General features: G+C 35.4%; 34 protein-coding genes, 2 long non-coding RNA genes, 1 other non-coding gene and 1 pseudogene across 69 annotated transcripts in view; 19 read left to right on the forward strand and 19 right to left on the reverse strand.

Moving 5' to 3' along the window:
- The window catches only part of LOC102614445 (ATP-dependent Clp protease ATP-binding subunit CLPT2, chloroplastic), a 2585-nt gene extending 1096 nt beyond the window's left edge, over positions 1-1489 (forward strand). Inside the window, exons 4-5 of the mRNA XM_006477248.4 lie at positions 602-781; positions 1120-1489. Of these exons, the coding sequence (XP_006477311.2) occupies positions 602-781; positions 1120-1277 (338 nt within the window). The 3' untranslated portion in view covers positions 1278-1489. The remainder of the gene's footprint in view (positions 1-601; positions 782-1119) is intronic.
- A 266-nt stretch (positions 1490-1755) lies between these two features.
- On the reverse strand, positions 1756-3577 carry LOC102614160 (protein DETOXIFICATION 56). Its single transcript, XM_006477247.4, has one exon. It carries the CDS (start codon positions 3547-3549, stop codon positions 1861-1863), a length of 1689 nt encoding a protein of 562 aa, XP_006477310.2. The 5' UTR covers positions 3550-3577; the 3' UTR covers positions 1756-1860.
- Positions 3578-18100: 14523 nt separating this feature from the next.
- LOC102614728 (AT-hook motif nuclear-localized protein 24) lies at positions 18101-20234 on the forward strand. Of its 2 annotated transcripts, none has more exons than XM_052436366.1 (2): positions 18101-19740; positions 19845-20234. In XM_052436366.1, exon 1 carries the CDS (start codon positions 18663-18665, stop codon positions 19587-19589), a length of 927 nt encoding a protein of 308 aa, XP_052292326.1. In that variant the 5' UTR covers positions 18101-18662; the 3' UTR covers positions 19590-19740; positions 19845-20234. The 2 variants fall into 2 exon arrangements, with proteins under 2 accessions (XP_052292326.1, XP_052292327.1); XM_052436367.1 differs by having other exon boundaries at positions 19944-20229.
- Positions 20235-23793: 3559 nt separating this feature from the next.
- LOC102615031 (kinesin-like protein KIN-UA) lies at positions 23794-33456 on the reverse strand. Of its 2 annotated transcripts, none has more exons than XM_006477251.4 (19): positions 33076-33456; positions 32202-32302; positions 31976-32098; positions 31422-31607; positions 30992-31213; positions 30701-30857; positions 29787-29936; positions 29504-29592; positions 29059-29262; positions 28252-28398; positions 26986-27120; positions 26723-26818; positions 25972-26107; positions 25802-25894; positions 25418-25543; positions 25186-25311; positions 24819-24962; positions 24503-24631; positions 23794-24421 (listed from the first exon to the last, which is right to left on the reverse strand). In XM_006477251.4, the coding sequence occupies exons 1-19, from the start codon at positions 33257-33259 to the stop codon at positions 24261-24263; spliced, it is 2709 nt and encodes a 902-aa protein (XP_006477314.2). In that variant the 5' UTR covers positions 33260-33456; the 3' UTR covers positions 23794-24260. The 2 variants fall into 2 exon arrangements, with proteins under 2 accessions (XP_006477314.2, XP_006477313.2); XM_006477250.4 differs by having other exon boundaries at positions 26723-26854.
- A 5647-nt stretch (positions 33457-39103) lies between these two features.
- On the reverse strand, positions 39104-40892 carry LOC102615498 (zinc finger A20 and AN1 domain-containing stress-associated protein 1). Of its 2 annotated transcripts, XM_006477253.3 has the most exons (3): positions 40662-40892; positions 40529-40568; positions 39104-39843 (listed from the first exon to the last, which is right to left on the reverse strand). In XM_006477253.3, the coding sequence occupies exon 3, from the start codon at positions 39804-39806 to the stop codon at positions 39291-39293; it is 516 nt and encodes a 171-aa protein (XP_006477316.2). In that variant the 5' UTR covers positions 39807-39843; positions 40529-40568; positions 40662-40892; the 3' UTR covers positions 39104-39290. The 2 variants fall into 2 exon arrangements, with proteins under 2 accessions (XP_006477316.2, XP_006477315.2); XM_006477252.4 differs by having other exon boundaries at positions 40529-40891.
- A 7212-nt stretch (positions 40893-48104) lies between these two features.
- On the forward strand, positions 48105-49161 carry LOC102616014 (uncharacterized). The gene is made up of 2 exons (XR_008053397.1): positions 48105-48579; positions 48700-49161. It is a non-coding gene; the product is annotated as an uncharacterized LOC102616014 (long non-coding RNA).
- Positions 49162-49850: 689 nt separating this feature from the next.
- On the reverse strand, positions 49851-53629 carry LOC102616293 (uncharacterized). Of its 3 annotated transcripts, none has more exons than XR_370529.4 (5): positions 53253-53624; positions 52715-52793; positions 52049-52117; positions 50288-50461; positions 49851-50208 (listed from the first exon to the last, which is right to left on the reverse strand). XR_370529.4 is itself a non-coding variant. In XM_006477256.4 (5 exons), exons 1-5 carry the CDS (start codon positions 53534-53536, stop codon positions 50147-50149), a joined length of 531 nt encoding a protein of 176 aa, XP_006477319.2. In that variant the 5' UTR covers positions 53537-53629; the 3' UTR covers positions 49851-50146. The 3 variants fall into 3 exon arrangements, 2 of the variants coding, with proteins under 2 accessions (XP_006477319.2, XP_006477318.2); XM_006477256.4 differs by having other exon boundaries at positions 50425-50461; positions 53253-53629; XM_006477255.4 differs by lacking the exon at positions 49851-50208 and having other exon boundaries at positions 50287-50461; positions 53253-53626.
- Positions 53630-54088: 459 nt separating this feature from the next.
- On the reverse strand, positions 54089-58281 carry LOC102616887 (probable sodium/metabolite cotransporter BASS6, chloroplastic). The gene is made up of 9 exons (XM_006477257.4): positions 57949-58281; positions 57804-57842; positions 57574-57680; positions 56974-57101; positions 56009-56202; positions 55688-55940; positions 55347-55600; positions 55201-55283; positions 54089-54483 (listed from the first exon to the last, which is right to left on the reverse strand). The coding sequence occupies exons 1-9, from the start codon at positions 58076-58078 to the stop codon at positions 54421-54423; spliced, it is 1251 nt and encodes a 416-aa protein (XP_006477320.2). The 5' UTR covers positions 58079-58281; the 3' UTR covers positions 54089-54420.
- Positions 58282-65646: 7365 nt separating this feature from the next.
- Positions 65647-71065, forward strand: LOC102617193 (uncharacterized). 2 transcript variants are annotated; one of them, XM_052438192.1, is made up of 4 exons: positions 65647-67190; positions 68686-68922; positions 69011-69228; positions 70433-70556. In XM_052438192.1, the coding sequence occupies exons 1-4, from the start codon at positions 66942-66944 to the stop codon at positions 70437-70439; spliced, it is 711 nt and encodes a 236-aa protein (XP_052294152.1). In that variant the 5' UTR covers positions 65647-66941; the 3' UTR covers positions 70440-70556. The 2 variants fall into 2 exon arrangements, with proteins under 2 accessions (XP_052294152.1, XP_006477321.2); XM_006477258.4 differs by having other exon boundaries at positions 65652-67190; positions 70492-71065.
- A 7688-nt stretch (positions 71066-78753) lies between these two features.
- LOC102617484 (probable LRR receptor-like serine/threonine-protein kinase At1g12460) lies at positions 78754-82640 on the forward strand. 2 transcript variants are annotated; one of them, XM_025098527.2, is made up of 3 exons: positions 78757-79635; positions 79776-80833; positions 80923-82640. In XM_025098527.2, exons 2-3 carry the CDS (start codon positions 80019-80021, stop codon positions 82406-82408), a joined length of 2301 nt encoding a protein of 766 aa, XP_024954295.2. In that variant the 5' UTR covers positions 78757-79635; positions 79776-80018; the 3' UTR covers positions 82409-82640. The 2 variants fall into 2 exon arrangements, with proteins under 2 accessions (XP_006477322.2, XP_024954295.2); XM_006477259.4 differs by having other exon boundaries at positions 78754-80833.
- A 1779-nt stretch (positions 82641-84419) lies between these two features.
- Positions 84420-86981, reverse strand: LOC102617765 (probable aminotransferase ACS10). Its single transcript, XM_006477260.4, has 4 exons — positions 86197-86981; positions 85931-86053; positions 85393-85553; positions 84420-85301 (listed from the first exon to the last, which is right to left on the reverse strand). The coding sequence occupies exons 1-4, from the start codon at positions 86692-86694 to the stop codon at positions 84440-84442; spliced, it is 1644 nt and encodes a 547-aa protein (XP_006477323.2). The 5' UTR covers positions 86695-86981; the 3' UTR covers positions 84420-84439.
- Positions 86982-95176: 8195 nt separating this feature from the next.
- On the forward strand, positions 95177-101008 carry LOC102618042 (protein TPX2). 3 transcript variants are annotated; one of them, XM_006477262.4, is made up of 19 exons: positions 95179-95288; positions 95476-95688; positions 95933-96079; positions 96748-96837; positions 97184-97334; positions 97658-97766; positions 98188-98238; positions 98360-98457; positions 98539-98614; positions 98703-98765; positions 99048-99134; positions 99359-99420; positions 99542-99620; positions 99693-99758; positions 99849-99911; positions 100039-100116; positions 100227-100271; positions 100403-100506; positions 100591-101008. In XM_006477262.4, exons 2-19 carry the CDS (start codon positions 95520-95522, stop codon positions 100607-100609), a joined length of 1557 nt encoding a protein of 518 aa, XP_006477325.2. In that variant the 5' UTR covers positions 95179-95288; positions 95476-95519; the 3' UTR covers positions 100610-101008. The 3 variants fall into 3 exon arrangements, with proteins under 3 accessions (XP_006477324.2, XP_015385423.2, XP_006477325.2); XM_006477261.4 differs by having other exon boundaries at positions 95177-95688; XM_015529937.3 differs by lacking the exon at positions 99693-99758 and having other exon boundaries at positions 95177-95688.
- Positions 101009-101166: 158 nt separating this feature from the next.
- On the reverse strand, positions 101167-103922 carry LOC102618524 (guard cell S-type anion channel SLAC1). Its single transcript, XM_006477263.4, has 3 exons — positions 102980-103922; positions 101920-102725; positions 101167-101837 (listed from the first exon to the last, which is right to left on the reverse strand). The coding sequence occupies exons 1-3, from the start codon at positions 103568-103570 to the stop codon at positions 101489-101491; spliced, it is 1746 nt and encodes a 581-aa protein (XP_006477326.2). The 5' UTR covers positions 103571-103922; the 3' UTR covers positions 101167-101488.
- Positions 103923-105257: 1335 nt separating this feature from the next.
- LOC102620908 (blue copper protein 1a-like) lies at positions 105258-106138 on the forward strand. The gene is made up of 2 exons (XM_006477521.3): positions 105258-105528; positions 105644-106138. Exons 1-2 carry the CDS (start codon positions 105366-105368, stop codon positions 105973-105975), a joined length of 495 nt encoding a protein of 164 aa, XP_006477584.2. The 5' UTR covers positions 105258-105365; the 3' UTR covers positions 105976-106138.
- Positions 106139-114713: 8575 nt separating this feature from the next.
- On the reverse strand, positions 114714-116375 carry LOC102618801 (probable sugar phosphate/phosphate translocator At1g12500). The gene has a single exon (XM_006477264.4). The coding sequence runs from the start codon at positions 116167-116169 to the stop codon at positions 115093-115095; it is 1077 nt and encodes a 358-aa protein (XP_006477327.2). The 5' UTR covers positions 116170-116375; the 3' UTR covers positions 114714-115092.
- Positions 116376-125063: 8688 nt separating this feature from the next.
- LOC102619103 (growth-regulating factor 10-like) lies at positions 125064-126801 on the reverse strand. The gene is made up of 3 exons (XM_006477265.4): positions 126063-126801; positions 125660-125941; positions 125064-125577 (listed from the first exon to the last, which is right to left on the reverse strand). The coding sequence occupies exons 1-3, from the start codon at positions 126109-126111 to the stop codon at positions 125210-125212; spliced, it is 699 nt and encodes a 232-aa protein (XP_006477328.2). The 5' UTR covers positions 126112-126801; the 3' UTR covers positions 125064-125209.
- A 264-nt stretch (positions 126802-127065) lies between these two features.
- Positions 127066-127139, reverse strand: TRNAV-AAC (transfer RNA valine (anticodon AAC)). The gene has a single exon. It is a non-coding gene; the product is annotated as a tRNA-Val (tRNA).
- Positions 127140-129354: 2215 nt separating this feature from the next.
- LOC102619397 (geraniol 8-hydroxylase-like) lies at positions 129355-131148 on the reverse strand. The gene is made up of 2 exons (XM_006477266.4): positions 130178-131148; positions 129355-130082 (listed from the first exon to the last, which is right to left on the reverse strand). Exons 1-2 carry the CDS (start codon positions 131069-131071, stop codon positions 129477-129479), a joined length of 1500 nt encoding a protein of 499 aa, XP_006477329.2. The 5' UTR covers positions 131072-131148; the 3' UTR covers positions 129355-129476.
- Positions 131149-133478: 2330 nt separating this feature from the next.
- On the reverse strand, positions 133479-135312 carry LOC102619701 (geraniol 8-hydroxylase-like). Its single transcript, XM_006477267.4, has 2 exons — positions 134296-135312; positions 133479-134198 (listed from the first exon to the last, which is right to left on the reverse strand). Exons 1-2 carry the CDS (start codon positions 135187-135189, stop codon positions 133593-133595), a joined length of 1500 nt encoding a protein of 499 aa, XP_006477330.2. The 5' UTR covers positions 135190-135312; the 3' UTR covers positions 133479-133592.
- Positions 135313-136211: 899 nt separating this feature from the next.
- Positions 136212-138032, reverse strand: LOC102619984 (geraniol 8-hydroxylase-like). The gene is made up of 2 exons (XM_052435650.1): positions 137016-138032; positions 136212-136947 (listed from the first exon to the last, which is right to left on the reverse strand). Exons 1-2 carry the CDS (start codon positions 137907-137909, stop codon positions 136342-136344), a joined length of 1500 nt encoding a protein of 499 aa, XP_052291610.1. The 5' UTR covers positions 137910-138032; the 3' UTR covers positions 136212-136341.
- A 3299-nt stretch (positions 138033-141331) lies between these two features.
- On the forward strand, positions 141332-144141 carry LOC102620274 (nudix hydrolase 14, chloroplastic). The gene is made up of 7 exons (XM_006477269.4): positions 141332-141603; positions 141676-141781; positions 141919-141996; positions 142257-142349; positions 142458-142550; positions 143329-143427; positions 143772-144141. The coding sequence occupies exons 1-7, from the start codon at positions 141383-141385 to the stop codon at positions 144003-144005; spliced, it is 924 nt and encodes a 307-aa protein (XP_006477332.2). The 5' UTR covers positions 141332-141382; the 3' UTR covers positions 144006-144141.
- Positions 144142-144695: 554 nt separating this feature from the next.
- On the reverse strand, positions 144696-147436 carry LOC102620720 (copper chaperone for superoxide dismutase, chloroplastic/cytosolic). The gene is made up of 6 exons (XM_006477271.3): positions 147078-147436; positions 146929-146955; positions 146626-146698; positions 146387-146521; positions 145468-145691; positions 144696-145085 (listed from the first exon to the last, which is right to left on the reverse strand). The coding sequence occupies exons 1-6, from the start codon at positions 147333-147335 to the stop codon at positions 144822-144824; spliced, it is 981 nt and encodes a 326-aa protein (XP_006477334.2). The 5' UTR covers positions 147336-147436; the 3' UTR covers positions 144696-144821.
- A 1651-nt stretch (positions 147437-149087) lies between these two features.
- On the forward strand, positions 149088-151316 carry LOC112498354 (subtilisin-like protease). Its single transcript, XM_025099308.2, has one exon. The coding sequence runs from the start codon at positions 149088-149090 to the stop codon at positions 151314-151316; it is 2229 nt and encodes a 742-aa protein (XP_024955076.2).
- Positions 151317-153349: 2033 nt separating this feature from the next.
- Positions 153350-156372, forward strand: LOC102621009 (subtilisin-like protease). The gene has a single exon (XM_052438962.1). It carries the CDS (start codon positions 153794-153796, stop codon positions 156071-156073), a length of 2280 nt encoding a protein of 759 aa, XP_052294922.1. The 5' UTR covers positions 153350-153793; the 3' UTR covers positions 156074-156372.
- A 10019-nt stretch (positions 156373-166391) lies between these two features.
- On the forward strand, positions 166392-169145 carry LOC102621483 (subtilisin-like protease 4). Its single transcript, XM_006477523.3, has one exon. It carries the CDS (start codon positions 166497-166499, stop codon positions 168789-168791), a length of 2295 nt encoding a protein of 764 aa, XP_006477586.2. The 5' UTR covers positions 166392-166496; the 3' UTR covers positions 168792-169145.
- A 7242-nt stretch (positions 169146-176387) lies between these two features.
- Positions 176388-180292, reverse strand: LOC102621967 (uncharacterized). 3 transcript variants are annotated; one of them, XR_370530.4, is made up of 4 exons: positions 179921-180282; positions 178564-178679; positions 177885-178411; positions 176388-177124 (listed from the first exon to the last, which is right to left on the reverse strand). XR_370530.4 is itself a non-coding variant. In XM_025098410.2 (3 exons), the coding sequence occupies exons 1-3, from the start codon at positions 180053-180055 to the stop codon at positions 177940-177942; spliced, it is 675 nt and encodes a 224-aa protein (XP_024954178.2). In that variant the 5' UTR covers positions 180056-180292; the 3' UTR covers positions 177616-177939. The 3 variants fall into 3 exon arrangements, 2 of the variants coding, with proteins under 2 accessions (XP_024954178.2, XP_006477336.2); XM_025098410.2 differs by lacking the exon at positions 176388-177124 and having other exon boundaries at positions 177616-178363; positions 179921-180292; XM_006477273.4 differs by lacking the exon at positions 176388-177124 and having other exon boundaries at positions 177806-178411; positions 179921-180281.
- A 1069-nt stretch (positions 180293-181361) lies between these two features.
- LOC102622363 (uncharacterized) lies at positions 181362-187042 on the reverse strand. 19 transcript variants are annotated; one of them, XM_025098405.2, is made up of 10 exons: positions 186637-187028; positions 185434-185535; positions 184276-184511; positions 183943-184215; positions 183768-183844; positions 183532-183677; positions 183275-183354; positions 182662-182718; positions 181906-181964; positions 181362-181817 (listed from the first exon to the last, which is right to left on the reverse strand). In XM_025098405.2, the coding sequence occupies exons 2-10, from the start codon at positions 185519-185521 to the stop codon at positions 181751-181753; spliced, it is 1083 nt and encodes a 360-aa protein (XP_024954173.2). In that variant the 5' UTR covers positions 185522-185535; positions 186637-187028; the 3' UTR covers positions 181362-181750. The 19 variants fall into 19 exon arrangements, 17 of the variants coding, with proteins under 17 accessions (XP_024954173.2, XP_024954172.2, XP_024954175.2 ...); XM_025098404.2 differs by having other exon boundaries at positions 183523-183677; XM_025098407.2 differs by having other exon boundaries at positions 183308-183354; positions 186637-187026.
- Positions 187043-193716: 6674 nt separating this feature from the next.
- On the forward strand, positions 193717-197860 carry LOC102623934 (transcription factor bHLH36). Of its 2 annotated transcripts, XR_003065603.2 has the most exons (4): positions 193717-194242; positions 194356-194715; positions 194811-194975; positions 197519-197860. XR_003065603.2 is itself a non-coding variant. In XM_006477281.3 (3 exons), exons 1-3 carry the CDS (start codon positions 193943-193945, stop codon positions 194889-194891), a joined length of 741 nt encoding a protein of 246 aa, XP_006477344.2. In that variant the 5' UTR covers positions 193717-193942; the 3' UTR covers positions 194892-195101. The 2 variants fall into 2 exon arrangements, 1 of the variants encoding a protein (XP_006477344.2); XM_006477281.3 differs by lacking the exon at positions 197519-197860 and having other exon boundaries at positions 194811-195101.
- A 2049-nt stretch (positions 197861-199909) lies between these two features.
- On the forward strand, positions 199910-202249 carry LOC102624222 (glyoxylate/hydroxypyruvate reductase HPR3-like). The gene is made up of 2 exons (XM_006477282.4): positions 199910-200432; positions 201385-202249. The coding sequence occupies exons 1-2, from the start codon at positions 199986-199988 to the stop codon at positions 201907-201909; spliced, it is 972 nt and encodes a 323-aa protein (XP_006477345.2). The 5' UTR covers positions 199910-199985; the 3' UTR covers positions 201910-202249.
- On the forward strand, positions 202138-204026 carry LOC102621776 (glyoxylate/hydroxypyruvate reductase HPR3-like; annotated as a pseudogene).
- A 267-nt stretch (positions 204027-204293) lies between these two features.
- On the reverse strand, positions 204294-205756 carry LOC102577958 (anthocyanidin synthase). 2 transcript variants are annotated; one of them, XM_025097974.2, is made up of 2 exons: positions 205108-205756; positions 204294-204990 (listed from the first exon to the last, which is right to left on the reverse strand). In XM_025097974.2, exons 1-2 carry the CDS (start codon positions 205608-205610, stop codon positions 204432-204434), a joined length of 1062 nt encoding a protein of 353 aa, XP_024953742.2. In that variant the 5' UTR covers positions 205611-205756; the 3' UTR covers positions 204294-204431.
- Positions 205757-212095: 6339 nt separating this feature from the next.
- Positions 212096-217281, forward strand: LOC102622060 (PGR5-like protein 1A, chloroplastic). Of its 2 annotated transcripts, none has more exons than XM_015529912.3 (11): positions 212096-212489; positions 212592-212707; positions 212848-212944; positions 213052-213152; positions 213911-213967; positions 214770-214846; positions 215187-215238; positions 216298-216408; positions 216488-216585; positions 216722-216796; positions 216930-217281. In XM_015529912.3, the coding sequence occupies exons 1-10, from the start codon at positions 212285-212287 to the stop codon at positions 216789-216791; spliced, it is 984 nt and encodes a 327-aa protein (XP_015385398.2). In that variant the 5' UTR covers positions 212096-212284; the 3' UTR covers positions 216792-216796; positions 216930-217281. The 2 variants fall into 2 exon arrangements, with proteins under 2 accessions (XP_015385398.2, XP_015385397.2); XM_015529911.3 differs by having other exon boundaries at positions 212098-212489; positions 216945-217281.
- Positions 217282-217664: 383 nt separating this feature from the next.
- Positions 217665-218536, reverse strand: LOC102622364 (uncharacterized). The gene is made up of 3 exons (XR_008053627.1): positions 218405-218536; positions 218022-218096; positions 217665-217938 (listed from the first exon to the last, which is right to left on the reverse strand). It is a non-coding gene; the product is annotated as an uncharacterized LOC102622364 (long non-coding RNA).
- A 4179-nt stretch (positions 218537-222715) lies between these two features.
- LOC102624773 (expansin-A7) lies at positions 222716-224720 on the forward strand. Its single transcript, XM_006477284.3, has 3 exons — positions 222716-223379; positions 223549-223864; positions 224238-224720. Exons 1-3 carry the CDS (start codon positions 223208-223210, stop codon positions 224548-224550), a joined length of 801 nt encoding a protein of 266 aa, XP_006477347.2. The 5' UTR covers positions 222716-223207; the 3' UTR covers positions 224551-224720.
- Positions 224721-225510: 790 nt separating this feature from the next.
- LOC102622665 (expansin-A7) lies at positions 225511-227034 on the forward strand. Its single transcript, XM_006477525.3, has 3 exons — positions 225511-225682; positions 226211-226526; positions 226607-227034. The coding sequence occupies exons 1-3, from the start codon at positions 225511-225513 to the stop codon at positions 226917-226919; spliced, it is 801 nt and encodes a 266-aa protein (XP_006477588.2). The 3' UTR covers positions 226920-227034.
- Positions 227035-228994: 1960 nt separating this feature from the next.
- LOC102625066 (hypothetical protein) lies at positions 228995-230384 on the forward strand. The gene has a single exon (XM_006477285.4). The coding sequence runs from the start codon at positions 229232-229234 to the stop codon at positions 230159-230161; it is 930 nt and encodes a 309-aa protein (XP_006477348.1). The 5' UTR covers positions 228995-229231; the 3' UTR covers positions 230162-230384.
- A 2815-nt stretch (positions 230385-233199) lies between these two features.
- On the forward strand, positions 233200-237730 carry LOC102625617 (protein FIZZY-RELATED 2-like). The gene is made up of 10 exons (XM_006477287.4): positions 233200-233841; positions 233938-234060; positions 234167-234271; positions 234687-234866; positions 235135-235197; positions 235304-235498; positions 236245-236346; positions 236425-236487; positions 236845-236913; positions 237241-237730. Exons 1-10 carry the CDS (start codon positions 233371-233373, stop codon positions 237292-237294), a joined length of 1425 nt encoding a protein of 474 aa, XP_006477350.2. The 5' UTR covers positions 233200-233370; the 3' UTR covers positions 237295-237730.
- Positions 237731-237881: 151 nt separating this feature from the next.
- LOC102625350 (protein STAY-GREEN 1, chloroplastic) lies at positions 237882-239976 on the reverse strand. The gene is made up of 4 exons (XM_006477286.3): positions 239499-239976; positions 239231-239404; positions 238661-238828; positions 237882-238568 (listed from the first exon to the last, which is right to left on the reverse strand). The coding sequence occupies exons 1-4, from the start codon at positions 239619-239621 to the stop codon at positions 238218-238220; spliced, it is 816 nt and encodes a 271-aa protein (XP_006477349.2). The 5' UTR covers positions 239622-239976; the 3' UTR covers positions 237882-238217.
- Between the last annotated feature and the right edge of the window lie 26140 nt (positions 239977-266116).

The raw sequence follows: 266116 nt of genomic DNA on the forward strand, positions 1-266116 counted from the left end.
CATGAGAGCTTGTTAGTTGTGTTGTTCAAAACCTTTAATCTGTGTTGAATGATGAAAAATGATTATACATTTTGTACAATAAAACTTAATGTTTGTAGTTTTGGCTCTCATAGGAATAGAATGAAATAGCAGCAGTGGGTGAAGTAAAAGCAAGATGATTTTGTGCGCATGTGATGAAATTTTGTATCATTATTGTTTCTATGGTCATTTTAATTTGTCTGGAAGGTTTTGTAGTTGACAAGTATGAAGCCTCTTCTGCAGGTCAACTGCAAGAACTTTATCCTCATTGCTGTTAAAACCCATTGTTTAAATCTGTTATATTAATTCTTGAATGTGCACATGCTTGCGATGAACTAGGGGGACATTGTTTTTTGAGAATTATGCAAAGGGAGGAGATTCAGAACGCAGAATGTCTAATTTGATTCAATTGGGATAGTTCATACAACATTTTGCGGAGTTACTAGGTGCCTGGTCAAAGGCTTGGATTCCTTCCTGTCTCATTTTTGAAGATATCTCATCTTATATCTTTTTGGAAGCGGCATTGCGTAATAAAATCTCCAGTCTTGTACATATAACAAATGTGTTTCATTTTTGTATTCAGGAACTAGTCTGGCTGCAAAATTTTTGTGGGCAAATGGAGTGACACTCTTCAAGGTGCGCGATGAGTCTGTTAAGATAGTTGGAAAGGGTGACTTCTTCTTTTTCAGTCCAGAGCATCCTCCTTTGACTGAAGATGCTCAAAGGGTCATCGATTGGGCAGTTGACCACAAACTAAAATCCGGTTAGTTTTGATTTATCTTGCCCGTTGGCGGTTATACAAGTTGGGTTTTTTGTTTCCATATTCTGTGAAATCCTTCCTGCTCAACTTTTCTAGTCTAAATAGGTGAACAGTTAAAAAATTATTCCAGAAAACCATTTAATTCTTTGCCTTGTGGCTCTGAATAGATGACTTTGTACATGAGTGTACAAGTCTTTATTTGTTGCATCTGCAATCTGTCTGGGTGGATGGAGTTGAAATGGCTCATGTTTATTGTATTTCGCTCATTTTCTGTTGAGTACTTATGTTGCTAATTTTTAACTGTTGCACTGTAAAACGATTAATACATTTGTAAATTGCAGGAAATAGTGGGGAAGTTACAGCAAGTGATTTGCTTCTTGGTATTTGGTCTGAAACGGATTCACCAGGCCACAAGATACTGGCTGCCCTGGGCTTCAGTGATGAAAAAGCCAAAGAGCTGGAGTCTTTGAGTTCTGAACCTGGGTCTGTAGATGACTAATGCCTGCCTTCATATTCAACATACCCCTTGTTGTAATTCTTTTTATAAGAAAGAGGATCAATGATTCATCTCTGAGCCTTTGATTAATATTATCATATTATCATGCTTGCATTCAAGAAGCCTTTACAGGATGTAAAAAAAGTCTGCATTTGCCTCATTGAGCTTCTTAAGTGGAGTTATTATTATCCATCAAGAAGCAGAGTTATTATCCATTAGCGTGGGCATGTATTTTCTTATAATCATTGAAGCTTTGGTCAGTGTCCCAGATGGGAGCTGTGTCGTGTTTTAATTCTTTCAAGGCTTCTTGTGCTCATTTCACTGGGTACCACTATGCCATGTTAAAATAATGTGGCTTGCCAACAACTTGCTGCTGAGCAACTCGCCAACTCCTCTTTTATTTACTTGCATCTGATTTGATTTCGTACATCTTTGTCATCTGTGTGTGTGTGTGTGTGTATTTGCTGAAAGAAACAGAAGATAAAGCAATCCTGCGCATGCAATTTTGCTTTGTAGCAGTCTTGATTTTTATTATTTTTATTTTATTTTATTTTGAGGGAGGGTGGCAATCCGTTTATTTCGTCCTTTAAACGTTTACCTCAGTGGCTGTGCTTCTATGGCCATTTATAGAAGCGTTTACAACAGAAGCAATATTCGTAAGCTCCTTTTGTGTTGGGGATGGGACAGAGACAGACTCATCAACCACTGCAGACCTGACGTTTTCATCTTCTTTAGCGTCCTCTTGCACGTCACAGGCAAGTATTTGTGCCTTGCCAGCTTCGTCATCCCAATTAATCCTTGCAATAAACGTCAGCAACAGCGCAAGGCATGCAACCATCCCTATAAAAAATCCAATGAGTAGCCCTGCAAGACCAAGAGCTGCTTTAAATGCTAGAACCACACACACGGGCAAAGCTAGGAGGTAAAATCCACCAACATTTGCGTGCATAGCCAACCATGGCCTTGCAGTTCCCCGGACGATTCCTCCGCAAACGGTTAAAGGGAAATTCAGCGCTTCAATCACAGCCATCAGCAACAAGGCCTTCTTCACACCCCTTATGATTCCCTTATCATGGCTGAACAAAGGCCCCCAAACGCCTCTGGCTCCTACCATTGTCAAGGCTCCGACGCAACCTGAAACGAGGGCCACCCCTAGAGATACATAGGCTGATCGGTAAGCCAGTCTAGGTCGATTGGCGCCGAGCTCATTAGACACCCGTGTGGACGTACACGTTGCCAGTGATAGCATGACAGAGTAGAGCAAACAGTCGAAGTTGAGCACAATGACAATTACTCCGACAGCCTGCTTGGCATTGGCTAACCGCCCTGACAGCAAGACCAGGATCTCGTAGCACCACCATTCAAGGCAAGTCGTCAAGCAACAGGGCCCGCAAAGTTTGAGCAATCTAAGCCAGTCAGAAATGCCTTGCTCCCACCACCCTCCTTCTTTCCACTTCCCCTCCTTGCCATAACACTCCGTCACCAACAAATACAAAGCAAGTAAGATCACAACTAAAAGATCACTTATCCATATTGCCATAGCAATTCCTTCTATTCCCCTGGCTTTCACTAGCAGGATGTTGACGGGTACGTGAAACGCTAGTGATAGTGCTGAGGTAAACATTATTGGAAGCGTTATGCCTTGCGAGCTCAAGTACGATTTGAGGGGAGAAAGAAGCGAAGTGACTAGTAAACTAGGAAGGAGATAGAAAAGATATCTCTTCGAGACAGCTGAAATGTCCTCTTGCTGGCCAAAATGGATGAGAATCTTGCCAACATTAAGCCACAAGAAAGTAATAGGCACCGTTGCTAGCAGTAGCAATAAAATTGCCATGAGAAGGGTCTTGTGGAGCAGCCTAAAATTTTTAGCACCATATGCTTGACCGCAAATCGGGTCCATGGCACCACAGAGTCCATTCAAAACAGAGAAGCCCGTGACGTTGGCAAAGGTGAAAGCAAGAGCCCCACCGGCCAAGTGCAGCTCCCCGAGGCGTCCTAGAAACGCTGTTGTGATGGTTAACTTTGCAAACCAAGTTAAATTCATCACCACAAGTGGTAGAGCTAATCGTTGCTGTTCTTTTAGCTCTGAAAGCGTTGTGTGCATGATGTTCATTCCGCATCTTCGAGTGAGATTTCGAGGTGAAGGTGAATGATTATTAGAGATTTTCTCAATTGGGTTCTGTTCAAATCTTGACGTTGCTGAAGGCATTGTTGTTTTTGAGCAGTGTTGGTGAGAAGTCTTGGTGTGTTTATTACATAGGATTATTATATACATGTAAGTTGTTTTTATAAAGTAATGAAGTGCATGGGCTTCGGGAAAGTTTAAAGCTTATGGGGGAAAAAAAAAGAAAAAAGTAAAATACAGTAAAACCTTTATAATATAATATTGATGGGACTAAAAAGTAAATATATTATTTTAGCAAAGTGATTTATTCATCAATAAATGAATAATTTATTGGTAAATAAATATTTATTAATTCAAAAATAGATTTTTTTGTTTTAAAAAGTGTTTTATTGATACATGTACATGCTTATAAAATAACACAAATGGTGCTTCCTTAAGTCAATAGTATCTCCTCCAATTGTTATTTTCATCGGTGTAACTTAGTTAGAAAACTTGCAACTATACAATATCATTATTTCTTTATTCAGTTCGTGTAATCATGTACATATAAATCATTATTGTGTAAGCTTTTGATATTAAGAAATACGAACATAAAAGTATTTGCATGATTCATTCAATTATTTTGTAATTTTTGTTTTCAAATTCTTAGGATTTTTATATCTTTCTCCTCCAAGAATTTTCATTTGAAAGGAGTAAAAATATCTACATTGACTCAAAAAGTATACACTATGTGCAATACATGCTCCGCACAAAAAAAAAAAAAAGGCTGAGTTTAATTTAGGAGAAAAGAAAAAACAAATAACTTTATATGCATATTTTTCAAAAAGTTAAATTTAGATAATTGAAGTTATAAAGGAAAAAAAATAAAAACTCCTTCATATTATGAATTTTACATTTTATTCATCTATCAATTTTTGTATTTGATTAATTATTATTTTATATTTTGGTCCTAAAGATTTAAAAATTATTATTATCTTATACATTTAGCGAAACTTTTGGTGCAGTTGCCTAAGATAAGAGCAGAGGATCTTATTATTTAATTAAAATTATTAATTGTTCAATGTTTTATTTTATGTGATATGTTTTCAAAGTGGCATAAAATTAATGATCTAATAAATGCTTTACAAATGCCAATTATCAATTAGGAGTAGTGCTACACATTTCAAATTTTTTATCTCAAATAATGTGGCATTCATCAATTGGTACATTTATCAATTGGTTGGTGAGATAATACAATTAATTCACTTAAATCTTGTAAATAATTATCAACCACTCAATTAATGATACATCACTTGGGATCAAATTTGAGATAAAAAATTTGAGATGTCTATTATTACTCCTAAATTAGTCCCAGGAGTAGCCATGTAATTTGATAAATTTACGGATTATAGATGCATCAAATTTTCATACTGTGGCTTCTCCTATATTGTCGATATAACTGTCGCTATAACACATCATTTTTTTTAAGGGGGGAAACAATATAACACATCGTAGTTGGAAAAGAAAAAGAATATATATATACACTCGGAAGAGAAAGCATTCATAACACTGACATAATTTGATCTTATCGTATTTGACACCTTTCTATTGTCTTAAAACTTGCACGGAACACAATTTCAATATAGAGCAATCGCCGGTCGGGAATATTGCAATTGTCTTAAAACACTGCTCCTCATGTTTTAGAAGCACGGAAAGAGTTTATATATATATTTATATATATTGGATAGTTGAAAAATGAATAATTTTTACTAAAAACTTGATAGTTAATGAAATATCCAAACAAAAGAAAATAATTAATAACATAAGGGCGGTTTTGGATTCTGAATGCTTTCCCCTCAAATAAGTTTACACGCAATAGGGAGCTGCTAACTTACAGTTGACACCAAAATAATTTTTTCTAACCTACTAGTTATTTGACACATAAAAAGTTCATTTAAAGAACATATCAAGAGTCCAATGATGCACGAAAAATCTCAAAAGGATTCACATCATTATTGATTGCCTTTTCTTCTTTATTGCGAGCACTAGCTTAGCCTTTTCTGCTTGTTCCCCATCTATATATAAAAGCACGCAGATCTGCCAAAACCCTCCATTGATAATCGTCCATTTCATAATGTCTCAATGATTGAGTTAGTCTCTACTCTCCACTACCACCTGCATTTTTTCTCCCCCTTTAATTTGTTAAAGAAAACTTTGATATTATTTTTAATAAATTTTAACTATGTCTTATATTCATTCCTGGTTGCTTGTAAAAAGAATTTTTAGGTGAGGATGTCGTTTCTGTGTTTTAAATCTCGAAGTCCATAATATACACACTGCTGTATCCAAATTTCATAATGTTGCATTAGGGAGGAATCTACTTGAAGAGTATAGGTTAAATCTAAATGTCTTAATGTCTTAGCGAATCCAATTCGAATATAATATGTTTTTTTTATTGTCCAGATGGTAATTTAGATTTCACGTGCATGCTGATGATGCTACCTCTAGTCCTCTACCTTGAGTGCGCATCCAAAAAAAGTGATGCGCATTAAGTTAGTTACTTGTATGAAACGAATTAAGTTCGTTGGAGAAAGATAGATATATACAAGCGATGGACGAAAGATACAATAAAAGAAAGGGGGGAAAAAAAAAAAAGAACCCTAATCTTCGGAAACGAGGAATTACATCTCTCTCTCTCTCTCTTTCTTAAATGGAATTTGATGAGAGATTTTATCATATCTTCTATGGAGGAATATGGGATATTGACTAACTGTAAATGCAACTTTCTTGAGAATATACCGTATACCATATAATATATTCAAAGTGAAAAAGGAACGAGATAAGGGATCATCTGATTATATAATGCAGTGCGACTTTAACAGAAATATTTGTATTTCTTTAAATTGATTAATTCTGTAACCATGGTACAAGCCTGTCCACTTGCTGAAGTTGTATAAAAATAATTTTAAAGGATTTGTGTTTTTGTAGAACATGAACAGAAGTTCCTTGCTTGTTTTGTCCAACTATTTTCTATTAATAGAATGTTTACAATAGATTGCCTATTAATTACCATAATTTTTTTTTAATCGATTTGTTTGTATTGTGAAAGCAATCTTCAGGGAAACCTGGAATGAAATTTCTTGGTTTAAAAATAATTGGAAGGATGATTTGTATATGTATGTAAAGCAACTTAATTACCATTGGCTCGGAATTGGACTTCGATGCAGCAATCAAAAGTGTTCACGAACCCATTTATTTATTTTCCCTCAAAGAAAGAAGAGGCGCCTGATTTCTGGACCGCCACTTTCCAAAGATAATGATAAGAATTAGGGTGGCGATAACAGGTTAGTAATGTCAATTAACGTGTCCAATTACCCCCGCAATCATTTACTAATCCATATCCTCCATTCCCGTTGGCCCGCGTTGTCAAATCATATGCACTAGTTGCGCATCTCAATTTGGAACATAAAATATTTATGAAAGCATTGAGAAAGAAATTCATTTTCCAAACCAAGTTCATTAACTTTAGTATAATTAGGTTTCTGATTGAGAGGTAAGCACAAAATGCAACAACGAATTACAATGATCTATGATAAGAAAATCTTGATGGTATCAATTATCAAGTCACGAACCCATGCGTGATTACCAAAATTCAGCCAAATCTATCAATTACCTTTGCTTGCGGATTTTAAAACATTCAAATCATTTGAACAAACATATATTAATGTCAGCAATTACTTCATCTTCCATTTTCTTTCAAATCAATGGGAACATCACTTGCAATTATTAGGAGGTGTTGATACTAAAATTTTAGCCACATAAGAAGAGTTGAGAAAAAGTTATTTTATTTGGGGAACGAGTTTGTGAGAGAGTTTGATTTCCTTGAAATTGCCATTATTGAGAGTGAATAGCTCGGTGGTCATAACCATCGGAGATCATGCGAGATGTTACCGGTGTAGACCCTTCATTTTATAAGTCATAGATCAAGAGTGAGAGTAGCATGATAACAAAAAATATAATAAGAGAGAAAAAAGAGAGCTTGAGAAAAGATTGAAGGATATTGTGTCCCCTCTTCCAATATGAATATTTCTCTTTACCTATACTTTCAAGTGGTAACCTCTTTATATAAGAGAAACAATATGAAGTATAATTAAGTTAGAAACACTTATCTTACATCGTGATAAGGATTATGACTTGTGTTATTTTATTCTATTTACATTATGATATATTATCGGAAGTGGATCCTGAGGTTTTGGGACCCATTCATTTATATCATTGGATTGGTTTAGTTAAGGATATGGATATAAACAGTTGGTGTTAGAGGCTTGTTACATTATCAATATTGTTGTTGGATGTTTATCTATCAATTTAATCTTTCAGGTTTAATTTAATAGTTCACTAATATGATATCAAAACTTAGTTGTTATTTTCAATTTTAGTTGTAAACTTTTTTTTTCCCCCTCTCAATCATAATTTCTTAAGTCATGATTCAAGTTATATTTGCGAACTCTTGCTTTGCCTTAGTATATTTTTCACGCAAATCATTCTATAAAAGATAAAGACTTGTCCTTAATATTATTTCCGGGAAGATATTTTTACAAACAAAATCAAAGAGAGGCATAGCACGAGCAAATCCACCATTTCTTATTAGAACATTATTTCTTCGTGGACAAGTTTTCCACAATAACTGCCTCTAATAGGATCAGCATCACACGAGTACAATGATTACTATTTACTCTCCCAATCCCCAACTTATTTATTTCATTAGCCGTTTCTCGTCTAATTGTTCCAAAGTTTAATGTTATTTTGAAGTTGATGTAGAAACATGTTGTGGAAAATACAGGGTGGATTTTATTATTACATTAATGAGTTGCTATCATAATTTCTCATTAGGTTCTTGTAGTGGGATCAGAGTTGTACCGCTTTTATTTGTTTGTCCAGTCAGTAAAGAGAGGTGCTTGTTGAACACACATACACGCATATATATTCGTGCCTTCCAATAAAGGTCCAGCATAGATTGAATGGGAAAAGCTTTTCAATATCAAGTTCAAGTCCAGCATAAAATGAATGAGAAAAGCTACCAATAAAGTGTTGGCTCTATTGGTAATGGAGTTCTTTTAAGTAATTTGACTGATTTTATTTTTCAGTTTAAATTTTAGAAAAGTCACATTTGTTAGGAGAATTTGTATCTCCCGATTCGAGCGAAGACTTCTAATCTATATTATGATACAAGTTTAAAGGTGGCTTCCACAGTTGGGGTCCTCCCCAAATTATATCGTGGTTAAGAAAAAAAAATAATGACAAAAGCTTTTCAATATCAAAACGACACTGGTAATAAAGGCTGATTAAAAGTGGAAAGAGAAAAGAATGAGGATTCGTTTGTTTTGATTTTTAACTTTCAAGTCCCCACTTCCCGCTAAACCTTGATCATTCCACTTAAATTTTTGTGCCAAATGGGCACTATTACGATCAAGTAATTGCGTTACGACCTATCACTCGTCAGTTTTATTTTCGTTAAACAAACATGATAAGGGACCCATTAGCTCTTACAATCTAAAGCACGACAGTATTGCTTCTGTTTGGTATTTTGGATTATTCATAAAATTAACTTGATAACGACTTTAGTATTCTGAATTCAAGAAAAGAACTGAGCTATTCTTTTGCTAGAACGACTTTAGTATTCTCAATTCAAGACAAGGGCTGAGCTATTCTTTTGCTAGACAATATTAAAAGTTATTTATTGTTGGATTTTTAATATGACATTGATGGATTTTTAATCAAACGTTAAGCTTATGTGTGAATAATTATGTATTGCGGACTATCATATAGGATTAAATCCAATTAAAAGTGATCTGTTAAAATTTTCAGTAATTTGAGCTTTAATGTATCTATTAAGGCGTGAGCCTTTAATGTGTAGAGATCTGTTGATATTCTAATTCTATGATAGTCATAATTAGGATTATCTAATAATAACAAGAAAAAATTATCTATATAAGTGGTTATAGTTTTTAATTCACATATATTTTTTGTATTTTTTCTAACATCCCATCATTAGAGAAAAAGCACATAAAAAATTAAAAAGATTCTCTAGCAGGACGTGTTGATCTGGAAGACCAACCACACAACTTTATAGAGCAATTCAGTTCAGCGTTATAGATTAGGTACGCTTCTGCATATTTTGTTACTGGTTTTTGGTGATAAAACATGAATATTCTTAGATTATAGGTAATGGTTTTCACCAAAGGATTTCTTATTCTAACATTCACAAAATAGAGATATATGTAAAGAGTTAATTTGTATAACCAATAGCTCCTTAGTTAAGTCGATTATATAGTTTATCACCCATTCTCTAAGTTAGGGTTTGAGTCTCTTTATAAATGTGAGATTTATTTTTATTTCAAATTTTGGATTAGACTTCAACTTTAATATGTCGAGACAGATCTCGATAGGCAACGAACCAATAAATTGTTTAGACTGAGGGTTTGAACCTCTTTATAAACGTGAGAATTTATTTTCTTTTATTTCAAAATTTTGAATTAGACTTTAACTTTAATGCATTAAGACATGTCTTGGTAGGCAAGGGACCGATAAAATTTTGGCCCCATCAGATGTATTGATCAATATTTTTATTGCACTCTAATGTAATATTAAAAAAAAAAATTAACTGCTCATTCATTATTATTTAGAGCACCAACTAAGATCACAAATGGAATATATTTTCAGTCTACTCACCAGTCTTCGGTGGAAAATTATTTGCATTCAAAGTGGGTCTCACGACACCAGTAAATTATGCTTAGAAGATATAAGTCATATAATTGCCATGTCATTATTTATAATTATACGGACGACATAGCGTCCGTTAATCTTTGGACGGAAAAAAAGGTCATCGTTATTTTTTATGCTGATCATATTTAGGAAAGAGATAGGGTTTTTAACACAACATACTCTAAATCCTCGTAGCATCCCTTTCAAATGTTACTTTTTTAAAAAAAAAAAATACTCCAGTAAATTTATAAACACGTATATTATTAGTTATCTTCTCATAGAATTTTTCACCCTAAAAAATATATATTTTAAATTTTATAAATTACATATAAATCCTAAAATCTTAAATTATTTTTTTTTCTTGTTATGCAGTTTTTATTTCCATAACTTTAAAATCCTATAATTTTTTCAAATTATATTTTAATTAAAATTAAAATATAAATATAAAATTATGGAATGAGATGGGTGTAAAATTTTTGATAATTTTTTTACTTAATTATTTTTTATTAAATCAAAATGTATTTGATTATTTAAGTAATTTTAGTTAAAAAGAAATTTTATAAAGAGTTTTCAAGGGTGTCAAAAGGCCCTACTATTAAGCAAACAAGGCTTAAATTTGAAAGCCCGTTTTCTGGTGAAGCCCATTGTGCCGCAGAATAATAAAAGGCTTAAAACTTTTAAAGGGAGTTGAAGACGATTTTCTGCCCAGAAATGATGGTGCAATGAAGATACATACCATCATGGGTGAATTAATATTAATGGTTTTCTCATAAAACTCCACAAAATTTGGGAATATTTAATCCCCAACAAATGTCACACCAGAAGAAAAATATTCTTTGCTTCAAGCACAAACAGCTAAAAGCTAATGGTGTTACAATTGGATAATCTTGCATTATAATTCTATAGATTCTTCTCTATCTTTCTTTTTCTTGGGGTTTTTTGGCTGTTAAAATATTAGATCCTTTTTAAGCTTTTTTATTTGTTAGTATATGTCAAAAAAAAAAAAAAAAAAAACATTAACGCTGTTGTATGTGTAGGAAAACATTTCTATTTTATTATACACGAGGCTAAAGAAAGAGTGAAGGACTAAACTATGCGCCTATTGCCTCAAAATCTTGAATAAATATTGTTTCCGTACACACGAATACGATTTTTTCTATATGTAATCTAGGTATAAATTAGAATAGATTAGATCGATCGTTCACCAAACAAACGAAAGATTCAAGCATTACTTTTTTTGTCCAAGGAGGTGAGGTTTAAATATAGATGAAAGTATCAGACATACTTTAGAAGTTTAAATCTTAAATTAAAGCTACAATTTCCAATAAGTTGCTTCTTGTACTAATTAAATTAAATTAAAGTGAATTAAATTATGTGGCGTAGTCTCCTCATAGCCATCAAATTTATCAACAATTGGAATTAACTTTTTCCATACACTTGGGAAGACTATGGCCATGCCTTTAATCAAGCTTATAATTACTGAATTCTAGGTTTTTTTTTTAATTTATTTTGTAGATCGATCAAGTTTCACTTTTAGCAAACAATCAGCTGCTGGGATGTATTTTCAATATTAACATTATCCTTTGACCTTGAATGGTTCCATATAATAAATTAAAACACAAAATCTCCTTAAACTATATACATGTATATTCAAAAGAATACCTATATATATTAGCTACAAGAGTACTAATAGAATCTACCTCGTAACCATCTTCATCTGAAACCCAAATGGACTTACAAATTGAAGGGAAAATGGTGAAGGATATTATAAAGTGATCTGCTTTTATTATTTAACAGAGTAACAATTCGATACTATACACACACACACACACACACATGCGTGCATATAAATAATGTAAGGACTTGTAAGTTGTAGTAAGAAAATTATAGGGCAGCAACCTACACGTACATTTCAAGATGCTAATGGCACTGGCAACTCTCATTCATTCATTCATTCAGTAGAATGACATAAAAAAAAAAAAAAAGGTTTGAAGAAGCAATATTCATAATTCGTAAATGAATCAAATTAAGCGTGTTGCATATATAGTTTTATTTTAATCTATTAATTACCAAAGATTTCAAGTTGAAAATGGTGTGAAAGGAGACTTCGAAGACAGTTCTGTCAAAGTGAGTTAACGTTAATTAATTCAATGATAAAGCATATTCAGCAATCAGCAGGTGAAGTATTTAAAAAAAAAAAAAAAATTGAGCTGGTGAGGTGAGGCAAGATTCCACATCGATTGGCATCCATCACATGGCCTCCTCAACTTCGTCGTTTACTTAGCCCGGCTGGTTAGTTAATTAATCAAATTGTATTAGCTAGTCTAATAAGGACCACAATTAAGTAATTAATTAATTTCACATGTGAAAGGGCTTTCAGTGGTCTTCCCTGGAGAATAAATAAGCTGATGGGAATGGGGCGCAACTTGTTGTGAGAAAGCAGAAACATGCAACAACATTAATGCCAGATTCGAGGTAGGTGCCTTGCAGTTCACATGGCCCCTCCTCTTTTTTTTTTTTTTTTAATGTATATATTTTTTAAAACTAATTACACTTCTTTTAATTAATCTTCTTCCATGGACTTGTTCATAGATGAGAGATAGTTGTTTATTATAATTTGATGGTAATGGTATGGCCTTTGATTTGTTTTATCGAAGTGGACTTTGATTAAGATATTTGATAAACCCACTGGCATTAGTTTTTAATTAAACTCCCATTGTCTTTCACCAATTAAGCACCAATTAAGATTTGATGAGCCTGCTACCTCTCTTGAAGGCCCCCGACTTCTCAAGTCAATTGAATTAAACTTTAAATATTAAACTTCACTACTTCACTGCGTCCAATTTTTGTGGGGAGGTTTGCATGAGCATGGCACAGCTAGCTGTAATTTTGATGCATAGTGGGAACATAATTGATTTTATAATCAAACTCAAAGTAAATCATGTGAAGATTTTTCAAAATTCAAGGTCTTAATGAGGTAAATTTTCGGAAAGACAGCACATGGGGAGCCCGTGAACTGCACGCCGCTAAAATTACTTTTGATGCATCGAACTTGAAGATTTTTTACGCAAGGCAATAACCAGATGATTACGAACACTATGATGCCGAGGAAGATGCCTTTTACAAAGAAAATTAATCAGCAAGAAAATTAGGGTCAAGACAATTGTAACAAATGAATTTGGTGATGTGAGCGTATATATAGACAAATTAGAGGTCAATTTATTTTGCCTTAAATTCAGGGAATCAGGATTCTTAATTAACATCTAAATTAAGAAAATGTACATAGGCTATAATTATTTTATCAAAGTACAACATAGAAGGACTTAGATTCTCTCTCATATTGAACATATTTCATATTCTTTCTTTCAGGGGGAAAAAAAAAAAGAGAGAAGAAAAACATATGTATTTTACGCTTTCAGACTTATAGTTATTTAATTAAAAAAGGAAAAGGGAGAAACATTGTTGATTGTGGCCCCGTCTCATAAGACTCTTTAATTTAGAAAAATTTAAAACGCACATAAAATTTAAAATCACCCAAACTATAGGTCTCATTTAGAATTGAGGTGTTGTACCTTTTAAATTATACCTGTTGTAGAAAAAAAATTATAATTATTAAATAAAAATTAATAATATGTAGTAAATATAATTTTTAAATAATATTTTGACAAAATTATTTAAGATATAATAAATTTTTTATTATATAAGTGAAAAATCATATCAACATAGTTTACAAGTTACAGTAGCTAGTGTTTACTAAACACTTTAGTGCTGTAGCTTAAAAGTTACCGCTGCCCAATCTCAATCTCAAACGCACCATTAATTTGTGTTAAATAGGGTTATTAAGCATAAAAATACCTATTTTTTTAAAAAATTAAATTTAGTTAAGAAATTGCGTATATAAGCCTGAAGGTTGCGACTATTTCACTCTTTTTTTTTACTCTTTTTTCTTTCTTTTTTTTCCCGAACAAAAATCTAAGATTATCTCCTCTTAAGTTTTCCTCGAAAAACATCTTTTTCATTGGAATAATGCCTGAAACGCTCAGGTCAAAATTTAATTGCCAAAATTCTCTTCTTCTAGAAAATGAGTGAGATGGGAACCTTGAGCCGAATGCACGGCACAGCACAAAAAATGAGACACGAAATTGAAGGTCAAAAGAAGGAAGATGTGACCCAGGAGGGGGTGCTCCGTTGACTGGCATTGAGCGCATAGTTTCGTTGTAAATTCAATCGTATATATTCCTCTATCATTGTTTGTCTTTATCATATTTATATTATACAATTCAAAAAATAAGAATGAAAAAGCCGGCCAAATCCAACACAAAAGATGAAAGAAGTGGGCACGATGTTGATGAATAAGCTGTGCTTAATCTTAAAAAGGGCAGATTCTCTCTCAACTAATTTTGATCAAACCCGAAGATAGATTCTAGGTAATTTTTCCTAATAAGTTTTTTATTATAGAATTTTTGGGTGATTGAGATATTAGAGAACTCTCAAGACTTACAAGTGATAGCTATAACTCTCTCGCTTCCTCTCTTTCTTTTTACAATAAAAGAATTGTCTTCCAAAAAATGTATGGGATTGTAAAATACGGTGTATTTTAGTAGGTTTTAAAAGTTTCTAATTACAATATAATTCTTTTCCTACTCACATGAGTGAGATTTGAACCACATGATCTTATTTTTACATAAAAGATTTTACCAATTGAACTAATTAACACCTGCAAAAGAAAATAATTATTCCTTTAGATTTAGGTTTCAAAAGTTACAATATAATTATTTTCCTACTCATATGAGTGAAATTTGAACCACATCATCTTGTTTTTACATAAAAGATTTTACCAATTGACCTAATTAACACCCGCAAAAGAAAATAATTATTCCTTTAGATGAAATCCTCTTGAATTGTCTATCATACTTTGGTCAATCGAGCATTATACTCGGCTTAATTTTTTTTTTTTTCAATTAAATTCTAATTGAGTACAACTCACTAATCGTGGCCTTAACCTTAGATTATTATCCGTTATCTCATATACAAAAGGAAGTCAACTTGAATGACAACGAAAGAAATAGAAACGACAACAAATAAAGATATGAAAGGGAACGTCCACATATGTTTGCCTGATGCATTATCGGATATGCAACTTCAGATGATTATAACATTGTCTTTTGTTATGCATATATGGAATTATCAACCAGACCGAGAAAGGGACATATATGAACCAAAGTATCTAATTTTCTGCTAAACTGTATATCAAAAGAACATCTCAATAATTAAGGTTGTCAATTAATAAATATTATCACCAAATAAAGTTGTTCTCGATGATGGACTACGATATATGCAAAAGGGTCATTCCTTACTCACCGAAGTATTACAAAATGAATTGCAAAGCCTACGTTTGAGAGACACTCATGACTAATGATCCATCTTAATTAAGTTGCCTACTTGTGAAAATTTACATCAAAGTCTAATATCTAAAAAAACATAGAATCGAAGGTTCACAAAACAAAACTAGCTTCATGGCGAAAGATGTTAATCATCATCTCCTATGAACGTATAATATAAAGGTTTCATTCTAACAACATCAATATGCAATTGATGATATATAATTAAATTAAACTTAGAATATCAATATGTAACTGTATGAACAACCAGAATCATTTATCCATAAAAATTTAATGGTCTATTTCCGTCGTTATCAAATTAATTTGTACCTCTCATATTCATGTATGGTCATATATAGAACAGTGATGAAGAAGATGATGATGATGATGAGGCACATCATCCATCGTTTTCATCACTTCCACATGGATCAGCAACCCAATTGGGCTGTCAAAACTTCTAATTTGCAGAGCAGTTGAACTTAAAAATAATTAATTAACGAGGTAGCTAGCTAGCATAGCGATAATATATATTTTTTGCTTGGCAGGGGATAAGACTAAGCAGAGAAGCTAGAGAAGAGTTGGGGGGTCCACTACTGCAGGATTATTAGTGAAGAGAAAGAGCCGACAAAGAGCATCTCTTGATATTTGATAAAATGATGCATATGGCTTAGCGTCCGGGAGTCATGCGTTGCCTTTCTTTCTTAACTTTCTTTCAGTTTCAGCAAACTCTCCGGCGCGCTCGTGCTCTGATCTCTGTCTGCATGTCAGCGCTATCCACGCGTCCTCTTTTGCACTCACCCCTACTCCCCTCTCCATTATTATTCTTCGGTCAAACTACCCATTTCTACCGCTTTCACGAATTCAATTGAATCTCTTGCCAGCTACCATCGTCATTGTGCTTCTGTATTTCAATTTTCATCATCGTATGTAGACAAATTCATCATTTATATTAATATAACATTAGTAACATGACACGAGATTCTAAGTTGTCCTTAGTCATGGATTAAGTAGCTTTCTTTTTATAATTTTCTGTTGATTAAGCTATATATATGTATATATATAGGATACATGGCCTTATCCATGAAAATGTATGTGCGCGTGTGTGTATACATATGTATATATAGAGTCACGCTTACGATGGATAGCTTCATGCTGGCTTTTGCCTTTGGTGTTCATATTCGCTGAAAACGTGCTATATGATCAAGCAAGCGTCGTTGAGGACCGACGAGCGCTTGATCATATCAACAGACGAAACTTGCTTATTATTGCTAAACGGCTTCAACTCACACAACATGCTCTTACAATTAATTGAATGTATATGGCGGTTTAATTTCCCCATCACTAATCTATTATACTGTTTAATGGAAGCGTGCAACTCTCTATAAATGCTCCCCGATCTTCATTAATTAATTCACTAGTAGTAGCGTCCAAATCAACCACTAGCTAATTAATAAGACTACTTAACTTTTCCTGTGAGATTTTGATACGCATCGCCCATCGGCCTAGACACGACTATGGGAGAAAACGTTGTGTCAACAATACTCGAATGATTAAACTTAATTAAAACTTCCCCACAGGAATTTTTTTTTTTTTTTGATAGACAGAGGAAATTGAATTGTCTTTAAATAGAACCGACAGAAATGGGGGTGAAGCCACGTGTCCAGCTTACAGAGCCAGCAAGTGGACCCGTAACGTTAACATTGAGAGATAAAGATAGAGTTTTGCAGAGAGAGCGTGTAGTGGTGCATGTGGGTCTTAGAAAATTGAAGCGGAGCTCTCTCTCTCTCTCTTCATCGCTATCCAATTTTAATGAGACAGCTACTGTTGCATTAAAATTTACCAGCATCATGCAGCTGCCAATTTTTAACTCTCACGCTACATCTATTAAATCTATACATATATAGACAGTTAGAGTTTTTTCACCAACAGAATGTTCATTCATAACTTTAAAACCTACCCCACTCACGATTCACATTGCAAATAATATTATGATTTATGCATGGGTTCATGGGTACATAAGAAAAAAAATAGAAAACCCTAGAAGCGATTCTTGATTAGTAGTTTAAGAACTCATAAAGGAAGAAGGGGAAGAAGAAATTAATTAGTTGTGTTTAGAGGAGATAAGGATTTGGGACCAAGTTGAATTAGGATGTAATTAAAACAGTAATTAGTTTAACATTGAATATATGGAAGAGAAGAGGGCCATGGGATAGGCTGAGTGGATTTCAATTTTTTTTTCAATTGGCCACTCGATTTTGAACTCTATGGGATGCATGAAAGATAAAAATTAAATTAATTTAGATTTTAACCATATGAGAATGATTTGGTGAACACATGTAATAATTATGTGAATTTCTATAAATAGTGTCGAGATTGTTATAAACTAAATAGTAATATACGACATTATTACTTACCATAAGACGAGTGTCAAATAGTTAAGTTGATAAAATCTCTTAAATTTAAATAAAAAATATAAAGTTGAAGTTTTACATATATGAATTGAAAAGAGATTAGATTGTCGCTAGACTAAATAATATATACTGCAAGAGAGAGAACATGAAATGCGGAAGGGGACAAAAGAGAGAGAGAGAGCGTATGAAAATTTGGGACCCATCCACCGCCCATACGCACGCAGTCTTATTACGAAAAACCAAAACCCCCCCAACCCCAAAATCCATCTCCGATCTATATTCTCTCTCGACCTAATTTCTCTAACCCTAACCCCTATCCTATAACAAAACCCTCTATCCCTTTCTCTCTCTCTCTCTCCCTTTTGAAAAAAATGCTTCATACTGAGTTTAGAAAGAAGAAAGAAGCTAAATTCAGCTGAGAAATTGGTGGGTTACAAAAGAATTCCGCTAATCAATTTCTTCTCTATGGTGGTGAAGGCGAAGGCAAGTTGTAGTGCACAATTCATTAAACAAGACAAAGAATTAAAGCTAAGAGAGCAAGAGAAAAGAGTGATTGCTTGCTAAGTTTCTTATTGCTAGCTTTTCCCTTTTTGCTTCCACTATCCTTCTTCTTTTGCAATTATCACGACCCTTTACGCCTTATTGTCTTGTCATTAGTTGTGTTTTACTTCAAATAAATTAGAAGCAAAGAAGTGGTAATACAATAAGATCTCAGAAGAAAGAAAGCATGGATCCCGTAACAGCACATGGCCATTCTCTTCCTCCTCCTTTCCACACGAGAGATTTCCAACTTCACCATCATCAACAGCAGCAGCAATTTCACCACCAGCAGCAGCAAAACTCGGAAGAAGAACAAAGTGGCAGCAGCAGCGGCATGAACAAAGGTATCAAACTAGATCGCGGCGACGACAACAACAACAACAGTTCAAGTGAAGGCAAAGAACTCTTCCAGGGGTCGGGCGAAGGAGAGATCACAAGGAGACCCAGAGGCCGACCTGCTGGATCCAAGAACAAGCCCAAGCCTCCCATCATCATCACCCGCGACAGCGCCAACGCTCTACGCACCCACGTTATGGAAATTGCTGACGGCTGTGACATTGTTGAGAGTGTTGCCACATTTGCCAGGCGAAGACAAAGAGGGGTTTGCATTTTGAGTGGCACCGGCACTGTCACTAATGTTACTTTAAGGCAACCGGCTTCACCCGGCGCAATTGTGTCGTTACACGGTCGTTTTGAGATATTATCACTATCCGGTTCATTTTTGCCACCCCCAGCACCACCTGCAGCCTCGGGGTTGACCATATATCTAGCCGGTGGTCAAGGGCAGGTTGTAGGAGGGAGTGTTGTTGGGACGCTCATGACTTCGGGCCCGGTTGTGATAATGGCAGCGTCGTTTAGTAATGCTGCATATGAGAGGCTTCCTTTGGAAGAAGAAGAGGGACAGCTACCAATGCAAGGGGGTTCAATTGGGTCACCTGGAGGAGGGGCAGGAGCAGGAGTTGTGGCACAGCAGCAGCCGCAGCAACAGCAGCCGGTAATGGGGGATGCAAATAATAATGGGCCTTTATTTCATGGGTTGCCGCCTAATCTCCTCAATTCTATTCAGTTACCAACTGAGGCTTATTGGGCCACGGGCGGTCGCCCTCCATACTAGAGCTTCCTTTATTTTCAGCACCTGATTTCAACGAAGGAACTCGGTTGTACTTGTTCTTGCACGCTCACATCATGAACATGATCACCTTCATGTCCATCACAAGAAGTCGTGCGCGGCAAGAGAATTCGGTTTATCTTGAGCATTATTCCAGGTTTTTTCTTTTTTTTTCCCCTTTAATTTAATCATTTGATTAGTCTTTGTTTCGGATTTGATGATGACGTACTAGGTTATATATGCTTTGCATGTTGATTGAAGGAGTGCTGTAATATGTAAATCGATGGATATTTTCTCACTGATGAGTTTGATTTCATGGAACAATAACTGCTGCCCTTTGTGCCAATTATATATAACAAGATCAAATGCATTATGAAGACGAAGAAAAAGGAAACAAAAGCAAAATCAAGAATGCGACTCTTTCTCTTGCGCCTAGCTAAGTTGTCGGCCGGTAGCCCCAAATATTTCTCTTATATGACATGTTTGTTCTTTAAAAACCCCCACTCTTTCAACAATCAAGGAAACCATATGCAATTTGTTTATTTGATCGTTTCCGTCCAAGCTATGTATTTTCTTTTCAAATTCTTTTATGAAATCCACATTTATGGTTCTTTGTTGATTCGTAGATCGACATCATCATCTTCTCAACCTCTATGGATTTTTGCAACTTCTAGTAGAAAAAGGAACTTATTATAACATTTTAACTAGAGTACAGGTAGTACAGTTATCTCATTTTATTTATGTAGCACGTATCCATAAGGTGACAAGGTCAAAGGATGTTGAGTTAAAGGGAATGGGGAAACAAAGAGGTATGGGCCTAATGGTTTCCATGTGTTTCTTTTTACTTCGTTTGACAGTTTTAGGGTTTCGTATAGATATGAAGAGACAGGAAAATATTTGGGTACTAGTTTACACGTGCACTGCTCTGAACAAGCTCCTTTTCGAGGCAAACCTTAAAGGCAACAACCTGGACAAAGTGGGCTAGCTCTTTCTACGTGTATGTATGTGTGTGTTTATATATATAGGTTCGGAGGATGGGGATTGGGCAGCTGTAATTTCAAACTTCAATAAGCTTAATTAGCTGACAATGATCAAAACCCACCTCAGATTCTCTGCTTTGGACATTTCCTTTTAATTTTAGTACCCATTTGCTTTCTTCTTTCCCCCGAAAAAAAAAAAAAGAAAAAAAAAACTCTATCTACTCTTCTTATTAATAATTCCCATGTCCAACAACAGATCACTTATCAGTCAACTAATATTTTGAACTCTTAACTGTTTTTTCCTTCCACAATCTTAAAGGAATTATCCATTCTTCATTTTAATCTTACTACCCTCATCATCACTTATCTTCTTCTTTCTCTAATTTTGTTAGTCAACTAATAATTTAAAGAGAATTTATGATTTTTTTTTATTTGTTAATAACCTATATTCGGTGATTACCAACCCAGTTCTTTTTTGTTTTGATTGCCGTCTTGGCTGACTGACCGTGCGTAGACCTCTTCTTCTTCTCATCACCAAGTTTTGTCTTGTATGCCATCTTTGAATTTCTTCAACAATTGGTTTTGGTCAAAAACCTTAGACTTCCTTGACTTCTACAGCCCATATTTTTTTCTGATTCAGATAATTACAAAAGCTGCTTCATACATTCCCACTGGGAGTTTTTACATGCATCTATAGCTACATTATGGAAAGTTGAGAGAGAAAGAGAGAGATGTGTTAGATAAGTATTGTCCTGAACACAAATTAGATTTGCACGTAGTAGATGAGATATGCCTACAAAAAGTGAGGGGATGTTTGACATGTCAAACTTAAATATTATTGTTTAAATCCTTACATTCAAACTTAAACTTTCTAGTCAAAGAGGTTTGTTAGGAAGATGGTCTATATTTGTTGCGCAAACGTTTAGTAAACATCGCATTTATAGTCACGGTCCAGTTTGCTTGCTGGACAGTAAAATTAAACTTAGTCATCTTTATGTTTGTGCATTTACTGACAAACTTAAAGTATAGTATAAAAAAGGAGAAATTTAAGAATAATTTCGAGATATCATGTCATTCATACAATACATAAATAATATTATAACATGTGTGTATTTATTTTAAAAAATCAATATTTTAGTGGTAGTTATATATTTTAGAATTCCTCATAAAGAAAAATAACTTTACTCTTATTATTTCAAATGACTCCAATGCATAATTTACGTTAAAAAATTATGACAACAAAAAAATTAAAAAAAAACTGTCATAAATGTGGGATTCATCTCCCAAATATATTAATTATGTGATTTCTTATCTTGTATGCATGTTATGCTAGCAATGTTTTTTTTTTTCTCATATATAAATGTCATAATGGTATTGATTTAAGCCATACTTTCTTGATCGAGAGAATCTTCATTAGATTCTTATCACTTTCTAACCTTTTAGTTTAAACATCCTTGAAATAGAAAGAAACCAATATTCCAAGTGATGTGTCACCAAGTTTTTTTTTTTGGCTATGTGTTAGTAATATAAGCTATGAATCCCAACAATTAATGCAAGTGGAAAATGACTCCTAATGTATTAATCTCATCTATCTCCACATAATTTACAAATCTACTACTCAAGTTATTAATCATTCTAAGGAGCTAGGTTGCCCCAGCAAGCTTATACTTATGTTCTCAATTAATGTGAGATATTTGAATCATCATATTTCTCTTCTTATCAATAGTGTCACTCATTGTTTTACCATGTAATTACTGATTTCTATAGACATTAAGATGTGATAATAAAGGTGGCAAGAGCACAAAAAGTGAGCACGTCTTCCTATCTTGATGCACTATATTAATATTTTTCCAAATGAGTAAAGTCGACCTCGCATACGTTAACTGAATTCTCCATGTTTAAAATAATTTTATTGCATCATTCTATCATCCACATAATGGAAGTTAACTAATTTAAGACGCAATTTTTTGAATTTTTTTTTTCAGATATTTACATTATTCCTACTTTCAGAAGTTAAAGTTAACTCCTCTCACATTGCTGTCCCTCCTTTTCATTTTCTTTTAATTTTTGTCATCAGCCGATTCCCAGCCATATATATCAAGTGTATCAATAATTGAAAATGATGCTGTTCGCTTACGTTCAAGGTTAAAAAGTCTAATGCCTTTCATCATTCTTCCCTTCCTCGTGATGAGGAATTCAAAGATAGACAAATTTGGAGTTGAACATAAGAAGGATCAAGATTTCAAAACAATCGTCTCGTGTTTGGAGCACATTCTACGTTCATACTTGATTAAAAGTTGCATGATTTCTAGAATCATTACACGTTTATGCTGAGAAATGATTAACTCTGTAATCCATAACCCCACGCTATATTTTAATTAATTAATATATAGTTGCATGTCTAGATCTAGGGGTGAATTGGTATCAACCATATATATATAGAGAGAGAGAGATCATATTCTATTATTTGAGGGGAAGAAAATAATGTTGGATTAAATTTTAGATATCAAAGGCTTCTCAAGTAAATTCAATTTTTTTATTTATTTTGACCACGAGGTATCCTAGGAAGGGCCCCAACTGTGGAAGGCACCTTTAAGCCCGTACCACAACCCAAACTAGAATCCCCGCTCAAATCGAGAGGCACAGGTTCTCCCAATAAAGGTGACTTCCCTGCGACTCGAACTGGGGAGCAAACCCAGTCAAGCCACTTAAGGAGAATCCATTGACAGTCGAGCCAACACTTTGTTAATAAATTCAAATTTAATGTCTAACAACCTACATTTACATGCAGTGCGAGTCGTGCGTAGTATAAACAAAACTAAAGCATTCTTCTCTTGGGCTCCATGGCACTATGGTATTTGATTTCTCGAAATTTAGATATTTGGACAGAATGGAGAAAGCGTTATATTTGCAACAATGTTCAGAATTATAATATGGGCTCCAGGCCCCTCCACGTAATTGAAATTGAAGATCTGGTCCAAACTCTGACACTCCACAGCAGACTTGACCTGGACAACCCTTGTGAAATATTGATTGAATAATGAATACCCAAGCCGTTCACGTTAATGACAGGAATGTTTAATTCTTAACTCTTAAGCAGCGGATTTAGGCCCAAGGCGATCTGGGGAGAACTTGAAAACGTGAAGGAAAGAAAATAATGGACATCACGTTGATGGTTGCTCGTTGTATCTTACATATAATTGCTACTTTCTTAGGTCAACATATAAAAGTGCTGAATGCAGAAATACAACATTACTTCTGTCAAGTCATTTACACACAGTTCTTCAATAAAATCAAATGCTGCTGTTCTCCCAAACAAATCAGGCTTACAACTCGAACGTTTATCTGAGTTTATTTTTCTTTACATGCAATAGCAGCACCTTTGTTCTTTCTCCCCACTGATCAAGTCATATCCAAAACAATTTATACATTGATTAGAAGCTACACAGGGATAGGTCACACTACCGTATGATTTATATGATATCTCACAAGACAACAATCAGAAGCTTCACTTACAATCAGCTACATAAATTAGGATTACAAACCTATCCTCTCCCACTTTATAGCAAAACTTAAACAGGAATATGGCTGTCCTACTTGTTTATCTGGAAAGAGTATAAATCCAATTGGATTGGTTCATCTGATTGTTCTGCAAACCCCCAAAATGTGAGTCCGTATAGTTATTAACACTAATCCATCAATAATCTATTCTCAGCCGCCTCATTTCAGCTTGAAAAGCAGGGCTGGAAGTTAGGGTCCGATGAGCAAGAGTTCTTATATCTTCCCTTGAACAGTCTCGCGAGATGCGAACCAGCTCCCACAAGGCACCTCCACTAATCATGTCTTTTGCATTCATGTCTGAAATGTAGTAAATTTAAGCTTTCAGGTAATGGCATTAAGTTGCACATCAGTTGAAAATTAGAAAAGTGGAAAGCTTACCATGTTGTGCTAAGTGGCAGAGTGCAAGCTCAATATGGCGCCGGATTGGTGAAGCTTCGTTGTTAGCATTCTGTACAATCCATGGAAGGGCACCATCATCGATTAGAAGAGATCTTCCAGTTTTAGTTCCTGTCTCATTTAATATAGCAATTTAACTTAGACAGCAAGAAGATTGGATTGCATATGTGACACGAAACGATTATATTATATACAGTCAAATTTCTGTTAAAAAACGTCACAATCTCACACCATCATCTTAAAAGGGAAGGTGACAAACTCAAGGAAAGCCTTATTTTCTGAACTAAATATTAATTACCTTGAGTTGACGCTCTGGACTCACATTTGGCAAAGTTTGCTATTCCACGAGCAACTTGTGCAAGAACATCTGGATGTCCACATCTAACCATTCCTAGCAATGCCTTGATACCTCCCTCACCTCTTAACTTCAGCTGCAGCTTATCTAGACAATAAGAGATCATGTCACTTTATTAGAGCAGCACACCTACTAAAGGAACCTGAATAAGTTTTTTATTTATTAAAAAGTTTTAACCACTTATTGGAGGAACAATATTTCTGTTTAAACCTAGAACAACAACATCATGCCCCTTGAAACAGAAACTGTCTATTTCATTTCTAAAACCAAAAAAGCAAGGCCCAAATGAACTTTATGGCAAGCAGTCTACCATTTCCACAGAGATTAGCTATAGCTCCAGCAACCATTCGGAGGGTTTGAGGATCCTCGGCATTTGCTGCCGTTGTTGACAATAAACCAATGCCTCCTTGAGTCATTATGAGTTCTTGATTGGTTTCTGTTATGGAAAACACAAAATCATAAATGTCAGAAAGGAGAAAATATTAGAAGTCAAAAGTAGCAATAGTATCATATATACAATACAAGTACACAATTCAAAATACCATTCATCGCAAGATTGGCTATTGCACCAGCTGCAACTCTATGTATTGTCTCATCCTTGGAGCTTCCAAGCAGCATCAACAGGGATGTAAGACCACCAGCTTCCACAATCTTCTCCTGATTTGATTCTGCACAGTTTTATATGATGGTTATATATATACAAGCTTGTATATCCTCGCTCTTCACAGAAATAGTATTAAGGATCTGAATAGTCATATCCTGTAAGATCCATTAAGTATAGGAGGTGTGTTCAGCAATAAGAACAACTTGAACATGAAGTTACAACAATGACTTAGTTCAAGGCATGTCAAATTAGGACCAATTATTATTGCTGATGATAAACAATACGAAGTTATGTCTGAGCTCAGAGTCCAGTAGAAAGGCACCTTCAGCAGCAAGATTTGCTACTACTTTCACAGCATGAATTTGTACATCAGCATCTTCAGCTTCAAGCAATGACAAAATCTTTTGCAATCCCACTGTAGGAATAATATAAAGTGAGGTGAAAAATTAACAATTAGCTAAAAAATAATATCACACCAGGCACTGACTAAACCTTGTTCAAAAAGTTTTGCAATTGAGGCCTTCTCTCCATTTCCCGCATCTTTGAGCTGAGGCTGCCTAACTTGAGTCAGAGAATCTAGACCTCCAGGAATTTTGCCAGATTCACCTCTGTCCAGTCTTCTTCTAGTCTACAAGTATATATAGATATACGTATATATATAAAAGTCTGAATTGAGATCTCATGTACTACACAAGTGCGGGCACATGTGCTCAATTGAAAAATGATTGAAGAACATTCCTGAATCCCTCAACATCATATATGCATGGCATTTTAAGTTCCTATAGTCAGAAATTATATCAAATTTCAAATATAAACTGAAATAAATCAGTCAATAGGATTCGGGTGGAAAGAGCATATGCAGAGACCCCAATTAAAAGTAGTTAGTCAATTATCAATACCTTCTATCTTAAAAATATCTCCAAAAAAAAATCAAATGCTGAACTGAGACGGAAGATAAAAGAGATTCTGCAGGAAATATTGGACATTCTTTTTCCTAAAGACTTTGCAAACCCCAAAAAGCTTGTTCAATACACATCCACTTTCAGTCAATTTCCATTAAAAATCATTTGTCCAACAACTGTACCTGACTAGTACCTACATTATGTAATAAAAGACCCGTTGCATGAGGAACACTTATTTTAAAAAGGATGGATACACAGCTAAAGAATAAGGGAAACAAAGGGAAAAATAGAAGGCTAAGAACTAAGCCACAACATGCAAAAAAATTCTGTATGCAACGTACCTCATCAGCTTCAAAACTTATCTGCAACAACTGACTCTGTAGTAGAGCTATTTCCTCTTCAAGTTTATTTTTCTGATGTTCTTCATCTTCCAGCATCTGGCGAAGTTTAAAGATCTCAGTATTTCCTGATGCCTAGTACATCAAAATGTAACTCTATGTAACAACAGACTGATGCGAAGAAGGCACTGGGGAAGAGAGAAAAGGGAAGCCAATACCGAAATAGAAAATCAAGATAAAACTAATAGGAGAGGCACAATAAGTACCTCCGATCTTTTCCATTGAGCTACTTGAATTTTGAGATTATTAACTTCCTCTTCTGCAGCTTTCCTTAATTGAGTTTCTTTCAGAAGCAACTTTTTCACCTCAGTAAGTTCCCCAACAATGGAAGCCATGGAATCCTGTGTAACAGAACAAAAAATGGTGGAGACATGTTAAAAGAGAGAGTTTTCAAAGTTGGCCATTACTATTAATGAAGAGGAATAAAGGGAGAAAATAAAAATGAAAATTGGAATCGGGTCTACTCGACTGACAAGAAAAATACAAAATACAGCTTCCACATTTTAAAAGAGATTGGAAGTCTAGTTCTTAAAGATGAATAAGCAGCAGCTCAGCAGGTTGAAACTTAAGGAGCAGCATCTGAAACAAAAATGTGTTAAGAAAATTTAAAAAAAATGTTGATTTTACCATAGATAATTAACATGGCAAAGAATATCTCCACACCTGGAAATATGTCAACATATCCTTCCACAGGATAAGCCATCCAATTATTAGATTTTTTAAACGGTCTATGATTCCTATCCAGAGCCCTGTTCAAAAGCCCTTGTACCACCTTCAACGACCAATTGATCACATCCATTCTTTGATTTTTAACAACCTAGATTATTTTTCACCATGCTTTTCAAACCTTCATAACAGTTTGTAGGGAAATGTACTTATTAAAGGTTTAAAACAGAAAATGTCAAAGCTAATTGTGCTTTCATTTTATGGTGAATTATCATTTCATATGACAACTACTGGTGTTTAATTGGATTGCATTAAGGATTTGACTTAGATTAGGCAAAGACATTTGATAGTTCTCATTCCAACATTTTGTTCCACCTATTGCACTCAGGTCAAGGTTTCCTGACTGCAAGTAGGATAAATGCTATCATAGAGGGGAGATGACCGCCAGGAAAGAAAATGACTTCCTTTTTCAGTTTGGAAATGATTAAATATAACAGAAAGTAGGATAGAAATAATCCATCAGAGACAAAATAATGAAACAGAATATGACATTTCAACGTTAACATTTTTCCCAAGCACAAGACTTAGTGATAGCAGTTTTGGGTATTTCCCAAAACAGGAATTATATGACACAAATCAAAAGAATGGTAGTACAAATACACCATTTCTTTTATCTGCATTATATAGGATAAGGCATAAGACTATATATGGTTCCATCAAGTTTTTAATAAATTCCCCTTTTAAATAAATTACCTCGGTCAAGGTTTACTAAAAAAGTAACATAATTCCAACAACTATTTATTTACCTTTGCATTTGATGCTACATCAGAACAATCATCTTCAGATCTGACCATGATTCTGTCACTGCCTTGCTTTTGCTGATTTATCTTCCATCTCTCCTCAAGCTTCTTTATGGATTCCATATAGTCTTTCTGATATTTCAATCTTTCTTTCTGCAGGAAAATACAGAAATTTCAACATGCATTAAATGGGGAATTAATCTAACACTCCATACAGTCTTTTTGATATCTCAGTCTTTCTTTCTACAGTGGAAAACACCAATTGAACAAACACTAAATCAAGAATTAATCTAACTCTTGACACTACGTGAAGCACAACTCCAAAGATTAATCTACATTCATTATTCAAAACCAAAGAAAATACTAGATTACATAGTTATTCACAAATTCTTATTTCTAATAGTAGTATGATTCTAAAATCAAGAGACATATGAATCTTTCAACAACAAACTTAACCTAAATCAAGAAGAAACAAAATTTCACTAACTAATTATCAACTTAGACCAAATGATCAAAATAGTAAATACCAAAAGTATCTCTGCATTAATAAATTGGATTATAAGTGGAATACCAGTCACAAGAACTCTTACCAGGTACTATTAGACCAAAAGAATTCTTTCCTACATTCCACATCAATACTTGCAAAATATGCTACTATAAACAATGATTCTCTCCTCTCTCTCTCTTTCTCTCTCTCCCGCAAAAGCACACACGTGTGCAAGGCATACACAAAAAAATGCATCCACACCCACACAAGCATGCAAGCCTAGAAGCAAAACTCTTGTTAAAGATAATATCAATACAAGCATTTACCTCCAATGCATCAGCATAATTTCTTTCAGTCTCAGAAATCTGATTTTGAGCTTCTATTGTTATTCTTTCAATTTCATTCTCAAATGCTTTCTGCTGTCTTTCATGCTCTGCAATGAGTTTGTCCAGTTGTATGTCGAGCCTTCTAGCCAAACTTTTGTAATCAAATTCTTCTTTTAATTTCAACATATTCTCTACCTTCATAGCCTGCATGAGACAAAAACATGTTAGCATTTTCAAAGCAGTCGGACGGCACAAGTTATACAATACCTATATGTGCTTTGAACAAATTCCCTCAAGAAACTGAAAGCTCCCATAAATTGTACATCAAACATCCACATACGTACAAAGACTGTCAACCATGATATCAGCCAAAATCTGTAAAATGAGCATATGATGACCAGACCAAATAGTTCAGAGGGGCACCAAAACATTACAGGGAACTCACCCTCTGTCCAAACAGTATAGTACTTGCTGTCTCTCCTCGATGACGTGGAGAAGGACCAATGGTAATAACCAGTGATGTTCTTGCAGTGCCTGAATAAAAATCACAATATCAAGCCAACTAAAGTGAATGTTATACAAGGTCAATGAAGTTTTAATCAAAACACACTCATCCATAAGTCAATGGCATTTAGTTCAAGGAAAAATCTGCATGACTGAAGCTATCAATATTTTGTCATTTGATAAGAGAATATTTTATCTATTAAAAAAAAAAGCACTGAACTTACCCCCAAATGAATCCCGAAGCAGTCTAGTTAACTTTGAATCCCGAACTGGAACATATGCACTCCCCTCTGCCAGTGAATTAATGCACTTCCCTAACGCACTCAAGGAAAGATTGATAGATTTGGCTTCCTCAAGTGTATGTCCCTCACTCCCTACAAATTGCAATCTAACTTCAATATGAGAAGAGTTTAACACCATATAAACTATACCAAAAGCATATTGAGATACAATAAACAAACATGAAATTAGCTTTACATCATATGCCATATCTCTGAGATCATTGCCAGAGCAATTAAAGACACTGATTCAGTGTCCATATATGATTTTATGGAATCATTTGAGACAACCACACGCAGTTACTCACATGTTCTTTAGATTGTGCATACACTAAGGAGGTATACAGATGCTGTCAGAAAACAGGCTATGAAAATCACAAAATGCTATACCAGGGAAATACAATGTCATTACGCGCAAAATATAATGCATTAAATTGTGCAGTTCAGTTGAACTATACAATGTCATGTGAGTAGTTCAGTTACTCGAAAGTTCTATAGATTGTGCATACACTAAAGAGGTACAAAGATGCTGTCAGAACACAAGCTATGAAATTCACAAAATGCTATTACCAGGGAAATACAATGCCATTTATCTGCAAAATGTAATGCATTATATTGTGTAATTCAGTTAAACTACTTACTATTTACAGGTCTGCATGTCATTATCAGCACAATCTTGCCGCACAGAAAAAGAAAGCAAAATCTAACTAGCACAACCATATTGATTGACAGGTTTGGCAACTAGCTACTAGAATAAAGTAGCTTTTCATAAAAAAAATAGGTGGACCTTAAAATGGAGTAATGCATATAACTACTTAGTCGGAGGAATGGGGGAAGGAACATAGTTCAGTTAGCTGGACCTGACTTATCAATGCGCTCTGAACCAGCAAGATCTACAACAACTAGCTTTGCCTTTCGAACAATAGGTGGTTTAAGAGTTTTCACCATGTGGGAGTTGTTGCCATTTTCACCTGAATGAGCTACATCTCTTCCCTCAACAGACCTCTTTACATGTACCTGCAGCATTTCAAGATATCTATCAATCCTCCATAAAAATTAATGCAAAAAAGAAAAAAGAAATAAAGTCAAAAACTGCCAACAATTTCCCAGCTATTCTGGAAGTGCAAAATCTTTGAATTAATATAATTTACCATCAAAAAAGCATGACTGCGCGACGATTCAGTATTCAATTTTGTATTCGCAGCAAAGCGGTGAGCTTCTCCTAATTTTAGTAGTTCCACAAAACTATGTTGATCTCTAATTTCAACTAGAGTAACCCCAGGTAGCGAAACATCTCCAGTTTTTGGATCTTCTGCAATAGAAATGTTATCATTGGTAGGATCAAGAAGGTCCTGTATGGTCTCCATATAGAGCTGCACAAAAGTTTCAAGAACAAGAGTGTTAGAATTGAACTTCTACAATAGTTCATAAAAGATTATTTATGTGTTATTCACAGAAGAAATAATCTATAATATATCTGCACTGAGTCCCAAGTCAATAAAACCCTTGAAGTGGTAATAGGATAATGTAGACAATGACAAAATCACAAGAACAAAATGATATGAATAAAAAGCCAAAAACCTGCAAATAGGATACTGTGACAGAATCTGTGTCCAAAGAAACTCCGGCCAAAATATCTTCCATAGCACGGACCATTATTCCACGAGTAGCCGGATCTTCTTCTCCAAGTGGTCCAAGAGTATAAGTTTTACCAGTTCCTGTCTGCCCATATGCCATGACTGTTCCATTGTAGCCATCAAGAACACTCTACAGAAGAAAATAACAAAATTTGCAAGTCACTATTAGGGCAGCCTACAAAAGATATGAAGAAAACAAATGATCCCCATTAATTCAATTACAAATTTCCATGTTTGCCTAGTAAAAATTCCCAAGACAAATGGAGCTATCAACACAATACGAACAACCATGGGATCTTTTTCCCCTGAGTGTGTTCCATCAAAGTTGGTTTTAAATGAACTCCACCATCCATAATCATAACCTAGAATAATAATAGTAACCAACAACATCCAACCGCTACAAGATGAACCTAAAATACACAAATACTTGTCTTCAAAAGAAAAAAACTTATGCAATTGATTTGAACTCCAAAATCAAGAACTTTGACATAGGCACACCTCCACAACAGGCTTCGCAACAGCTTGATAAACACGTTTTTGTGATGCAAACTCAGTAAGCACTTCATCAAACTCATAGGTCTCAGCATCCCAATTGTTCTTCCGAAGTTTCAACCTTTTAAGCTGAAACAGAGCACAGAACAAATATGACAGAAGATAAGCCATCCAGAAAATATTTAAAAATTCATAATTGCATGAAATTTCAAGAGTATTTGCATCAGGATACCTCGGGCAGTAATTCAACACAATCGCCAAAATCAGCATCTGCCAACATTTCCTCAGCATTACGCGTTCGCAATCTTACAGCCACCCTAACTCTCCCAGGAACTACATAAAAGATTAACAACACCAAATGAACAAAATATAGAATAGACACCATATATATTGAAAACATGACATTGAAAACTTCCCGGTGATCTATTCTATTAGAATATGGTTGATCAGTTTTATTATTAAACAACAAACTTTACTACTTACCTAATATTCCCAACTGACAGGCATATTGATATGATAAACAATTTTCAATTGTACAAAAAGTTCCCAACATGTTTTAACATCTTCACATCATCAAAGTCCCAAAGGAAAAATGATTGAAAATATAACGAAATCAAAATCTAAAGACGCCGTGTCCTTGTTTTTGTTCTAGCCATCTTTGTGATAATATGATTGAAAATACGAGTATACAACCACAAAACTTAACCCAAAAAAAAAAAAACCTTGAATATTCAATTATAAAACTAGAATCCTCAGTTTCGCACTGTAGCAATCCTGAACTCTTCTAATTCCACAAGCTCATTTTCAAATCAGCAACAAGCATGTAGAAACAGAGATGTTTCAGCCTTGTGTGTCTCTCATATATGCCTATGGTAAACCGACGCATAACATTTTTCTCGTAGTAAATATCATTGGCATGCTTATCCAAGAAATGCTATTTAACTATTCAATTGCATTTAAAAGCCAAATGCACAGGGAAACTCAAGTTTCATTAGACATCCAAACTCGACCTAATCTGAAAACACTAAGCGTATTAAATTATGAATCGGAAAGATCTCCAGTTTTTTTTTTAAAAAAAAGAAAATAGTATCATTCAACAGGCTGACCTCCAGCATAGTCTTTGGGGACGGCGGCGGAGCCGAGAGATGCCGGACTGCTCTTGCGAGGACCAGAAGCCGGAAATGACCTGGACTTGACGGCTGGCTTTGAATTGGAATTCACTGAAAGAGGCCTATCAGTCTTGGCGAGGGAGCTTCTGTTAGAAGTGCCATTCCTGTAATTATTAGCCATTGCTTCAACTGAAAGGATTTCAAATTCAATACCGCATTGTTGAAGAGTGAAAAGTCTAGTTGCTGGTTTGTTGGTTTGATTTTCCAAGAAAATGTTTTCGTGAATTTTTCTTTTGCTCAGCTAACATGTTCGGAGTGCAAGAAAAATTTAAAGCGTCAAAATTCAAGTTACAGAGAGAGTGGACTGTGCGTGATTATGCTTTAGTTCGAGCCATGACTCCAAGAGTGGGCCAAAACCGTGTGAGTGGGCCCCGGAATTAACTCTCTTTTTCCACGAATTTACATGAATACCCCCAGTTGATCTGGACAAATTACGATTGTCCGTGACGGTCGTTTAAATACTGGCGACGACAGTTGCGTACAAAATGACTAATTCCTCCATGCAGTTATCCTTAATAAATCTTAGATTGTACCATTAGTAAGCATCAAATTCTAATTCTAAAAACAAATTCTAATTTATATTATTTAAATTTAAAAAATCAGAATAAACTAAAGCTAGTTTTAGTACGCATCAAATTTTTACTACTAAGAATTAAGAAAGGAGGACGGTCTACAGAGAACAGACTACGGTCTAGTCTCAGTGAGGTTTGGAATGAATTAAATGAACGAGGGAAAGGGAAGGCAGGTCTCGCAAATCATGACACTGGCTCCTCAAAATTTTCAAACTAGTAACTTCACAAGTTTCGGTTTAAATTTAGAAATCGTTAGGCGCAATGGAAACGAGACAATTTAAACAAAAGGCCTTGAGGACGCTTTTAATAATGGTTTCTTTTGGCTATCCTTTTGCAAAAGCATAATCTACAGTAGGCAATTATTGTCGGGGACATATTTTGGCATTGATTAAAATTAGCCACCAGATGGGGGCAGTCTTCAAAATGACTTAAAATTTGAAACTCTAACAGCAGGAGAAAGGATGGCAGAACTTTTGCATTAAAAATGGCAAAAGTGGCAAAAGTAAAGTGAATGTGCAAACCCTTCAGCTGGCACACACACAGTCAAACTCAAAGCAAGGAAAAAGACTATTAAACATCTTTTAAGAACAATAGTCTAAATACGCTTAATTTAAATGAAACTTGCCACTCGGCCAATGGCCAAGTGATCGAGCTGCTGTCCTCACAAAATCTCCATACAAATATTGTAGAGTTAAAATATTTATAAGTCATTTTTTATTGTGAAATGTGAGTGGAGTAAAAATATTCTTTGTTTGTAAAAGTTATTTGGTCTGTGAAAATTATTTATTTGGGCATGTACTTCATATAATTTAATGTAAATTTTAATTATGTATATCTGATTATAAATATCAGTGTGATATCTATTATAATAACAATCATAAATATCTATATAATATAATAATTTAATCTGTAATCAATATTTAAAAAAAGAAAGAAAAACTTGCACGCCTTTCTCATGCATGGCTGTTTAAGAGGCTCTTTTGATACCATAGTGCTCTGCCACTGTTTGCAAAGAAGTGCAGACCTTCTCCATCTTACCATTCAGATTCACTTATTGAAGTTCTACAGACAATGAGAGGACAATACTCCAAACCAAAGTGTTCGTACGGCAGTGCTTTTGACTCCAATAAGTGAAAAAGAAAAAGAAAAAGAAGCATGATCCTTTTTCTTCTTTTTAAAGTTTATTTATAGAATGTTAAATCTTTATCATTCTGTGTCAGAACTCATAGGTGAGATTTAATTTGCTTAATTCTAAATGACCAAAAATAATAGTATAAGACATTGACATTGTTGACATTAATTTTTTGTCAATTAGAGAAATAAATTAGTAGGACGATATAATAAATTAGATACAAAAGTGTAATTTACGCATTCAGCTTATTTTTATTGGTATATAAGGTGTAATTTCACTATTGAATAAGTTTTAAGATGTATTTTTTTTTTGGTTTAGTTATTTTCCCTCGCGCATACAAAGTTTTCTATTTATAAAACAATTTAGGTATCTTGAATCATCGATAACTCCTTTGATAATTTTTATCACTTAATTAGAGTTATGTTAACATTTATCTCCTTCTTATATTGAACTTTTTTTTTATATCAATATTTATCTCCTTCTTAAGCTCATGCCACGCTTTGAGAACTTCTAAATTCTTCTATTGGGTTTAGATAACACTTTTAATTATTAGACCCTGGTTGTTGAGTGATCTCTCGGATCTTTCAAGGTTGTGCTCTTGTACTATCACGCTCTCCTACAATCATGCCTATTTTATTTTTTAAGCTTCTCAACTCTTTATACTATCATGATATAGCTCTGCTCTCATGCAATTATACTCTCCTGCAGTCGTGGTTATTTGATATATGAGGCTTCATGCTCTTATACTCTCATGCAGTTGTGTTTATTTTACTTATTAAGTTTCCTACTACTAAGCTATCATGCTTTCATGTAGTTGTGCTTATTTAATTTAGAGAAATTATCAGTCATATACCTTTAAATGACACCAGTATCAAACGTGCTACAACACTTTTCAAGTGTATCACTCGTATACCCTAAGTTGACAAAACACTTCTGCTGTCCACCAATCCGTTAACTGCCGTTTGCGAGCGCTAACATCATAAGGGTAATCTAGTCTTTTTTTAAAAACGACATGTCATCCCATTTACCTAGTAAAAAACGACTTGTCATATGATATATTTTGATAAAAATGACATGTCATCCTATTTATCGGATAATTGTTAATAATTGCTAAAAAAAAAAGCTACTTTACAACCGAATCTACTCCTCCAAAATTTAACCTAAATTATTGAAGATCTACTCCTCCAAGCTCCAACTTGAATTTTTTATGGTATAATATGTATAATTATAAATAATATGTTGTTAATAATTTTTTATGGTATAAGATGGATATTTTTTATGGATAATTGTTAATAATATGTACCATTAATAATTCATATTTTTTTAATAAAAAATGTACTGTTAACAACAAAATAAAAAAAATATGTATTGAAAATTTACATTAATTTTCAAGGTAAATTTTTTTTTTACACCTCATTTTGAGTTTAAAGGGTAAAATATTCATTTTGCTCAAATTCTGTTAAATTCTTAACGGTAGTAAACGGAGAGGTGGACGTCAGAACTCTTTTGTTAATTTAGGGTATACGAGTGATATAAGCGAAAAGTGTTGCAGTACGTTTGATACTGGTGATATTTAAAAGTATACCGATGATAATTTCTCTTTAATTTATTAAACTTATTGCTATTAAGTTGTTATGTTTTAATACTCTCATGCTCTTACGCTTATTTAACTTTTCACATTTATTTTACAACATACATGAATGGTAAGGTCACTTAGAATTCGTTGCCATACATTTCACGTGGTGGGTCATGGTACCTGTAAGTAGGATCAATTTGCATACACTGAACGTGAATGAGAAGCTGACTGAGATGGCAATTGGCAAGGCAAAATCAACTTTGAGAAGACGGCGACCTCGCTCTAAGCAATTGGTGGTTCAGTCATATTCTTTAGCTGTCAAATATGCGTTGTAGTGAAAGACTAACAGTGATTTAACATTTGAACTAACTCCACCTTACTAACGGTTAAAATGTCCGCTATTCAAGAACCCTCTTCCACACTAGTACATACTTTATTCAACCAAAAGGAAACTCTTGTAATATAAATTATTCACATGGATGAAAATAACCCTAGACCTTGCGCGCATATATATGTGTGCGTGTGTGTGCATGTGTGCGTGTGTGTGTCAAAATTGAGCTTACAATAGTATATTTCTGGTCTCAATGCTCCAGTGAGCTAGGTTTTACAACTTTCGGCTCTTACTTATAATAGTTAGTTAGGTGGGTAGTGTAACTAGCCAAATCACGTATATTGGTGGCTTATGGTAATGTCACCATACTTGCCAAGATAGATTAGATGCAGAACATGTCATGCAAGTGAATACGGCCTAGGATCAAATTTTGTTTGTGATTATAGAGTAGTGATACTCTCCAGTCAAATTGTCAAAAAGTGACTACAGCCAATAGTTTCAATCCAAACGAATTTGAAAGTTTGTTAAGTCGTCTTTATGTTTATCATTGTAGCCTTAAAAGTTGAAAAGAATGATCATTCCTCTCACATGAACAGTGCGTGGACTCCACATATGCACTATTCATATGAGGGAGATGTATCTTACATGCATGTAAGATAGGGATTGCCTAAAAAGAAAGTAGCATAATGTGATGGAGATTTCCACCACTGGGATAATGAATGACATGAAGTGGTTCAATCGAGTTGGTGACTTGCAAGGAGAAAAGAGAGAGAGCATAGTCTGCTTCACCACCGTAGGCCTTATAATTAATTTAAAAGAAAGTCTGGTTATGTTGGAACCACTCTAAGGTAGAACACCCCTTCATAATCACACAATTAAAGGTCCGGCTATAATTCATGTTTTCACTTAGAGCAGCTTCAAGATACCCATAGCCTTTAAGAGATTTGAACCCGATTCATGCCGCAAACCTAATGGGTTCCTTTTATTTTTTTCTATCCCCTCTTACTCTGTCCTGAATAAGACTCTACAATCAAAAGTCTAGAGTAAGTGGTCCAGAAGAACAGTGAAAATGCAGAAAATAATTTGGCATTTGGTTTAGTTCCTGTCACTAGATTCTCTCCTATGCGTGCAGCGTGCCCACGAATTTTAAGCAAACGAACCAAAACGTGCCCCAAATGCTGAAAAAGTCTCCATTATTTTTTTAATGTTCAAGATATGCAGCAAGTACTGGCACATGATATGTTGCAAATTGCAACTCTTTTGCACATTTAAAGCCCAAACAGGATGCCGGTGCTACAATTTTAAAATAATATTTAACTATCAGACTCGTACCACCAACACTATCAGGTCCTTCAGTATGGTAGATTGCAACTGCAAACTAAAATGGCGAAGCATTCAAAGGCCATTCATAAAATCGATAACCTCTTTTTCTCAGCTTGGGCTCATGCACTGAGCCAAGGCATCAGTTTAGGCCACAAGTTTGATACAATGAACTCCTTTTGGTTTTTACTGATAAGATTTATCCACTGGGAAAAAGTTATCCCAGCGGGCCAGTAGGCCACCGATTCTTTGTAACTTCGCCACTCCCCGTTCAACAAATTGAGAAGAGTTTTACATAAGACTATTAAATCCAGTTCAAGCATATTGATTTTTTTTTTTGGGTTTATCATAATGGATTCGTGCGGATTCTTGAGCATGACTTGATGTTAATCAGGTTCATGTTGCAAGTCAGATAACTAGCAAAGTAGAGAACACAATGTTGAAGCCAGAAACAATAACGAGCTGCAGGAACTCGAAACAGGATTTGCTGCAAGGCAAGCTTTTTTCTATTTGTAAAGGTTTTACTATGTGCTGTATAACTACTCAACACACAATTTGACCTACACATAAGCTGGTTCACACAATCCAAATCATACAGCTATTCAAATTTCCAATGGATTATTCTGTTTGAAGTAGTTGAAATTCTACTGATGCCTTGGCCATATTGTTGGACTAAGGGAAGATAGAATTGCAATTTCTCTAATACAGATTGAGATCGCTACCAACAGCCATTAGTCACCAAGTGAACCATAGACTGACAATTCAAACACACTTTAAACTAGGTGGAAGGCAGCATGTTGATAGCCTTCCCTGAAGTACTAAAACAAGAAAAGTGGCAGTCCATGCCCAACTCTCTCCATCATCTCTCCATAAGAGACAATTCCAAAACACAAGCATACACATTCACAAAATCTAAATTCTGAGATCAAACTGGAACACTAACCAGCTAGCTGAGTAATGCTTTCAAAACAAGTTAAATGTTCTTTCATCTAAATAATTAGCATGCATATATATTATATAATAAAGACAATAGATGTGGGAAAGATTCTTCGCATTATATAGAGTATATCCAATGCAGATAGGAAACTACATTTACGAGTCCCTCCCAAGTCCTGACCAACACTAACAAGAACAGCAGGAAAGAAAGCTAAGCTAAATCAACAATAACCCAACCGACGACAATTACCATACCAAAGCAAACCAAATTACCAGACTCTGATTTCAGATCCTGTCCAGCTTATCAGCTTTAACAACAGGATTTGCTTTGGCAATAGCATCTCGACCAGTAACCTTAAAATCAAATGTACAATCATGCTTCTCTGGGTACCGATGGATTCCACAGAAAGTACTCCCGCACTTACACTTGAACCCTGTCAATCCGACCTTCTTGTTGCAACTCAAGCACCTGGTAGGCCCCTTGGCTTGGGGCTCAGGCTGATCAACACTCAACTGTTGAGAGGCCGCAGCAGACGACGAGGAACCCACAAAGGGCTCAGCAGCCACCTTGGCAGTCTCCAATTCTGGCGTCTGATGGATTTGCTTCGGTGACTTCAAATTGAGAGATTTCTCCATAGCGGCTTTTGCGGAGGCAGCTTGGTCCTCCTTAACCCGCAAATCCCTGTAACACTTTGAGCATAAGCCCATATTCGCCGCAGTGCCGAAGAAGCCACAACCGTTGACGCAGAGCTTTGGCTCAGATGTGGTGTAGCTGGTTCCATCGCTTTGTTCTGAACCCATCTTTTTTCCGAATTAGGGTTTTGGATCTTCTCGGACTCTGCAATTGCCAATTAGTGTCTTTTAGTTTTTTAAAACTTTCTCGTGAAAAACAGAGCAGTCAAATAGTCAATAAGAAAGAAAAATCGCAAACATGAAAACTCCACACACATAATCGCCCCATTATATAGATTGTGGTTTATTAGTTTTCCCAATATTCCGAATACTGACATCATGTAAAAAGACTACAGTGCCCTCCTCTGCATGGTTAAAAACAACAGTAGTGGTGGGTAGACATGGAAAATCAGGATTTATTGTGAGGCGGTTGTCGTAAATGGAAAGACAAATTCCGTGAAGGACCAGAAGAACTCGCACTAGTTAAGGATAATCATAATTTAATTGCACAAGGATTTTATTTAATATGCGAAAAGACGCAATTACCCTCTCCCGACTTCTTCGGTCTCAAAACTATTGAGGACAAATAATAAATTTAAACGCACCGGGGCACTGTCTCGAAGACAAACTCATTTATTATTGTTATTATTATTATTTAAATTAACACCAACTAGCTAGACTTGATCTGAACCGTCCAAACTGCAGAATTTGACACAGATTAAAAATAAAATAAAAATCAAGAGGTTGCTGAGCTACATTTTACCTCGAATAAACATCAAATCCATCATTTCTTCCTTTCCAAACTAAAAATAAGAAAAAAAAAACCAGATAAGGTTTGGGTAATATGATACCTGTTACAGCAGGACCCGCCGCGATCTATCTCTTCTGTTTCTGTGTGTAAATCAACCGATGAGATCAGAGTGAAGGAAAAATTATGATATCTATCGATTAACAAAAGAACGAAAGAGAAATTTATTTTGGTACCAAATGGGAAGCGCAGGAGCAGAACCGCGGTGCTGGTTCTGGTTTTGGTTTCGGTCGATAGAGTTGGGTTGAGGAAAGACAAAACTGAAATGAACGACCCCCTGTTTTTATGTTTGTTTCTACGGGCACCCCACGGTTTTATGTCGGTTTAGCATAGATACACTGTATTTCTTTTCAAATGAACATCCAATTTGGATGCTTTTCTAGCTGTTAAATTGATCCAAGATCTTGACCTGACGTCATTATGTTACAATCAGACGGTTTGCGTGTGTGATTGTAATTTGTACGTTTAATTTCGTGGACCATTAAAGGAAGTTTATGTGAATTTGTTTAATTTAAAATAAAATAAAGTTGCTTTCAGAAAAAGGAAGAGCGTCTTTGTGGTGAGATGCTCGCTTTTAAAAACACCCTTCGTTAGCACGCTTCTTCCCGATGCAAGCTATCGGCGAACCCGGTCGGTTTAATCTAGGCGGTAAATTGTTTGAACCGAATACTCATAGAACCGCATCGGTCACGCTCTTGGCCGGCTACGGCTTCCTAGCAGTTAAGATTTTGGTTTTGGTTTCCATCAATCCCACGCGCGTACGTGTTGGGGAATATATTTTGGTTGGATTCAATCACTACGAAACGAGGAGTGCACAGTTGGCACGTTGGATACACGATATCTGAAGCGATTGGGAAAGGTCATGAGCATTGAAAGTTAAGAGGGTTAGGGCGTGGGGCCCGTTATGTCGTCATCCCGTGGTAAGGATGTCAGGCAAAAGGAGCGGCTTTTCGGGCTGTTTGAAGATTTTTGTTTCCGGCTTTATAGCCAGCTGGGGAGTGTGGTGGTGTCAGCCTAGTTATCAAGGTGTTCGGCAATATTTTTAATTAAATTTTGGTAATTTAGTAATTTTTTTTCTTAATTACTATTTTACAGTTATAATTTTTACTCCACATCAGTTACAACTTAAAAGATATAACACTTTATTTTCAAACACATCTTTAGTCATGTTACATGATCATGTAATATACATGATTCTTCCACAACCATTAGATAAAAATTCAACGATTATGAAAATAACATAATATATTATCTTATATTTTCATAATCGTTGGATAAAATATCTTATATTTTCATAACCGTTGGATTTTTATCCAATAGTTGTGAAAGAATCATGTATCTTACATGATAATATAAGATAACAACCTCATTTATTTTCTTTTGCTCCTTTGAACAAAAATTATAACCAATTACCATTAATTCATTTTTTTAAATGGATAATTATGTTTTCTTCCTCTCTATTTTTTTGCCAACTGGTGTTGCAAAGACTTTTTTTTTTCCACCTTTCTAACTATTTGTTTTTAGTTTTCTTGAACGGCAAGTTCATTTTTTTCTAGTGCGGGTGTGAATTTATATAGGTGAACTCAAACTTCTTATCAATCCAAGAGATTTTATCAATTTAATTAATTAATTATACATGTAAAAAACTAATTAACTATAAACAAGTTTACTACACGAAATTAAGATGTTTTATAATTATACTAGGATAGTATTTTTCTTAGATAATAGGAGGATACATTGGATTAAGGGACTTGGCTAGTAAAGTGACATAAAAAATTAGGTGACACCAAAAATTAGCATCGACTTCAATTCATTGGGAAAGAAGAATCGGCCAATGTTTTACATCAGGCCAATGGAGGAAGAGCCCACATAAAGTCAGACTTTGGCCCAGTGAGGTTAGAGATTTGGCCCAGTTAAGTTCGAGGTTCCATGGTGGCATTAACCACACCCAATGTCCTTTAAAAACCCATTTCAGAAATATAAGTATTTTATTTTTTTGAAGAACCCATTAAATAATTTTAAAAAATTTATTTTTCTATCAACACTTAGTTTTTTTTTTTTTTTTTGCTTAACTTTTGTAGCGTTACACATTTTTTCCCCAGAGGACAATTAAAAAGTGTTACAATTAAAAAAAGGGAACAAAATCACTAAGAGGGATTTTTACGTTCTTTTCCTGGAAACAAACAACAATCTCATTAATGACAAACCAAATGCATGAGTCATATTCAAATCATATCCATACTCATTACAAGATGTCAAATTACAAGAAACCTATTACAATAAACAATGAAAACAAAAATTACAGGCTTATCAATGTGTCAACATGAACGATCCAATAAACAATTAAACCAAAATATTAGTAATAATAATAATAATTCCTACACTCATTCGCAATAACCCCTACGCTTGCACAGTAAGAATTTCAAATTTTCAAAAGCATTGTTTTCAAATTTAACGCCAATTTTCAAAACAATAAAGTTTATTTTTCAAATATAATAAATTGTCTATCAAGCATATATTATATTGTTTTCTGAATATATAAATAGAATATTATAAAGTATTACTCATAACCTTTAAAACATTTTATCTATTTCAGAATAAACTTTTAATTGGATCAATTGATCACCAGAAAGACCTTTACAAAAGGCAATTGAATGTCATCCAATTTTTTTTATTTTATTTTATTGACTATAAGCGAACGCACAAATTATAGCATTTCTCAAGAAGAAAAAATTCTATCAACAAATTTTGCAAGTTTGTGAGCTATAATTTGCCGCCGCTTCTGCCATAAGATTTTGTAATATTGTCAATGGCAGGCCCGATTGGCACTGACTATTAAGTAGGGGAAGGTGGCTAATGCTAATGGAGAATGCGTAAGCAGCCATGATTACACCAATTTGTTTCTTCTTAGTTATAAGTATTGCCATAGCCTCTCATATTCGTTGTGTATAATTATTCAAAATCATGCCAATTCTATACCACAAGCTTATTTAGCTTGAGTCATATTCAAGGAAATTGAGTCACGGGCAACTAAAATTGATGACTATTGTTGAGCAACTACATATGAGGATGATTTTTCAGAGCAATCTCAATTAATTAATATTATTACTACATATGCGATATTCATAATATGAATACTATTCTCAAAGAGCATGCTTAAAGTGTCTTAAGCGTCTAATTACAATTCATTATTTACTTAATTATTGGAGAGCCTTTTGAACAAGTACAATACTCATTTCTTCCTATATAATTTAAGAAACTCAAAATCAAAGATAAGGCGTCTAAAAGTTGAAATAATGCATGTATTAACTATATGCATAAGAGTAATGCTAGATTTATAAATTGAGATATATTGTATTTTAATTAATGTAAAACTTATTATATCACTACTCATTAATTGACATCACGTAATTGTTTTTTTTTTCAATTACATGAGACTATTGCTCGTAGTATAATTCATATTACATGAGATTACATTGGTATTTATAATTAGATTATTACTGACACTGTCCAAATATCTGTCATCTCTAATATTCGAGAGACGTCTACTCCACTCACATTTTTACTCTCTCTAATATTCTAGTGACGTTTATACCACTCACATTTCGTACGAGAGAAAATTGCCTCCACTCTAATCCACTTACATTCCATAAGGGCGAAGACTGCCTCTGTTCCATTATTTATCCTCTCTGATATTCAAGGAATGCCTACTCTACACATACTTAGTAAATATCAGACAATTATTAGCACTCCGTTGATTTTTATCCTCTCTAATATTCAATGAACACATATCCTTTTATGCCTGGTTCGTGGTATTATTTACTCTCTCTAATATTCGACAGACGTCTACTCTACTTACACTTCAAAAATATCAAATAACTATTAGCACTGCCCATATTTGTTACCCTCTCTAATATCCAAAAGACGCATATTCTACTCATATTTTTATCCTCTTCTGTAGTAGCTGCTTGTCAGACCTCCTTCTATGCCTAGTTCGTAGGTTGGACTATTCCCTTGCTGCTAGAGCATAGCAATTCTTGAGTTGCGATATGATAGAAGTAAGAAAATGTGGGTTAGTTGAGCGGCAATGCTAATAGAAGCAACAACTGCCATTTGCCCTTGAGGAATAAAGAGGAATCAGGGATAATGGAGCATGGAACGCCCCTTTTCTACAAAGTGATTCAAAGCTTCAATAATATGTTAGGTCCAATATTAAAGGGTTGTCTACTTCACTCACATTATTTTGTAAGGAATAAGACTTCCTCCATAATTGAGAAAGGATATTAAAACCCCATAATTACTTTTATGGGGGTTCAAACACTTGCTGTCACAACTCTAACACATTGTACTTAAGTTTTAGTACTTAATTTCTGTTCACATCAAAAAATATTTTTCTGATTTTTAGTACTTAATTTTTTATTTTAGTTGCTATTTATGTGATTTATTTAATCAATAAAAAAATATGAATAAAAAACATTTAAAAATAAGAAACTTATGCCGTTAGAGGGTTATTGGCTATTATAAAAACAGTAGGGGAGAAATTGACAATCTCCCCAATATTAATATAAAACTTGACAAAAGTATATAATGTGTGATTTTTATAGATTGGTTCTATGTTAATTGAGAAACTAAGTTTGTAAATGCATAAACATATAATTGGTTTCAATTGCTATAGTTCGAGCTAACAATATTTATTAATGGGTTCGGAGTATAAAATGATTGTGTTTGCAAATACAATAATAATAATAATAATAAAAACCTTTGTGAGTTTCTTCGTAACTAAACTAAACCAAACCAACTCTTCACTCTCTTTGAAATTTGCACACTCCCATTATAAATTCTCGAGTATACTCTTGGACTCTTGAAGATCTATGTACCATTATCGTCTAACAATCATTATACTTCATCAAGTGCGTATATACGCAAAACATTACGTAACCTTTAAAAATATCACCATAATGTACAAGTTGAAAAAATGTCACACACCTAATTTATTTCTTCGGGGGCATCAATCAAAATTGCCATGATGCGCTATGCACATGTGTATCTATGATCATGATAGTTATGACATGAGCAAAACACCAAATTATTTTTAGAAAATTAATCATTTTTTCTCATATTTTAAAATTAATCAAGACTCTTCACGTTAATAGTATTTTGTAAACTGTTAATTTTTTTAATATCAAAAGTAATTAGTGTTAACGTCCATTCATTTTTCAATTATCAAATTTGTCTATTACAAATGATTAATCTACTGTCAAGAAAGTGTATCAAATTTTTTAATATTATAATATCATAAGAGTTTGTGGTGAGTTATAAAATACGAGGGAGAAGTGAATAATTTCGCCAAACAAGAGGGGAGGAGGTGGGTTTTGATCATTTTCTCTTATAATGATGATGATGAAGGGCAATCGATGCTGGAGTGCAAATAGTTACATGGATTGGACGCGTTAATTGTAGTTGTGATGGACGATTGAAATTGATAAGGACCCGGGACCCATACGGTGAGCTTAATGCACAACCCACCATGATTGATGCATGTGAGCTAGCTATACGTCAAATTTGTGTACTGAATTTTCAGTACAGGTGAAAGAAGAAGAAGAAGAAGAGATAGGGACATTCATTTCTTTGTTGACAATTGCTTCCTATTTCAAGCCCTATTTGCAGAGAGCTTGTTGTGCTTCTAAGTTCTCTTCACATAGCTCCATTTTTTCCAGTCAAAATCAAAATGATTAGGGGTTCACTTGCACAGTATACACACGTATTTATTATCTCTTTTGCCCTAGCCGAAAAATTATTGTGATTAATTAATGCTAAACGTTTTGAGTAAAAGCTTGAGGTTTACTCATTCTCATTCTTCAATTTAAAATAGAAAGATGAACAGCCTAAGTTTACACAAGAGAATTATTTGATGGAGAACTACTCAATTAATCATCATGTTCTTTCGATTTTTTCATCATTGAATTTTCCTTTATTTTCTCTTTGGGTTGATGGGATGCAGTAATTATCAATTCCTAGTTTGGTATATATATAATTCTTATGAGGCTTGCAATGACTCATCGGAGGATGAATCCCATTATTAAGTTTCGTTAACAATTGTTGATTAACATTAAAAGTCAAAGGATTCAAGCAAATTAATTAATAATTTAACAAACTACCATATAAGCATGTCTAATAGTAGAAAGTGCATTGCAAATAAATGGACATGCAACTAATGCAATGTATCAATTAATTTAAGCAATCTTGAAAGGTTGGTGAAGAAAAATCTCATCCCTGCCCGTGCCTTGAGATGTTTTAGGTCATATCATGAACAAAATTTATATATATATATATATGTGTGTGTGTGTGTGTGTGTGTGTATTGTCATCATGTGATATCAATTAGGGAGAGAATATAAAGAGGAGATATATATGGAGTTTGCAATTGCAGCAGGCCTTTGATACAACATTTGACTCTTAGAAATTTGTGTTCAAAATGAGTATCATGAGAAATAATAAAAGTGGAGTAAAATGAAGATGCCACCCTCTTCTAATGGTCCACATTGCTAAAACCTAAAAAGCCAAAGAGAAACTAATGGATGGACATCCTATTATTATATATTATTATTTATACTTATAGTTTTTGCAATCTTACACTACCATTAATGGGGCCTAGCTAGTTGTTGCCGTGAAGCCACTTGTGATTTGCCTGACCATGCATGCAACGCTCGCCTTAATTAATTCCTTCACACAGTTGCCATCCTAGCATTATGCCACACAAGCAAATTAAACGTTTTAATCACAAGATTTATAGTTCATGTTATGAATTAGGGAGCCGCTCTTGATTTGACGAGCTTCAGTAATGATAGATTAATTTGCATTTTATTGCCGAAAGAAAACTCTAATGACCGTGAGAGAAAACCTTAATCAAGATATTCTCGACTTATTAAGTAATTACTATGTTATGGTCCGTGAAAAAATTAGAAAGCTAAATATTAGAGTATCTTCAAATAAAATTTTATTTTTTATTTGAAGAGTCATATAAATATTAAACACTTCAAAAGACACGTTAATTTAAATTATTCAAATAAGATTTATTTTTCACTCTTCAATATTGATGAGTGAGTTTTTCCCTCTTTTATTAATATATTTATTGAAAAGATAAGACTGCAATAATTATTATTTATATTTCCTTTCAAAAACATAACAACAATTCAATTTAATAATGAAAAGATTTGATTAAAATAATGTTAATTTATTCTTATTTGATGAATCTTTTGGAGGAGATTATATTTTTTCATGCACTTTATTTACCACATCAGTAAATAAATTAATATTTTAAAAGTAAAATTTAAAAAGATTTTTGAAGTTGCTCTTATTTCTTACCATCATACACACATCGGTAAAGTAAAATGAAAATATTGTAACAAGAAAGGACCCAGCAAAGCACTTTTTACTGTCAATTGGGAATTACTGTAGAAGACATTCTAGGTTGCACGAAGACCACCAAGTTATGAATTGCAAACACTTTCTCTGTAGGTGACCCAGATATAGAGTGTGTCCTAACAAAGCGAAATCATGAAGACAAACAGAGACATTAGAATGAATAACACTCATTAGCTATTGGTTATTTGGATGCTAAATACTGTTATTTACGAAGTTAAGCTGGAGAGCAAAAAGTGGTGGAACCTTCTATATAATCCATGTTCTAAGGCTTTATCGATTATATATCTTTGCTTGATCAAAATATAGAGATGAGATGATTCCCCTTTTGCAACTATCAGTCCAGCTGCCATCATTACTATGAAAGAGAAATCGTCTCAGCTCTCTCATATTTCACATCACATGCTCACCAGGGCACCACCCCCCATTATAGATATCATATAATTCAATAACTTACTAACACACCCACAATACCCATGCCACCTATATTTATAGAAACCTTACCCTTCCCACTCTTCTCTCAATTCTCGGTTTTCATTCATTCAACTTCACCACCTTCTTCGTCTTCTTCTAATCAAAGAATGTGTACCAACAACACACACTTGTTGCCTGCCTATGCTTCTAAGAGCAAGCATAGATCAAAACCTAAAGTTCAAATTTACGGGCTCACCAGGTATGCACCACATATGTATATTTTTCTTGGCTTCATTTATTTTAATTAAGAAGTTGTTCATAGTGGATGTTGTGCATGTGGATTTGGTGCTTACGCATGGGAGTGTTTGATCAATTGCAGAAGAAGATGTGAAGCAGAAGAGGGCAGGGATATGCAACTGAAGAACATAAAGCTCTACTTGGAGAACCAAAGTATCATTGAAGAGAATGAGAAGTTAAGGAAGCAAGCTAATCTTCTTCACCAAGAGAACTTAGCCTTAATGTCCGAGTTTCGAAAGAAGTTCTCACATTAATTAATTGGATCACTGCTCCAATCTCCACCGCCCTTTTTCTTCTTCGGCGCAAACAATTAATTATTGAACGTGGAACTATCATTTCCTAATTCCACTTCTCACCCTGTAGTCACATAATTCTCTTTAATTAGCTGTTATTTTTTTTTTCCTTTTTTGGGGGCTATATATATGTAGAAAATAAAGAAAAAATGATGGAATTGTTATTGTAGATGTTATGGTAAATTAGGTGTGCCCTTCATTTCACCAACTGTTTTGTTCTTTCAAGTATTACAAGGTGTGCCTTTTATTTACGACCCTTTGTATTCATCAGTATTCCAACGGTTGAATTTAATGCATACTAGCATTCAAACACAGATCATAAAGATTGATAAAAGCAAACTACTCTAAAATTGTATACACTCAAAAAAGATTTATAGATAAGAGTCTGGACCAGCTGATGGATCAAGAGACTCAAAAGATTTAAGGCAGCCGTCCCTGTAAGTAAGGAGGCTTTATGACTTCGTGCACAACTTATAGGGCAAGAACCATGATATGGAAAATCATACCAGTCATGCTAATAATTTATCTTTCTGCAGCCACTCTCATTACAGGGAAAAATTCTAGAATATTTCTAATGTATTACAACCAATTGATGCATGCATGCATGCCATGTGTAGTTGAATTTAATATAACCACAACTTGCATAGTGATTTTTCAAACTAAATGCACACATGTCATAGCATCATTTGCTTGTTGTATGACTGATATGATATCTTTGATGTATTCTAAAATTTCTCCATTAGAGAAAATACTATTGATTTATAAAGCTGTGCGTGTGTGTAAGCTGGAAGGGAGATGTGTGAATATAAGTCGGATTTTCAGATATGGAAGCTGTGACGCATGGCAAATGGGATGTAAATTGCTTAAAGTCGTGAGCTCATGATTGTCATCGGAAAAACCTTCATTACAAATTAACATTTGTTTTCAGAAAAGTTGCAAGAAATTTCAAACTCATATCGTCTGATGATAATTAAGCCAGAGCCGCAGTTCCGTCAAAAACTGCAAGTATAGTTAAATATGATGTCATAAATTACAATAAATAACCCAAAATAATATTTAATTGTATGTTAATCTAAACTGGAGAGTAAAGAGGTTTAGGTCAAGCCAGTTGGTTGGCAAATTCAAGAGGAATAAAATGTAAAAACATCATGGCAATTGACTGTAGCCTCCTTCCAGCCAATCCCCAAAAGGCATACAAAGTTCCTTATTATTATTGCGAGGAATTTTAGTGATTTTTCAAAATTTAGCCCCCGTGAAAATCCACTTAGGGAAGCTTCCAGCATGCCTTGTCTTGTTTCCTGCAAAAGGTCACGTATTTTATCAGCATTTGAACTAAAAGCCAGATTACTTCCAATCAGCAAAGGCTGCTTTACCTACCAATGTCGCATAGCAAGGGGGGAGTGATTAATTGTATGCTAATATATATACACACATATATAATCTTTAGAGATTCTGGGAGCGTTCTTCAGATGATTTGTATATGCGGTATGCAGCATAACACATTGTTGCGTTACCTATCACTGTCAGTGCTCCTTGAAGGGCAACCAGTACCTAAAAGCCATAGACAAACACCTGAATCATTTGAGACAGTTTTGTTTTAATCTGAAAAATCACGCTCTAAATCAAGTACAAGACAACAGATTAAATTTCAATGTTTAATAAACAGTCAAGTGTTTAAAAGTGTGTATTTTGGCATGCAAGGGAACATTAACTGGAATATATTATCGTATTTATCATTTGTACTTTGGACTACGAATTTGCCTGAATTATCAACACAGAATTGGTAAAACGATTGACCAAATCCATGTTCAGAAATTAAAAGTAAACCAAACTCGGTTCATTAAAAGAGAGCAATGACTATCAACTAGACATACTTAACACATAATTAACCAAGGATTAACTGGATCTTGAAATTAACATACACTGAACAGATTGACACAGATGAGAACGTGCAAGAGAACGTCCTTAGCCAAACCTATCAAGCTCACTATCACCCTTAGTACTTGTGAATTCAGTGCACAATAAGACAAAACAAACATTGGTATCATACAAGCTTCTAACTTTGCCCACCATTTGCCAAAGCACAATTGTGACATCTACAGTGTCAGGAATTAACACATTGCTATTCAAATAATTTACTAATTCTCAATCGAGTATCCATCAGATACGAACTTCTCGAGTTATGACAACAGCAATTTGTTAGATTTTCTGTATATATATTTAGAGCAGAATTGTCCTTTGCGTATTACTCATAGAATAACTGGTGACAAACGAAAAATCTTAGCATTGACAGGCATTATAATTCTAATAGGAGCAAAACTCAAAAGACAAAAAGCCACAAGCATGGTACTTGACCAGAAATGTATAGAAACTATTTTCGAAACGTAACTTGTTATAATAGTTCAATATGGTTATAAATGCATAAACAGAATTGAAATGATCTATTTGATTAGAATCTTTTTAATAATAGTTCCTCCAATTCAAGAAAATTCATTTTATTACTTAGAAATTATATTTGTAAATGATGATGATATATGTATGTATGTATGTATATCTATGTGTGTGTGTGTGTAGAGAATCTAATAAGGGATCTCTTACTTCAATAAAGTAAGGGATAAACTAAAAGACAAGAAAAACACACTCCAATATAATGTATTTTGATAAAATAAGGGATCCTTTTATTAGATAATGCCTCTACACACACACACACACACACACACACATATAGTCATTATTGAGTAAGAGATCCTTTACTTTATAAGCGAAAAGAAGAAAAAATACAAATTTCAATATAGTACAGCATAAAATATGCTGCATACAAGTATGTATTTTTTTTATCTTTTAACTTGTTCCTTACTTTATCCCTTAGTGGAAAATTACTATACAACACACACACACACACACACACACATATATAGAGAGTCCTTCTTTTATGACGACTTCCTCATATTAACAAAATCATGATGCCACTAAAATATAAAAAGCACATATTTCAATACATTGGAGATTTTTTTTTGTTTATTAGTACATTAAAATATGTGCTTTTTTGGTCTGTTAGTAATATTCTTATTTTGTTAAAATGAGGATGTCTTCATTAGAGGATTATATATAAATAAAAGAAAGAAAAGAATGGCTTACCTCAAGCGATTCGGAATTATAAAAGAAATGCCATGTGCATGCACAAAATGCTCCACCAAGCAGGGGTACCTAGACAATTGTTCATATTAGGATGGAAATGGAAGAAACAGAACCAACAAATTGACTGTGAAAACAAAGTGCTCTTGAAAACATTCTAAATCTAAATAACTGAACCTTGGGGAGTATGGGTAAAAAAAAAACCTGCAAACCTATCAAGTCTGGTCCTGCTAGATATGAAGCCTAACCTCCTTAATGAGAAAAATCAAGTGAATTCCTAACTAATGTAAGAGGTAAACTACAGTCACGGCTATGTAACATTCAAACTCTTTCCAAGAAGCCAACAAGAAAGATCAAAATGAACTTTAATAAATTAAAAGAAAGATCATCTATCCTATCAAACAATACTGAAACAAGTAGAACAATCATCTTTTAATCACTAACAAATAACAGTTTACCAAAGTAGTTCAGAATTACCATTCATGATTTTGCAAAATCATGCATAAACACAAAATCAGCCATTTAATACACTAATCACCGACTTCAATTTTTGAGATATATCAATTACTGACAAATTCAAACGTTTGAAATATATCAATTACTGGCAAATTCAACAATTTAGATATCTCAAATAGCAGAATGTACCATCAAAGTTTGAGAAGAACTCACCATACCCCAAGAGAGACCCTTCCATGATTCAAACCCAGATTTCTCCCCATATTGCCACACCAAAGCCATAGCGGTAATCCTTTTGAACAGAAAAATAAATTTAAATTTAATTATGCCTTCTTCATTTTCCGAAATGATAGAAGAACTTAAACCCCGCTACACCCTCACCTTGAACTAAAACCTTTAACATGAAAGCATCATTACTCTGCCGCTAACATGTTGACTACTGTCTACTGACATAAAGACGGATACTTGATCACATTACACAAATATAAAATTATTTGAAACTGTCCATTTACTGCAGCTCAATTCCTCCAGTTAGCTAACTTGATTCTGGGCATTTCATTTTCCGAGCAAGAAAATTCAGACTACACGTGCATATTTTAGCCACCAAACTTACAACCCAATGGCAACTTCCCATCAAAGAATGAATGAACCGAAAAATTAACATAACACCCACAATTTAAAACTAAAAGTAAATTCTGAAAAACCGCAGAAACAGAATCACCAGAAACTAACAAAAAAAAACCCTTATTACCACTCAGCGACACTGGACACGTGTATAGCCCAGGTGGGCAAGGACAAGGCATTGGCGGGTTCACTCAGCTGCAACGGTAACTCAGCAGCCGATACGGGTTCCAACAGAGTCAGGGCCAAACCAGCTCCAATGAGACCACCGATGGCCTTTCCTCGGCCATTAATTAAAGCGCTTTTAATAGGTTTTCGTGTACGAGTAGAGTTAGATAATAGCAGGGTTCTTTTGTGATTGTGCGTGGAGATTGGATTTGGCGGATGCAAGAGCAATGTTGTTGTGATTGCCATTTTTGGGCGCCTGGCGAGGGAGTGAAAGCCTGAGCTTTAATGAACGAATGGTACGCGGGTAATTCGGTTATACTTGGGATTAGGATCTTTATTATTTTGTTATTAAGTGAAGCGATAATGCTTCACCAAGAAATAACAATTTTCTTTTAAACAATATTCCTTTTTAATTTGATAATATAGAAAAATAAAAGATTATTTTTTAAATTTAATACATGAATTTTTATTGCACTCTCGTCACGTAAAAATTGAACAATATTATGTTCGCATAGTTGAGATAATTTGTATTCCCACTAATGTTATAAATAATATCACTATTTGATTGATAAGTAATAATTAATTATTAAATCTCATCACTTTTAACTCAAATAACAAAAATGATTTTTCATAAATAATCATTGAACAATATTATCTTCGCATGGTTAACTCACATTCATATTTACATGATCTCTTTATGAAAAATGATCTGGCATCAAAACAAAATCCTTTTAATTTAGAAATTTAATCTGATAGGTAAGAATTTAACTACAAAATATTGTGTACAAGGCAGAGAGAGACAACGAAAATAGGGGCAACATCAATATAAATATGATTGCTACTGAAGTTTAACAATTTTGAGTTTCATACGGATACATTCTCGAAGAAGATTAGCTCCCAAGTCGCAACACATTTCTGTGACTTCTTATGGCCTAAATCTCTGACTTTTCTTTTATGAGGATCTAAACCGATACAAAAAGAACCCGTTTCCTTATTGAGGCAGATGCTAATCTTAAGGCTACTAGCCTACTAGCCGTCTTGCCTCCAAAATGATTTCATCTTTAACTTCAAGAGCTCTTCCACAGGACAAATTTGCGGTAGATCAACAGTTGCAATACTTTGTTTTGCCTTTATTCACTCTTCTTCGCCCAAAGCATGACAAGGAAGAAGCCCATCAATGACATGATTACTGTCTGTACATCATTGAAAAACAGACTCAGAAACCCTTTTCAGATTCGAAAGCCAGTTAGTTAATTCACAAATCAATTAGAGACTGTCAGTCAATATAAATATCATATAAAACTAGTCTTTCCCTACGAAAGTATATTATACCACATACAATAAGTAAACTTCTTACTGTCTACATACGAAACACAGAACAACACACAATAAGTAAACTTCTTACTGTCTACATACGAAACACAGAACAACACAGGCCCCAATTGAGTTACTATATTTCTATATGACATTTGCAGCATCATATCACACAAGACAGTGGAGCAAATAAGAGCTAAAAACTTCAAGAGCTACTGCAAAATAAAATGTGGCATGAACTTGAGAAAAGACAATTTGAAACTCATTGCAGGATATTGAAGAATGTGAAACAAAATTTAGAGGAGATCTGACACATCGACATAGCTGCAAATAGAGATACAAATTTGGAACTGCATATATGCTGTATTAAAAAAAAAATTACTATTTTGGTTTATGCCACTAATGAACGCATTGCCTTGCCCCCACCAATATCAGAAAATATGGATTGGGAACTCAGTGATAAACTTGACAATCTGGCAAACTACTGGGCCTGGTGTTTACATGGTGTAAATTGTTGCTCAAATACAAAAATTCCTCAAATTAAAAAAAAAATGTAAATAATATGATTTGCATCACAAGTCAAGTCGTTGACTTACAGAGATAGCTGGCGGCACACTCACTAGAGGATCTTGGAAAAATCTATTAGCTAATGCAAGGGCCAGGAGACTGCTCTGCATTCCTGTGAAAGGAAAAATTCAGGTAGAAGAAGAATATAGTATCTTGTTATATAAAAACATCACACCTGTCTCATAGGATAGGGTTCTTTGCAGTGCTTTCACATCATGTGCCTCAGCGAAGGCCAAACCAGTAACGACATAACCAGCAACAAATGCTGACAAGTGAAATGTAATAATGAGCAACAAAATAGTGAGTCCAAAAGGGGACATAACAGACTCAATGTTAATAGCAAGCGGTGCTCCAACACAGCAAGCTGTCACAAGTACTGAAAGTGGAGGCAAGAACGGCCGAATAGCATTACAAATGCGGGGGAAAAACCTGTATGCACAGATATGTGAGACAGGTAAGGGCTTCTCAAAAAGAAATTTTCACTTCCAACAATTTGAACTTGAGATAGTGCATTACCGATTCAAAAGCAAACCTGCAGCAATTGGCACAACTACAATCTGCAAAATGCTGGACACCATTCCTTTTACATCAACAGGCAGTCTCTTTCCAATAAGCAAGAGTGATAAGAGTGGCGTAACAAAAACTGCAGTAGCGGTAGACAATGATGTCATCACAATGCTGAGGGGGGCCAGTGGAGGGTCTGTCAGAAAAGTTGCATAATTTGAGAGCTGCGCCCCACTAACACAAGAAACCAACATAATCCCTGCACCTGATTCATAGATTTGCATTATGTCAGTACACTCTCTCTTTATAAAAGGTTAGATAAACAGACCTCACCTATGGGAGTAGGAAGACCAAAAACTGAAACTGAAATCGTGCCAAAAATATATCCCAGAATAGGCTTCACCACAAATTGGCCAACATAACCAGCAAAAATAGCTGCAGGTCTCTTGAAGGCTTCAATAAAATCCTTTTCGCTGGAATTAACCCCAACTGCAAACATCAAAAAACCTAATGCAGGGGCATAGTACCTAGAATTGGATTAAACAATAAAATCATAAGCATATTATTTGTACAGTTTGCCTCACTCAATTACCTACTAGAATTTACTCCATATGATGTAGTCCACAAATGTCCTAATCAGTGATCAAAACAGAACTTTTCCTCAGAAATGGCAAAAGATTTTCTCAAACACAATATTATATCGTACCATTACCAAAATTGAAGCACCATCCTAATCTTGAAGAATGGTTAAATAAACACTAACTGATATGTGAATTTGTTGCATTTTAATTAATCATTCTTTTATACATATGAATTTATTTGATTTGACAAACAATTGCTTGTTTACTGTTGGTTAGTTGATACTGAAACCCAATCCAGGTTTAAGGCACAAACAAATTCACGCCTCCCAACTCTTAGAAGCATAAATATATTTACAAAACACATCTCTATATTTAATGATTATTTAGATAACAAACAATTAAGTTTCCTAGTGTTTTGTGTTTCACTTTCAGTTTGTTGGTGGGTTTAGCCACATTTTCTGCACTTCCCTGTTTCCAAACACACAGACTCAAACCTTGTGGTTTCATTATCAACATTTCTTTATTTATTGCTCCACCAGAAAATGAGTGACCGGGAGTTTTTTAAACATCATCTCACCGCTGATCTCCGAGCATTGAAATTATACAAATTAGACAGAAATGATCTTTCCTTCATGTTTCTCATGAATGCAAATTAACACAATGTTACTACTGTACAGATGTTAAACAAGTCATTCATCTAAAGAAAAATTTACTAACCTGGCCGTAAACCATGTGAAAGAAGGAGGAAAGACAAGAGCCAACATTGTACTACCAAGGACTACATGAGGCAGAAAGGAATTTGATTGTTTCAAGATATTCACAAGGGAAAACTCCTGATTAAGCACCTAGATCATGAAACACAAAAACTGCTATTAAAACAGGCCTAACATGCTGTGTCGATGACACATACAAATATATAAACACAAACTAAAAAACTTAAGCTGTTGAGCCCTCTAACAAATACACATTCGCATGTCTAATTATTAGAGTAAATTCCATATTTAAGCCTCAACTTGAATTGAAAGCAAAATTTTATTCCACCCATTTGTATAATTGCATTCAGTTATAATTCTCTGTTATGTTGTCATATACTTGTAAAATTATTTTTTCAGTTTAAACTCCCAGAGGGCCAGAGCCTAAATATATGCCACACGTTTTCATTCACCTTAATGATTGAGTATATAATTTGCCTAAAAGTAGAAGCCATCTACTTGCATACAAGCAATACAATAAAACAACAAAATTTGCATTAAGTCACTGTAAAACCGTTAATGTTAAAACACACATAAACATTGTAAACTTCTAAAGTGAACGTACCTGATTAGATTCGGTAACGTAATTCCGATCCGGATCCTGATCAAAAGGACCCGAAATGTTCTCTGACACAGAGTTAGTCACAAAATTCCTGGAGCTCCCAAATTTTACTTCAAAATTCCGAGAACAAATAAAATAATAATAATAATAAAATACACCCACTTAAAGCCACTGAAAACAAAACAGGCACTGGACGTAAAAACCGAATTTGAAAGCGAAGAAAGCACACTTACAGTTGCTATGAGAAATCGAACGAAAATGAACTGGGCACCCTGTAATCATAATAGCAAAATCATAAAAAAAAAACAAAAACAAAGTTAAGTCATTATGATAAAAGCAAAAAAAAAAAAAAAGAGTTGAAAAAACAAAGAAACAAACATGAAGTCGAGAACGAGAGTGAGCGATTTCGCGGCAAAACAGGGATGTTATGCTTTGAAATTGTGAGGGAAAATGTTTTGGAATTGAAACGTGAGCGTTGAGCTTGCAGCATGTTAGCATTTAGATTCATCTTCACAAAACCAAGTTAATTTTTTTTTTTAAGAAAAAAAAGTATGAACTTTTGAATTTGCAACAGGGAAGACTCAAAGAGACTTCATTTTGTATTTCGCCGAAGGAAGAATCTTTCATAATCTCAATATTCAGTATCTAAAATGGGCTGCACATTTTTTTTTTTTAATGCGATGGGCTGCTCTGAGTCAAAATGTTTTCGTTTTTCTTTTTTAAAATCATTGTGTTTAGGTGGGGGAGTCTAGCTGGGGTTATGGAATATTTTGGACTATCTAAGCTAAATTTATTAAAAATTATTTTGTAACTCATATAATTAATATTTATAAATTCACGCTTGAATAAATAAGAAGACTAAATTCACTCTATAATTAAAGAAGCAAATAACCTTATAATATATTTGTGGGGGTTCAAACTACTGCCCTCCAACAGTCCTAACCACTTATCCTTTTAATCCCAACTTAACCAAATTTAAAATTTATTTTAGGTTTCAATTTTGTTCGGGTAAATTTATTTAAGGTTTCAGTTTAGTTCAGGTTGACCTTAAAAATTATTGTCTCAAGATCGATCAAGTTGATTAATGGGTACAGATTTAATTCGAATTGAATAATCAACTCAATTGGATTGAAAAGAAAGAAATAATATTAACAATCCAATCGTAATTAAAAGTTTCACGCAAAGTCACAACCAGAAACACAGTTGCAACCTTTTCTTCTTCTTTGGTTGCCAAATCCTTGGCATCTGCGGGCAAAAAACAACTTCTTCTTCTTTGACGTTGCAATTTTAATTAATAGTTAATTTCAGTTAATTGTTCATTAATCTTTCATACTAATTGTTAAATATAAAACGCTTAGTTGTTAATTACTTAATTTTGGATAGGATTTGATAAATAATGAATTTATTTGCTGATTAGTTTTTTTTTTTTTTAATTTGAGAGAATAAATTTATAGGATTGCAGTTTATAACTTAAAATGAACCCGAATTTTTAACACAAACCAAACTAAAGCGAAAATTAAAATGTCCACGGTCCACCCCCCCTAATTAAAAGGCTTCTCTAGAATTTCACAAAATTAATTGCTAGTATCTTTTTCTTTTTCTTAAATGTTTGGATAGGAATTACCTCAAAAAGACATTTAAGATTAGTCAAGTTATGCCACAATATTTAAAACATGTCCATTGCATTTATGATATTTCAGGATTTGTTAGTTAGTTAGATGGTGTTCAGGCTTTCTCAAAGATTGATTTGTGCAGTGGATATCATCATATCAGAATTAAGTCGGAGAGATAAGTGGAAGACAGTGTTTCAAGACGAAGGAAGGGTTGTATGAGTATTTTGAGATGCCATTCAGGTTATCAAATGCGTCAAGTGCTTTTATGCGTTTAATGAATTAAGTTCTTAATTTTTATTTTTTTTTGCAAATTTGTTGTAGTGTATTTTGACAATATTTTGATTTATTCTATTGACGTAGAGACACAATTAGAGCATCTAAGAATGATTATGGAGGTGTTGGGAAAGAATAAGCTTAACATTAATCTAAAAAAAGTGTAGCTTTTTGCCGAGTAATATGGACTCTCTGGCTTTTATAGTTGGTGTAGTTGGAATTCGATCTATTGAGTTGAAGATACAAACTTTTAGAGAAAGGCCTGTTCCCAAGATTATGGGTGAAGTAAGGAGCTTTCACGAGTGGGTGACATATTGTAGGAGATTTATTCACAGTTTTAACACTATAACTGCATCTATTACGAAATGCTTAAAGAAAGGAAAGTTCAAATAGAGAGACGAGTAAGAAGTTTTGCTTTATTGAAGGAGAAGTTGTATATCGCTTCTATGTTAGCCTTACCAAACTTGGACAAGTTGTTTAAGATCAATTGTGATGTTTCTGATAAGGGTATAAGGACTATTCTTTCTCAAGAGGGCCAACCAATTAAGTATATGAGCGAGAAGTTGAACGAGGCACGTTAAAAGGGGTCTATGTAGGACCAAGGGTTTATATTGTCCTTAGGGCATTGAAGTCATAGGAACCTTACTTGATTAAGACGGAGTTCATGTTTTACAGTGATCATCAAGCATTGAAGTACTTTAATAGCCAACAAAATCTGAGCAAGTTATGTACAAGATAGGTGAGTTATAAGCAAAATTTAACTTTTATTTCGAAGCACAAGTCTACATAATAAAATGACATAAGTGGTAAGTAGACGGACAATGTTATTAGTAACTCTAGTTAATAATTGGTTCTAAATACTTGAAGGAGTTGTACACTGATGATGAAGAGTCTGCGCATATTTGGGATCAGAGTACCAATAATCATAATGCGGAAGACTTCCTCATACAAGATGTATATGTTCAAGGCTAATTAGTTATGTGTGCCTTGTAATTCTTTAAAAGAGCATATTATTTGTGAGTTGCATAAAGGTGATTTAAGCGATCATGTTGTTCGAGATAAGAGTAAAGCACTTGTCGAATAATGACATTATTAGCTACAATTAGATAGAGATGTGCACAAGATTATAAACATAATTACATGTTTTGAAGAATATTTGGTTAGATTTATCTATGGATTTTGCGTTGAGATTACCTCATACAACGACTGATCGAGACTTTATATCAGTTGTTGTCGATAGATTTTTAAAATGGCGTAATTTATTGCTTGTAAGAAGACTGAAGATATTGCTTTAGTGGCGCATCTATTTCCGAGAAATGGTGAGTTTACATGATATTCCAAAGATTATTACTTCTGATAGGGATGTTAAGTTCATCAGTAAATTTTGGCGGCATATGCATAATAATTTTGTTACACAATTGCAGTTTATTAATGTTTTTCATCATTAGACAAATGGATAAATGGAAGTTGTCAATAGAACTCTAGATAATATGTTGTGTTGTGTTTGTGGTAACAACCAATGAAATTGGGACACTACATGCCTTATAGGTCGAGTTCACTTAAAATAACATGGTGAATCGATCTACTGGTAAGACTCCTTTTGAGATTGTCTATACATGTTCCCCGTGCTGTGTTTATGATCTGGCTATCATACCAATAATAGTTGGAGGAAACAAAACAACAGATAATATGGCAAAAAAAGCTTCGCAAATTCATGCTGAGGTGCGAGCTCACTTGGAGGCTGCCAATGCTAAGTACAAGGCTGATGCAAACCAACATCGACGTAAGAAAATGTTTCAAGAGAGTGATTTGGTGATGGCGCATTTGTGGTATAGCCATTTTCCTGGCATTTGCAATAAATTAGAAAAGCAGAAGTATGGTCCATTTCTTGAGCAAGGCAGATTAATGATAGCGCTTGGGTGCTCCAGCTACCGGACAATTAGAATATCTCTCACTCTTTTCATTGTGACTGATCTATTTGGATATCATTCGGATGATGAGAAGTTATATAAGCCTAACTCAAGGATGAGCTCTTTTCCAAGTGATGGTACTAATGTAGGATAGTTGTATAAGATGAGTTGGGTATTTTTTGAAGGTATAACTTGGGTTAAAGGTATCCGTTTTTAGTGTATTATTGTTTCGAAGTTTACAATGATACGAATCAAACCTAAGTAACATAAGTTGTTTTGCCTTGAGGTCAAGCCAAAAGGTCCATTTTTTCTAGTTATTTTTAATTTTAAGTTATTCTTTTACTTTTCTTATTACTTTAAAGATTTTTATCTTTTTTTTTAGATATCGAATATGGGTGCTATTTGTTTTTTTTTCTTATTTAGATTAGGAAAATTTATTATTAAATAATATTTTGAATTTGCTTATTTTGATAAATTTGCAGTATGTAGATTAATATAAAAAGGGAGCCCAAAACCCTAGTCTTCTTCGTTCAGAAAATTTTCCATAATAGTTTCATTATTTAGAAACTTAGATTATGTAATCTATCAGTTTTTTAAGTTTTTACATAATTGGTACTAGGACAATGAAAGTAGATTGATAGGATAGATAGACGTTAGATATTGTTTTAGCATTGAATGAAGCCAACGCAATTATATTACACTCTAATCAAAGTGTAATTAGATCTTATTCTAATTTAAACAATTCAATGAGGTTTTAACAATGCTTAAAAGAGAGATTATATGACATTCTAATGCAAATGACTTTATGAGAAAGATTTTAATAAATAATCCCGAAAGAATTATAAAAGAGGCATTTTTATTGAATAATTAATGTTGAAGTTATGAAAACAATAACCAAACTTTTCTATTTATAATAGAATAAACTGACATCTCTAAATTAACTTAAAAAGAGAAATTAACTGAGAAATATAATAGAAATAAAATACTAAAACATATACCATAGTTGACTAAAAAATAAGAAATATCAAAATATCTAAAATAATAAAATTCTAAAATAATCTTTTACATCAATATTAATTTAAGTTACAAAAAGATAAACGAAAATCATTTATTTCTTTGCAATTTCCTTTCATCAATCAGAACATTACCTTCACTAACTCTATTTATATTGGTCACATATCTAGAGATGGTCAACGGGCAAAGGAAAGTCAATGCATGCTCATGCTCGTGTCATGCCGTGTTCACCATGTGTTTCATACCTTGTCGTGCCATGCGTAATTTTTTTTTTTCCTTAGGCTTAGGCCGTTACTCGTGCTGTGAGCTATGCCATGCTGTGCCTACGAAAAAAATACGATAAGCTTTTATTTTTTTTATTTTTTTAAGAGGACATGTCAAGTTGTTGACATACTTTTTTTTGTTTCAAGCCTATATAATTTTTTGGGTCCATATGTCTTTAGTCAAATTAAAATATAATAAAAAATTCAAAACTTAAGTTCATATTCAATAATAATAAACTAATAATATTAAGAGAATATAATATTAATTACTAAGTTAGACCCTATGGTATTAGAATTATTTTTTAATACTTAACAACAACAATAACAAAATTTTTTTAAGGGTTAACTTAATTGTTAACTTGGACTTATATAGAATCATAGATCATTATTCATAATAACATTAAAACATATTTATAAAATCATGATATTTATAATTTTATTTATTAAAATCATGATAGCAATTATTCATTTAATAAATTATAAACAAAATCAATTACAGTGTTTTTAAACTAAGAATTCAATGAATTTTAAAAATTTTTTGCTAATAAAATATATTGAAAGATTCATTTTCAAGTTATTTGTAAAATCATAAAATTTTAACCTTACTTTAGTTTAAAAAAAAAATAAAACGTGCTTATTGCAGATCTTTTGACGTCTGTGTTTTAACATATCTCTAATTATATCGTACTTTTAAAGCCTACTTGCTTAAAATTGCACAGTTCGCATGCATGTCGTGCCGCATTGTGTGCCCTACCAAAATGTCTTTGTGTCGTGTCATGTTGTACGGACAAGTATTGTGCTCGTGTCATGCCACGTGCCGCCCGACTCGTTGGTTATGTCTACATATATCCACCTGATTTTTTTTATTATTACAGTTTTGTGGGGAATAAATTTATATTTTTTATTTTTTATTCAGGTACACTTTTAGTTGGACAAAATTGCAAGAGAAAGAAGACGTGTACAAGAGCCAAAAGTGTACTACATGGGGCAGCTAGAATTTTGATTGTTCCAAGATATTCACAATGGAAACGTCTTAATTAATTAATATGCACCAAAAACAACAAACACAAATTTAATTATTCAATTACGGGATCTTGTTCTCTATGACTTGATAAGATTTTGATTTGAATTCCCGAAACAACCAATAAATCTCTGTTTGCTACCCGTTGAGGGCACGTACGTTGCTGCTCATAATTCTCCAATCTAAACGCTGGATAATATGTTTTCTTGTTCCCTACTGCCTGCTTCCTCTTGCGTCCATTATTTGTCGGCACCGGCCGGAGACAAACAATAAAAGTCATTTGGATTCATGCCTTTGTTATTTTCAAATTACAAAAATTTGTGACTATTGTCAAGTCAATAATATATGATTCCAATAATTGTTTTTTTTTTTTTTTCACTGTCTTAAATTAAATGATTGAGGTTTTCTTTTTCTTTTTAATTTTTTTTTTCAAATTGACACACACTACACGAAACTCAAACCCAAGACTTATATCTTAATAAGGCTGCCTACCAATAATCAGTAGAACTTGACCTTAATCTCTAAGTAATTGAGTTTATATGCACTTTTACCAATTAATATTTGGCCGTATTTTTACTAATTTATTGAAGGGATTATTGAAAACTGTGTGTTCTATCTATCCAAAAAAATTCTTCTATTATCTATTGGTTGAACGAATCATATGTACTGTACTTATAAGTTGGATGTCATTGTTACACCTAACAAATGAATTAAAAAATTATATGGACACAAAAAAGATGACCAATCTAACCCAACACAAGTCTTATTTTATTGAAAATCTTTGAATGTAAAACAAAATATTTTTAATCATATGTTAACTAAAAACGGTTTATCGTCTACGTAATCTAATCATATTAGAACTCATCTAAAATTATAATAATCTTTCTTTCGCTTTATTAGGTCATAATAACCTTAATCAGTCCACTTGCAATCTCAATCCAAAGCGTGAGAAGCTGCATCTTCCTTTGCTTGTGGGTACAAGCGACCTCCCTTCCTGGAAGTTGGACTCGGAGCGTGTGTCGATTTTTAATTGGACAGTTTCTCCAAAATGGCCCACGACAGTCTGTCACCTTTTGGGTCCAAAAATCCAATTAAGGTTAACCCAATAATTACCGGGTCACCGACCCCAGCAAACTCGCTTGTTCGCTCGGACTCGCTCAGAAAACTCACTGACCCGCGCAGGTACCCAAACCTTTCTGGAATTTGAAGTCACGACAAAAGCCAATCACACAACAAAGTCACGCCAAGTCACCAACGCAGTTCTCCCACATGTCACTCCAAAGCTATCCTCTTGCCTCCACGTGTACTCTTCATCAATGAGAATCAAAATTATTCATCAACTTCAATATCCAATAGAGATTAAGGTCCCGTTTGGATCAAAGTACTGTAGTTTAGTGAAAAAAATTATAATTATCAAATAAAAATTAATAATATATAATAAATATAAATTTTTAAAAATAATTTTGATAAATTATTAAAAAAATAATATATTTTTTTATTATATAAGTAAAAAATCATATCAATATATTTTACAAGATACAACAATTAGTGTTTACCAAAACTATAACTGCCCAACTTCAATTTTAAATACACCATAAGTTGTAATCGTAATACATATTTAATTATAAAATTATATAATTGAACTTTCTCATATTTTACTGAAAAAATAATGGTATACTATAGATACTAGTGTAATTTTTAAAAGCTAATTATTATTTTTACATTAATTCACCATCTAATTTCTAGGCATTAGTGTTATATGAAAAATGTTGGTTTGTTAGCGTAATATATCAAAAATGAATTATAATATAAGGACCTCTCTAAGTTACGTTAAATTTAACATACAATCAGTGATATTACTAGCTGACCAATAAATACATGCCACGTATACATAATAATGATAAAATAGAACTGATTTAAACGGTTGGAGGCCAGTCACTTAAAAAAAAGTCAGCACAGGAGACTAGCTTCTACAGCCGGTTGTCTCTGCTATCACTGTTCTGGTATCACCAATGACTCAATCCTTCCCATTGAGTTAGAATCCAGATTTTTGCAAGCTCAAATCCTTCCCTGCTACTGCTAAAACCAAAACCCACGTCAATGATAATCATCATCATTACATTGAAAAATGAACACAATCTCTTCATCATCATCATTCAAATCCAACTTCAAAGTAAGAGTTTTTATTCGATTACAAATAAAACCCAGATGGGAAATCCAACTTGGAGACTGCAAAATCAGTTTCTAGTTGTGATTCTTCTCCTCCCTTGGCCATTTTCTTCGAGTCCAAATAGAACCCATCAAGAAATCGATTCTAAAGAAAATTCTAGATATGGGTATGTTTTTGCTTTTGTTCCTATTGTCGTTGTTTCCTCGAAATCAAAGTTGAAGTCGAAATCTAAGTTATTTTCTTCGCTGTTGAGTTCTCCGAGTTCATGGATGGATTCACCTTCTTCTCTGCCGTTTCTGCCAGGGAGAAAGGGCTGTTTTTAATGTTCTCCAAAGAGTGCTTCGAAGAAAAAGAGCAGGGAAAGTCCAATTCCTGGTGATGATCTTGATGGGGGTATAAAGAACGATGAGTTCTTGTCGGATTTGAGTACTTTTTTTTGTTAAATAGTAGGAAAAGATAATGCAGAAGACATTGAAGGAGAAAGAAAATGGGCGGAGAAGACTATCAAATGGGCAAACCAATTTAGTCAGTTTCCCGTCCATACAACTTTTGGACAAATTAAACATCAACCGTTAGATTAGATTTTAACACTTTGAGTGGCCAAGATTTTTCAGATTGTATGTTACATTAAACGTAACTTAGGGATTGCCATAATATTAATAAACCCGAAAAAATCGTAAAATGCCGCATTTTAAAAATAAAAATAAATGGCTGCTTTGGTTACAGGACGGTGCTTGTGCCTAACAATTTGCACGCTTTGCTTTGTGACTTCATCCATAATCATCATCATCCTGCTTGTCACGCCAAAAAATGCCCCTCAGCCACGTCTCCTTCAAAACCCACGGTAACGACACCGTTTTTAACAGTGGCAAGAATTGTAAAAACGACTGACCATCAAACGTTAAAGAAAATACGAATCAAGGTTTTATTTAATATCGTTAATTGAAATCAGAGTTGTTGCCTTTTGCTTTGTCTCTCCTCTCTCATCTACCAGTCTTCACCTCTTTAATTTTTGTTTGTCCTCTATTATTTTCTCCCCGATTTTCTCAGTGACCTAACGGGGATTGGAAGCATTATCCTTTTTTTTTTTGGTTCTTATTATTCTCAATGACTTATTATGAGGATGATGAGGTGGTGCCGGAGTTAACGCTGAGAATAGACATTGATGAAAATAATAATAATAATAAAGGGGACTACTTGAAATTGAGAGAATATGAAGAGGGGGAGCCTGGTTCACCAAGAAGATGGAGTTGCGGGAAAGTATGGTACTGGGTCAAGTTAGCTTTTTTTCTAACTTCTGTAGGTTTATTGGCTGCCGTTTTTATCAAATGGGTTGGTCCTTTTTTCATGGATAAGGTCAGTTTGTTTATAATTTTTTCAAAACTTTATGTGTGCATGTGATTGTGTATGTATTTGGGATTCTTTGCTTGTTAAAATTTTGCGCTTAAGCTTATTATTATTTTTAATGAATTTCATCTTTCTTTTTTCTTGCGGGTTTTGTATTGCTATCAGTTTATTGATTTTGTTTTGGATTATTCCTGTGTTTCGTATTCTGGATTGATAATTTTCTCTGAATTTTGAAATTCATTAGGTTACATAATTTATATGCGAGTATAGTTATTATGTTTTGAACCATCGGTTATGTTAGGTTTCATGGTATTGTTTTGCCAATTTTATTAACACAGTCAGTTTCTAATTAATTGGAAGGAGTTTGTGGCTTTTATGATGTCTATGTATCACCAGAATTGAGTGGTTTTGTTTTTGTGGGTTTTAGGCATATCTATATACTGAGGTTTTCGGCTTTGTTTTCCGATGGTTGGACCTTTCTTCAAGGTTATAATTATCATTACTGGACACTCATGCTATTGCAGTTAGGAATTAGGTTGTATGTATCTTGTTAGGTCAACTGTGTTTTGTTCTGTGTTTAATTAGAGTTTCAGAAAAATGTGGTTTAGTTATGTGGCAATTACTGTGATAGTGGGCTTGGTATTGTTAACTTTTGACTCTACTGTCGGTCTATTTTCTTCTTCTCAACCCCTTTCAGAGGCTGCATGTTGATTCACAATTTTTGAGGCTCCTGGGTACTTTTGCCTTGTGCACTGAATATTCTGTATTCTATTTGTTTTCCATTAAAGCATGGTGTTCTGGTCTATGTTCCACGAAAGCAGGGTGTTCTGGTTTATGTTCCCTATTAATGCTTGTAGTATTGATGGTTGCTGCTGTTGTTTTGAGTTTTGAGTATTGACCTAAATGAATTAATATGACATGGTGTGAACTGGGTAGCAATGTGGGACTTTAGTAGTAATGGGTTCATATCATATGTTAGAGATGTGAATCAATATGGTAATTTTTTTAAATGTACTAAACTTTTACTGAGAGTAGTAGCTAATTTTTGTGTAAAAGTAAAACCAGGAATGTTGGTAGACTACATAATTGATGCAGCCATCAGGGTGGACGTGGGACTTTTTACTAGCTTGGATATATGTGGTTTTGTTTGGAATTGTGATGTAATTATGCATTACAGTTATCTCAGCTGGTTGAGAAATATATCCTTGTTAGAACTTGTTTTGATGTCAACCTTATACTTTTCTTAATCGTAGTTTGTTTACTTAAGCCAGTTGATGATCATATGCTCGCTTAATAATTATAGGACATGGTTGGTGAAAATTATGGGATTGACATTCATGAACTGTGGCTGAAATATTTGAATCCATTTTTCCTTGGACTGACATATTATACTTATACCAGCAGGAAAATGCTACAACATAGTTAATATCTTGTGTAGTATATATGTGCATCAGTTGATGTTTTCCTTTGGGACTCTACCTAATCTGACTGCCAAACTTTTCAGGAGGTTATCCCAATAATAAACTGGGAGACAACAACGTTTAGTACCCCAGTGCTGGCTGTTCTGGTTTTTGCTTCAGTGGCATTATTCCCCACCTTACTTTTACCATCTTCACCCTCTATGTGGGTGGCTGGGATGACATTTGGTTATGGCTTTGGATTTCTACTAATTATGTCAGCTGTTGCTGTGGGCATATCACTTCCGTATTTCATTGGTTCTCACTTCCTTCATAGAATTCAAGTATGTATCATTGCCAAAATTGATTTGTGAATTATTTGTTTGCAAAACTCTTTATTTCTATCTGAACCAATTTTTGATCCTTACGTAGGGTTGGTTAGAGAAGTATCCAAAGAAAGCTGCTATCCTAAGAGCTGCTGGTGAAGGAAACTGGTTTCATCAGTTCCGTACTGTAGCCTTGATCAGGATTTCTCCTTTCCCATATATTATATATAATTACTGTGCTGTGGCGACGCATGTTAAGTATGGTCCATACTTCTTGGGTTCATTGGTCGGGATGGTCCCTGAAATTTTCGTTACAATATACACGTATGTATTCGGTCTTCCCATCTTATTTACATAATCTGCCCCGTTCAGTTTTTGTTTTGAAAACATTTTCTTATTCTCTTACCCTGTTGCATAGTACGACATGCATGTAGACAAATCTCAGACAAATAGATTCATGCATAAAAGCTCCATGCGAGTACTGTTTCTTGCTGCATTGACTAGGCTTGTCATAACCATGTTCCATGTTTGAACTTCTATGCTGATCCTCAGAAAGATATAATATTTTCATATTAAAGACAATTTGTTGCCTGATGCTTGTTTATCGCCATGTTCAATCCAAATTCGGTTCTTGTTCTAAATTGTTGGCTGATTTATTGAACCTCCATGTCAACCTGTGGAACAGGTAACATGTTTTCTTATTAAAGTCATTTTTTTAAATGCTGGTTTGGTGGTGTATTCAATCAATCTGCAAGCAGTTGCAATCTTTTTCTTATGTCCATGCAGCGTCCTAAGAAAGCCTTTCATTAAGTCAAAACTTTGATTGCTATTGCCTATACTTGTATCAGTGCATGCATACCCAAATTCATTCTAGAAACCAAATTGACCTTTTAGGAGACGCACATGGAACTGCCCTGGACAGTGAAATTGCTCAAGGGGAAATCAAAAAGAAAAGTTGGAATTAGCTTTTAATGTTCTTCAAAGGAAAATAGCAAGCCAGTACTTGTTGGTTAAATATCTTCCAAATGATATAGTCAGTTTCATAACCTTGAACAAAACTTTTAGTTTTGTGAGCTTGAAGTTGATTGCTTCTCTGTGATAACTAGTTTGCTGAAAATCCCAATTGGTATAGTCCTCATGGTCTTTTGAATTTGAAGATTCCATGAATAACGTTTTGTCCTGAGTTATCAAAGGAGCAGCTATTGAAACTGCACGACCTAGTTTTCTATCGGAGGAAAGGCTATAATAGCACCTGGAAATGCTTGTATTTTTACATTTTTGGGTTAAATCCCAAAATATGTTCTCTAAATGAGTTATTAATTGATGAGGTCATATGAATGTTAACTTGTACAGCAGCTGTGTTCAGTGTCAATGTTTGGCTTTTTCCCTTTGAAGTCCAACATTTGGTTAACCTTTTTAAAAAAAAAAAAAAAAATCTCTCTTTAAAGAACTTGTTTCTTGTGTAATAGAAATGCTTAAATGTATTTTTCTCTGATAACACGGTACAATTGTTGGATGCGTAAGGCAGGCCTTGAGAGGCATATGTCTTTGAATTTCAACGAATTCATCGGGATCTTGTTGTTGCAGTGGGATCTTGATACGTACCTTGGCAGATGCTTCACACGAACACCACTTCCTTTCAGCCCCACAGATCATTTTAAATGTTCTTGGATTTGCTGCATCTGTTGCTGCCACTATTTTCTTCACAGTGTATGCAAAAAGGCAGCTCAAGATATTGCAGGGAGAAGGAGAATCTCTATTGCAGTAGCCAGTGAGTTTTCTGGTTTGCATTTGAGATAATCCTTACCATCACACAAGCTAGGAGTGCCTTCTGCATATTTAACAACGCTGGATGCCTGGATGAGGTTTCATTTATTAAACCAACTTCATTCAGAGTTTATTGTGGCGATCATGCTGTATAAAAAGGTGTGGAAAGGAAACATAGGGAGCCAAAAAAAATTGAAAAAAAAAAAAAAACCACTAACATGATAGGAAGGCTTTTTTTTTTTTTTTCCCTCTGTTTTACTTGTTTCTGTTCCTCTGGAATATTATCATTGTTCATCTCTCTCAATGTATATAAATTGATTTGAACATGTGCCTGAAAAGGCTAAATTGGAAGTTGGTGAAATTTTGGAATGCAAAGTACTACAATTTGATGGAATGACCTGTCGTAGCTGATGAATCCTGTAGAATTTCATGTTTTGTAATAGACTAATGGCATCCTTGATTTCTTTCTTGAGACCGGATTGAGTTCATGTGGGCATATTTCTTCGATGTGATTTTTCCTTTTTTTCACAATCTTAGAGAGTTGTGACCAAATTTTTCCATATGGATGCACAAATATATTAGATTGTATGTAGTTCAAGAGCCTTGTCGGTAGCTTGTACATTCTCCAATAATGCACCCAGTACAAGATTGGGGCATTGAGTTATTGTTCAATAAATATACCTTACTATACTTGAACAAAGTTATTTCTAAGTTTGTATTTCAGTTTCAAAAAATGTCACCAGAATAATGACCTGTCGGATGTATCGCCTCAGATACAAAAAATGAGTATTCATATTGTATAGTTCATTGGTCTTACATGTTTTATCAATTTTTTTTTTTTTGAATGTCGAGCATATCTTTTGAGTTGGACACTTGATTTTAGAGTTTGTGTTTGGCAATTCTCATTTTTCAAAAGCTTTAGCAAATTACCCTTAAAGGCTTGTTTGAGATTGTTTTTCAGAGGTTCAAAAGTATTTTTGAAAAGTTAAAAATTAATTTTAGTATTTAGTAAATTTTTTTAGAAACCACTTTTAACAAAATCACTCCATCTTACAGTAGATTTTAAAAAATATCGAAAGAGTAGATTTTTAAAATCTGATTTTAAGAATTATTTTTTATTTATATAATTTCATATATATCATCATGTATATTATAAAAATTCAACATTATCCTTGTTAGTTAAAAAATAAAATTATTAACTTTAAAGAAATTATTATTATTATTACCAATTATATTGAGATAACAAATATAAAAGTAAAATTAATAATACAAAATAGTTATTTTAGCTATTAATTTTTATATATACACAATTAAAAATATTATATAAATATATGTGTATGTAAATAAATTTTATTCAATATTCTATCTAATTTAGTTATTTATATTCTTACAGTAGTTTAACGGTAATATTTACTAAATATGTATGACTGATTTTAAAACTCACTGACACTTTCAAGAACAAATTTTGTCAAACTTTTAAATTAATTATTTCTACATAACAATTAATAGCAATTATGTTAAAAGTTACGTACCGCTTACCCTTCTAATAATAATAATAATAATGATAACAATAGCAAGAAAGAGATCGGCGTATTCAGTATGTCAACGAGATGTGCTGGATCATCACAAGTGCCATCTGCATTTTCTTGTCATCTTAGCTGGCAAATTATGTCTTTGTCCATTATTCACACGACAGACAATGCATACATAGTATACGTAGCTGCCCATATGATATACTAACAAAGGTAAAGCCAAAAATATTGTCAAGTTTCTTCTAATCGGAAAAAAAAAAAAAACAAATATTTTTAATAGTTTTAGTTTCATGATACAGTTTTTTTTTTTAAATAAAAAAAAATTGCATGATTGATGATGATAGACAATAAAAAAAAAAAATAATGATGACATGAAGTACGAGTATGTGGAATTATTAGAGCTAATAAGCTGGAGCCTGGAGGGAGCCGAGCAATCTTACCTTAATTGATATTTGATTGTTACACAGAATTAAAACCACATCCTCTCAAGTCAAAGTCCTTCTCCAGCACTCATCAAATCTTTATGCACATTTCTGGTCGCGTTTGAGTCACGAATTATCCCCCGTGCCCTGTGACGCACATTATGGTGTTTGATTTTTTTGGTTAAATGACAAGCTCCTCCAGCATAATTACGTGGGAGCATATGTCACATGCAAAACAGCTCCAAGATCCACAACAATTATTTTGTTTGACGTAGCAAGCTAATGATAGCAACGGCATAATTGCTATCCATGTAACATAGGCATAAATATTCAGATGTTTACTCGAACAACACTATCAATTTGGATCTTTCACAAGCAATTATCTACTCATAAAATTGTACTAACAAGCGCGTAGATCAGTTAGTATATGATTGTTCTAATTTAACTAAAATCCTCGATTTGAATTTTAAAAATACAGCTGCGTTAAATATTTGTTGTGAGAGTTTTACCACTTTAGTGGTTTTACCTAACTAAAATCTGAATTAGTCGGGACTTAATGTGATCTTCGAATATCAGATGATTTAATACAAAAAAAAAATTAGCTTTACTATAGTGTGAGCAACCAAGAACACTGGATAATTACCCTACAAAATCATTTGATTATTTTGAAAATCTCTGTTTTGCCTAAGAGTCTGCTTCGCGCACACAAATTAAGCAAAGGCATCTCTGCCTTCACAAACAACCTGATCATCGTGTATAGCGCTGGCAAAAAAAGTATTATGCTGCAGTGCTGTGAGACGTTGACATGGGCATATTCGGAATTAAAGAAAATAAAAGAAGGATGCGTAACTGATGGGGACCACCTTTGATGTGGACCATACAAACGGGATCGTATGGATCTGGTAAAGACCATTTGGCTTTGTTTCTGTTTTTTAGGTAGAATTAGCAAGTGCTTTCAGATACCTAAGTTGATCACACCGTTTATTCTATTTTATGTTTATAATCAACGGTCATTAAAATAGTGTCAGGATGGCCTCGGAATCAGATAAATGTGCGTACCTTCTCCAAAAAAGAAAAATAATGCGCGCACTAACCTCCTCGCTTCTGTGTATTTTTCGGACCGATTGATGCCATATTGCCATCCCACCATACTTAGTCAAATGCTACCGGACCAAAGTTTAAAGCCAAAGTAAAAAAAAAAAAGAGGTAAAAAAGGGTAAAAATTATTGTTACGAGTTGTACAAGAGCAATTTAAAAAAAAAAATTGGAATGATACATACATACATATATGTATTTCATTTTAATTAAGAATATTAAAAAAAAGGGGAGGAGGGGGAAACCACCCATGGGTTTGCGAAAAGGGATTCATTCAATCCCATGGTTTGGTTATGTATCCACATTGCATGATCTGATTTGGATGGTGCCATTTAAAGCTTCTTTGCTTATTTGATTCATCATTAATAACAAAGTTTGTGTGTGTGTTTACTTTAATTTATATGCTCCTGGTCCAGTGGCTCGTATCACTCGGTATGGGTCTTCCCACTTTGGGCCAAGAGCGCCATGGTTAGGATTCCTGGTATTCTGGTTCACCTTCCTAAGTACCCAATTTCCTGCTCGGAACTGCCTCACACGTACATTCTTATTGTAATAACGCATGACCCTTTGCTGACATTGGGCCACTTTCTGCGAGGCCCCTTCCCTTTTCTCCTCCAGCAGGTCTAGGCTTAAGCAGATCTGCTCGTCATTTTGCTCCTCAACGAAATGTTCCGTTCTATGTGTCCCCACTCCAATCTCTGCTGGGATTACCGCCTCATGACCAAAAGCTAAAGCGAACGGTGTTTCTCCTATGGCGGTTTTGTGAGTTGTCCTGTAGGCCCACAGTACCCCTGATAGCTCGTCAACCCAAGCTCCCTTCTTCTCCCCCAATCTAGTCTTTAGGAGCTTCTTTATCACCTTGTTGGCTGCTTCCACTTGCCCGTTTGCCTGGGGGTGTGCGGGGGTGCAGAACTTCAGGTCCACCCCTAGGTTTCGGCAAAATTCCCTGAAGTTGCCGTTGTCAAATTGCCTCCCATTGTCTGTGATGATGGCGTAGGGGATCCCATATCTGCAGATGATGTTTTTCCAAATAAAATCTGTTGTCTTCCTCTCTGTGATCTGGCTGAGGACTCCTACTTCCACCCACTTGGTGAAGTAGTCTATTGCCACGATTGCATGTGTCGCCGCTCCTCGTCCCTTAGGTAATAGACCAATCAAGTCGATTCCCCATTGAGCGAAAGGCCATGGGGATGTCATAGCCGTCAGTTTCTCCGGTGGTTGTGCAGGAACCTCGGAGAAGCTTTGGCATGTTTTACAATTCTTGGCCATCCTTTTGGCATCCTGGTGCATGGTTGGCCAGAAGTATCCTTGCCGGAGTGCCTTGAAGGCTAAAGTTCTTGCTCCCGAGTGATTGCCGCATATTCCCTCATGAATCTCTCTCAGCACATAATCCGCCTCCTCATCATCCAAACATCTCAAAAGGGGCAAGGTGAACCCTCGGCGGTACAGCACTCCATCCAGTAGTGTATACCTTGCTGCTTGGCATTTTAATTTTCTTGCTTGCCTTTTGTCCTCTGGTAAAACTCCATCGCGGACATATGCGCGAATCGGGTCCATCCAGGATTCTCCAATACTTACTCTCATCACCTCTGCTTCTTCCTCAATACTTGGTGAGGTCCTGACCTCTAGTGGAACTGACTTCGGTAATTTGGGATCTGCAAAGGCTGCCATCCTGGTCCAGCATATCGGCTCGGAAATTCTCATTCCGGGATATCTGCTTTACCTCCACTGCTTGGAAAAGCCCAACCATCTGCTTGGCCTTCTTTAAATAAAGACCCATCTTCTCTCCCCTTGCTTGGAACTGATCATTGAGCTGATTACACACCAGTTGGGAATCTGCTCGGATTTCTACCCTCTCTGCTCTTAGAGCGTGTGCAAGTCCGAGCCCGGTGATAAAGGCCTCATATTCAGCTTGGTTGTTTGTGAGCTGAAATTCGAACTTCACCGCATATGTTATCTCGGTTCCCTCTGGGCTCCGTATTACAACTCCTGCTCCGGATCCTTGCTCACTACATGATCCGTCAACCATTACCAGCCATATCTCCTTTGAATCCTCTTGCTCTACCGGTTGCTCCTCTTGGACCTTTTCCCCCGGTTCAACACGGTCCACCATAAAATCTATCAGGGCTTGGGCCTTGATTGCTCCTCGGGGCCTGTAGGACAGGTCAAATTCGCTCAGCTCCACGGACCATTTTGCTAACCGACCAGACGCATCTAGTTTTTGAAGTACTTGCCGAAGTGGCTGGTCAGTCATCACAACGATCTGGTGGGCTTGGAAGTATGGTCGGAGTTTGCGTGCTGCCGTTATCAAAGCCAGCGCCCACTTTTCCATTAGTGGATATCTGGTTTCTGCGTCCACCAGGGCCTTGCTTGTGTAGTATACCGGGTGTTGCTTCCCTTCTACTTCCCTGACTAAGACCGAGCTGGTAGCCTGCTTAGAGATTGCCAAGTATAAGAGCAGCTGGTCACCCTCTCTCGGAGTTGATAGTAACTGGGCGTGGGCTAGATATTCCTTCAGCTGTCCAAATGCCCCCTCGCATTCTGGTGTCCATTCCATCTTCTTCCCTTTCTTTATGACTTGGAAGAAAGGGTGACATTTATCAGTGGCTCGCGAAATGAATCGGTTCAATGCTGCCAACTTTCCCGTAAGGCTCTGCACCTCCTTAACTGTTCGTGGGGACCTCATTTCTATCACCGCCCGTATCTTTTCTGGGTTGGCTTCAATACCTCGATGGCTTACCGGGTATCCCAAAAATTTGCCCGAGCTGACCCCAAATGCACATTTCTCCGGGTTCAGCTTCATTTTGTACCTCCTCAGCAATTCGAAAGTCTCTTCCAAGTGCTTCACATGGTCTTTCGGTTCTCTTGACTTGGTGATCATATCGTCCACATATACTTCCATAGTGCGACCGATCAATGGTTTGAAGACCTTGTTCACTAACCTCTGATAGGTAGCTCCTGCATTTTTCAGGCCAAAGGGCATCACCCTGTAACAAAACAAACCCATGTTAGTTATAAATGTGGTGCTTTCCTCATCCTGCTCGTTCATGGGTATCTCTGCCATGGGGAGGACCTACACTACTGGAGGGGCCTAAGTAATCAGTGGGTATTGGCACATTGAGGCCCGAGTCCCCTGACTCTTCATCACCCTCATCAACAAGTAACTTTCTTTTCCGGTTTGACATATCGGAATTTCAAAAGAGCACCAAAACAAACCCAAGTGCACGGATACAAAAAGGGACAACACAGGACCCAAACAACAACAGCCAAAGAAAAGGTTAAAGGTTATACCTGGAATAGACTGACACTGATAGCGCTGCCGCGACAAAGAAAACACTCAGCAAATGGATACTCCGAACGCTGGAAGTAGTGAGCAAAGTTCAGAGAATTTTGGTTAACGGCGGAGAAACGAATAACAAGATGATGATGACTCCAGTATAGGGATTTGAAACGAAAAGGGGGAAATGGAAGCATTTAAGTGATGGGATATGCCAGCTCACCCCCCCATATATCGAGGACGGATAGCCCGTCGTTTCAAATTTCAAATACGAAGAGTCTGGAGAGGCCACGTCACCAACCGTTACAAGAGGCCAGGTTAGATATAAGCCCAGATATGCAATGGACATGTTCATTTAGGCCCATGCTCAGGTCGGAGTCTCCCCAGAAGAGAAGCTCCCCGGCTGGTGAGATTTAACCATCAGTTTCTGCTCTTAACTCATTTCACTCGCCAGACCAGAAACTGGGGGACTGGTGTTGAGTACATAAATGTTGAGTACATAAAGGCACCAAGTCAGCCATGCTACTGTTTCCGCCCCGGCACGGACCATTTCAGCTAAGCGGTACGAGCAGAACACGGGGGCAAACATGAGCCGATCAGAGATGGTGCAACCAGGGGAACATACCGACCAGAAGTATATGCCGAGCCAATACTCATCCCCAGGAAAGCGGGAACACGATCCCACAAGATCGCGGTAGTTGCGCTTCTCCCAGAACGGTTGAAGGACACACGAGATCCACGTTTGCCCACAATGTAACAGTTAGAGCTCCATGAGGGGCTACCACCACCCGAAAAAGGAGGGATAAGGGGCAAACGGAAAACGTGGGACAAAGGGCGGCTATAAAAGAGAAAGCCATCGAAGAAGAAAAAGGAAAAAAGAAAATGGAGAGAGGGGAAACGCTGCGAAATTGCAACCAGGCCATTTCCTTACAAATTTCTTAAATCCATATTACACTGTTTTCCCGTAAATACCTTGTGCTAACTTAGGCATCGGAGGGTTTACGCTGGCAAAACCACCGGCGTCTCTGATCCGTTTTTGCTGAACGCAGGTCTAGTGAGAGAGGGAAGGGCGATTCCAACCCCAGTGGTTCGAGTGACAGTTGATAACACAAACGTTGGTGACAGAATCTGGTCGGTCCAAGGGCGAGTAGATTTCAGCATCAACAATTAATAACAAAGTTTGTGTGTGTGTTTACTTTAATTATCTGTCTTATTTAAGGACCAAATTCAGGTGCTGGTCAAGCAATTTCAATTTTGGCCAACTCATTTCCCAAATAATAATAATAATAAAATAAGAGTAATGATACAGCCACAAACTCTTGTACAAATTTATTTTGTACAAACTGACGTGGCATTAATTCATCGGTTGAATGAAAATATAAATTAATAAAAATAAATCATGTGGGCCAAGTGATATTTAATTTAACCAATCTTATCATGCCACATCAGTTTGTACAAAATAAGTTTGTATAAGAATTTGTGACTGTATCATTACTCATAAAATAAAAAAAGAGGACAAATTCCAGAATGTATCTGAGGCGTCGGCAAGAGTTTTGCAATTGTTAAAAAGGAAAAAAATTGAATAAAAAATAATAACTTTAGGTATAAAATATTCAATCGTATTTGGGTTATACTTTGAAAAAGTTAAAAACATCAGAGAATTAATTAATTAATTTTTTGGTTTTATACGCAAAGAATTTATCCTTAATATATATAATATTACGAAAAAGAAAAGAAAAGAAGAAAACTAGACGTCTCGTCTACCCGCAAGCAAAAACATAAAGAAAGAAAATAAAGTCTCAATCAAAACGGATAGAAGAAAAGCAAAAGTTGAATGCAAAGAAAAGAGCAACTCAGTCAACAAAACCGAGAAACATAAAAGCCACTTCCTTCACTTGTTCTTCTCTTTTGCTATTCATCATCATCATCATCATCTTCACCTTCTTCTTCTTCTTCTCACTTATTCTCTCTCTCACTCAGTAGCTGCTAAATGCTAATAATGTCGAGGAGGTATCGGCTTGTTGGTGGTTGGTGAAAGAGAATAAATGCTCGACTCAGGACAAGCACGTACAGGACCTACTCACACAAAGAGTTTCATCTCTCTTTCTTTATTCAAAAATCATAATAAATCATAATACGAGTGCTTCTTAACTCTGAAGATTGCCCTCACATTAAGGCACAGTAACACAACGGACCTGCACATGGTGCCAATATAAACACATTAATACTATGCAGAGAGATAGATGTACTTTTTTATAGGTAGTTATTAAATTGCCTCACCTGCTACCTTTCCAGCAAAGCCACACTCTGTTTCCATTTCATTATCGTTTAGTTTACTCCCCAATCCCATACATACTTGTCTCTACCCTTCATTTCTTCTTCTTTTTAAGCTCTCTCATTGCTTCGAAAATTCAATCTTCTCCGCTCTACCCCCCCAAGTTAATAAAATAACCCCAGATCTTCCTTTTGAGTATTGACTTGGGAGTATCATTTTGTTGACACGAATGTGTTCATATTGTGATGCACAAGGAACTGAAAAATGGGTTTTTTTATTCTTTACGCTATGATTGCGATGTGGCCACTGTAATGATGTAGATCTTTACTCAGGTTGGATTCAAGCATTCATAATGCCAAACGGGTAGATCCATTTTTCATTTAGTTTCGAGCATGAGAAGGATTCGACAATTTGTTCTTCCTCATGCTCTTTTATTCTTGATTTTTACTTCTCTTGGAGTCAGTTCAGCTTCAGCCGCAACTGATAAGGAAATATTGTTGCAGTTCAAAGGTAACATCACTGATGATCCTCACAACAAATTGGCTTCATGGGTTTCAAGTGGCAATCCTTGTGAAAATTTCAAGGGTGTGTTTTGCAACCCGGATGGTTTTGTAGACAAGATTGTCCTGTGGAACTTCAGCCTTGGAGGAGTTCTGTCTCCAGCTTTGTCTGGTTTGAAGTCCTTGAGGGTCTTGACATTGTTTGGCAATCGATTTACAGGTAATCTTCCACAGGAGTATGCTGAAATGCAAACATTGTGGAAGATAAATGTGAGTTCTAACGCACTTTCTGGGTCAATACCAGAATTTATTGGTGATTTACCAAATATAAGGCTGCTTGATTTGTCAAGGAATAGTTATAGTGGAGAGATTCCTTTTGCTTTGTTCAAGTATTGTTATAAGACCAAGTTTGTTTCTTTGTCTCACAACAATCTTTCTGGTTCAATTCCTTTATCTATTGCCAATTGTACTTATCTTGAAGGGTTTGATTTCTCTTTCAACAATCTTAGCGGTGAATTGCCATCTCAAATTTGCAATATTCCTGTACTGGATTTTATATCCGTGAGAGGCAACGCATTGACAGGGACTGTCGAAGAGCAATTTTCCCAGTGCCAGAGCATAAAGAATTTGGATCTTAGCAGCAATTTGTTCATTGGCTTGGCTCCATTTGGGGTTCTTGGATTAAAGAATATTAGTTATTTCAATGTGTCGCATAATGGCTTCCATGGGGAGATCCCTGAGGTTGGCATTTGTGGTGAAGGAATGCAAGTTTTTGATGCTTCTTGGAATGAGTTCGATGGAGTGATTCCATTGAGCATTACAAATTGTCGAAACCTTAAGGTTTTGGATTTGGGGTTTAACAGACTGATTGGGAGTATCCCAACTGGGATTACTGATCTGAGGAGGCTTTTGAAGATCAGTTTGGCCAACAATTCCATTGGTGGGATAATCCCCCCAAACTTGGGAAGCATTGAGCTTCTTGAGGTTTTGGATTTGCACAATCTCAATCTTCGTGGAGAAGTTCCTGATGATATAAGCAATTGCCGGTTTCTCCTCTTGCTGTGAGTACAAAAACTATCTTAAAATACTCTAAATTATATGCAACAATTGGTTCAATAATGTCTGAGAAACTTCTAATATCTTGTTGCAGGGATGTTTCTGGTAATGCTTTAGGGGGAGACATTCCTCAAACCTTATATAACATGACATATTTAAAAATCCTTGATTTACATCAAAATCATCTTAATGGAAGCATTCCACCCAGTCTAGGAAACTTGTCCAATCTCCAAGTGCTTGATCTGTCACAAAATTCACTTTCCGGTTCAATCCCTTCTTCCTTAGGAAATTTGAGAAATCTAACACATTTCAATCTTTCCTCCAACAACCTCTCCGGTACTATTCCCTCAACCATACAACATTTTGGTGTATCAGCATTTTTAAACAATACTGGACTCTGTGGTCCTCCTTTGGAGACTTCCTGCTCAGGAAGAGGCAAGGGTATGACACCAACATCAAAGAATCCAAAAGTTCTTAGTGTTTCAGCTATTGTTGCAATTGTCGCAGCAGCATTGATCCTTGCTGGGGTTTGTGTGGTAACCATCATGAACATCAAGGCACGCAGGAGGAAGAGGGATGATGAGACGATGGTTGTTGAGGGCACACCACTGGGTTCAACGGATTCAAATGTTATAATTGGGAAGTTGGTTCTCTTCAGTAAGAGTCTGCCTTCAAAGTATGAAGATTGGGAGGCCGGCACCAAAGCATTGCTTGACAAGGAGTGCCTCATAGGTGGTGGCTCAATAGGATCTGTATATAGAGCCAGCTTCGAAGGTGGGGTTTCAATTGCAGTAAAAAAGCTGGAGACATTAGGAAGGATTAGAAACCAAGAAGAATTTGAGCTAGAAATTGGACGGTTAAGCAACATTCGACACTTCAACTTGGTAGCATTTCAAGGTTACTATTGGTCCTCGACAATGCAGTTGATTCTGTCTGAATTTGTTCCAAAAGGGAACTTGTATGATAATCTACATGGGGTTAATTATCCAGGTACCAGTACTGGTGGTATTGGCAATCCTGAACTGCACTGGTCTAGGCGGTTTCACATTGCTCTTGGGACAGCAAGAGCACTTTCTTACCTTCACCATGACTGTAAACCTCCAATACTTCATCTCAACCTCAAGTCTACTAACATACTGTTAGATGAAAATTATGAACCTAAGTTATCCGACTATGGTTTAGCTAAACTGCTTCCCATTTTGGACAACTATGGTTTAACTAAATTCCACAATGCAGTCGGGTATGTTGCACCGGAGTTGGCTCAGAGTCTGAGGTTGAGTGATAAATGTGATGTTTATAGCTTTGGGGTGATCCTTCTGGAGCTGGTTACAGGGAGGAAACCGGTGGAGAGTCCTACTACAAATGAGGTGGTGGTCTTGTGTGAATATGTTAGAGAACTGTTGGAGAGGGGTTCTGCTTCAGCCTGTTTCGACAGAAGCTTAAGGGGTTTTGCAGAAAATGAATTGATTCAGGTTATGAAGTTGGGGCTAATTTGTACATCAGAGGTTCCTTCAAGAAGACCGAGCATGGCTGAAGTAGTTCAAGTGCTTGAGTCCATAAGAAATGGACTGGGATCATAGTTTGGTTAAAGCGCAAAGTGGAGGGTTTATTTTGACCATTCCTAATTTCCTATAGTCAAATTAACAGTGCATTTTTTTTAGCAAAGATCATGTAGTCTAGCTTGGGTTTCTTTGTGCAGAGGTGGTAAACAAGTTGCTTATCTAAAGAAAAAACAAAAAGGAAAAAAAATTCATTCTTTTGTATTCATTTACGTTCTGATCTTCTCAATAAAATGATTTATTTATTTATTTATTTTACTTCTTAAATTTGGCTTTTACATTAGAGCAAATTATAATTGGCTTGGCATGAACATCAAGTTACTAAACGTGTTCCATATCACCTAAAAAAACAAAATGATCTGTTTTACATTGAAAAATTAAAAATAATTCGAAGGTGTCCCTACACTGTGGCATGAATAATTTAATAAGGTCAATTTTCTGAGCATTATTTAAGATTAAAATGTCAATTAAAATTGTAGTACCACCTGCAACAAACTGCAGTAGATACCAAGAATAAACAGGATTTGCAGAGCTGAACCAATTTGGTAGAGAGATTTTGAATGCTCAAAACTTTGTTTCATTAGGATCCTTTATTTTGATGATCCTTTTGATTTGTAGCATTATCTTTAGACTATATTATTTTCTGCTGGCAAATATGCTTCTTGCTGTAATATTTTGTGCCCCAACATTCCTAGAGCAATTATGCAAGATAGAGTTGAATTTGTTACTGTTACGAGTTTGTATGATGATTATATGTGAATATGACTAAATTTCTAAGTTTTGTATTGTTAATTGTTTCGTGTTATTAGGTTTTTTTCCCCTCCCTCCTCCAAATGTGCATGATGGAGTTAAACATGTGATGTGCTGTGATAAGAGGTACTTGTTTTCATTGTTGCAGGTAGATGATCAAGGCCGAAGATTGGGAAAAAGAAGACGGCAGTTCCCAAATTCCTCTCGTCAACACCTGAAGGTGGTTGAATTACAGGGGTTCTTGGGGGTCAGTTTGATCTTGAAGTTGCGTCTCACTTGCTGCAAATTGTAATAATGCTTGAGAAGTTGGTCGTGGAACCTTCCACAATCTTGAAGTTGGTTGTGGGAGTCAGTTTGATCTTTAAAGTGGAAGTTCCACGGTGGAACCTTCCACATATAGGAGGAAAAAATCACTTGGATATTGTAGTAAGATGCATAACGTCAGGTTGCCTCACGGTATTGAACTTGTAGTTTCGGAAGTCAAACTTTGTTCATTTGAAAGTAAAGACATTGTTTACTGTTATGTCCGCAGTCAAGGTTTAGATCCTTATTACTAAATTATGTTCCATGTAAACCTTTAGGCTCTTATCCACAAGGTGAGCCTACTCAAACACTAGCAGCCTGCACGTTTTCTGATGATAATGTTCACCTAGTATTTCCGCCTTCATTAGAACATTTTGTTTTCCTTAATATTCACCAAAATGGTACTTGAAGTCTTTGGTTTACTAAAAGTGTGACACTTTACAAATGAATCTCTGAAGCAACGACAATGCGAGTGAAAGATGAATGTATACAGGTGACAGAGACGCCCAGATTTAAAGGACTCTGAAGTTTATAGCTTTTGATGTGATTCTTTTGGAGCTGGTTGCCAAGCGGAAACCAGTGGAGAGTCCTGGTGCGAGGTGGTGGTATAGCGTGAACGCGTAAGAGAATTGCTGGAGAGTGGATCCTCTCCAGCTTGATTTCATGGAAGTTTGTGGAGTTTTGCAGAAACTGAATTTTATGTAGTTGGGTTTAATTTATTCATCCGAGGTGTCTTCAAGAGCAGGTATGGCTGAAACTGCTCGGGTGGTCGTGTTAGTAACTGTAAGACATGGATTGGGGATTCATAGTGAAGCCTTTTGAAATTTGAACTGTCATGTTACCCTTACTTATACGACTAGAGGAGGCATAAATCGCCTTCAATATTAATAAACTCCATTACACACCTTTGATCACAGCAATTGTAAAACGAGCTTCTTCTACAAAGAATCTGTAAGCGATTTCATTCTATTAAATAAACAAATAGCATTCCAAGTGATTTCAACTGTGAGATTTACAGGTTTGAGAAATTCTTCTTATTCGTTCCATAACTACATGAATATCTTTTTCAGTCAACAAAGTAAAACTGAAACTGAACCATCCCGGTTCTATACAGTGACAAGAAGATCCAGGAGTAACATTAACCTTAGCCACATTCAACAACTTATCCCAAAGCTCAAGCTCTCCCTTCTCACTGTAAGAGCTGATCAGTCCGCTCATGTCAGCCCAACAGTAGAAACCCCCATTACTCTTAGCACACTCAATGCCCAACTGCCTCAATCCTGCCACAAACTTTACATACAATCTTTGAAGCCTCTCCCTGTTAATATTGATGAACTTTTGAACAAATTTTGTATCTGAAAGCATCGACACAAGCAAATGCTGGGATGGAGCTGAAACGGAAGAGAACCTAGCCAACTTTTTAGCAGCAGCCAGGACACTGTTATTGTAGGAGTAGATAACACTAATCCTAAAACCTGGAAGAGAAAGGTCCTGTGATAGGTTGTATACTGTATGAACTCTATCCCTGTCAAGGTATTCTGAATCAACAATTTCTGCCAAGCTCACAAATTCTTCAGTTCCAATTCCAAAAGTGGACCCTGCAAGTATTTCATTGGAGACTATATGGATGTTCTTCTCTCTAGCAAAGTCCAGAAGGCTGTAAAGCGTTTCCCGATTAATTACATTGCCAACAGGATTTGAGGGGTTTGAAATTATAATCCCACGAACTTTTAGACCTCGTTTCCTAGCATGGTTGAATGCCCGGTCTAGAGCAGTAATACTTAGACTGAAGTTGTCAGCACTACGGCAAGGAACAGGTATTATCTCTACCCCAGTTCGCCATTTTACATTCCTGTCAAAACTGCACACAGTGCAAAACTTCAGTTTTCTCACAGGATGGTTCATTTACGGAATGAGAACTTCTGACACTGTCAAAGGGAATAAATAGTTACCACGGGTGATATGGCGTTGGAACTAGAAATGCATTCCCACTGTCTGCTAGGCTGAAGCTAAGTATCTCAATTGCAGGAGCTGCTCCAGCTGTCAACACTATTTGTGATGGGTTGAAGGAAACTTCTTTTCCCAAGAATTGAGATACAAACCCTGCTACAGCCTGTGAGATTAGAGTGCATGGTGAAGATAAAACGGTTAACTGCAGTTAACAAAAATATCATTCACACAAAAGAAAGCACCATTCATAATTCACAAAAGAACAGGGATTAAAGATTACAGTTTCAGTAATTCAACATAAATCTAAAATCACATGAGAGGGGCAGACGCAGATCCTCCTCAAAGAGAGATACCTCTTCTTAACAGACTACAAACTACTGGAGAGGATAATCTTCTTTCAGAGCATGTTGCTAGTTTAAAGTCATTTATAATCAAATAATTGCACAGCCTACTTTAATCAGTTTCACAGTCAAAAGAGAAAATAGAGAAAAGATAAAAGAAATGAAACAAACAAAAGCATAAGTTACAGAATGTCATTACCACTTTCAACTCCATCAATCCATCAAAAGGCTGGTAAAAAGCAATCCCATTACTTCCAGCTCCACCCACTATCGCCTCTTCTGCATTCTCAGCAAGCCAATTCTTAACCAAATCCAACGACAACTACACCAACCAACAAAAAAGCTCAAAAGTTGATTAAAACCAATTTTTCTGTTATCCAAAGCCCAACTTAGACAAACCAAAGCCAAAACAATTATTGAGATATTTTCTTCTTTTCTTTTTTTTTTTTTTTATAAAAAAAACACCTTGTTTTGCGCCAAACCAAGCTGGATAACCCCACCCGGATTGCCCACTTCATCGTACGGGTCGTCCTCAACCTGCTTTGAACCCACATCGCACGGCGTCTCACCAGTCTTCAAAATGGAGATGACCCGACCCGACACACAAGCGGGTCCGCCCACATTTCTCGGCGACAGCAGCGACCGAGACAAACTCCGCGGCAACCCATGATGCTCCGTCAACTGCCCCGAGGAACTGGACCGCGACGGAGCGGAAGAAGCCGTATTCTGTGTCGGAGAAGATGAGCTCGGGTCGTTGGGGTCACCCGGGTCATTACGGAATCGTTTGAGGTAAAGCTGGAGAAAGTAAAAGAGGGCACATGGGATTACGGAGCCCAGAAACAGACCTCCCCTCCCTTGAACCACCCCTTGTAACGGTACAATCACTCTCATGGCGGTTCCTCCACCGCTGCTGCTCGAACTACTGATTGGCTTGGGTTCCTCGTCGGCTCGGGCTCGGGTCATTGTAAGAACTGAAATGGACTCATGGAGGGATGTTGCCGGAGATGGGAAAAATATCGGGTGGCTTCGATGAGTAAATTGGGCACGTTGATTACAAAGCCGAAGGGAGGATGCTGTCACTGGTGCTTCTATTGTTTAAATTTTATTTTCCTTTTTTTGGTGTTTTTATTTTTGAATTTGTAAAATTTTATTTTGTGCGCCGTTCCTTGTTTGAGGGAAAGATGAGATATTGTTGTTGGGATTTTTTTTTTGTCTCTTTTGGAGGGAGCGTGTGTTTACGAAAATGGGCATTTTATTAGTTTTGTTTGCCCACTTTTGAGTAAATGGAGGTTTATCCTTTTTTTCTTAAATCATTTTTTTAAAATTATATTTTAGATAATGAAAATGGAAATTTTTATTTCTTTGTTTTGCAATTAGTGGGAAGAAAACTTGTACTTTACTTTCTTTTATGGCAATGTCAAACTATTTGGTTGCTTGCTTTGACATTTTCGTGTTGGAGATAAAAGGTGTTCAGGATTCAAAAATTTTTTGCTCTTTAGTGGGTTATGGAGACTGGATAGAAGTAGAAATTGTTATTAAAAAAAGAAAAAAAATTAATATTTTATTTAAATAATTAGGTCATGTTTGTATCCGTCATTAAATATTATCAAATGTGCCGTTGGGTGTTTATCGAATGTTTTACTATTGATCAATTTTATTTTTATTATTAATATAATCGTAAAATAAAATAACGACACATAATACTTGACGATAAATTGTAAATCACTCTTTATTTAGAATGACAATCTTTTATTTTTATTAAAAAATATGAAAATATCAATTTACGTTCATCTATTATTAAAAAGTTTTTTTTAAAAAAAATAGAGTGACCAACATATCTCATATTTATCTTTATTTTTTAAATAAAAATAAAGTAAATTAAGTTTTCGTATTTTTAAAGAGGTAAATTAAACCTCTATCTAATCTAAAAGATGATGAATTGAGGTTTATTGACATTGCTTTACTTATGATGCAAGTTGGAAAACAAATTGCATTGATGTGATTTTCCAGATTGAAAGTAGAGATCACAGATTCACAGATGGCGTCCAGTACGCATGCACAGCATCTGTTTGAGTATTCTTGAAAACTCGCAGCATTAATGAATGAATGAATGAATTAATTTGGATCATGGAGATCCGTCGAAGTCACCAGTTTAATAATTCTTAACAAACAGACAAATGCAGTCTCCTTTTCATGCTGTCAAATAATACAAACAAGTGGTCACTAACGTAAAAGTCAAAAGGATAATCCAGATTCCATCCTCACACAATCTCCAAAAACACCATGTTATTTTCTCGCAACTAATGATGCAATTTTTCTCGACAAATACGACAGAGTTACTTGGGTTCATCGTAATTTCAGTAGCCAGATAACTTAACATCATCATTTTAGTAACAAGAGACAGACAATGTTTTAATCTGACAATTTTAATAATAGGATGGATGGTCTATTGGTTCCATAATAAATTCTCTGTATGGAACAAAATATGATGGAATCTGGCCCCAATTGGACGTCGGAGTATTTGCATTGCACTTGGAGACAATCAGCCGAATTTGTCTCTTCCTCATCTCCCTACCACCACAAGCCCAAATCCAGCAAGGCAAGCCACCAAAAAATATCCCCAGGGGCCCAGGCACCCTATAATTTAGTTTTTCATTTTTATTTTTCCTCTCGGTTAACTTATAATTCATGCAACAAAAGTTGTCTAGTCTAGTCATTTTCCCGACCCTTTTTGCTAGGACCATAACGTTGAATTCCCACAAAAGAAAATAATAATAAAGAACCGGGTGATGCTTACTTGAGCCAAACGCTTTGCTTGTTAAATTTGGATTTGGAGGTCAATTATGGCCGGCATGTATGTGAGTGATCCATTTATTGAACTATAGATTATTATTATTTTTTTTTATGCCGCATGTACACTCCATTGACTGAAAGTTAAGTCGGTTGTCCAAGTAACATGTTAAGGGAAGTTTGGAAGAAGCTTAGAAATTGCAGATGAATTTATCCAGGAGATTTCTACCTCATCTTCACCCCAAAAATCGAAAAAAAAGGGCAAAAGACAAATCGACCCTTGTCATCGTGACACGTGGACGATGAACTTAGGATGCTGTGAGATTCATGGTTGCTCTCTCCATCACAGGCCACAATTACATGGCCAGCCATTAGTAATCGGCAAAATACGACAGAAACATGTGCATACACGCACAAATAGATATGGTATAATTGTGAGCACACGTCTAGTATTTGATGATTTGATGCGGATGTTTGCGGCTTGAATGCAAAGTTGGTTGCGGGCTTTATCTTTACAAGTAACAACGGTTATGACTTGCGAATCTTGACAGTTTAGTTTTTGTTATTTGGTTAGACATTGATGGGTGGATGCATGTTTCGAGTATATCCAGCTATTTATTGTACTATTTGTATCTCCGTCTGCTAGCTTTGTTTTTGTCGTTCATACTTTGAGACTCAAATTGAAACTCTTGGCTATGCATTTTTGCTATAAACCGATGAGGTCGACATTCCTTCAGCCCAAAAGACCACCGGCTTTCGGTCGTTTCCATTAATAATCAAACCATATTATATATATATATATTTTTTAGTTTCATAATTTTTTTATATTATATTAGAATATCAAAATTGTTTGGTGTTTGAGGAATGAAATGGGGTGACCAAAATAAGGTGTTTGCTCGTACATTTTTATGCTCTCCTCAAAGTAAAAAGTGAGCAAATAGTTGATAGGCTACCAGGAGATTATTTGGTCACCTCGACCAGGATGTTATTTGGTGACCTCAAGTACAACACCTCGATTAAGATGTTATTGGTCACCTCGAGCACATCACCTCGACCAAGATGTTATTTGGTGATCTCGAGCATATCATCCCAACTAGGATGTTATTTGGTGACATTGAGCACATCACCTCGACCAATATGTTATTGGGTGACCTCGAGCACATCACCCCGACTAGGATGTTATTTGATGACCTCGAGCACATCATCTCGACCGGGATGTTATTCGGTGATCTCGGGCACATTATCTCGACCAAAAGATTATTTGGTGACCTCGAGCAGATCATCTTGACCAATAGGTTACCAGGAAGCACGACTCAATAAAAACAAATCTCAATTATTTTCTTCGATATATTAGGGACCATGTTCTTAGTGGGCTAAAAATTAGTAGTTTTCTTGAGAATTTTATGGGAGAGGATAAAAACCGCCATAATTTCCTATAAAAACCATTGGAAAAGAAGGAAAAATGGGGGATTCTTTTCTCTCTCTCTTTGGGCGACTGAACCCATGGGAACTTTTTCTCTCTCTATCACTGAGAAATTTCTCTTTCTCTCATGATTTTTTTTCTTTAAGATTGATTATTTTCTATTGTTTTCCCATAAATTTACTTAAAACTTTTTGTTTAAAGCATTCATAATTAAGCCACGTGAATTGTGGTACAAGTTTTTCCAAAGAGACACAAATCGCTGACTTGAGCATCGGAGGATTTTCGCTAGAAAAACTTCCGGTGCCCTCTTACTGTTCTTTGTGCTCGCAAGCTTGCGGGTTATCTGCTCATCGAGTATCTGCTCATGGATCATTTGCTTGTGGATCATCTGCTCGTGGATTATCTACTCGTAGATCATCTGCTCGTAGATTATCTGCTCATGGATCATCTGCTCATTGATTATATGCTCATGGATCATCTGCTCATGGTGCTCACTGAACAGCAGTTCACAGATTATCAGCTCATGAATTATCTGCTCGTGGTTAGAGGATTTTCTTGGAGATCAACCAGCAACTTCCCACCAAATAAATTTAATGCTGATGTAGGGATCTGAGATCGAGTCACTAACCAACTCATCCAAATTCTCGTATCAATAGAAATTTTATTTAATAATTTATTTTAAATTATATTTAATTTAAGATTAAATATCAAAATTTTAATCATTAATTTATTTAAACTAGTATTAAGTATTAACCATAAAAATAATCAACTATTTCTTTTAAGTAGTACTGAATATTAAATATTAAAGTCAATAATTATCCATATAATTTAAAATTATTATATTTAAATAATTATTTAACTTTATTAACTTAAATTAACATAGTTATATCCAATATTGTATCAAGCAAAAGGTACTTTTGTATATAATCCAATCTAATTTAAATCTAAAAGTTAATCCATCTAAATGCAGCCTTAATGATACAATAATGATGCACATTTAAACTACTACTTTACAAACTTCCTTGCGTAGTATGGGTGTGACACATGGCGTTAAATGGGAAAAAAGTTCCAAAGCGTGAAGTAAAAGGCCCTTGTGTCTATAATCAAACCCCCATAATAACCAAAGCTTGTGACAATTATAAACAACAATAATTGTAAAGTAGCCTTTCGCTAAATAATTAAATGAAACTTCAATAGACACGCATTTAGAAAGTGAACCAAGATGATAATCCAAACCATTAATGTTTCATACAAGGGTATCCCATTAACATGAATCCCGTGACCGCATTGAATGAACACAGAACAATGATATGATATCTAGCCAGTACTGTACTCATAATTAATGGACAACATTAATTGGTTTTCTCGACCTTCCGGGTCATCACTCTGAGGCACTGAATTCAAACTTAGGCTCCTTTAACAGTTACTTTATTCAAGTGCCGGCAGAAATAGATGAAGGCGATCCCAAAGTAAATGCTATGAAGTTGAAAGCTTCCCATATTTTCTCCGAGACTAGTGCATATGGTCTAATTACTTTCCCTGTGACTATACAATTTGGTTCTCTTTTTACCTGGTTTGGCACCGGCAGGCGTTTGCTTTCGTAAATTTTTAAAGAGATTGGGAAAAGGTTTCTGGTATTCACATTGAAACGTTCCTGTTTGGTTATAAAGAATCCGTGAGTTATATTAATGCAAGAAAAGTCTTTAAGTTTAAAAGCCACAAATAACAATCTCCATCTCCATGCTAATATGCCTACCCGCAGATAGATAGGGAATTGTTGCCATTTCAAAATTTGGTACTTGCTGCAAGGACTGCTTGTACATGTTCGTTCAATGGAACTACATGTAAGTTATGGTTGGAGCTTTTTAATTGTAAATCAAAACATGGTTTCTGTTTGATGAAGATAGGAATTAGCATGAGGAGCCTCGTGGTGAGTTTCAACATACAATAAAATAATCTAGGCAACATTAATCAAGATCAAAACTATATACTGATCTTTTTTTTTTTAAAGAGTAGGAAGAACAAGTACTAAAGAGTTGCATAGTGGAATTAAATGCAAGCCAAAATAATAATAATAATAATAATAATAATAATAATAATAATAATAATAATAATAATAATAGTAATAAAAGCCGACTCCTATTGATTGGTATTTTAAAAGATTGAAGATCGAAAGGAGTGTGGCATGAGATTTTAGAGGGTCAGATATTTTATTTTAATTTTTCAACAATTTGGGTGACAAACCAAGGTTCTTGAGTATTTGATAAACACTTGCAATTTTGTTTTGATAGATAATCATTTATTAAAAAATAAGTTTGGAAAATAATAATAAATAATTTTTACTTAACAGTTAACAGTGTTAGCATCGATCCATTTTCCTTGACAATTAGAAGTATTATCCTATGACAATTGTGGCTTAAAAATCATGATAATAGAGCCCTAGAACATTAAACGTCTACTTTTCAGGCGAATAGCAACTTTATTTGTGATTCTATTTATTTATTTATTTTTAAAATGTTATAATTTAAATACATACAATGTGAAGTCAAGCGAAAGTCTAAATATATATAATTTTTTGTGCGTAATCCACAAGTCTACCAAACATTAACTTGAAAATCTGAGATATCTATCCCTATAAAATCTCAAGGCCAGATAAGGGCTTGAGCCCAACCCTCAAGATATGGAACCTTATTGTTCAATTACTTGCTCTAGATCATGTTGACCTTTCCTTTCTCTCTTTTAAGTACTTGGCAATGCTATTTTGACATTTCCTCTGCAGATTTTATTTTACTGCTATTAAAAGAATTACAGCATCAGTAGTAGAATTATTGTAAACCATTTTATACTAAATGAAACATATGCAGCCTTGATTTTTTTTTTTTTTTGTTTTAAAGAATAGTTACCAGTTACCCAAGTTACACGTAATTCCTTAATCTTGAATTTTTATATATAAACAAAAAAAATATTTCTAATCATTAATTCACTATAGAAGATAAAAAAAAATATCGATTTTTTTTAATGAGGGCATATATAGTAAACGAAATCATTATAAAATTATGCCATAAGACTCTAAATTAGAGCTTTTCTTTTTAAAAGAGACTTAAAATTGGATGCATTTTATATGCATTATTTAGATGTACCATTTCATTTTGTTGTTCACAATACTAGTCTTGAAATTGTAAAATATTAATATGCAAAATTTTACACGAATTAAACACCTTAAAAATATCTCATCAATTTATAATAAATGGTTTGTGAATTGAATCACAAAGTTGTTAATACTGCCCATAAATAAACATTTTTTAAAAGTTATTTTGATGTAATTTTAGACATAGTATATGGTGAATGATATAATAAAAAATATTAAAATAGGAAGAAAATTATAAAATCACACACAATGAAAATTAGGGAATTGTGTAATGATAACTATGTTCAGAAAAATACATAATCGTCCATTTAAAAGATCGAAAAAGATTCGAAATCATTTTGAGATTTGAGAAGAATGTAATAATAATGGAAATAAAATGAACATAAAGATGGCTTTAATCTTTATTAATTAATCAAATTCTCAAAATGCCATATCAATTATTTATTCATTAATTTGAAAGATTTCTTTCTAAATAATTCATTGGTAGAAATTGAGCATTTGTGCTTATCAAAAAATTTAATGAGTTTATATTTTTCATCACTTGTAATATAAAACATTATCTATGAAGATTATTTTGTTTATTTTTCACTAAACATGTAAATTATTTTGTTACAAAATTTATATCAATCAAGAAATGTAATTAAATTGAAGTGATATAAGATAAAAATACAATTGGTTTGTGAGCAATGAAATTTATTTATGAAGTGATTTATAAGAAAGAATTTATATAAAATAATTTTTATACCGTTTATAAATAACTAGTATAATTTATTATATTTTGTACATACAGAATATTAAATAATTAAATTTTTGTGACGTTTAATTGTTGTGTTTGAATTGGTTTATTCTACTTTTCAAGTTGTAAATTTATCTATATCCTATTTAACTGGTATGATTTTTTATTTTTCATGGAATTTAAGTTATTTAACTTATAAAGAACTGCCGCACAAGGAACACTTTAAATTATTTTATTTTATTTTATTTAATTATTACAAATAGTAAATTTCATCCAATAATTCTCATTAATCACATTATTTAAAATCGAGCATGCAGGCCCCCACCACTTTCCCACCTCTTTTCCTACCTGACAAACGAATAAAACCGTTAGGGGCAATCTCGCAATATCCTTCAAATCACAAGGGCTGACTCAAATCCCGCCGAAATTTCAGACTCCTCGACAGTTTCTCGGCGCCCGAAAATGAAAACGGCTCGTACCCCAATAATTTTGCCCCTCACTTCTTAGACAAACCCCACTCCCGTTTGACCATCTTGCCCTTCCTCTATTTAAATTTCAAATTACACATAAAACCGATTGAGCTTTACATCATACATTTATTATTAATTTTTGTTCATTTATTTTAGTGAGAATGAAGTCATAGCTCCTATCAAAAAGAAAAGAAAAGAAAAAAGGTCGAAGCTCATTGTTTTGCAATAAATTGTAAAACAGGCTAATCAAATTTAATTAGAGTTTTGATTTAAAATATATTATCTTTAATTTAGGTTAGTTCTGTAGTTATTGAATACAAATAATTAGCTACTAAAATTTTCAATTAATATAAATAATAATTTATTTTTAACATGTAAAAACTCATTAAAATTTATGTTTCTTTTCTAAGCATAAAACCTAGTATTGTTTACACTCCATAAGTCAAGTATTTCATTTAAGAAATTTTGTCGAATTAATCATTAAAAAGAACTAAATCAAACTTATATGATAAGTGAATTATATATTTTATAAATCATACTTTTTAAAAAGTTTTATAATCCAAATTGTAGTAGTAAATACTTAATATTTGACTTGATGTATGATAAGGTAAGAAATTATCTAAAAAAATAAATCACGCTATATTATATGGTCACTTTATCATTATATCTGCTTAATGAGGAAATAATAGAATCGTATTGTTTTGTTAAGGTGATGATAAGTGCTAGATTTATCACAAACTAAATTGATAATTATAAAAAGTAATTTCCAAATAAACCCGCCATTTTCCCAAAACCTCAGGGGCATTCGAGTCATCAAAATTTAAAATGGCCTTATTTTAATATTTCCATACCCATAAATTCAAAATATTAGATCGTTGCAAACCCCGGCGGCCCGGCGCTATAATAAAAACAAAAACAGAAACGAAACCAAAAAGAAGTTCAAAAGCGGGTCAATAAAGCTTCATGGCACTTGTACCTTGCACTGCAAATGTTGTACCTTCACCTTCGTTTTTGTTTTCGGAAATTAACTAACAACACTATTCATTTGATTTCATTTCCTTTGCTGTTTTACTGAAGCTCCGCGAAGTTTGCGCCCTCTCTCTTGTTTGTAAAATCCGCGATAGTTTCTTTGATTTAGGGTTTTAACTAATCAAAGTTTTCAATTTGACACATATAGATACGCTCATTCATAAGCAGGTAGAGAACTTCATAGAGACGGAGATGGAAGAAGAAATGGAGGTGGAGTTACCGGTGTTTGAGGCGCGTGAGATTGATCTCGAGTACGAGTTCGACGCCGCACGTTTCTTCGACTTCACTCGCGAAGAGTCGTTTGCGGAGGCGCGTGAGGCCGAGCTATGGTTCGAATCAGCACCGAATTATCCACCTTCTCGTGAGTCGCTCTTAAGCTTTGAAACCCTAACATTTCCTCAATCTGATAAAAGTTTCACCTTTTCACCTTCTTTTTTTGATTCAGTTAGTCATTTGCACGTTCCGTATGAGATGTGTACTTCTTTTTTCCTTAACCTTTCTTTAATTATTGCTGTGTAGAGTAATTTTTACGCCTTTGCTTTACGAAACAATGTAACACGATCACTTACTTTTTATCATTTTTTGTGTTAAAATTTGTGTTGCAGCATTTGTGACAAAGTTGTTTCTAAGAGAGGACATTCTTCTGGAAAATGTTAATACTTCTCCAAAAACAAAGGTTACTTCTGCCCCTGAAAACGATTCTGATAATGGCATGGGCGCTGAATGTTCAATCACCAATGTGGAGGATACTGGTATAAACTTTTTGGCTGGTGTAATCTTTTGTAGTTATAAACATTATGTGCTGCTAACTCAATTTGATGTAGAGTTACAAATGAGTTATATTTCTATCAAATTATTTAATCTAAAGTTTGTTTCCTCGTTTGAGTGTTTTAAGAATTTTGTATGAATCCAAGTATTCATTGGCTTGCGTCTATAGTGAACAAGCCTGATTGACTCAAGCTTGGTAGGTTAACTAAGTAAACAAGATAAGCTGGGCCTTTTTTGAGTGATGTTTCAACTTTTCTTTAACAAAATTTTTCATTTTGCAAATCTGGCTGTCACTGTTATCAATAACAGCTCACATCTTGATTAACCCCCTCGTCAGTTGTCTCATGTTCACCATGGCAATTTATATTTGGGCATACTGATTGCCACCTCTAGTGCAGCATCAGACTGTCTCTGATGCCCAGACCACCTTTACTACTTTCACCTCAATTGCTTTCACAGCTTGTGTCACCCCTTGTTTGACAAGGTGTTTTATAATTAAGCGTCTTATAGGATGGTTCTTTTGGTATCTTGCACGTAATAGACACATTTCAGCAAAAACTGGAAATTGAAGACCATTCTCTTGGCATCTTCATAAATACTAAAATCTAAATTGTGTTTTACTGATATAATCATGTTTTATACTATCCTCTAGACTGTGCTGGAATGATCAAAGGGATTTTCAGCAACTTACAAAGTGGCAATCTACAGAAGGTTCCAAATCAACTGTTAAACTTAACTACAGGTGAGCAATGTGCTGCCTTGAGTAATAGTCTAATAGGTGCTTCAACCTGGTGCACTTTTTGCTCATGGTTTTACAATGTAGTATTCAAATAATCTTGGGAAATTGAAAATTCTTTGGCTATTATTTTATTTTATGTTATCTTTTCCATGATATTTTATTTTATGTTATTTTTTCCATGATTACTTTTGACTGTTTTACTTTTGCTTTATTTCAAATTTTGTTCTTGTTTACTGGGTGCTATTCTGATTTTTATATTTTTTGGCTTTCTTCAGTAACTTGATCTGTTTCTCACCTTGATAACTGAAAGTTTCGAATGCTATTCCCCTTATTCCCACCCCCCTCCCAGGATTGGAATTTTATGATCACATATCCCATGATAAAGTAAAATCTAATGCTAAATCAGCCAAGAAAGCTCATTCTAGAAGCTCAACTCTGATGAAGCCTACAACAAGTCACTTAGCCAAACAAAACCGGCCAGTGCAAGTTGGTAACTCCAGGTGAATATCTTATTTCTCAGTACACAGCTTTGTCACTGTTTTTTTCACATAATAATTCTAAAATTGTATGTTTTCATATCACTGATCTGAGAACTGAATTTTTTTTTTGTCCGTTTTAGTTTTTTCTTAATGACTCGCAGAGGTTTCAAAGTTCCTAAATTGTTGGTTGATGCTATTGCCTTTATGTAGCCTTTCTTGATTTCCTTTATATGTGCAGTACCACTCATTTAGCCTTTTTTAATTTTGTCTTTACGTGCAGACTGCTTATTCAGCCTTTCTATGTACTGTTTCAGTTTTGTAATGCTATTACATTTGCTTGTTAGATTCCAGATGCAACTGGTTCAAATTGGCGATAGGAGTGTGTGTAATTCTTCTTTGGTCGAAAGTCAAGCTGCAAAGAGGCAGAAACTTGAGGGAGGTCACTTGCGTAAGGTACACTTATTATGCAAGCTATCTTCCTATTTCTTTGTTCTTGGGCCAACGAAAACAAGTGTTTTGCATAAATAGTCATTTTTTAGTGATAAAAGGACTTTATTTCTAAGGCTCAGTTACTCACCATCAATTACTGAATAATTGTACGTGATAAGAGGTTTTCAATGATGGTGTTCAACAAAATCTATTTGATCTTCTCTTTGGATGATATGCAAAGTAATGTTATTGAGTTATAACTATTTGCTAGGTGACTTAACTGGCTCAACTTTGGTAGGGTTGGTTGTGCATTCTGGCTTGATTGTCTAGAATTTTAGGGCAAGGACCTGATTGTATGCTTCATTTCTTGAGCTTTCGTAGTTGTAATGTAGTTTTGATCTTATTGGTTGGCACGTAAGCTCAGCACCCCTTTTTTGTTTAACAGGTTGCTGACATAAAGCCTCAAAGTAATTTGGTACACAAGGCACCTAAAAGAGTATGTTACCTCTTGCTTGATACTGGAATGGGACCGTAAATTGTTTTCTTATTTTCCCAGTGTACAAATGCATGACTTATTCCCTTATTTTGTAAATTTATACATCATTCCTGGGTTGCAGGACGGGACTATTGATAAAAACTCTCTGCATGCCCGTCTGAGACTTACAATTCCAAGAGAGCCTGACCTTGAAACAGCAAATAGGGCGCAAAGGATAAGGTTTGTTGTTGCTATTCTAATGAGTGTTTACAAGTTTTTGTCTCACAGGCTGCTGGGCTCATTCGTAAATTTATATATCAGGCCTAAGGTTATTGCAGAACAAGAAAACATTTCAGCTACTGCACATAGATTCAAAGCACGTCCATTAAACAGAAAAGTTGGTACTTGAAATTAATGGTTACAATATTTTCAATTTTCTTTTTTTGTTATTTTCTTAAACTCAAGTTACTTTTGTAATTTTGTAGATTCTTGAGGCTCCTACATTGCCTCTCCCAAAAAAGAGTATGCCAAGGTTGCCAGAGTTCCAGGTGAGTACTTAATGCTTGTTTGCTACTTGTTGGTAGATTGGCAGTACTTTGAGACTATCTAAAAAGCATAACAGCAAAGATTATTACCCATTGCTGGTCTGCTGGTCCTGCTGAAGCAGGATCCTTGAAGGGGTCTTAGAATATGGTCCTCTAGGAATTTTGCATAAATTGATAAAAAATTATGCCTATGCTTCCTCAGATAAGTAAAGAAAAGAACATAGATTTTCGCAGAACAAGTCCCTTAATAATTTGCAGCTCAAATTGCTGTCATAATGTTTTCAGGAATTTCGCTTGAAGACATTGGAGAGGGCTATGCAGCATACTTCTGCCATTTCATCTTCCTCACTTCATTGCACTGCTTCTGATATGGTAATTAGCTCATCATACTGAGTATACAACTTCCATTATCATAGCGACAATCTTCTTTTCATTGGTTCTCTGAGAAAGAGCACCATCTTTAATCATTTTGGCTATACTTTGTGCCCAAGAAGTATAAATAATTACAACTGTCAATGTGTGCTATTAGTTCTATGCCTTATCTTTCTTACATTTGGTGACTGCCCTCTGTAATTACTTCTGAAACTCCACTGCAGTCATTGCAGGAACTGGACAAAGCTAGTGCTGTTTTAGGAAATGGAAACAGAGAATTTGAAAGGTAATTGTGTTTTGATGGTTCTTGTATTAATTACATTTTGACTAAAAGGGAGTTATCAGTCTGTGGGCTATTACTTGTTAATTAATAATGCTGACTCTTTGTCTGCTCTTATTTTGTCCAGACCAAGTGGCATGAATACTGTAAAGCAGGATGGGTGTGATGTGATGCACAACTTCAAAGCTCTTCCTCTTAATAAGAAGGTAATACATGTTTAGTTTGCTTGAAAACATGTAACTGCGAACAATAATGATCGATATCCTGTCTGAATGTAGATATTTTCAAGTAAAGGAGAGATTGGTGTTTTCCGGAATAGTAAACAGGAAACCACTGTACCAATGGTAGTTCATGGATGTCTAAATTCTATCTTCCATACATTTTGAGATTTTTTTCCCCCAAGTCTGATTATTTTTTTAAAAACTTTTATACAGGAATTTAATTTTCAAACAGAGAGGAAGGTTCGACCTAATCCACCAGTAGAGCTTTTCAGCAAGGTAAAATTCAGGAATAATATGTTGACCTTCTTTTTAGTCCCTTGTGAATTCCTTTGTTTTCATAAAAAAATGCTAAATAGTGCTTGCTTTTGTATATTTCCTAATTGCAACTCCTTCCACATGCTAGCTCTCTCTGACTTCTGAGCTGCAGCCAAATAATAGATTGCAGTTGAAATTACCTCAACGGACCTGCATTCCTATAAAGGTTCTGCTTAGTTTAAGCACTGTAATGACTAAGTGGATACTACGTTATTAGTTGTCATTTTGGTTTTGACTGTATTGAATTTTGCTTTTTATTTTTTGGTTTACTGTAAGGGCTCAAAAGAAAATAGAGGAAATTCTTTCCAGCGAGAACAGGAGGTAAGATGGGTGTATCCACGAATAAATAACTTTTATGCACTCTGTATATTTGTTTTGTATTCTTGTTTTTATTGCAGTTTTTGTCAATTTCCTTTTGCTTATGGATGAATGGAATTCTTGTTTCCATGTAGATGACACTACCAGTGAAAGAAAAAACATCTGGGTTTGTTGCAAAACAAAACCTATGTGGGAATGATGGGTGCATCAACAAAGCTGGTACCCCCTTGGGCATGAGGTATGCCCACTGACAGGACAGTTTGTCTTGCATTTTGCTAAATGTTTCACATTCTGATTTTAGTTGAGTTTACAATTTGAACAGGAGTTTAGGCATCCGCTGAGAGTAAGAATGTTCCTAATTAGTTTTCAGCCATGGAATCCGATTTAGAATACTCGATATTACCCAAAAAAGAAAAAAAAGAAAAAGAAAAAAACGTCATTAACAGAGATAGGTTTTTCTTGTATATGGAATTGATTGAAGTGCACAGGTCTACAATTGAACTTCTTTCCTCTTTAAGGAACTGAATCTCACAGGATCATGTTAAAACAACTTCTGCAGTCCGTACAATCTGCAGGTCTCAAGTTGCGATCCTAATAATAATGTAAGAAGGCAAATGTTGTACAGTTTTCAGTGCCTACTTACTCACACCGTTGTCTTTTTCTTTGTAGAACTAACTCCTGTAACACTCTTTAGTTGAAAAATATAAACAGCAAAATGTCTTTTTAACTCTTTTTCCGAATGTCATAAGTGTGGAAGCACTGTCGCTTTTTGCCATATATGACTAGTACTTCGCTTGATGAAATAGAAAAAAATGCACAATATATGATCTTCATTTTTTCTTATGTGTTTTAATCGTAATGAAGCATGTGAATCACCCCAACTCAGAGAAATACGCACTACACAATAATGTTTCTAGTTTCATTCGGCATTTGAGTAACACCCATTAGGATGTACATGGTGTTCATGGCTATTATAAATAAAATACATAAAAGTTTGTAAAGCATGGTGGGTTTAAAAAGAAAAAAAAAAGGAAATTCAACAAAAGAAAAAAAAAGGAAATTCAACCAAAAACATAAAATCTCTATGGCCTACTTCCTGCATCATTTACTGGATATTTTATACTTACACGTTTGCTCATTTCGCTGCGGAAGAACATAAACGAGCAAATTGATAATGATGATATAGGTGACCTATTGTATTATATTATTATTCTTCTCAGTCAGTCCCCTTCATTCTGTCCATCAAAATCCTTGTTCGCTGAATTATGCTTTGTCAGAGCTTGTTTCGTCCAACGCCTTAGATCATAGGCTTTCTTGAAAGGTTTCTTTTCCTTGACAAGTCTTTTCTTCGTGATGGCAATGGCAAGATCGTTGGGAAACAATGTGTGCCACACAAAGGCATGAAGTAGTGTGGACACGAATAATACACAGACCATTGCTGACGACATGAACGAAAGACTAAGAGCAAGGCCTTTGGTTAGGACGGAAGGCACATGCTCCGCATACTTGATGGTCGCCACTGATGCAGTTGTCATCGGGAAGGTGTAGGACCACCATGCCACTGAAAACCTGTAAAATTATGAATAATTAATTATTAACTTATAAGATAGGATTTTAATCTTTTAATTGAAAATTTTAAGAATTTTCTTGCCTGAACCCTGTGAAGAAATTGATCCGCACGACCAAAGAGACATAGAGAAACAATGCAATGAAGTAGCAAGTCCTCGATAAGCCATCGAGATCGCCATATATTGCTTGCCACGCGATGCTAGCAGCAGACGGGGCTGCAATGAACATAGAGTACACGGGGTGCAACTCTTTGGGCAATGCTTCACTTGTTGGCAATCTTTGATACAGTGTCACAAATAATACAAGATAATGAGCAAAGCCAACTGCCCACAAGAACTTTCCAACTTCTTTCCAACCAACTTTAGCAGCTAAAATAGCCCCAACAAAGTTTCCAACAACAGAGAGATGGGAAGATGGATTGGCCACCTTGCAGAGACGCCTCTTGCCTCCGGAAAGCCATTGACCATAGATTTTGAGCTCAAGAAAGAAATAAGGTCCCATGAAGGCACACCAAATGGCTGGATGCAGGGTTTCGGGAGCTACCACAGGCGGTACACCGATGGCTAGGAACATGCAGACAACCCAGGGAGCAAAGAAGAAATTGATCCTGACAGGATGGAAGTATTCTCTTCTAACAGCTTCAAAATAGAATATGCATTTGAGTATGTAAGTGAAAGAGACTGATATTAGGACTGCTACTGCTAATAACCAGAGGCCAAGGTTGATAAATGGAGGAACGTGGAGAAATTTTGTAGCAGGGCTTGTTGAAAGGGCCCTCCATAGCACAGCTTGGCTGCTAAGACCAAGACATATGCCAAAGCAGCCGATCGGAAACCGAAGAAGAAATGGCCATTTCTCATCTTTGGGCAGAAGAATATCCTCAGTGTCCTATATAGAAGAGCAGACACAAGAAAATTTCAGACACTCATGTTAAAGTAATTAATGATAACATCACACTTCGAATCCAAAATAAAAAAGGATTCCCTTCCGAACGGAGCTTTTCTTGAGCAACATTCAGAAGGGTGATTTGTTAAATCTCAAACATGCAATATCTCTAATGGACATGCAGCTTAAAATCTTTAAAAAAACTCAAATCATGATTAGAGGGGATCCTATATAATTCGGAATTTGCAGTGTGTTACCTTGACTTCGTCTAGTTCAGGGCCTCTAAGAGCGGCAAAGTATCTTCCAGCAGGGACACTTCTATTAACAGATTCATCATCAAGTCTGGCAGCACCATCAATTTTCGGAGCCTCCATTCCTTTCTCCTTTCTTGTAGGCATCAGAGAATTCTGCTTACTGAGTGTTGATTTGGTCTTGAAGATACTGAAGTCTCCTCTATTCCTTGCTTCAACACCAATCCTAGTAGCAGAATCAAAGCCTCCGAAACTATGCCCACTTCTCGGAAGAACCCTTCTGTCATCCTTAGCCTTAGACTCTCTATTGAGCACTGAGAAGCCTGTTTCAAGCGAAACTTGCCTACTAAAAGTCTTATTGTGGGGTCTCCTTGCGTCTCTAAGTGATCTATTGGATTGCTTGTTTAATCTTCTGTTCACTTTATCTTCCATTCTGATCGTTCCTTTTTCTTTATCTTCCATTTTGATCGTTCCTTTTTCTTTATCTTCCATTCTGACGGTTCCTTCTTCTTCCTCTTCTTCTTCTTCGGGTAAAACCTCGTGAATGTCTACGAAATGAGTGTGCAGAGAATTCGGAGGAGTATCTCGCTTGTCCATTTTGCTTCATGTAATAAGTTCTGGAACTTGGGGCTGATATATAAGCTTGAGTTTCATACGATGGAGATGTTTGTATGTTTTTATTTGTCTTTTGATGAAATCTCTTGCTAGCTAGCCATGTTGATGTTGGAGGAGGTTTCACGGGAAGTGAAGACAGCTGCATGCTTTAGGTTGTTGGTTGTTTGGTAAGATGAAATAATAGCCAATACTTTTACTTTGGAACTTGGAAGGGGATTTCTCGTGAGACAAAATCAAGGGTGTACGTTTGTGGCTTAGGAGAGCTTATTATAGACTATCCACCTATTTAGGTGCAGTCCGGATCATAGAATCACAATTTTCCACTGTTCACACGGGGCTCATCAGTGATATCTTGAGTTCGACTTAGCTTAAAGCAAGTCAGTGATGTTGAACATGCGTCTTCTCTTTGTTTGTATTATATTATATATGTAGTTTTGAAGCTTGACGCTTGAAATGAACTGAACAAATTAGACTTTTGTATGTTGTTTTGAACTTTTGATGTGCATTACTAAGGGTGCATTCGAGATTGAGATTGAACAATGTTTGGTAAATACTAGCTGCTGTAGCTTGAAAACTATGTTGATGTGGTTTTTCACTTGCATCATGAAAAATTTATTATATCTTTAATAATTTTGATAAAATTATTATTTAAAATTTATATTTACTACATATTACTAACTTTTGTTTCATAGTTATAATTTTTTTTTTACAACAGTTATACCTTAAAAATTACAGCATCTCAATCTCAAACGCACCCTAAGTGCAACTTAAATTCCGCTATTACGGGTCATCTCGACCACCGCGTCCTCTACAGCCGCTTGCATGAGAGGGAGTGGTAGGCTCCATAGAAAGTTGGAATTAAATATATATTTTTTATTATTATTATATTAGTCTTATGGTTTGATATATTTTATTTGTTTAAAAAATTATTAAATACTTTTTTTATTAGATTAGGATTCTCTCCCAATTTGAGGTTTTAAAATGTGTTGGGCTTATAAATATATTTAAGAACATATTAGAAGGATACTATTTAAGAGAAACACAGTTTATTCATAAAAGACGTTTATAATCATTTCAATTAAACTTTATTTAATTTAACATAACAGTATTAAAAAAATGATACTCTCAAACACATTATATATAAATGGTAGATCAATGTTACTCCCGTAAACCATATTTCAATTTTTCAGCTAATGTTAAGTACTGCAAATGATTGTATATGATACAATTATCATGTCAGATATTAATTATATCATATAACCTATTATGCATATAAATATAATTATCCCATATAAGTTTTACATCTCTCAAGATGATGAAAGATCATAATGGATATGATAATGTCTCAATATCTTGTGACTGGAAAAAGTGCAGAATCAAACATAGATCAGCCCAAAATACATCTACTCACACGTGGCAGGCCATCGATCCTTGCATACATCTTTTTTAACTAGTCGCACAAAACACACGTATCTAGTTAAGTGAAGAGGTCCAAACCAATTAATTAATAATCAAATTAACATTTCTAATTTTTGTTGTGTCATTTGGCATTGCCGACCCAAGCCGGACCATGCATACATATGCTATACATTCTCTTGTTTCTTCAGCCACGACCCTATAAATAGCCTGCAGTATTTGAACTTTTGATCACAACCAACACACACACCAACAGAGTTAGCAAATTTCACAAGGATCGATTGATACAAAAGAGAGCTAGCTAGCTACCTTCTAATTAATTAAGAGCTTAGATAATCACTCATCAGCTTGAATCCTAGAAATGGCTTCTTACAAGTTGTTCGTCATTTTGGCCATCGCAGCCATTATTGCTCCTTCAGTTTTGGGAAAAGACCACATTGTTGGAGATGAAACTGGTTGGACTACTAACTTTGATTACCAAGCTTGGGCTAAGGCCAAGGAGTTTCGTGTTGGCGACAGACTCAGTAAGTTTGATCAATCAAATGCTTTTAATTTACTACTATTATTTTTCCTTAATTCCTTAGCTATTAATTAATTGCTGATGAAGCAAGCGGACGAACGAATGAATTATTGGTGCAGTTTTTAACTACCCAGAAGGATCACACAATGTGATAAGAGCTGATGGAGCTTCATTCAAACAGTGTATGAAGCCAAGTAATGTTGAGGCCTTGACTAGTGGAAGTGACGTGATTACACTTGCTACACCAGGGAAGAAATGGTACTTTTGCGGCTTTCCCAACCACTGTGATGTTGGAAATCAGAAGCTTACCATCACTGTGTTGGCTCAAAGAGAAGTATCATCTCCAGCACCTTCGCCGTCTGATCTGCAATCAGCGGCAACAGCAAGGACCGGATCAGTCTACTTTGGAATGATGGCCCTCATGGTTGCATTTCTCATTTTCTTGCAATAATGGTCCTGAGGATGCATGATTCTGTTCTTTTCCTAGCTATTTGTTTTTACTCTCCTCGTTCATTTGACTGAATTGTTATTTTATATTGGATTGGATTTTTGCAAGTATTTTGGTTTGTAATATATCTGAGTTTAATTCAATTAATTATAAGTCAATTTCATTATTCTTCTTTTTGCGTAATTCTCACTTGAATTGAACTAACAAAGATTGTTACACTCTTACTATGGCCTTACAATTTCTTTAAAAATTTTGACTCAGTTTGTCATAAAAAAGAAATAAAATTAATTAGAGGATTAAAAAGCTAATTGAATTTGGAAAGTTGATTCTTGTGATTCTTTCATTTTTTTTTTGAATTACATGAAACTATTGCTCATATTACAACTCATATTTCATGAGATTACTATACTAATGATTACAATCAAACAATTCCTAGCACTAAATTTATAAATCTTATATAGCATTACTCAGATTTTTACCCTCTCTAATATTTGAAAGATGTTTACTTCATTCACTGATATTTGCAATCAAACAATTACTAAGACTAAATTTACAAATCTTATATAGTACTGTCCAAATTTTTACACTCTCTACTATTCAAAAGACGTTTACTTCATTCACGTTTCGAAAGAAGAAAAAACTATTTTCACTCAAATTGAGAAAGTAAATTAATCTCCTACAATGTGTTGTGGCGGCTCAAACTCATGTCCTCAGAATTGTGACGGTAGAACTGCAATTCTTTCATTTAAAACGCTTTCTACACACTTCAGTTTAGAGAACCTCTCTTTTAATTTGGCAAACAATAAGGACTCAATAAAAATACCCTAGTTTCTGAGTTCATTTTAAAGCAAACAATAAGGACTCAATCAATAAAAACCGTATCTTGTAATGAAAAGATGGATTGTTTGTCCTCAAAGAAAAGGTAAGTACAATAGCTCATTTGTATAGGCTTCATAACCAAGATAATCAAGGAATAATGATTATTCAAACCTTTAATAAGAATTTTAACAATTATGTAAAATTGTATAAACCACACAGTTACCCTGCCCTCAAACTAAGATGGCCGCACTTGGGTTTGGAGACCAAAATTATATTTTTTTTTTCTCTCATATGAAAATTTGTTTATGTGCATTCCAGGCCATACTCCTCAGTCGTGGCATTTCAAAATTTGAGACCATACACTTCTTGAAACTACAAGAATCTTTTATCTCATTAAAATGTGCTTATCACTTTTTCTTTACTTTATATATTTTATCTCGTTATTTTTGGACCTATAATTCGTACTATATTTTTCTAAACTTCTGAGAGTATAATATATCTTTCTAAAAATTCTCGTCACCACTCTAATGATAGGTGATCATTTTTTTGTTTTTAGTTGGTATATTACAATATATTGATACATATTATAATTAGGAATCTACCAAAAGTTTAATGGTATATTTACTTCTTAGATTAGAGAGTAGGAATTATTTACAATTATCATTTCTCATCGATAGTGTTTACTTGGTAAAAATATAAGGGAATGAAAATAAATTTTGGGTGAGACCGAATAATTTGGGAATGAGTAATGGGAATCTCATTCTTTGAAGAGGTGAGAATGAAAATTTGGAATGAAAATGGAGAGTGAATTAACATTTTTATTCATAAACAAAAGAAAAAATTCTTTTTTAACTTCATTTAGATATTAAAAATAATCATAGTAATAATAATAACTATAATTATAAATATTAATAATAATAATATTATTATTATTATTATTATTATCATGATAATTATTATAATAAATAAAATAATTGTGATATTGCTATTTCTATCATAATTATAGTTATAGTAACAATTATTGTTATAATACCAATATAATAATGGTAACATTTATAATTATTATTTTAATACAATAATAGTAAAAATAATAATAATGAAAATAATATTCAAAGTAAAAATACTTACTCTTTATTTTGTTCTTGAATAAATACATAATTGTAATTAAGGGTATGTTACTAATTTATGTTGATTCTCATTCCTTATTTCGATTTCAGTCTATTTTAATTTTGAAAAAGTAAATGCACCATAAATTATAATTTTAATTTATTTAAGAGTTGGACTATTGGCACCCCTCTCATCTCCTCATAAAAGCCTCATTTTAGTTATATTCATTTTATTTCCGAAAATGCCCCTTTTTTAGATACACTTTTCTAAGTTCTTAATTTTCATTTGATTTGTTTTATTGTTAAAACTCAAAGTATTATTGTGCTATTTTTTAATTATTTTCAATTTTATTATTAATCTACACACAAATTGAAAAGTTATATGGGTGATAAATTTTTTAGTGTTAATCGTTGGCTGAAATAACATATATTTCAAATTATAATTTCAAAGCAATTTTAAGTATAAAAATATTTAATCAATAAGAAATCAAAAGAGAACAATAGATTATTCTAAATTTGTACAATTTATTTTAGTTAAATAGGAAGAGTAACATATGGAATTTTTTTTAAAGGATTGATTATGAATTAAGTAATTTGCTAGAAAAAAAATCTATATGTGTTTAATTTTCAATTGTCCTTAATTGTAATTTTATTTTAAGTGGGGTTTTGTAAGAAAAATGTAGGGGTGCCGATAGCTCCACTCTTTATTAATTATGGCATTGGCCGAGGGTCTTTTAAAAATTCAAAAGAAATAGAATAGTCTAAGAGTCAGTTGACTGTCGCTCGAGAAGTCTCTAAACAAAATGTGAGATATATCCTATGTTGAGTAATAAAAAGTACCAATCAGACGTCCCCCAATTTCTTACCCGGGGGTGAATCTCTCCAGCTGAATGTATCGAGCATATTATTGGTAATGTATCTTTTATAAACCACGAGCTGACCAGAAGTTCATACCTACCAGGTACTTGTCACCCAGGAGAAAGGACATGATCTCACAAACACCTGACAATCTCGCCATGCCCCAAATCGCTGGGAAAACACGACACCCCACGTTTACCCACGCTTGGTTGAGTGAAGACCCGTTAAAGTCCACGATCACCGGAAAATGAGGGGCATGAAGAATACTCAGAGAACGTGGGATGATTGCCTATAAAAGGCTGAGAAATCGATGGAAAGGGGGACACAAAAATAGAGAGAGAAGGGGAAACTCTGCCAAATTAATACCAGACATTTTTACATACGAATCCTTGATACATTTTGTTTTGAGAATATTGCAGTTAATCTGCACAACTTGAATCATACAGTTTTCCCGTAAACATCTTGTATGACTTAAGTATCGGAGGATTTATGCCAAAAAAACCACTGGCGTCTCTGATTTGTTTCTGTGAACGCATACTTGGAAAGAAGAGGAAGGAAAGCAACACTAGGTATTACACTAGTAAAGACTTGGTGGACGCAGAAACTAGGTACCCAACTGTGGAGAAGTGGGTGCTGGCCTTGGTAACAACAGTACGTAAGCTCAGACCATACTTCCAAGAGCACCCGATAATTGTGATGACCGATCAACCTCTTCGGCAAACACTCCTGAAACCATATTTGTTGGGTCACTTAGTGAAAGGGTCGGTGGAGTTGAGCGAGTTTGACATAACTTACCGACCCATAGGAGCTATTAAAGCAGAAGCATTGACTAATTTTGTAGTGGACTATACAGAGCCAGAGGAAGGGGTTTACGAAGAGCAATCGGCTGAGCAAGAAAGACCAGAAGGGGTATGGTTGATAATGGTCGATGGATCACGCAGTGAACAAGAATCCGGAGCAGAGGTGGTGATACGGAGCCCAGAAGGGGCCGAGGCCTCTTATGCAGTAAAGTTCGAGTTCCAACTCACGAATAACTAGACGAAGTACGAAGCCTTTATTACTGGGCTTAGGCTGGCACATGCACTACGAGCAGAAAGGGTAGAGATCCGAGCATATTCTCATCTGGTCTGTAATTAGCTCAATGAGCATTTTCAGGCAAGAGGAGGAAGTTGGAGCTGTATTTAAAGAAGGCAAAACAGATGATTGGGCTCTTTAGAGAGGTTAAAATAAAGCAGATAGCGATGAAAAAAAATTACCGAGCCGATATGCTAGCCAGAATGGCTGCGACTACAGATCCGAAGTTGCCCAAGTCAGTCCCATTAGAAGTGAGAACTTCGTCAAGTATTGGGGAAGAAATAGAAGTAATGGGGGTAGATGGCGTAAGATCCTGGATGGATCCAATTCTCTCGTATATTCGTGATGGCATCTTACCAACGGATAAAAAGTAAGCAAGGAGGTTGAAATGCCGAGCAGCAAGATATACATTACTTGATGGAGTACTTTACCACCGAGGGTTCACCTTACCCCTCCTAAGATGCTTAGACGACGAGAAAACTACTTATGTGTTAAGGGAAATACGCGAAGGAATGTGTGACAATCATTTAGGAGTAAGGACTTTAGCGTTCAAAACGCTACGACAAGAATATTTTTGGACGACCATGCACCAAGATGCAAAGGATATGACCAGAAGTTGTAAAACCGGCCAAAGTTTTTCAGATATCCCTACTCAACCCCCAGAAAAGCTAACTACTATGTCATCCCCTTAGCCTTTTGCCCAATGGGGGATTGATCTGATTGGTCCATTACCCAAAGGCCGAGGAGCTGCAACACATGCAATTATGGCTATAGATTACTTCACAAAATGGGTGGAAGTGGAAGCCCTTAGCCAAATTACGGAGAAGAAAACAACCGGTTTTGTCTGGAAGAATATCATTTGCAGATACGGAATCCCCTATGCCATTTTAACGGACAATGGGAGATAATTTGACAACTATAATTTCAGAGAGTTTTGTCAAAACTTGGGCAGAGAGTTGAAGTTTTGTTCCCCGACACATCCCCAGGCAAATGGGCAGGTAGAGGCAGCCAACAAGGTTATAAAGATGCTCCTGAAAACTAGGTTGGGAGAGAGAAAAGGGAAAACTCTGTCAAATTAATACCAGAAATTTTTACATACGAATCCTTGATACATTTTGTTTTGAGAATATTGCAGTTAATCTGCACAACTTGAATCATACAGTTTTCCCGTAAACATCTTGTACTGACTTAAGTATCAGAGGGTTTACGCTGGAAAAACCACCAACATCTCATATTTGTTTCTGTGAATGCAGGCTTGGAAAGAAGAGGAAGAGTGATTTGGGTCCCAGGAGCTCGGGCAATTGCTAAAGCTGGTGGAGTGCAACCTCTTCTTCATTGTTAATACAAACGTTGCTGGTACGATCTGGTCGGGCAAAAGGCGACCATATTTCATCATCAACATCCTAAATAAGTGATTAATATTAGGTGAAATTAATTAGTGAGATTAAAGATCAAAGAATAAAATATTTTTTTTTAGGGTACATGCAAGGAGATGCTTGTATATGTTATTTGTTGCTTTTTTTAAATAAAAAAAAAAATTAATGATAGCATCCCAAACCCTTCTCCATCCAAATAAACGAAGGTTCAAACCAAGGATGGAACTGTGGCTGACAAAAATAAAAAATAAAAAAAATTGCAGAAAACATAGGACTAGATTTAAATTTTCCTTGACGTTTATATTACTTTTGGCGTATCAGTTGTGCATCGTAACTTTGACAAAGCCTACTAAAGTTGGTGAGTTTTCCATTAATTCTTGGAATCTTCAATTTTACAAATCTTATGTTATAACGTGAATTAATAATTTCTCTATTATTATCCCAGTCCGACCACAATTATTGTTCCGCCACTGGGTTTAAACTTAATAAACCCAAACATCTTTCCTTTTCTACAAGCAAGAGATTTTTCCATTCGGCTGCTGTATAATAATAGCTCCAAAAGGCCGAGTTCTTCAATGATTTAGTTAAAATTGATTGGTCGATCCAGTCAAAATACGTTCTAATAGGCCCAGTTGGAAACAATTCTAGGCCTTCCTAATCATTCTCTCTTAACGGTTTCTCTTTCAACTATTTTATTTAGCCACCCGTCCACCACGTGCGAGTGCGAGTGCGAGTGAAAATTAATAATGTAACAGCAACATTGTGCGCATGTTTGCATACTCATCTCTTTACTTGCTCTGGAGGAGCCCACCCATGCATTTTGAGCGCATAAATTATTTTTCCATAATTCTCTGATATTATGTGAAGATAGAAATTATTTATTTTGATAATTTTCTGATTGTATTATGTGAGGGTGAAATTTATCCATTTCTATAAATTTTCAATTGTAATATATATTCGTATTATGTGAGGGTAGAAATTCAATCTATGTTAAAAGTTTAGAATAGATAAATCTCAGATAAATTTTTAATTGTAATAGGGATAATTGATAGTCCAATAAATTTTTTATTATGATAGATATTCTTATTCAGGCTGTACCATAACAGAATTGATAGTCTCTATAAATTTTTGGTTGTAAATATTAGTAGAATTTTAACTGTAATATATCAGTATATAGATATAAAAGGAAACCTTGGTTTAGAGGATAGTCGGCAGGGCATCAACTAGGAAGAAAATTTTGTTTATTGGATGTAAAATATTACACTCTAATATATGTGGCATCTATTTATTATTGACAATCTCTATCTTACATGCATGTAAGATACACTCCCCTCACATAAATAGTATATGTGTGGGACCCACACACTATTCATGTGAGGGGAGTGTATCTTACATGCACGTAAGATAGAGGGATTATTTTATAATTCTTGAAGTAGGAAAAATTAAAACCCCTCGGAAGTTTAAATCAATTTACTCGTTGAATATGAATTAAATTAGATTAAGTTTCATTTTTCTTTTTGGAACTGGACTAGATTACTTCATATTTCATTTTAAATTCGGATCAATATTGATCGCACAGCTCGAAGTGATCGTGTGGTGCATCAGTTTTTCCACGTCTTCATCATTTTATCTGATGATGCATCATCTATGCTTTGGATATCTATCGGAAATATTCACAGGTCAATTAAATCCTGCTACGTATAATTTAATTCTTTGTCCATTTTCTTCCATTTACATCATCTTTTTCATTTCCATCGCTTTTATCATGCACGCTAACTCAAACATTAGACATCAAATTTTAACACAAATTAAATGTTGCCCGAGAGCTGTGTTTCCATGAATGAACAAAGTTTCACCAAATCTCTGCTAAACGTAATTAAAATATCACTGATAAAATGCAGCTGAATATTTGAATCCATACTTGATCTTGCTTATAAGCAAAGCAACAATTATTTAAAGCTGCAGCTTCATTGCATTAACTTACTTGTCAGTAGATTTGATCTAAAAGCAGATTATTCAAATAATCACCGCAACAACTGCAATTCTTACGGCACGTTCTTGGAAGTCAAATAATAAACTATGAAGTCATTAAAATTTGGGTCTAAATGTCATCACTGATTCACTTCACAATTTATCTGAGAATGAGACTAACCAAAGCGAAAATGCAGAAATTATCTGCCAAGCTTATTAAAATGAATAAGCATTTTACCTAAAACATAACTTTGAGAATGAACAAAATGCAACCAAAAGTTTTATCAAATCCAACAACTAACATAACAAATGGAAGCTACTTGTATTGAAAAAGAAGTTTTAACCACCGAGAAAACTTAAGCATGTGTTTCTGTGTCCCTTTCTGATGTAAACAGCACATTAAACTCAATTTCTCTCAATATCACAGCGAAAGCTGAAGCTGCAAAGCTAGCAACATTCACGGGTCTTTCAGGCTGAAAAACTAAATGGTAAAGGTCACTTTCTTGCCAAAAAATGGTCACATTACAGATCCAACACACACCTGATGCACGATTGTTTAGCTGACAATTGTCCCTTGATAAATCAATCAATAGATGAAAGCCCATCCCTCACATCAGGACAAAGATTAATGAAAGATATGACATTGCTGGAATGCTTGAATGATACAAAACAGCAAATAAATTTAACCAAGAAATTTGGAATTCAATCAACCAGAGTTCAAAATAACAGATGGGGGCAGCCAAATTAAAATAAGCTTGAGAGCACTGAGCTGTGTCATTTTGAGGGCATTTGTAAACATTTGAAAACAAAGTTATAGCAGTAAAATGAAGAACAATCATCCTCTATGCAATGGCTTAAGTCCGAATCAAATGTTTGGCTAGCAAATAATTTTACAACCAATGAAAAACTAAGAATTACAAGATTGCAGAGGGTAGAAAACAACCAGCTAGCACAATTAAATTATTTGACCAAGTAGGTTCAAATAATTTATTCACACTAAATTTTCAGGAATAGGAAGGAATTCTGAATCTACCTCCCTAAAGATTGTCTGTTTTCCATGGTGACCAAATGGATCAGTTGATGACCTCAATGCTTATCAAGAAATATGCTGCATGCCTGTCAGAGTACCCATCAAATAAATATTTCCTTTATGTTCTCCATGCTATAAAATAATATGGATATGTTTGGAAGTGGCAGCGAAAAAGACATCATCCACCGTGGAAAATATGAGTGAGAAGCAGACTGATGTTAAATCAATTGGGGCCTAAAACAGATAAGATCTGACACGATGAATATTATTACATGAAAGTTAAAATTAGATAAAGCCACTCTACTTCCTCAATACGTTTAAATGTGCACAGTAGTTCCGTTTTCACAATCTTCAATTTGAAGAAGTTGGAGAAGGATAAACAAAATTTGAAAACGAATAACAAAGAAACCAAACAAATAGCCAATAGTTTCAGCAATAGGAAATTAATCCAAATAATGCAAGGCATCATACACAGGAAAGAATGTAATTGCATAAACATTAAAGAGATTAACGTAACAAAAGTTGATATCTTTAACAAAATGAGGTGGGAGAACTTTTTCCCCCAATAAAACACATTGGTTTCGAATAATAATCTGAATTACACAGAGGGTAAAGTGAAAGAGAAGAACTTTATTCTCTTAGACCACCCTGAAAGAGAAAAAAAGATGGGATCACAAACAACCCTTTCCCTTTCTCATCATACTATACAATCCCTCCCATTTCTTTGATCCAATTCTGTTCTTCTTGTCATCAAAATCTAAGTAATTGAAATCAGTAATAAAACTTTAAAGCAAAGGAATAAAGTAAAGTAAAACGAAAAAAAGGAGCCGCACCCGTGTTTACGACAACCAAAATGAATCATTTACTCACACCAGCATCATCATCATCAATGAGTTGTGACTTTAGATCTCTTCTTTGCTTCACTGTAAAGCACCACTCCCATTATGGTGACAGCAAATCCAGTCATTCCCATTACGGTCACCGGATTCCTAAAAATCAGAACCGAAACAACTGCGGCAACAGCTGCCTTTGCATTGCCAAGCACCTGCAAAGTCAATGCACTTGTATGCTTTGTGACCAAAAAATTAGTCAAATTAACCAAATAAGCGACGGTGGCGTTCCCAAGTAGCAAGAACAAAACGAATCTGTCTTCCGAAGCTTTCTCAATTGTAGTTGCGGCCACATTCCCTTCAATATAGAGGGTAAACGGAAGCAAGATCAATGCAGACATGGGTGCCATGTAAAGCAACAAATTCATAGAATGCAATTTCTCAGCCTCTGAAGTTAACAGGATCCCTTGAACCACAGATTTCAAAGCACGCCCAGCCGTGGATCCAACACAAACCAAGAACCCAAATAAATGAAACAGGGGCTCGCTGTTGCTAGCCAACACAATACCAAACACGACCGGCATCAACGCACAATAAACCTCGGCAGATTCTTTCTTGCAGGTAATCAAAAAAGCGAAAATTGCGGTGAAGAACGGGGTCGTAGCTCCAATGGCTTGGTTGAACGACACGGGCAAGTACCTCAGCGAAGTGTTGCCGCAGACAACAGAGAAAGAGAAGATGGCACTCAAAGCAAAGATTTTAAGAAACTGCTTTCGTGATAAAATGTGTTGAATCGGGACGAGTTCGAGAAAGTGAATGGCGACGTAGCTGTAAACGGCGCAAGATATCATGTGAAGCATTGTTAGGAAGATCGGGTAACGGTAACCGTAGAAGCTGAGGAGGTACTTGTTGAGGAGCAAGACTCCAATGTTGGATAAGTACCACGATGCGATGATCAGAGCCGTAAAAATGTGGGGCGACACAAATGATCCAAATCCAACGGTGTAGCTGTTGTTGTTACGCACATCACCTGGTGGTGTCGCCGGGATGTCGAGGACTTGGTGGTCTGCCGACGTGTCCGATAGCCTCGGATTGCTCATTCGCCTTGTCGTCCATGTCTGTGCCTCCACCATTTGGGTTTACTTTCGGGACCAAAACTGGGATTATCTTATCTCCTCAAACCTCAAACTCCAAAAGCGGAGCGTTTTGAGTTTTGTGTGTGTGTGTGTGTGTGTGTTTTTTTTTTTTTTTCCCCTCCCTATTGAGTTGAGACTGGAGATCTGGGAAGTAGAAAAAGGAGTGGAGAGTGGAGACGGAAGAATGAGAGAGGGTAGGGTAGTGTGTGAAACAAAAATAAAGAATGAAAGTGGATCCAATCAGACGGTGGAGATTTAGATTTGAAGGAGAGAGGCAGTGTGGGCCGTTGGATGGGGAACATGGGGGAGCTTACGGTTGAAGTCAGACTCGGAGAGCTGTGTCGTGATTGGATGATTTGACTTGGATTGATTGATATTTTACCATTTTTTTTTATGTAGTTACTGTGTATCTTGCAAGTACCCATATTCGGTTTACATGTGAAATTGTTTGACTGGCACGAAACAACCAATCGGATTCGTATTCTCACATTCTCCGAATCAAAAAAATTGTGCCCCACTGTTTATTTCTCCAGGTGCCGTTCTTATTTTACCAGAGGGGTTTGAAACTTTGAATTAGCACCCCCCGTTTGAAAATTAAAAGCTTTTGCTCATTTGTTTCATTTAATTTTAGGGGAAAATAAAATAAAGCTTGAATAATTAATAATAAAGTAAATGGAAAGCGTTGCTTGAGAGTAATTAATCTGCAACAGATTAGCATAAATGGGAAAATTTCAGGGAATCTTCTAGTTTTGGCTACTCCTTCAGAGATATGATATTTCATTTCAGATTAGTGATACAAAAAGCTAAAGAGCTAGGGTTGGTTGTGGGTTGCGATGTTTATTGAGGTCGATATTATTTAGAGTCCGGTTATTATCGTGTAAATAATTTTATTTTTACTATTTATCACTTTAATTGTATTCGAGTAATTTTAACTTTCACTCAAGATATGAAGAAGAAAATTTAAATTAAAACACACAATGTTCTTGTGGAGTTCGAACCATTTCCCTCACACTCTGTGAGGAAGTGGCTCTAACTGGTTGCAACTCCATCGTACCAATGACTTATTATTTATTATATGGTACTGGCTATACTGTTACCTGTTACCGTGTCCAATAATTATCACTTTACTCAAATAATGGATTGATTCTTCGGCCTATTACGAAAATGATATTTAAATCAAAGGTTTCCCCTTAATTAGACTATTAAAATTATTGAACTATAAAGGCAAACTAAGAATTTGATATTTTTTTCAAAATTAGAATGGCTACTTGAATGACATTTGAAAATAAATAAGATTCCCAAGTTGTGAGTGACCACACCAAAGTCGATAACAAATTTTCTAAATTGCAACTTGCAAGCCTCTCAAGTTGCTTGGTTTCTCTATCAAGGTCATAAAGAAGAAATGGACATTTGTGCGACCATATCAATATGAACTATTATTATTAGCCAATAAAATAAAAAGATAAGGTCCAGTCGAGTCGAGTCCAAGCCCTTAGAAAAATTCACATAATAACTAGCCTAAAAGTTTGTGGGTTTTTAAAAATTAAGGATCTTAGCTTTTTTTTATTATACCTAATCAAACATCTAATTTTTAAATCAAAATATTATTGTCATTCTAAAACTCTCAAAATCCTAATTTTTCTTCTCTCTCAAATTCGGCTGTTTGATGGTGTGAGTGGTTTCCCGGCAACAATCGACGATTGTTCAATTGTAATTTCAATAGTGGTTTTTCCCTCTTTTATTTTCTTTGGCGATTTTGACACCAAAGTAATTTTTTTTTTTAAATCCTAAGATTGAACTTATTACAATGGTCAGTTGAGTATATATTTGAACATAGATGAGCATTAGGATTGACTTGTGTATGAAGATAGAAAAATATTCAATGAAATTAGGATTTAATAAATATGGTATATGATGTGTTTATTGGAATATTTCTTACGGTTAGTTTGGGATTGTGGTTGCTAATTAAATAAATTGCTTCTCCTGTGCTAATGTAATAAGCTGCTGATTAAAAAGCAGCTTGATAATTAGTAATATGTGTTGTTATGGTTGTTGTGAGTTTAAAATGCAGCGTACATGCGTTTGGTAAATTTAATTACAAACATGTTGTTTCATTATATAAGGACCAAAACAGACATAAGTTTAAATTAACTTTTATTTTTTTAGAGTATTTTTTTTTATAGAAAAGCTTAACTTTCATTAAACGAACTTGAAAATAAATACAAAAGTTGAGTTGGACACTTCTCAGTCCACACTTTTGATTCTGCATTGTTTAGAGCCAATTTGGCTATTGAGTGGGTAGTGTCATTACAAAGTCTTGAAATGTGCTGAATTGTGGTGTCATCCATCCTTTTAAGTCTTTATTGAATATTTGAAATAATCTAATCGACTTCAGCTCTGCTGCATTTTCTCCTTAACACCAGATCTACAACTTTTTGGCAATTAGATTCAATTATCAAAAACCTGCATCCTACAGCTTCTGCAATTTCAAAACTCAGTTGAATTGCTTTTGCTTTTGCTGCAAGAACATCTCCAAAGAACCTTTTATGTTTTTTAGCTGTTGCTACAATTTTTTTTTTTTAGAGTCTCTAATCACAACTCCTAAACTTGCCACCTTGTTCTGTCTCTTCGTTGTTGCATCCACGTTTATCTTTAAGCACCCTGCTGATAGGGGTTTCCAAGTATGCTCTGCTAAAGAGGTCTGGCTTTGAGGGGAGGGTAGTGGTAGCGGCTTAATTTTCTTGTAAGCTTCCATTATAGCTTTTATTTTAGCCAATGATACTTGTGAATCTTCATTCTTTCCTTTAAAGATAAAGAGGCTCCTTGAATGCCAATTCGCCCAACAAATTGCAACAAATAACTCCATCTTTGTCCTACCTTTTTTTGTAGTCAAAGCTTGGAACACACCCAATAGATCTTGATTTGCAAAGGGGTTCATTTTATCTGCAAAATCAGTGATCTTCCATGTCTTCTTGGATGCTTTGCAGTTTAGAAGGGGCATAAGTGATATTCTCTCCTTGCTTACCACATCTTAAACACCAAGGCTATTGTAAAACTTTATTTTTTTCAAAAATTCTCTGTTGTTGGAAGGAGATTTTGAGTTGCCCTCCACATGAAAATCTTTATCTTCTCTGGAAGATCCAGTTTCCATATTGTATGCCACTCGAATGATTTTCTTTTTGAAGTACTTGGCCAATCTGGGAATTTCAACTTCAAAGCCACCTGGTATCCACTTTTTACAGCATAGTTACAATGTTTATCAAAGCCCCATATGAGCTTATCTAGCCTCGGGCTTTTTGGTAGCATTATCTTCAAAATGTGCTCTGTCTGTAGGTGTGAAGTGCTGATTTATTAGAGTTTCACACGTATGCTCTCCATCTTTAATAATGTATAAACATACCTTTTTTTTCTTTTAAAACACATAAAAATACATAAAGTGAAAAAAATCAATTAAATAAAATCTAATGACTTACTAGATCAAAACATTGATATTAGAGAGAATTTAAAGTAGTTTTAATGATAATTTGATTGTGGAGGAAATATGATATCTAACAGTTTATCTATTACGGCGTATGGAAGATTATACATAATTATTTTTTTAAATATTAAGGTTATAATATGAATTTTAAAGAGGTGTGGTAGCTTATTTAATAAGTTGCTTGTGAAAAGCATCCCTCTGCTTTCAAAAGCTACTGTCAAAATAAAGAAAACTATGAAATAAACAGTTTTTTATAAAATTTACTAAACAATTATTTTTATCACAAAATATGAAATAAGTAGCTTATTGAGTTTTAACCTCGATTCCAAATGAGACCTTAGAATATGTCTTGTTAATTTTTGTTAAGTTTATAAGAATTTAACAATTTGATGAATATTGGTTACACGAGAACATTTGTATATATATTTGACGAAATGTCATTTTAAGCAAATTGACATGTAATATTTGTTTGTATTGTGTTATTGTCGTGTTGTGGTGTTGATAGGCATGTCTGATTGTTGTGGGTTGTGGCACTATTGCACCTAAATTTGGCATGATGGGCAGACCAAAATATCAAATCTTGTGTGGGTGTGGCACCAATCACACTAAAATTGTGCTTTTAGTGCAACAAGCTGCTATCACACCAAAACATTGTTGTGTTAATTTTTTGTTTTCTAATTTCAATTAATAAATGTTACTAATGAGTAAAATTTAGATTTTGCTGCATATACAATGGCCAAGAAGCCATAGGCAAAGCATAACCCACCTAAATCAAGGATGGAACCAGGCATGATTAAGATACCCGCATTAGAACATTTCCCCGAACATATTACAAACTTTAAAACTTAGGAATGTGATTGAAGCTATCAAAGGAAACTTGAAGAAACGACAATTAGAATTATTTAAGAAAGATATATTCAATCATTTTGTATAAAGACCGTCATCCCTATTAGCAGTCGAACTATTGGAAAGACTATCATCCTCGTCATAAATAAGATTATGATACGGTTTCACTTTTAATTATCTACTAGTGTATTGTCTGTGTTATCAATGAGATCATCATGATATTGGAATGTAGAGTAACAATGTTGCAGCGATGTCATCAATAGGAGCACCTCTTCTTCAACATTTGCTATTGTAATGTAATTCTCATCAATAGGATCATCATTGTAACTATTAGAGAGTAATGTTGTTGGACTAATTTCATTACTGGTAATACCTCTTCTATATCAAGGGTGGAGACGTTTGATCAGTACAAAGTTTGAGTTTTTCATATCACAAGCTCTTGATTCAGAACTTTAGAGAATTTGGTACAAAATATGGATGCACCTATAATTCATTGGATCAGAGATTATATATAACACAAGCCTCATCATTTTATCATCAAGTGCGTCCATAAGTAGTGAACATGTGAGTTGGGTGGAATAACTCGACCTTAAACTTATTTATTTGCAGAACCTCATACACTCTTACAAGAAATTTAACAAGTATACAGTCTTCCCAAATGAAAAAAGTTATATTCTTGCCATTCATGTATTCAAAGTGAACATATGCCAACTTCTTTCACGATCCATGAAAACACATTTAAAGAATAACTAACTCAATTAAGCATGAATATTTAGGAAAAGAACAAAAAAATATAATTAAATAGTTAAAAATGAACTTTTAAAAAAGAGTGACAGGTGATAGGTGTTTGTTTCACATAAGCCTGTCGCACAAATTCATATGCGACAGGCACCTATGGCACAAGATAATGTGTGAAGATGTTTATTCCACGTTTTCTATATTTCATCTCTTAGTTTGTTTTTATTAAATATCCACATAACTTTAAAACAATCAAAATAAAAAAAATGCACTTTGTGTAAAAACAAACACTAATTTTAACTTCTTTATGTTCTAATTAATGATTTTATCTTCATTATGTATAACAACATTTGTTTCATGGATTTAGTGATTTGTAGGGGGTGGCGGGATTTGGTGATTCGTTGAGACTAGTGAGATTTAATATTTTGTTCAGACTGTTGTTGGTTTGTCAAATTTATTGATAGGTTTGAGGGTAATTTAGTCTAAATTTTAAATGTTTGATAAGATATGATAAAAAAATATTAAGGTGGTTAATTTGAAAAATCTTAAAAAATTTTGGACTACTTATGTAAATTTTATAAGCACCTGTGCAAAAACCACATTAAAGGTTGCATAATGTCACTGTCGATGCCCGTTTCCCCCGTTACACTATCTTGTCTTTCTATTAAATTTAAAGTTAGGGGTGGCCGTATTGAATATAAATCCATTCCCTTTACCCAATTTTTCCGGGAAATTTACACTAATAACCATAAAAATTTTAGTTTTTTTCATCTTAACCCCTCAAACAAATTTCTATCAACATTAGCCATAAAAGAACCGTTGAGACCAAATTACCCCTCTCTCTCATCTCCCTTTCCTCTTCCTCTTGCCTTCTTCTCTCCAGTTCTCTACTAATTTTAGCATCCACCTCTTTCTTCTTCTTCTCTCTCCTATAATCCTCGTAATCGTTCGGTCTAGCGGGGTCGTGCTCCTCGATTACGGTCGAAGTGACGTCGACCAATGCCGGTTGCGGCAGCGCTACCACGTCGTCGGGGTAAGGTGCGATTGCAGGTGAGGAATGGGGTCTAGTCGGGAGAGAATTTTGGATGGTTTTGGGTTTGGATTGGGGCTTGAGGATGGTTTGTGGTGGCGCGAAAATTGACCAGACAATGGTGGTCGTGTTGGTGGGTTTGTCCTCATCGGAGGGTGGAGGTAGGTCTCCGTACAGCCCGCCTAGCATTTCGCAACATGGCTTTTGATGGAAAATCCCGGGGAATTTGAATTCCGAAATTGGATTTTGGAGAATTAAAAAGCTAATTTTGTTTTGTTGTTTGGGTTGTCGGATGAGATTCGATCTGAGGTAGAAGAAGATATTACATACGAATAAGAAGAGACGAACAAAGACGAAAGGACTGGCGAAAACAAACAAATACTGAGGTAGAAGAAGGCAATCTGTCGCACGAAGCTTGGTGCGACAGGCTGCCTGTCGCACCAAAGCATGGTGCGACAGGTGCCTGTCGCACCAAAACATGGTGCGACAGGGTGCCTGTCGCACCAAGACTTGGGCCGTCGCACCAAGCTTCTTTTCGTTTGTAAAGAAGGGTAATTTGGGGAGAAAAGCGTATGTTTGGCTAATGTTGATAGAAAAAAGTTGAGAGGGTTAATTGTGAAAATAGTAAAAATTTTATGGTTATTTTCGTAAATTTCCCAATTTTTCCCCAGTTCCCTCGACAAGCCCATGTGACTTTAGCCGTCGATATCCAAGTTGATTAGAGACGAGTGACTGGCGAGAGCGGCAAGTATGAGCATAAAAGCATTGATTTTTCAACTAAAAGAAAATCTATGGGCTAATTTCACAATTTCTCATGTAAAATGATAATTTTTTAAATATCTCCTAAATTATCATAAACTTCAATTTTATTTTTTTTTAGAAAAACAAAAAAAAAATTTACCAATTCACTCCTATTTTTTATTTTTTAAATAAAATAAAATTATGAAGAGAATTCTGAAAGCTGTAAATTTATGAAGAGAATAATCCGAAATTTTCCTGCATTTCTGCAAATGCAGCCCGATTAACTCTAATGTTAGGTGATTCTTTGTGCTCGAGTTTGCTTTGATAGCTGGATTTAATTATAACTGGGGCTTCAAACACCAAAAGCTTGAAAGCCACGCCACTAAATAAGGTTTCGTTTGATACAACTTATTAAATAGAGCTTATAACAGTAGAGCTTATAGCAGTAGAGCTTATATCAATAGAGCTTTTGGACAAAAAGTCATTGGGTGTTTGGTTGTCAATAAAAAAAACACTTTTGAACCATTAAATTGTGTGATATTTTTTATATTATATATTTTTAGAAAAACTCTATAACCTCTACTCCCAAAAGCTCAAATTTTGGATTTTTACTAGTAGAGGTAAATTAGCTTATTTAAGCTAAAAAAACTCTACTAAAAAAATAACCAAACACCATAAAAATTTTTAAAAAGTACTTATACGATTAAATAAATATTTATGGCTCTTAAATAAGCCATACCAAACAAGCACTAAATCCCATTAAAAAATATACACAATTTAGAAAACTTTAAAAAACACTCACAGTGATTAAGTAAATAGATGGCCTTTCACCCCTTTCGTCTTCTCCAAATAAAACTCCTTGTCTCCAGTGGAGCTGCCGCAATTACGTCCATACATGCTTGAAAATTTCGAAAACAAATGGAGGACTAGAGCTTGGAGATTGGCTTAGAGAAGATGCATAACCAAATTACAAAATTTATTCAAAGAAATTGATCGTTGCAACTTCAGGAAAAAAAAAAAATTTAAATCCTTCTGGGTATGTATGTTCTCTTTCTCAAATTTGTTTCTCAGAAATGTAAGCTATTAGAGTTGTTTAATTACCCACAAAATTTTATGGAAAAACAAATTTCTCTCAATGGCTGATGCTAGAAACTTATGCTTTGCTGCTTTTCATATTCAGTAAGATAAAAGGAGACCTCTCATTGTCTTGTTTTAAAGGTAGTGATTGAATAAAAACATCACAAGCCCTGCTTATTATTTTCATTAATTACATTCATTTTTATACTTTTATCCAACCAACCCTTCAGTGTAGGCCTGGAAACATATGAATGATAAAGACAAGATCTATTTTGTACTCAAATATATAGAAAATTTTCACATCGCTGGGAAAATTCCAACTGCACCCTACCAGTTAAACTATTATTATTAATTTTTTGGTAAATAAAAATTTTGGCTCTGTCGGGGCCTTTTCAAGTGAATGTATCATCACTATATAAATATCTACAATATTGAAATTTTTGAATCCTGGATGGGAGAAGAATATGTTACCACGTTACCAATGAATTGATTGGGTGAGGTATTTGCCACGAAACTTGCAACACCCAAGTAAACATTTCGCGTTTTCTAAATTGTACATTTTGCGTTTGCTATCATGAACAGTCGACCGAACAAATTACTTTTAAGTTATAGGGGCAACAAGAACGCAAGCCAGAAATAGCCCAGAGATCGTAAACAACTAAATATTCACAAGATTAAAAGTTTAGAATCTAATGGCAGAAAAGTATGTTAGTATGTTGTTACTAACAATAGCTTGGCCCTTGGGCGACTGTTTGTCATGAAACTTAGAACTCCACAAGCAGAACGAGCATGAAGGGAAAAAAAGAGTATCAACTATCCTAGACAATCAACAAAACAAATTAAACGAGTTTGGGATTCCAGCTAAGTTGGTAAAATATCTTAAGACGATACAAGATATTTGGGTTCAAACACTTCTCATTTAGACAAGGAGGGGATTTGATTATTAATTGTAATCGTTTGGCAAAACACCTACTTGAAAAGTTACAGAAACAGCCACAGCAAACTCCGATTTATAAGTTAATAAATAATAACACTAGTCAAAAACTAATTTAATTATTAATAACAATCACTTCCTGTTCCAAAACCAAACAAGATTACTGCAGAGCCCCAAGCAAGGATGCAGAAAGTTACAAAGAGGGTTCAAGTTTTTTATTACCTCCATCATAAAGAACACTCCTTGGTGAGAAACCAAAATTCGGCGAGGGATTACTGGCAGTAGCAATGGCGGTGCTGCTGTTATTGACAGCAGGGAGTGAAATGGAGAGGTTGGTATTAGCATTTGTAATTGCAGAGCTTGTACTGGGACTTCGTCTAGAAGCTTCCACAAGCTTTCTTGAACGCAGGCGCCCTCTGTGTACATGCCTCTCACAGTACTTGTGATCTGGAATTGCTTCTTTGCTACATCGCCATTTTTTCCCATCTGTTCTTCTGCATCTGCCTGGCTCTGGGTCCATGCCATTCTTTAACTCCAAGTGCAATGATCCAGACCCATAAACTAGACCCCACAACAACAAAACAGTTGAAATATTTAACATTAGCAGCAATTAGTTGAATTGCGGTTTCATCTGGGTACTTACAGCTGGGGTAGAGTTGATGAAGATCGCCACTGAGACCTGAAACAGAGCTGGCTACACTCTTCCAAATGGGAATCACAAGTTGAGAGGGCACAGGAAGCCTAGCTTCCATGTATTTGAAGATTAGAGATTGAAGCTGTAGCTCTTGTAGTTGGAAAATTGTGAAACCATAGGACCTTTTGCTGCAGCCAGTTCCAAGCTCAAGCTCAAGCGCAATTGAAGGTGATCCGTCTCCTTTACTACTTTCCATACTGCAAGAACGGCTCCAATTTGCCCGTCCGGTCCCTAAAAATTTGATACCAAAAAAAAAAGAAAAAAATAAACACAGCAATTTAGTTGTTAGAATTGTGTGTGATAAACTATAAATGTTAAATTTGAAAGAGCGAGAGATTCAAATAATACGTACCGAAGTCTGCTAAACGGGCGAGCTTGGTTGGTGGGTTTTGGGGCTTCATTTACTTTCACAGAAAACGGTCAAAGAAACAGAACAGAAAATGAAACAGGAGCAATGTGGGCTGTAGGAAGAACACTGCTAATCCTCTGCGGAAGCAATAGATTTCAAGTCAGAGATTTCAGATTTAAAAGTTTGATGAGTACTCTGATTCATGACGTAATGCAGTAATGGGGTTCTGTTTGGAAGCCAAGAGGGAAGAGAAACCGATTTACTAAATTAAAACCACAATGTAGCCATATTCAAGCAGTTATGCCTTCTAGCTCCAGGTTCTCAAAAATTCAAGAAAGATAATAAAAGAGAGGGTGTGCAGCTGCAGGTCTTCTGACATGTCAGCAGGTGTGGCAGAAGACAAGCGCGTTGTCAGAAACCAGGTAGTGACAAATGAACGTGGGTTCCACCTGTTAAAGCTGATTACTAGTGGGTTCGTGTTGTAAGTATCACAGATAAGGAAGTAGAGTACAAGGAGACAAAAAACCTAGTAGAAGTATCAGCTATGCCATGTCATCTCTATGCATCAACTACAGAAAAACCACAGTGCATGGACTGAGAAGAAGCACACAACACAAACAAAAGCATTCCTGATGTCAAGTCCCCGTTCTGTTCGTCGAATAGTAACCGTTCACTGCCTTCCAATAACCCATGTTTGCCGTGGAATGGAAGCCAACTAAGCTCATTATTGCCGATGGCCCGCCCCCGTTTGCAATCTTCTGCCAATTTCAGAATTTCTTTCTTTTTCATTGGTGTATTTGTTTTTTATTTTTTGGTTAAATCCGCTTTATCGCTTATATATATAAATATATTTAATATTATGCATTTCAACCAGACATGTAATTCGCAAAAAATAAAACCTAACTCACACTAATTAAACTCGAACATCCATTTGCAAGTTAGAACAGTCTGCACCTAAAGTTAAAGAGAGGGTCATATACCATTTTAGACTCATTGACACCAAAAATGGCGTCGCCCGGACTCGAACCGGAGACCTTCAGTGTGTTAGACTGACGTGATAACCAACTACACCACGACACCATTGTTACGTGCAAAAACAATAATTTTAATAAATCTAACTTCCATCTAATTATATATATTTATACACGAAAAAAAAACCCGAACAAAAACCCAAATTTCTAATGTAAATTTGAGGGTTTGTGAGCAGTGGGACTCGGAGCCCACGGAAGCCCATATTGGGATTCAATATTCATGAAAACCTCAATCCTCGATGACAATTTTAAAATATGGGTCCAATTATGTCGGACATGCTTTAACTTGAAGCGTACATTGCATCTATTGAATCTAAAGTTGAAAAAATTAATAATAATTTTAATTTAAAATCTAATGGTTATAGAAAATACTCTAAGTTAGAACATCTCTAATATAGTAATTCCCTTATAATATTTCCTTAGTTCTAGATTGTTGAGTTTCAGTGACATGATTAATGATCCTTTTGTTATATGTATCATATGATTTTTTCAGTAGATCCCGCCGGAGGGGGGGGGGGTCTAGTTTATAATTTGATATTAGCTCATGATCCTTTGTGCACATTTATAAATTCATAAAAAAAAAATCATATTTATATTATAAAACAAAAACATAAATATCATTTGGCCCAAAAAAACCCTAAAATAAAAAAAAATCATATAAATTCAACTAATAGTTGTAAATTAAACTGTAACATAAAAAATAGTATAAAATATAATTTTCACTTAACTCTTTATATTCTCTCGAGCCCTTGCCATTATGTAATTTTTTTTTGATATTATATACAATATAAGCTCTTTATAATTTTAAATTAGCTCGTGATCCTTTGCGGAAGTTTATTATTTCATCAAAAACAAAACATATTTATATGATTAAAAAAACATAAATATCATTTGGCCAAAAAAAATCAAAATAAAAGAATATCATATAAATTCAACTAATAGTTGTAAATTTAACTGTAATATAAAAAATAGTATAAAATGTAATTTTCATTTAACTCTTCGTATTCCCTCGAGCGCTGCCCGTTATGCAATTTTCTTTTTTTTTTGGATATTATATACAATATAAGCTCAAGTTATACATAATAACACAACAAATGCCTAAAAATAAATAAATTTAGGCTATGTTTGGTCTGAAGAAAGGGGAGGAGAGGAAAATAGAAGAATGGAGGGAAAGGGATAATAAAGGAGTAGAGAATAATAGTGAAATAAAATTTTATTGTTTAGTTTGTCATAAATTTTGATAGGGAAAGAAATTACATTTTTTTTCGTTGGACAAATTTATCATTTGCCTTAAATACTAAACTATGTATATTAGTAATGAAATATAATTTAAGATCAGTACCAAACTTTTTTGATATAAAAAAAGTCCTAAAACAATTCATGATATATTGTACATACAAACATATAAATAAATAATCATTATAATTAAAATATAATATAATTATTATGACAATAATTAATTAAGTACTTTTTAGTAATTTGGTACAATCTAACTCATTCTGATTCTGATTCCAAAATAAAATAAACATATCAATGGGATTTCAGTTCATTCTGATTCTAATTATTGTAGGTCAAGTAAACAACTTATTCTGATTCTCATTCCAACTCATTCTGATCCAGCCCATTCCGATTACTGATAAGTCAACGCAGCATAAGTGTGCTAAACTTATATTGCTTTCATTACCAAATATTTTGACAAGTGTCCGAGGCACTTGAAGAGTGGAAAATGATTTTTTTTTTTTTTGAGAGTGTCATTTTCATTAAAAATTTCTTAAGTTTATTAGATAAGGATGATTGCACTCACAAGTGAAAAAATATATGGATGGATGGATGTTCACACATCGTCATTTGGTCAAGGCAGTTCAATTTCTTCAACAGTAGTGCTTTTCAGATTATTTAATGAAGGATATTTATCTATCATTCACCTAGTTATCTCATCCTTGAATTTAAAATACTCAATAATTCAAATCTTTTTACTTGCAGTTGTAGAAACTAAATAAACTCTCCTAAATATTTAGATGAATCGGCTCTTCGATTTTTTTTTTAAGAACATATTTATAGACCAACACACTACTTTTAGCTTAAGAAAATTATAGAATGACGATCATGCGTGTATATTGTTATTAAGTTTTATGTGTGTAACATTTTTGTTAGATCTTAAATATTAATGTTATGTGCTAGGTTTGGATCGAACAATTATTTATCAGTCTTAACCCACCTAAAAGTTGACTTACCTAATCATTAATTGGATAATTGCTACTTGCTAAGCATAAGAAGAAAACTTACACAACTATGATTATTTACATAACAAACAGGGACAAAGCCCTTGGCTATAACCTTATTCACGTCATTGTGGTACATAAAAGACTAAACTATATGTTACTACTTAAATGGCAATAGGGATTGCATGAAGTGGCTGAGCCTTATTTAAGGTGAGACCAAACTTCTCTTCCATGTCCATGTTATGTTGAGTAATTCCATCTTCAAATTTCCAATCAAAGGAATTAATAAGTGAACCCAACATTAGATATAACATTCTTATAGCCAACGGCAAACCAGGACATATTCGTCGTCCAGCACCAAATGGTATTAACTCAAAATTCCGGCCTTTGACATCAATCTCCGACCCCAAGAATCTCTCGGGCATGAAAGAACAAGGGCTCTCCCATATGCCTTCATCCCTGCCAATAGCCCATACATTAACTAAAACTAGGGCATCCTTTGGTATTGTATAGCCTGCGACTTGTGTGTTTGTTGAGGCTTTGCGTGGAAGTAACAAGGGAGCTGCTGGGTGCAACCTAAAAGTTTCTTTGACTACTGCTTGTAGATAAGGCAGCCGAATGATGTCTGATTCGTCAATCGGGTTCCCTTTGCCAACTGTTTGTTCTAGCTCCATTCTAGTTTTGGATAAAGCCTCTGGGTTGCAGAGTAGTTCAGTCATTGCCCATTCCAATGTGCTCGAAGTTGTATCAGCACCCGCCGCAAACAAATCCTGTTTGAGATGGCAGCCAAAGAGAAATTAATTGACTACATAACTTGTAATATAAAGAAGAAAAGGAAAACGGAATTGTAAAGAAGAAATATTACAATAAACAAATGATTGATATAATTTCTATCAATCTCCACGCTCTTGTCATCCATGATATTGAGGAGAGTATCCAAAATATCTTTGTATTCGGTGGAACCATGTTCTTGTCTGAGCTTCATTCTTTGATCAATCAAGCAATCAAAGACCTCCAACATCTTGCCAAAATGTTTTGTCATGCGACGCCTTATACCTTGCGGGTCAAGCTTTTTAAGCGCTGGAAAATTGTCGGACAAGTTAGGCTTTCCAGCTTCCACCGTAATACCCGAAATCATATCTCTAAACTCTCGCGCAGTATCTGAACTGTGATCAGCCAAATCAACGGAAAAAATTGTGTTCCATAAAAAATTAAGAGTAGTATTGAAAGCTGCCTGGCCAATATCTATTGCTTTACCGGCCCGGCAATTTTCTTGAGCGTAAGCAAGAAGTTGTTGGATTCTTTTGCGCCGGAGGTGTTGATTAGCATCGAGTTTCTGAGTGGTGAAAATATGTGAGTTGCATATTTTTCGAAGATTTGTCCGCGGTGTCGAGAGTGGCAGCCAGCCCATCGAGAATTCATCGTGCTGGTGTGCACGGAGTGCGTCTGGGACCGTTCGATTACAGAAAGACGTATCTTGGTTTTGAAGGATTTCTCTGGCTGTAGTTGCGGAAGAAATGACTACTGTGGTTACCTGGCCAAATTTTAGACTCATTACGGGGCCATAAATCTTGGAGAGCTTGGCTAGTGACCTGTGAGGTTTGGCTCCAAGCTCCAGGAGGTTTCCGATGACAGGATAAGGCGTCGGTCCCGGTGGAAGCTTTCTCGATCCTGCTTTGCAACCTCTTAAAAAGGAATTTAAAGTTATGACCAAAACCCATGTGAATAAAACCCATAACATGCAGCTTAAGATATCCATATCTCTAGTTGAAACTCTAAGAAACACCAGTCAGTGGCCTTTCACGTTCTTTAAAATAGAAAGTTATCTCCACTACGTGTCTTTTGGGCCACAGATGCTGTTATCTAGAACAGTGGTTAAAAAGTCAAAATTTGTGACCGGTAGCAAGCTTATAGCCGCCTTTAAATTTACCTCCGTTCTTCAACGCAGTCGGTACTGGCCGAGGTTGCCCTTAATAGATTTTTTTTGATTCAATCTAACACTTCACTTCATCTCAATCCGTTAACCAAGTCCTTTGAATTCATTTCCTCCGTCACATCTTCTGCACTTCTGTTGACTGTTTGTTCCAAGTTGATTTCCGTTTCTCTCGTCCCTGGCTCTCTGCTGACTGCCCTGTCACGGCTACTGTCAAAGTCAAACAGATTGGGTTGGGCTTGTTTCTTGGCCCAGTTAGCATTCTTACCACTATTTTCCACGCAAAATTTTGAATTTTAGGTTTTTTGTTTTGTTTTTCATTTGAAATCTTAAATTTTGAATTTTTTTATTTTTGTTTTCCCATTCCGACGTAACTGGAACATAATAGAAATTTGTTACATGTATCATGTGATTTTTTTCACTAGATGCAAGGTGTGTGTGTGTGTATAGTTTATAATTTGATATTAGCTCATGATCCTTTGTGCACATTTATAAATTCATAAAAAATAAATCATATTTATATTATAAAACAAAAGCATAAATATCATTTGGCCCAAAAAAAACCTAAAATAAAAAAAATCATATAAATTTAACTAATAGTTGTAAATTTAACTGTAATATAAAAAATATTATAAAATATAATTTTCACTTAACTCTTTGTATTCTCTCGAGCCCCCATCATTATGTAATTTTCTTTTTTTTTTATATTATATACAATATAAGCTCTTTATAATTTTATATTAGCTCATGATCCTTTGTGGACGTTTATAAATTCATCAAAAACAAATCATATTTATATGATTAAAAAAACATAAAAATCATTTGGCCAAAAAAAATTAAAATAAAAGAATATCATATAAATTCAACTAATAGTTGTAAATTTAACTGTAATATAAAAAATAGTATAAAATATAATTTTCGCTTAATTCTTTGTATTCTCTCGAGCATTGCCTGTTATGCAATTTTTTTTTTTTTGGATATTATATACAATATAAGCTCAAGTTATACACAATAACACAACAAATGCCTATAAATAAATAAATTTAGGCCATGTTTGGTTTGAAAAAAGGGGAGGAGAGGAAAAGAGAAGAATGAAGGTAAAGGGAGAATAAATTAGTAGAGAAGAATCGTGAAATGAAATTTCATTGTTTGGTTTACCATAAAATTTGATAGGAAAAGGAATTATAAAATTTTTTCGTTGGACAAATTTATCATTTGCCTTAAATACTAAACTATGTATATTAGTAATGAAATATAATTTAATACCAATACCAAACTTTTTTAATATCAAAAAGTCCTAAAACAATTCATGATGTATTACACACACACACACACACATATATTCACTATAATTAAAATATAAAATAATAATTATGAAAATAATTAATTAAGTACTTTTTAGTAATTTGTTACAATCTAACTTATTCTGATTCTGATTCTAAAATAAAATAAACACATCAATGAGATTTCAGTCCACTCCGATTTCGATTGTTGTAGGTCAAGTAAACAACTTATTTTGATTTTCATTCCAGCCCATTCTGATTCCAGCTCATTCCGATTACTGACAAGTAAACGCAGCATAAGTGTGCTAAACTTATATTACTTTCGTTGCCGAATATTTTGATAAGTGTCCGGGGCACTTGAAGAGTGGGTTTTTTTTTTTTTTTTTTTAGTGTCACTTTCAATTTCACTTTAGTCAAGTTTTCAGGTCATTTTCATTAAAATTTCTTAAGTTTATTAGATAAGGATGATTGCACTCACAAGTGAAAAAAATATATAGATGGATGTTCACACATCGCCATTTGGTCAAGGCATTTCAATTTCTTCAATAGTAGTGCTTTTCAGATTATTTAATGAAGGATATTTATCTATCATTCACCTAATTATCTCATCCTTGAATTTAAAATACTCAATAATTCAAATCTTTTCACTTGCAGTTACAAAAACTAAATAGATTCTCCTAATTATTTAGATGAATCGGCTCTTCGATTTTTTTTTTAAGAACATATTTGTGGACCAACACACTGCTTTCAACTTAAGAAAATTATAGAATGAAGATCTTGCGTGTATATTGCTATTAAGTTTTATATGTGTAACATATTTGTTTGATCTTAAATATTAATGTTATGTGCTAGGTTTGGATCGAACAATTATTTATTAGTCTTAACCCACCTAAAAGTTGACTTATCTAATCATTAATATTTAATTGGATAGTTGCTACTTGCTAAGCATAAGAAGAAAACTTACACAACTATGATTATTTACATAACAAACAGGGACAAAGCCCTTGGCTATAACCTTATTCACGTCATTGTGGTACATAAAAGACTAAACTATATGTTACTACTTAAATGGCAATAGGGATTGCATGAAGTGGCTGAGCCTTATTTAAGGTGAGACCAAACTTCTCTTCCATGTCCATGTTATGTTGAGTAATTCCATCTTCAAATTTCCAATCAAAGGAATTAATAAGTGAACCCAACATTAGATATAACATTCTTATAGCCAACGGCAAACCAGGACATATTCGTCGTCCAGCACCAAATGGTATTAACTCAAAATTCCGGCCTTTGACATCAATCTCCGACCCCAAGAATCTCTCGGGCATGAAAGAACAAGGGCTCTCCCATATGCCTTCATCCCTGCCAATAGCCCATACATTAACTAAAACTAGGGCATCCTTTGGTATTGTATAGCCTGCGACTTGTGTGTTTGTTGAGGCTTTGCGTGGAAGTAACAAGGGAGCTGCTGGGTGCAACCTAAAAGTTTCTTTGACTACTGCTTGTAGATAAGGCAGCCGAATGATGTCTGATTCGTCAATCGAGTTCCCTTTGCCAACTGTTTGTTCTAGCTCCATTCTAGTTTTGGATAAAGCCTCTGGGTTGCAGAGTAGTTCAGTCATTGCCCATTCCAATGTGTTCGAAGTTGTATCAGCACCCGCCGCAAACAAATCCTGTTTGAGATGGCAGCCAAAGAGAAATTAATTGAATACATAACTTGTAATCTAAAGAAGAAAAGAAAAAAAATGAATTGTAAAGAAGAAATATTACAAGAAACAAATGCTTGATATAATTTCTATCAATCTCCACGCTCTTGTCATCCATGATATTGAGGAGAGTATCCAAAATATCTTTGTATTCGGTGGAACCATGTTCTTGTCTGAGCTTCATTCTTTGATCAATCAAGCAATCAAAGACCTCCAACATCTTGCCAAAATGTTTTGTCATGCGACGCCTTATACCTTGCGGGTCAAGCTTTTTAAGCACTGGAAAATGGTCGGACAAGTTAGGCTTTCCAGCTTCCGCCATAATACCCCAAACCATATCTCTAAACTCTCGCGCAGTATCTGAACTGTGATCAGCCAAATCAACGGAAAAAATTGTGTTCCATAAAAAATTAAGAGTAGTATTGAAAGCTGCCTGGCCAATATCTATTGCTTTACCGGCCCGGCAATTTTCTTGAGCGTAAGCAAGAAGTTGTTGGATTCTTTTGCGCCGGAGGTGTTGATTAGCATCGAGTTTCTGAGTGGTGAAAATATGTGAGTTGCATATTTTTCGAAGATTTGTCCGCGGTGTCGAGAGTGGCAGCCAGGCCATCGAGAATTCATCGTGCTGGTGTGCACGGAGTGCGTCTGGGACCGTTCGATTACAGAAAGACGTATCTTGGTTTTGAAGGATTTCTCTGGCTGTAGTTGCGGAAGAAATGACTACTGTGGTTACCTGGCCAAATTTTAGACTCATTACGGGGCCATAAATCTTGGAGAGCTTGGCTAGTGACCTGTGAGGTTTGGCTCCAAGCTCCAGGAGGTTTCCGATGACAGGATAAGGCGTCGGTCCCGGTGGAAGCTTTCTCGATCCTGCTTTGCAACCTCTTAAAAAGGAATTTAAAGTTATGACCAAAACCCATGTGAATAAAACCCATAACATGCAGCTTAAGATATCCATATCTCCAGTTGAAACACTAAGAAACACCAGAGTCAGTGGCCTTTCACCTTCTTTAAAATAGAAATTTATCTCCACTACATCTCTTTTGGGCCACAGATGCTGTTATCTAAAAGAGTGGTTCAAAAGTCAAAATTTGTAACAGAAGCTAGCTTATAGCCGCCTTTAAATTTACCTCTGTTCTTTAACGCAGTGAGCACTGGCTTCTACGACGACGACAAATGAATGAAAAGTCGTTTTCTTGTTACCCTTTTAACATGATTGTGCCGAGGTTGCCCTTAATAGAATTTTTTTTTTTTTTTTGATTCAATCTAACACTTCTCTTCATCTCAATCCGTTAACCAAGTCCTTTGAGTCATTTCCTCCATCACGTCTTTTGCACTTCTGTTGACTGTTTGTTACAAGTTGATTTCCGTTTCTCTCGTCACTGCCTCTGTGCTGACTGCCCTGTCACGGCTACTGTCAAACCGATTGGGTGGGGCTTGTTTCTTGGCCCAGTTAGCATTCTCACCACTATTTTCCACGCAAAATTTTTAATTTTAGGTTTTTGTTTTGTTTTTCATTTGAAATCTCAAATTTTGAATTTTTTTATTTTTGTTTTCCCATTCCGACGTAACTGGAACATAATAGCAATTCGTTCATTCAGAATGGCAATTACTTATTTGATCAAATCATTAAGTCATAATATGAAATTATAATCAATTGTGTCGCGTTATATATCCACCTAAAACGGAAAAAAAAATTGGTTTTATATCTGTATCGTGTCATTGTGTTGTGGCTCATATTGCTACACTATTTGTAACATCATTGAACTCACGTTCAAAATGATATATATGAAGGCGTACAACAACTTGATCAATAGCTTTACATTTTTTGTGTATATGCGAGATCTTATTAAATATTAATGTTACGGGGTTACAATAACCTTAAAATTTCGACAAGTGAGTTACTGCCAGTACTTTCCCACTTAAAATCTGTACAGATCAAGTTGATAGCATCTAAAAGATAGTGGCTAAAATTCTGAATTCACATTCAAAATAGATTTATTCGAATAAGAATAAACATTGTACAAGCATACCGAGTAAGGACAAAGTCCATGCTACAACCTGGAAATTCATTTCATTATAGCACCAAAAAAAAAAAAAATGCTACTAATTAAATGGCAATAGGAAGAGCACGAAGGGGCCGAGCCTTCTGCAAGGTGAGACCAAATTTCTCTTCCATATCTATGGTCTGTGGAGTAACCCCATCTTCAAGTTTCCAATCAAAAGAATTAATAAGTGAACCTAACATCAAATATAACATTCTTATTGCCAACGGCAAGCCAGGACATATTCGTCGTCCGGCGCCAAACGGTATTAGTTCAAAATTCCGACCTTTGACATCAAGATCTAACCCCAAGAACCTCTCTGGAACAAAAGAGTATGGGTTGTCCCATAAGCTAGCATCTCTTCCTATAGCCCATGTGTTGACTAAGACTTGTGCACCATTTGGCACCATGAATCCGGCAACTTCTGTATCTGCTGAGGCTTTACGGGGAAGTAAAAGAGGAACTGCCGGGTGCAACCTGAAGGTTTCTTTGAGTACTGCTTGTAGATAAGGTAAGCGGGTGATGTCTGATTCCTCAATTGGATTGCCTTTGCCAATCGTTTGTTCTAACTCTAATCGGACTTTTGATAAAATATCTGGGTTGCGAAGTAGTTCTGTCATTGCCCATTCCAATGTACTCGAAGTAGTATCAGTCCCCGCAGCAAACAAAACCTGTTAACAAATTAAATGACTCAAAACACTAACACTCAACAAGTGTAATTTGAATAAGAAATAATTACCAGAAACAAGTGTTTGATATCATTTATATCAATCTCCACGCTTTTGTCTTCACAAATTTTGAGAAGAGCACCTAACATATCTTTGGATTCGGTGAAATCTCGTTCTTGTCTTTGCTTCAATCGTTGATCAATCAAGCGATCAAATACATCGAGCATCTTGCCAAAATAAACTGTCATGCGACGCCTTATACCTTGCAAGTCAAGATTCTCAAGCACAGGAAAAAAATCGGACAAGTTAGGCTTTCCAGCTTCTTCCATCATACCCCAATTTGTTTGCTTAAACTCTCGCGCAGTTTTTGATGTGGGATCAGCCAAGTCAATAGAAAAAATTGTGTTGGATATCAAATTAAGCGTAGTGTCGAAAGCAGCTTGGCCAATATGTATTGCTGTACCTGCACGGCAATTTTCTTGGACATAAGCTAGAAGATCTTGGATTTTCTTACGCCGAAGGTGCTGATTGGCATCGAGTTGGCGACTAGAGAAAGCATGTGAGTTGCATATTTTTCGAAGATTTCTCCACAGTGTCGCCACAGGCAGCCAGGGCATCCCGAATTCATGATGGCCGTGGGCGTAGATTGCGTCTGGGATTGTTCGATTACAGAAAGATGTGTCTTGATTTTGAAGGATTTCTTTGGCCATGGCTGCAGAAGAAAAGACAACTGTGGTCACCTGGCCAAATTTTAGACTCATTATGGGGCCATGAATCTTGGCAAGTTTAGCAAGTGACTTGTGAGGTTTGTCGCCGAGTTCCAGGAGGTTTCCGATCACCGGATAAGGCGTCGGTCCCGGTGGAAGCCTTCTGGATCCAGATTTGAATCCTCTTGAAAAGTAATTTAAAGCGACGACCAAAATCCACGAGAATAGAAGCCATGGTACGCAGCTTACCATATCCATCTTTAATCTCGCTCTCTTTTGTTTGAAGCTCTTGTAAACACCAAATTCAGGTGTGCATTTCCTGCTTGTGAAGAGGAAGTTAATTTAAGGGATGGCAATGGGGAGCGGTGGCGAGGGGAGGGGATCAATATTTTTGTATTTATTTTTGATATTTTGTGTATGTTACGTCTCTTTTTCGTCTCTATCAGAATTATTTGAGAGAATTCTCATTCTTTATTTAAATAATAACAGGAAATTTTAAAAGATTTTCGATCTCTGAATAATTAATATATTTTTTATTTTTAATTTTGAATTAATCATATTAAAATAAAAAATTTAAATAAAAGTAAAATTTGAAATATATCTTATATTAATATTTATTATAAAACTCACATACATTAAATTAGTAAGTAATACAACATATAAGGAATACAAACTTCTTTTAAAAATTATTATGAATAAATTAATAGTCTAATACAAAATTGTTACAAATAAAATCAAATTTAAATTCAAAATTAATTTTTTCAATGATGGCGTGGACACTTTATAAATGTGGACTATTCCCTTTACATCATAATAATTAAGTCGGAGCAAATCAAGAGTAAATATTATATTAAATTAGATTAGATTCGATTAAATTAGATATTAAAATTATAATTTGCTGTGGGTAATTATAACATCTAAAAATAAATAAAAAATAGATTTAAGTTTAAAATATTTAATGAATATTAAAATCAAAATAAAAATTTTGGGCTAATAGAATTTACCTTATTTTTTTAATGTCCTAAATAAAAATTTAGAACTTTAATTAGTTAATTAGACCTAAAAATTTAATAATATAAATATTTTGATATTTGTTATTTTTATCAATATTTATAATTTTATAATTCAAATTTTATAATTTATTTACTAATAATTTAAAAAATAAAATTAAAATTAAAAATTAAAATAAAAAAATAAAGAAAAAATGAAAATTCCACCTCATCCTCGTTCTTTTCTCAAATAAAAAATTAAATATAAAATTATCTTCATACTCTTTCCGAACGAAAAAATTTTCCGAGAATATCCGCTCCCCGTAAAATTTTTGTCATGTTCATTTATAATTATTTTGATTATTCAACAAAAGAAGTGCATTATAAATTGTTTTCTCCAGAGTTGGCAATTATTATTAAGAGGACTTGTCGGCTTTTAAGTGGACCATGATCCTATAATATCTTTGAAAGTCTGGCTCTACCCAAGGCAACGTGACGTGTACGACTCTTTCCCTAGTAATGGAGTGGTGGTGCTCATTTTCAGGTGCAACACTGGGAAGATATTCAGGCGTGTCTATTTTGTCGTATTCGGCTGTACCTATTTATCCTTTTGCATTATTGGAAAAGATAACTAATTTGAATTTGCCAAATTTTAGACTCACTGTGCATCGATGAATCTTATGCGTCTTGGCATATTTCTGTAACTTATCCTTTTGTCGTTATTTTGTTAAATCTGGGAATGACAAAATTGCATTTGAACGGTGAATCCGACCAAACTCGCGTGTAAAAATTAGCTCGTTGTGCTCAATTTGATTGGTTCCCAGCGGGTTTGATATTTTAAATTTAAATTTTATTGCGAGTTACGGATGGATTTGTTGTTAAAACAAAAATTTATCAGATATCTATAGAGATATCTGTCGACCCACATTTTTTATTTTAATCATAAAAATTATATTAAAAAATTTAATCATAAATATACGTAAATTAAAGCCGAGTGAGTGTCAACTCAACTGCCAATAAAAATCAGACCTCGAGTAGGGTCACGGTCACGGTCACGGTCACACATTGAAAGCCTCACATGCTGCACGTACTGTTTAAGATTATATTTCTCGAGGCTGTATTGATGATTGCAACATGTGAGAGCATGAAGCAAAAGAGAGTAAAAGCAAAATAAATTGGCTGCAGAATTGGATTCATTATTATTTATTATTACCCACTATATATATATATATATCAGCTACCACTTGGAAAAAAGAAAAAGAAAAAAGAAAAAGAATGTGAAGTGGAGGATATAGATGTGGACACATTCTAGAAAATTTATTTTATTTAATTTATTGCCGTTATTATTATTCTTCTTGTTATTTTCGTGGGTTGCCCAACAAACAAAAAACAATGTTATCATCTTTGTGCACCGTGGTCCTTACATCTTTCGATCATGTCATGACATCAAAATTAAATTTAAAAATTAAAAAAAAATCCAATCTTATCCGTAAGATTATTAGTTTGTTTCCCCTATCTATCTTTAAATGTTAGATAAACTTTGTCCTAAAATGTTATATTACCATTTATTATTATGGTGTCTACTTTTACTGCTTTGAGTTTGAGTTCTATTTATAAATTAGAACATAATTTCGAGATTTCAGTGTCTTTTTCTGTTTATTTAAAAAATAATACACGGATGATTTAGTGAATAATTTCACCCACCATGTGCTGAGCATGTAAATAATTTCAATTGATTGCTTCTAATTTTTGAAGTACAAAATAATAATAATAATAATAAGAGTATATATAACACTCACACATGTATGTATATGTATGTATGTATGTATGTATGTATGTAAAATTTATTGTTAATGATAGCTGTGCAAAATTTAATTGTCCGTATTGTTAACAATACTTTAATATTGATTAAAAGATGGAGCAAGGTAATGACGATTTACCTTCAATAAAAATATGTTGTGTTAGATTAATGTATTTTGTGTATTTATTTTAATATTGAGATTTTAATTTTTTATTTATATTAATAAAATATAAAATTGAATATTGCATGCGGATCTTTTAGGCTATTGTTATATATTCATTGTTTGAATTATATAATTTCCGTTTTTATGTATTATTAAAAGTAATTTTTAATGATTGTGATTTTAAATGAGAAAACTTGTAAAAAAATTTACTGCAATTACAGGTGGATTTAATAATTATTGAAATTTTCAACAGATAGATTTTTTTTTTTAAAAAATAAAAACTTATTGTAGATCATGGATGAGTTTGATAATTTAAATCTTTTTCTAAGTATGAGTTTTATAATATAAAAAATCGGTACTGGATGGTACCCGTTGACAACCTCAATTTCTTTACTTGGAAACAGAGTTACTCCGCTAGTCGGCTAGCTCTGTTCGAAGCATTTTTGTAATTTTCATAACTGTCAACGCAAGCAAGGAGTGCATATGCCAAGTGGATGTTTGTTTTTTTTGTTCTTTTAATATGTTACCCGGAACAAGCAAACAAACCAATGTAATGGCAATTGTTAAGCATATAATATTAAAATTTAAAAGTACAAAAAAAATTTATCGGAAACAGAGTCAAGAAAACGCAATACAGAAAGCCCAACAGGCGGCCCAGGCCGAATAGAACCAACAGTCTGGGTCGGGCCTAAAAGAAAGTTCATTGCCCTGCTGCCTGTGCCTGCTTCTCAAGTGAAAATAAACCTGACGCGTCGTAATTATCTCCCCCAAGCTTTCCATGTCTCAGCTCTTCTACACCCTCCCTAAACGACTAACCGTTTCGCCTTCTCCCCCTCTTCTTCACTTTAATTACAGATCATCGAGAACGAGACTAGTTTGTTCCAAAATGCCCACCGAGTCATCGCCATCGCCTTTGACTCATTCTATCACCATCCCGAGTCAACTCAGCCAACCCGTCCACGTTGTTGCTGCCCCTGGTCTCTCCGAGTCCGATTTCAGGCGAGTAACATAAAATTGCATTTAAGATTCTTAGGTTTACTGTTGTTTTAAAAAGATGATGGGGTTGCGCAGGTGTGCTGTAGAATCAACTTTGTTCAAGCAATGGTTGAAAAACCTGCAAAGCGAAACTGGGATTTTAGCCAATGGTGATATGCTCTTGAAACAAGTTCTTATTCAGGTTGCGCTTTCTCTCTCTCTCTCTCTCTCTCTCCCTCCCCCTGATGACTTTGGTTAATTTCACAAATTACCCTTAGTTTTTTGCTTAAATGCACTTACTATAACAAATCAATGACAACATTCATGCTGGCCTAGCAGGGAGTGGATATGTTTGGGAAGCGTATTGGTTTTCTAAAGTTTAAAGCAGACATTTTTTGTAAGGAAACGGGACAAAAGGTATCCAATTATCTCAATGTATGGCTTGAATATGTTTTTGACTTCAACTTAATTCATTCTACTTCAGTCAAGCTCGGTATATCCAATTATAAGTAATAAGTGTTTTGTCTTTGTCTAATGTTAATTATTCATTTTGTTGATGTTTAAAATCCATTTTCAATCTCACTTTCTCTTGAGCCACATGAACATGTGGCTTTGTATCCCACATTGGAGACTATATACCACTTTTTTTCTTTTTTTCTGAACTAATACATGCTTAGGTTCCAGGTATTGTATTCGCACGAGGACCAGCTGTAGCTGTCTTAATTCTTTTGGACTCGGAAGGTGAGACTTATGCTATTCTCACTGAACAGGTAGTGTTTTTGTATTTATCATTGATTTAAAAATTTTGGCTTTGAATTTCTTGAACTACTAATCTGGTCCATTATCCAAAGGCTGATGTAGTATCATGTATGTCTAAGGTAAGGGTTCCCACTGGGAGAGTTATATTGGAATTACCTGCTGGGATGCTGGATGATGACAATGGTGATTTTGTTGGCACAGCAGTCCGCGAGGTCTCTTTCATTTTGCTTCTGGATTTCTTGCTCTCTTTGTGAGCATAGAGATATCATTATCTCCTGAATAAGTGAATATGTTTGTGTTTTTGTCAATTTACTTTTGGGTCATTATTTGTGCTGTGGAAGAATAAATTAGGGAACACCTTTTGTCCTCTAGTTTCAATTTGCTCTGTGGGGCCTGATCATCATTATGTGTTTCTTATCTTCTCGAATTTGTTCCTTCAAATTCGACCATCTTTTTTTCTACAGATTCTATTTGATTTTATCACGTGTGGCACTTCGAACTTAGTGATGTGGGATGTTTTTCACTATCAGCGTACAAAAGAATTTCCCTTAGATTGGTTCCTTCACCCTCTAAGATGGGAGTTAAAATGTAAAACAAAAATCATTTTTCTATAACTTTCTTGACCTTTTTATTTATTCCTTTTGAAATGGATGAATTAAAATGGATTTCAAGCTAGAAATGAAATTGGATAGTGATCTGTATATATGTTGGTGTATTAACTAAGCAGTCAATTTCAGGATCTGTTTGTGTCATGCATATGTGTTCTAGCCTTAGCTTAGATTAGCTACTTATAACTTTATTTCAATGGATATCCATATTGTGTTATCATGTATTTTAGTGCTGTTCTTGCTTAATGGCTGCTTTGGCCTCTATCTCTGATGTATCAACTACAACTCATGACTTGTGAGAATGATTTTATAGCTTTATGGTAAATCTTAATTGGAAGATTTAAGTCATTAGGGCATGATTAAAGAGTTGATGCCATGACAGGTTGAGGAAGAGACTGGTATTCAGTTGAAGCTGGAAGACATGATTGACCTCACAGCCTTCTTGTACCCATCTACTGGATGCAAATTCTTCCCTTCTCCGGTTTGTTCTTTCTTTCTTCATTCTTTCTTCCTTTTTCTCTCGGTGGAGATAATTGTTATATAGATTAGTGGGAAATTTCATTGCATGTTAAGAAGAATTAATTAATTGCTTGCATTTTAGACTATCATGTTTTGAATAAGTTGGTCTTCGAATTTGTGAAAAATACATCGGTTCAGAGGTTTCATGTTTCATCTTAAAAGATATGCGTACATGATTTGAGTTGCATTTGTGTCCATTTCTTCAAAGTTGAGATGGCATCAAAGCTGACGTTCTCAGGAAGATTTGCTGTTTTTTCTATTAGTTTAATTAGTAAAATTGCATTCTTTCTTGCTTTCCGTGGTTAGGGAGGGTGCGATGAAGAAATCAGCCTGTTTCTTTTCAGAGGAAGAGTGGACAAGGAAATCATCATGCAGCTGCAAGGGAAAGAGACAGGTCTTCGCGACCATGGTGAGTTGATTAAGGTTCGTGTGGTTCCCTATCGTGAACTCTGGCGCACCACACCTGATGCCAAGGTTTTAACTGCCATTGCCCTGTACGAGATGGCCAGTAAAGAAGAGCTATTACCTTCAAGAACCTAATTTGAACTCCTTTTTCCTTTAGACCTGTCTCTTGCATGTTAGATGAATATTATGCTACATGTATGAATTTATGAAATCATTTAGCTTCAGATTTCTGTGCATGGATTTATGAAACCAACTAATTTTAGATTTTTGTTGCCTTTTGGCTGTGTATAAGAAATTTGTTTGTCTGGATAAACTTTTAATGGAAAGGGTATCAGTATTGCCTGGTTACCCTTGCACACAATCTGTTCTTGGATGAACATTTGAATGCAGGAAATTGGGAAGTGGATGATCAGTGTGTTTCGTCTTTGCTTCTGCTTTTAATTGTGAAGCAAGAGTGGAAATGTTTGGACACTAACTTTTATGTGTACTACCACCATCCTCTTATGCTTCATGCCTATTGATACGATTTCATTATAGCTCTAACTTACAGCGCCTATAGCCAAATGTACACATTTTGCTACAAAACTGTTGCTAGATAGCTTAGCCGCAGCCTGCGAGTCTTCTACATTATCAGTAGATTAGTTCGCTAATAGCAATTCTCATTTTCTCTGCAAAATAATGCAATCCTCTTGCCTTGTGACGGGCAACAAAGTAGCCAGATTGGGACTAAAATCATTTATCAATTATTATTATTATTATTATTATTTTGGGCTCTTCAACTGCCTTCCTGCAATCACTCCATCCCAGCAAAGAAGCCTTGGTTAATTTTGTGTGTCGAGTAAACCGGTTTTTTTATTCAACATGTATACAAAATACATCATGATGAAGAAAACAATTCCCCCACCAGGTGGACATGGCACCTGTAACCAAACTGCTAAATACTTTAATGCATCAGACTTTGCTGGCGACGAAATCATTGCTACTTGACTCCCAAATGATGGTTCCATCACAAGCGCAAATCTTTTTGTAGTTCTCACCAACTCCTGCACTTCTAGCAATTACCGCTGCTGTGACACCTGAATCTGATTTATCTTCAGTACCATATACCACAATGGATCGCCCAATCAGATCAGCAACTCTCAGCACCTCTTTGACACCTGAGAAGAAGGCCTCACCTTTCTCATCAGCAACTAGTGTTCCCAGGTCACCAAGTGGCTGAAAAAATCAAGCAACCCGGTTAGAAAATGCCATTGCAAAATCATTGGGAAGATGTAAACCAGTGACAGCACTGCCTGAATAGTCAAAGATGAAAACTTAAATAGATAAAAAAAAAAATTCACTAATACTTGATAACTAGTAAAACTAATATAGGAAATAACAAAACATTAATTTGTTTGCCAAACTACTAAGTGGCATAAGACTTATGGCTATTGACAGTATGAGACATTTTTCGCCAATTGGGATATAGTCATGTAGATTAAAGTATTCAAGCGGGCATCATAAAGCAAATAGATATTCCCATTTCATCTACCACAGACTCATGAACACAAATAAAAGAAAAATAATATGTTGGGCATAGAAATACACTGAAGCAAACCTCTTTCACACTTCCTTCAATCTTTGGATTATAAACTCTGCCAGTGCTCACTGCACCTTTTGTCAGATCACCAAATTCATTAATAGACCAGCCATGTTTTCCAGGTGAAAGCCCACTAAAGTTGGCTTCAATCCTAGCCAATTCCATATTCACTTGAGCCAAGCGAACCACACCAAATACATCTGGACCTTTGAATTCAGCAACGGCAGCGGAGACTAAAAAATCTAGATAAAAGGGCAAGGATAAATTGCATCAGAAACTGATAATATTTTACGTCAAGAAAACATAAAGACTAAGATTACACTTTTATTGTCAAGAATAAAATTAAAATGGAAAACCAATGACAATGGAAGAAACCTTTTTCTTCTTCCAATATAAATATATTTTTTTTTCTGGGCATTGTCATTCACAGGCTGTACAGAATTGCAAATAAGCCTCTCTCAGATTTCATTGGCGGCTCATGAGTTCTAATTATCTATCTATTATCCAAGCTTATCACTGTGGTTGCAGCAGGAAGCTGTTTTCGGGGCTCCTAATTCCAAGATAAGGATAACAAGGAAAACAGGACAGGAACTCTAACCACTTCTGCTCTCTTTTGTTTAACGAATGAATTGGAAGATGGCATTATTCAGCATCCCACCTCCCAAGCTAAACAAAACAATTCACAAAAGTCATTTCACGTACCCCTTCCACGTGCTATCTCATGAGCAAAGCTTGTCTAGCCGCATCCTCAACTAACTCTATACCTAGGTGTACCAAGTAAATTATAGGCTAAAAAATGCAAAACTCTCAAAAATTCAGCCAACACACTAACAATATAGAAAATGGATAAAGAACAGATAAAAGTAATTCATGAAAGGGAAAATTATCAGCCACATTAAAAATTATAATCCACTAATGAAAATTTGTGTCGACCGACCTTCAGGCACCCCTTGTCCAACTAACCGGGCTTTTCGTCCTGTTTGCTCCAAAGCTTCGGTCATGGTCTTCAGAGGTGAAGATCCCAAAATTCTCACAACTTGATTGCTCAAGTCCACCTCAACATTCTTGACTCCTATAATATGGGTCCCACATAAGAATTAAGAACACATGATGTTCACAACTAACATAAACTACTAAAACAACGCATTTAGTAAATACTGGCTGCAAATTGCCTACCAGTAACAGTCTGCAACTTCTGCTTGACGGCATCAACGCAACCCTCACACTTCATGTCCACCATGTATTCTGTCTGATTAAAAACCAAAGACCAACTTTTTGTAAGAAGAATACAACCACAGCTCTTAGTGTTAATCAAAATTCCACCACCAACGGTATTACAAGAAAATGATAATCTCCAGCGTCCAGATAAAATAACTAAAATTTAGCTTAAATGCACTAACATCAATCTCAAGAGCAATAATGATATAAGTCACCAAGAACCCAAAAATCAAATCAAAAGTTCAACGCCATAAATCTTACCAGAAGCTCAGGCAACCCCTGATCCCCCTGCAAAATCCAAACATCAACAACAATTCCAGATTAAAAAGACGAACCTTTATTAAAAAAAAAGGGACAAATGAAAGAAATATCTTTGAAATGAATCGAAACAAAGTGGTATTATATTGAACCTGGGATGTGTTTTTGTGATCAGATGTGGAAGCGTCCATGGGAAGAGCGGAAGGTGGGTTGCTGAAGTTTTTGACAAGAGGCGATTTATTTGAATAGAGAAGTGAGAGAGATTGTGAAGAGAAAAAGGAGAGATTTTGGGATTTGGGTTGATGAGATTTTGACGAAAAAGAAGAAGAAGAAGAAGGGAAGGCAAAGGCCGCTACTGCTGTTGTTGTTGTGGCTGTTGCTAACGTTGCCACTGTCCTCAGAATAGCCATTTTTTCGTGTTATTATATTAAGTCTTTTTTAAGGCTTTTGGTTCCGGCCGAGTTATTACTTCAGCGGCCTCTGTTGTGCGCCCGGTCACGACTCGAGAGTTATTTCTAGATGTGTCCACATTTCATCTTCATGACAACATCGATGTTGTTACTGTTACCTTTTTTTTGTTTTTTAATAATATCATAAAATAAATTAATAAATATTTGTTTTCTTTTTCCTGTATCACTACCGTATAATTGGAGTAACTACTACTACTATTATTATTATTATTATTATTTCACTTTAAAAAAATCTCTTAGGACTGTCAATAGATGTGAATCAAATTCAATTAATTGATTATAGGTAATTCAAGGATCAACCAAGTGGTTAGAGCCACTCCCTCACAAATGTGAGGGAAGTGGTTCGAGTGCCCGCAAATACATTATAAGAGTTTAATTTAAATTTTCTTTCTTGGAGTCCAATAGTTTGAGTGAAGGCAGTTTTTCTTTCAAGATGAGAGTTGTACGTCTCTCAAATAAGATGGGAGCTGGGCGTCTTTTAAATATTTGAGAGGGTTAAAAAATCTGAGCGGTTAGTAATTTGTATAGTGTAAATATCATGAGTAATAGTTCTCCTAAAAAAAAAGTAATTTAAAGACCAAAAAGTCGAGAATAAGACTTGACAATTCGTGTGTGAATGTTTAATTGTATTTATTGATCATTTCATTCATACATGACAATTTAGATTTTAATAGTGTAATAATTAAAAAGACTATTAAATCATATAGTTTAATAATTTTTTCTGGACATTAATAAAGCCTGAAGCTTAGATTGAAATTTAATAATTTGTCCAGCTATTATACTATTAAATTATATGGATTAACAACTTTTTTGAATTTTAATAAAGTTTGTATCTTGGATTAGAGAATGTGTTTATAATTTTTATATATATATATATATATGCAAAGTTGAAATAATGGTACGTTTGTATATATATGATGTCACCAGGTACGTTTGTTTCAACTTTGCAAGTAGTTTATTAAAGTTTTGTTAATGTAGGCGGGTACTTCTCGAAAACGAAAAAAAAAAAAATTATAATCATATGCAAGAAAAGCACTAATTTAGATTTAAAATGTTTATGTGTGTGTGATAAATTCATTTATTAATTAAATTTACTAAATGTCTCATGTATATATGTACTAAATGTACATATACTATTACAATCTAAGTTGTCGAATTATATGATTTGTTGATTTTGAATTTTTATCATTTTAATTTGATTAAGTCGTTATAATTTTTTGTCAAAATTTTAAGTTAAAACTACATATATAAATTTTTACCATATAGTATAGGCAACCAAGCTATCAGAAAACAAAAATTATAGACTGAATTAGGTAGCTTGTAAACTGAAACAATCAATAACGGAGCAGAATCCGAAATTTCTGCAAATTTAGTGCAATAAAGTGTCCACATTTTGTTAATCGTTATAATAGCTGCTTTAGCTTGGGACTTCTTTATCTCGGATCATCTCCTCTCCACGGCCACATGCAAAAATCTATTCAACGGGGCTGATTCCGAACTACCCCCTATTTTATCTCAATTCACGACAGTGTTTCTAGCTTCTAGTTTTGACTTTTGAGGCCTGGCAAATCATTCGGACACTCAACTCTCTCTACCATACACACACACACACGCTATATTAATGTGCACTGAATCTGTGCATCAACTGGAAATTCTTTTTTCATGGAGAACAAGAATTGTATAGTGTTAAACATGTTGACCATTACAATTGGTCTCATTTTCTCTTTGACTTTCTCTCCGGCATTTGCACTGACAAGCAATGGAAGTGATACAGATAGCTTAGAAACCTACATTGTATATGTAAGAAAACCAGATCAAGATCAGGCTACAACTTCCATCAAATTAGATTTAGATAGCTGGTATCATTCATTCTTGCCAGTTAGCATCTCAAGTTCAATCAATAATCAACCACGCATGCTGTATTGCTACAAGAATGTGATTACAGGTTTTGCTGCAAAGCTGACAGCAGAGCAAGCAAAGGCTATGGAAACCAAGGAGGGTTTTATATCAGCCCACGTTGAAAAGACATTGCAACTACATACAACACACACTCCTAACTTCTTGGGTTTGCATCAAAATTCAGGATTTTGGAAAGACTCAAATTTGGGGAAAGGAGTTATTATTGGAGTTATGGACACAGGAATAACACCTGGTCATCCTTCATTTAGTGACGAGGGAATGCCTCCACCACCAGCAAAATGGAAAGGTAAATGTGAATTTAAAGGGGCAGCCTGTAATAACAAGTTAATTGGTGCAAGAAATTTTCTACAAGGAAGCACGGGTGAGCCACCACTTGATGATGAAGGCCATGGAACCCACACGGCTACCACGGCGGCTGGAAATTTCGTGAACGGTGCCAATGTGTTTGGTCAGGCCAATGGTACCGCAGTTGGCATTGCGCCTTTGGCTCACTTGGCGATATATAAAGTTTGTGATTTTGATGGTTGCTCCGAGAGTAGAGTTTATGCTGCAATGGATACTGCCATTGATGACGGTGTTGATGTGCTTTCGCTTTCACTTGGTGCTGCTTCTGTGCCATTCTTTGAAGACCCACTTGCAATCGGATCTTTTAGTGCCATTCAAAAGGAAATTTTTGTGAGCTGTTCGGCGGGGAATGAGGGACCAAATCCGAGTACTTCATCTAATGAGGCTCCCTGGATTCTTAGTGTGGGAGCAAGCACAACGGACAGAAGCATAGTTGCATCCGTAGAGCTTGGAAATCAGGCAGTATATGACGGTGAAGCCCTTTTCCAACCGAAAGATTTCCCTTCAAAACAATTTCCCCTTATTTACCCAGGCGCGAATGGTAATGTATCATCCGCACAGTGCTCACCAGGATCTCTAAGCAGCAATATTCGAGGCAAATTAGTGTTATGCGAGAGAGGTGGAGGTGAGAGAACTAAAAAGGGACAGGTAGTCAAGGATGCTGGTGGTATTGGCATGATTTTGATGAATGACAAGCTTAATGGCTATAGCACTTTAGCTGATCCTCATTTACTTCCAGCAGTTCATGTAAGCTATGCAGCAGGAGAGAGCATCAAAGCCTATATAAATTCAACTTCCTCACCAAATGCCACAATCGTGTTTAAAGGAACGGTAATTGGAAAGAAATCTACTCCTGAGGTTGCCTCTTTCTCTTCAAGAGGACCCAGCATAGCAAGCCCAGGAATCTTGAAGCCAGACATTATTGGACCTGGTGTGAGCATTCTAGCTGCTTGGCCGTTTTCTGTGGAAAACAAGACAAACACAAAATCAACATTTAACATGGTTTCAGGAACATCAATGTCTTGCCCGCATCTCAGCGGTGTTGCAGCATTGCTTAAAAGCGCCCATCCTGATTGGTCTCCTGCTGCTATAAAATCTGCCATCATGACTACTGCTGATATAGTAAGTCTTGATGGCAAGCCAATTGTCGATCAAAGGCTTCTTCCAGCTGATATGTTCGCAGTTGGCGCAGGCCATGTTAACCCATCAAGTGCAAATGATCCGGGGCTTATTTACGATATCCAACCGGATGATTACATTCCTTATTTATGTGGCTTGAATTACTCAGATCAGCATGTACAAGACATTGTGATGATTAATGTGCAATGCTCAAAAGTGTCAGGTATAGCTGAAACGGAGCTAAATTATCCTTCATTTTCTGTTATTTTGGGATCTACTTCTCAGACGTACAATAGAACAGTAACAAATGTTGGGCAAGCTGAGTCATCCTATACTCATAAAATTGTTGCACCCGAAGGGGTAACAGTTACTGTAGAACCTGAAAATATTTCTTTTACGAAGAAGAACCAGAAGGCAATATACTCTATAACATTTACTAGAAGCCAAAAAACAAGCGCGTTGTTTGCCCAAGGATATCTCAGCTGGGTTTCTACTAAGCACACTGTAAGAAGCCCTATTGCTGTCCGTTTTCAATGAGAATACTGCGATTAGTTACTTGGGAGCTCGGGGATTAAATAGCAAGCAAGTTCTTAATAGTTCGTGTAATATTAACCATGTAATTTCATAATAGTTTGTCTTAATAACAGAAATTCACAAAGAAAAATTTTGAACAGATGATCATTGATGTTCTTATGAAAATTTTCTAGATAAATTACAGAATATACCTCTAATACCCGGAACCACTCATAATTTAACTACATAACTTTCAAGTAAATCCAACCTAAAGTGCTATTTTATAAATGGCAATGGCTTAGTTGGAGCATCTCCAACTTAGAGCCAACTCTTTACAACCGCTGGATGAAAGGTGGGCATAATATATCTAAATCAGTAGGAGTTGGATACATTTGATGTGATGAGTGCTGTTATGCTCATGAAATCCTATCCACATTCACGGTTTTGAACCTGATGAAAATTAAATTTAAAGATAAAAAAGAGTATTCCGAGTTAACTCGCACTTATAACTTCTGTGAATATAAAATTTTATAATTGTCCTGCATCTTCTGCTGTGACGTCTTTTTCTGGAAACACTTCCCTTCGGTGGCCACTCTACGGCCTATAAATATTGAAGAATCATGTCAAGCTCCGCTTCACTACCTTACTCTTGACCGAGCTTCCACTCCATAATATAATTTTGCTACTATATATTCATTATTAGGTGCGGACACCTGCATTTTTCTTAATGCGAATACGTTTTTAAACTGTGAGATTTAAAAAAATTAGTTATTGAATAAACTATAAAATCATACGGTTTAAAATAATTAAAAACTAATTCTCTTAAACTCCACGGTTTTAAAATGTATCAGCATGAAAAAAAAAAAAATGAGAGCGCGGATATTAGAGAATGACTACATACGTACATGCTTTCTTGTACAATTGCACTAATATAAATATAAAATCCTTATAATTTCATATGGAAACAAATACTACATTAATTATAATTTGCTAAAATACAATTAAATCCGTATGATATGTTTGGAAGGCCTTTTTGGGAAATTTTTTTTTAAAAGGTAAATTTATGATTTTACTTATTTTAAGCAAAGGGTTTGGTTCCTTTTCCTCATTTGTTTAGATGAAAAATTAGATCAATATTTTAGTTCAAAAATTTAAACTTAGGGAACCCCACCCATAAATAAATAAAATATGTGGAATATAGTTTGTTCGTAAAAATAAATATTTAATTCGCTTAATTACAAATGAGAATACTAGATGCAATATTTTTAGAGAAATAAGGTATAAGCATAATTAATAAGTTATTTAGTAATTTATCTGTTAATTAACATATCTTTTGTCCAATATGTTTTAATTACTTGAAGTTCTACCGCATTAAATGTACCAAAAATAAATAAATTATTTATTTTTGCCTAAGATTCTACATGAACAACTTTTTTTTTCTTTGTTCCTTGAACTCTCATCAAACAAACGATAAACTTAGAGCTTTAAAATCTCTTTTCAGAGATACAACTGGCGAGTTTAGTGATAAACTGAGTTACATAGAGCTCTTATTGAGCAAGAGGAAGCCCATTGAAATAATTTAAATTGCCAAGAGATTCTGTATCTGTCAATGCTAGATTTTTAACAATAGCTAATAATAATGATACGTCAATATTAATGTACGTTTAAGATAAGACAAATTACATATAATCTTATTCATTAAGGGGATTGTCAATTCCAATTATTTGTTGTACCTAATGGATTTCAAGTAACTTCAGAGGTAGGGGTTAAAATATCCATATAAGCATTGTTCATCCTTTTATCTTTAAAAAGAAAAAAAACAAAAAAAATACTGATCAAGTTTTACAACGTGTCATCCAACCATTACATTTCTTCCATCAACTGAAGACTGTTTACTTACTTGCAGTTGCACGTTTTACCATTTCAGACAATCACCCCTGTATTGCTTTAACACTAACTTCTCTTCCCATCCGTCAGATTCCTGACTTCTGATCCAACGGTTATGTATACCCCGCTCTAAGTTGGAGCTACTCCGACGCAGCTGGAATTTATCAAAAGCAAATTAGAATATTCATTTATTTATAGCAGAGTGGTTATCTTGATGAATTGGCAACAAAGTAAGATGAAAAGGGACAAGAGTTTATTTCTAATTTTTCTTGCCTGATGCTTGCAAACTTTGGAGCAGCCTCCATAGTAGTTAACATCATCTGATGTTGAAATGAAACAAGATTTCAAATATTTAGAGCACCCTACAAAGTTTTTGTTACTTATTGGCTACATAAGTTGTATCACCATCTTGTTTTAACAGCAGATTCTAGCTGGCATTGCCGAGGTCCAACCAGGAAACCCATATGGTAACTAAGCACACACAATTTTCGAATCACTGCTACCAGGTAGAAATGCCGTCCTTGGTTTTGTTCTCTCACGTCCTCAGCCTATTCTCTCTCTCGGCGTATACTATAAATATGTCATGAGGTTGGTGTTGTAACTCAGAAGTTAACATGGAAAAATATAAGCGCAGCCTATTGCCAACCATGGTCCCCATCTGCCTTATTAGTCTCATTTTCACATTTTGTTTTACTCCAACTATTGCCAAGGAAAAAGAATCTTTAGGAAGCAACTTACAAACTTACATTGTCCATATAGAAAGACCAGAGGGTGGGGTTTCAACAGATTCGGTAGAATTGAATAATTGGTATAACTCATTTTTGCCGGCCTCCACCGCTAGCTCGGGCCAGAAACAACGCATGGTACATTCCTACCGCAACGTGATTACAGGTTTCGCTGCAAAGTTGACAGCGGAGGAAGTTAAAATCATGGGAAATAAGCAGGGGTTCATATCAGCCCATCCTGAAAAAATATTCCCTCTGCACACAACTCATAGTACTCAATTCTTGGGTCTGCACAAAAGTTTAGGATTGTGGAAACACTCAAGTTACGGCAAGGGTGTGATTATCGGAGTTTTGGACACTGGCATAACTCCTGGGCACCCTTCTTTCAGTGACAAAGGAATGCCTCCTCCCCCTGCCAAATGGAAAGGGAAGTGTGAGTTCAATGTGACAGCATGTAACAATAAGTTAATTGGTGCAAGAAATTTTTTTCCTTCATATGAAACAGGGAAAATTGAGCCGCCATTCGATCTTGTTGGGCATGGAACCCACACAGCAAGCACAGCAGCCGGGAATTTTGTGGAACAAGCCAATGTCTTTGGTCAAGCCAATGGCACAGCAGTTGGCGTAGCGCCTTGGGCTCACTTGGCAATTTACCAAGTCTGTTCCGACTTCCGATGCTCTGAGAGTTCCATATTGGCCGCAATGGACGCTGCTGTTGAGGATGGTGTAGATGTGCTCTCGCTTTCACTTGGTGGTGGTTCATCTCCTTTCTATGCGGACGGGATTGCAGTGGGTGCATTTGGGGCAATTCAAAATGGAGTTTTTGTTAGCTGTTCGGCTGGAAATACAGGCCCGTTCAATGCCTCTTTATCAAATGAAGCTCCATGGATTCTTACTGTGGGAGCAAGCACCATTGATAGAAGCATAATAGCCACTGCACGGCTTGGAAATGGAGCAGACTTAGAGGGGGAATCCCTTTTCCAGCCAAAAGATTTCCCTCCAACGTTGTTGCCTCTTGTCTATGCTGGTGCCAATGGTAAAGAATCATCTGCATTTTGCGAACCAGCTTCACTAAATGGTACTGATGTCCAAGGCAAGATAGTGTTGTGTGAGAGAGGTGGGCTTGTATCAAGAATTGGCAAAGGCCAAACAGTGAAAGATGCTGGTGGCGCTGCCATGATCCTCATGAATAACGATATTAATGGCTATAGCACATTAGCTGATCCCCACGTACTTCCAGCAACACATGTGAGTTATGCAGCAGGGTTGAGAATCAAAGACTACATAAACTCAACTTCCATACCAACAGCGACAATTTTGTTTAACGGGACTGTAATCGGCAAGCCGTCTGCTCCAGAAGTTACTTCGTTCTCCTCAAGAGGCCCCAGCATGGCAAGCCCTGGAATATTGAAACCTGACATTATTGGACCTGGTGTGAGTATTTTAGCTGCGTGGCCAGTGTCTGTGGAGAACAACACAAATACAAAATCAACCTTTAACATAATTTCAGGCACCTCAATGTCCTGTCCTCATCTTAGCGGTGTTGCAGCTTTGCTGAAAAGCTCGCACCCTGACTGGTCGCCTGCTGCCATAAAATCAGCCATGATGACAACAACTGATATTGTAAACCTTGAAGGCAAGCCCATTATTGATGAAAGGCTTCTTCCCGCTGACATTTTCGCAATTGGTGCAGGACATGTCAACCCGTCAAGAGCGAATGATCCGGGTCTTGTTTTTGATATCCAACCCGATGATTACATTCCTTATCTATGTGGCCTAAATTACACTGACAGAGAGTTAGCGATCCTTGTACAGCGGAAAGTGAAGTGTTCTGAGATATCAAGCATAAAAGAAGCTCAACTAAACTATCCTTCATTTTCTCTAACATTAGGATCCGGTGCTCAGACTTATACGAGGACAGTAACAAATGTTGGTCAGCCTAATTCACTTTACAAAAGCTTGATTTTCGTGCCACAAGGAGTAGAGGTTGAAATAACACCCAGTGCACTCCAATTCAATGAGGCGAACCAGAAAGCAAGTTTTGCGGTGACTTTTAGACGAACAAGCTATGGAGGGAACAGACAGGACATGCCGTTTGCTCAAGGATACATAAAATGGAGTTCTGATCAGCATTCTGTCAGGATACCATTAGTCGTCATATTTGAATGAGGGGTAAGCGCAAGCCAAGGTGCAAGAGCTTGTACAAAGCAAGCTGGCAGCCTACTAAGAATAATGCTTGAGCTAGTGATCGTTGTGATCATTCATTTTCTTGAATAATTTGTTGTTTGACTGAATATCGAATATCATTCAATTTCAGTCATTAAGTTGTTTTATGTGTGTTTATTTATTAACTTAACATTGTCTTAGAAAACATTTAGCCAAACTTTTTTTTGACTTTTTAATTAATCAAACGCTAGGTCGTGTTAATCGGTAAAGACAATGTGCGACTGGAGGGGAGCCAAACACAGTTTTTTTTTTTTTTTTTTTTTAAACAGCCAGGCAGCCGCAAAGTGGGAATTCCTTTGACTGCATCCATATTTGCCAATTTCAGACCTGGTTATTGATTAAATGAGAAAATTTAAAATCTGACATTCCCAAACCAAAAAAGGCATCCAAATACTATTAGAGCTAAACTGATTCTAAATTCGTGCACATAAATAAACTTACTTTTCAACATAATACTATAAAGTCCAATTTCAAGCACGGCAAAAAATTCTTCATTCGCATACAAAAAGACCAAAATAACACTCATTTCAATATTACATCAAATTTTTTATGCACGTCAAATTTACTATGTCCGAAGCTAACATTTCAACGTAGACTGCTGCCATTTCCGTTTGAGTTCCTGACAAAGCTATCAATTCAACATAAACTTCACCGGTCTTTGCTGATTACAGTGAGTAAATTAAATTCACAAAAATAAAGTTTATTGAAGTAGAGAAATAACTAGTCACAGTTCAGATATTGAAAAGATTTAATTGTTCATAATAGTATAGTACCTACGCGAAGAAGGCCAGAACACCAAGTTCAAAGCATTCATTCACCAAGTACATGCATTTCAAATAGGCAAAATAAAATGAAAGACTCAGCACATTGATGCTGCATGACATATGGTGTCTAAGTACCTTCTACACGCTTATGGGTCAAGATTTTCTGAAAGTTTAAAGCAATGAAATCATCCTCCAAAACTAATATCATATATTTTTTAGAAGCCACAAACAAATAAATTTTACAAATTTCACAAGCCAAGGCAAAACCATGTGGAATGCTAGGCAGGATGCATTATTAGTACAAGTCTTAAAGTGAAAGCATTAAGTAGAAGATAGTAGACGAGAAATGAAACCATTGATCCCAGTATGGGTGAAATCACCCATGATGAAGTCACCCTCGCAAGTGAACTCCAAAAGACAGCACTATGTCACGGGATGAATGTTTTTCGCAATGAACCCGTGCAACACTTAGACAACTCTTGCCGAAAGTTACTAAATAAGCCTTTGAGCTTCTCGACTAGCTAAGCCTGGAGGTTTTCGAAAGAGTTAGAGAGAAGAGAGCAATAGAGCCGAAAGAGAAAATTTGTATTATTCGCAAAGTGTTTACAAGAGAGCTTACAAGAGTGCTTGAGTTGCTTGCTCTTAGCTTGATGCTCAAATGTCAAATGTCATGCCCTATTTATAGGAAGACTTGCCAAACTCTAGATTTCTAGAGAATTTTACCAACTTGCCTAAATATCTAGATATTTACATGTGCTAGGGATGTGTAGAAAATTCTAAATATGTACAAGCTTGAGATGTTTTAGAGTTTGTTAGAAAATTCTAGAATCGGGCCAAGCTAGTACTATTGGCTTATGTTTGAGCTCTTATCCAAAAATTGTGGGCACTTGGGCTAGGAACTTAGGCGGTCTGCAACAACTAGCTCCCCATAAAAAGACCAAATCTAACCATTGATTTTACTAAATAGTGTGGTGGAGACAAGGCGACCATCAACCTGAAAAATACAAGATACTGTTAGTGGATAAAAACATAACAAATAAATATAAAGGAGAACAACTACCCCTCAATGATAGAGCGATAAAAAAAAAAAAAAGAAGAGAAGTTATTTTAGACTTAAACATAAGCTACTTATAAATTACGTTTGGTATTGAGGTGGTGTAACTTTAAGAGCAAAGTTGGCGTTAAAAAAAGTTATAATTATGAAATAAAAGTTAATAAAATGTTGTAAATAAAATTTTTAATAATAATTTTGACAAATTAAATATATAATAGATTTTTCATCATATACGTGTAAAATCAAATTAAATTATCTTCCAAAGTATAACAGTTAGTGTTTACCAAATATTTGAAAACTATAATTTTACAACTGCCAAATTTCAATCCCAAACATGGTCTATAATACCTAATGGACACAATAATTTTCAAATAGCATTAAATAATCGTTAAAAGTCTCAAAGTTGGATTTTAAGTCATGGGGCATCCTTCATTTGCAAAAGATACATATTTGGTTGGTGCACAAATTCTTCCAGAAACTTTATTCATACATAGCCAAACGCATCCCCTGCTTAACTGAATTGCTGCATGCTCAATTAAATTTCTATTAAAAGGCTCCCAATCCCAAAGAAATCCGCAATATCATAATTAATATTAAAATATTAATTAACAGGAAGCTCAAATAATGTTCTTGCAACCAAGTACCAGCTGCAGCCAAAGAAAAGAGCAAGCCAGCAAAAAAAAAAAAACTTCTCCTGAAATACATAACATCAAGGTTTCCCTTATGCATCGTATTGGTAACATGGGTTCTTGTAACACCCCAGTTTGAATTTCAAAGACAAATATGTCCACAACTCACATATGAATTTAAATAACTCTTTACAAACGATAAAATTCGAGCCTCAAATACAAAAGCCAGCGGAATAACTTAAAAATTTAGCCAAACAATCTACCATTCTCAATTCAAATCCATCTTCTTACTCATCACGAATCAATCTTGACTTCTGAAAACTGAATCACAATAAACTATACCGAGTACAAAACTCAGTAAGCAAACTAGTTTTTCTTATACTAAAATACATTCATACTTATACATAATGCAGATGGATAATATGCCATGATTTTTTGGAAATACTGTAAAACAAATTCATTAAAATCTCTTTGTCACTTTCAAACTTCCATATTTTCTTTCAATAAAATACATATTATGCAATTGTGGCACTTTGCGCTGTGTGTGGCACTTTGCGTCGCTCTGACTCTTAAGAGGTGGCCTCCGCATAGTCTCAAGAAGCGGCCCCCACACAACTTCAAGAGGTGGTCCCCAATATAAAATCTCGTAAAACAGAAATCTCATTTGCTAAAATCCACTTTCTCATTCATAAAAAACTCATTGCATTTTCGTACTTATGCCAATGAAATTTCACACATACATATACCCATGTACGTAATCACGCCCAACACATCACATAAATACATGAGCATAGACATATAAATCCATAATCGTACATATAAAAAATAGGCTCTTCACACAAGTCAAACATATATATTGTTTATTGTGATTCATTTAAAAGTTTATTTAACTTACCTCTTGGCATCCTCATGCAACAAATGCGTACTGATATCATCAACCTAAAATCATCAATAAATTTCTTATAAAATATAATCAAGTCTCAATAATAAACTCTAATGTCCTCAGCTATCTCAATTTAAACATCTCATAAGCTCAACCTCAAATGTCCTCAATAATCGGCCCTCAAAACATAACAGTCCATATTCTCCGATTTTTTAATAAATTATTCCCTCATTGGAAAACTCTCAAATTTTACAGACCATATGCTGACATGTTGAAAGTTCACTGATAAAAATTTCATAACTTGATTCCTTCAAAAACTATTGAAAATAATTGACGTTTCAGACATCATCAATGCTGTCAAACAGTTTTCTGTTTTGCACACACTTGCTTTAAAAATACAAAACAATTTATTTCTTTATCATAAAATCATGAAAATTTACAGACTCATACTAGACATATGTAAAAATCACTGATCCAAATTTCATAATTTTTGAAGAAGTCTAGCTATGGTAAAAATAGTTTCGTAATTCACGTTATGCACTGAAATCATAAATTTTCAGGTTTTCAGACTTGAATTTGAAAAATAGTAACTATTTGAAATCTTATCCGATTAGCTTGAAACAAGTTTCAAAACATTCTAGATGATGTCTAGTTTAACATATCCAAAAATTAGAATCAAAATCAATTTGTAAAAATTACTAAGATTTTCGTAATAATTCACTGTCAGCATATTTCTGCAAAATCTTAAGTTTCTACTTCTATTGCAATCATGCTTCTCCATAACGAATTAATAAAGAAAACCAAGAATTAAAACTTACCTCCAAATCTAAATCTTCTCTCAACAATACCCAATTCAAATTATGCAACTTGATCTCATGTGTTGCCCATGACAGAATAAAGAAGAAGACTTTCTTCTTTTCTTTTCTCTCTTTTCTCTCTATCTCTCTCTCTCATTTTTCCTATTGTTTTTTTTTCTCAACCGATCTCTCTTTCCCTCTCTCTTATAATGAGAAAGGCATACTATTCTATTTATACTAGGGTAAAAAATAGATCACTAAAATTAAAAGATTTAAATACCCTTAGAAGAATTGGGATATTACAGTTCCCATCAATAACTATTCTGAAAACTTTACCACAGTTGTAGTCAAACGGCTACTGCCTATTGTCACGGCCCGCTTGTTCCCAAGTTGTGCCGTGCGGCCTTAGGCGCCAAATCACACTCTCTTAACCCTAAGTTAGCATTGCACACTCCGAACGTTGCTGGATTCAAAAGTCGAAATGAGTATTCACACAAACTCGCTCAAGATGGGAGGAAAGAACTCTTATTGCTCAAAAAAAAGCTTACAATGCTTTGTGTGCTGGAACTTGTGTGTTTCTAGTGTGTCTTGAACCAAACGATGCCCCTCCTATTTATAGAGTACAAGAAAATGTCTAGATGGTGTCCTAGAACCATCTCAACGACCACCTAACTCATTAATTACATGAAAATATTTACAAGAGCCTCCATGTTTTTAGAACCTTCTTGGGCCAAGGCTTGCTTGGGCCATGGTACTATGTAGGGATAAGACGTTGGCCAAAGCATAATAAACCCCATCCATACACCTTTAAATGTGAGAAGCAAGATGTTTCTTTTTTTCTTTTTCTTTTTTGAATCACTGATATATATTACGCTATTTATATTTAAACAGACATATATAAGGATCACCTAGATCAAGTTCTATTGTCAAGTAACCCAAATTTCTATTTTCAAAAGTATTGGAGGGATATTTGCTCCACCCACAAACTGGGGGGAGATATCTATCTCTATCCAATTTTAATGTAAACTAATTAATATATAGATGTATAGGTTAAGAAAATATGCAGATAAATATCTATAGATGAATAAGCTACATAGTGCCACAGGAAAAAAAATTACCTGTAAATATGTGAAAACATGCTGAGACGATTGGCTAGAGCCAATAGTATTTTAAAATGCAATAACTCATTCAGCTAAATGATTGCTGATCAAAGTCATAGCGTGAGAATTACTCTGCAAACTTCGGCGAGAAATGGAATGGTCACATAGTCATGCTTTTAACCTCCATTGCTTCAAGAGAGAGATGTCAAAATCTACTGAACATAAAAGAAATGGAGTTTGACTTATATGATACCCAACAGATTTTATAAAATCAATAAAAATCAACTTCACAATTAAAATAATCGAAGGAAAAACAACAGAGCATGATCATTATTCTATCTTTGCACCACGTAAACTATAATGAATGGGCTGTACAAGAAGAGACATACGCAACCAAGACTCCAAGAGAAGATGCTCAAACATTGACAGAAAACTGAAATAAATAGTTCCAAAATAAACTTGAATCAGCTAAGCCAGGTTTCATCAAATCCAATTTCAATGAAATTATCTAGGAAAAATATCCACTGACCACCTGATTTTTCACACTTTATCAAAAATACACAAATTTTTTTTTTTTTGGCAATAATCTACTTAAAGTTTACAAAGTTATCATTGTTCCACTTCCGTCATAACTTCCTTAGAATATTGCTGACATCAAAGGGTTAAAATTGTCATTTGAAGTAAACACACTAAAACGATGACGGATTCCTCTTACAAAAACGGCCACCAACTGCTGGTGCGTTGCTGGTGCCCTAAATGCACAGATCGAACAAAAAAAAAATAGAGATAAAAACACAAAACATACTCAAATCAAAATTTCAAGAACCCAAATCATGTCATGGATAATATTTGAAGGATTACTGTCGTTGGGCATCATAGCAGCAATGATAACAATTGCGGGAAATGCGCAGTATCACATCCACAAAGCCGCTCACGAATGCTCGAAGCACGTCGGTAATGATATGTGGGCCGTCGCGATGGAGAGAAGGGACAAGAAGATTATGGAATAGCTCTTCAATGCTTCCTCCAATTAGATGTTGTCTCGCCTGTCTAGAAGCTTTACTTATGAAGATTCAAGCATATGCAATATGTTCATTTTCTTATCTTTTGTATGTGAATCTTTTTTTTTTTTTTGAAAAGAAAGTATACCTTTCAATATATTAACTGGAAAGAATAAACATGATGTCTGTTGGAAATTCATCCAACCAAATTACAGTTTCGTTCCTTTGCAGGGCTAACTTAGCCAAAGCATGAGCTATACCATTCCAAGTTCTAAGGACATGCTGAGCTTTGAAATTATGAAAAGTCTTCTGCTTTTCCAGAATTTCAGAGATCACCAAAAAAACTTCAGACATATTGCTTGACTTCTTGTTAACGAGCTCAACAACTTCTAAAGAGTCAGATTCAACAACTCCATTAGTAACTCCAATGCTTGATGCAACCTGCAAACCCCACTCCATGGCTGCAGCTTCAGCCATTACTACACTACCAAAATACTTAGAGGTCTTAACAACAGCAGCTTTACACTTGTCATCCGAGTCTCTAATCACCACCCCAAGGCCTGTCACTTATTTCTCAGCATCCACTGCAGCATCCACATTAATTTTTAGCCAGTCTCTTGGGGGAGGGCACCACTGTTTCTGCTCCACTGCCCTCTGACTTGCAACATAATTTGTTTCAGGCTGTTTGACTTTCCTAAACGACTCTATAACAGATTCTGCCCGAGCCACTGCTCTGGTTGAATTCTCTTTTTTGCCCTCAAACAACCATTTGTTTCTCGCATTCCAAATAGCCCAAAGTAATGCAGCCACTAAGGCCCCTTCTATATTGGCATTCAGTTGAGGCAAGACTTGTAATAACCCAATTATGTCCTGGTTGTGCTCCCTTTGTGGATCCACTGTTATTTGAGAAGCTTTCCAAATCTTCTTTGCCATTTTGCACTCTATCAGAGCATGAGAAGTGGATTCCATCTTGCAGCAGCAAATTTGGCAAGTTGACTCCTGAAGAATTCTTCTCTTCCATAAGTTTCCAGCAGTTGGCAAAAGGTCATGGGCTGCTCTCCACAAGAAAATTTTAATCTTTTCTGGTATTGAAAGTTTCCAGATAACATTCCATTGACACCTGGTTGAGCAACTTGGCTTGTCTGGGAACTTCATCTGCATAGCCACTTGGTAGCCGCTTTTGACAGAATATTGGCCTCTTTTATCATAGTGCCATATCAGTTGATCATCATGTGGCCTTCTCGGCAAAAGGATTTGAGAGATAGCTTTTGCATCTTCTGCTCTGAAGTGATCACATATCAGTTTTTCTTTCCAATGTTGCTCGTTGTCAATTAACTCTGCCACTGTTGTGTCTGGAGCCATTGTTGGGGCTGAAATTGGCCTGAAGGTTGAGGGTCTGGGAATCCAATTACTTTTGTACACCTTTACATTTTCCCCATTGCCAATTCTCCACCTAGACCCTTGTTGGATCACTTGCCTCCCCCACAACACACTTCTCCAAATAAAAGATGGTTTTGACCCCAATCTTGCATTCATAAACCCCTCGTGCTTAAAGTACCTAGCTTTCAAGACTTTTGCCACCAGTGAGTTTGGAGACTGCATAATTCTCCACCCTTGTTTAGCAACTAAAGCTTGATTGAAACTTGATAAGTCTCGGAACCCCAATCCACCCCTCACCTTTGCATAACTCATTCTCTCCCATTTCGCCCAGTGAATACCTTTCTTCTGCCGATCAGTTCCCCACCAGAATTTGGCCACTGCTTTTTGGATATCCTCACAAATCCCTATGGGGATTTTAAAAACAATCTAGGCAGGGAAGAAGGAGGTGTTCTTCTTAACATTTGTTATCTAATTTATTTATTTATTATATATTTTAAAGATTTTTTATAATTATTTATTTTTAAGATTTTTTTATAATTATTTATTTTATATGCAACTTCTATTATCTATTTATTTATTATTATTTTAAGATTTTTATTTGATAGTTAATTATTGTTTTTAAGATTTTTTTTATAATTACCCCTTTGTAACTAAAAGTCTTGTTTTTAACTTGGATAAAATAGTTATTTTAAGTTTTATGGATAAAATAGTCATTTAATGAGTATTCCATTAAATACCCTAACGGTGTTATAACATGAGTGGAGTGGTGATACACCTTGTAAACTTCAGGTGAATTGTTGCAAAAAAAAAAAAAAATTATATATTTTTGATAAAGTGCGAAAAATCAGGTGGTCGTGTGGATATTGTTCCAATTATCTAAACCTGAGAAACCTTAAGTTTGTGCCTTCAGGAAACTTAAGAATCAAATGACGGTGATCAATTATCCGTGCTTTGAGTTCTAACCTTTGTAACTCTATTTACCTTCATCCAAGTACAAATTTAACACATCAGCAAATCACTCAAATATTAAAAAGCAAATGGCATGAATACTCGACATCGAATCCCAGTTTCACAAAATCAACCAAATGTAAAATTTTGTGCAATACGGAACTACGTTAATAAGCATCAGCAAATCAGATTTAGATCTAAAGAAACTGTAAGATACGAACCACACATTGTTGAACACTGAGCTGAAACTTCGATAAAATACGAACTTCTTGTCCGTACACATCTGATATCCGATTAGCTGAAGATAACAAATTTCACAGAGAAATGAATTCATTGAAGAGGATTTTAAATGTAACTAAAAACGAGGCGGTCGAATACAGCAGCAATGCATATCAAATGTAAAAGTGTAGGTGCCGATCGACCAAAATAAAGTGTGATGAAATATTCAATACATTGGTAAAATAATAAAATTTCCTCAAGAATAGAAAATTATGTGCATAAAGGAGGTAAACACTCATAAACCACAATTATGACAAGTAGATTGCATGTTATTTTCTTTTTTATCTTTCTTCATAGAGTGGGGATGCAAGAGAAACCTATAGCACTCCATTCACAGAGCATGTTAGGAGACCTCCATCAGTTGGTTGCTGGACACGGTATAGATTCAGGCATCAACAATGGATCCCAAAAAAATAAAATTGAAAATTGTCAAATATTGCTTGTTCAAGCATACAAGTAAAATGGATTCTTGATCAGCACTCTGCTAAGATCTAAGATACCATATTTATAGTCCAAGCAAAAATATGAACAGGTATGTTCCCACTAGTGGGCAAGAAATCTTTATTATCTATAAAAAATCATAGCATTGCCGATGGCAGACAGAAGAGTTTCTATAGTAATTACCGAACATTATTATTAAAGAAAAAAAGAGAAAAGATAAAGGGTCTATTAAATACAACAATGAAGGAAACTTTGGTTCGAGCTTTCTGATCAATTTCTATTCTGTATACGCTCAATCTTACCGGTCCAAACTCTCTCTTTCATTGAGTGCAATTTTTCTAAGTTCTTTAACAGGAATTTTAACTTCTTCGAATCAATTGGTTCTTACAATTGGTACAGATTAAAACCCAATTGGGCAGCCAAGAGTTTTCTAACTAGTGTCTACATCTGTGATAGTTTTTTCCTTCGAATTTTGTTAACATATTACAATTTCGGGTAAAATAGGGAGTCAAGACCAATCCGAAAGGAATAAAAGCACCTTCTCATGTAGCGATATCAAAAAGATGCTGAATGCTGGAGCAACGGAACCAAACAACTTATCAAGGTTTCACCGGGGGCATCGTTGCCTTTTGTCTGTTCCATTTTCTTCTTGTCCTTACTTACTTATTTAGTAGCACACAAAAAGATCTGTAAAAATTCCCCATCCATTAAATCCATAACAAGGTACCCGTCTGGCTTAAAAGCTACAAATTGGACTAGACGTGGACTTGGTCATATCATTCAAGTGGTAATTTAGAATATACAAACAAGACAAGAGTGGCAAGTCAATCAGTGCAACATTATCGTTTATATAAATTTTTTTTTCAAAAAAATAATCTTACAAACAGTAACCTTTTGCCGTCTCCTAAGTACTCTTGCAAATGGAATTATACAACCCACAATTTCTGAACAGGCTAGACTACAGTGTTCCAGTAGCAGTGCTTAACTCTAACTGACAGACTTATGTGCAGCAACCGGCCAAGTTTCAGTCATTCAGCTATATATATAGTTGATTGAGCAAACCTTTGGTAGCCACAAAAAAATCCTGACAATGTGCTCCTACTTCACAAAGAGTACTGCATTGCTAACAAAGATGGCTGCCACTGCTTTCATCTTTCTCACTCTCTTGTTCATCTTCCATTTTAAGAAAGCTCATGGAACTGATCAAGTTTCATCTGTTACTGAAAGAAGCAATTTACAAACTTACATTGTCAGTGTCCAGCAGCCAGAAGGCAGCGATCTTGCTGAATCGGAATATGTAGAGAACTGGCATAGGTCTTTTCTGCCATATAGCTTGGAAAGCTCAGACGTGCAGCAACGCCCATTTTATTCATACAAAAATGTGATCAGTGGTTTTGCGGCAAAACTTACCGAGGAGGAAGTGCAAGACATGAAAAAGAAAAATGGTTTTGTTTCAGCACGTCCAGAGAGGAAGGTAAGGCTCCAGACAACACACTCGCCCAGCTTTTTGGGGTTGCACCAGGGGATGGGAGTATGGAAAGAATCAAACTTTGGAAAGGGAGTGATAATTGGAATACTGGATGGTGGAATTAATCCAGATCACCCATCGTTCAGTGATGAAGGAATGCCACCCCCGCCAGCAAAATGGAAAGGACGGTGTGACTTTTCAACCTGCAACAACAAACTTATAGGAGCAAGGACTTTCAATATTGAAGGTAATGTGAAGGGAACTGAACCGCCCATTGATGTAGACGGCCATGGAACTCATGTAGCAGGCACAGCTGCTGGTGCATTTGTAAAGAATGCTGAATCGCTTGGAAATGCCAAAGGCACAGCAGTAGGGATGGCACCTTATGCTCACCTAGCAATTTACAAAGTATGCTTTGGAGGCGATGTAGATTGCACTGAGAGTGATTTACTCGCGGGGCTTGATGCAGCCATTGAGGATGGCGTTGATGTCCTCTCCATTTCAATCGGTGGAGGTTCAGTTCCATTTTTCAACGACAGCATAGCAGTAGGTTCTTTTGCAGCAATACAAAAGGGAATATTTGTAAGCTGTGCAGCTGGAAATTCCGGCCCTTTCAACAGTACAATCTCTAATGAAGCCCCATGGATTCTCACAGTTGGAGCAAGCACCCTAGATAGGAGCATTGTAGCAACAGCAAAGCTTGGGAACAGAGAAGAATTTGATGGTGAATCCGTTTTCCAGCCCAAGGACTTCCCTCAGACGCCGTTGCCTCTTGTCTATGCTGGCATGAATGGTAAACCAGAGTCTGCATTTTGCGGAAATGGATCCCTCAGTGGTATTGATGTGAAAGGCAAGGTAGTTCTGTGTGAACGAGGTGGGGGCATTGCAAGAATTTTCAAAGGGGAACAAGTGAAAAATGCTGGTGGTGCTGCCATGATTCTCATGAATGATGAACCTAATGCCTTCAGTGTTATAGCTGATCCTCATGTTCTTCCAGCAACACATGTCAGCAACGATGCTGGACTGAAGATCAAATCCTACATCAATTCAACAGCAACACCTATGGCAACAATCATCTTTAAAGGAACAGTTATCGGAAACTCCCTAGCTCCCACAGTTGTTTCCTTCTCCTCAAGAGGTCCCAATTTGGCTAGCCCTGGTATCTTGAAGCCAGATATTATCGGGCCTGGTTTGAGCATTCTAGCAGCTTGGTTTGAACCACTTGACTTTAATACAAATCCAAAATCCATTTTCAACATAATGTCCGGCACATCAATGGCATGTCCTCACCTAAGTGGTATTGCAGCCCTGCTCAAGAGCTCTCATCCTTATTGGTCACCAGCTGCCATTAAATCTGCTTTAATGACCACCGCTGATCTCTTGAATATGAACGGTGAACGCATAGTTGATGAAACACTTCGCCCGGCAGATATCTTTGCCATTGGTGCAGGCCATGTTAATCCATCGAGGGCAAATGATCCAGGATTAGTCTATGATATCCAACCAGATGATTACATTCCTTACCTATGTGGTCTGGGATACAGCGATAAGGAAGTTGGGATTCTTGTGCACAGGCCAGTCGTGTGTTCAGGTATAGGAAAAATACCCGAGGCCCAACTAAACTATCCTTCATTTTCTGTCACACTGGGGCCAGCTCAGACCTTCACAAGGACAGTGACAAATGTTGGTCAGGTGTATTCATCTTATGCCGTCAATGTTGTTGCACCACAAGGGGTTGTTGTGAGTGTGAAACCCAGCAAGCTTTACTTCTCGAAAGTGAACCAGAAGGCAACATACTCTGTGACATTCACTCGTTCTGGGTCAGGTTACACATCCGGTCAATTTGCTCAAGGTTATATAACTTGGGTTTCAGCCAAGTACTCTGTACGAAGTCCAATCTCTGTAAGGTTGCAGTAAGAAATAGATTTTACTCAAGAGTGGGAAAAGCAATGACTTGCATTGTCATTGAATAAAGTGCTCCTGAAACTGCAACAAAACGTGATTACCATCTTTTCATCTCATTGTTTTTATATTTCCGAGTAAATTGTTTGAAGTTTTGGGTATACTATACTAATTTCAAATGAGCAAAGTAGCAACGTACATAGAATTTTCAGTGCACCCCGAAAAAACTTTGTCAATCATTCATCCAACTATAAGGAACATAAAAGCAATGGTGTGAAGAAAAATTAACATCCAATGAGGTTGCAAAAGTTGGTGAAAAAAGACAACTGTTAACATATAAGTAGAAAATGAACAACTCATATTTCAACACTGGCACTGGGATTGTTATATATATACATATGTGCAAAGTTTTGTTTGCTCAAGGACATATGCAAAAATTGTTTTTTACCGTTTCCCCCCCCTCTAGAATACTATTTTCAACAGATTCGCTCCCTCTAGTGAGCAAAAAATGTCCTTTCCATATTGTAAATTGTTTGAGGGAAATACTCCGACGAGACCAGACGTGATGAGCAGATGTTTGGTGGCAGAAGTCTGCGAGCAGGTGTGTCCTGTAAGAGCCAGGTAGCAGGGAAACAGGGGCAGGAATATCCTGCTCATCCATGAGCACGTCATCTGCGAGGCCAATTTCCTGTAAGAAGCATAAAGCCATTCCTGCTGTATTATTGCTAAGGGTTGATTCGAGGAGACCCGGTCAACGACAGTTGGCGAGGCATGCTCTCCAGCCCGAGAATCTAGGCACGAAGGCCACGCAACCACCCACGACTACGGAAATGGAGAATCCACGTTCGAGAGGTGGGAGGATAACAGACGTAGACTGCGGAAAACTGGGATTCAGAGGAAGCCTATAAAAAGGTAGCCAACGAAGGTAAAATGGTTAGCGATTTTGAGATTAGAAGGGAGATAAAGAAATTCTAAAGAAGAGAAAACTACCCAAAAGCCATAAGATCTGTGGCAAGCATTCCCTGAACCTTCATATCTAACTTGAGCGTCAAAGGGTTTGCGCCGGGAAAACAACCGGCGTACTCTGACTTGTCTGTGTGCGCAGGAACCTCTGGAGAAGAAACTTTACGAGGAGAGATCCTGGTCGTGGTGAAGTTGATCGAACAGAGACCCTGGTCGTAGAACGAGGAGAACCAGAATCTCGCATCAACATTTTGGCGCCGTCTGTGGGGAGCTGATCAAAAAGCTTCTGTTGATAGCAAGAAGAGGAGTGAAGCAAGTGAAAAGCAATGGAGACAGGAGGAAGTAGTGCACAAGGGGGTGATATGAGGCTTAACGATTCCATGACTCTGAGAGAGATAGCCAGTGAAGCATGGGAAAAAGCCATGTTCGACCGGATGGAACGGATGGAAAAACAGATGGAGACCCTGACAACCATCCTGCATGAGTTGCGAAGTGAACGAAGGGTAACCCAGGAGGAAAGGATGAGAGTTGGGGAAGTGGCTCCAGGTCCCGAGAGTACGAGGAGAAGTCAAACCACCGGGAGATTTGGTGGTGAGAGAGGTAACATACCTCTGCGGGGAGAATTCCGTAGAGAGGAAGAGCAATCCCCGGCAAGACAGATTTTTGACGAGGACGACGGGGTGGCAAATGCAGAGGAAACAGAGTTGAGGCAACACTTGCTTGATGTGGAGCAAGAGAGGGATCAGGTTGCAGCACGTGACCCTAGTCGTGCAGTGCAGCTGGAGGAGGAAGTGCGCAGACTAGCGCAGATAATTGACGACATGCAAGGAAGGAGCAGAGCTCCTGGTTGGAGGATAATGCTGGACGGAGAATTACCGCTCGCAGCAGAGATCATGAGGGCAATTATTCCGAGAGATTTCCGCCTCCCAGACCTTAGATACTCGGGAAGAACTGATCCTCTGGTGCACATAGAGCGCTTCAACGACATAACTGGGGTACAAGGATTATCTCAATCCCAAAGGTGCAGGGTGTTCCTACTATCCCTTGAGGGACGTGCACGAGAATGGTACATGAAACTTTCTCGGGGCAGCATTAAAACCTTCGAGCAGATGTGCCAGGAATTTGCAGAGCAGTTTAGTGGGGCAATGGCACCATAAGATGACATGATGGAGCTGAAAAGCATGAAACATGGGGAGCAAGAAACCATTCAGGAATTCATCAAGAGGTTTCATCGTGCTGTCCTCGACTTGGGAGCCTTCAACCACCCTCAGGCGTTAAGGGGATTGAAAGAAGGGGTGAAGATAGGAAGGTTGTGGTACAACTTGAGAAGCCCAGTTATTCAGACGTACGCGGCCGTATGCGAGCAGGCTAAAAGAGACATTGAGATTGAAGAGGAGAAGGCAGCACGGATTAAGACAGACCAGTTAGAAGGGTTGGGGAGGAAAGAGAAGAAAGCATTACCGGGGAATGGCCCGATCAGGAGGAGGGACCACCAGGCCTCGGGTAGTGGAGCAGGAGGTCGGGTAACTGCTTACCAACCTCATCAGAGGCCACCACAGTATCAGCGCAGCAGGGCGCAACCTCCTCGTTCCCCAGCTAGGGAGCCTTGGAGAATGCATGATTCGGCATATGGTGGCCTCCATCAACATTCCCACAGTAGCAGAGGGAGCAGACCAGAAGTACTGCTACCGCCCCCAACTCAGAACGGAGCAAACAGAGAAAGAGCAGTGCACCTGATCGACCAGAACCAGGATTATGGGCGGTATACTTCCTTGAAGATGTCCCTGGATGAGGTGTACGAGGCCATAAAGGATCAAGGGTTGCTGTACCTCCCTACCCCAATAACGAAGCTGCCCAGCAGGAGGGATAGGGGGCGCTATTGTAAGTTCCATGGCACTCATAGCCACACCACAGCAGATTGTAGGGATATCAAGACCCAGGTTGAAGATTTGGTGAGAAATCGATATCTGGACGAGTTTATAGATGGGACATTCCCAATGGCAGCCTCGACCAGCGAAAGGGAGCAGAGTGACAGGAACTCGAGGCGCGAGCAGCCTGCAGTAAGGGTGATAGCTGGGGGCCCAACATTGGCCGGAGATTCCAACAGGTCGAGGAAGAATTACGCTAGATACGCCATGACCAGCAAAGATGTATTCTTCAACACCCCAACAGCCAAACGTGCAAGAGTCAGGCAAGTGCCAATCATGTGGACAGATGAGGATGAAAAAGGGATTCTATACCCCCACGAGGATGCTTTGGTCATCAAGGCCACTGTTGCCAGCAAGAAGTTTGACAGGATACTGGTTGACACAGGGAGCTCAGTTGATGTGTTGTTTAAGTCAACCCTGGAGGAGATGAGAATAGCAGACCTGAAGTTGGATTACACCAATACCTCCTTGAAGGGGTTTGGAGGAGGAAAATTGGTCCATCTGGGCGTGGTCGAACTGTCTATCACGATTGGGAGCTCCCCGACAGAAAGGACAATGATACTGAATTTTGTGGTGGTTGATGAAGAGGGTCCTTACCAGATAATCCTAGGTCGGCCGTTTCTGAGGATGAGCAAAGCAGTACTGTCCAACCATTATCTTGCTCTCAAGTACCGGGTGAATGGGGTAGTTGGAGTGGTACGAGGAGACCAGAGAATCGCACGAAACTGTTACTCCTCGGCAGCAAGGGAATCGATGCAGATAACATCCCTTGATACCCGAGTGGAAGCCAGGAATGGCAGCTAGTTGGACCCGGAGTTTACAAGCTGGTTCGCGAGGATGGCCACGAGGTGAAACGCCCATGGAGCGCGGCACACCCCAGGAAATATTTTTAGTAAGACTTGTTCATATTTTAAAGTTATTTCTGCCCGTGCCTGTTGTTTTCTATTTTTTATTTCTTATTTCAAAGCAATCTCATGTAAGCCGAATTCAATAATAAATGAATCAATGAGGAGTTTCAGCCAACTGTACTGTTCAAGAAATTATCCAAGGCATGCAAAGGCTCGACAAAGTCTCAAAGCCTGTTTATGGCGAGACCAGAAGCCAAGCGTGCCAGGATCTGCTCGGCCACGAGAAGGCTAGCAGAATCCCAAGCTTTGAAGAAAATACCTAAGGCATGCAAAGGCTCGACAAGTCTCAAAGCCTGTTTATGGTGAGACCAGAAGCCAAGCGTGCCAGGATCGGCTCGACCACGAGAAGGCGAGCAGAATCCCAATCCTTGAAGAATCAAAGGCATGCAAAGGCTCATTAAGTCTCAAAGCCTGTTTTATGGCGAGACAGAAGCCAACCGTGCCAGGATCTGCTCGACCACGAGAAGGCGAGCAGAATCCCAATCCTTGAAGAATCAAAGGCATGCAAAGGCTCATCAAGTCTCAAAGCCTGTTTTATGGCGAGACAGAAGCCAAGCGTGCCAGGATATGCTCGACCACGAGAAGGCGAGTAGAATCCCAATCTTTGAAGAATCAAAGGCATGCAAAGGCTCATCAAGTCTCAAAGCCTGTTTTATGGCGAGACAGAAGCCAACCGTGCCAGGATCTGCTCGACCACGAGAAAGCGAGCAGAATTCCAATCCTTGAAGAATCAAAGGCATGCAAAGGCTCATCAAGTCTCAAAGCCTGTTTTATGGTGAGACAGAAGCCAACCGTGCCAGGATCTGCTTGACCACGAGAAAGGGAGCAGAATCCCAATCCTTGAAGAATCAAAGGCATGCAAAGGCTCATCAAGTCTCAAAGCCTGTTTTATGGCGAGACAGAAGCCAAGCGTGCCAGGATCTGCTCGACCACGAAAAGACGAGTAGAATCCCAATCTTTGAAGAATCAAATGCATGCAAAGGCTCATCAAGTCTCAAAGCCTGTTTTATGGCGAGACAGAAGCCAAGCGTGCCAGGATCTGCTCGACCACGAGAAGACGAGCAGAATCCCAATCCTTGAAGAATTGAAGGCACGCAAAGGCTCGTCAAGTCTAGAAGCCTGTTTATGGCGAGACCAGAAGCCAAGCGTGCCAGGATCTGCTCGACCACGAGAAGGCGAGCAGAATCTCAATCCTTGAAGAATCAAAGGCATGCAAAGGCTCGTCAAGTTTCAAAGCCTGTTTTATGGCGAGACAGAAGCCAAGCGTGCCAGGATCTGCTCGACCACGAGAAGGCGAGTAGAATCCCAATCTTTGAAGAATCAAAGGCATGCAAAGGCTCATCAAGTCTCAAAGCCTGTTTTATGGCGAGACAGAAGCCAACCGTGCCAGGATCTGCTCGACCACGAGAAAGCGAGCAGAATTCCAATCCTTGAAGAATCAAAGGCATGCAAAGGCTCATCAAGTCTCAAAGCCTGTTTTATGGCGAGACAGAAGCCAACCGTGCCAGGATCTGCTCGACCACGAGAAAGCGAGCAGAATCCCAATCCTTGAAGAATCAAAGGCATGCAAAGGCTCATCAAGTTTCAAAGCCTGTTTTATGGCGAGACAGAAGCCAAGCGTGCCAGGATCTGTTCGACCATGCGAAGGCGAGCAGAATCCCAAGCATTGAAGAATTTTCAAAGGCATGTGGCAAAACCATGTGCCAAGCCAGAACCTGCTCGACCAGACAAAGACGAGCAGATTCTCAAATGAAAAATAACTCATGATTACAACACAAGAAAGTAATCAAAAATATCTTTATTAATTTGTTAATAATTAATAGAGGAGATAATCTTCACAAACATTGTTCATTACAATACAAGAAATATATCAAGAAGATGGTGGATCAGTAAGCCGAGCAGCATCGGTTGGCTGGACCTCCTCAGGTGCAGGGGGGTATCACCAGTTGCGTCCGGGGGGGGTGCTCGCCTCGCCAACATCAGCAGGTACTGCACGAGGAGGAGAGTTTTCCTCCTCAATCACGATCGGCTCTACCCCTTCAGCGTCTTCCTTGGCCACCTCCTCGTCCATATGTTGAGCAACACCAGCTGCAAGGTCATCCATCTTCAGATCAGGGCGTTGCTTCCCGAGGACGGCCATGATGCAACGATAGGAATGCCGAAGTCCCTGGTCGTACTGGTTGTCAGCCTCCTTCTCTAAGTTCTTGACCCGAACTCGGTGGGAATCACGGAGAGATTCGAGCTGAGCCTCATACATAGCCTTCTGCCTTTGAAGATCCTCCTTGACCTTGGTCAGCTCCTTCTCGAGGCCTTTTCCAGTCCCACGCGACCAAGAACTGCTAAGTTTCTACTACTGGTCCATTACATTACCCAACACCACCGGTGTTTGAGGGAAATACTCCGACGAGACCAGACGTGATGAGCAGATGTTTGGTGGCAGAAGTCTGCGAGCAGGTGTGTCCTGTAAGAGCTAGGTAACAGGGAAACAGGGGTAAGAATATCCTGCTCATCCACGAGCACGTCATTTGCGAGGCCAATTTCCTGTAAGAAGCATAAAGCCATTCCTGTTGTATTCTTGCTAAGGGTTGATTCGAGGAGACCCCGTCAACGACAGTTGGCGAGGCATGCTCTCCAGCCCGAGAATCTAGGCACGAAGGCCACGCAACCACCCACGACTACGGAAATGAGGAATCCACGTTCGAGAGGTGGGAGGATAACGGACGTAGACTGCGGAAAACTAGGATTCAGAGGAAGCCTATAAAAAGGTAGCCAACGAAGGTAAAAGGGTTAGCGATTTTGAGATTAGAAGGGAGATAAAGAAATTCTAAAGAAGAGAAAACTACCCAAAAGCCATAAGATCTGTGGCAAGCGTTCCCCGAACCTTCATATCTAACTTGAGCGTCAGAGAGTTTGCGCCGGGAAAACAACCGGCGTACTCTGACTTGTCTGTGTGCGCAGGAACCTCTGGAGAAGAAGCTTTACGAGGAGAGATCCTGGTCGTGGTGAAGTTGATCGAGCAGAGACCCTGGTCGTAGAACGAGGAGAACCAGAATCTCGCATCAACATAAATCATGATTCTGTGAAACTACCAAAAATTACTGTAAATGATATGGTGGACTAACTAACTAGATTAATGCAAGTAAGAGAGCAAATGTTCTTTACCTTCTTGATCAATTTCTGTTGTATCAGTCATTTTAGAATAAAAATTTTGTTAAACTTTCTTTTTCACAGAGCAGGAAAAGGATCAGAAAACCCCGATTTGTTGCAAAAAAAATTTATTTTTTATTTAAGAAAAAATATTTTACAAGAATTTCTACTTCTATGGAATTATTATTTGCAGATGAGCAAACTTCGCCAAAAACTGTTACAATCCCAGTCGCATACTAACATTGCCAACATATCATCACTTCTCTGCCGGTGACAGAGAGCTTTAGGAGCCAACTTAACACTGTTTCAACTTAAGAATTTTAATTCATGAAGACTAGCCGGACAAACACTTCAACTCCAGACTCCAACTTGGGCACTAAAAGGAATTTTTTAGTTTCCATGAAACCGAAATGTTAGATAATAGCTAATGCGTAACTACTGTTATGCTAAAATAATTGCAGTTTCCATGGCCACCATAGGAGTCAAGACTCAAGACCTAACCAAAATGTAATGGCCGAGATGAGAGAACACATTGCATCCAACAATCATGAAATGAAAGAATCTTCTCAAGTATGGAAGCAGATACCACACAGATGCTGAATCCTGGAACAAGCAAGGAAAGATCTCACTGGGGCATCCATGCCTTTTTGTCTCAAGCACTCAAATAGATCAATAAAATCACCTCCCTGTTATTTTAAGTAATGCGTACTAGGGTAGCCGGCAGGCTTATTTTCAAGGGGAAAATAATAATAATAACAACAACAATACCTGCCAGGCTTAAAGACTACAATTTGATCGTATCTGGAACTGGTCTTATCTTTCAAGTGAGCGTTTAAAATAGACAAAACTAGACGAGCATGGCAAAGATAATCAGTGCCACGCCATCATCTAAATAAGAACTTACAAACCACATCCCTGTTGCTGTCCCTTAAGTACACTGACAAATGGAATTATACAGCCACAATTTCTGACTGATCCTGACCATAATATTCTAGTAGCACTTCTTAACTTTAACTGACAGACTTATATATAAGGTTGAGCAAGCCTTTCGCTGTAACAAAAAAACCTGACAATGTGCGCGAACTTCACAAAGAGCATTGCAATGCCAATAAAGATGGCTGCTACCAAGTACTGTACAAAGTGCAATCTCAGTCAGGTTTGGGTAAGATGCTGCTAGTAAGAGTAGGCAAGCCATGGCTTATGTCATCTTTGATCAGAACTCCTTGTCAGGAAGACTGGAAGCATCACAATTGCGTAACCTCTCATTTCTTTGTGCTTTCACCAACAACGTAGTAAAATGGTTGAACTTTCAACAAACAGGTCAGCAGCAAAAAGAGAACTTTTTTTTGGGGTCAGGCACAGATTCAACATATTCATCAATGTGCTGAACATAGAAGCAATACTGGTGGAGATTGGAAAGCAAAATCAACATCAAATAATGTAGCAAAAACGGGAGAAGAAGAAGTAAGAACTATATTGATGTCATATACATATAGTATGAGATTTTTTTTTTTTTTTGCCCCCTTGAATTGGAACACAAATTTCCATCCATTAATCCTCTCAATCCCATGGTTGGAATCTAAAGTCAAAAGTTAACATTTATTGTTGCTAATTCATCAATCCCTCGTAAAATTGAATGAAGTGAATCAATGGCCCAAATTTTTTGTCACCACTTTAAGTCAAAAGATTACTAACTATTTATGTGGATACGTGTGGGTGTGTGTGTATGCATGCCAGTCACATTACCCATGGATTGCAACATCAAACATTCACTTGAGCACAAACAGAAGTACGATTGGACACAGTGAAAGCAAGCAAGCAAAAAAAAAAAAAAAAAAAAGCTTCCAAACATTTTAAAAAATTCTCTCAATTTTCATTATCGTATACATGCAATAGATGAAAACTTATGCCAATTGTTTGATAATTTTTTTATAACACAAAAATCCAGCAAAAGCTTCGATCAGTTGTTCCAGAAATAGAATTAGTTAGAAAGCTATCAGATAACCTAACAGAACAAAAAATACCTAATTTATCTGTATCATCTAACCTTCTACCATGTTGAACATAAAGAAACTGTCCATAATTGATGTATAGGAGCAACCTCTCAAATCTGAGAAGGACCTCAAATGGTATTTAAGGAGGAATCATTCATATCATATTACCAATAAAATTATGGCTGTACAATGGTGTTGACCAACTGAATTGCATGTTGACTCATCAAGCAAAGCCAGGAGGGAAATCAGGGTCCTCATCACTGCCATCAACTGGCTGTCTGTGCTCCACTTCTTTAGAAAATCCAGCTGGACATGGGTGAAGAGGTTCTTCCTTGCTTTCTTCCACAGGTTCTTTATTGTAAGTCACAGGCACCTGCAGTCTGTCTTGGGGTTGCTTCTCATGATTGTTGTCATCATGATTACGGGGCAGAGAGAAACCCGGTGGTTCTTTTGGCTCATAATCAGATACTGTATCATCAACCTTACCGGATGAGAACGTAATGGGAGAATGACGGCCAGCTTCCTTTGTAACTGCCATCATACCAGAAGTAGATGAGTCTCCGACTCTAGTCCCTCCTGGATTCACTAATTTGTCATAGACAGTTTGCACTGTTTCCATAATTTCACTTTTCATGCCATCCTCCGATCTGATTATTTTCCATACACCATCAGACATCTGGCTCATTACTTTGCTTCTGACGGTTGCAGTCAGGATAAGACCATTAGCGAATTTTAAGAAAATGAGTATTAAAGGAATGAATTTTTTTTATGAATATTAAGTACCTTATACTAGAAAAAGAGGAAAACTCGCCCAACTAGCTTATACTATAAAAAGAGGAAAACTCACCCAACTTCCTCGTATATGGCATCAGAAAGTTGTCTAGGCTTCATATTTTCAGCACCTGCACGATTAAGTGCCGCTGACTGCTTCACTGCCGAAATAATATTGTTGCGCAACTCTTCCTGCAATTATTGCCTTCTTTAGGATTTCCCTTACATATTGGCTAAAAATAAATGCAAAACCCACAACAAAACCACAAGAAGGCTTCTAGAGAAACTACTTGAACTATCTTCTTTTTGTAAAATTCTGCATTCACTAGGAAAAGAGATGCTGGGCAACAAGGGCAAAGAAGTTTTTGGAAATTTCTCAAATAGGTTGAATGTTAAAGCAGCTCTAAGTATATATATATATACGGATATTGTTAGGATTAATCTAGTAAAACTATAGATAGATCAGAATCAATAAATGACTTGCCAAACAATTCTATATAAAACAAAATTTCATCATTTTCCTGGCGGGGAAGAGTTGTACTAACAGCAAGCATTGAAGAAAAAAACTCCAGAATTCAAACAAATAAAATTGACGAAGCATTCAATTTTTCAGATTTCTACCTCAATAGGAGGTGACAATGGAAGCATTATAAGATCCTCCAAAAAGAAAATACACTTGACCCCCCCCCCCCCCCCCCCCCCCCAACAAAAAAAAAAATGCCAACTTTTCGGATTAGTATCCAAATTAACAGATTGAATTTTTCAGCATTCAACGGAGTTAAAGAGGAGTGCTTATCTAAGAGATATCATGTAACTCAATTAAAAGGCTTACATTTAAGTTATTTCACTTCCCTATTTTACGTAACTGAAGCTCTCTTTGCGTTCAAGTGCCACGTGACAAAGATAAATGTTGACGACGTGTGAAAAGCAAACTCAGTCACACATTACATCAGATAACAAGCAAACACTGTTGTTCCATCTTGGCCAACCACAAGACAGCAATTGGATATGAGACTAAATACGAAATCACTCATTCCCCAAATTAATAAATAGTAATCAACACAAACTACAGCCATAGTTTCTCCAAAACAATGTATAAATTGTTTCTATATCTGAATGCACCATTCAATTGAAATATCAAGTGATAATTAAAGCATAGCAAGACTAGAAACTAGATCCCTTCCCACCCACGTGAGCGGATTCGAACCACAGATCTCTTGTACCTCCCAGGAGAGGTTTTACCAGCTAAACTAACTGACACCCACAACTTTAATTATGAGGTAATTCGCAATTCCAAGTTCGCAATAATAATAATAATAATAATAATAATAATTGCTATTAAAAAGAAAAAGGTACTTTCATTTATGGTACCAGGATTCAAACCCTAAGAGATTGTGTGAAGAAATTAAGAATGTAAGAAAAGGTGGACTTACATCGTCCTTGAGTTTGCGAATGATCTTGAGACGAAGCCTGTCGAAGTCGCCGTCGTCTTTGAGTTTCGCAATCACCTCGTCTTTGCTAACTGTAACTGTTGCTCGGTTTCTGTTTTCAGTGCCTTTGTTTTCCATCGCTGTAAATTCTTACACTGAATTTGCTACTGTTGTCTATTCAAGCAGACACAGTAGTTGCCCTGCCTACGTGGAGTTGTCGCCCTCTTGTATTCCCATGTTATCTCCTTTTCTTTTCGTTTCTTTTTTTGTTCAGTTTTTTTTTTATAATATAAGAAATGGATTTAGCTGTAATATATTCATCGCCTTAATATATTTTAAACGAGAGAAAATTATCAAAAGGAAAGATTGAGTTTAATAACTAAACTAACTGTGTTTTCCAAAAATTAGAATGTCCTAGTCGGCATGTACTTTTGTGTGTTTTAAAAGTCATGTAGTCGGTGCTTTCTTCCTTTTTTTTTTTTTTTTTTCTTGAGAATTATTAAATTATTCTTGCTCATGGTGTGAAATTTTAATAGAGTTTCTGCACATGGCATTGGTTGCAACTAGAGCAGTGCTACTGCTGAGAGCTTTCGAGAATTAAATAAAAAAAAAAAATTATTTTGACAATTTAACTTAAGCTTACTTTATTTCGACAATTTTATTTTTTTTTTCTCTCACATAACAATATAATTATATAATATTATGGTACACTTAGGTTCTGTCTCAAATTAATTTAAAATAATTATATTTTAAAAGTTATAACACAAAAATATTTAATGAACACTAATTGCTATAATTTAAAAATTAAGTTAATATAATTTTATAATTATATAATAATTATAACTCTACTAATTTTATCCAAATTACTATTTAAAAATTTACAATATATTATTAATTTTTATTTTTTAATTTAAATATTTTTTCCACAAAACCCGTAATTTACAACACCTTAATACCAAACAAAATCTTACAAATGATGATATTTACGTCATGAAACCCAAACAAAATCTTACAAATGATAATATTTACGTCATGAAACAATATCTAGGATAGTGGTAAATATCAAATGATTACGTAATTGAGAATTTATTCTCAAATAATGTTTGATAATTGATAATTGATAATTGCTAAGGGGGCTGGGTGAGAAATCAACTAATCAGATCAAGCCGGCAAAAATGCTAACGCATTTAAGCATAAAAGAACAAACCAAATCAACTGTACTTGGTAAAACTTCTTACAGGCAAAACACAATTTAGAAGTTAGATTGTAACCTCAAATCTCGATTCCCAAACATGCACTTACCAGAGACCATTGAAAGAAGAATAAAGATAAATTCCCAAACATGTACCGCTTGAGTTACATACTTACGACATATTGAAAGTGTCATTCTTCCTCGAGGTCCTTTCTAAATAATCACTAACCAGAGACACTTGTCAAACGCAAGTGAACAAATTAACTATTTACATTCAGCTATCATTGACAGCATCATAGGCCAAACCAAGTTCGGGACATTATCTTAAGTCTAATCTCATTACTGCTACCTACCATAAGCATTTTTCACCCCCATCCTCTCTTAGAAAGGAGAAGGACAAAAAAGAGAAAAGATCAATGAAATAGAAACCTCAGCTGGGGCAGTACTGCCAATATAATCTATATACAAGTTGGTAACCACCCCTCTAGTAAGAACCAAAATATAAGTACAAGTAGTTTACAACATAACAACATAATCAGTCCCAAATGCAGGGATTAGAATAAATTGGCTTCACTGAATTACTGGCTTCACTGTTTTTAACCCACCATCACGAAGCCGGCATCGCAATACTGGTATCGCAATCATTTTTGGGACGACTGATGTGTCCTTTTCCGTGTGTGACGCTTATCCATTACAAAACTTGAATTTCTGCAAATGTTACCAACAAAAATTAATGGACATCTCTACCAAAACTGCAGTTCGGGCTCTCCACAATGAACTTAAATATTACACTTACGAATCATTGTCTTGCTTTTTACTTGATGACTCCCACATTGACCAAGATGGTCCACCCACCTGTCAAGAATGTTGAGCAGCTCAGCTTTGGACAGAATTTTATTACAAAGACAACTAGGTTACTAAAGGCTCAATACACTCCAGAAGTCAAGTAGGGTTAAGTCCCACAAATATCAGCCTTTATCGAGTGGCAAAGAAAAGAAACATTTTACAATAAAAAAAGGCATCAACCAGGCAATTGTTAACTCAGTATGACCTTTGACTATTCATATCAGAATCTAACCTCAACATGGTCTATTTGGCACCTAATGTTTAATGTTCTCTCCATGACCTATTTAGTAATCAAAATCCAAGGAAAGATGCATGTAGATGTTAATAGACTGTGTCAAGAGGAATTTTGGGATTTTAAAGAGCTGCCATAGGCTGTATTTATCCCACCACTCAAACACACTCATTCACCCTCCATCAGAATTGTGTACTTTCTCAAATCATCATGAATCTGCTAGTTACCATGGGAGCTACATTGATAACAATAGTATGAATGCATTATTGATGCTGTTATATACATAAATCATTTGCTTAAAACAAAGTGTAAGCAAATCAGAGAACTGTGCATACAAAAATGAAGTTTGACAACTGGACCTCGTCATCTAATTCTAAATGATTAGTCGTGCCAAAAATGCATTGTCATCACCTAATAAATTAGAACATGCAATATTCTTCTGGAAATATTATACAATATCATGAGCATACTGACAGGATGGCACAACTGCTTGATGCTTCTGCTATGGGCTTCCAGGTACTCTTCATATGACTGCAATAATGGATCAGGAGATCAAGAGTAAGTTATCCACCCAAGGGGAAAAAGCTAAGCATAAGCTTTTGCAAAAGGCAGTTCTTCGCTTCATCCTATTATCTACACAAATAAACTTTCATTTGCATAGTTAGGATTAAAAAATGCACCAAAACAATGCCACAACTTCCCTCCACTGTGTTCAAGCAGCACCAGATTATAATAGAGAATGCAAAACCAAAATTTTTGAAGTGGATCTACCGTGTTGTTAAGCTGTGAAGGGCTAAACTGGCTTGATTTATTGGCCCACACCTAGTAAAGAAGATATAAAAGGATCTTGACTGAAAATGCAAAACTTTCAGTCGATTTAAAGTAAGATCCAAATGCAATTTATTATTGTAATTTATAAATGAGGCTAACAAATATAATCATTGTATACACTATCACTGTCTGAAGGTAATTCATTATCTGTTCCAATCAAACCAGGCTAACAATGAATTGATACATGGCCAAGAAATGTCTGCTTAAAGCATAGTTTTTCAGGTATTAGTTACAATATATATGATAGAAAAAATACCATTTCCAAGTTTGAGAAGACAGGAACCAATACCATTTCAAGAAAATCATCCTCTGTTATTGTGCTGGCAAGAGGACTGTCTGCAGACAAACCCCAAAAATCATATCGAGAAGACAAATCACAATCCACTTGTAAATTACTGAGGTTTCCCTTGCGAGAATGATATATCCTAGAAAATTTTGATGACATAGAAGTGAAAGGCAAATTTTCAGCATCACCACCACATCTCTGTGCTAAATGAAAATTACTTGGTCCACCTTGATGTTGGTAGAGGAAGGAAGGATAAGGCATGGGTGTCTTTCCCAAAGGCACATGCAGTGGAGGCTTATGATATTCTTCATCTCCCAGAGAGCATGAAGGCTCTATACAAGGCCTCTTTGCAGGAAGATCATCCCTGTGGAAACTGTATTGGCATTAAGTCACGGTAAACTAAAGGGCTCAGGAAGTACATCTGGTGCAATACAAGATCATTCAGTGTGTAAGATGAAGATACCTTGTCTGAATGCCGTCCACATCATCCTTTCCATCAAGAAGGTCACAGAGAGCTTCCCCAATATCTTGGGGTAATTCCTAGGAAGAATACACAAACACAAGCATAAAATAGAGCTGCATTTAAGTTTGTAAGGATAAGAGTAAAAAGGAAAAACCAAAATGCAATATATAGACACCTGGCAATCTCTGCTAATTTTCACAGGTTTGTAGTCATTCAATGGATTCTTGAGATGAAGAGTCTTTTGGAAAGGTAAAGTATTTAATCGAAGCCATTTGACTTTAAAACTGCGTCCCCAAGGATTATTTTTACCATTTCCTTGACTCCAGACATTGTCTCGCCTCCACCCAACAGAAGACATCATTTGGGCATACCCTTGAAAGAAACCACTCATGTTGACACTAAATATAAGAATGACTTTACCAGAGTTCTGCAAAACAGGTGCACTGCTCTATAAAGCATTAAGATTGAGAAAAAGAGTACAATGCATCAAAATAAAAGGGATTCTTACATGAAAGGCTTCCTCCAAAATTGGTTCATTCATGACCTGAGTAGCCCAAATCTCCTTCTCGATTGATAGTTGGATATTTTGATGATTCAAACTCTTAATGATAAAATATCTTGTATTATACAATTTACCCTTTTTGTTGTCCGTAGAATTTTCCAACTGCCCATTAGAATGCCCTGCTTTTGCTTCTTTGGCCAGAGAGGGACAGCGATGCTCGTTAGCTTTGTAGCTTGAGCTCTCTGACAACAAAACTTCTTTAGTGACATGTACTATACATAATTTGACTTAGTTTTGCACTTTAATAACTAATCAAGCATATAGGACAAGCAAACAAGCATCCAATGTCAAATTTTACCCAGGATGTTGGACATTATTTTCAGACAATTTTCAAACAGAAGTTAATAGCATCAAAGTAAATGATTCACGGAGTCAAAACAGCACGAAGATACAGGTAACTCTGGCCACCAACTTACTCGTAAGAAGCACCCTAGAACTAAGTCTACAATTAGGACACTAATTTAAGATTAAAATTTTTTATATGGTCTGGTCATGTGCAAATACACAAACATGTATTGTAAAAAATTAATGAGAGTGCCTCCTAACACTTTAATAACTGGAGAATTCGTGCAATATTTTTATAACTGAAGAATTCGTGCAATATTTTTATAACTGAAGAATTCGTGCAATGCATCCAACAATCCAAGCAATATGGTGTGTTAGAGATGCTATACATATAGATAGTGATGCTTGAGGAAATGTTTCCACAGAGAAGTTTACACAATGAATTAATTTGAGTTCCTTTTATTTTAATTCTTTTGATAGGAAGCCAAAAGTATTTGTATTGAATGAAAAATAGATTCACAAAGAAGTGAAGAAGCAGTCCACATTTATTTGACTTTATGGGAGTCCATGAGATGCAGACATGGGTAAAGAATTTTACAGCTATGTTTATGTAATTCCAATTTTTATAATGTAGGACCTACAGAGATTTTTCTGCATAGAGGCATATGCATAAATTCAACAACTCCTTGACATTGAAGGAAAATTTCCACCTTATACTAAGGAAAAGGAAACTTTTAAGATGGTTTACAAAAACTAAAAAGTATAAAAAGAAAATTATGTGGAGAAAATACAAATAAATCGAGCATGTGTCTTTATTACCTGGATCATCTGAATTCCCCACATCATGTTTTTCAGTCACCGATGAATCGACCACAGAAGCATTTTCTTTAGCAGTATCAGACGACATATCCTTTTAATCTCCTACATCAGAATGCAGGAATATTTATTGAAGATACAATCCGAAAGTGTACATTCTAGCTCGGAGGTTAAAAAAAATATACATAAACACATATAAAAAATAAAAATACTTCTTATGATCATCAACAACTAACAACTGAATCAGAAATAACCATAAATCACATTAGAAGAAAATAAAAGATCAGTTACTAAGCAAAATAGAAGGAGATGGTAATAACATGAATATAGGTAGAAGGCCAGGCATATAATTTAATGAGAGATATTGACTTTAAGGATTCCAGTTTCCTAGAAAACTACTATATCGCAAATTAGTAAATTATACTCACTTGCTTGGACTTCATCACCTGCTAACAAGTATGTCAATTTACTTTAAACCTATTAAGATGATGTAAAGGCATGGGTTATGTGAGGAATCACTTAACCACATCCGTTTCGACTCTTTTACTGAGTTTTTGATTTCAGGAAAAAGCTTGACTAACAGCCTCTTTCTCGAGGTAGCACTTCACAAATACTGAAGAGCATAATGAAACTGATAATTCACTCAATCAACATATACCAATTACAACATATATTTCAGCAACCTACCAAAGCAATTCATTGCTTTCGCAATCCAGTGCTTAATATCTTCACTCTAAGTCAGTGCTAGGGCTTCTAATTTTCTAATTCTTCCAAGCATCTTATTCTGAAAGCTATTTGTTCCCATCTTTTTCACTTCAGTAAACTCACCAAGGCCAAATAGAAGTACGTTTACAACACTTAGGGGCATTTCAGATGCTCAAATAACTCCACCATCATTTAATCTCCGAAACAAGCAGGGAAGATACATCAAAACAACCATCCAAGAGAAACAATACGGTTCGTTCAAACAAGTAACAGATAATCAAAACGAAAACCACTTCCAAAATCTCTCAATTTTCCTTCTACCCCCACATTTTCTCAGCAAGCAACCATAAAATAGGCACAAACAAAACCCTAGATATCCTAAACAGTTAAATTGGAGTAAAACATGAGAAACACAAGCTACTACAAATGTATATGAACTAAAACCAGTGAGAAGATCTCAAGTAGAGTAATCACTTTAGAAAAGGAAAAGTTAAATCCTACCTTGTTTAGAATTTAGATAGGAGAGCGGAGTAGATAAGTGTTAAATGCTAATTAAGAAAAATACAAAGTGTGTTTATTTTGTTTCTGATTTTTTTATAAGCTCCGTACTCTGCTGCAGCCCACTTCAACGCTCAAGCCCTAGTTTCGCATCCACCAATTTCCCAAACGATCAACTTTGGATTTTATTTTTCATTTTCTCTTTTGTTTGTAAAGATTTTAATCAAATCATCATCAATTATCGTCCCGTTATTACAATTACCCGCTGGTCTTGAGAGGGTTCCACTGGAACGGACATGATTTGTTTCGAAATTTTGAAAGATCCACAGTGATGCCGACGCGTGGCACTGAACGCAGAGACTCTTCAGTCTTCATGCTGGCCTCTGCCCCACCAACTTTATCTCTTGTGAACTTGAATTCACGATCACGAAGAGAAATTTATCAACTGTGCTGATTTATTTTAAGGAAATCGGAAATTTTTTTTTTTAAAGCTAAATCTCAAAATTATTAATTTAGAGTAATGATGGAGATTATTTTAACTTATTTAGTTGTGTTTAGTCCATTATTTATAAAGTGTAAACTTTTTTACTTTATTGTTAACAAACATTATCATTTAATGATGTTAAAAATGTATCAAATTTAGATCTAGTAATTTGAAACATGTATCAAATTTAGATTTAATAATTGTGTTGTTCACTCATCATTAACTTGCACTTTAAGAAGAAAATAATCATTTTATTGAGATTTTCCAATATTGTTAATAGAAAGCTGGAAATTTATACAATCAGTAAAATTCTGATGGACCGCCAAATGATTCAAAATTTTTTAATGTTCTCGAGGAAATAATGGGCGGAGGAAATATCCAAATCTCTCACTATTAAAGAAGGAAAATGTACCTTCTTTCGTGTCCATAACGTTTTGTCGTTTCCAACTATTGTCTACTTAACGACATGCCGTTCAAATGTCTAAATTATTAAAACGACATGTCTAAATCGTGATACTTTTTTTTTTTTTTTTTTGCCCTTTTGGATTCATACATTACATACAGCCCATTTTGGAGCCCATGAATAAGCGCATAAACTAAACAATTCTCTTCTAAGGATGGGTGTGGTGTGGGAAGAAATCTATCCTTTAAGGCCTTTAGCCTCTCATCTCGCTTCCACTCTTGGATCAAACCAATTTGATTATAAGCAATCCTCGCACGCGTGGATTTGCCACGTCAGAGCCCACAATTTGAGAAATTGGGATACCATAGGCCGTAGTCCATATATGGAACCAAACGATTGCTCAAATGATATACAGTAGCCCGCCGGTGCTGTGCCTAGGATTGTTCTTTTTTTTTATTAAATAAATAAAAGATCAAATTTATTTATATAATTCTGTCATATAAATTATTTAACTCATGAGGTCGTATAGAAAGCCCAGCCAAATTCAGGAACAAGAGGTCCATCAATAACTCAGACAATACCAAATCCTCACCGTCTATATAAATTCATACGATGCCAATCATATATTTTAAAAATTATATACATAGTCCTTTTATAATAAGGATACTACTCAAATATTAAAAATATTCATATTTCAATATATTTTTTATATATCAATGTATTGAAATATATTTTTTAGTCTGTTAATAACATTCTCACAGTCTCACTTTATAAAGATAAAAATATCCTCATTAGAGAATTATTATATATGTGTGTGTGTGTTCGCGCGCGCGCACGCGCATGTTCTTTTTGTGTGTATACACGTCCAAACATATGCAAAATCCACTTCATGAAATACATAAAATAATAGTTTGAAGGCAAAAAGCAGAATTGCATTGTTAACCTTAGTTTTTTTTATAGAATTTGGAATTTATCGTCCTAGTAGATATCTTTTGTTTTCAGTTGTGCACATAAATTAAACTAAATGACACCGACAAATTCAAAGTATCAAACATCACACCTAAAACGTGGTGGAATTCACAAGGTTGAAAACTTAACACAATAATTCAGAAAATGTCAATTTATTCAATATTGATTAAATTTAAAGCAGTATTCTCAATAGGAAACTTTTTTTTTTTTTAAATTTGTTTCTTTGTTCGTTTTTCTTTCACACTCTCCACGTCTCCATTCTATGTATTGCACAAAATACAAATTAAATTCCCTTTCAAAATAACTAGACTTTTAAGGTAAATAATAAGCCAGTCAAAGTGCGATGGTCTGTGGTCAAATATCGGCTTCTTCTTCTTCTTCTTTTTTTATGCTGAATAAACATGTTTCAAGAAATTAAGTACATCATTCAGTGCAGTGCTCATAATGGACTCAACATTTTTTCTCAGTTAAATAATTGAGTGAATTTAGTCCTCCATCTTCCAAATTACGGCCAATATAATATCGGTGTTAAAGAAAAAAGTATATCATTCAATGACTAAACAGGTTAAATGAAATAGTAATGACAATAATTTAATTTGATTGTATATTGACTTTTGGGGCTTATCCAATCAGAGCTTGCCTCACTAAGGGATTATTTGTTTTGTTTAATCTAAAGTCTGAATTTAATTATTTTTAGACATTTTACAGTTTTTAATTTGTTTGTTTTCTATCACTTATGTATGATTATAAGATGTTTAAGTTTAGATAGAAAAAGTTAAATATTCTATTTTTTACCTTAATGGCAATACATCTCAATAGAATTTTAATATTCTCTCTCATTAATACTCTTATTAAATAAATTGATCTCTTATTATATAATTCATGCTTTATTTTTTTATTTATCCCTTTTTTTGTTATATGCGGTATACAACTATTATTTTTTTTTTTATTGAATGAGAATTTAAACATAATAGAACTTTGGTGAGTGTGTTTTATAATAGGTTCATTTACTTGTATTTATATTTACTATTTTTATAATAGATTTTAAATTTTATTTAATATATTAATTTTAATTCAAATGAGTAAACAATTTTTTATTGGCTTATATAATTAACAAGAAAAATATCAATATAATAAGTATCATATGTTAATGTAAAAAAATTCATGTGTTAGATATATATTTTATTTTTCATACTTTTTTAAGATAATATTATCAATGTTTTTTACTAATCAAATAATTTATTTATAACTTGTCATGTGTTTAACCAATAAATATAGTAGTGATAATATTTATGAGGTTACGTATATCAAAACATCATATTTTATATGTTTTTTAAAAAAATAATTTAAAACTTGTATTCAGATATTGACATATATAATTAAACATATTCAGATTTTAAATAATAAATTTAGACCCATCCAGATTTTAGGAGAAAAAAAAAACACTACTTGAGTCAGCGTTGGATTAAATCCAATTCAACCATCACTTATAATCATAACAAAATCGGTCATTTAACTTATATAAGACAAAGATAATGATATGGTTCATGAATGGAATCATGATAACATAATTATTTTTCATATTTTTATAAGACCCATTTTGTTGGATGACCCATGCTGCTCCATGACGAATGAATATTTTAATAAGATTCGTGATCATAATCTGAATGTTTGTGTTTTTTTTTTTTTAATTTTTTGGATGCATGGTCGGTAGGGCTGGGAAGATCGCATAGTTGACCTATGCATTCAATTATCCTGAGGATCAGGATCACAGTAGCGCTAAAATAAGAGGAACAAGATCCGTAAAACGTTTATAAAAAATCAAGAGTTCAAATAAAAAAAAAATCTTAATTTATCCGAACTCCCTATAAAATTATTATTTCTACTAATTTCATTATAATAAATATTGGGGTTGCGTGGCCACCAATAACATTAATATTAATATATTAATAAAAAAATCTCTAGTGTGAATTTTCTTAGAGGGTAAAAGTTCATTTAGTCCTTATATTTTAAAATTAGTGTCCATTTAGTCTCTGTATTTTTTAAAATATCTCGAAACATCTCTATCGTTAAAGTGTTGATACCCCTACCGTTACTTTTCATTTATTTTAGCTTACTTTTACAATATTACCCTTTAATAATAAGTTTTTTGGACATTAATAAAAAGAAAATAATTAAATTACTAATTTAACCCTAAAAATTTATATTAATTTTTTTACAAGTATTGTTTGCACATTTGATAGTTTGCATACAATTTTTGACAATTAAAAATTAATATAAATTTTTATTTTTATTTTTAGGGTTAAATTGAAATTTTAATTATTTTATTTTTATTAATGTCCAAACAAAAAATTTATTATTAAAGGGTAATATTGTAAAAATAAGCAAAAAGAAATAAAAAGTAATGGTAAGGATATCAATACTTTAACGCCAGAGATGTTTCTAGGTATTTTTAAAAATATAGGGACTAAATAGATACTAATCTTAAAATACATGGACTAAATAAATTTTTGCCCCTTTTCTTAGATTGATGCCAATTAAGCTAACCAGGAGCCGCAAAAATTTAATTTGACACATTATTACTGATTTTCTCAGTATAGATCTACTTCTTGTTAATAAATCAGTAAGAGTATTGTTCCGATAAATAACTCTTCCATAGAATTCATTAATATCTAAACTCATTAGTTTACTTGTATGAGTTCTATCTATGTAATTGATAGTCTCAACTTCGGAGGAAGAAACAGGTAATAGACAGAAGATCGTCCACTCCAGTTCTATATTTATTTGAAGAAAATGCTTGATTAATTCCATGTGTCTAACCAAAAAATCCACTTATTTACTAAACCGTAAGAGAATTCAATTCATAAAGTCTTCCAAACTGACCTTCACTAACAACGTGGCTTGTGACAATTAATTTCTCATGCTTTGATGAACATTATAATCAGATACTAATGTCTTTGATAGATTGTGTCGTGCTGGATGAGCTTCAAAAAATTCACTGTGTTAACGTTACGTGTACATAATTATTTACATCCTGGACCCGCATTTTATCATATTAAGTTATCGTATCTAATCCTGTTCCCTCACAATAATGACCACATTAATTATTGAAAGAATTAACGAAATCAAATTATCAGTGCACACATATTGTGTACCTCTTATTCACTTAACAAGAAACTTATAAATGAACAAATAAATAAAATTATAACATAAATCTGATCCCCATTTGTGAAAAAGATAAATACTGATGGAGATGAACTGTTGCCAAAGGGAATTCGAGGCAATCATCCTTTGTTGCTGCTGTCTTTCATGGGATGAATGGGTGTTTTTTGGGCTGTTTTGGTAGCTTTTATATATGCTGAGTTTTATGCTACTATCCTGGCTTTAGATGTGTCGATGTCTAAGGGATGATTCCACATTTGGCTTGAATGTCATACCGTTGCTGTTATTGCTTGCTTTCCACAATCCAATTATTGGCCTCTGTGTGATTGTTATGTCTGTCGGCAGATTTGTGTTCACAGTCTTAGGCCTGAATCATTAAAAAATGCTCGCATATTTATAGAGTTAACTTTGTCGCCGATCTTGTAGCTAACACACTTGTTTGACTTGTTCTTATACTTGGTAAGTTTACATTAAAGAAAGATTACTGGGGTTTGCCTAAATACCCTCTGTTGAGCAGCCTTTTTTTGTTTTTTTTTTTTTCCGTAAGGGAATATGCCATTTTCACCCCTAAGATTTGATGTAATAACTCATTTCATCCTTACTGTTTAAAAATAGCCCATTTCATCCTTATTTGTTAAGCAATAGCCCAAAACACCCTTTCATTAATTTACTGTTATTATACTATATAATTCATTGAGGGTAAAATAGGATTTTTAAATAATGATGAATTATTTTAAAATAAACTCTCTATCACAAATAAAAAAACATCTAGCTTTAAAGATAACTTAATAAATAAACAATAATATCATTAAATAATATGTAAAATATATATTTAGGACAAAAAAAACATGGATTTCATAGGCACTAGAGTAATTTTTTTTATCCTTTAGTTTATCCTTAACTTTAATATGGTCGAGATAAATAAATAAATAAATAATCAATCAATACTGTTATTCTATCAAAAGTAACTACAAACTCCTTTATTTACTTAGAAAATATGCACTAAATACATAACAACATATATTTAAAAATACTACCGAATAAAATACATTGCATTGGATTGTATTTTTTTTAATCTTTTAGTTTATTCTTGATCTTACTATAAACAATGATTCTTGACTGAAAAGAATTATTATTATTATTATTTAGTTGACTTCATTAAAAAAAATTAATAAATACACACACATGTTGTAAATTCTTTAGTATAATTTTTGTTTTATTAAGTTATTCTTAAATTTTAAATTTATATAAAAAGTCAGATGTTATTTAATTATTCTTCAAATTTTTATTTTAAAAAGCTTTGCATTTATTCAATTGAAAATCTTATTTTGTCTTCAATGAATTTTAGAGTAAACTAATTGTAAATTTATGGAAGGTTATTTTGGGCCATTGTTTGAAAAATAAGGATAAAACGAGTTATTATTTAAAAAGTAAGGATGAAATTGGTAATTATATCAAACTCTAGTGATGAAAAGAGATTTTTCCCTTTCCGTAATTTTGCTTCTTTCCTAATAAAGTTTATGCACTTATAAAATTCGCCATCTGAGAATGACTGAAAGAGGACTATTAAAATAATATCGATTCTATTTTGTACTCAGATAATCTGTGGTACTCTTTTGATGCTATTGATTATTTGATTTCTTATTCTGCTACTAACTCTCTCATGACTGAATAATATATACAAATGAAATTCAGATTTCTGTGATATGCACCGTTTTGAATTTTGATAATGTTGATTTATTCTTCTGCTCTACAAACTCTATCTTGACCGAGTAATTGGTTACAAATTTTTTTTAAAAAATCAAAATCAAAATCCGTATTTTCTGAGATATTTTGAGCCTTCAATAATTACGGGTTTAGCTGTTAACATCACTGACAGAGTGCCGATTACTGTCGCTAAAATGCATTTTGACCTTTAATGCTTTAATTTAATTCTATTAATTAACCTATCAGACTTATATAACGGAATAAAAATAAAATCCACACAACACGTGAAAGTAATTCGGGACTAATTAACTCAGCCCCCCAAATGCACAGTACCTGCCGCCTTAAAACAAGGCTGGAAGGCAATGAGGTCACCACTGAAATCACCTTGCATCTCTTAAAAAATAAACAAAATCTTGAAACCCTAGGCCCATCAAAGATTATCCTTCTCAACTCACCGAAGCATATCTCTTTCTCAACTCTTAACTTTTAAGAGTACATACGCACACATATATCGAATACATAAAGTAGAGAAAGATCAAGATTCAAGATCGGTGGAGAAGATATTGAAGCTATAAGCTCAAATCATGGATTATATTCCATCACTTGTGTTTCCCTTTGACCGAAATGATCCTCACGACGATCAGCTTCCTTGCCAACAACAATATCACACAGCTGGCCAACAAAATAATAATCAGCTCATTTTCAACCCTCTTGAGTATGGCAGTGATCTTAAGCGCCCAGAAACAACAAATATATTTGCTGTCAATGATGATAATAGCAAGAAGATGAAGATAATGCGTAGAGATATTGAAAGACATAGGAGGCAAGAAATGTCTACACTTTATAGGTCTCTAAGATCTTTACTTCCTCTCGAGTATCTCAAGGTCAGCTTCTTTTGTTTAATTTTTCCTTCTTTCTTCATTATAATTTAGTTGATTTCTTCAGATTAAATACTATTAGCTGTGTATTGATCGTCACAAACTTATACATATATCAGGGAAAGCGATCTATGTCAGATCACATGAATGAAGCAGTGAATTATATAAAAAATTTGCAAAACAGGATTCAGAAGTTGAGTGAAAAGAGAGACGAGCTTCGAAGATTGTCCAATTCATCATCATCCCCTTATTACAGTACTACTTCTGAATCAGAGTGTTCACAGACACATATTAATCTTGAAGACAGTGTCACAGTTAGGCCTTGTTTGGCAGGAGTGGAGGTTGCTATAAATACTTCTTTCAGAAAAGGGATTCCTCTTTCTCAAGTGGTGGCACTTCTCGCGGAAGAAGGCCTAACAGTTGTTAACTGCATCTCCACTAAAATCAATGAAAGGTTACTGCACAATATTGAATCTGAGGTAATTATGTTATTGTGCATGGGGCTTTAATCAATAAAAGTCTTTTCTTCTGATGAAGCATGCGTGTTATCTAAATTTTTAAGTTTTGTGAACAGGTGAATGATGGAGGAAGGAATATTGATCCTTTTGAACTGCAACAAAAGATAATGAAATTAACGAGCCCCTCATCCAATTAGATTTTGATCGTGTGTAATAAATGTGTGCTTGAGGGGAGTTTAAATTTTTGCTACCCTGACGAAAGTTCTTCATGATTTGTTCAGGTATATTCTCCTGTTAGATTAAGCTAGCTTGGTGTGCTCAAAATCATGTTGGATTATTGATTGGTATTCTTCCCTTTTCTTCATCGTTAATTAATGTTCTAAATCATGGTTAATTCCTTCTTTTCATTCTCTCTAGTTAATTTTTGCTTATGCTGAGATCAATGAGGAAGCGTTATGATATGCACGTACAGCTAACTGAACTTGTTTTCATATCTCAAATTTATCACTTTATCTACTGCATTCTTCAGTAATTCAGCTCTTGAATGTGAATGTATGGCGTATGCTAAAACAGTTGATAATCTTCAATATGCTGGAAAAATTACTTAAGGTGCATTTGAGATTGAGGTTAGACAGCTGTAGTTTAGAAATTATAATATTAAAGCATTTGGTAAACACTAGTTGCTGTACTTTGAAAGTTATGTTGATATAATTTTTTACTTGTATAATAGAAAATCTATTATATATTTAATAACTTTGTCGAAATTATTATTTAACATTTGTATTTACTACAAATTATTAACTTTTGTTTTATAATTATAGCTTTTTTTTTTCCACAATAACTATAACTTAAAAGTTACAGCATTTCAATCTGAAACAAGAACTTATTATATTGTATATATATTACCAATTATTACTATTTAACTAGATAGTCTAATAATCAATTGGCAAATTGTACAATAGCCTTTTCATTAATTATCTTCATTATGTTCTGAATAACATTATTGGATATGATCAACCAATTTACTTGTTCCTAACTAGATAGTTGTATTGAATCGATTTCCATATGTATTGATTTATATAATTATTGTCAGATACTACAAATTTCCTTAATATGCATCATTAATTTATCTAGTATTTTCTTATTTATTATCAATTTCAAAAAAATTACCACTTAACCATTTATGATGAGTTCTATTATTTCCTCTATCCTTAATGTTCTACTTATATGATAGCTTAAAGTTTAGGTTAGGAGTATCACCAAAAGGCTCTTCAAATTTTACTTTTTTTTTTTTTGAAGTCTGTTATACACAGATATTACTGACATTATATCAGACATTACAATTAATATTTACAATCATACTATGTAACTGGGACCACCATCATACCTTAACACACTGAAGTATATACCTAGATATTTTAAACCCTCTCTAATATTCGTGCCTGCTCCACTCACATTTCGTAAGGGAGAGATTGTCTCCACTCAATTAATTGATAATTGAGGAAGAACTGAAATTAAACTCCATAATACTCTTATGGAAGCTCGAACCCTTGCACTTAACATTGTAAGTGCAAGGCTTCTCCCATTGGACCAAAGGCCCATTGGTCTTCAAATTTTACTTTTGAAATGTCTATTTGCTTACCTATGTACCAAATAGAAGAATGAAAAAATAAACTCTCCACCAAAAGGCTCTTCTAATAAGATAAGCTAATATTGTTTTAATCAAATCTTTCTTTTCACCAAATTTAATTTACGCCTCCATGTTTATCACTCCAATGGTTTTAGTCAAATCTTTATTGTGAAGTAATTTTATGTTGATTTTAGATTTTGTTGTTGTTCTTATCATCATCATCATCATCATCTTTTAATAATTCAGTTGATGTGCTCTAAATATGTCTTTCCTATTATGGTTGTTCAATTTAATTTAATGCATGCTAATTAAAAAAATAGATAGTAACTAATAAATTAAACATAAAATATTAATTACAAAATTATTTGAAAGCATTCAACAATTTGAAGAAAAAATATTTGCCATGAGATGTGTACGAGTTTAATAATATTTAATAGGATAAAAAAATATTGTTGTACAACCATTTATTATTTTAAAAAAGAAAAATAAATAATAATTATAGTTGTTTTCTCTTTTATAAAATATTAATAAAAGAGGGAGAAATTTAATAGGCGAAATTGAAGAGGTAGAAGGATATCTTGTATAAATAATCTTAATTAAAGTCTTTTGAATTTTCTAATGCTGATGTGGATCTTCTTATAAGAAATAAAATTATATTTTGAACGAAACTATTAATGGTAACTTAAAGCCCAAATTAGGATTTTAGTAAAAGTTTTTATTTCCTTCTTTCATATAGCCAATATGTGATATTGTGATATTTATCCAATACGTATCATTATATATGTACATTCAATATTACAATTACGTATTAAGCTATCATATCCTCATGATGATCATGCAAAAAATTTCAAGAAAACTAGCCAGTTCAGCTGAGCAGCTTTGCATCAGTCATCCTTCAAACTGGCACTCTCACTTCAATTTTCTTTCGAGAGAGGAAGCTTTCAATGATAAGAAACTTGTAATACTATGATGCTATGTTTCTGATGTTTGAAAATGAAGATGATCATCACATCATGCAACCAAAAAGTCCAAAAGAAAATTAATGAACTTACTCTAGAACCATTAAATTCTTACATGCATTCAGCTTTTCATCAATAGAGAAGTAATACTCAGCAATGCATGTGGTTGGCATATGCTAATTGCTTGTCCATATCATATGCGTAAATTTCTAATCATACTCTAACATGCACACAGCTGAGTCCACCTTGAAGAAGCTAATAGGAAAGCACTTTTGAATTGAACTACACACACATCTGATCATGACTTGGCGTTCAAACTATCAAGATTTTTCTGATACGGTGGACCTTGAATAACCTGATAAGAATCATATCATCTCTCACGAATGCGAATGCTTGGTCTCTCAACTAAAGGCACTGTCCCCACTCCTGCCATTATGCTGTTGCACCAGCACGACCAAAATAAAGTCCACCTGATATTGTCCATGTTATACACTATCTATGGATATGACGTAGAACTTAGATAATAAATATTGTTATCGCATTTGTCTGTGATTAATTGTGTCCCCCTCTAGCAGCAGCCAGCTTAATTAAGGATTGAGAATGAAAATATACTTCATTTTCCGTTATATCTTCAATCATTTTTTCAATTTCCTAATATTGTCTCTTTTCCATTTTCTACATTGAATTTTGAACTGACAGATTCTCTCTCTCTCTCTCTCTCTCTCTCTCTCTCTCTCTATATATATATATATCCCTTGCTTTATTTTTAGTTACTTATCATCTGTTAGTTTTGTAATACAAGGAGCTAGCATGCATGTTGTATTTACGATGATCCTTCCACAAAAGTTGGGAGATGAGCTTTAAATTTTGAGTTTAATAACCAGCATGGGCGTCCTTACTGGTTTTTTAAATGAGAGTGATACTGCCATCTAATTTGGTATATCAAGAAAATCAATACAGGTATACCAGCTAGAATTTGGTGACATACATATTGATTTTAGTATAGAGATATATATATATTCAGTTCCATTAGTTTACTCCCCATCCCATGCATGCATATATACTCTACTTTTTCTTCTTTAAGAGTAGGATGCAGTAAAAAGCCTGCAATATTGATTTCTTTTCCAATTTAGTTCCTATTATCGGTTAATAATGAAGCACAAGTTTAACCTAATGATCTAATCCAGTATATTTTTGAATGGCCGAACTTATAGGAAAATAGTAGTTCAAAAGTTGAATGTTACCTAAGCCTATACTTTTAGTTTAGAAACTATTTTCAATTGATGTAGTATATTCTACTTAATACTCTTGTCATGTACAGGCCTTTTCTTTTCTAGTCCTTATCATTCTAAATTGACGAGTAGATTGTTTATACTTAATTAATAACATAACTAATCATGTGTACCTAAATTAACGTTGGTAATGAAGAAAGTCTAGAGATTACCCGAACAGTGAAACAACTTACACCCTCAAATATCCTCTCAAAATCCCTTGTTCAGTTATATTTACTTTGATTCTAAAAGCATCCTTTTAATAAATAAAAAATTCCTAATTTATGATTATTTCCTGATTTTTAAGTACTTTTCTCGTTCTGAAAATCATAGTCTCTTATTCATTTCCTTTGCAACCACTTTTCAATGATAAATTTATTTATCATTGAATAATCATGGATTTAGAAATTATGGTCTTAAAGTAGTTTCAAGCATGGAAATAATTAATCTGCAAAAAAAAAATTAAAAAAATTATTTCAGATTTAAGCAAACAAATTAGATGCATGAGGTGTCATGTCTCAACCCAAAAAAAAAAAAAATGGGAAAAGGAAAGAACAAGAGAGATCAAGAGAAAGATGGATGATGAATCGAGTGGCCTGTATCAGAAGCCCATCTTTCTCTTGAACGTATGCTTAATTGTAAAACAATTAAAGCAGGGGTTTTATTAGAGCTGGACTATTGACACCCCTCCAAAATTCTTTTAAAACTCCTCTTCTGTTACAATTATATTTAAAGACAAATATTATAATATATCTCACATTTATTTTATTTCACTTCAAATTTATATTTTCCCTCTTAAAAAAAAAAAAACTCATCAAACTCACACATGTAATTTTTTTCTCAAATTCTCTATAAATTTTTCTTCAATTACTAAGATAATCTATTGATAATAAACATAACACATTCTGACAAAATTATCTATCTTTTTTAAGGCTCATAATAAAACTTTTTACATTATAATCTTACAGATATTTTATTTAATTGATTGATTTTTATCAAGAAGGTTATCACCCATAAAAATTTATTTGTGACGAGTGAGAAAATAATAAAAAATTAAAAAATTCATAAATTAAATGTGTTTATTTAGAAATAAGGGTATTTTACTATTTTTGAAATTAAGCTTAGCATTATTGAAAAAGGGGCTTCAGAAGAATTTTGGAGGGGTGCCAATAGTCTAACTCGTTTTGTTAAGGTAATGCAGGGCTGTTAATAGCACATTTAATTTATGAGATAACCTAGCCCGTCTAAAAAAAGGACCTTTCTGTGCTAGCAAGTTGGCCCATCAAGGGGCCTATGTCAGAAGCCCATTGAAGAAATATCTGTCGTTATAAACACCAACGTAACGTCTCTTTTCTTAATTTAGCACGTCTCCAATTGTTTTAATCACTGAAGCAAAGAAAAAATTTGAAGAAAAAAAACCGAATCGTGACGATGCCTACAGAAGAGGAGCGCCCGGTTGTTTTAATCCACCGTATCCCATCCCTCAAGCAACCATTAGCCAGTCTCAGCGAGCGCTTCACTCTCCTCGACCCGCTCCTCCATTCAGCCGATTCGACTCACTCCTTCCTCTCCCGCCACGCCAGCTCCGTACGCGCCATTCTCTGCTTGGGCCCCTCTCCCCTCACCTCCGACACCCTCTCCCTCCTCCCGGCGTTGGAAATCGTCGTGGGGTCCACCGCAGGCATCGACCATGTTGACCTGCAGGAGTGCCGCCGACGCGGCATTCTTGTGACTAATGCTGGTAACGCCTTCTCTGAGGACGGTGCTGATTATGTGGTCGGTTTGTTGGTTGATGTTCTCAGGAGGGTTTCCAGCATTGATCGGTTTGTTCGGAACGGGTTGTGGCCCGATCATGGGGCCTACCCACTTGGGTCAACGGTTCGGCTTTCTTTCTGGTTTAACTTCTGTTTGACTGCGTTCATTTATATGGGTTTTGATTATTTAATTATTAATATGATCAATTTAGTGGCAATTTCAAATTATTCATTTAAATATGGATTTCATCAAAATTGATTTTATATTTGTGGCATTGTAAGAGTTTATTGCTTCTGGTATACAGAATAATTTCTCGATATCACGATTCATGAATCATGAGTAAATTTGAAGTATTGTGGAAATGATGAACGACCGAATCCTGATATTTTTGACCTGCGAGTTAGATTATTTAATTATTAAATATTAATTATTTGATTATTTAATTATTAATATGATCAATTTAGTGGCAATTTCAAATTATTCATTTAAATATGGATTTAATCAAAAATTGAATTTATATTCGTGGTATTGTAAGAGTTCATTGCTTCTGGTATACAGAATAATTTCTCGATATCACGATTCATGAATCATGAGTAAATTTGAAGTATTGTGGAAATGATGAACGACCAAATCCTGATATTTTTTACCTGCAAGTTAGACAAATTGTTCTTTTTTTAATTCTTTTTTAATGCAATTGCAATTGCAATAATTTTCATTTGAAGCGTTACCTTGGTTGAGCTGATCATCCTCAGTCAATGGTTTGTGATCGAAGATGCACTGGCTTTCACTGGCATTACTATAGCTGATTGTGATTTTGTATTTGCTTAAAAACTTGATGATGTCAATGAAGGCTCAATACTGCAGAAAGCACAATGTACTTAGTGGTATTTAGAAATTAGAAATTTAGGCTGGTACTCAAGAACATATACCAACCTCTCCATCCCTTCTCTTTTCTCAATCAAGTTTTGTCGGGGCCCTTTTTTTCATGTTTCCTTGTTTGATGATTCTCATGATCTCGAGATATTGTACATTAAAACGTTAGTTCTTACTCTCCTTGGCATTGTATTAATTGCAGTTGGGAGGAAAGCGAGTTGGGATTGTGGGGTTGGGTAGCATAGGCTCTGAAGTTGCAAAAAGGCTTGTGCCCTTCGGCTGTAGCATTGCTTACACATCAAGAAAGAAAAAGCCAGGTGTTTCGTATCCTTTTTATGCAAATGTTTCTGGCCTTGCTGCTGATAGTGATGTCCTCATTGTATGTTGTGCTCTGACCGAGGAAACTCACCACATGATTAACAAGGATGTCATGACAGCACTGGGCAAGGAAGGGGTGATAATAAATGTTGGGCGCGGTGCTCTTATTGATGAGAAGGAACTGGTTCACTTCTTGGTGCGGGGGGAGCTTGGTGGAGCTGGTCTTGATGTGTTTGAGGACGAGCCTCATGTGCCAAAGGAGCTGCTTACATTGGATAATGTTGTGTTGTCTCCACATATTGCTGTGCTGACTGCAGAATCATTTGCAGCATTGGAGCAAGTGGTCATAGGCAATTTAGAGGCATTTTTCTCAAATAAACCTTTGCTGTCGCCCGTCAAGCTTGAGTGAAGGAATTTCTTGTGTTCTCTGCCTCACATTATAGTTTGAAGACACGTGCTGAATGGTGTACATAGCTCAACAAATCAAGAGTGGATCAATTTCATGTTGATCGGCATAATGTCAAGCTTCTTTTGATGCGGAGTCATTTGTTAGAGAGAAAAGCAACTGAAGAAGTCTTATGTAACCAAAGAGCTCTTTGTCTCAAATGATGTTGTGTTATCAAACAAACTTGTATGCATGCATTTTATCCGAGTATCAAGTAATATGTTCATGGTGTCACCCAATTAAACATTTTGTAACAATTATACGTGTGGGTAAAATCAGAGATTAAATGAAATTTGCCAAATAATTCATTTGTAAAGTAAAATAGTTATAATTGTTTGGTGGGAAAAACAGAACTGGTTAAAGCAACTGATAAAGCAGAAGTCAATAGCTAAGCAGGCTGATCTTCCAATTGTCGCTGACTTGGCCATCGGCCTTTTGATTGATTTTCTACGCAGAATTTCTCCCGGTAATTGGTATGTTCGGGCTGGCTTGTGGGCTAAAACTGGAGATTACCCACTTGGCTTTAAGGTTTCATCTGAGTCGGTCTCTTTTTAAATTTAAAATACCTTAGTTAGCTTAATAATAATTTATGAATTGGGTTTGATGTATTTGTATTGAAGAAGACTAATTGACTAGAATCTTTGCTTTGATGCTTTGCTTCCTCCAATATTATCTTAATAGTTAATATGTACATGCTTTGCTTTTGGGGAGTTATTCGGGAGCTACTTGTTCATGTTCTTTGTTAGTTTTATAGGATATGCTTCTCTTGATAGAATTGGGCATGATTCATTTGGTGCTTAAACTATTTGATTATAAATGTATTTTTGCAGTTAGGAGGAATGCAAGTTGGGATTGTGAGGCTGGGAAATATTGGCTCTGAAGTGCTAAACAGGCTTCAGGCTTTTGGATTTATCATTTCTTACAACTCAAGGAGGAAAAGACCATCTGTTCTGTTCCCTTACTGTGCAAATGTCTATGACCCTGCAGTGAATAGTGATGTTCTTGTTGTTTGTTGTGCGCTGACTGAACAAACTCATCACATAATTAACAAGGATGTCATGGCGGAGCTGGGAAAGGGAGGAATGATTATTAATGTTGGGCGTGGGGCTCTTATTGATGAGAAAGAAATGCTGCAGTTTTTGGTCCAAGGTGACATTAATGGTGTAGGCCTTGATGTGTTTGAGAATGATCCTAATGTGCCAAAAGAGCCATTAAGATTGGATAATATTGTGCTGTTGCCATGCCAGAATGCTTTGACTCATTGGGAGAGCTGATTGTATACAACCTGAAGGTTTTCTTTTCGAACAAACCGCTGCGCCACAGGTCAAGCTTGACTGAAGGCACTATTCACTTAATTCATGTCATAGTTTCCGCTGAAATCATCATCCTGAAACATTAGCATCTGGTACCTGGTAGAGAGATTCATGTCATGTCGAAAACTGTCTCAATGAATTGTTACAGAAACTGAAGGTCGAGTGGAGGATTCACAAGAACTAAGTTAGAAAAGAAGTTGCAGGTATGAACAATGCTGATTCCTTTTAGAAAGGGGCTGTTGCACGTTTGAATTGTTCATTGGTTCTAAGAACTCTTATAACCTGTTATGCGAGTTCACTAGTCTACTGAAAGTGATATAGGAGGTAGATTTCCAGGGGCCAGAGATGAGGGTGACTCTGAGGTTGATGAGGTTTGTTCTAACTTCCGGCCTGAATATGCTGATGACTGTTTCTTTATTTCTATGAATGGTTAAGGTCTTTAGTGTGACCATGTTTGTGTTGGTACTATGCACTGTTACCTATTTCTGGTTGTTTTGGATGACACTAGCCAAACCTCTGTATATCTGTTATGTGGTAATATATACGTGTATTCCCTCTTTGTCCATGAATAGAAGGATTACTGCAGGCCAGGTGAGTTTGCCCTTCCCCCCCCCCCCCCCCCCCCCCCCCCCTCTTCAGTTCTTCCTGTACTCTTTATAATTCTATAACCACCAAAACTGTGTAAAATAACTTTCTACATTCTAGTGCCACAGAATTTTTTAGGCTGCAATTGTTGATGTTTATCACAAAGATTTGGAAGCTTTTTTTCAGTGGCTTGTTTTCAATAGTTTATCAACTATTTTTGCAATCGATCAGTCTGGTTTGCAAACTTTACTGTCAACAAATAATGAACAAAAAGAGTTTGAAAAGACAATTTATGAATATTGCCTGGTCCGTCTTGACAGAGAAAAATAAGCATCTCCCTCTGAACCCCTTTAAATCATCAGAGTCCATAGACTTCATTGTACACCATCTAATTATATTTCTAACCAGGCTAGCGACAAAAGATCAATAATTGAGCCACAAAAATGAATCTCACGAAAATAATCAATCTTATTATTCAATAAAGCCAGCCGGCACAGACGAAACAAAGAGCCAAAAATATGGCCTACAAGTGCTGTAGTGAAAGCATTCACCGGAAGATTAAACATAATAAGAAATCCGATTAATTAATTATTCTTCATCGGAGAGGAGAGCATCCTGCGCCCTCCTAAACAGCTTGTGCTCAATGTGCTGTTGAAAGGTGCGAGGAGGTAACATTGCCGGCTTTTGCTCAGAGACAGTTTCCGGGAGAGGCTTGAGGATAATCTTGTCCCTCGGTGGCTCACAGAAAACAGCCCATGAGATCCTAACCTTTTCCTTGTTAACAAGTCCCCTGTGAAGAATACTCTTGTACTCGCCATTGCTCAGAATTTCAATGGTGTCACCAATGTGCAAGATGATCGAATTCGGAACACATTTAGCAGTCACCCATTTGTCTTTGTAGAAGAGCTGCAGGCCCGGAACCATGTTGTGAAGAATGAAAGTGAGTGCACTCACATCTGTGTGAGCTTCAACACCAAGAGCCAGTTCTGGTTGAGGGCATTTGGGATAGTAATTGATCTTCATCTGAAGAAGGAGCTCTTCTAGGCCACCAACTTCCTTTTCCAGCCTCCCCTCTTCCAGTCCCAAGCCAAGTGACAACACTGACAGAATTTTCGTCGCCAGGCTTCTCAGTTGCCTTGCGTATTCACTAGTAGCCTCTCTACATATAAAAATTTGTGAATTTTTCTGCGAGGATCATCAACAAGCAATAGCACAGAACTAATTAAAACCAGAGGAGACAGAATGATCAATCAAATTAACTTACGTATAGTCGCTTGGAGTCTTAGGCCAAATGGACATATCCCTTTTATCTTCAGGATAAATAAGGTGGAAGAAATAGTCCTCCCACTCAAGCTGACCACTAGCATTATTAGCTAGCTTGCTTCCGTAACCCTGAATCTTTCCCGAAGCCTGCTCATTGGCATACTTCTCTTTCTCCTCAACCGGCTGATCGAAAAAGGCCTGACCGGCTCTCTTGACGCGTTCGGTGAGATCATCCGAAATCCCATGGTTAACAAGGTGCATAACACCCCAATCCATGGCAGCTTTCTTGAGCTCCTCGCGACATTTCTCGCGTTCAACTCTGTCCTCAGAGTCAATTTCCTTGATATCAATTGTGGGAACTTGAGGCCCTTCATCTTTTTCCTCTTCTTCAAAAATATTGCCAATGCTCATTAGCTCTTCCTTTGGTCGTACATACTCTTTTGGGATTGCTTGAATCCCACTTCTAGCCAAGCTCTCAACTCTTGGGGCTGTTGGAGTCACCATCGTAGCAAATTTTTGTATATATGAAAAGCGGTAACAATGTACATGCTCTAATGGTAAGGATCTTAGGGCTTTTTATAGGGAATCTGTTTAACTAAAAGGTGAAAAGTTAAAATTACTGGAGGATGCGAGTTGCACTGGGAATTTGTAAACGTAGTAGATGATGATCAAGCTACCAACGAACCAACTTACAAGGAGAGCGGTTGTAACACGTGCTTAGCTGCCACTACGGAGTGGCCATTGGCCTTAAAATTATGGAGTTGGCTGGAAGATACATGAAACAAACAAGCACGGGTTCCTTTGCTAACGGTCGTCGAGTTTCCGAGTCAATTCTTTTTCTCATTAATACACGACATAACTAATTGTAAGTATCAAAACTACAAGCCCCATTGAAATGCGTTATCCATAAGGGAAAAAGAAAAAAAAAATGATTGTGCGTGACACTGGCATGATTTTAAACTAGTTTAATTAATAAGCGTCCATTGATTACTAGAAGTATACAAATTGCATATTCTGAATACGTGATTGTACTTTTTTTGTTTTTGACATATTGATATTGTAATAAAAAATCTACTAATATTTATAATTAGAAATCGATCGAAATTTATCTTGATGAGATTTGTAGGACACCGCCCAATTTTTCTATCCTCTCATAAGATTGGAGGAATCTCGATTGCCATGCACGAAGGAATATTGACTTCATTCTAAGAGAGAATTGAATTCGAACAATGGCTGGAACTCGAATCCGGACACTCAAACTGTGAGTGCCTGGATTGTATTTAATAATATTATTTATTTCACTTGCACACATGAATAGACCTCGTGTGCAAATATTCCCCCATTTTACTATTTTAGAATGTGGATATTGTCCAGTTTTTTATATAAGAAATTGTTAAAAAAAATATATAATTTGTTACATAACTAAAGCCCCAAAATTTACAATTTTTCATTTAGAACTTCTCTATTTTGTAAAATAATTGGCATGCACAAAAGAATGAATACTGCTTGCATATGATATTAATAGTGCAGTCTAACTTAATTAATAATACCTATAGTACACAGTGTTTATATATCCCTCCTTGTTAAGGTCAACTATATTTTAAGAAAATTTGCAATTTGTGCAATCCTAGGCTTGTGCTAATTATTGGACGCAAATAATGAAATATAATCTTTAATTTCGGGTTCAAGCAAAGATTGGTGGTTGAATTTTTATGCTAGTGCCAGCTAGTTTAGTTGATAAAATTTTTTTATCTTAAGATAAGAAATGTAGAGTTTGAACTTCGCTCAAATAAATTTTAAAAGAAATTAATTGCATAAATTGTGAAAAAAAAAAACTAACTTATAATAAAGGAGGTTTTTCTTTTTTTCTTTTCCTCCCTCATTTGTTTCCTTCTTATTAATAGAGATAGAATGCAATTTATTGTCTTTGACATTCAGTATTCATTAGCTAGTAAATAAAGTAATGGGCCACGAGTTGTAAGAAAATGAAAGTTACACCTACATATATATAGTTCGGTCGATGAAATGTCGTTTTACTTAAAAGATGACACCAATTACCAAACCATACAAACACGTTTCAGCTAACCCCCTCTCTCGATTCATATTTCCTAGCCATGCACAAGGCCATGGCTTGGTTGGTTTCTTAAGTTAACTGGGGCCAATAGCCGGTGTGAAGCAAGAAGGAAGAGAGATGCCTGTCCACAAGCTTGATGTTCAAAACCCCACCCAGCGAAACGACGCTCAGTGCGTATATCGAAATTTTCTAACAACTTGTTTTTCAGCATTTCTTTTCTTATTTTTAAAACCAGTGAGCTTGGAGTTTTTCTTTTTTCAAATCATTACAATCTTCATGCATACAATCTATAATTCGCCCAGTGGCCGAGTTGGATTCAATCTTAACGACCATGAGTAAATTAGTTCAATTAATGATGTGGCCTCGCTTTCTTTATCACTGTCATTCAATTTAATTAAAGAGTCATTCTATGGACTAAGTAAAACTTTCAAAACATTCTTTATCCTGTTAATTTTGGGGCGTAGATTTATGGCAGATCCTGGCCACCGCCGGTATCATTCAGCTCAGGAGGTTGTTGGTACCTCATGATTGTAACTTTCAGTTAAGCATATCACTGTCACCTTATTATATATATACAAATGACTCTTTCTCTAGTACGGACGTTTTTTTTTTTATTATTTATGTTAACACGCTTTTAAACTATGAGATTTGAGAGGGTTAATTTTTAACTTTTTTAAACCGCACGGCTTGAGAGTGTGTCTGCATTAAAAAATAAAAAATGAAAGCGCTTGCACCTGAGAATATAAAATAAATTCATTCCAATTATCGTATTTATAGTCTTTCTATTATTAAACCATATTGCCTCTTTCAACTTTGTGTGATGTTAAGGTTCTAGTTGATATGAGCGGATACTCATTGGAGGGTTAAAATAAGGAAAATTTTCTTCAAAATCTATTGGTGAAAACCACCAGATTTATTTGGTCTAATCAAGAGTAACTAATACTTTCTTAAGCTATATATGTTGATCATAATTAATTAATATGAAAATATATTATACCTAGATTATAAGATTAGATCTAGATTATTAAATATATCAGAGTACAAAATACTTCTAAATATTGTGAAAAAAAAAATTAACTCCTACAAATACCTATGGGACGAAAGGATTTAAACCTTTTTCATACAAGTATACGAGTGGAATGAAAATTAAATGTTAGGTTACCAACATCAATTTGGTCTTTGCAATTATGGGACATCAAATATTTAATAATTTCATGTTTAGACATATGTTGAGTTTCTAAGGGATTCCTTTCCTTGCTTCTAAGTTCAAGGTGCTAACCTTCTTCATGTGATGGAAACAATTGTTGTAGGTAGGCCGATAAAATTTCATAGGGACCCATTAATATGATATGAACTCATAGGATAAAATCAGTTGTCGGTCTGATTTTTATCAACTTGGGTTGTTAATAGGTCAATCCAATTAAAATCCATTCAATTAGAGATCGGTTTAAGATCAAAAACATATTTCATCCATTACCCATTAACATTTAATACTAGAGTAGGTTTATCTGAATCTATTAAATACTTTCACACTCACTTTTCAATATATATATATATATTACTACAAAATATCCCTAACTAAAATTACTTTCATAACCAAACATTATAATTCTTTAGCTCAATTTCTCTCTCTCTAAAGTCCCCCCCCCCCCCCCAATTGTTTCCTCTTTTCCTTTCTTTGCAATTGTCTTGCAGATTTATGGTCATATTGGTTCTTACTGTTTGCTAGCTTCTCCTGGAATCAAATCTCTTTCAGCGTTCCCCTTCCCTCGAATTTTTATTACATGTATATGCTTTCAATGAAATTTGGTTTCCATAAAATAGTAATTCAATTTAGAAAAGAACTATTGGCAAAAATCAAACAGATCACAAACTTACTTTTAGTTACGTGTTGGTAGTAAAATAAATAAAAGACTTTCTATTAAGTCAAAATTATTTATCTTCGAAGCTGTTGTTTAATATAACCCAAATTTAAGTTTATTACATGTGAAATATTTTTTCTTAATCTATTATATGTTTCTAGCATTTCATAATAGAATTTAAGAATCCATTTTCAGCACAAAAAAAAAAAAAAAAAAAGAGCAACGGGACTTGATTACAAAAACGTGATGGAGAAAGTCTTAATAGAAGTAGAGAGAAGCGACTTAATAAAATTGAAGATGTTAAGGAAATATTTGGTATATAGGTGGGTTTATAGAGTAAATAAATTATTATGATGGATTTGCTGAGTATATGGTTTTATTGAGTGTTATCGTGGGTTCAAATAGTCTCACTGTTAATATTAATAATTTTATAAATTTTATAAGTTAAATTATAAATTTTTAAAAGAAAAAGAAAATGACTTTAAATTAGAGGTGGCAATTTGGGTTTGGATTCTTTCATTTGATTCGATTCAATTCAAATAAAAGGGGGTTTGGATTTGAAAATTTTGATCCATTTAATAAATGGGTGAATTCAATTCGATTTGTTAAATAAATGAATCGAATATGGGTTCGATTGATTTGTTATTAATTTTGCATAAATAAATTAAATGAATTGTAAATGAATCGAAATGCGATTTGATTCATTTAATTTTGTATATTGTATAGTAAATAAATAAAACGAATTAACTGGATCCTTCTTGAATAATTGAATTGAATGTGAATCTTGAGATTACTATTTTTTAATAAATCAATCATTTATGATTTTAATCGAATCCAATTCGTTTATTCATTTTGTCGTCTCTACTTTAAATTGGCTACTTATGTAAAGTTATGACAAACCCTAAAATTCCTAAGTATTTATTGTAAAATTCATAGCCATCACTGTACATTTGGATCTTCTCATCATCTCATGTAACAAATTCTCTTTCTATAATTTTTTTTCTCCTAAGATTTTAACACTGATATCAATATATTATTTGATGATGTTAAATATGAGGAATATTAATATTTTATGTTGTTTGACATTATATTCTCAAAGAGCTTTATTTTATAAATTGCTCATTCTAGTTTAAACTAAAGATATAATACCAAAAATAATGGGTTGAATGGGTTAGTTCAGATAATAAGAAAATAGTAATGAATGGATTTGAGTTTTTATATTTTGACCTGATAAATTAATGGATGTGTTTGGGTGTGTGTAATTTAACACACGATAAGCATACAACATGAAACTAATTAAACACGACTTGTTGCCATGCCTAGTTGTAGGTCTATAGTAGTTTGCTTAATTCGTTCAATTTCTAATGGATGAAAATACAACAATGTAGCAACACTAGCATCCATTTCTTAATTAACCCCATTCAAAATTTAGAATAAGTTTTCTTGGGTGGAACTATTTGAACTCACCAATTTATTCTCTATGCCTTCTCTTTAGATAAGAATTTTATTATTTAAATAATTAAGCATTTTCTTCTCTTTCTCTTCTCAATTTCATAAATTCTCACCAATTTATTCAGATTTTTTTTTTTTACCTACAAATAATTAGTATTACTAACTAAAAGGAACAAAACCCACTATTTAAAAATGAATATCAACAAATTTTTATAAACCATAAAAGTTAATGAATATCAAGACATTAATTTTTACCAAATACAAAAGCTAATTGATATCAAGAAACAAATTTCCATATCTTGAAAACATGAAATAGAAATCAAGATATACTAAGAAAGGCAAAAAAAAAAAAAAGAATTTTGAAAAGAGTGAAATTGATTATTTAGTTTATACAATGTGAGAATAGAGAGAGGATATACAGTTATGAGATAAATAGAGAAAGAAATCAATGGAGGATAATTTTGAGATTTGAAAGTTTTAAACTTTTAATACTGAATTATTTTTTAAATGGGTCTAAAGAGAAAATTGATAGGTTCAAATAGCCTCATTTTTTCCCCTCCCAAAATAAACCCATATAATTCTCAAATTACCCTTATTATTAGTTTTTCTTTTTCTTTTCACACCCCACCTTTTAAACCATCAATTAAATGTTTTAGATACCTAAAGCATATCAATTACAATGGAATCAAACAATCGTTCGTTTTTATTTAACATTAATCCGAAAAAAAAAGACTATAGCTCAACATTTACATGAAATCATTTTGTTTTTTAAATATAGACGTGGAAAAATTGACGCATCCACAGGAATCTAGTTCCAACTTCCAAGCATTCAATGAATGGGTTGATTCAAATCTGTAATTTTTGCAAGGGGCTGTAACGGCTTAGATTGAATAAGAACCTTACCCTCCCCCCCCCCCCCCCCCAAAAAAAAAAAAGAAAATTAATTCTTTGACTAACCCAACAAGCATACAAGCCATTGCCAATTGCACAGGCCATGAAGCAAATACCAACCCTAACAGTAGTAGACTTTTGGAAGCAAATTAGGAGAATTCCAGCCGAAAGCGACCTGGAGAAAGAGCTAGCTCTGTGGACCATAATTTTAAGTGAACCATGAATTAATGTCATTCACTTACTGCCCTTTGCCAAGAAAAAGCATGAGCAATCGTCGACATTGACGCAGCTTCAATTAGTGGCAACAAACTCTAAAATACCCTTTTGAGTAATTCCATATCTGGATAAAAGAGAAATTAATAAATAAAGAAAATGATTAACCAGGACGATGAGATAAATTAAGGAATTCAATAATCGTTACCCCCAACAAGTTACCGAAGGCGGAGTAATGAAGTAGCGGAACATTAACAAAGACCCAAGAAACCGAGCAAACCCGAATCAGCCCATTAAGAACCCAAAAACAGAAATAAAATAAAACAAATAAAAACCGTCCGGTCCACTCCATACACGTGGCCAATATGAAGAACCCACGTGTCGGAACTACAGAAGATCCAGGGATCAGTGACCTACCATTGCTACCAAGCTAGAAGGATGACATGGCAGATGTCGTAAGATCAAAAGAACCCAAGAGAGAAAAAGCCGTTGCAATTCCCTCCACACACTTGTAAACTACCTTATCTGTTTGATTTCGTTCCTCTCTTTCGTTCCCTCCAATCCAAACATCAAAACTCGTACACACAAAAAAATCTATCATCACCATGCATCTCGCTACATCACCAGCTACACACTCTATTACTAGTATTTTCACCTGAAACCGAAACTACCATCTCTATTTTCAAATGGCTAGCAAAGTAGCCTCTGGTTTTACCCCTCAGGCTCAGCGCGTCTTCGCTGTCCCTGTGCAAAAGCCAGCTGCAGCCTTGGTTCCTTTTTCATCCTCTTCAAGGGCTCACTCAAATTCAAATACTCAGTTCAGTGGAAGGCAGTTTTCTGTTCGACGCAGATCTTTTGTACTGCCCAGCAAGGCTACTACTGACCAACAAGGTTGATATTATTATTTTTTTTTTGTCATCTTTGCTAACTGGATTATGTTTGTTAGTTTCATTATATCAATTTTAATTACTCTCATTTTGCTTGTGTTTTCAGGTCAGGTTGAGGGAGATGAGGTAGTCGATAGTAAAATTCTGCAATATTGTAGCATTGACAAGAAAGAGAAAAAGTCATTGGGTGAACTAGAACAAGAGTTTCTTCAGGCACTGCAAGTAAGTGTTTTTTCTGTTTTGAATATGAGGATTATACCAAATAAGCTTTTGCTTACGATTGATCATCAAGTTGGATGACTAAGGTTTGGTTGTTATTTATGCTTGAAATGTATAAGTTTCTTTCTATTTTCATTATGTAGGCTTTCTATTACGAGGGAAAAGCTGTTATGTCAAATGAGGAATTTGATAATCTTAAGGAAGAACTGATGTGGGAAGGAAGCAGCGTCGTCATGCTAAGTATGGAGTCAATCTTCATATGGAGCTTCAAGCCCTACAATCATGACGTATAACTTTTAGTCAATTGTTAAATCTATAATTTGAATAGATTTACTTTGACAATACAGGTTCTGCTGAACAAAAGTTTCTCGAAGCTTCAATGGCTTATGTGGCTGGGAAACCTATTATGTCGGATGAAGAGTATGATAAATTGAAGCAGAAACTAAAGGTTTGTTTGTGTTTGCTCCATATTCACGTGCTTACTGTTCATAGAATGAGAATGGTAGATTCATCCATTAAGTTACAGGTTGCTTTATGAAACTTGTGAATAAAGTGAACAGGAAAGAAGAGACAAAGTTGGTTGATCCATACTAAAAAAGATACAATGGGGCAACATAAAAATTGTTTCAGTGGAAAGTGTGAATTTTGTTTTGCTCATGTCAGGTGGGAAAATTTGTTGTAATTCATGTTTACACTGTCAATAACTTTTAGACGGACAAAACAACTGAGAACTCTGATACAATGTTCAGGTGCAAAATGTTACATGATTGCTTTTTATCGTGTAGGATGCCAATTTAGCAAAGGTGTAACTGTTAGCTGCTTTAAGGTCAATGTGGCCATTAACATCTATGGCATTTTTTCTTTTATCCAGATTATTTATGTGGAAGGTGCCATTGTTTATCCTTTATGTATGCACACACAACACTATCTCATTGAACATTATTTGACTACTGAATATACGTCTTCTGTCCACAATCAAGATAGAGGGTACTTCTTATCAAAAAAAAAAAAAAGGAAAAAGATAGAGAATATTTTTTGCCAATTAAATATGGGTGGAGCTTACCTTTGATAGAAGCAAAATCATTATTATCAAACTTGTGGAACTTTCATCTGTTAAATTGATGGTTTGCATGGCTAACTATTTGCTTTGAAACACTTATATGGTTAAGGTGCTAATTATTTACTTTTAACACTATTATTTTGCAGATGGATGGGAGTGAAATTGTGGTTGAGGGTCCACGGTGCAGTCTCCGTAGCAGAAAGGTGTGTATGTGTTGCCATCTTTTTTGTCCTGTTTGTGCAGCATTGGATTTTAGATAGGTACAATCCGCATATTTTGTCTAATTAATTCACCTTGAGCACTGTAATAACAATATGAAATATATAGACCTGTCAATATCATATCAGAGGTAACTCTTCTCTCTGATTCTAAGTATTACTATGACCTTTAATGTTACAATTTTCCCCTCTGGATCTTATTTGTTTAAAATTTTAACTTCCAAAGTGAAGCAGTTATCTTATGAGTCTACTAGTTATCTCATGCTTTAATAAAAAAGATACAAGCATGTCATACCAACATGAAGGGCTAAACTTTGCAGTTTCCATACACCAAATTCTCTCCCTTCTTTTGAGATAAATATTTGTTTTTTTCTTGAAATGTGATGTTTCTTTACAGTCTAGGAAATAAATTTATCCGTCACTTTATTGATATATATGAAACTTTAGGAAAATCTCTGTTTTTATTCCCCTAAATTTTAATAGCTGTGGCAGTTCTTGACGGGAATAGTGTGATCTTTATGATTTTGTCTTTCATTACTCTGGTATATTTCCAAACCATGGCTTGATAAGTAATTTGGTTCCTTGAGTTGTTGACAAATAATTGACCATGGGTTGAATAGCAAACATACTTTCTTCTTTCAAGAAATGCCTTTGATACTACCCAAAAACATTTACTTCGAACCTACTAACTTTATTCTTTTATGTTCTGTGCTTCTGCTGATAACTCATTTTACGTTTGGCTGAGTTTGGCTTAACTCTGCTGATCATATTTGTATATTTTGCTTAGGTTTACAGCGACCTGTCAGTTGACTACCTCAAAATGCTCCTTTTGAATGTGCCAGCAACTGTTGTTGCACTTGGATTGTAAGTAATGTTGCTTTCTTTTTCTTTTTTTTTTAAGACTGCTGTAAGTTTGAAGTTGATGGTCAAAAGTTGGGAAAGAGAAGGAGGCTTTTAAATACTTATTTAAATTTTGGCTTCATGAAATGCAAACCTTTATCCAGATTCAATAAATGAATATCTCTTGCCAATTAAGTTCTATCACATTGTCTTGGATTCCATATGTTCGGCTTCTAGATTAAATTTGCATATTTAAGGTGCCAATGCCTCTGCTCGGGGATTAGGGCCTATGATTGCAAGTAATCAGTTTTCATTTTTCTCCTTTTACATTGGTTTTTCAATAATATTTCCGTGGTCCTGCCAGGTTTTTCTTCCTGGATGATATCACTGGATTTGAAATCACATATCTTTTGGAGGTAAATCTTTAATCTTTGTTTACAGTCAACATTATTGTTGTTGTTCTATTCTTGTTTGAAAGGGGGGGGGGGGGGGGGTCTATGAGAAATTAAAGTCTTTAGCCGCTCAGTTTTTTCCGAGTATGACAGATTCCTATAATTCTTTTGCCCTTCTATAAGTTGCTCAGCTGAAATGGAAATTGCATTGATCTTCACATATCTCTAGAGAAAATTTTCCATGCTGACATAGGATGCACATAATGAGGTTGCTTGAAAGTTCTAAAGAAACTACCACTGCACCATAGTTTTGAGATCATGTTTTGTTTCCTACAACCATATTTGTATCTTGTGATCAGGTCCTCAAATTCTCAGTTCGCATTGGCTAACATGTGGTGCAAATAATCCGAAGTCTATACTACATCTCAGAAATAAGAAAATGGAAAAAGTTTGGATCAACCAGTATTACTTGAATCACTAGGAAGATTTCAAGCTAAACAGCTCTATATTCTTGCCTGCCGCTTCATAAAGAAAGTGAATAACCAACATTTATATTACTTGATTACCTTGGACTTAAGTTGGGTTATAAGGGGAGTTTATGCAGATACAAAGTTTCTCTACATGATATAAATCATTGAAAAGGCTAGGATAGTCAAATTGCAAAAGTTTGTTTAAAGACCATCTTCCTATTGTTTTCAGGTCATACATTGTTTATCAACTTCAATAGTGCATTTGTGAATTGTATGTCAACCAACAGGAATTGTTTCTGTGCTGATAGTAAGAACTACGGTGGTGAATAAGTTCAAGGCATGAACTCTTTCCAAGGAGTATGAATTGTTCATAATTTTTGGATTAAAAACTTATCACAATTCTGAATTCATGACACACCACTGTTATTATATGAATTTATACTTCTAAATAGAAAACCATTTAGAAACCTCCCATTTCCTCTTTCCTCTTAAGCCTAAAACTCAAGGAAGAATGCCTGGTTTAAAATTCTATTGGCGTAAGTCATCTATCTCTGCTCATAATATATCACTTGCATATTATTGAATAATATGCTCTTTTCCTTTCACATGTCAGCTTCCAGAGCCATTCAGTTTCATTTTTACATGGTTTGCTGCGGTGCCTTTGATAGTATATTTATCTCAATCACTCACAAAACTGATCGTAAGAGAATCTTTGATCTTGAAGGTAGAACTTTCTTGACATATCTTTAAGGTTTTTATCATACAGATAAATGATTCCACTAATGTACGATTTAATTTTCTAGGGCCCCTGTCCAAACTGTGGTACAGAGAATGTTTCTTTCTTTGGGACCATACTATCAATTTCTAGTGGTGGAACCACCAACACTATTAACTGCTCAAAGTAAGTTAAAATTGTCCAGTAATAACATTCAGTTACAGATCTTGTGATTTTGCTGTAACATTTTTCTACTTATGGTTTAGGAGAGGACCCTTTTTCCCCCAATTCTTAACTCTTATAGTTTAACATTTTGTTTCAGTTGTGGAACCACCATGGTTTATGACTCAAACACAAGGTTGATTACATTGCCCGAAGGCAGTGAAGCTTAATCAAGGTATATATATATATACACACACACCCTGCCCACCTTAATTTGTTTGTATGGTTCCAGTGTTGAGACTAAAGGTTTCTGATTTTGCTCTAAGAGGTGGTAACATAGCTCGGATCTTAGTATTAACAAAATGTAGATGCTACATATACAGGAGCAACCAATAAGAAGCGGTCCTTCGACTTTAACTAACTCTTGAAGTCGGATGTGAAGAGTGTTAAATTATGTAGATCTATCCCTCCTGTGGAAAGAGAGAAGTTATATGGTTTGCTTCGCTGTGGGCTCAATTATGTCAATATTGTATTTGTAAGTATATGCGTCATATACATACCTGTAGCAGGCTTGTTTGCAGGAACAGAAGATGATCCATTTTGTTGTAATTAATATTCAGTTCTAGTGTTATATCGCAAATCAAACCCATTTGAGCATGCTTGTCACTCTGAACCTCTTTCCTTTTATGGTGATAATTGTCACTTTTTATAGTGTGTTAATCTCTGAATCATTTAAAGCAGATCTCTGAAACATTTGAAGCAGGCCAGTCTAATGCATTTGTAGGCTCGTAACAGTAGTTGAACAACTAGAACTGAAGCTGCCTTGGATATTTATGTTATCAATTAGATGGATAACTGACCATGAAAAATGGCAACTGCTCGGACATTCAACCAGCGGTGTGGTTCAATTTTAATGCTGTGGATGGTCATACTCACAAGCAATGGAGGGCTTAGAAAAGTTTGATAACATAATGCAATTAAGTTTCCACCTATGAGATTATGTATGGGATAAGAAAGCAAATGCTTCGCCCCAAAAGATGACAAAGACACCACGGATTGAAGACTGAGAAGGGGAACCTAGTTGATTTATATTTTGGACTTGGAATTCAGATACTTCCAAAAAGGAAACAATGGAACTTTCAACTTTATCACATCAAGAGAAAATATGAAAACAAGCAAAAATTTTGTGTCGAGTATTAAAAATTGACATAGGAGTTCACCAGCCTTACAACATACACTCCCTTCCCGTAGCATTAAAACAAAGCTAAGTACGTGAAACACCAATCAAATAGATGACACTTTCAACAAAACGGCATTGCGCTTAATGATTAACCATCTTCCCCTCTACAAGATTGCGACATCCAAGTAATCTCCACTCTACAACAGGAAAACAGATATGGAATAAACATGTCTGCAAGGAATATCGCAAAAATTACTGTAGGTATAAATATGTGATTTACCTAAAAATTAAGTTCAGCCAACGCTTTACTGTCATCAAGTCGTCTTCCATTTCCATAAGAATGGGTCATCCCCACCTTAAAAGAACCATGATATACAAGAGATTTAAAATAGTTTTGGTACACATTCCTTCTAAGTAATGCTAAAAAGCATTGAAATTCGTTTAATTTGGACAGAAAATTTCTCATACTTTCCTTTGTTTATGAGCAAACAAGATTAGACAAAATATCACAAATGACAGTGGCATAAAAGTTCAATTAAACAAAAAAGAAATCAGGCTGTTCCCAAATACAAATAAATAAGCCAATATTTTGATGTGATTGTCTGTCTCTAGTTGCATTAACAGATAGATATAGTCCCCTACCATATAAAATGTAGCAAGTACCTGTTTCAGCACAAACCGTCCATGTTTATCAGGATATACAAAAGCAACAGACAGTTCTGCATTTCTTCTCCTTGCCTCGGGAGCAACCTCCTTAACCTAATAGATGAACATAATCCAGTAATTAAGTACACAGCAAACAAAGTGAATATATTTGATTGTGTGTGGGAAAAAGCAGAAAGTACAACTACATAGGTGGTTTTAAGTATAAGCGAATAAGGCGGTCACCTAAGGTCTTAAATTTTAGAAATTTTTGTGGCGGATGTAGAGCCCTAGAAAAAATCTCAAAATAGATTTGGATCTGTTTTGGGTATTTATCTAAGTCTTGAAATTTTAGGGTTCGGGCTCGGGAATTTTGTCAGGTCCCCTAATCTGACCCGAAGATCAAAACTAAAAAAAAAAAAAATCTATTTTCTAATATTTTAAATTTATAAATTGGAAATTTCAATGCCCAATTCCCCTTGGATCAAGTCAATCCTCATTCCCCCAAAAGGAAACCAAAAACCCTAACAGCCATCTGCCACCATCGTTCATCGTCACTAATAGTCCATCAATCCCCACGGCTCGTCATCACCCACCAACACTCAGACGTGCCTAGAGATGGCCAATAAGTCAGACAGCACGCGGCACGACATGTGTCCATATAGTACGGTACGACATAAGCACGTTTTGGTGGGGTACGCGGCACAGCACGTACGTGGGCTAGATCGGCCTTAGAATTTTAGGCATGCGAGCCTTAAAAGCACGGCACAATGAAAAAGCCTGCAATTAACACGTTTTATTTTTTAATGAAAGTAAACTTAAAATTTTATGATTTTACAAATAACTTGAAGTTGAATTTTTTTAATTCATTTAATTCTTAGTTTAAAAAAATACTATAATTGATTTATAATTATAATTTATTAAATTAATAATTGATATTATTATTTTAATGAATAAAATTATAAATATCATGATTTTATAAATATGCATTAATATTATTGTGAACTATGATTTATAATTCCATATAACTCCAAGTTAACAATTAAGTTAACCCTTAAGAAAAAATTATTATTATTATTATTATTATTAAAATTCTAATACTATAAGATCAAACTTAGTAATTAATATCACATTTTCTTACTATTATTAGTTTATTATTATTGAATATTGACTTGAGTTTTAAATTTTTGATTCTATTAAATTTGAATAAAGACATAGATCTAAGAAAAATACATAGACTTGAAAAAAGTACGCCAATAATTTAGTATACGCTCTTAAAAAAAAATTTAAAAAGAAAGAAGTTTAGTGAGCTTTTTTTCGTAAGCAAGGCACGTGTGCCGGGCCAGGTTAAATTAAAAAAATTTAGGCACAGAACGGTACGGGTAAGAACACACATGAGCCTTTCTTTGGTGGGCCGAACTGGCACGACGCGGCCCATTGGTCAGACACGCCTATCGGTTTCTCCTGCCCCGAAGATTTTTGCTTTTTCTATTTTTTTTGCTATTTATTCATTTATTTATTTCAAATTGCTTCTGGTTTCATTGATTTGAGTCATTTTCACATTTTGTGTGTGTTTCATTCACCTCCTGATTTCATTCTGTCACATAGCAGTGAAGCAGAGGCTGCAGCCATGGAGAGCTTACTGAAGCAGAGACTGCAGCCATGATTTGAGTCACCGCCCCATTGCCATCACTAAGGTGACCCAACATATTTCAAACTGCAACAAGAAGAAGAGGCGATGAAAAGATGTCCATACCGTAGTGAAAACTTGAAGCAACAAAGGGCAAGTCTGCAATAAGCATCAGGCAAAAATATTAGCACTAGCGAACCTACAACCATTGCAATAATGTAAGTAACCAAAAAAAAAAAAAATTCCGCAGTCACCGGTGTAAAAGTTTCCTATTCATATCTCATTGTTGATATATATATATATATATATATAATAAGAATATCCCATTGTTAATCTCTAAACAACTTGAAACGTAATTTGGCATAAGAGGTTTGTAAAACCCAATGCCGGCTATTTCCTATCTGATCAATTCTATATAAACAAGGTTACTTACTAGGGTTGTTCACTAGGCATATAATTGTACAATGTACGGGGAAAAAGAAAAAAAAAATCCAAAACGAATTCGTGAACGTAGTGAATACGTACATATAATAATAAAAGACGACAGTATATACCTTTTCGCGGTCCACGGGTTCGAAACGGGGGTGATTCGGTTGGTCTAGCGGCCGGTTCGGAAGGCAGGGTCTGCCGGAGCCTGGATCCGGTCTGTTATGGGCTTGGAGGGCTGCCACCATTGTTTCGACTATGCTGTTTCTTCCCTCTGTTTCTGCTCTTTTTCAGTACGTTTATTTTTTATTATGGGCTCGATTGAATTTAATTTAAGAGAAGGCTTTTATTGGGTCGGTATAATAACTATGAAAATGCGTTTAGTTTTTCAGTATCCATTCTAATATTATGTAAATTACAATAATCCCACAACCATAAGAAATGAACAGAAAAGCCTGATATGAAACTCACAGATAAATCATAGTAAGGCTCAATATAATAATTAAATTCTCGCATCTACTTGGAGTAACTCAAATTCTCCACCTAAGGTTTGGGAAGGGAGGGAGTAGATATCGACCAACAACCAACCCAACTTAAGTGGTTTTAAGGATCTTTGTCATGATTGGTAAATTTTATAAAAATAGGATAATTATTTTGTATATTTTCAAACTAACATGGTTAGATGAATTTGTTTGAAAAAAATCAGTTATACTTGTGAATGTGTTTCATACTTGTATGAGATTTGATATACATTTCATAATAGTACAAGATTAGATTCATCTGTAGTTATATATCTCATATTTCTAATAAGTTTTTGGTATAGTGGTGAACAGTTTACTAAAGAGGATCAAACTCAGTTTTACAGACACTTCTCATTATTTATAGGGGATGCCATTAAATTTTTTTATGAAAATTCTGACCCTTACCTTTTTTAATCGTCTAGTTATTGAGCAAGTTGTTGGCATTAGTAATTTTGTTCAACAATAGTAATAAGTCACAACATTAATTACCATCCTAAACATACCATAAATCTTTTTTTTTTTTTGGAAATGGTAAACATACCATAAATCTTAGATAAAATAAAATACAAAAGTTTTGTGGCTAATGACTGGCTTTATGCATGCAATTGAGCTTAACTTGGGATGTGAAGCAAAGGTAGCTTCTCTTCATGTGTATAATAATATTGCGAACACACTACCTGCCCAATTCAAGATCCCTATTTCCCAGAACACAAGATCATTAAACTTAGAAAATTGTATGAAACAATTAGAAAATCTATGGAGAATATTGTTGAACTTTGCTAACCAACATGGCGACGTTGATTTATTAATTTTTATGGGGTCGGTTTCATAATAATGAATAAATAAATAACAGGATGTTGAAGAGTAATTATCAACTCAATTATAAAGTAAATAAGGACGGTTTGAGATTAAACTTAATTTTCAATGATGATAATATTTATGAAAACATTTATAAAGAAGACATGCAAAATTCGAAGACTATATTATGTAATGTCAAACAGCCTTAATTAAAAAGAAGGGGTGCAGTTCGTCTAAAGCCTATATCTCAAAATAAATAAATAAAGGGGAGGCTTTCACTAACTTAAAATTTTGAGTTAATGCTATTGCCCATTAGATTCAGCGGAAATGTGGATCCAATCCATTAGCTGGAAAATTAAGATATTTTTTTTAAGTTAAAATTTTAAGTTAGAGGATCTGACCCATAAATAAATAAGAACAAAATTAATATATAATTATCTTTGAACTCTTAATTAATGAACCACCAGAACACATTTTAAAAGATAAGGATCCAGTGCTAAGTTGAGTTGAGCACTGAATAAATGATTTTAAAATAAGATAAATGAAAAAGAATTAAAATAATTTTAGTCATTGATTAAGTATTTAGCAAAAATTTATTTCAGCAACGAATTCTATTCCCATTTTAAAATGCCGATCATTTGAGATAAAAAAAACAGTGACTACTTATAATTTAATACAATTTTGCAGTTAAACATTGTTTTCTAATTTGTAAAATCGCATTTTAAGACGTGGTCATATCCGCATTGAAGAAACATTTCCTTTGTCGCTCGTGTTAAAGGTCTTTCCTCGACATTTTTACATATTCAATTAGAAATGGCCACCAACCGATATTTCAATAATTAACAAATTAAACAATAAAAAACCAAGAAAGAAAGCCCATGTTTTAGTGGGAAGAAATGAGAGTAGAGATTAGAGAAGAGGAATAGAAAGGAGAGAGGGGGAGAGAAAATAAGAAAATAAGAAAAAATGAAAATTAATATTAATTTCATTATTTAATTTGACAAATAATTCATCTACTTTTTCTTTATTGTTTTTTTCCTCTCCTCCTTCTCTCTTCGATCTTCTTCTTTCTTTTTTTCAAACCAATAATTACGAAAGTGTAAGGATCCATGGGTTGGTCCTTCTGTATATTAAATTGGAAGTTTTGAACGACCAGGAGCAAAATCGAAAACATCAGACCTGCACGCACGTCATTAGCCAAAAATGAAAAAAAAATTCAAACACGAGTTTATTTACTCTAAAATATCATTTTGACTATATATTTATTGACTTGGAGAAAACATTATCTTCGTGAGGATCACGAAGGCATTTTCTGGTGAATACACATATGTGGCGACGTAGTTGAACATTATATAAGACAAGAAGTACAAGTCAATCAGCATTGCAGTACTTGTCAAATATTAATTGCTCAGCCTAACTACTGGCTATCATTATATTCTCAAAACAGACATGGCTTCTTTTTTTCGATCATTCGGATTTAACTTCATATTAGTTGTTTTGATTTTGGCAATCGCCGGGAAGTCAAACGCTTTGGGTTATACACATCCTATTTTCCGGCCAGGTCCATGGAGGCTTGCTCACGCCACCTTTTATGGCGATGAGTCTGCTTCCGAAACCATGGGTACGTATATTTATACATATACTCAATTCAATATTTTTCAATTTAAAAAAAAAAATTTCTGACGTTACTAGCTACATTATTTTTTTTGAAGTGACAAAAAAAAATCACTTTACCAGAATGATGTTACTGGATGCTAAATGTTCTTTTTCTTTGGACCATCTTATTACAGGAGGAGCTTGTGGGTATGGAAACTTGTTTTCTAATGGTTACGGAACAGACACAGCGGCTTTGAGCTCCACATTGTTCAACAATGGATACGCTTGTGGGACTTGTTACCAGATAAAGTGCTATAATTCGCCTCATTGCTATAAATATGTACCATTCACCACAGTTACAGCCACAAACCTCTGCCCGCCAAATTGGTCCCAGGACTCCAATAATGGAGGCTGGTGCAATCCCCCTCGCGCCCATTTTGATATGTCCAAGCCCGCGTTCATGAAGATCGGCGCTTGGAAGGCCGGTATTGTCCCAGTCCTGTTTCGCAGGTATTAATTTATATTCTTTCGAAGTTGTTAAGAGATATTACGACATGGAGTTTGAATTCATGACAATCTTAGAGCTCTACTGAGGATGACTTGGAAATATGTGCCAATTAGAGAGGAGAGACATCTGCCCACTAATACCTGCCCATCTTTTATAATTTGTGGGAAGGGGATTAAATTTTGAGGACAGGGAACTTGAACCGGTGTGTCGAAGGCCACAGCCCAACGCTAAACAACAATTGAGCCTAAGTGGCGCGGGAATTAATAATATTAAGGACAAGGGGAAAATGATAGCACAAGCATGTTGTTACTTTTAACTAAGACTAGCCAATTTTTGTTTGTCTAATTATTTATATGTATGTATATATTCTTGTAGGGTGCCATGCATAAAGCCCGGTGGGATTCGATTTGCTTTCCAGGGAAATGGATACTGGTTGTTGGTGTATGTGATGAATGTTGCAGGCGGCGGAGATATAGCCAGCATGTGGGTTAAGGGAACCAGAACAGGATGGATTAGCATGAGCCATAACTGGGGAGCTTCATATCAAGCATTTGCAACTCTGGGAGGCCAAGCTCTTTCTTTCAAGATCCAGTCATATTCAACCAAGGAGACTATTATAGCTTACAATGTTGCTCCTGCTAACTGGAACGTAGGATTGACTTACAAGTCAAATGTGAACTTCCATTAATAAACAAGTTCATCATGCATGACCCTTTTTTTTTGGGCCTTTTACTCTTTCCTTGTATGCATAAATGCAAATTGTAATTTGTAAACAAGATATCTGCAATGAAGGTTACCAGTTTTGGATAACTTCAAACAAGCATTGTTGCTCATATTCAACCATCTTAGTCAATTTATCCCTTTTCTTTTCTTTTCTTTTTTTTCTTTTTTTTTTCCAATGCTGCGTCACCAGTTTGCAATAAACGGGAAGCATTTATGTATGTTCGACCAGCTAATAAAATCATAAAACGCATGCATCCTCAGTGTTTTGTGTTCAATTCTAGTGAAAAACAAATTAAAGTAGAAACAAAACTGATATTTGGTTTCTGTGTTGGATTCAATCATTTTTTTTTTCTTAATTTGAAGTTAATTTTACTTATCATTTTTATTAACTAAACATTTTTAGAAAAAAATAAAAATATGATATGACAAATTAAATAGTTTTTCTTTTCATTTGTGCATGACACATGTCGATTTGATCTTGGCTTGCCAGGTTAATTTTAGCCGACCACCCGTTTGCAAAAATGAGCTTACAACGATTAGTCACCAACCAACTGATATATTCCAATAATGAACAAACTACACAATAGAAAAACAAGGGAACCGAATAAAAAAAGAATGAGGCTCCAAAATTTGTTGCAGAATAATCCACTTCAGCACCAAGATAATTAATTTAATTTATAAAATTGAGAAACCTGCACGCACGTCAATAGCCAAAAACAGAGTCATACGTTTTCATTCATCTTAAAACATCATGTACTTGAGAAAACTTTATCTTCGTGAGGATCACGAAGGCATTTTGTTGTGCAGATAATGTATCACATAGTTGGTCATTATATAAAGGCAACAAGTACTAGTCAATCAGCATTGCACCTTCTCACATATTAATTGCTTAGCCTAGCTAGCTGCCAATATACTCAAAAACAACATGGCTTCTTTCCTTCGATCATTTGGATTCAGCTGCCTATTGGTTGTTTTGATTTTGGCAATCGCTGAAAAGTCAAATGCTTCGGGTTATACACGTCCTATTTTCCGGTCAGGTGCATGGCAGCTTGCTCACGCCACCTTTTACGGTGATGAGTCTGCCTCTGAGACCATGGGTATGCTATTTACATTTTTTGCTAAATTATATATAGTTTTAATAATTATTTTCAGATAAAATATGACTGAAAGTTAGATTTTCTACCCACTCATATGAGCGTAATCGTTTATCTTCTTGTTATCTAAAATATTACACGAATGTACGTACAAAAGAATGTCATTCATTTGGTTAGATTAATAAAAAAATAAATACTTTTTTCAAAATAGAAATGTGATTACAGTATAAAGATTATCACACAGTCGGCAGAAGGAAAACTATGTAGAGGCCTGATCCCTGAAACCGAAAAATTCAAATAAAGAAAAGGGACTTCATTGAAATTTTACTCTTTTTATATTGTAGTTATCAGGTTTATTGTATACACGTTGTAGCCTTACATATTAAATAATACGTTTAACCACTTTTTTTGCGGTTTCTAACATTATGTGCACCTCTAACCAAAATCATAGTTGCATTCGCCGCTGCTTAGAAATGTTTCACCATAAATGTTTTACTGTATGTTAAAATGTTGTTAACTCTGGATTCACAGGTGGAGCTTGCGGGTATGGAAACTTGCGGATTAATGGATACGGGACAGACACAGCGGCATTGAGCTCTACGTTGTTCAACGATGGATACGCTTGTGGGACTTGTTATCAGATAAAGTGCCATGATTCGCCTCATTGCTATACATATGTATCGTTCACAACAGTTACAGCCACAAACCTTTGCCCGCCAAATTGGTCCCAGGACTCCAATAATGGTGGCTGGTGCAATCCTCCTCGCGCCCATTTTGACATGTCCAAGCCCGCGTTCATGAAGATTGCTGACTGGAAGGCCGGCATTATCCCCGTCATCTACCGAAGGTATTAATGTGGACATGAATGTGAAAGTCCTCATAACTGGTGTTATATTTAATTCAAATGACTAAAGTTTGGTTTTGTAGAGTGCCATGCGTGAAGGCTGGAGGGTTGCGATTCGCTTTCCAGGGAAATGGTTACTGGTTGCTGGTGTATGTGATGAATGTTGCGGGCGGAGGAGACATTGCCAACATGTGGGTTAAAGGAACAAGAACAGGATGGATTAGCATGAGCCATAACTGGGGAGCTTCATATCAAGCATTTGCAACTCTAGGAGGCCAAGCTCTTTCTTTCAAGCTCACTTCCTATTCCTCCAAGGAGACAATTTTTGCATACAATGTTGCTCCTCCTAACTGGAACGTAGGATTGACTTACAGTTCAGATGTTAACTTCCATTGATTATCAAGTTCACCATGAACCTTTTTCTTTTCCATTTCTTTTACTTTTTTTTTCACAGTTCAGATGTTTACTTCCTTGAGGGCACTGTTAATCGCTTTATTATTTTTGAAATTTATCCTTTAGTTGTAACCTGTGTGCTATCCTTATTTGCTTAAGGTGAATTTTCAGTTTTCACCTCATGTATCATTGAGAGAAAATTTTATACGCCAAGAGCTCAACTACTTCTTTTGTCAATTTAGTTGACTCAAGTGCCAGTCAATATGGAAAGCTCATATTGCAAGGTGTTAATAATAAAATCGCTATCTTTTTAGACCCTGCTTCGTTCCATTCCTTCCACAAATCAGTGGCGTCTTTTCTTCCATTTTCCTTTGGATTTGTGGGAAAAGAAAGTGGAAAGCATGAATAAAATTCTTTTACTATGTGCTTTCAGAGGGGTATAAGTATTTCAATAAGAAATTAATATGATTAGATTGTTTAATATTATTCCACAATTAAGATATTATCTTCAATTGTTTGGTATTATGGTGGCCAGATATATGGTGTGCTACACAGTAGAATCGTATCTATAGACATTGAGTGAAAAACTTTAGGTTCCATTTGAATTATGGTGACGTGCCACCATTACTGTTAAACGAAAATTTAGTTCTAAAATAAAAATGAGTAGTTTTTTTAACAATATAATTTTTAAAATTAATACTCTGATAAATAAAAAGAGTAATATAAATTTTTATCAAATAATTGTTGGATAAAATTAAACTTCAAAATCCCAATTGAAAATGTTTATATACCACGCTTTGTATGGTTGCTAGACAGAAATACCAAACATGAAGTAACTATAGAGTTAACTGAAATTAGTCAACGCTATGTCACTATGTGTATTCAGAAACCACTTTTTGCTTCTTAGCTTTTCTGCATTCCAACTGTAACATCAAGAATGTTTTTAACTTTTAAGAAGATGAATTGATGAAACCTCTGTTTTCAGCTTTAATTATCTAGTAATTCAATAGTTTGACCTCATAATTAAGGTTCTATAAAAGTACCACGCTTTGTTTAACTAGGTCACTGGTTGACCCCCCACGGCTAGCTAACATGAGACCCACAAGGTTGTTGAAGTGGGAGACATGTCATCAACGCAATTAAGAGCATTTGTCTATTGAACCCAAAAGACGAACTATGCCTTTCATTTCATTACTAGGCACGCCACCTCCTTTTAATTTTCTTTTTGACATGTTGTGTCATCATCACCCCCCGCTCCAAATCATTCCCCCCAGACTTCGCCCATATGACCGTATCTTTGTAACCCCCATATGCGTCCTCAAATTTTCCTTCCTTTTAAGACAGACAAACAACAATTGTACAACTACACAAGCTTCATTTTTTTTTAAGGCCATGAATCACATCTGATATGTCCTTTTTTTTATTATTTTGAGACACTAGTTGTTAGATAAGATTCTATTTATAAGATGCGTTTGAAAGCAATGTGTGGCAGTTGGACTGTCAAAACTTAAGTGTCAAAGTGTTTGATAATACGTTATTTTTTTTTAATTCTACTCCACAGTTATGACTTTTACTCAACAACAAATGGAACTTAATAGTTACAACACATTACTCTCAAACGCACCTATAAATTCATAATTAAACTATTCTGATGACATTTTTGTGACTTACGAGAAGAAACAACAAGGGGAATCTAATTTTTAGGCTTAAAGTGTAATGTTTGCTACTTGGAAAAAAAAAAGATTTGTTCATTAAAAGTATTAAGTCAATCAATCCTATAACATCAACACAACGAGAAATTGTACAATACTTGTATGGTAATCTTTTAAAATAAAAATATACATATTATAACATTATTTATTTATTATATAGATGATATAGTAATTCTTATGCATCGTAGAATTTCTCCTCTCAAGAACCTTCTCTCACTGTAAAATAAGTTGATATCATTGGTCGATTATATTACTTCCCATGTACATTAAACAACCGTGGAAACTGCAAATCCTCTAGAATAACAGGCGATAGCTTTTGGGTCAGAATTGTCTGTCACTGCCACCTAACTTGTATTCTATCCAAGACTGATATAATAGACAAAACTCAAAAGAGAAGAAACTGTTCCTTCTCCTCTTTTCACTTACTTTCTCTTCAATCTAAAGCTTCTCTGAACAACTATAAATTACCCCCAACAGTGCAAAACTTTCCTTTTTCCAACTCCATTCCTGTTACATCTAAAGAAGTCGATCCAGAACTAGTTTTCATGGCAATCGAGATCTTCTTCTTTAAATAAATTAGTACTATTCAAGTCCCTCAAATCAATGGGTTCCCTTTTATCTCTTATACTGACAATTCTTTCATTGGCTTCATTGTCAGAAACTCAGGGCGTAAAATCAACTCGTGTTCTTGATCTGCTCATCAGAGACTACACATTCAAGTCCTTAGACAATCACGCAATAAAGACAGGAAACTTACACAATGTGCATTTACCAGCAAATCTCTCCGGCATCAAAGTCGATATGGTGAGGTTCAGATGCGGCAGTCTGCGAAGATATGGTGCTAGAGTCAAGGAATTTCATCTGGGAATTGGTGTAATTGTGCAGCCATGTGTAGAAAGAGTCGTGGTAGTGAGGCAAAATCTTGGCTACAATTGGTCTTCTATATACTATGCTAATTATGATTTATCTGGTTACCAGCTTGTGTCACCTGTTTTAGGCATTTTAGCTTATAATTCTGTCACTGATGTCAATTTCAATAACCGGTTTGAGCTTCAAATTCTAGCCAATGGGAAGCCAATCACCATAGACTTCCGCAACACTACAAGAGTCACAAACATATCAGGAATCAAGCCATTTTGTGCTAATTTTCAAAGAGATGGCAAAGTGACGCTAACAAACCAAGTGTCGCCCTATGTTTGTGTAGCAAGAAAGCATGGTCATTTTGGTTTGGTCACTAAATATCCACCACCATCAGAAGGTCCAGAACAAGTTAGGAAGAAGATTAGCCGATGGAAACTGGCAGTCGGGACGACGGTTGGGGCGGCCGTGGGTGCATTTCTTTTAGGGCTGTTGTTGGTGGCAATGTTTGTTAAGGTTAAGAAGAAGGCAAGAATGGAGGAGTTGGAGAGGAGAGCTTATGAAGAGGAGGCTTTACAGGTTTCAATGGTTGGGCATATCAGGGCTCCTACAGCTTCAGTCACTAGAACGGTACCTACAATTGAGCAATACGAGTACATACCTTACCGTTCTTGAATTTTTCTTTTTTCCTTTTTTTTTACATTTTTTTTAATGTATGATTATTCTTTTGTAACATTAGTTGAGAAGAACATCAACATGTTTTGGATTTGAGAAGTAAAGATACAGAGACAACTCTGTTTCTTGATCTTTGATCATTCATTATTTCATTAATTCTCTCCACAGTTGGATTTTTTCCCCCTTCTTCTAAGTGTGTAGTGACTGAATGTTTTACAAAGAATTCCAAATTTTGGTATTGATTTATGACCTGCTGAGCAGGAAGGGAAAAACATTTGAGAAAATAATTTTGACATCAAGCGTTCTTGCTGAAAAAGGTTTGTAACTTGGATTCGGAAATAATCTTGCTTCAGGAAAGTGAGCGAGTGACTGAAGGAAAAGGGATGCTGCCTGGGTTATTAGGAAGACCATTAAGAAAAGAGCTTCTCTGAATTTTATTGATAATTAATAAATTAAGAAACAATATCAATTCATCAAAACTAAAAATTGAACTTCGTATCGTAGGAACATTCAGAAATGTATGACGATAATGTAGGGTACATTTCACTTTGTTGGACCAAAAAGTCTAAAGTCCAAAATAATTTATTTGATGTGTAATTATTGTAAAAGTTTAGACTTGGATGAAATTAATCAGAAAATATATAAAGAAAATAAGTGAAGAATCAAGAGAGCTATAGTCATTTCACCAATTGAGAAGACTCTGCGAGAGAGAAAAACAAAGATATTTTTCTTTGGGTTTTTAATATTTGATTAAACGATGGAAAATATATATTAGATCTATTATTGTAAGTTAAAATTGTTGAGAATCTTGATGTTGTTAGTCTTTAGTATTATCTAGAGAAAAATTTGTGTTGTAATTTCATTAATATAGTAGAAGTTTATATTAGACTATATTCCTATAATTTTTGGGTTTTCTACGTAAAAATCGATATCTTTTGTAATTGATTTTTGCTTGAATTGTGTTTGTTTATTTTTCTGTTTATTTATTTATAGCACACATTCTATTTTAATTACACTAAAAGAAAAAAAAACTTTATTTCTACTTAATTTGCTGTTGCTTGCGAGTTCCTTTCCTAACATATAAGAACTAACACAAATAATGCGCAACATTGATGATCTTCTCGTTCTTACAAAAGAAAAAGTCTCTTGAAGAATGAGGGTACTATTAACTTTTCGTACTACATTTTAGAATATCCATGTAACATTATTTTGTTGGAGAACGTTTAGGATATTTTCATTGATTGTGATCAAATTTCTGCTTTTCAGAAAGGAAGAAGCCCAATTCTTTTGCCACGGACCGGTCTGTCAGGTCCGATACAGCCGGCGTCGTCGAAATGGCTAAAAGGATATCCATCGCCTAATGTTTTTTTTGCGATCATACATCCACAAATAATTAATAAAATTATTTTATTATTAAATTTATAATTATTTTTTATCTTTAATATTTTAATTTTTATCATTTTATTACTAAATAATTAACTCCATTATTAAATTGTTGGTGTCACACGTATATTTTAGAAACTTCATATGATAATTACAATTTTATCAATTATTTATTTTAAATATGTAAAATGATCATTTCTTTATATATAATTAATTTTAAAATTTTTTATTCAAAGAGTTAAATTACATTTCTACAGTTTATGGATAAAATAAACTTTTATAGTAGTATCTATTAAAAATTCTGTTAACTTTAACGGTTTAATGGTGAAATGATAAAAATTTAAAAATTAAATTGAAAAAAATAATCGTCAAGAAATTTTAGTGATAAAATAATATATTAAAAAAATATTAAGTGGTATAATGGTAAAATTTCATAAATAAATTCCCATCATTTTACAATAAATACAGCAATTAAGACAAAAGTGCCTCTCTATATAATATAATTACGATGATTACGAATCAAATGATAATGATAAACAAATTGATCTTATATATATTGTCATGCAAATGACAAAGACGATCCACACAAGGTCATTCATTTTCGCTTCAAAGCCGCATACTTTTTGTTGATTTGTTGTGTGTTATTTCATTTTTTTGTTATTTATTCTCTGAACTCAAACAATGAAAATCTTCAGCCTACAAACATAAACCAATGCTTTATTAGTATTTTTTTCTTCCAATTCTATTTACTTGCTGGCCGTCGATGAGGGGGCTACCATAAACTTAATTAACCATGATAATTTTCAAATAATGAATTGGAATTATAATACATGCAACGTGTGCCTAGGTGCAAAAAGATTGCAGCAAATGGAAATTATTTGTGTTTAATGTTTAAATAATGGGTTTTTAGTGGTAGGGGAGTGAGTAAAGTTGAAATAAATTTGTTTAACTTCTTCAAGACTTCGATCTTGAATGGGCAGTCTATTAGATTTAATTAAATATGTTTTATCTGTAAATGGAATTACAATAATAAATTATGTTATAAATGTGAAAAATGAGTTTTATGAGATTTTAGAAGAAGGGTGTCAATAATTCAACTCATTTAAAACTACAGTCCACAAAATCCAAATCCGTTGTCCTAAATCCTAGTTCTATTATAGTCTATTAGACTTACGATTCGATCTCTAATTTTTAAACCGATCTATAATTGCCACTTCGGCCTTGGTCGGAGTGGTGGGCTGCTGCCCTCACAATGCGCTAACGTGCTTATTTATTTAATATTTCAAAAGTTTCCTCCCCCTCGTGCAATACGAGTGGAATATGAACATCCCTCTTCTGTAAGGGATTATTTGTCTGGGCATGTACTTCACATAATTCAATGTAATAATATAAGTCCCAATCATATATTTCTGATTATAAATATCAGTATAATATATCTGCTATAATAGCAGTTGTAACTATCTGTGTAATGCAGTAATATGATGATTAATCGATATTCAAAAAAAAAAAAACTGATCTATAATTATTTTTGGCCATCGAGTCATTAAAAAAGCCCACAACAAAAATGCCCCCTCTCCTGCATTAACCTCGAATTTGGGGCCCACCCACTATAATTTTCGCGCAAAATTTCCTTTTACCCGACGGTTTCTGTTACTGAGCTTTCCCGGGAAAAAATAAATAGATAAACTAATAAAGAGAGGAAAACGTTTAAATAAAAAAAGAATATTAACTCAATAATTTAACCAAAACTCAAACTAGAATCTATTCCCCTTTTCTTTATCTCTAGAGTAGGGTTCCTCTGATCTGAGTAATAATTGTAATCCGCTATGGACGATCCCACGGAAAGTCCACAGCTGAATCTCCCACCGACAATGTCGCTTCAACCACTGACCCCACCGTCGGATCACATCAGCCGCATGATCAACGCCAACCACCATCAGTCGCCGTCGCGAGCAATTTACTCCGACAGGTTCATTCCCAGCAGATCTAGCTCAAATTTCGACCTTTTCAACATCTCGCAGCCGTCGCCCAACTCTCCGGCTGTTACCGACTCCCACAAGGACGATAACTCCGGGACCTACACGGCGCTGCTCCGGGCTGCACTCTTCGGTCCCGAGACGCCCGAAAAAAAGGATGTCTTGGGGCCGCCATCGGGGAGGAATATTTTTAGATTTAAATCGGAGACTAGGCGGTCCTTGCACTCGCTTTCGCCTTTTGGGTTCGATGATGACGTGGCGTCTGGTGTCAGTCATAGCCCAGTCAAAGCTCCCAGGAAGGTCCCTAGGTCGCCTTATAAAGTGGGTACCTTTAAGATTCTATTAATGTGTAAATTTTATTATTATTAATTTTTTTGCTAAATATTTATATTTTTTGTGTACGTGCATGTGAGTTAGATTTTGGATGCACCAGCATTGCAAGATGATTTTTACTTGAACTTAGTGGACTGGTCGTCGCATAATGTGTTGGCTGTGGGGTTGGGGAATTGTGTGTATTTGTGGAATGCTTGTAGCAGCAAGGTGAGTGTTTTCCTTTTTCTATTTATGTGAATTTGTTTGTTTTATTGCATTATCTTTTGAATTTTTTCTTCCTATTAAAATATAATTTGAATGATGATGGATGTAGGTGACAAAGTTGTGTGATTTGGGGATTGATGATAGTGTCTGTTCAGTGGGTTGGGCGAATCGCAATACGCATCTTGCCGTTGGAACTAGCCATGGAAAAGTCCAGGTTAGTGATTATCAGTTTGTTAAATTTTACAATACATTTATGCTAAAAGGGAGACGAATGAAATAAGTTTTGGAGACAAAGTAGGTGGTCTCAACCTCTGTAATGTTTATAAATACTTTTAGGAATATGAAGCAATATCTTGTCCAAAATGATGTTGGTGTTACCTTCATGTCCTGATTATAATAAACATATACTGAACTCTTGCAGAAATTTTAGACTTGTCTTAAGAGATGGAAAAAATGGGGTGTCTCACTGGTGTTGACATTATCTTTTTTTTAATATTTCTTTTTAATTATAAATATCCGTAATGTTTTTAGGTCAACTGTTCCATCTTTAAATATTATTAGCTTTCTTGCATATTCAACCCAGTGGCATATTCAGCTTTCTGATTCTCGAGTCGCTTATTGCCCTGTAGATATGGGATGCATCTCGCTGTAAGAGGGTAAGAACCATGGAGGGCCATCGATTACGTGTTGGGGCCTTAGCCTGGAGTTCGTCTTTGCTGTCTTCGGGTAGCAGGGACAAGAGTATTCTTCAACGAGATATACGTGCTCAAGAAGACTTTGTCAGTAAACTCTCTGGACACAAATCAGAGGTTGGACTTTCACACAATTTTCTGCCTGATTGTTTTACTTTAGGCAATAATTTTGCTGGAACTTTCGACTTTCTCCTGGCAACTGTGTTTCTTTTTTTACATGCATTATCTTCAGTGTCATGGAACTTTCTTCCTTCTCTTCTGTAATCTCCTGTACCAGTGATCTTTACAACCCTTATAAGCTATTTTTGTTGGCTGGTTCATTCAATTTGAATCTGTATATATTTCCTGATTTTGTCATACTGAAAAGTAATTGCTTATGATGTAGGTTTGTGGGCTGAAGTGGTCTTATGATAACCGTGAGCTAGCATCTGGTGGAAATGATAATAGAGTATGTGATCAACTTCTTTTGTAATATCCAACCTGTTTGGTTGTTTATGACCGTACTAAATGTCATTTTACTGTGGGAGCTGATAGTATTTCTCATTAATGTGCAGCTTTTTGTTTGGAATCAACATTCAACTCAACCAGTGTTGAAATATTGTGAGCACACAGCAGCTGTAAAAGCAATTGCATGGTCTCCCCATCTTCATGGACTTCTTGCATCTGGAGGTGGTACTGCTGACCGATGTATTCGTTTTTGGAATACAACAACTAATACACATCTAAGCTGTATGGACACTGGAAGCCAGGTAATTTGATTGCTCTTTATTTTCTTTATCATAGTTTTTGTCATTTGCATTAGGTCCTATAGATCTCAGGCAATAGGAGAACCTTTTCTCACGTGTTTGTTAATGTTGTTCTTGTTATTTAATCTTGAAAAACATAGACAAGGGGAAGATAGCTGCGGTTTTGACACCTAATATTAAATAATATATTTGGTTTTCAATTTATAAAACTAAATAATGATTTTTCTGTTCTTTAGAGATGTTGATACTGTGGAGAAGCAAGTGAAAAAACTAATTACTCTTGGGAGATTATTCATAAGTACTGGCGTATCATGAAACCATAGCAATCGAAACTATAGTTTCTCATTTCATTTGTTTCTTGTGTGTTGTGCTAGGGTTTAAGAACATGATTACTTGATAATTCTAGTCACTACATTAATTGCATCATGAGACTGATAAATGGGGTTTTCACTTGTGTAACTTGAATTTGATTCCATGATTTTTGCATTCATATCTTTAGCAGTCAAATCTCTCAAATTTTCGTTCTCAAGAAAAAGCTTCGTCGATTATCAATAATGAGATAATGGAAGAAGGAACATCTTTACTTGAACTTGAATGTGGCAATGTTGACCTAATGTCATGGCTTTTTACTACGTTTGATAAGGAAACATCATTAGTCACTATCATTAAATTAAGTGGATCAGTCACTTCCACTCACTTTCACATGCATGTTCTTTTAGATGTGTTGACATCTTCTTTATGTGTGGCAGGTATGCAATCTTGTGTGGTCTAAGAATGTCAATGAACTTGTCAGCACCCATGGATACTCCCAAAACCAGATAATAGTTTGGAGATACCCAACCATGTCAAAGGTATTGTAGTTAAGATAGCATGTAACAATTATACGAGATCTTTTATTTCTTTCCTTAAATCTGTTTTTGCTTGTGCAGTTGGCAACTCTGACAGGCCACACATTCAGAGTTCTTTATCTTGCTATTTCGCCTGATGGACAGGTAGTTCATTCTTCATCGTTACTAATTATCCTAGTGCTTTTCTGTTAAGAGACAATACGGCCAGTTAATAAGTGGAATACTGCAATTAGCAGGGATAGTTCTCTAGAATATATTAAAGAATATGGCTCATGTTCAAAAAAACATTGGAGACATTTCTTAAGTTCAAATTTTTTTATTGAACTACATACATAGTTGATTAGGCATGTTGATTTAGAAGAAAAAGGTTAAACTAACCCCCCGGTTGTTGGAAACAAGCCGAGTCTTGTAACTCCTGGAACGGCAATTCCTTAATATATTAATAGTGAATAATGCTTTTGCATGTTCTTCATTTCATAATTTGATTATTTTTTGTTTCAGACTATAGTCACGGGAGCAGGAGATGAAACACTCAGATTTTGGAATGTGTTCCCTTCCCCTAAATCTCAGGTAAATAATTCATTAACAATAAGAATATCTAATCTCACTTGCTCTTTATCCCATCCATTGACAATTCAAAAGCCTGGAAGTCTTTTCTACTCACATTGATAACTTAAGTCTGACTGATATTTCCTTAGGAACTACTGTATTTCTTTATCAACGAATTCCCTTTTGCAAATTTTCAATTTCCAATTGCCTGCACCAGCCAGTCAGAGAATCGTTTTGTTAGGAAAACCTTTAGCAATATTCTCATTGTCAATCAAAGTTTGTTGTTGGCATGCCCCCCAGCACAAGGCAGAAATAAAACTTGGATATGGTTTTTGAACTTTATTGCAGAATACCGACAGTGAGATTGGAGCATCATCCTTGGGGAGGACTACAATTCGATGATCTTTTTCACTCTTAGCATTTTTCAAACTCACTTGGAGATCCTCCAATAGAAGCAATAGCATACCACTTGCTCAGAAAGTGCATCAGATAGTTCTGCTTGAACCTACCTCAAGTAGCAAAATGCTAGCAGGAACCCAGAAAGCTAAAGCTGTGAATAGAACAAATGTTTATCATTCAGATGCCCGCAAACTGAGTATTTGATATATATATATATATATATATATATATATTTTTTAACCGCTTTAATATATTATTTATTTATTGATGTATAGCGGGAGAAGTTGGTTGTCCGTTATTCTTTTAACTGCTGCTTGGCATTTGTATATTTAAGGGAAGAGTACTTCTTCTATTCATTTGGTGTAACGCGGCTTTGTAATGTTTGTAAATAAATTTATTACATTCTACGCCACACTAAATCCCACATTTCTTTCCTGTGCTTGGTATGTTCTTTCGTCATCTCTTCTCCCTCTATATGATAACCACTAACTGCGTACATGAAGAAAATTTAAAAAAGTCATTAAAAAATCAACACAATAAATTTTACAAATGAAGCAGAACGATTCTACTCCGTTCTTACAAGACCGATAAAACAGGTTTGAATTGTTGTATGTCCATTTCTTGATTCTAAGAGAAGCAGCTTCTACAGAGATAAATGAGTTGCACCAAAGGTTACACGCTTCCAGAGCATTCCCCTTGAGTTCAAGATCCTTGATGAGATGACCTTGCCCTTACAACAAACTTACAAACTAAAGACAATCACACTCAAGAAAAGGCAGCGTGAATCATGGGATAGAAGGGCCATGGGACGTGTGTTCAAACTCTAAAACCCCACCAATACTTTGTAATTTGGGGATTCTTGAGGAATTGACATTTGTTCTGTACATTATTACATAAATAAGTTTCGTGAGGAATTAATGTTTTCCTCATCGGGTTTGTTGCTGTAAGCTTTCTTGGCCCTGGGTCCCACGATTTTCAGTTTGAAGGGGAAGCTTCTCTGACCACGGGATCAAGCTCATTGGAGGAAAGCAACAGTTGCACGTTTCCTGGCAGGGTTCTGGTAATTCCCAGTTGCTTATTGAAGTTTCTTGCCTAATCTCGTGGCGGGTCCCGCCAGCTTTACTCGATCCGGCAACTGCCTCTTTGAGTGGACCCCAGCATTCGACTTTATTGAATTCAGGAATATTGGAATGAAAATAGACCCAAACCAAAGCCTCCTGTAATTCCGGGTGATTGTTTAACAAATTGCCATCTCCATGAACAAATGCCTTCAGAACCTGTTCATTCAAGTATTTTACAAATTACTAGTCCATCAAGAGATTGAATTATTAACAAAAGGGTAATATCTAAACTAAATTGAATAATTTACCACGGGGAGTTCCTTGGAGAAGATGAAGAATCTAAGTCTAGCACAAATGTCTAATAAGAAATGGCCTCCACTTATGTGACAGTGAACATGAAGAGACATCTTTCCCTTTACCTTCTTCCACTCTGCCACAACCTCATCCCTTTGCAACCTGTTGTACCATCCCTGCAGCTGCAACCAAATCCCAAACACCCTTTTTTCCTTTCAGTATTATAATCAAATACATCGTGGAGGATCTAGAATCCCCTGTTTTTATTTGTTGTTACTTCATTTGCTTTTGAAAGTAACGGATCCAAGTTCATTCATGTCTCCTTCCATCACCCTTTTATTAAACAATTACTAAAGCAGGTACATTTAATATAATAACGTTAATATAACTCCACAATATGACAATATCCCCTATTTCCTCTGCTTTCTTTTCAATATCAAAGATTAATTATATATCAAGATTCCATCTCAAAAGCTCTGAATACATACATACATACATATATATCTGAATTCAAGCGTTCAACAATTTGAAAAAAAGAAATGGAAACTGATTAGGCACCTGGATTTTGTCGATCAAAGGATTACCTGAGAATTATTTATGGTTTGAGAAATAGCTAAAGTAAGCTTAGAGGTTATATCACTATGGGTAAGTGTATAAGTCCTTGGCAGCTTCCCTGGATGCTTCTCTTCATCCACCCCCAAAAACAATACCTTCAGCTTTGATGCTTCAAAAATGGCTGGTCCGAATAATCTTGCCACCTGGTCCATGCAAACCCACAAATTGATCAACAAAAAATTTCTAATTTTTTTTCTTTTCAAAGAAGGGCGTAAAAGAAAAAAAAAGAAATATTACAGGAGAAAAAGATTGGTTCTTTTTCTTGGATCTTCTTCTAGAAACAAAGAGTGCGTTTTGCTGCTCATAGGAGGAAGCTTTGAGCTTTGAGGGAAGCCCAAGAGCAGCAACCAAACTAGCCATCTCTCTCTTCAAATATCAGAGAGACTGACTCACCCTCTCATTAAAATCAAAATTCCAACTTTGCTGGACTGATAGATAACTCAGCAACCAAATATAGAATTATTTAATATATTGCAACACAAGCAATCTTGGAATAAAGAAAGAGAGTCTTGGGGACAACACACAAAGGCTAAAACTTTGAAACTTGGTCACTCATTCGGAGGCTTTTGCTTTTACTTGATAGCTTGCTTTGCTTGTATGCTCAGATTTGGAAAATTTGGGTTGAATTTTCAAGTCATTTAAGCAAAGATGGGGGGCGGTACAGCGTGTAAGCTTTTCCGTTTAGGTTGCGGTTGCTTCAACTCCCATACTTGTTATGTTAATGTCAACATTGACACATGCAACGTGTTATAAAAGTTTAACAATTGGAGTTTTGGGTTCCCGTGCACCATGTGTCATCATCTCATGGACTCCTATTAATTTTTATTTTTTTTTATTTTTTATTTTGGTGAGGATAGGAATAGGATCATGCTATATCATACTTTGACCCATCTCATTGTAGTAGTTAACCCGATAATTATACTTTTATTTTTTTTTCGAATTTCCTATAACCCTGCTTAAAATTGTGAAAAAATAAATAAAAATATAAAATAGAATCTAATGGGTCTGAAATTTTTTTCGTCTCAAAATTTTTCGTTGTAATAGTTGTGAACAAAAAGTTGAGAACGTACGGGGAAAAAAAACAACAAAAATATTTATAAAGTGCATCTAGAATTTTGTAATTGCGCTGGGAGTCAGCATAACCCAACTTTTAAATATCAAAATCAACAATAAAAATTTAGGTTACTTTATTATTGAGTGACTTACATAAATTTCAGAAGTTAAGATTCACTCATAATTTAAATTTTTTAAGTAAAATTCATATGAGTGATTAGTAACTAATAAATAAAAATATAAAAATAGTTTTAATTTTATACTATTATTAAAAGAGGTGTCACAATTTTTAAAAATTTAAGAGAAAGGAAAATAATTTAGTATTTTTATCAGTATGTACGCGCAATGGGTGATGTGAGAAATTGAGAATAGAGAGAGTTCATTCCATTGGACGGCAGAGTCATAGTTTTATCAACAATTCCATAGGTTTGCATTTAACATGTGGTGTTTTGGTAATGTGGTCCTTTTGGACGCATTTGCAGCGGCACTGCTTTATATGAGTCAGTTGTCGGTGTTACATAATTAACGATCGAGTTCCCAAATGAAAAATTATAAAAATAGTCACAAACGTTTCAGTTTTTTTTTTTTTTTTTAAATTCAACTCCCTAAATTTTTTTCTATCATAACTAGTTAAATATTAATTTTTTGAACCAAATAGTTCTCATTACTTTCAACAAATTTATAAACAAAGGTCATTCTTGAAAATCCAAGAAAAATCTAACAATCTTAACATTCTCAACAAATCACCAAGCCTCATCACTTGCAACAAATCGTCAAATATTGTCAAACAAATATTACATAACTGAAGATATAATTATCAATTTGAAAGCATCTTAAGGTTAGTGTATTTTCTTGCATTATATGAACCTTTTATGTATTAAGTTTAGTGTTTAGGTTCAAAATTGATATGGTTTTATTGTAATTATTGTTATTTTTCATTCATAAAATAATGTAATTTATTAAAGTATTTAGTTTGAATGGAGAAATTAAAAAAAAATTGAAGACGATAGAAATTCGAAGTAAAAATAAAGCCCAAATTTAGTGAAACAGACTAATTTAGTGAGATAGACAATAAGATAGGTGCACGTCACACTAAATTAGCTTTGTATTTATGTGCAACATGTAATGGGATAGTTGCCTATCGCAGCGCAGAAAGTGTTCAAATACTAATTAGTTATTCATATTTATCGAACTTATATAAGGTTTTAAATCATTTTATTGAATAATAATAATAATAATAATTCAACCTTGGAACTCATTATTCATTTTACTGCAATCAACGCAGAATAATAATAGGTTTATTTATTTTCTAAAACATTGCCAAAAAGATTTTACCGGACATTTCCTTCTTTTTATACTAAACAATAAAAAAAATTCCAGTAAAAATCTTTTAAAATATTGATTTGGTCCTTCGTAAACATTTGTTTCAACTTATTATTATTAAGATGCAAGAATTTTGTTGGGTTATTGTTAAGATATTGGAAATAAAATTTGTTGAAGGAGAATTGTAAGTTGAATGGGTGTGAGTGTACTAGATGGAAGTACATGCAAAGTAATTTTATTTTTGGAGATTGTCAAATTTCTCCCTAAGTAAATTATTATTTACTGCTTACCTCCTTGTTAATTGTTATTTTCATAATGACCAATTAACCTCTTGCTGTTATAACAGTAACAGAAGTTGCTCAATTTTTAACTGCTTTTACCTATTTACCCCTAATGTCCAAAGGAACCAATTTTCGTAGCTCTAGTGGATAAAATTACACGATTATCCAGTTCTGTTTTAACTAATATATAACAAAGTGAAATTTAAAAAATGCCCATACTTTTAGAGTTAAAAAGACTTTATCGCGATTAAAATGTGGATTGAAAGAATGAATATTAACATGAAGAATAATGTTTATTTTCTAATTTCATGGATTGAGCTATATATACGAGTAAAACACAATTGCAAGAATTTTAATTTTGTATCACTTCTAGATCTATCAAACGTACATTCCTTGCACAAAAATTCCAGAATACTCTATCCTTTCAACCATCTCTATCTCCCACAATTATAGCCTTCCAAAAATATGAATACCCAATCATTTATTACAAAAAGAATCCAACAATGTCTTACCACATTGCACATACATTAGTGGCACGTAAGCTAAATATAGTCACAGTATAAGAAGATTTAATCATAGCTAACCAAAAGTGCCAAATTCGAGTGGGCATGAATTTTTGTTGCCATATACCCAATAAATGAAGCCACCCTTACCCCCCCCCCCCCACCGCAATAGTTAAGAAAACTAATTAGATACCATATTTTACCAGATACGACATGCAACCACCAAAGCCATCAGGCTTAGAAGTTAATGGTTAAGTGGCATTCAACCTATGTCTGCGCTTTTTTCTGACTTATTTTTTAGAATAGGCTTAATATTAATAACCCCATTATTGTTATTGTTACTGGTTCCTTGTTCATGCCCTTGCCTAGCCCTCCTTTGCCTCACTATAATATATGCAGGTAGTTGTTGTTTTCTAATTGTACTTTGAGGTCGATATGTTCTTAAAAAATATTAATCTACCTATTGTTCATGGACATAAAAATAAGGAATTAATGTAAAAGGTTAAATATTACTTGGTGCTTGTGCAAGTACTTGTTCTGGTGAAGCTACTTATTTTTTGTTGTGCTTGTGTAATTACTTCGTTAAATTGTGCTTGTGAAGCCTAAATAGACCTTAATTTACTTTGCCTTACTCTAATGTATGCATGTAATTGTTGTTGTCCAGTTGATTGGTGAGCTTCATTTGTTCCTGAAAATGAGTATTATTGTTACTCGTGGACATCAAATATAGGCACTTGTTGAAGTTAGTCCACTGCCTAATCCTACTGGTAGATGGGGATGGCAATTGTGCCCGCAAACCTGCAAATCCCCCAAAACCCGCCCGCTGCTGATGATTTTGCGAGTTGCGGGCATATTTGGTATTACAAATTGAAACCCCCACTTGGATTCTAGGTGGGTTTGATATTAGGTTAATATTTGGTGGATATCCGCTAGACCCGCAATGTTTTTATTAAATATTTTTAATTTAATTTTAATTGAAAAAATTTTAAATCTAAAAAATATATACGGAAAATAATGCAATTATAGAAAGTGCCAAATAATCAAAGTATTTTTGTATGGACGATTTTTCTTTAACTTAATGCATGGATTATTTCATTATTATAATTTTTTTTCTTTGGATTAATATTTGAAAAGTATTATTCTTTGAAAAATATTAATTTTAATCATTATTGTAGGCATCATGTTGGATGGATACTAATGATGGTGAATGAAATGAAGATCTTCTCTTTGAGCTTGTGTTGAACGATAATATGAAATGTAATTGTTATTTTTAGATACTAGTTTGTGGTTTTTTATACTTAAATTTGAGAATTTGTGTTGGATTGATGTTGAAATTTTATTTTTTCATTTACATTGGTTAAATTTAAAATTAAGTATGTTATGTGGAATTTATGATTATTATTGTAAATTTATATATTGAACATTTGTGATTTTAAATGTATAAACCCACAAAAAATCTACTGGATACCATTGCAGATTTAGTAATTATCAAAACCTGGCGCGGGTGGGTTTTCTTAAAAAAATTAAAATCCACTACAAGTTGTGGGTAGGTTTGTTAATTTAAATTTTGTGCGGATTTTGATTCAGCAATGGCAAACGGCGGGCAGTGCCCATTGCCATCCCTACTAGTAGAGCTTTTGATTCTATTGGCGCTTGGGAATTTACAAAGCTTGAGCCAATATCTTTCTCTTTTTACAATGTCAAAAGCCACATCAATTCAATAAAATTTAAAAAATTTATTAATATTTAATATGTCTACCTTATAAACTGGGCATTGTTTCTTGTTGTGCCCCATTTCATTACATTCACTGCATTTCATAGTGAATCCCTCTTATAAAATGGTTTCCTTTTGGCTTCATTCACTTTTTTCTTCTATTTATCATTATCCAATGGTTCATCGGGCCAATTAATAGCTTGTTCATGATGAATTGCATCTGTCATTGTAGGTTTATTGCCTCCCTCATAAGCCTCAAACATCTTTTTAAGAGTATTTACAGGAGAATTTTCAGGATAAAAGATGTTTGATGATTTTTAAAAATGTCTAATTGCATTGCTTTCTATGGCAATGACTTCATTTCTAGGAGCAATGAAGTAATTTTTCTAAACAGCATTAAGTTTACAAAACTCAACAACTCCATGTTAGTCTCTAATGACTGCTTAGCATTTGAAGAAGGAATTCGAGCTATTATCGTGAACTATTCATCATCCAACCTATGTCTATTAATTGCTTTCTCCTTAACAGTCGTTAATCAGAGCCACCAAGCTTAAATATTCTGTCTCATATTCACTAGGTCAATTAGTTTACCACCAAAAATAAATCTGGGCATCTATTTGATCCATCTGACTATATAAATATTCACGTCATGATACTTAGAAAAAAAATTAATTTTTTTTTTGGTTCAGGCACATGATTCAAAATAACTAACAGTTAAAAAAATGATTTTTTTAACACATGTAAAGAAGAATGCCTTAAAATAGAACAAAACCAGCTTTTCTTTTCCCAATTCAACATCAATCGAAAAAATATAAAATGAATTATTCATTAAAGTGAAAAACCGAAAAAGACCCATTGCACAGTTAGCATCCGGATTATTTATAAGCTCAAATATGCTGATCACATAATTTTTTTTTGAAAATACCAATAACGTTATCACCGCAGCATCAACAAACAATAATTAATAAATAAAGATAAAACTTTCGCTTGTATTAAATGTGTGCTTTTTAACCGTTCACTAACCTGGAATGGTAATGGAGCCACATCCACATGCTATACACAAATGCTTTAGCCAACATGGATAAAGATGAAAAAAAAAAAATTGATTTTGAAATTTTCTCTTTGACTATTCTGAAATAATGAGAAGAAGTAAAGAAGATGAAAATTCACTCTCCCTTCCGGTAAATTTACTTTTTTTTTAAAAATCCTTTTATTTTAATCTAGGTTTATATTTTATTATACTAAGACTTAATCTTTTACATCATGTGCCAGAATATAACTTAAAATTAAAAAAAAATACTTAAATTACTTTTTTTTCCTTATTTTCAATTACTATTATAACGGCAGGGGATAATTGGTCATCGAAAATAGTACGACATACGTGGCATATAATGACTTTAATAAGGGAAAAATTGACAATCTCCTTTTTTATATTTACTCACAATTTATTATCCTCAATAGTAAATTGCATCATGGATATTTTTGTAATAAATAATATTATTAATAACAAGGCTATTTAACCATTAAATTGGTCTTAACACTCATTTACTTAATATACCCATTATCAAAATCTTAAAATTAAAATTTTAATCTATAAACCACTTAATATCCACAAATAACCCTAATAATTAAATCATTATTGTTACATGTTATTTTACTCTTAAAACCCACCGAGCCTCTTTCATGTAGGGGTGGCCAAAATTAGGTTAGATCAAGTTTAGATCAACCCAATTGAATTTTAGGTTATTTAGGGCGGAAAAAAAATGATATGAACTCAATCCAAACTTGTAATTGGATTCAACCCGAAAAAAAAGATCTGAATTATAATGCTTATGTATGAATGATGATGGGCATTGCAAATTATATGAATTATAATGTTTTTCAAATTAGAAGTATTAGATATCAAACAGTTATAACACATAACAGTCATACATTGCACAAATTATACAATACAAATAATACAGCGAAAAATCAAAATTAATTATGTAATATAATATAAATTTACCATGAGAAAAGTCATTGGATTTGGATCTAAGAATAGGGTGGCTGGTGCCTGGGGGAGTAAACAGCAGTAGCGATCATGGCGGCCAGTGGAGCAGACTGCAGCAGGTGGTGTAGGACTATCACGGCGGCTAGCTTCATGCTGCAGCAGCTGTTCGCGTCGGTGACGGGGTATGTGTGTGCGTGTGGGTCGCGTCTGTGACTACCTATGTCGCGGCCATGCAATGTGAGCTGTGTGTGTGTGTGTGTGACCGATGGTGGGTAGAGTTTGGCAAAATCTGGATCTGAATCCGGATGTAGGCGCATTCGGATCCGGATTAACATTTACATGTATGCATCTGGATCCGCAAAAAAATACGGATTCGGATGCAGGTAATATCCGCATCGGATGCAGGCGAATATTCTGAATATTTAAATCCGCAAAATCAAAATTTAATAATTTAATATATAATTTAAAAATCCAACCATAATGCAATAATTAACAATTCAACAAGAAAATTAATGCATTTAATTAGAGTAATTAGCCAACAACAAAGTCAGCAACAAAACAGAGATATGGTGGACGATAGCAGAAATTCAAAGCAGCAGGCAAGACTTCCAATCGATAGATTTCCAGCATGTACCAAGACAAAGTAATACTAGTGCTCACTCTCTAGCCAAAAGAGCTTTAAAAAGCTCAGAATCTGTCATCTGGCGGGATGAATTCCCAGTCGATGTTTTGTGCTTGTTTGATGGCTTCATTTAAATGAAAGATCTACTTTATTCTTAAAAAAAAAAGTAAAATGAGTTAACATATGTGGAAGAAAATAGATTAAGCATTTTACACTATATTGAAATTTAATGCATTTAATTAGAGTAACTAAATAAATCAGCAAATAGAATTAATCAAAATCAAATTAAATTGAATCAACAAGGAAATTAAATTAAGCTAACAATATTTTGAAGTTTAAACAAGTTTACATTAGATTAAACTCATTAAATACAATCAATTAACCACAATACCAAATTATTAACCAGAGAAAGGAAAAACCCATGTAATTAATGAAAATGGTATTATTGACCAGAGAAAGGAAATACCCATGTAATTAATAAAAACAAAAGAAAATTAACAGAAACAAATAGCAAATCACAGGCATGAATGATCCAATCAGGCGAGGTTTGGACGATGGTGACGTGAGTGACGTGTGCAGCAACTGCGGTGTGGCGAGCTTCAACGACGGCAAGGCTGGTAGTGTGCAGCGACAGCAACGTGCTCAGGCGAGGCTGGGAGGAAGACGGCGACCGGTCGACGGCATTACAAGCCCTTCAAATTCCGGATATCCGATTTTCCGGAAGCAAGTACATGATTCGATCGGATTTTTGGATCTGCATGATTCGATCGGATTGGACAGAATCCCATGAGATCAAATTGGATTTTTCATTTGAATATGATGTGAACCCAATTTTTTTGAATTGAATAAGGTGAGATTGGATTATTTGTCCGCCTCTACTTTCATCCCTTTATTTTTTATTCGTCATTCTCCTTTTTTAATTTCTTTGTATTCATATTGAAAAGCCATCTTTTGTTTTGGAAATTCTTTTAATTTCATGACCCAAATATAATCATCTAAAATCTCAATTTGATAAGCATCCTAGTTCTATGGATGTTTGAATGTTAAACGCTAACTGAATCCACTCTCATAAAATATTGCCTCTGCAACGGCGGCAATCCAAAGTCATTCCATATATTATCGTGAAACAGATAATATTAACAGAGAGAGAGAGAGAGAGTTTAATCTAACGTTAAAGAGATGGTTAAGATTTATGGTGGGTGTAATAATTTAGATAATAAAATTATTTAGCCTTTTTGGTAGTTTTGTTTAAGATTATTTTTGTAATATAAATTTTTATTTAAAAATGGATCTAAGGAGCATTTTCATAGGTTTAAATAGTCTCTCCATTTTATTAAATTTAGAGTCTAAATTACCTTACCAAATTGACCAAATTGTGGCAAATGTCACTTTTATGTAAACCTAAAATCAAATTATAGTTCAAAAAATATTATGGTCATAAATTTAGTGGTACCTAATTAATTTCAATTTAAGGTGGGCATCAGGCAATTGTCTAAAATAATTGCCCAAGAGCCGAGCCCTGACCCTTGCATATTATTAGTTAAGCATTCTGTTAAGTTGGTCTTTCAAATTCAAGCATTCTGCTAGTTTAGCATGGTAATATAAAAATATTAAGTAATCGCAATCAAGATGTAAAGTATGAAGAAATCGAAACTAATGGAGGAATGTATGGCCTCATCCTCGGTCCTTACGCTATGGCCACGGGTTAAACTGGCATTAATGTGTTGTCTTTCTGCATAACTGAACTAAATGTTTTTTCGGTATAGAGAGGTGGGTATACGATCGAATGATTGAAGATTTTTTTTCCGTGTGGTATGTGGTAGGACAAAAATCCTCTTCCAATCTGAATTTTCATAAATTTTTAAAGATTTTGTGCCACGTGCTCTCAAGCAATAATGTATGGATATGATTTAACTTCTTTATTTTCTATATTTATTAATTACCAATCACTCATAAATATCTGATAATACGTGTGTGCATTATATATCTTATTAAAGATACGAGTAAACAAATTTAATTAATAAAATAAACGAGTCTTTAGATTAGAAAAATGAATATGAGAATGTGGTTTAAAGAAACAAAGACAATAATTGAATTGTATAGGTATAACACATTAAATTCAATAAGGCTTAGGAAGGTACCTGTAATTTTGCATTAGTTGGTTTCAGTTTGACCCTCACCTAATATGGAGCTCTCATATTTTTTTGGCACATTCGTCAGAATACGGGGAACCCTGAATCATTTGGGTGCAAAGAATTAAGTTAGTATGTTACACTTTTCTCCAGATGAGAGAGTGTGCTGTACTTTCGATACATACAGTTCCTCTCGTTGAATTCATGTCATGCAACCCTCAAACGATCCTGAAGAGTATGTACATACATAAGCTCAATCCCATTGGCGGAGCTCTATTTCGGGGCTCACAGCTCCACCAATAGGAGCTCGTCATGCGCGCCGTACCAAATCAAGCCTCATACATGCACACACAAAAACTTACTGCTTCTTACATGAGATGAGAAGCAGATGGCTGTAGAAACCCAATTAAAATGTCCAATACTTCGATAGCCTATCAGTAGGGGTGACAATGCGGGTTAAGATTTGTTTGGGAGAAATACGTCGATGAGACCAGGCATGATGAGCAGATATCTGATGGCAGAGTTCTGCGAACCGGTGTGTCCCGTAAGAGCCTGGTATCCGGGGGAGCAGGAGCAGGAATATCCTGCTCATCCACGAGCACGTCATCTGCGAGGCCAATTTCCTGTAAGAAGCATAAAGTCATTTCTGCTATATCCCTGCTAAGTGTTGATTCGAGGAGACCCGATCAATGACGGTTGGCGAGGCATGCTCTCCAATCCGAGAATCTAGGCACGAAGGCCACGCAACCACCCACAACTACGGAAATGGGGAGTCCACGTTCGAGAGGTGGGAGGATAACGAGCGCGAATGGAGGGGAGGCCCGAGCTCAGAAGTAGCCTATAAAAAGGTAGCCAACGAAGGTAAAGAAGTTAGCAATTTTGAGATTATAACAGAGATTAAGGAAATTCTAAAGAAGAGAAAACTACCAAAAAGCCATAAGATCTGTGGCAAGCATTCCCAGAGCCTTCATATCTGACTTGAGCGTCGGAGGATTTACGCCGGGAAAACAACCGGCGTGCTCTGATTTTTTTCTGGGGACGCAGGAATACTTGGAGAAGAAAGCATACGAGAAGAGATCCTGGTCGAGGTGAGGTTGATCGAGCAGATATCCTGGTCGTAGGAAGAGCGTAACCAAAATCTCGCATCAACATTTTGGCGCCGTCTGTGGGGAATCGAGCAAAAAGCTTCTGTTGATAGCAATAAGAGGAGTGAAGCAAGTGAAAAGCAATAGAGACAGGAGGAAGTAGTGCACAAGGGGGTGATATGAGGCTTAATGATTCCGTGACACTGAGGGAGATAGCCAGTGAAGCACAGGAAAAAGCCATGTTCGACCGGATGGAACGGATGGAAAAGCAGATGGAGACCATCCTACATGAGCTGCGGAGTGAACGAAGGGAAACCCAGGAGGAAAGGGTGAGAGGTGGTGGAGTGACACCGGGTCCTGATAGTACGAGAAGAAGTCAAACCACCGGGAGATTTGGTGGCGAGAGAGGTAACATATCTCTACGGGGAGAATTTCGTAGAGAGGAAGAGCAGTCCCCGCCAAGACAGATTCTTGACGAGGACGACGGGGTAGTGAATACAGCGAAAACAGAGTTGAGACAACACTTGCACGATGTAGAGCAAGAGCGGGATCAAGTTGCGGCACGCGACCTTGGTCGTGCAGTACAGCTGGAGGAGGAAGTGCGCAGACTAGCGCAGATAATTAATGACATGCAAGGAAGGAGCAGAGTTCCTGGTTGGAGGATAATGCTGGACGGAGAATCACCGCTTGCAGCAGAGATCATGAGGGCGGTTATTCCAAGAGATTTCCGCCTTCCAGACCTTAGGTATGCAGGACGAACTGACCCGCTGGTGCACATAGAGCGCTTCAATGACATAACGGGGGTACAAGGATTATCTCAACCCCAAAAGTGCAGGGTGTTCCCATTATCCCTGGAGGGACGTGCACGCGAATGGTATAGAAAACTTCCTCCGGGGAGAATTAAAACCTACGAGTAGATGTGCCAGGAGTTTGCAGAGCAGTTTCGTGGGGCAATTGCACCAGAAGATGACATGATGGAGTTAAGAAGTATGAAGCAGGGGGAGCAAGAAACCCTTCGGGAATTCATCAAGAGGTTTCATCGTGCTATCCTCAATTTCGGAGCCTTCAACCATCCTTAGGCACTAAAGGGATTGAAAGAGGGAGTGAAGATAGGAAGGCTATGGTACAACTTGAGAAGCCCAGCTATTCAGACGTATGCAGCCGCATACGAGCAGGCTAAGAGAGACATTGAGATTGAAGAGGAAAAGACAGCACAGATTAAGACAGACCAGTTAGAAGGGTTGGGGAGGAAAGAGAAGAAAGCATTACCGGGGAATGGGCCGATCAGGAGGAGGGACCACCAGGCCGCAGGCAGTGGAGCAGGAGGTCGTGTAACTGCTTACCAGCCTCATCAGAGGCCACTACAGTATCAGCGCAGCAGGGCGCAACCTCCTCGTTCCCCAGCTAGGGAGCCTTGGAGAAGGCATGTTTCAGCATATGGTGGTCTTCATCAACACTCTCACGGTAGCAGAGGGAGTAAACCAGAAGTACTGCCACCGCCTCCAACTCAGAACGGAGCAAATAGAGAAAGAGCTGTACACATGATCGACCAGAACCAGGACTATGAGCGGTATACTTCCTTGAAGATGTCCCTGGACGAGGTGTACGAGGCCATAAAGGATCGGGCGTTGCTATACCTCCCTGCTCCAATAACAAAGCTACCCAGCATGAGGGATAGGGGACGCTATTGTACGTTCCATGGCACTCATGGCTACACCACAGCAGATTGCAGAGATCTCAAGACCTAGGTTGAAGATTTGGTGAGAAATCGGTATCTGGACGAGTTTGTAGATGGGACCTTCCCAATGGTAACCTCACCAAGTGAAGGGGAGCAGAGTGACATGAACTTGAGGCGCGAGCAGCCTGCAGTAAGGGTTATAACTGGGGGCCCAACATTGGCTGGAAATTCCAATAAGTCAAGGAAGAATTATGTTAGATACGCCATGACCAGCAAAGAGGTATTCTTCAACACCCCAGCAGCCAAACGAGCAAGGGTCAGACAAGTACCAATCATGTGGACGGATGAAGATCAGGAAGGAATTCTATACCCCCACGAGGATGCTTTAGTCATCAAGGCTACTGTCGCTAGTAAGAAGTTTGACCGGATATTGGTTGATACAGGAAGTTCAGTTGATGTGTTATTTAAGTCAACCTTGGAGGAGATGTGAATAGCAGATCGAAAGTTGAAATATACCAATACCTCATTGAAAGGGTTTGGAGGAGGAAAGCTGGTCCCTCTGGGCGTGGTCGAGCTGCCTATCACGATGGGAGCTCCCCGACAGAAAGGACAATTGATACTGAACTTTGTGGTGGTAGACGAAGAAGGTCCTTACCAGATGATCCTAGGTCGGCCATTTCTGAGGATGACCAAAGCGGTATTGTCCAACCATTATCTGGCTCTCAAGTACCGAGTGAATGGGGTTGTTGGAGTGGTACGAGGAGACCAGAGAATCGCTAGAAGCTGCTACTCCTCGGCAGCAAGGGAAGCAATGCAGATAACATCCCTTGATACCCGAGTGGAAAACAAGAATGGCAGACAAGAGCCTGTAGAGGAGCTAGAGACAGTAAGTTTGGGACCAGAGAATCCGGGAAAGACGATCAGAATCGGGTCAAGACTTAAGGAAGAGCAGAAGCAGGAGTTGGTGAAATGCTTACAGGCTCATGCAGATGTGTTTGCTTGGACACATAAAGACATGCCAAGGATTGATCCTGAGGTAGCATGTCATAAGCTGGCAATAAAGAAATGTGCTCGAGCAGTAAGGCAGAAAAGGAGATGCTTCAACCAGGAGAGGTATGAGGCTATAAATGGCGAGATGGAGAAGCTCTTGATAGCAGAGTTCATTCGGGAAGTCAATTATCCTGAGTGGATATCGAATGTGGTGTTGGTAAAGAAGGCAAATGACAAGTGGAGGATGTGTGTAGACTTCACAGATCTCAATAAAGCATGCCCGAAAGACAGCTTCCCTTTGCCAAAATTCGACCAGCTAGTAGATTCAACAGCAGGGCACGGCCTGCTCAGTTTCATGGACGCGTTCTCGGGATATAACCAAATCTCCATGTACGAGCAGGATGAGGAGAACACTGCTTTTATCACTAACCAGGGTTTATTCTGTTACAGGGTAATGCCATTTGGTCTCAAAAATGCCGGGGCCACCTATCAGAGGCTGGTGAACAAAATCTTTAAGCCGTTGATTGGAAAAACCATTGAGGTGTATGTGGATGACATGATCACCAAGTCCAAGATTCCGAAGGAACATGTCGGACACCTCGAGGAGACATTCGGGCTTTTGAGGAAGTATAAGATGAAGCTCAACCCAGAAAAGTGTGCTTTTGGGGTTGAGTCAGGGAAATTCCTTAGATTCATGGTAAGCCATAGGGGGATTAAAGCAAACCCCGAGAAGATCCAGGCGATCGTGCAGATGAGATCTCCTCGCAGCTTGAAGGAGATACAGAGCCTCACGGGGAGGTTGGCGGCGTTGAGCAGATTCATATCCAAGGCTACAGATAAGTGTCAGCCATTTTTTCAAGTGATAAAGAGGGGAAAGAAAACAGAGTGGACCCCAGAATGCGAGGAAGCCTTCTAGAACTTGAAGCAGTACTTGCAGCAGGCACCTCTGCTGTCTACGCCAAGAGATGGAGACAAGCTATTTTTGTATGTGGCAGTATCAGATCAGGCCACAAGTTTTGTTCTGGTAAGAGAGGAAGAAGGGGTTCAGTATCCGATATATTACACTAGCAAGGCCCTGCTCGACGCTGAGACCAGATACCCACCGTTGGAAAAATGGGCACTTGCCCTTGTGATTGCTGTTTGGAAGCTGAGGCCATATTTTCAAGCATTCCCAGTCTCGGTAATAACAAACCAGTCATTCCGTCAAACTCTGCACAAGCCAGACGCTTCTGGTCGGCTCGTCAAATGGGCCATAGAGTTGAGCGAGTTCGACATAGAATACAAACCCCAAGCAGCGATAAAGGCGTAAGCAATGGCCGATTTCGTAGCAGAGTTCGCAAAACCTGAAATATGTTTGGACCAGCTGGATGTTGCCTCAGATAGCAACGAAGCCCGAATATGGCAGATATCAGTAGATGGGTCATCAGGGGAGCAGGGATCAGGAGCAGGAATTGTCTTGGAAGGCCCAGAGGGGGAGGAGATCTCTTATGCTGTAAAGTTAGAATTCGCAGCCACAAATAACCAGGTAGAGTACGAAGCTTTGATAGCAGGATTGGAATTGGCTAAGGCCGTGAAAGCAGATAGGGTGAAGATCAGAACTGATTCCCAGCTGGTCGTGAATCAAGTCAGTGAAAGATTTCAACTAAGAGACGAGAAGATGGAACAGTACTTGAAGATAATCAGGCAGATGATGGGGAAATTTGAAGCAGTGAAGGTAGTACAAATCCCCAGGGAGCAGAATAGTCGAGCAGATATTTTGGCCAGGATGGCAGCAGTAGCAGACCCAAAAATGCCAAAGTTGGTCCCTCTGGAAGTGAAGTCCAGCCCAAGCATCGAGCAGAATTTGGGGGTGCTGCGGATAGAACAAAAATGCTCGTGGATGGACCCGATAATTTCATACCTCAGAGACGGGGTATTACCACCAGATAAGCTACGAGCTCGGAAGGTTAGAGCCTAGGCCTCGAGATACACGATGATTGATGGGGTACTGTATCGGCGAGGGTACACACTACCTTTCCTTCGATGTTTAGATGAGGATGACACATACGTACTGAGAGAAGTACACGAAAGAATTTGCGGGAATCATTCTGGTGGGAGGTCTTTGGCTCACAAGGTTCTAAGGCAGGGATATTTCTGGCCAACAATGCACTAGGATGCGCAGGACAAGACCAGGAGTTGTGTAAGCTGCCAGAGTTTTCCAAGTTTCTCCAACCAACCACCAGAGAAGCTCATCTCTATGGCATCCCCTTGGCCATTTGTTCAATGGGGAATTGATCTGATCGGCCCGCTGCCAAAGGGACGAGGAGCAGCAACGCATGCAATAGTTGCTATAGATTACTTCACGAAGTAGATAGAGGTCGAAGCCCTTAGCAGGATTACAGAGAAGAAAACGACAGACTTTGTGTGGAGAAACCTGGTTTGTCGATACGGGATCCCTTATGCCTTGGTAACGGATAATGGCAGACAGTTCGATAATCACAGCTTCAGGGATTTCTGCCAGAACCTCGGGATAGAGCTGAAGTATTGCTCGCCTGCTCACCCTCAATCGAATGGACAAGTAGAAGCAGCCAACAAGACCATCAAGAGGCTTTTGAAAATCAGGCTTGGAGCAAAAAAGGGTGCATGGTTTGATGAGCTGTCAGGTGTTCTATGGGCATATATGACAACCCACAAAACAACAATTGGGGAGACACCGTTCACCTTGGCTTTCGGACATGAAGCGTTCGTGCCAGCTGAGATAGGAACGACCACGCACCGGACAGATCATTTCAATGAGCAAGAGAACGACGAGCAGATATGTTTGAATCTTGATCTACTAACGAAAAAGAGGGAGCAAGCAGTCGAGCGATCAGCCATTTACCAGCAAAGGGTTGCCCGGTATTATAACCAGAAGGTGAACATACGGCAGTTCAAGGTCGGAGATTGGGTGTTAACGAGAGTGAATCAGAACACCAAAGACTCGACTCAAAGAGTGCTCGGTCCAAATTGGGAGGGGCCATACAGAGCCAAGCAGCTAGTTGGACCAGGAGCTTACAAGCTGGTTCGCATGGATGGCCATGAGGTGAAACGCCCATGGAACGCAGCACATCTCACGAAATATTTCCGGTAAGAGTCGTTAATATTTTCAAGTTCTTTTTGTTCGTATTTGCTGTTATTTATTTTGTGTCCAAACAATTTCATGTAAGATGAATCCTGCAATTAATGGAACGTCGAGGAATTTCATTCACTTGAAACTGTGAAAATTTTCTAAGGCATGCAAAAGCTCGCCAAGTCTCAAAGCCTGTTTTATGGCGAGGCAGAAGCCAAGCGTGCCAGGATCTGCTCGACCACGCAAAGGCGAGCAGAATCCCCAAGCATCGGAATATTTTCTAAGGCATGCAAAGGCTCGCCAAGTCTCAAAACCTGTTTTATGGCGAGACAGAAGCCAAGCGTGCCAGGATCTGCTCGACCACACGAAGGCGAGCAGAATCCCCAAGCATCGAAAAATTTCTAAGGTATGCAAAGGCTCGCCAAGTCTCAAAGCCTGTTTTATGGCGAGACAGAAGCCAAGCGTGCTAGGATCTGTTCGACCACGCGAAGGCGAGCAGAATCCCCAAGCATCGGAATATTTTCTAAGGCATGCAAAGGCTCGCCAAGTCTCAAAGCCTGTTTTATGGCGAGACAAAAGCCAAGCGTGCCAGGATCTGCTCGACCACGCGAAGGCGAGCAGAATCCCCAAGCATCGGAATATTTTCTAAGGCATGCAAAGGCTCGCCAAGTCTCAAAGCCTGTTACGGCGAGATCAGAAGACAAGCGTGTCAGGTTCTGCTCGACCGCACGAAGGCGAGCAGAATCCCCAAGCATCAAAAAATTTTCTAAGGCATGTGGCAAAACCATATGCCAAGCCAGAACTTGGTCAACCATACGAAGACGAGCAGAATAGTAAAAGAAAAATAACTCATGATTACAACACAAGAAAGTAATCAAAAAATATTTTTATTAATTTGTTAATAATTAACAGAAGTGATAATCTTCACAAACATTGTTCATTATAATACAAGAAATATATCAAGAAGATGGCGGATCAGTAAGCCGAGCAGTATCGGTTGGCTGGACCTCCTCAGGTGTAGGGGGAGTATCACCAGTTGCGTCCGGAGGGGTGCTCGCCTCGCCAACGTCAGCAGGGGTGCTCGCATCGCCAACGTTAGCAGGGACTGCACGAGGAGGAGAGTTTTCCTCCTCAATCACGATCGGCTCTACCCCTTCGGCATTTTCCTTGGCCGCCTCCTTGTCCATATGTTGAGCAACACCAGCTGCAAGGTCATCCATCTTCAGATCAGGGTGCTGCTTCCCGAGGACGGTCATGATGCAACGATAGGAATGCCGAAGTCCCTGGTCGTATTGGTTGTCGGCCTCCCTCTCCAAGTTCTCGACCTGAGCCCGGTGGGAACCGCAGAGAGATTCGAGCTGAGCCTCATACATAGCCTTCTGCCTTTGAAGATCCTCCTTGACCTTGGTCAGCTCCTCCTCGAGGGTAATGGCTTTTGCTTGAGCAAGAGATTCTTACTCTATCAGCTTGAGGTTCTCAACATTCAGCTCCCCTACTTTCTTCTCGGCAACGTCAGCTCTGGTCGTCACCGATTGAATGTCCTCCTTCATCGCCCGGTCGTAGCGGCCAACCTTAGCCTTGTAATAGGTGGTCATGCAGCTGAGGTGGAAAGCGCTATACTGCATGGCCCCCACCAGCTCACCCAAGGTGCAGCCGTCAAAGTCCTCCAGGTCCTTCTTACTCACGAGTTTGGATAACTCATTGAGATAGGGGACCAAGTGTTCTGCTCGGCAGTCAGGTAAGCGAGATCGAGACCCAACAGGAGGAGAAGAGGAAGCAAGACCTGTGGCTGCTCCACTAGTTTCCCCGACTTTGGCAGGAGCAGGAGGTAAAGTCTTCAAGGGAGAGACTTACTGCACGATGTTGGCCCGCTTTGCAGAAGGGGCGTCCTTGTTGTGGTCCCTCTTCGTGGTTTGAGGTCGAGAACGTTTCCTATTCAGAGCCCCAATCACAGCGTCCTCCATCTTATGGCCAGGGAGTACCAAGCGAGACTCGAGCAAGTTGTAAACAGTTATCAGCTCTCGACTCGGGCAGGAGTTGGCTAGTACAGCCTCGACCCGTTTGAGCTGATCAGGTTGGAGCGGGAAGTGAACACCCCAAGAACCTGCAACACAAACAAACATTTGATTAGAGACAAACCAGTAAAGTGCAAACAACAAGGTAGACAAGACATCTAATACGAGCAGGCAACATGGGACCACGAAACGGGGTGGGACACGGAAGTCCTGCCCATCAACCTGTGCAACTTGACCCTAGGTACCCCCTACGAAAAATAACTTCTTCTTCCAATTCCCACCACCACCAGTAGGAAGATCGGTTATGGGTTTCCTGGTCTTGGTACTTGATTGGAAGTAATACCAGCCGGCGTCTTTGGGGCTGCTTTTCAGCTGGTACAAGTGTTTTACCTCGTCGACCGTGGGCTCGCTTTGGCAACATCTGTCCCACAGTATGAACAGACCAGAGAGCACTCTCCACCCGTTGGGGTTCAGCTGACCAGGAGCTAAGTTTAGCCCGTTAAGAATCCGGGCAAAGTAGGGTTGCAAAGGACACCTCAGCCCGTGCCTAAAACTCTCCAAAAATAAGGTAACATATCCCCTAGGAGGCCTGCTAGGGGTATCCTTCTTTTCTGGGACCTTAAGAAATATTTCACCAGGAATGTTATACCTAAGCCGGAGGTCAGCGAGCTCGTCAAACGTGGTCGTGCACGTCATATAATCAATAGCGTAGTCCCGCGATAGGGCTCTACCTCCTACTGTACTCCGCCCTTCTGGTGGCGACGCTCCTGATGGGGACATCTCACCAGAATCATCTCCTCGACCCTCACTCAGGGTGTTCTCTGAGCTAGAAGACCCCTCTTCATCGCTATTTCCGCTCGAGGAGGTTGTTTGGGGGGACATCCTCCTAGCGCTAGTGCCAACACTAGATCTAATGGGCTCTAAGGGGATCCTAGGGTCAAAAGCAGGATCGGTGAGCAGACTAGGCAGGAAGTCCAACTCATCGTCGTCAACCTCAAGGACCTTCTCTTTGCCTTTCGACATTCCCTAAGCTCTAACCACAACACCACCACCAACTACTACCCAAACAAAAGAGAAGAGAAATTATCTACAACTATTCGAGACCAAGGAGATAGAAGAAATACCTGAAGTAATGGTTCAGTCGGTGAAAGACAGAGATTGAGGCCTTTATGCCGAAACTTCTTTGTCGGAGAGACAGAGACAGAGACGGAGACGGAGTGAATGATGAATTTGCCGTTCGAGAGGATTTGGGTTTTCTAATGGGGACGGACTCTTGGGTTGCCAGCATTTAACGGAACCAAATCCAAAGGGCCTCGTAACCGTTGGTTTGAAATTCGAATAGAGGGGCAGATTTCTGCCACATCACCTCGTCCGTAATTAAATGCGATATGACTCTTGGCAGCCTTTTCCAATCCCACGCGAGCAAGTACTGTCAAGTTTCTACTGCTGGTCCACTACATTACCCAATACCAGAAACTGAGGGATCGATGTTTGGGAGAAATACGTCGACGAGACTAGGCATGATGAGCAGATATCTGATGGCAGAGTTCTGCGAACCGGTGTGTCCCGTAAGAGCCTGGTATCCGGGGGAGCAGGAGCAGGAATATCCTGCTCATCCACGAGCACGTCATCCGCGAGGCCAATTTTCTGTAAGAAGCATAAAGTCATTTCTGCTGTATCCCTGCTAAGTGTTGATTCGAGGAGACCCGGTCAATGACGGTTGGCGAGGCATGCTCTCCAATCCGAGAATCTAGGCACGAAGGCCACGCAACCACCCACAACTACGGAAATGGGGAGTCCACGTTCGAGAGGTGGGAGGATAACGAGCGCGGATGGAGGGGAGGCCCGAGCTCAGAAGTAGCCTATAAAAAGGCAGCCAACGAAGGTAAAAGGGTTAGCAATTTTGAGATTATAACAGAGATTAAGGAAATTCTAAAGAAGAGAAAACTACAAAAAAGCCATAAGATTTGTGGCAAGGGTTCCCAGAGCCTTCATATCTGACTTGAGCGTCGAAGGGTTTACGCCGGGAAAACAACTGGCGTGCTCTGACTTGTTTCTGTGGACGCAGGAATACTTGGAGAAGAAAGCATACGAGGAGAGATCCTGGTCGAGGTGAGGTTGATCGAGCAGATATCCTGGTCGTAGGAAGAGCGTAACCAGAATCTCGCATTAACATCATGCAACCCTCAAATGATCCTGAAGAGTATGTACATACATAAGCTCAATCCCATTGGCGGAGCTCTATTTCGGGGCTCACAGCTCCACCAATAGGAGCTCGTCATGCGCGCCGTACCAAATCAAGCCTCATACATGCACACACAAAAACTTACTGCTTCTTACATGACATGAAAAGCAGATGGCTGTAGAAACCCAATTAAAATGTCCAATACTTCGATAGCCTATCAGTAGGGGTGGCAATGTGGGTTAAGATTTGTTTATTCGATTTAATTCGATGCGAAATTAAATGGGCTTGAGTTTAAAAAAATTGATTCATTTAATAAATAAGCGAATTCGATTTGATTCACTAATTAAATGAATCGAATCTGAGATTGAGGGCATTGATTTGTTTTTTTAGTTATGATTCGTTTAATAAATGGGTCATAAATGAATCGAATACGAACCATTCGTTTAATTAAATTATTTATTTATCCTTAAATATGTATGAAACATTTTAAACATTGAAGGCTAATATAGTAATTTTGTTTAGAAGGGCTAATATAGTAATTAAAAATGATAATGAGTTTGTATTTTTTAGGATGTTAAATTTGTGGTCTTTTTATATTTTATTTTGCTTAATTTTATTATATTTTTGTAAATGATCAATTCGATTTGTTATGGATTTGTTATAGAATTAACGAATAATAAATGAATTCAAACTTGATCCAATTTGTTTATTAATTCTACTAAACGAATTATACGAATTGAACTGAAAATTCGTTTAATAAACTAATCGAATCCGAATCCTTAGAGTTTTAACCCAATTTATTTACGATTTGATTTGAATTCAATTAATTTATTTATTTCGCCACTCTTGAGGGCTATGGACCTAACTCGTACAGTTAGTTGAGCCCAATTCAAATATCCAAGTTTGTTGGTAACAGGCATAGCCAATTTGCAATCAAATTTAAGAATATATTTTCAATTCCCCAACACATTTTTACTACTGTTTTAGCATGTCTTTACACTTAACACCATCAAAAAGAAAATCTTCAATTACAGGTATATATCCAAAACAAAGTGGTCTTCATTCTTCAATTTAGCCTCTATGGTCATTGCAAAAATGAAATTTGTAGCCTTGTGGCCACACCTCAAAAAGAAAGCATCAGGTAATCATCACTTTAGGTGACACGGATGAGGAGCACAACCATGATAAAAATACAAGTCATCACAAGCATTATAGTCTTAGAACTCTCTGAATATATCTTCATAGCCCGCACATTGGCGTGACCAGTGCTTGCCAGACTTTGCTCAATAGCCTTCTCGGTTGAATCAAGCAGCTGCACCCAAACCATTATCAACTAATGAGTCTACTGACAGTATCGCTTGTATCATAATGAGATAATCAGCAGGTGACACAGATGAGAAAACCAACGGTGCATTTGGTACCGTTTTTATTTGTTGTTTTCGTCTTTTGAGAAAAAAATAAAATTTATTTGGTGGGCTCATTTTTTTTAAAATACACTACAATATTAGAAAATGAATCATTTTTTGTTATTTAAATTTTATATAAAAAAATTTAGAGAATGCCATATTGGTGTTCTCTTATTTTCATGTTGAGAGTGAATGGATCCCAAAATTTAACTTTGTGGCAACTTTTACCAATGAATGCATGGGTCCAACATGAAATATGTTACGTATAAAATAATAGTAAATAAATAACATCAAAAGAAAATTATGTTATTTGATATCTTGCAGCTGAATCATTCATTTTAATTTTTTTTATTATTTTAAAATAAAAGATGATAACAATTTTCTAAATATTGTTGAAAATATATCAATAAAAAAGTGACGTCCTCCCAACTAATATTAAAATATATAAAAATTATAAAATAATTTTATGTTCTTTCAAATATTATTATGTTATAATAAAATTTATTTACATAATTAAAATGCAATATTATTTTAAAACACAATGGGAACTATTTTTTAAAATAAAAAATAACTTTCTTAAAAAAATAATTGATTATAAAAAATACAATTAATCATGAAATTTTAATTAAAAAATTTATATCATAACATATTTTTTTGCTTTACCGTATTGCATTATGCTAATTTAGACTGTTCAATTTTAAATTTTATTCTATAAAAGAATGTTTAGGATAATAGAAGAAATTTTTAAATAAAATAATTACACTTAATGATAATAACTCGCACCAAAAATATAAAGCAACAATTAAAAACCATTAAATAATAAATAATTATTTACTCTCTCTTATTATCCTTACTTTGCTAGACAAATAACCAAACACATTTTCACCGTTTTCATTTTTTATATATTATTTCAAAACAAACTATGAAATGCATTTTAACTTTTAAAAACATCACATCAAAAACAACATTTTCCTTCTCTAAACTAAGGATAGAAAACACCAATTGAAAAATAATATTGAACGCACCCAAAGCTTCCTAACCTAGTTGTTAACTTGCATATGTTTCAGGCACTAAATTCCTATGTCTGATGAATAATCACAATTGTAGTAGTCAAATTAAATGTAGAAAATGGACACTTGCACGTATGTTAGGATTAAATCTAATGTTCATCAGACTCTCATGTGACTCTTAATTTTGAGAAAGTTGTGCACGAGGATGCCCCTAAAATGTCATCCGTAAGCCATCCAGTTAAACTTTTACCACATACACATTTTTTTGTCATCAACCAACAGTGAGATAGAACTTAAAATGTGTCATCAAGTTCTAGTAGGATGGTACCATAATTACTCAAGTTAAGACAGCAACCAAAACTACAAAATTACTTATGCTTTTCAATATGTGCATGCGCTTGAGCATCCAATTTGACTGGTTCTGTTGTTGTTGTTGTTGTTGATGATGATAATGATTTTATTGTTATTGTTGTTGCTACTGTTGCTTTTGTTGTTGTTATTGTTGCTGTTGGTGGCGGTGATGTTATTGTTGTCACTGTTGTTGCTGTTGTTGTTTTATTACTGTTGTTGTTGCTATTGTTACTGTTATTGCTGCGGTTGCTATTTTCTTATTGTTGTTATTGTTGTTATTGCTATTGTTGTTGTTGTTGTTTCTTTTCTTATTGTTGTTACTGCTGCTATTGTTGTTGTTGCTATTATTTCTATTGTAGCTATTGTTGTTGTTGTTGTTGTTGCTGCTGCTGCTGCTGATGTTGTTGCTGTTACTAGAGCTGGCAAAACGGATCATCGAGTCGTGTGCATGTCGTGTCAGCTTCGTGTTGTGTTAAATTTAGGTCGACACAAACCCGACCCATTTAATAATCGTGTCAAGATATTGAGACCCAAACTCGACCCGGAAATATAATCGGGTTACCTAATAATCCGCTTAATATCTATATGTTAAATAAAAGTTATATCAAATATTTACACACTGTTATACATATGTATGTACATACATACATACATAATTTATTAATATTATAAAATATACATCTCTACCAATATTTTACACATTTACACTATTAAAGCTCTAAATGTATTTAAAATTTTATAAATAAAATACTGTGTTTATATTCATCTTTTTAAAGAATAAAAAAATTGTGTTTATATTCATCTTTTTAAAGAATAAAAAAAATCATCTCTAATATTTGAATTTGGACGATAAGGACCTGTAAATTATTTTAAAATAAAAAATATAATCGGGTCATTGATTGGGTAAATGGGTTAAGAATTTTAACCCTAACCCGACACGGGAAAAAATCTTATCGACCCGTACCCAACCCATTTAATAATCGTGTTAAATTCGACGACCCATACTCATTTATTCGTGTCGTGTTCGTGTCGGATAATCAGATCGTGTCAAATTTTGCCAGCTCTAGCTGTTGCTAATGTTGTTATCATTGTTGTTTTCGTTGTTGTTGCTATTACTATTGCTGCTGCTATTGTTGTTCCTGAAAGAGCCAATTTGGTAATGTTATAGATATTATTGTTGTTATTCCTACTACAATCATTATTTTTACCACTGAAACTTAGGTGATTATAGAGCAAATTCATAGTTCGTTGAGCTCCACTAAAATGCTCTGAGAGCCAATTTGGTAATGTTATAATTTTTTTAAAATAATTACTATTAATTGTGCTATTGAAACAATTAGCAGTGAAGATAATTATTTTAGTATTTAGTAAATTTTAATTTTAAAAAATGTTGTAGCTTTAAAAATAATAATATGTATTCGATAAATTTGATTGTTAAATTACTATAAGAATATTAATAACTAAAATAAACATATCGTTCAATGAAATTTACTTACCTATATAAAAATGTTAATATAATATTTTTGATTTTGTATATAATAATTTTTTTTAAAAAATATGCATATATAATAAAAATTTGGATCCTCTCCTAATCTTATTTCTCTGTAATATTTGGAAGAGATTGAGAAACATAACATTTAAGTATTTCGAGGGAGAAGATTCGATTTACTTTTTTATTTCCTTTTTTAAATATCAAAATTTGACTTTTTTTTACCAACTTAAAATCTAATACTAATTAAATTAACTCTGAAATCCATAATCTAATTCTCCTTTTTCTTCTTTATATCTTTTTTTTTAAGGTTCTCATCTTTCTTCAAACAAATAAACTCTGATAATATACCACCCGGGTAATTTTTTTTTCCCTCTTTTCTTATTTTGTATTTGATTTTGTTAATAAAACAATTATCACAAATAGATTAAATTCGAGACTCATAGATATTAGTTCTATGTAAATAAAATTTATTGAAGCTACAATTTTGATTTTCTTTGATTTCTCTCTTTTTCCTTTTACTTCTCGAAAGAAGTATTTTTTAAGCCCATATAGTAATTGGTAACTCAAAAATAATATTTGTACTTCCTTAATTTTATTTATATTATTTTCTTATCTCAAAATAATTGAGAACTTAATAATGCAGAGAAGCATATGTTAAAAAAAATCATAATAATAATAATCTCCTTAAATTTAGGGAATTTATTTTCTAATTGAATAAAAATAATTTTGAGTTTATGTAATATATCTAAAGAGCATACGAAATTGTATTGATTGTAAAATTGATTCTTAGAGCTATTCTTTTCTTCCCTTTCAAAATTAGATCTACTCTTTTCTTCCCTTTTAAAATTAAATCTACTATATAATGGGTGATTTTGGTAAAAATAATTTTTAAAAAATTACCAAACACGCAAATACCTTGTAGCTTATCAAAATCAATTTTGGGCCTTCCAAAAGGAATCCTAAACTAGCACTAAAGATTGTTTAAGTGAGAGATGATTTATCAAAATTAATTTTAAATAAATAATATTAAGTAAATTATTTATTTAGAATTTGAATTCCATACTTCATTATTAGTCTAATAGTTACCGTAGCTTATCGTTTAATAGCACATCAAGTGCTACAACATCATCATTATTATTAGGAAAAATGACATCTACACTCCTTAGTTACCCCCAAGTTTTAAAAAAAAAAAGGATACAAGACCCTTTTTTTTACCATTATACTCTTTAAAATTTTTCATAAATATGAATATTATATAAATAATGTAATCTATGTAGTGGACTAACGATATTAAAATATTAAAATATTTTAATAGTTTAATTAATTTAAATATGTAAGTTATTATATTTATTTTAATAATATATGTTTATTTATTGTAGATGTTTTAAATAAATATTTGCATTAAGTACATTTCACAATAACAAAAATCTAACATACTAATGTCAAAATTATTATTTTACATAATATTCAAAATAATTTAAATTTTAACACACTTGTTTTAATATTAGTGATTCTATTTATTATAAAATTCAATTTAATATAATATCATATATCTAATAGATTGTAAAATATTAAAATATTTTTAAATATTGAAATTATAAAATAATTTATATATTATTACATTTATTTTAATGTTATATTTTCATTTATTATAAAATACTAGATTCGATTTTTTTTGTGGATAATAAATGTAATGAGTATTATGGTCAAAAAGAAATTTTTATATCCCTTTTTAAAAATTTAAAGGTGTTAGTGACTATTTCCTTAAACTTTAAAGTGTAAATATCTTTTTTCCTCGTTGTTGTTATTATTAATAACTTAAGTTGTTACATTATTTGAAATATAAAATTTGTTTAGTGTAACATTATTCTTTTTAAATTTATTTAAATTGGTCTCTAATTCTTTCCTTCTTTTTCCCCCCCTAATTTGGATAGAAA

Source organism: Citrus sinensis, chromosome 3 (genome assembly GCF_022201045.2).
Source record: "Citrus sinensis cultivar Valencia sweet orange chromosome 3, DVS_A1.0, whole genome shotgun sequence".
NCBI lineage: Eukaryota > Viridiplantae > Streptophyta > Magnoliopsida > Sapindales > Rutaceae > Citrus > Citrus sinensis.

What these genes read in the sequence shown, in the direction of transcription:
- LOC102577958 (XM_025097974.2), bottom strand. Translation starts at nt 205,610, where the DNA reads ATGGTGACTCCAACAGCCCCAAGAGTTGAGAGCTTGGCTAGAAGTGGG. An exon ending in AAGACTCCAAGCGACTATAC is followed by an intron (nt 204,991 to 205,107) that starts GTAAGTTAATTT and finishes AGAGGCTACTAG; the next exon opens with TGAATACGCAAGGCAACTGA.
- LOC112498354 (XM_025099308.2), top strand. Translation starts at nt 149,088, where the DNA reads ATGTTGACCATTACAATTGGTCTCATTTTCTCTTTGACTTTCTCTCCG.
- LOC102618801 (XM_006477264.4), bottom strand. Translation starts at nt 116,169, where the DNA reads ATGGTGGAGGCACAGACATGGACGACAAGGCGAATGAGCAATCCGAGG.
- LOC102619103 (XM_006477265.4), bottom strand. Translation starts at nt 126,111, where the DNA reads ATGAAGCCCCAAAACCCACCAACCAAGCTCGCCCGTTTAGCAGACTTC. An exon ending in CGCCCGTTTAGCAGACTTCG is followed by an intron (nt 125,942 to 126,062) that starts GTACGTATTATT and finishes TCAAATTTTTAG; the next exon opens with GGACCGGACGGGCAAATTGG. An exon ending in TCATCAACTCTACCCCAGCT is followed by an intron (nt 125,578 to 125,659) that starts GTAAGTACCCAG and finishes TGTGGGGTCTAG; the next exon opens with TTTATGGGTCTGGATCATTG.
- LOC102617484 (XM_006477259.4), top strand. Translation starts at nt 79,665, where the DNA reads ATGAGAAGGATTCGACAATTTGTTCTTCCTCATGCTCTTTTATTCTTG. An exon ending in TGCCGGTTTCTCCTCTTGCT is followed by an intron (nt 80,834 to 80,922) that starts GTGAGTACAAAA and finishes ATCTTGTTGCAG; the next exon opens with GGATGTTTCTGGTAATGCTT.
- LOC102622363 (XM_052437170.1), bottom strand. Translation starts at nt 185,521, where the DNA reads ATGTCGTCTGATACTGCTAAAGAAAATGCTTCTGTGGTCGATTCATCG. An exon ending in GGGGAATTCAGATGATCCAG is followed by an intron (nt 184,512 to 185,433) that starts GTAATAAAGACA and finishes TTTTGTTGTCAG; the next exon opens with AGAGCTCAAGCTACAAAGCT. An exon ending in TTTTGGAGGAAGCCTTTCAT is followed by an intron (nt 184,216 to 184,275) that starts GTAAGAATCCCT and finishes AATGCTTTATAG; the next exon opens with AGCAGTGCACCTGTTTTGCA.
- LOC102625617 (XM_006477287.4), top strand. Translation starts at nt 233,371, where the DNA reads ATGGACGATCCCACGGAAAGTCCACAGCTGAATCTCCCACCGACAATG. An exon ending in GGAATGCTTGTAGCAGCAAG is followed by an intron (nt 234,061 to 234,166) that starts GTGAGTGTTTTC and finishes TGATGGATGTAG; the next exon opens with GTGACAAAGTTGTGTGATTT. An exon ending in TCCCTTCCCCTAAATCTCAG is followed by an intron (nt 236,914 to 237,240) that starts GTAAATAATTCA and finishes ACTTTATTGCAG; the next exon opens with AATACCGACAGTGAGATTGG.
- LOC102614728 (XM_052436366.1), top strand. Translation starts at nt 18,663, where the DNA reads ATGGATCCCGTAACAGCACATGGCCATTCTCTTCCTCCTCCTTTCCAC.
- LOC102622665 (XM_006477525.3), top strand. Translation starts at nt 225,511, where the DNA reads ATGGCTTCTTTCCTTCGATCATTTGGATTCAGCTGCCTATTGGTTGTT. An exon ending in GTCTGCCTCTGAGACCATGG is followed by an intron (nt 225,683 to 226,210) that starts GTATGCTATTTA and finishes CTGGATTCACAG; the next exon opens with GTGGAGCTTGCGGGTATGGA. An exon ending in ATCCCCGTCATCTACCGAAG is followed by an intron (nt 226,527 to 226,606) that starts GTATTAATGTGG and finishes TTGGTTTTGTAG; the next exon opens with AGTGCCATGCGTGAAGGCTG.
- LOC102620720 (XM_006477271.3), bottom strand. Translation starts at nt 147,335, where the DNA reads ATGGCTATTCTGAGGACAGTGGCAACGTTAGCAACAGCCACAACAACA. An exon ending in AGGGGTTGCCTGAGCTTCTG is followed by an intron (nt 146,699 to 146,928) that starts GTAAGATTTATG and finishes GTTTTTAATCAG; the next exon opens with ACAGAATACATGGTGGACAT. An exon ending in TTGAAGGAAGTGTGAAAGAG is followed by an intron (nt 145,086 to 145,467) that starts GTTTGCTTCAGT and finishes TGATTTTTTCAG; the next exon opens with CCACTTGGTGACCTGGGAAC.
- LOC102625066 (XM_006477285.4), top strand. Translation starts at nt 229,232, where the DNA reads ATGGGTTCCCTTTTATCTCTTATACTGACAATTCTTTCATTGGCTTCA.
- LOC102615498 (XM_006477253.3), bottom strand. Translation starts at nt 39,806, where the DNA reads ATGGGTTCAGAACAAAGCGATGGAACCAGCTACACCACATCTGAGCCA.
- LOC102620274 (XM_006477269.4), top strand. Translation starts at nt 141,383, where the DNA reads ATGTCTCAGCTCTTCTACACCCTCCCTAAACGACTAACCGTTTCGCCT. An exon ending in TGAAACAAGTTCTTATTCAG is followed by an intron (nt 141,782 to 141,918) that starts GTTGCGCTTTCT and finishes CTGGCCTAGCAG; the next exon opens with GGAGTGGATATGTTTGGGAA. An exon ending in GCAAATTCTTCCCTTCTCCG is followed by an intron (nt 143,428 to 143,771) that starts GTTTGTTCTTTC and finishes TTCCGTGGTTAG; the next exon opens with GGAGGGTGCGATGAAGAAAT.
- LOC102619984 (XM_052435650.1), bottom strand. Translation starts at nt 137,909, where the DNA reads ATGGATATGGTAAGCTGCGTACCATGGCTTCTATTCTCGTGGATTTTG. An exon ending in ATATCAAACACTTGTTTCTG is followed by an intron (nt 136,948 to 137,015) that starts GTAATTATTTCT and finishes ATTTGTTAACAG; the next exon opens with GTTTTGTTTGCTGCGGGGAC.
- LOC102623934 (XM_006477281.3), top strand. Translation starts at nt 193,943, where the DNA reads ATGGATTATATTCCATCACTTGTGTTTCCCTTTGACCGAAATGATCCT. An exon ending in TTCCTCTCGAGTATCTCAAG is followed by an intron (nt 194,243 to 194,355) that starts GTCAGCTTCTTT and finishes TACATATATCAG; the next exon opens with GGAAAGCGATCTATGTCAGA. An exon ending in TGCACAATATTGAATCTGAG is followed by an intron (nt 194,716 to 194,810) that starts GTAATTATGTTA and finishes TTTTGTGAACAG; the next exon opens with GTGAATGATGGAGGAAGGAA.
- LOC102617193 (XM_006477258.4), top strand. Translation starts at nt 66,942, where the DNA reads ATGACTTATTATGAGGATGATGAGGTGGTGCCGGAGTTAACGCTGAGA. An exon ending in GTCCTTTTTTCATGGATAAG is followed by an intron (nt 67,191 to 68,685) that starts GTCAGTTTGTTT and finishes CAAACTTTTCAG; the next exon opens with GAGGTTATCCCAATAATAAA. An exon ending in ATTTTCGTTACAATATACAC is followed by an intron (nt 69,229 to 70,491) that starts GTATGTATTCGG and finishes TTGTTGTTGCAG; the next exon opens with TGGGATCTTGATACGTACCT.
- LOC102618042 (XM_006477261.4), top strand. Translation starts at nt 95,520, where the DNA reads ATGGAAGAAGAAATGGAGGTGGAGTTACCGGTGTTTGAGGCGCGTGAG. An exon ending in CACCAATGTGGAGGATACTG is followed by an intron (nt 96,080 to 96,747) that starts GTATAAACTTTT and finishes ACTATCCTCTAG; the next exon opens with ACTGTGCTGGAATGATCAAA. An exon ending in ATTGCACTGCTTCTGATATG is followed by an intron (nt 99,135 to 99,358) that starts GTAATTAGCTCA and finishes ACTCCACTGCAG; the next exon opens with TCATTGCAGGAACTGGACAA.
- LOC102624222 (XM_006477282.4), top strand. Translation starts at nt 199,986, where the DNA reads ATGCCTACAGAAGAGGAGCGCCCGGTTGTTTTAATCCACCGTATCCCA. An exon ending in CCTACCCACTTGGGTCAACG is followed by an intron (nt 200,433 to 201,384) that starts GTTCGGCTTTCT and finishes TATTAATTGCAG; the next exon opens with TTGGGAGGAAAGCGAGTTGG.
- LOC102624773 (XM_006477284.3), top strand. Translation starts at nt 223,208, where the DNA reads ATGGCTTCTTTTTTTCGATCATTCGGATTTAACTTCATATTAGTTGTT. An exon ending in GTCTGCTTCCGAAACCATGG is followed by an intron (nt 223,380 to 223,548) that starts GTACGTATATTT and finishes ATCTTATTACAG; the next exon opens with GAGGAGCTTGTGGGTATGGA. An exon ending in GTCCCAGTCCTGTTTCGCAG is followed by an intron (nt 223,865 to 224,237) that starts GTATTAATTTAT and finishes ATATTCTTGTAG; the next exon opens with GGTGCCATGCATAAAGCCCG.
- LOC102625350 (XM_006477286.3), bottom strand. Translation starts at nt 239,621, where the DNA reads ATGGCTAGTTTGGTTGCTGCTCTTGGGCTTCCCTCAAAGCTCAAAGCT. An exon ending in AAACCATAAATAATTCTCAG is followed by an intron (nt 238,829 to 239,230) that starts GTAATCCTTTGA and finishes ATTTGGTTGCAG; the next exon opens with CTGCAGGGATGGTACAACAG. An exon ending in TCTCCAAGGAACTCCCCGTG is followed by an intron (nt 238,569 to 238,660) that starts GTAAATTATTCA and finishes TTGAATGAACAG; the next exon opens with GTTCTGAAGGCATTTGTTCA.
- LOC102620908 (XM_006477521.3), top strand. Translation starts at nt 105,366, where the DNA reads ATGGCTTCTTACAAGTTGTTCGTCATTTTGGCCATCGCAGCCATTATT. An exon ending in TCGTGTTGGCGACAGACTCA is followed by an intron (nt 105,529 to 105,643) that starts GTAAGTTTGATC and finishes TTATTGGTGCAG; the next exon opens with TTTTTAACTACCCAGAAGGA.
- LOC102614160 (XM_006477247.4), bottom strand. Translation starts at nt 3,549, where the DNA reads ATGTATATAATAATCCTATGTAATAAACACACCAAGACTTCTCACCAA.
- LOC102619397 (XM_006477266.4), bottom strand. Translation starts at nt 131,071, where the DNA reads ATGGATATCTTAAGCTGCATGTTATGGGTTTTATTCACATGGGTTTTG. An exon ending in ATATCAATCATTTGTTTATT is followed by an intron (nt 130,083 to 130,177) that starts GTAATATTTCTT and finishes CATCTCAAACAG; the next exon opens with GATTTGTTTGCGGCGGGTGC.
- LOC102619701 (XM_006477267.4), bottom strand. Translation starts at nt 135,189, where the DNA reads ATGGATATCTTAAGCTGCATGTTATGGGTTTTATTCACATGGGTTTTG. An exon ending in ATATCAAGCATTTGTTTCTT is followed by an intron (nt 134,199 to 134,295) that starts GTAATATTTCTT and finishes CATCTCAAACAG; the next exon opens with GATTTGTTTGCGGCGGGTGC.
- LOC102616293 (XM_006477255.4), bottom strand. Translation starts at nt 53,536, where the DNA reads ATGGCAATCACAACAACATTGCTCTTGCATCCGCCAAATCCAATCTCC. An exon ending in GTGTCCAGTGTCGCTGAGTG is followed by an intron (nt 52,794 to 53,252) that starts GTAATAAGGGTT and finishes TCTGTTCAAAAG; the next exon opens with GATTACCGCTATGGCTTTGG. An exon ending in ATAATTCCGAATCGCTTGAG is followed by an intron (nt 50,462 to 52,048) that starts GTAAGCCATTCT and finishes TATGGCTTTTAG; the next exon opens with GTACTGGTTGCCCTTCAAGG.
- LOC102622060 (XM_015529912.3), top strand. Translation starts at nt 212,285, where the DNA reads ATGGCTAGCAAAGTAGCCTCTGGTTTTACCCCTCAGGCTCAGCGCGTC. An exon ending in AGTTTCTTCAGGCACTGCAA is followed by an intron (nt 212,708 to 212,847) that starts GTAAGTGTTTTT and finishes TTCATTATGTAG; the next exon opens with GCTTTCTATTACGAGGGAAA. An exon ending in GCAGTCTCCGTAGCAGAAAG is followed by an intron (nt 213,968 to 214,769) that starts GTGTGTATGTGT and finishes TATTTTGCTTAG; the next exon opens with GTTTACAGCGACCTGTCAGT.
- LOC102616887 (XM_006477257.4), bottom strand. Translation starts at nt 58,078, where the DNA reads ATGAATCTAAATGCTAACATGCTGCAAGCTCAACGCTCACGTTTCAAT. An exon ending in GCAGGTTTGCTTTTGAATCG is followed by an intron (nt 55,601 to 55,687) that starts GTAATGCACTAT and finishes CTGTGCATACAG; the next exon opens with GTTTTTCCCCCGCATTTGTA. An exon ending in AACCCTATCCTATGAGACAG is followed by an intron (nt 55,284 to 55,346) that starts GTGTGATGTTTT and finishes TTCCTTTCACAG; the next exon opens with GAATGCAGAGCAGTCTCCTG.
- LOC102615031 (XM_006477250.4), bottom strand. Translation starts at nt 33,259, where the DNA reads ATGGCTAATAATTACAGGAATGGCACTTCTAACAGAAGCTCCCTCGCC. An exon ending in TCACAGTATCCTATTTGCAG is followed by an intron (nt 31,214 to 31,421) that starts GTTTTTGGCTTT and finishes ACTTTTGTGCAG; the next exon opens with CTCTATATGGAGACCATACA. An exon ending in TGCAAAACTTTTTGAACAAG is followed by an intron (nt 25,895 to 25,971) that starts GTTTAGTCAGTG and finishes TTATTCCTACAG; the next exon opens with TGGGATTGCAAAAGATTTTG.
- LOC102621967 (XM_006477273.4), bottom strand. Translation starts at nt 180,055, where the DNA reads ATGGAAAACAAAGGCACTGAAAACAGAAACCGAGCAACAGTTACAGTT. An exon ending in TTCGCAAACTCAAGGACGAT is followed by an intron (nt 178,680 to 179,920) that starts GTAAGTCCACCT and finishes CAATAATTGCAG; the next exon opens with GAAGAGTTGCGCAACAATAT. An exon ending in GCCATATACGAGGAAGTTGG is followed by an intron (nt 178,412 to 178,563) that starts GTGAGTTTTCCT and finishes TGCAACCGTCAG; the next exon opens with AAGCAAAGTAATGAGCCAGA.
- LOC102617765 (XM_006477260.4), bottom strand. Translation starts at nt 86,694, where the DNA reads ATGACCCGAGCCCGAGCCGACGAGGAACCCAAGCCAATCAGTAGTTCG. An exon ending in GATTGATGGAGTTGAAAGTG is followed by an intron (nt 85,554 to 85,930) that starts GTAATGACATTC and finishes CTAATCTCACAG; the next exon opens with GCTGTAGCAGGGTTTGTATC. An exon ending in CCAACGCCATATCACCCGTG is followed by an intron (nt 85,302 to 85,392) that starts GTAACTATTTAT and finishes CACTGTGTGCAG; the next exon opens with TTTTGACAGGAATGTAAAAT.
- LOC102621009 (XM_052438962.1), top strand. Translation starts at nt 153,794, where the DNA reads ATGGAAAAATATAAGCGCAGCCTATTGCCAACCATGGTCCCCATCTGC.
- LOC102618524 (XM_006477263.4), bottom strand. Translation starts at nt 103,570, where the DNA reads ATGGACAAGCGAGATACTCCTCCGAATTCTCTGCACACTCATTTCGTA. An exon ending in CTGAACTAGACGAAGTCAAG is followed by an intron (nt 102,726 to 102,979) that starts GTAACACACTGC and finishes TCTTCTATATAG; the next exon opens with GACACTGAGGATATTCTTCT. An exon ending in AATTTCTTCACAGGGTTCAG is followed by an intron (nt 101,838 to 101,919) that starts GCAAGAAAATTC and finishes ATAATTTTACAG; the next exon opens with GTTTTCAGTGGCATGGTGGT.
- LOC102621483 (XM_006477523.3), top strand. Translation starts at nt 166,497, where the DNA reads ATGTGCTCCTACTTCACAAAGAGTACTGCATTGCTAACAAAGATGGCT.